Here is a 243793-nt window from a genome sequence, read left to right on the forward strand (position 1 = left end):
ATTGTTGGAAGACTCCGGTCAGATCTAGCACTGAACTAGGTATAGCAATAGTATAAGAAATGCTGTATGATGACAAAGCTGAGAAAGTGGGAGAGAAAGCAGTAAAGCAGCCACACTCTGAGGTACTCCAATTAAGGCTGTAGGAATTTACTTTTCTATTAGTTTCATGTACTGCTTCAACTTTAACTTCGGAGGCATTCCTGTATTTATGAGAACGAATTAAATAGTACTGACTTGGGAGCACTTAAGCACCACAATGGGAGAGCCACAGTGCAGTTATTTTCACGGTGGAACGGTGGGCTAAGGTGACCTAAGGGTCTTCTCCCTGAGTCCTCATAGGTTGCTAGTTAATAGTAGTGACATCTCATGCACCATTTACATTGTTTTCATTGTGTTAGTTTTTTGTTGTTTTTTATGGTATTAAAAACTTGAATTAGTTAAACCTGCAGCTGTTTTTGTGTAACTTGTGAGTCAAGAGTAGTTTTTACAAAAAGAAGAATATGAGATAGAGACTGTATGTGTCCTACAAAGCCCAAAATATCTACTATCTGGCTATTTACAGAAAAGTTTCCTGACCCTCATCTTAAGAAATAAATAAACCTTAAATGTCAGTAGCTTTGCAAAATAAAGTTTTTTTCTTGTTATTCAGTTCAATGCAGATGTTCCCAGCCCAGAAGTGACACATATTATCTCACTTCTGTGGCAAGAAGCAGTCACATGCTCACATTTGCAGCAAAAAGGCTGGAAAATGTAGCCTCTTGTCTGGACAATGACCCTCAAGGACACTTTCCCTTCTTTATTGTATGTCAGAGCTCAGACCTCCCCTATAGAGGGGGAAGAATGTATTTTGGGTGGACAGATAGGTCTCTCTGCCAAGGTTCAATTACATGTATGTATATACACTTAATTTTTAAAGTAAGTATGTGTTGTTAATTTCAATGTAAATTCCTTGTGTTTTTTTAACCTACAAGAAGTTTGCCTGCAAGGAGTTTTTTAGAAACAAACTACTGAAAGGCTGGGGAGGGGGCTGTAACTTATTGCAATTAAGGAGAAGTCAGACAAACATTAACGTGTGAAAACGCTGAACAAAATCACAGGAGCAGAAGATGGCTCAGTCTCTGTGGTCTTTCACTCTGTTCCAAATAAAGGCACACCTAATATAGTTCTCCCACATGACAGTCTCCTGCCCTTTCTAAACTGTGGGAGCAGAAAATGAAGAAAACCCTCAAAATTTTTTTGATGTAACCCTAATATCACTCCAACTCTGCACAATTCTTCTCTTACACAAACCACAATTATTGAAAGCATTTGACTAACGCTTGGGTACAACCATGGTGCCCTGCTTGCTCAGTGACTTCTAGACTAAACAAGGTCCACTGTTCCAGAAGCAGACAGTAGTTGGAAAAACCTTTTACTCCCCAACAGCTGTAGATCATAATACCTTCATACCTGTGTGCAAACCTTCTTTCCCTACATGCAGTTATGATTTAAACAGCCCTTTCATTTTAGAAGGAGATCACAATAGGAGAGCCCCTCTCTGCCAGAGATGAACTAAGGCAGTGCATATGAGGGCTTGAAAATCTATTTAGTGTGCTCTAAATGTAAGGAATCAGTATTTGGATTTTTTAAATGCAGGAGGTGTGTGTTAGAAACTTTCAGGATGAAAAAATCAGATGCATTTACACATGCCCTTAGCTGACTGCATTTTATGGCAAAGATACAAGGGGAATAAAGAAAGCCAGGAAATTATTCCTACCCTGAATACCATGTAGTGACAAATCAGTTCTTCTCTTGAGGGATTTGAATTCAAATCACTGAGAGAGGCAACAGTCTAAACTGGTAATGAGAGAGAGGAAAAAGGAAAGAAGGTCACAAGAAAAATGGAATGAGTAGAGTAGGGCCCATATGTTAGAGAAGCTTAAGCCTGAAGGATCTGTGTTCTAGAACCATTACTGGGTCTGCTTTCAGTGCTGCTATTATGTCTTGAGAAGGTTGAACAACATTCTACAGAGATTTTAAAAATTGCATGAATAATTGTGTCTTACAAATGCAAGGTTTTTTCTTCTATCATGGTATATTAATTTTAACCTTGCTGTGACATCCTCCTATATCTTGTTCTATTTTTTGCTGCTATAACAGAATACCACAGAAACTAAGTAATTTAAAAAGAAAAGAGACATGGTTCTGGAGGTTGGGAAGCCCAAGATTAAGGGTCTGCATCTTGTGAGGGCCTTCTTACTGTGTCATAACATGGGAGAAAGCATCAAAAGGTGAGCATACGAGACCGAGAGAAAAATGAGAGCTGAAATTAATCTTGTATCAGGAACCCATTTTCACAATAACAGTATTAATCCATTTATGAAAGCAGAGCCCTCATGACCCAGCCACTCTCAAAGATCCCATCTCTCAATACCATCCTAATGGTAATTCAATTTCAATATGAGTTTGAGAATATTCAAACCACAGCACTGTGCTATTTTATTACATTTGTTTTGATATTTATTTTTATTAAGCTAGAATTTTAATATGGCTAAATCTAAAAAAGAATGATTTTTACTAATTTTTGAATTTTATAATTGTGAAATCAATACTTTCTCATGGGAAAAAAATTAAAACTCTAGAAAAAATTATAAGGAGGAAAATAAAATTCTACTGACCACCCACCACCCTGTCATCCTTCATTTTTGTTCTCCAGGAGCAATCACTGCTATGATTTTCTTGAGAAGCTTCTCAGAAATGTCATCTGTGTACTGCTCTTCATTTTAATCTAATTTCTCCTAGATACTGAGACAGTGGTTTGGTTGACCCAAGGAGGTCCTGGTGACCCCTTGCCTTTACCTGGCACAATCTGAAGGCATCCAGTTCTCCCAGAACAGCATTCTCCACTTCGCTGACCTTCAGTAAAATTGCAACATGAACCAGTTTTCTTGGACACTCTTCTTCATTCTTCTTCATGCCCTAACATCCCATCACTCCTCAGGACACCTTTTGCCACACCCAGACTTTTCCTGTAATAATCCATGTTCAAAAAACTGTTCTGTACTCTATACTCCATCAAATCTTTCAATGAGATTAATACTAGATTGTGAATAAATGGGCTTTCTTTATAAGCAGATTATCTTTTCTAAAGGATATTTTTATTTTATTTTAAAAAATCAAAGAAGAATACTATAATAGTGGAAATTACAGTTGGTAGTCAACAAATATTTGTTGAGTGGCTTCTTTGTGCCAAGCATAAAGTTATAGGGCAAAAAACGTTTAGATTGGAGGAAACCAATATCTACTACGAGTAGATTCTTGAGCCTGTTCCAGAAAGGCACAGCATGACTGAAATGGTTGCTGAAGAATAGAGGACAGGGGAAATGATCCAAAATAATAGTAACAGGTACTCCATGAGTTGGAACTTGTGACTTGTCTTTGTTTTTAGTTTCTATCTTGTGGAAAATTTTGCTGTTTTCACTCTGTCACAGAACAGATGGAACCATGATTTATGATTCACAGTTTATGAAGCTGATGTAATATTCTACCACACTTTGTGACCCATCATGTTTCCCACATTTGCAATATTTTTCTTCTGGGACACTTGTCACAAAGGGATCACTGAGATGTTGGGATGAGAGTGGTTCAGCCATTATAAAATAGGGAAACTAATGATATCACAAGGGTCATTCATGTATCCAACAAATATTTATTTGGCCCCTTAATGTGCCAGGTACTGCTCTAGGGACTAAGGATCCAATGGACAAGTCAGATAGGTCTTTACTCTGTGAAGCAGAAAAATAATAAACAAGTAAATAAGCAAACAAATGACAAGATCATTGTATAGAAGTTCTTTGAAGAAAATAAAAATGAGGTAATGTTATAAAGAGTGACTGAAGGCAGACAACACTAAATAGGTTGGTTGGCCAGGCATGGTGGCTCACGCCTGTAATCCCAGCACTTTGGTAGTCCAAGGTGGACAGATCACTTGAGGTCAGGAGTTCAAGACCAGCCTTGGCAACATGGTGAAACCCTGTCTCTACTAAAAAAAAAAAAAATACAAAAATTAGCTGGGCATGGTGGTGGGCACCTGTAATCCCAGCTACTTAGGAGGCTGAGGCAGGAGAATCGCCTGAACCCAGGAGGCAGACGTTGCAGTGATCCAAGATCATGCCACTGCACTCCAGCCTAGGTGACAGAGTGAGACTCCATCTGAAATAAATAAATAGGGTGGTCAAGGAATGCCTCCCTCAGAGGTGTCATCACAGCTGATGCTTAAATGATGAGAAGAAACTGGTTCTTCAAAAGTCGTAAGGAAGTGTGTTCCAGGTAGAGGGAACAGAAAGTACAAAGCCGGGAAGAAGTTTGGGATGCACAAATGCAGACTCAAGGCAAGTGGGTTGTATTCACCAACCCATCTTTGTATCCCCCCCACCCCTGCTTTCATCCAGCTGTTGATGCTGATACCACTGGGGTCGTGGGCCAGGATGTTGGCTTTATGCTGTTTAGTGCATCAAATTAAATACTTCCTGGCTCCAATTCAGAAGCCTTAGTGTGGCTCTGGTGGTATTCTGTTTCCTATTTCACACTACAGTTCACAAGAAGTCGACTAGCAGAGCAATCCCAAGGGAATACCAGCCTTGAAACATGGGAAACAACCCAAACATGAATGGCAAAAGATCAGTAAGAGGTGGTGGTGATTTTCCTCCAATTAAATTTGTTTGTAAGGAAAAATCTATTGTTTTCTAGGTAAATCTGATGATACAGTCACAGCAAAAGTATAGTATATTCATGGCAACACATTTTGTGAACTATTATTCCAGTATCTACGTGAAGCAATAAATTATTTGAATTACACTGTATACTCTTCACTAGTACTCTAAGTCCATCATTTCTTATCTACAATTCTGGAAAAAAAAAATTTATTTTGAGACAAGATCTCACTATGTTGCCCAGGTTGGTCTTGAACTCCTAGGGCTCAAGTGATCCTCCCATCTCAGCCTTTCAAGTTGTTAGGACTACAAGCTACAATTCTGAAATTTTTTTAAAAATTTGAAAACTAAGTATTTTTCACATTGCATAATGAGGCTACTTATCATCTTTATCACAATTAGTGTCAATTTTCATACCCACCTAATGGCAGAGACATTAATATCTTAATTAAAAGATATTGTTGTAGCACTCACCGTGGTATTATAGTATATCTATACTATACTATAGTGGTAAATAGTATATCTATCATTTTACTTACATAAAATCAGAAATATGAATTCTGACCAGTGTGACCAACATGGCGAAACCCCGTCTCTACTAAAAATACAAAAAAATTAGCCAGGCGCGGTGGCCAGTGCATGTAATCCCAGCTACTCAGGAGGCTGAGGAAGGAGAATTGCTTGAATCCAGGAGGCGGAGGTTGCAGTAAGCCAAGAACGTGCCCCTGGGTGACAGAGCGAGACTCCGTCTCAAAAAAAAAAAAAGAAAAGAAAAGAAAAAGAAAGAAAAAAAGAAATACAAGTTCTGAAAAATATCTGGCACAAAGTGTGCAAAAGCAAACTTATGCTCATGAATTTCAGGATATTTTCATAATTTTAATCTTAACACAACCACCCTCAGTGGGCCTGCCAACATTTTAATGAGTAAATGGTCAAGAGATAAAAAAAAAAAAAATGGCTAACTAGGCAGTACAAGATAGTGAGCTAGGCTTAGCTTCTCTCACTGATGTATATTATATCCATTGTAATTGTCCACCAAATTCTAACTTGCACAATAAAAGAACACTGTAAATGTACAGTGTATTCATGACAACACACTGTGAGCTTTTATCCCAGCGTCTATGTGAAGCAATAAATTATTTGGGCCATAGGTATGTCCTAGTAGCTATTGTATCCCCAGCACATAGCAGTAACTGGCACATAGTAGACATTCAGCAAATATTTATTGAATAGTTGGTCCATTGTTAATACTTGGCCACAATGATGCCCACTGCACTTGCTGTCTTAAATGACAACTACACATCAAATCCTGATGCAGTTTCTTCTGAGTTTTCTGCTGATTCAAGGTCAGGATATCCTTCAAACAGATGTTTGCCATTCCTGAGACTCGCATGACATTCTGATGGCAAAAAGAAGCTGGTTTCCTGCCAAAGCCCAATTTATACTTTCTGGAGAGTCTGCTAGCTCTATTTTTCTAAATAAACACTCAATTGAACAGTCCCGTGACTCTCTGATCCAAATAAATACTTTGAATCATTAACAGTCTCCACCAGCAACGCTAATGAATTTGAATTCATTTTTAGTCTCTTTCTACTCAGATCTTATCCCCTTCTTTTTTTGCCCTCCACAGCTTCCACAAAGACTCTTATGAGCATCCTTTTGATCCTCATGTTTGTTCTTCTATTGACTGAGCCAAGAGCATCAGCAGGAACTACAGCCTTCCCAGATGCTGTGGCTATAGCTCCTTCCCTTTCTATCTCATTCTGCGGCAGGTCCAGGAAAGTAAAGCTCTGCTAGCACAGTTTCCCATAGATGAACCACAACAGTCACTTACTCCTTTGAGCTGAGAGGAGATGAGAGCTCTGTCTGCTATAGTCAACCTGCCTTGACAAAGAACTTAAGCTTAGCTCTGAAAGCCAGGGACCAAGGAGCCATGCAGAATACAGAGGATAAAAAGGGGTACATTTGATATGTTGTATGATCTATAAAATAGCACATCTGGGTGTTTATTTAACTGACAACCAACAGATAAATTTTTAAGACACTTAAGGGCATTAGAAAACATGATTCCCACTATATAGATTCTTAAGTGAGTGGGGTTGAGAAATATTTTCAGGTTTAACAGTAAATATGTGCTGGGTTCTTTGAATCTTATTTTTTTTAAAGTGCAGAAAACTTAGAAAGTACAACAAAGCATTTTAAAAAGAAACAATTTCTGCCTCTCAAGCTACAGATAATGTCTTTTTTCTTTTTCAAAAAATACAATTTTTATGCTAGCCTGAAAAAAAAAATCTGTATGGACCCCAAAGGTCTCTTTGTGAATGAAAATGCTGCTAACGGGAGTTTTGCGTTATGTGTGGGCACTCAGAGTTTTCAAGAAGACCATGAAGGAAAGTTTTCAACTCCTGAGGGCTCCAGACTCCCCGAGAGAGGGGAAAAGGAAAACTTTGGGGTTGACGATCAGAGCTTCACGCCTCAAACACTTGAACAATCTTGCCTCATTTCCTGAACCTGAACTTATTCATAAGTTGGGGTGCTTCTCTAGAACTCTAGCAAGCTAGTTATGAAACTGAATTATCATAGGAATATTTCCACTGGAAGGTTGGTGGAAAGCCCTGTCACTTAAGAAGGCAAAAAATGTCCTTCCATTTTCATCTGTAAAGAACTCTTAGCCAAGCTTGGAAGGATCATGGTGCTTTCTGGAGCCATGGCAGCATAGATGGGGTTCGAAGGTTTGTATACCTCCAGTGTTTGTGCTATATAGGCAGGCATGAGACTAGGAAGCAGGTCACGTATATACAGAGCAGCAAGCTCAAGCACTGGCTCAAGCAGACTGGAAATAGAAACGCCAACCAAGGTTGTATAGGAAATGTGGGCAGAAGTGGTTAGAGGCCCAGGAAATTTCTTTCCAGCCTATTCCAAATGTACAGTGGCAGGAACAAGTATAGGACCTCCCTTCATATAGAAAGATAAAGACAGTGTCACACATTAGCATGCCAGGGAGGCTGGACAAGGCTACTCTGCTTTGTGGAGCTGTGCCTTGTAAGAGAAACTCCTAGAATCAGAGCCCTGCAGAAGCAGCAACCACCAGTGATAGGGAAGATGGCTGGAGCCGGGGCAGAGCCAAGAGGAAGCAGCAGCAGCAGCAGCAGCCACATGGAAACCATGGGGAAAACAGAAACCAGAGGGAAGGAGCGTAGCCCTCCCTGGCCACACACATGGGTAGGTTGCAATAGGCCAATAAGGCTAGCGGGTAGTGGGCTGGTGGAGTGGATTGGATCACAATTCCCAGTCACAATAATAAAAACCAGTAGGGGATTGATCCCATGTGTGACTATGGCTGATGTGACTTGAGAATGAAAAAGAGTTTCTTGAGGGAAAATGTTTGGTTCCAGAACAGGAAGGCCACCTGTACCAAAGATAAATACTGATACTTTCCACATCCCTAATTCCAAGACTATTCTTTAAATCCCATCAGCTCACCTGGAACTTCTGTGGTCCCCACTGCCTGCCCAATGTGACAGTCAGCAGAAGCTTAGCTCCAAACCCATGCCTGTGAGGTCGGACTCCAGACTTGATGGAGTATACGTATCCAATGGCAACTCAAAGGGGAAATATTAAGAGTGACAAAAAGGAGATTCTCCAACCAGGGACTATTATCTTCATGCCTCTTGGATATTGCTTATTAAACCAAAAGGTAACTGACCCAAAGGAAATAACCCATCCCATCCTTCTCTCACGATACTCGACTTTTATACCCTTAAATGAAGGATGCTGTAAGTACAGCCAGAGTTTGGATGTAGGGGAGTGTGTGTGTGTGTGTGTGTGTGTGTGTGTGTGTGTGTGTGTGTGTGTGTGGCATAAGCAGACCTGAGACTAGGAAGCAGGTGACATATGCACAGCATCAAGCCCCAAATCTGGCACTGACTCAAGCAGATTGGAAGTAGAAACGCCAAGCCAGGTTGTATAGGAAATGTGGGCAGAAGAAGTGATTAGAGGCCCAGGAAATGTCCTTCCAGCCTATTCCAAATGTACAGTGGCAGGAACAAGTATAGGACTTCTCTTCATATAGAAAGATAAAGAGAATGTCACACACTAGCATGCCAGGGGGGCAGGACAAGGCCGCTGTGCTGTGTGGGGTTGGGCCCTGTGAGAAAACCTCCTGGAGTGGGAGCTTAGACTACACAGCCAGGGGCTTCAGGACAGCAAGATGATAGAAGGCCAAGCTGGGTGCAGGAATGAATGAACATAGGAAAAGAGGCCATTGAGAAGGATGCTGAAGGATACCTTTGGTCGCAGACTGCTTCCTGAAATCCCAGGCCTATCTGCAGGTCTCGTGTGTCTCAACAGGACACCTCAACAATTTACGGCTCCATGATCTTGGGACAGAGGTCCATAGCTCAGAAGGTAATGGTTACCATGACAAAAAATTCACCATCAACAACAAAGACACACACACACACACACACACACACACACACACAAGACCTCTTCATTTCCAGTATCTTACCATCACCCAAACAACACAAACACCACCAATCTGGGCAGTCTTTGAAATGCTTTTTATTTTCCAGTGATACTCCTACAACTTTGACCATTTAAAAACAACGACCTGCTCTTGATTGTGACATGCTAGCAACATTGAGGTAATTATGGCCTCAGCTCCAGGCAGATCCATTTCAGGGGAGTTCCTGCCACCACTCATTGTCTCTCCACAAGGAGACCTGAATGGAGAAGGGAAAGGCTGAAGGCTGTGTCTCCCTCTGATCTAAAAGTTCAGACTTTAGAGAAGGGCCATGCTGTATTCTGGAGTTGGCATGTCAGTGCCCTAGTTCTTTCTACAAGCAAGCTTGCCTCCTCCCTTCACTCAAGTCTTGGCCAATTCTATTTAGAATTCTAAAGGTAGAAGGACCACCTCCTGACATTTCTGAGAAACATGCTCAGGCTATCTTCCCAACTCCACTCAAACCCACCTGTGTTCTGGAAGAGGGGCTGCAAAATCACTCTCCAGGGATTTCATGCTAGAGACAGGGGCCAGCTGAGACAAGTGTCCGCTTTCACTGTTTCTGCTCCTTCAGGAACAGGCTGCATTTGATGGTCCCAAAAGATGCTTTCCTTGCCTAAAATTCCACAGAAAACTGGACTGAAGCAAGATTTGGCTTCTTGGTTTGACACATGTCCAATTACTCCACAATATTTATGCCTCAGTAGGTACCCAAAACTCGACGGCAGCCAACATTGACCAATGTGTGCCCTGGGTCACTGCGATGGAAGCAGGGACATGTGGAACAAATAGTGCAACACAATCTCACTCTGGGGAAAAAAAATATGTGCTGCAGAGAGTCAGTGGAGGACAGCATTTTGGTAGATTTTTTTTTTTAGTCATTTAGTCAATAAATGTTTTCTCAGACACATGCTGGGCCCTAGAGATAGCATTCTGAACTTGACAGATAGTCCCTGCCTTCACCTAGCTTACTATTAAGCTCAGGTTTGAGGATCCAGCTGATCTGACTTCAAATCCAGTGGCCTACATTTGCAGAGCCTCCTCAGCTATAAAATGAGGATGATAAAATTATGCAAAGGGTTATCGTGAAAGGTAAATCAGATAATCCATGTGAAGTATTTAGCCCACTGCCTTGCTCTAAGTGGTGGCTGTTGTTAAGATCATTATTTCATAGGTCACTGGAGGCCTGCTGGAAACTGTGCACTGGACACCAGAATGACCTTATCTGTATGAAGGGCCTTTGGCAGGCAACCAACCCAGAGTCTCAAAGGACTGCATCCCAGCTACAGACAACAGAGCCCCAGAGCTCTCAGCTGAAGCTCAGCATTCACAATCACACAATGCCCAGAAGAACCCAAGCCCCACCACTGCTGGCAGGCCACTGCCCCAGGCAGCAATAAAGGCTCCCAGAGGCCTTTTGTCAATTGTCCCCTGAACAGAACATAAACATCTCCATGCTGCCATTCAGTGGACATCCTGTTTACATGGTGAGTGGGGATCTTGGTTGCTTTCCCTCTTCTCTTTTTAAAGGCTGTAATTATGTTTACCCAAGTCCAGCAGTAGGTGCCAGGAGGACTGTGAGTTGATTTCCCTGGCTAACACTGCAGACGGCTGGCGGCAGCCCCACTGACCCCTGCATCCCAGGCAGAGAGCCAGCCCTACATTCTCCTTACAAAGACAGCCATTCTCACTGAGCAGCTTTCTTTGCATGCATGCTGGGATGCTCTGGATAATTGGCTAGCCAATGCCAAGATACGTCAGCACTATGCACGTACCGGATAACTGGATAATGAAGGGAAAGGAAGGGTACAGAGCTCTGTAGTTAGAATGCCTCCTGGGTACCATGCAGTGTACCATGAGCATTTCACATGCAGATAGTCCCTGGCTTATGATGGTTCAACTTACAATTTTTTTTTTTTACTTTATGATGGTGCAAAAGTGATGCACATTTAGTAGAAACCATACTTCAAGTACCCATACAAGCATTCTGTTTTCACTTTCAGTACAGTATTCAATAAATTATATAAGCTATTCAACACCTTATTATAGTAGTCTTTGTGTTAGATGATTTTGCCCAACTGTAGGCTAATGTAAGTGTTCTGAGCAAGATTAAGGTAAGTCCAGGTTAAGGTGCAACATTCAAAAGGTTAAGTATATTAAATACATTTTTAACTTATGATATTTTCCATTTATGATCAGTTTATCAGCATGTAACCCTATCATAAATTGAGGAGCATTTGTATATTGTTTTGATCAATCCCAGTACAACCCAGAGAGTTATGTATTGTTACCAGATTTTTCAAATGAGGAAAAAAACATCAGGTCACTCTGCTGGTAAGTGGTAGAACTGGAATTTAAACTAGATCTATCAAGCTCTGTAGTCTATGTTCTTTCTACTCCAGAAAAAAAAAATGAGATAACATTTTATGCATGCCCAGATGAGTTGTTTTGACTCAGTGATTCCCAGGTGTTTTCATCCCTTTCCCATCTGTTGTAATATATTTTCAAACATCAACCCAATGCAATATTATTTTTTTTTAAATGGAGTCTCACTCTTGTCACCCAGAATGGAGTGCAATGACACAATCTCAGCTCACTGCAACCTCTGCCTCCCAGGCTCAAGTGATTCTCCTTCCTCCACCTTCCAAGTAGCTGGGATTACATGCTTCACAGGAATAAAATAGAGCTCAGAGAGCAGCCCAGGCCAAAAGGGAGCAATGTACATGGAAGTATGAGTCAATGCTCACAACAACCGAGGTCCTAGGAAACTGTGCTCATGACACACCTTATCTTCAGGGTCCCTATGGCCCCTCTCAACTCATGTGAACTCTGCTCACTCCTAGCAGATGGTATTCTCTCTCCCTGACTTCCTCTCGGGATGTTTCAGGCAACCACTAAGGTGGCCTCCAGGGATCCCTGCCTTCTGGTACTTACTGCCTGTGTGATCCCATCCCCGTTGAGTGTGGGCTGGATTTAGTGACTAGCTTCTAGCAAATAGAAATAGGCAGAAGCAAAATCACTTCCAAGATTAGATAATTAAAAAAAGATCATGGCTTCTGTCTTAGTCTCTCTCTCTCTCTCTGTCTCTCTCTCTCTCCCTCCACCCCCGCCACCACCCCTCATTCTGCAGAAGATAAGCTGCCATATTGTAATAGCTCTATAGAGAGGCCCATAAATCAAGGGACCAATGTTCCCAGCCAGTGAGGACCTGAGCCTACCAACAGCCATGTGAGTGAGCTTGGGAGCAGATTCAATCCCGGTTGAACATTGAGATGACTCCAGCCCTGGCCAATACCTTAACTGTAGGTTTGTGAAGAACAGGAAGTTATAGCCAGAACATATAGATTCCTAACCCACTGAAGCTGTGAGATAATGTTTGTTTTAAACTGCTATGTTTGGGGGTAATTTGTAACACAGCAATAGCTACCTAATACTCGGAGCGAGGACAGGTCCTAAAGGGAAAGAGGGAACAGTGTGGAAGAAGACCCCAGTGTGCAGTTCGCCAAGGTAATCTCCTGTCACTGCTATCCAACCTCTGTAGACCCCAGGCAGGCTGATTGTAACCTCACGCTATAGCTTTAGAGATCTAGAAACCTTCAGAGAGATTTCCCAGGACAGCATTCACAGTTTGGCTGCAAGCTGTCATCACTCATGACAGGAGAGCCAGGACAAAGCAGGATAGGGCAGGCTGTGACCCTGGTCCTCAAGAATGGGCAACAGTAATAATACTGTGACTGTAATGTGACCAAGCGCAGAGGAGAAAAATGTGGGCTGCAAAACAGCTGATGCCCAAATCCAGAGGTCTCATCCACTGCGGTCAGTAGAGGCATCATTGTGACTCATAGCCAGTCCCCTGGCCATTTTGGCTGATAATGGGGTGACACCATGCAGCCCACCAGAGTAGGAGGCTGCCAAGGTTAGGCCAGCAGTGGACCTGAGGTCATAAACAGGAAAAGAACCCCAGGAGGAACATTAATTCTATAATGTGACCCAACACGACAGGTCTTGAGGAAGCCTGTGGTTTGGTGGGCTCACAGCAGCCCTAGTACTCACCCCACACATACCACAGGATTGCTTATTGCAACACGGCAAATCTAGGCCCTTCAGTGTTGTGGGACTGAAATTCAGAATGTTTGCCTCACTGTGGTCAGGAACTATGGCTGGATGAATAACAGCCCCCAAATGTGTCCCTATCCTGATCCCCGGACTTGTAAATGTTATCATATCTAGCAAAAAGGACATGAAGATGTGATTAAGTTAAGGATGCTGAGATACGGAGAGTATCCTGGATCATCTAGGTGGGCCTGATCTAATCACAAGGTCCTCTTGAGAGCGGAACAGGAGGACTTCGAGTCAGAGGAGGTGATGATGGAAGCAGAGATGGGAGTGTTACACTCGGAGGATGGAGGAAAGGGTCTCAAGCCAAGGAATATAAGCAGCTGCCAGATGCTGAAAAAGGCAAGAAAGCGGTTTCTCCCGAGAGTCTCCAGAAGGAACCAGGTCTGCTCACACTGTAACTTTAGCCCAGTGAAACTGATTTCATGGTCCTGACCTCCAGAACTCTAATAGAATAAATTTGTGTTGTTTTAAGCCACGAAGTTTGTGGTAACCGGTTGCAGCAGTCACAGGAAACCAATTCGGAACCATCAGGGACTAGTCAGAAAAGAGCGTGGAGGTGGAGTCTCAATTCTTGAGGCCAAGCAGAATTGTAGGAAATAAGGATTGCAAACCAACAAAAATTCGTGTTCTAGAGAACCCACATTTGAATTATCTTCATTGTTGAAGTTGAAGGCCATGGACCATCATTGCCTATGTCCTTATTTATTATCTTGTCTATATCAATAGTATTTGCCCAAAGAAGCTCTCAAATTCACATTTTATTAAAGGATATGAATGAATGAAGAATGAAACATACAAATGAAATTTCACCATAAATGCCAGCCAGCAGCTTCTTAGGGCCATTATTTATTGCAGAGATTTTATTTGGGGGGATTTCAAATCAAGACCAATCACTTCCTTCTCTGCTAAGTTGCTTTTACTGTGATTTATAGATTAAATGTACACAGACAAGTATATAAGTGTATACAGAAAGCAGGCTTTTGCCTAAGGTTTGCTTTATGGCACAGTTAAACTTGTAAAGAACGCTCTGTTACGTGTTTAACTACATAACAATTCCAGACTTGTGTAGGTCAAAAATATATCACTCAGAAGGAAAAAGCTAAGCAACAGACTTAATACTGTACATTTGTAGCTAATATGACATATATATTTGTAGCTTATATATGCTAAATATTTATAGCTAATAATCTTATATGTGAAAAGCTCATCCAATTATGAAATTATTATTAAAAACAATTATCATGAAAATCAGGAAACTTTATGGACAAATATACAGTCCATGACCAGATTATTCTTTGAAAGTAAAAAACCCCAATTAGCAAAGATAGAAAATATATAATCCTTCTAGAATTCAAAGGAAATGGTAAATTGAAATGGGAAATTACATTTTTAAAACCTCAGGTACATGGAGTTGGTCATATGCCTCAGTTGTGGCAGGCTGTCTCATTAATTTGTCCAAGACTCATTTTTTCATTTTATTTTTACCCATTTTCATCCACTCCACTCCCCTAACCTTCCTCACCATAGACACTGTAATGTGTGCCAATGTATGTTCTTGGATAGCTGTCTGCATTAGCTTCCTGTAGCTGCTGTAACAAATTTTCTCAAACTTGGTGATTTAAAGCCACAGAAATTTATTTTCTCATAGCTCTGGAAGGCAGAGGTCTCAAAATCAAGGTGTTGGCAGGGTCACACAACCTCCGGAGGCTGCAGGGGAGATTCCATTCCTTGCCTCTTTCAGCTTCTTGTGTCTCCATGTGTTCCTTGGCTTGTGGCTTATAATAATACAGTTTATAAGTTTATCTGTGCCATAAAGCTAATATTAGCCAAAGGTCTGCTTTCTATATACATTTGTATACTTGCTGTGTACATTCAACCTGTAAACCACTCCAATCTCTGTCTGTCTTCACACAGTCCCCTGCCTCTATTGTGTGTCTCTTATAAGAACATTTGTCATTGGATTTTAAAGTCCCCCTAGATAATCCAGGATGATATCATCTTGAGATTCTTACTGAATTACATCTGCAAAGACTCCTTTTACCCAAAAAATCACATTCACAATTTGGGAATGTGGACATATCTTTTGGGAATGTGGACATACCATTCAACCCACTGCACTATTCTTAAAAGCCATGTAGTGATTTTTGTGTATGTGTGTTATTTTTCATAGTAAATTGTGCTAAAAGTCTTATTCTACTTTTTATCACAGATGCTCCTTGACTTATGGTGGGGTTACATCCTGATAAACCTGTTACTGTTGAAAATATTGTGAATTGAAAATGCATTTAATATACCTAACCTACTGAACATCACAGCTTAGCCTAGAACACTTACATTAGCCCACAATTAGGCAAAATTATCTATCACAAAGCCCATTATATAACAAAGTGTTGAACAGGTCATATACTTTGCTGAATACTGTACTGAAAGCAGAAAACACAATGATTGTATGAGTGCTGGAAGTATGGTTTCTACTAAATGTCTATAAATGTCCAACCATCACAAAGTCAAAACATCTAAGTCGAAACATCCTATGTTGGGGATCATCTGTATTTTTACCTATCACTATGTTTTTGTCTATCCATAGTGTTCCTATATACCTGGTGTATATTCCATAGTATGTACCCCATCAAATTTTGTTTATTCAACTTCCTAGTGATAGACACCTAATTTCTCATCTACCTGTCTGCTACCACATAAAAGGTAGCAGGGGACATAATTGATTATGGCCCTTTATGGATATGTTGCAGGCGTTTCTCTGGTATATATTCCCAGGCGTCAGTTGGATGGATCATACAGAATATAAATACACCCTTGGTTTCTCTAAGTATTGCTAGATTGTGTCTGTACCAGTTAACTCTCACATGCCTTTTTTCCCCTAAATTCTTGCCAACACTTGGAATCATTCAATTTTAGAATATTTGCTACTCTGATGTCCATAAAGTGGTATCTTTCAGTTGCTTTAGTTGGTCACGTTGGTATTGGTCATATTGGTATTGTCGGGTTTTGTTCTAGATTGTAATGGGTGTGCCTTTCTTGTCTTCTCTCTTTGTTCCCTTCAATTGGACAGGAATTAACTTTTCTAGTTTGTTTACAGACCCTTAGCTCCAAGGTCAGATATTTGTCTGTTGGCCTTTAGCCCCATACTCACTCTCTTATATTCTCCTCTGGAAGACAGGTAAGCAGAAAGCCACATTCCCCAGACTTCCTTGACAGCTAAAGTTAAATTTGGTTCTGCCAATCTGGGGGAACTGCACCTGACTGGCAAGTAGAAATAAGGGTGGGGCCATTGTTTCTGACAGTGCCTCAGCTGCAGCAGCAGAGGTAGGTGGCTCCTGCTCAATGTCAGCCCTGTGGTTTCAGTGGCACTGGTGGACAATGGCTCCATGGTTCCAGCAGTGACCCCAGTGAGGGTGGCTCATACACTGTCTCCCAGGTATGCTAGCAGATCCCTGAGCTTTGGGTAGAACACCCTTTCCCTTTTGCTCCTCCAAACATCTTTAGAATCAACGCCCCACATTAAATCCCTTTCAGTTTGAATGATCTAAAATTATTTCTGTCTTCCCGACTGGGCACTGACTAACACACTTCCAATATTCTTATCATCCTCCTAGAATGACCTTTTGTCCTACAGCAGCATTTCAAAGCATGTCTTTGCAAGATAAACATTCTTAGACCTTGCATCCCTAAGAATATCTTCATTTTGCCCCTTGCATTTCAGTGATAATGTATCTGGGTATAAAACCCAGGAGCAAAATTCTCGTGCTTTGGAAGTATGGCTGCACTGTCTTCTTGCATCCGGTGTTGCTATTGAGAAGTGTGATGACAGCTTATTCTTGTTCCTTTCAAGGTCATTTGCTCTTGCTCTCAGGAATCTTCTTTTAAGTTCTTAAATTTCCTGATAATGTAATGTATCTAGGTGTTGATTTTTTTTTCTTATCTCTACTGTACAACACTGGCGAAACCCCTTCAATCTAAAGCTTTTATCTGTATTTCTACGTAGATTATCATTAATTCAAAATAGTTCTCCACTACTGTTTATTGTTTCTCTCTCATTCTGAGACTTTACTTTTTTTTTTTTTTTTTTTAATTGAGACAGGGTTTCACTCTGTGACCTAGGCTGGAGGCCGGAGTGCAATGGTGCAATCACTGCTCACCGCAGCCTCGACCTTCCCAACTCAAGCGATCCTCCCACCTCAGCCTCCTGAGTAGCTGCGACCACAGGCATGCACCACCACATCCAGCTAAGTTTTCATTTTTTTATAGAGACGGGGTTTTGCCATGTTTGCCCAGGCTCATTCTGAGATTGTTATCATGTTGACATTTCTATTTTTATATGCCATATCATTTAATTCTCTTTTTTATGAAGTCCTCATCTTTTTTTTTTAATTTTTAGGCCTGAGGGCCTCTTCCATCCTTGTCAAGGGTAGTGCTAACCTTTTGTCCTTTCAAAAACACTGCAGTCCTTCTCTTTCTTACTGCTGCCTAGGGGTTTGAGACTTCCAGGTCATTGATTAGTTAATCCAAGGTTTACATTCTGCTCTTCAATCCCTTTATTGAGTTCTTCGTTTCATCTATTGCTTTCTTATTACCCAATTCTCTAGTTGAATATTCTTTATGATGCTCATTTCTTTTTGCTATTTCTGATATTTTTATCTTTTCCCCCGTTTGTGGCTATTTATGTTTGCTTTATATTCTTATGTCTCTGGTCCACTAATTCTAACTTCCTTTGCTATAGGTTGTTCAGCTTATCTTCATTTTATAGTAATCAAATTCCTCTATTTATCCATATTTTTCCCCCATGATGTATTCAGCACATCTGCTGGCTTGGCTAGCACAGTGGCTCTGGACGGAGGGACCAATCAAAGTCACCTAGGTCTTAGATTGATCTTTTCCTCAGAGTTTAAAAAGGGGTATAGAGAAATGTGACCAATCCCTCGAGGCCATTTCAAACTTCACCTCCACTATGACACACAGCTGCAAACATCCCCAGCCAGGTGCTTCTGCCCTCCAAGAACCCCCTTTTCTTCCACCTGGGATACTGCTCTGCTTAGAGGGCGACATCCCTCACTTGAAATCTCCTGGCCCACTGGGTGGAGACAGTGAGATGAGGGAGGAGAGAATTCTCAGGAGCCAGACCTTCTACACAGCCCTAGTAGTCACTTCCCAACAGCTGGGCTCCCACAGAATCACACTAAGGCCAGGCGGTTGCCACTGTGTTCCTGCTCCCACAGAATCTACAGGGCAGGCAGTGAACACCTTCCTACTTATTCTCTTTCAGTTTATCCCAAAATACCACTTTTGTCATGTCACTTCCTTGCCCAAACACCTTCCATGGGTCTCCTTATCTATATTTAAAAAAAAAAAAAATGTCCAGTATACAAGGCCTTCTCCAATTTACCCTTTTTCCTGAATATCTTTTTCTATTTGGCATCCTCAAATTTACTTTGCTGTCCTATCTTTAGGTAGCCATCACAGCATAACCTCTTATTCATAGCAGAGGCATAAAATTATACCTCTTAATTGATTGTGCTAGCCCATAGGCCAATGGTATTTTTTAAAATGGCAAAATAATTGTTCTTGGTTCAGAAAAAGAAAAAAGTCTCTTTCATATGCAAAAAGAGGGCACAAGTTACCATCACTTGTACATGTGTTAAGCATTTTCACAATGTCAGAGAAAGGTCTGCAATAGTGAGTGAGCCAGACTCACTTATTTGATCTCTCTTTGAATCAAGGTTTCACATTTTTAAGATGTCTTAGTAGTGTGCAGCTAAGGAACAGGCTTAGGAAGTTGACCTCATGATATTGACCCCATGAGCAGTATTTCAACAAACAGGAGCTAGCCTGTGGGAAGCATGAAGGCACTAAAGGATGATGTAAGCTGTCTAAGTCTCCAGTCTACTACCTTGAGTTTTGGCCTCAGGACCAATGTAGCAATTTGCAATTATGATCCCCTATCCTCAATCATGAAAATGTGTCAGTTCAATGGGAAGTAAAATGGGCTTTTAAATAAAGAGGGCTAGATAAACTCGTGCATCACAGACAAAATACATGCCTTCTTCCAAATGGAGAAGTAACTGAAAATGTCCAGGCAATTGGACTAGCTTTCTTTTCATGTCTCCACCATTTGTCTTTGGAACCTGAGTCATTTCTATGTCAGCTTGCCCAGGTGGCCTGGAGAACATAAGGGTTGCCAACCAGGACACTAACTCTTTAAAGGTCTGTTTATGTCTGCATAACTAACAGTGCTTATGTGTACTCAGGAGGAAATGCCAAGCTAACAAGGCAGACCACGAGTCCACAAAATTTTAATTTCTAGTTTTAGGAGAAATTAACTTCCACATTCATGTTTTTGTATTATGAATTTGCATGACAACTTTAAAGTCTGCCATGGTATTTATGGTAATTTCATTACAAACCACATTTTCATCTTTTAATTTCTTTCCTATTTATAATTATACAGCTATAATTAAAAGGTATTACAATGACACGCTATCCTCACTAAAAGCCTGGCCTGCCAGACTTATTACATTCAAGATATTTCTCCAGCTTTATTTCTTTTCTCTCATTTTGGAAGAAGGGGAGGGGAGGGAAGGAAGGCAGTGGAGACTTTGGTCATTATAACCTCAAATCTTTTCATCAACTTCTCTTTGTTCCTTCAAAAAAAAAATAGGATTTTTCCAAACAGTCCCCCAACTAAATGAAATGTTTTGATGTAATAGTTTCCATGTAAGCTTCTCACCACATCTGAAGTGATGTTCACACAGACTCACTAAGACCATGCAAAAAACTTCAAGGATGGCTGAGACCTGGATTAAATTGTCTTCCAGGGCGAGTGCCAGCAGCCTCTGCCCCCATGGCTCAAAGGGTCTCACAGCCTTAACACCAAGGCTGAGGCACCTCTTACCTTTCTCTTTCAGAACATAGAAGGTACTTGTGTATAAAGACTTTCTTCCATTCCAATGACTTATCACTCACAAGTCCAAGAAAATAATCTGGAGGCAGGGAAACTAAGTGTCTAAGGCCAAGCCTCAGCTGAGAAGAGTGCAGTGAACTGATCATTAATTACCTCCATATCTTCAAAGAATGTTGAAACTGTGCAGCCAAGCATAGTCATTGCCCTCAACGAGTTCATACCTGAGCTGGAAGAAGGATGCACATCTACCGTTTGTTGCCAAACTACTATTCATCTTTCCGTTAGAGAACCAATGTTCTCCCACCCATGACACCCTGGTGGGACTATCCATCACTGAATGTCACCTACTTTGAAGCCAAACACTTTGAGCGAGACCAACAAAATTACTTCAGGTAAAAGAGTCCTGGGGCAATAAGCCACTGTTTTTATAATTGCTGCTATAAACATGGCCTCACATTGGGCCCAGATTACCAGACTCCCTCTTCTCTCACAAAAAATTCTTCTTGGGATCCTTTAGGATCTTTTCTTTCTGGTGACCTTCATTGAGATCATCTCAATCCACTAGAAGGTTGTCTATCAAAAAAGTAGGGGTCGAAATCTTGATCCCATTCCTCATGAAAGGACCCTCATTCCCTCTCCACAGTGATCTTCTGTCAAATCACAAGGAAAGGTCCTCCTTCCTTGGGGCACTTCTAGGGCAAGAGATAACAAGTTGCCATAGATTCAGAGTGGTTTCTCACAGAAGTAACAGAATCTCCTCAAAATGATTTGCTGTCTGCCCCTAGACCAATGCTTTGCTGCCTTAGCTCCACATTGGTGTTATGGACTGAACTGTGTCCTCCCAAAATTCATATGTTGAAGCCCTAACACCCAGTGTGACTGCATTTGGAAACGATGTCTTTAAAGAGGTAATTAAGGTTAAATGAGGTCATAAGGGAGGAGCCCTGATCCAAGAGAACTAGAGTCCTTATGAGAAGTGGAAGAGACACCAGAACTCTCTCTCCATGCACACAGAAGAAAGACCATGTGAGGACACAACACAGAGACAGCCACCTGCAAGCTAAGAAAAAGAGGCCTCACCAGAAAGCAACCCTGCCAGCACCTTGGTCTTAGACTTTTATCCTCCAGAACTGTGAGAAAATAAGTTTCCGTTGTTTAATCCACACAGTGGCATTTTGTTATGGCAGCCTGAGCAGACTAATACACCTGGAGAGATCTTGAAAACTCAGTGTCCAGGCCATGCCCCATGACAATTAAATCAGAACCTTCCGGTCAGATCCAGGCATCAGAATGTTTTAAATCTTCCAAGATAATCCCAACGTGCAGCCATATTATATACAAAGAGGCTACTACTAACTTTGAAATGGCAAATTTTCTTTCTCTTTCCATTTTACTTAGCTGATATTCCCCATCATACAATAAGGATATTATATATTTTCATATTGACTGCATGTATTTGTCTCAATTTGCTGTTTGCTTTTATGACTTTGCCATATATACACATATATAGGTATGTATGTAGATGTATGCACACATATATGAATGAATATGAATATGAATGTATGAATATATGAATGTGTGTATATATGCCTCATATACATATGTATATATAATACAAATGTGTGTACACACACATACATAAATACATATACTTCCTTTAGTTTTCTTTTAATAGTGGAAGGAGTGAGCAGAATTGCAACTCAACAGAGCTAATAGCAGCAGGTATTCTGAGTGACCCCTTGATACTATGACTCTTACATCTAGAACGATAGCGCAAGTTCATTCATGGAAGCTCTGGTTCATTTATGTGCTTAGTGTTGACTTTGTGCCAGACATTATACTAGGTGCTAGGGACTCAGTAGTGAATAAAAATACACCCAATCCCTGCACTGATGAAGCCTAGGAAGACATGGGTAATTGTTTCCATGCACAGCAAGATCTGTGCTCTGGAGAAAAGGACGTGGTCTCCAAGAGGGTGAAACCAGGCATGTTAACAGCCTCTGGAGTCACAGCAGGCTTCTCTGAGGGCACCGTAGGCATCCCTTCCTCATGTGGGGTTCTTTATTAAGAATGTTTTCTTCACTGCAAAGCAGTTTAGAGCTCACCATATGAAGGGAGGGTGGACTAACTCTAAGCTCAAAGATAGACTTCCATCATGTGTGCTTGTGGTACAGTGTTTAGCACCATAACTCACTTTAGAACAGTCCTGATCACCATCATGCCTTAAATATGCATTCCCCACTGGTCTCTAAGGAACTCATCTGTGGCTTGACCAATCACAGAGCCATTCACTTTTAAATTATCTATGGAGAGCCATGAAGCAGAATCACTCCAACCTGACAATTTCCTGTTTGTTTCCCAGAATTCTGGGATTCTAAGAATTCCAGGATTGTTTTTTGTTTTTATTTTTTTAAAAAAAGCATATACACTAGAGAGAATCTAATGATGTCTAAAGAAAATTGTCAAATCTTTGTGCACCCTGAGAGTCAGATCCTCTTTCAACTTTAACATTACTTGATCGCCTGCTGTGAAGTAAACACTGCTCTGTGAAGTAAACATGTGCTGAGAACTGAGATCTAAAACCGTTTAAGACTTCTGCTGTTCCTGCCTATAGCAAGGAGCACATTTTCTTCACTGCTTGAAGTGGAGTAAATGGCTATTCCCAGCCATTCCTGAAGCTCCCATGGGGACTGAAATCCAGTAATGCTGCTAAATGAATGAAAGAAATTAGGGTACCTGGGTTCCCAGATGTCCTCAAATGGGGTTTAGGTCAGGAAGAAGTTGCCACAGAACTCAGGACCTACTTTGCTACTGGTGGTGACGTGCGTAAATGTGACCACTTCTTTTTACTCCATAGAAATTTTTAAGTGTCCAAACTGATAGATTGTTCACCAGCAAACACTGAAATCTCTTGCTCTAGTCATAGGGCGAGGCTTTGGAAAAATTAAGAACAGAACTCAGAGCTCCTCATATTTCCTAGTGATTTCCAGTGGACTTTACATCCTGCCCTCAAAGATTTTCTTTGAAGAGTTATGATTTCATAATCTGACCCACCAAAGGCTGTGAACAAGATCATGTAATGATGCTTCATATCCAACAAGGAGTGATGGGACCACAACTATTGGCAAATATGCATGAGATTTTCACCCAAATCATCACAAAGAAATATTGTAAAACGTGTACTGTTACACACAGAGACACACACACACACACACACTCCCCAAAGGCTTTGGTTTGTCTCCCAAGCCTTGTGGAGGCAAACTAGCTGAAACTTGAATTTTAAGGCCTGGGATTCTCATGCTACCCTAAATAGCTGACAGGGACTTGGATGTAAAGCAACAGTCAGACTAAAAGGATAGCTTTCTATTGACTCAGTTCACCCCCAAATCACTCAAATATTTTTTATAACTATAGGGCTGAACTGACACAGAAAACAACTGCAAATATGATAGCTGATGGTCTCACCTTGGTGCTCATGGCTATTCCTCACTGAATCAAGGGAATGCCCCAATTTTCTCATCTAGTTTCTCATCATTTAGTTTGTACTTCTCAGATATGTAGGATTTCTAGTGTTTCCTTCTTTCCTCTTCCTCTTTTTCAAGTTCTTTCTTTTCTAGGATTTAGTAACTTTCATTCTCTTTCCTTTAAAAAGTTTTTTTTAATCCAAAATGGATTTTTTTTTCCAAGGTGGCAGACTAGAGGCAGTATTAGCATGCCTCTCCCACCTGGAAGGACAGAATAGTGTGTAGAGTTTCACACTGTGATTTTTTTCCCCCAAGAACCAATGCAGGAACTTAACAGAAAAACCTAAAGAAACCACAGATTCTTTGAAAAAAGTGGCAGGCTGCAGCCTACTCCATGAGACTGGTGAAAAACTGTAAGTCCTGAGTGTGAGAGGGAGAGTCAGCCTCCAGAGTACACATCCCTACCAAGGAATCTGAAAATCCAGACCATGAGAGAAGGCCTTAACCCTACCTGAACTGGAATGGATTTAGAGAGCAACGTGAACTATAAAAATGGAAGCAGCAGCAGAAAGTGACTTGCAGGCATTCCCAGTTTCCAGCATGAACCAAAGGAAGACATTCCTAACTATATCTTATAGGGGCCATTGGAGAAGTCAGCCAACAAGCTCAGGGAGGGGTCACAGGGTGAAAGAAGCTCCCAACTAAATTTTGTGGTATGATCTCAAGTGGGGAAGAACTCCTTTGACCAGAACAGTGGCAGGGGGAAAAGGCAGGGAGCAGGAAGTGCACTGCAGACACAAGTGAACACAGGAGCTGGGCACTGGCCTTGTGGGCAGGCAGGAAGGAGCGCAGCCTGAAAGCTGAGGTTGCTATCTCTGTGGGGAAGCTGATGGCCTGGGGCAGGTCTCAGCTCTGTGTGCAGACTGCCTGAATCTAAACCTGCTGCTGTTAGTGGAGCACTGTGGGAGTTAGATTGGCCTCACCAACCGTGTGGGAGCTGTGTGAGGCTTACTGCCACTGGCTACTCCCCACTCCCTTTGCAAACTCTTCTGTGCAGCAGAGGCAGTTCTATTCCCCTCTGGAACATTATCCCTGCAGCCTGAAATCACCCCGCAAACCCTCACAGGAAGGGCCCTTCTGAAGGAGAGTCAGAGCTTTAGACCCTCATATCCGTCTGACCCTGCCCCCACCTGGTTGTGCCCCTCCACATGCCCTGGTAGCTTAACACAAAGGACATAAACTTTGGGGAGCTTTATAGCCCTGCTCATTGCATGAGAAATCAGAATACTTCCCCCAGAAAACTTAGGGCAAGCTCAAATCCCACTGCTACTACTGTGGCTGGTGCTCTTCTGCAAGTGCCACCTCTTGGCTGGAGCCAACTGACACAGTCCATTATGGCACCTCTAAGTAGAATAACACTGCACCCAGTAAGGAGAAATCAACTGTGTGACCTCAGCTATTACCAGAGGGCCTAAGCCTGTCCATGTAACAAGTTCACTAAAATTATAACCAGCATACAAGAAAGCCAGCACATTAAGCCTATCTATACCCAAGGAATCTCGCAGAGTCTCTGTCACTCCCCTGTCACCACCATCAGGGCTTGTGCTGGTATCCACTGCTGGGAGACCTGAAGTCAGGTCACATCACTGGATCACTTGCAGACACTAGCCCAGAGTCAGTAGCCCCACTGGGTGGCTAGACCTAGAAGAACAATAACAACACTGTAGTCTGGCTCTCATAAAGTCCCATTCCTAGGGGAAGAGGGAGAGCACCACATCAAGGGAACACCCCGTGGGACAAAAAAATCTGAACAGCAGACCTTGAGTCCCAGATCTTTCTGCTAGTGAGGAGTTTCTTACAGCAGAGACACAATTGCAGTGCTGGGCACAGCAGGGAAAGTCTACACTTCTACCACAACAGGGAGGCAGCCTCTGTGATCATGAAGGGTCTTGGAGAAGGGGTCCTTGTCCCCTTCAGTACACTACTGCAGACACAGCTGGGGCTTCTCCCACAGGAATGCGGCATGTATGCACCTATAGATGGCCTTCCTAGAACAATTCAGGTGACAGCATCTCCACAGGAGGAGCACTCCCCAGATTCAGGTTTGCATGAAAGGCAGTCACAACTCCTCTCTACTTGGAACATAAACATTTCTACAGATGAAAAGAGGTGCTTGTCTGATCTGAATAGCTGAAACACTGGGACAGGAGTGAGGCTGGAAAGTGGATAGCTTTCCTGCTGGCCTGGCAGGGGAGATGAGGTAGCTCCCACCCGTCACTCTGATTAAACCTCAGCACATCAAATTGAGAACTACCCTAGCCAACTTCATCAAGACTGGAACTTCTTCCCACTGTTAGGTATTACATCTACCCACCTGCTTTAGCTACAACCAGTGCCTACCCAGGGATATCTCTCCCCCTTGCCTGAAGCCTAAATCATCAACTCACAAAATAAAATAGTGGAGGAAAATTAAATAAATAAAAGAAGTGTACACAATGGGCGGGTGCAGTGGTTCATGCCTGTAATCCCAGCACTTTGGGAGGCCAAGGCAGGCGGATCATGAGGTCAGGAGATCAAGATTATCCTGGCTAACACGGTGAAATCCCATCTTTACTAAAAATACAAAAAAATTAGCCAGGCGTGGTGGCAGGAGCCTGTCGTCCCAGCTACTCAGGAGGCTGAGGCAGGAGAATGGCATGAACCCAGGAGGTGGAGCTTGCAGTGAGCTGAGATCACACCACTGCACTCCAGCCTGAGTGACAGAGCGAGACTCCATCTCAAAAAAAAAAAAAAAGTGTACACCATGAGAGAATAAAATAAGCTTCAAGAGATCCTTGTTATTCCAACCCCATAGGAGATAGTAAACTTGCCCACACACCAAGCACATAACTACTATAACTAGCACCTGGAATAGCCAGAGCACAAAGACTCTCTATGACTAAGGAACTCATACAGAGAGAGTCTTCACCTCTATAAGCACCAAGAATCAAATTAGGCTATAATAAACTATAAACATTAAAGTCATATCCTTCAGAGGGAAAAAAAGAAATTAAAAAAAAAAGAAAACCAGAGTTAGCCAGGTGTGGTGGCTCACACCTGTAATCCCAGCATTTGGGAGGCTGAAGTCAGCCTCAAATGGATGTTGCAGTGAGCCGAGATCACGCTATTGCACTCCAGCCTGAGCAACAGAGCGAGACTCCATCAAACACACACACACACACACACACACACACACACATAGTCAAATCAAAATTAAATTCAAGAACAATTTGAAGAAATAGTCTACCCAAATAAGAAGGAACCAGAAAAGTAATTCTGGTAATATGACAAAACAGAGTTCTATAACACCCCTAAAAGATCACACTAGCTTCCCAGCAATTGATGCAAACCAAGATGAAATCTTTAAATACCAGATAAGGAATTCAGAAGGTTGATTATTAAGCTACTCAAGGAGATACCAGAGAAAGGTGAAAACCAACATAAAGAACGGAAAAAGAGTTCAGGATACGAATGAACAATTTTCCAGACAGACAGCTATCATAAAGAAAAACCAATCAGGACTTCTGAAAATGAAAGATACACTTAGGAAAATACAAAATGCAGTGGAAAGTTTCAACAATAGACTAGAACAAGTAGAAGAAAGAATTTCAGAACTCAAAGACAAGGCTTTCTAATTAACCCAGACAGACAAAGATAATGAAGAGAGAATCAAAAGAAATGAACAAAGTCTCCAAGAATATGGGATTCTGTACAATGGCCAAAACTAAAAATAGCTGCTGTTCTGGAGGCAGAAGAGAAGTCTAAAAGTTCAGAAAACTTATTTGGGGAAATAATTGAAGAAAACTTCCCCTGGCCTTGCTAGATATCCAAATATGAGAAGCACAAAAACACCTGGGAAATTCATTGCAAAAAGATCATCACCAAGGCACATAGTCATCAGGCTATCTAAAGTCAACATGAAAGAAAGAATTTTAAGAGTTGTGAGACAAAAGCATCAGGTAGCCTATAAAGAAAATCCTATCAAACTAACAGATTTCTCAGCAGAAACCTTACCAGCCAGAAGGGATTGGAGTCCTATCTTTAGCCTCCTTAAGCAAAATAATTGTCAGCCATGAATTTTGTATTCATCAAAACTAAGCTTCAGAAATGAAGGAAAGCTAAAGTCATTTTTAGACAAACAAATGCTGAGGGAATTTGCCACTACCAAACCAGCACTATAAGAAATACTAAAAGGAATTCTAAATCTTGAAACGAAAGCTTGATATGCACCAAAATAGAACCTCCTTAAAGCATAAATCTCACATGAAACAATAACACAGTGAAAAACACAAGATATTAAGGCAACAACTAGCATGATGAATAGAATAGTACCTCATATCTCAATACTAACATTGAATATAAATGGCCTGAATGCTCTACTTAAAAGATACAGAATGGCAGAATGGTTAAAAAAAAAAATCCACCAACCAAGTATCTGCTATTTTCAAGAGACTCACCTAACACATAAGGACTCACATAAACTTAAGGTAAAGGGTGGAAAAAGATATTCCACATAAAGGGAAGCCAAAAGCAAGCAGGAGTAGCTATTCTTGAATCAGACAAAACAGACTTTCAGAAAACAAGAGTCAAAAAAGATCAAGAAGGACATTATATCATGATAAAAGGATTAGTCCAACAGGAAAATATCACAATCCTAAATATATATGCACCTAACACTGGAGCTCCCAGATTTACAAAACAATTACTACTAGACTTAAGAAATGAGATAGACTGCAACACAATAATAGTGGGGGACTTCAGTACTCCACTGACAGCGCTAGACAGGTCAAGACAGTCAACAAAGAAACAATGGACTTAAACTATACCCTAGAACAAATGGACTTAACAGATATTTACAGAACACTCTTCCCAACAACTGCAGAATATACATTCTCATGTGCTTCTTGTCAGCACATGGAACATTCTCCAAGATAGACCATGTGATAGGCCACAAAACAAGTCTCAATAAATTTAAGAATACCAAAATCATATCGAGTATCTTCTCAGACACAACAGTGGAATAAAACTGAGAGTCAACTCCAAAACGAACCCTCAAAATTATAAAAATACATTGAAATTAAATAATCTGCTCTTGAATGATTTTTGGGTCAACAATGAAATCAAGATGGAAGTTTAAAAATTATTTGAAATGAATAATACTGATACAACTTATCAAAACCTCTGAGATACGGCAAAAGCAGTGCTAAGAGGGAAGTTCATAGTGTTAAATACCTATATCAAAAAGTCTGAAAGAGCACAAATTGACAACCTAATGTCACATCTCAAGGAACTAGAGAAACAAAAACAAACTAAACCCAAACATAGCAGAAGAAAAGAAAGAACAAAGATCAGAACAAAACTAAATGAAATTAAAACAAACCAAAAAAAGATACAAAAGATGAATAAAACAAAAAGCTGGTTCTTTGAAAAGACCAACAAAACTGATAGACCATTAGCAAGACTAGTCAAGAAAGGAAGAGAGAAAATCCAAATAAGCTCGATTAGAAATAAAACTGGAAAGATTGCAATTGACACCACAGAAATACAAAAGATAATTCAAGGGTACTAAAAACACTTTTACACACATCAACTAGAAAATCCAGAGGAAATGGATAAATCCTGGAAACATACAACCTTCCTAGATGAAATTGGGGAGAAATAGAAACCCTGAACTGACCAATATCAAACAGCAAGATAGAATCAATAATTTTAAAATTGCCAACAACAAAAAAGTCCAGGATCAGATGGATTCACATCTGAATTCTACAAGACACTCAAAGAAGAACTGGTACCAATCCTACTGAAACTATTCCAAAAGACAGAAAAAGAAGGAATCCTCCCTAAATCATTCTATGAAGCCAGTATCACCCTAATACCAAAACCAGGAAAGGATATAACAAATAAAGAAAACTATAGGCCAATATCCCTGATGAACATAGATGCAAAAATCCTCAGCAAAATACTAGCTAACTGAATCCAGCAGCACACATCAAAAAGATGATACATCATGATCAAGTAGGTTTCATCTCAGGGATGCAGGAATGGTTTAACACAAGCAAGTCGATAAATGTGATACATCACATAAACAGAATTATGAACAAAAATAGACACAGAAAAAGCATTTGATAAAGTCCAGCATTGCTTTATGATTAAAAATAAAAAATCCTCAACAAAATAGGCATAGAAAGGACTTACCTCAAAGTAATAAAAGCTGTATATCAGCAGTCCCCAACCTTTTCGGCACTAGGGACTGGTTTTGTGGGAGACTGTTTTGTGAGGTGGGGTGGGAGTTTCAGGATGAAACTGTTCCACCTCAGATCACTGGGCATTAGTTAGATTATCATAAGGATTGCGCAGCCTAGATCCCTCACATGTGCAGTTCGCAATACAGTTCGTGCTCCTATGAGAATCTAATGCTGCCACTGATCTGACAGGAGGTAGAGCTCAGGTGGTAATGCCTGCTCACCAGCCACTCACCTCCTGCCGCGAGGCCCAGTTACTAACAGGCCATGGACCAGTACGGTCTGCAGCCTGGCGGTTGGGGACCCCTGCCATATATGACATACCCACAGCCAATATCATACCGAATGGGGAAAAGTTTAAAGCATTCCCTGTAACAACTAGAACAAGACAAGGATACCCACTTTCACCACTTCTATTCGACATAGTACTGGAAATCCTAGACAGAGCAATCACAAGAGAAATAAATGAAGGGCATCCAAATTGGAAAAAAAAGAAAGTCAAACTGTCACTGTTCAGCAATGATATAACCATATACCTGGAAAGCCCTATAGACTTATCCAAAAAGCCCCTAGATCTGATAAATGAATTCAGTAGTCTCAGGTTACAAAATCAATGTACACAAATCAGTAGCACTGCTATACATCAACAATGACCAAGCTGAGAACTTAATCCCTTTTACAACAACTATAAAAAAAATAAAATACCTAGGAATATATTTAACCAAGGAGGTGAAAGACCTCTACAAGGAAAACTGCAAAACACTGCTGAAAGAAATCATAGATTACACAAACAAATGGAAACACATCCCATGCTCATGGATGGGTAGAATCAGTATTGTGAAAATGACTATACTGCCCAAAGCAATCTACAAATTCAATGCAATTCCCATCAAAATACCATCATCATTCTTCATAGAACTAGAAAAAACAATCCTAAAATATGTATGGAATCAAAAAAGAGCCCACATAGTCAAAGCAATTCTAAGCAAAAATAATGAATCTGGAGGCATCACATTACCCAACTTCAAATTATACTACCAGGCTATAGGCTGGCTGTATTTACCAAAACAGCATGGTACTGGTATAAAAATAGGCATGTAGACCAATGGAACAGAATAGAGAACTCGGAAATAAAACCAAATACAACCAGTTGATCTTCAACATAGCATACAAAAACATAAATAGGGGAGAGGACACCCTATACAATAAATAGGGCAAGCCACATGTAGAAGAATGAAACTGGATACCCATCTTCATCTTATACAAAAATTAACTCAAGATAGACCAAAGATTTAAATCTAGGACCTGAAACCATAAAAATTCTAGAAGATAACGTTACAAACTCTTCTGGACATTGGCTTAGGCAAAAAATTCATGAATAAGAACCCAAAAACAAAGGCAACAAAAACCAAAATGGATAAATGGGACCTACTGAAACTAAAAAGCTTCTGCAAAGCAAAAGACATCATCTCTGTCGCCAGACTGGAGTGCAGTGGTGTGATCTTGGCTCACTGCAATCTCCGCCTCCCGTGTTCAAGCCATTCTCCTGCCTCAGACTCCTGAGTAGCTGGGACTACAGGTGCCCGCCACCACGCCCAGCTAATTTTTTTTTTTATTTTTAGTAGAGATGGGGTTTCACCATGTTGGCCAGGATGGTCTCAATATCTTGACTTCATGATCCACCCACCTCAGCCTCCCAAAGTGGTAGGATTACAGACATGAGCCATTGTGCCTAGCTGCTTTTTTTCCTAATCTTTTTAAAATCAGGGAACTGAATACTTTCTTTTTAAAAAAAAAAGTTTTCTTCCGCTCCTGTTTCTATTCACACACACAAACTAACAGAAGTATACACACACACCCCTTAATAAGCTACCTTGATCATGAAAAGGGGTCTTGACATGTGGTTTTTATCAATCATCTTCATATCCCAGCATCTAATATAATTTCAGATATATAACTGTCCAATTAACACATGCTGAGTTAAACTGAAAAAATATTTAACATACTATGATTTTGTGTTTTGCTTCCAAATGTCTATTAAGAATTGAAGCCATAAGCCTGGGCAACATGGTGAAATCCCATCTCTACAAAAAAATACAAAAATTAGCTGGGTGTGGTGCCATGCACCTGTAGTCCCAGGTACTCTGGAGGCTGAGGTGAGAGGATCACCTGAGCCCAGGGAGGCTGACGCTGCAGAGAACCGTGATTATGCCATTGCACTCCAGCCTGGGCAACAGAGTGAGACCCTGTCCTAAAAAAAAAAAAAAAAAAAAAACTGAAGCCATGCTGTGATTTGACAGAACCCCCAAGAAAATACGTCTATCATGTGCCACATAATGATGTTTCAGTGACGGACCCCAAATACAACAGTGGTCCTGTAAGATTATAATACCATATTTTTACTGTACCTTTTCTATACTTAGATATGTTTAGACACACAAATATTTACCAATGTGTTACAATTGTCTACAGCATTCAGTACAATAACCTGCTGTACAGGTTTGTAGCCGAGGAGCAATAGGCTATACCATATAGCCTGAATGTGTAGTAGTCTGTACCATCTAGGTTTGTGTAAGTGCACTCTGTGATATTTCCACAATGACAAAATCACCTAACAATACATTTCTTAGAAGATATCTTCATCATTATCGCTTCTCAGCCTTTTGGCTAAGATCAAGTGTAGAATATATCCTCATGATTAAGTGATACATGACTGTAACTCAGGAGCAATTAATTGCCTTATATATGTGAATAGTTAAGTATGAAAGTACACATTTGGATATGCCATTTTCTTCTCTTGTATTCTCAGGGAAATGTGTCTTGCTTTTGAGAAATAAACGTATTTACTTTTTATTTACATGACAATGGTTCTCATTCCCATTTTGCATTCACTTCTATTAAAAAGAGAAAAGGATGTCACTCTGCTTACTCCAGTTAGTCTGAATACCATGTTCAATATTTCATCTCTGCTGTACTCAGTGCCACAGTGCATGGAGCTAGCATTGTTGTTATGGTCAGATAAGCAGCTTAGCAAGATGAAACTAGAGTTTAAGGCAGATGTGGCCTGAGTTCCTCTTCCTCCGGCTTCTGATGATCTCATACTATGCCACACAGTGTGCTTCTCCTGTGCCAGCCTGTGCTGAGATGGGTATGTCTTTGAATCAAGGTTCTTTCAATTATTTTAAAGTATTCTTAATCTCTTCATGTGCAATGCAATCAATCAAAGTGCAATTTAAGAATCATCTTTACCAACCAATTTCAATAGAAAATAATTTTTCTCCAATATCCCCTGAAATACTGGCTGCCTGCCTTATGTGTTACCCAGGCAATGGATTTTCTCTATAAGCTGAGTATTCTGTGTCTGCCTTCTTTGCATTGCTGCTGTGACCTAGAGGTGGGAGAGAAAAATGGGAGAAGAATGCAAGGAAGGAGAGTCATGTTCTGATTGGAATCTGAGCTTAAACAGTTTTTCCTTTTGTGCAAATTTTATGTCGTATGTCCCACCATCAGACATTCTTCTGAGTCCAGTTACTCAAGAGTAACCACCATCCAACCCATTCTTGCCTGCCCAGTATCAAACAGGCAATACAATGCAGGCACAATATGAGGAAATCATGCCATGTCACTGGCCCACTGATCTTGCAAGGTATAGAAATAAAATTGCTTTAATAACTTCTATTACCATAATATATTATGGTAATAATATATTAAATTAAACATATTATATTGAATAATATAACAATATATTAAATTTAACATATTATATTTAATAATATAACAATATATTAAATATAACATATATTTGATATATTACATTATGTATTTTTATTGAATATTAAATATTATAGCCATAATATTTAACAACAGATAAGTTAACAGGTGCCACCATTCAGAGCAGACATGTGGAGTAATTAACTGGTACAATTAACTGGTACATATTGACTAAATGCTACTTATTGGAAATAGCTGGGTTTTGGAAAAATTTTTTCCATTATTTTCTCAGATACTTGTGGCATAACTAAAATTTGTCCTTGGAACACCTGTGTGGACAAAAATATTGAGAGTGAGTCTGCTCCAAGGTAGGAAGCAGAGCCCTACAGGGCACATAAGAAAAACAGCATAAAGCCACCACCTTGTCAGCATTCGTAACCCACCTGCCTGTACTACACCCTTATTGCCATTCTCAGCCAATCCCTTGGGGCAGTCACTCTGCCTCAGGAATGCCAGTGAGCAGGAGTGGGCAATTTGACATGTATCTTCCAGATGATTGCCAAATCAGAGCCCTGACATAAGCCTTCTGTTTTCACCCTTCCATCCCTGACAGGCCAGCCCTGTGGCCTTCCTTGCTCAGAGAAATTTTATTTTCTGAAAGAAAAGAAATGCTAGGCCTTTCTTATGGAAGAAGCAAGGGATCATGGGGTAAGCAACTGACTGAAAAAAAAAGAGGTTAAGGACTACTTCCCTGGGGGCACGAGATTCAAGTATGGAAGGGCTCAAGGTCATCCGAAAGTAACTTTGCCTGCGAGTGTTCAAAATGGGTCCTGATGTGCCTTTGCCTGCGAGTAATCACAAAGGGTCCTAATATAGAAGGGGTTCCTGGTTTGCTTTTCCAAAGTATTCTAGTAAATCAAACCATGAGTGTGAATCTGTTACAGGTAGTTAGGCATGAGCAGGCAGGAGAGGGCTCTTCCCCCTACCCACTAGAAATGCGGGGTGATGGTTTGGCAATCATCACATTGCCTCTCTAAAAATGATAATTCGGCAGCCAGGGAGAGACAAGCTCTTGATGGTCCACACCTGTTAACACTAAAAATGTTAACTGAATGCAGACCCCAGGGAGAAGCAGCTTCTTGGGCATGCGTGTTAAGAGACAAAATGGCGAAGGATGACGTTCCAGGGGCAGAGGCCACTTGAAAAAGCCTCAGATGGGCATGCGTGTAACTCCCAAAACAGGCTGTTCGTGCTCAATTGCAAAGGGTAGGGAAAGCACTGCCCAGGCAAGCCCACCCTAAGGAAAGAATCATGGGAAAGAGGGAACCTATAAAGTCATAGGATCAAGGTTAAAGGCCTTTTGTTTTTTTGTTTTTTTGTTTTTTTTGGCTGTCTTCTTTTTCTCTCTTTGACTTTCAGGAGCCCACTTGGATCTCTTCCAAGGGATCTTTCTTTCTTCTCTTATTAAGGCAGGTGAGGATGTCATTTGATTTGAGCTTTTCATTCATTTGTTAATTTCACAAATATAGAGCTCCTCTCCACACAAGATAGCATGGTGAGATGAGTAAGACAGAGTCCTTGACTTAAAGATACATACAAATCCCCATACCCTTTCGTTCGCATTCTCAGGATAATTGCTTTGTTTCCTCAATGTGAGTGACTAATTACAGAAAGGGACATGAGGCCAGGCACCATGGCTCACACCTATAATCCCAGCACTTTGGGAGGCCAAGGTGGGTGGATCACCTAAGGTCAGGAGTTCGAGACCAGACTGGGCAACATGGTGAAACCCGGCTCTACTAAAAATACAATAGCCAGGTGAGGTGGTGGGCACCTGTAATCCTAGCTACTTGGGAGGCTGAGGCACTAGAATTGTTTAAACCCAGGTGGCAGGGGTTGTGGTGAGCTGAGATCACGCCACTGCCCTCCAGCCTGGGCAACAAAGTGAAACTCCATCTCAGAGAAAAAAAAAGGAAAGAAAACAACATAATAATCTGACATTTTCTGTTCATAGAGAATCATGGGAACCATTATAACAAAGAAGTCAAGAGTGTTGGTGTGGAGTGGACCTTGGTTTGAATACTCAGCTCTGCCACTTACTAGCTGTAGGCTCATACGCAAGTTACTATCCTCATCTGTTAAAAAGGAATAATATCTAATGTTATATAAAATGTAAAAATTATTTCACACAATGCCATTCACATAGTAAATGTTCAATAATAGCAAAAACCTCAGGATATATAAGTGGCAATGTGAAATTAATACAGCAGAAGCTCAGTTCACACAGATGTTAATCCTTAAACAAGCCTTGCATTGTATGACTATCCCACAAAAGGAGTAAGGGAAGATCTTACATCACTGGAGTGAGTGACTACCATGGACCAGCCACCGTTACTCACTTTACTTCATTTAACCCGCACAATAGCCTCATGAGGTAGATATCATCACCATTTTGCAGATGAGAAAGCTGAAGCTAAGCAAAGTTGACCTGACCAAAATCACATAGCAAGTAAGATAGGAGTCCAGCTTCATCTCATTCCAATATGAGTGCGTTTTCCTCTTTTCCATTGGCTCTCAAAGTTTGGTCTTAAAGGAGCTGTATCAGCATCACCTGGGAACTTATTAGAACTGCACCTTCTCAGCCCTACCCCAAACCCACTGGGTCAGAAACTCTGGGGTTGGGGCCTAGCCATCTGTATTTCACACTCAGACTGACACACGATCATTTCTGATAACCACTGCTCTATAACATGCGTTTCCTCTTCAATTAGGATCCGACTCCTTATTTTGTATTTAACAAGGAGTATGAAACAAAGCCCGGGCTCTGAATTTGTATTCCTCAGCAATAATGTGTCAAGTAATCTTAAACAAGCAAACCCCTGGCCCATTCCAGCCCATAGTGCATGTGCGGAAGAAAAGTAGAAATTAATATTGGGGCCATTTTGCATATTCCTAAACCCGTAAGCTAGTCTCTTTGGAGAACGTTAAAGCTTTGCTGTTGTCACAACTAGTGGTGTCACTTCCCACCATTCCTGTTAGTCTTGGGCAACATGATATATTTATTAAGCTCCTACTATGTGCCACTGGGAGAAGAGTGAAGAACAAAATCAGCAAAGCCTCCCCTCAGGGAGCATGTGATCCGATCTTTCCCAGCAGTGGACTCTTGTTGGTCATTCCTAGAATCCCAAGACCCTCCTCTTTTATCGTTCCCCCCACCAAACCTATCTACATTTAGAATGGGAATAACTATAACTTCTAGGCAAGTAACTGTAACTCCTAACTGAGATCATTTACTCAAACTCCCCTGGATCACACATAGCCTGTCCACCCAATGTAGTATAGCTGACTCCTCTGGTCTGAATGTGCCCCCTCAAAATTCACATATTGAAACCCTGACCCCCAAGTCGACAGTAATTAGGAGGTGAGGATTTGGGGAGGTGACTGTGACTCATGCCCTTATAAAAGACGCCCCAGAGAGACCCCTCACCCCTTCCACCGTGTGAGGACACAGCAAAAAGGTACCTTGTATGAACCAGAAAGTAAGTCCTCACTAGACAATGAATCTGCCAGCACCTTGATCTTCCACTCCCCAGCCTCCAGAACTGTGGGAAACAAGTTTATAAACCACCCAGTTTATGATACGTTGTTATAGCAGCCTGAACAGACTAAGACACTGACCAAATGATAAGGATCAGAGAAAAGCCAATCAACCTTGGAGAAACCATTTTCCAAGCACCCACTGTACCAGCAGCCCAAGAATCATTCAGAATTGTCCTGGCCATTACGCTGTGTGCCCATGGATCTCAGCATGAGTCTGAAGAATCAGCTCTGCCAAGCCAGGACCCAGATCCTCCGGCATTTTAGTCCAGTGTTCTCTGCACTCCCCGGGTGATGGTGTGATGCTGGAGTTACCACAAGTCATCAGCCTCACTAGCCAAAGGGCAAATACCCTGAATTTGCTCTTTATTGACTATATGAGAACCACATTGCTTCACACTGAAAACAAGTACTATTTGAAGTATAAAAGGACTCCTAATCTATATTCCACCTGCCGCTAGCTCTGTCTTTGAAAGCCATTGCCTTCACTGAATGATTCCAGCTGGTGCTCTCCTCTGTGCTGGCTTTTATGGGCTATAAGGATGGATACACAAGGTGTAGGTCAGTTTTTTAGGGAAGGTAGAAGCCTTGCCCTCTCAACTCAACACATGCTTCTCTTTTCTTCTTCCCCCTATCCTGGAATTAATGGGGATAAATGTTGCTAAAGCATCTAATTAAATGTTCTTAGATAATTCTGGTCTGTACACTGATTGACCAGAAAACAGAAATGACTTCATCTGAAAGAAAACTAATATATGTGGGAAAGAGGAGTGATCGGCTGTAATATTTATGTTTTCCTGTCTCTTGTGTGAATTCACAGGCAACTTCCAGAATAAAATCCTCACATGTTTTTTCCATCAATTGAAGAATTTGAATCTCTCTTATTGGCAGAGTTTTTCCTTCTTTAAATTTCCCTCCCACCTCACAATGTGCCTGCTACAAGTTTGTGTCATAAATCCCAGTATAAAATTCCCTGTTGCTTAACTTGCCCATAAATGTGGAGCATGTAGTCATGTTATATGATTCCTGGCCTGAACATAAATTTCCTGTAGTCTAGAGGTGCCTTAAGAAGGAGCTAATATGTTCACCTGCTTGTTTTCCAGGCAATAAACCCACAACAGGTGAAATGGGGAGGACATTTAAATAAGATCAAAAGGTAGGTTCAAAAGAATGGACAAAGCCATCTGGAATGCCTCAGTGCTGCCAATCTCAAATATAAGACCCGGTGGAATTTTAAGTAGAATTTCTAGTTTTCCCTTCTTTTTGACCAACTAAATGTCAAAAACAAGAGAAAACTAGAAATCCCACTGGGAATTTAAGGAGGATGCTCATTTTTTTCCAGAGGTTGGGTAACATAAGAGCAAGTAAAAAGTACTGATTTCTTCTAAGTTCATTGTCAACAACCTCTTTCTCCTCTTCATCCCCCTGGCCTCCACTCTTGTTGCTTGAATATGTGTTTAGCTTTCTCTAGCATTTTACCTTGCAGAATGAGCTTGGGGCATTTGGAAGTTATTTGCTGAGTTATACGGGGAGATTTTTACTTTGGATTTCAAATTACTCTGCAGATGACAACCCTGTATTGCTGAAAAGAATTTTCTGAACAAGAAATAACTGTTCCACTATGCAGCCATAAAAATTAAAAATTAAAAAGTTAAAAAGAAATAACTATTCCAGTAGGAGTGTAAATTGATACAGCTTTTAATATAATTTGGTAATATGTATCAAAATCCTTGAAATTATGACCATTACTTGACCCAGTAATTCCACTTATATGAATTCATCCTTAAAAATTATTGTACAAAGACAAGAACAGATATGAACAAGGATATTCATTGCAGCATTGTTTAGTACAGAAGTCTGAAACAACCTAAATGTCTAGAAATAAATGATTGGTTAAATAAATTCTGCTATATCCATAATGAGAACTATTATGCAGTCATTAAAATGATGACAGAGATTACAGGTTTGGATAAGGATGAATGTCTATCTTATGGTAGCCATTTATGCCTCGTCTTCCACTATTGGAACGCTAAGCATGTGGGAGTTATTTATATCCTACTGCTCAAGGTCATCGCCAAGGTCTGATTGCAAAAATTCAAAAATTTGCAACCTCAGGCATAAATGGGTTAATAAGTGAAAAAAGCAAGCTACTAAACAAGTTGTATAGCTATTATCTCTCTAAAAATTATATATATGCACATAAGATTTATGAAATGTCTCGTATGAAATTCTTTTTAACAGACCACACACTGAAGTTCCATAAGTACACATTAAGAATTTGTCATGCTAAAATACGATTATGTTTTGTCCTACAATTATAGTGAAGTAAAATCCACAAGTATTTCCCATTAAGATTTGAGCCTTCAAAGCCTCTCCCATGTTGGGCTCATTATGCTCATGCTATTTTTGGGTCAACATGACATGCCTCCCTCTTCCATTTTGAATGTTTTTCACTGAAAAAAAAAACAGGTTTTATTTGTGGCAGTTTTTAGGAACTCTGACATAAATAAGAACACACACATCCAGGACAGCTATTTACACATAGTGTCAGAAAATATTTCATTGTAGTGGCTTCTCTTGAATAGAGGCCAAAGCCTGAGTTGGAATTGGCTAAAAAGAAAAAAAAGCCTTACAAGTAAGTTTCTCTAAAACAGATTTAGTACACATTTCTGTGCAAGAGCTTTAAACACATTTCCATTCTAATTAAAAATATAATTGGCAACATACATCTTTAAGCTATGAATATTTTGGTAGAGGAAATTCAAAGGCCAGCAATTATATACATCTCTAAAAAGCTTAATTATTCACTAAAGGAGAAAAACAAGTTTTTAAACAAACAAAAAGAGCTGTAATATTAACTGTTGACATTTAATTCTCCAACTTTGGTGACTTACCATTATAAATGATGCTATAAGCTGAAATCAAAGACAAAACTCCTACTCTAGCCACTAGTGTAACCCTCAACTCTGGCTGCCCCACCTTGTCCAGTGACCACCCCCACTAGTGATTCTGACTTTATATGTCTGGAGTGGAACCCACACATCAGGATTTTTTAAAAGCTTCCTAGGGGCTCTAATACATAACCATAATTTAGAAGTCCTGTATCTTTATAACTGATAGCCCTTGATTAGCAATTACTCCAACACCTGGAATGAATGAAGTGCTACAAGATTTAAACAGTCTTAAAACATCACTTAATCCAACCCTTATTTTGCAGTGGAAGACACTCAGGCCTGGCAAGTTCCTTTATTATTTTCTCATTTTAGTGATAAAAAGAGAGGGTGAAATCTAGTGTCTCCCAGAGGATTGTCTTCATCCCCTCTCACATTTACTCAATTCTCAACCATTTTTTCCCCACATAGGCACAAAATTCTATAGCCACCATCTCTCTATTCAGTGAGTGGGATTTTAAATTCTCAGTACAGACTAGGACAAAAGCCACTTTGCTGAATACTTTTGCTGCACCCAGCATTAGCTCACATCATCACAACTCTATAAGATGGGTACTATCGTATCTTCATTTTATTGATAAGAAAACTGATATTCAAAGGACTTAAATATTTTGCCTAATGTCAGACACCTGGAAATGGTAGAATTGAGATAGGAACCTAGATCTACTCAACTTCAAGTCATCAGAAAAGAGAATGATAGAGGAGCTCCACCTGGGATAAACCCACAACCCAAAGTCCTGGTTATCATTAACTTAGAGATGAGATCTCACAAGAACCTATTCATATTGTCTCCATTTCCTTGTGTACTGCCAAGACAGCAGGAAGCAGAAGTATAGCAATTGAATGGGAAAATGAGAAAAGTAAAGCTCTTGATACCAAGGGTAAAGGCTTTGTTGAGGAAATGCCACAAGTAATCTTCATGGGCCTTTACCTGCAAGGCAGAAGTGCAGTCAGAAGGGCTCAGCTTTCACAGGATGCACCTTTGCCATCATCCCCGGCAGGCCATCCAAGCAGATCCTATGGCTGATTCCCTTTGAAATGTTCTTCAGGTCTCACGCTATCCATTGCGCATGCTCCTCAATCTACATGGCACTCCCTTTCCCTCCTCCTTCACCTGGCTAACTCCTGCTCATCTTTCAACATCAGCTCAGTCTTCCAGGGTCCCCCGATCTCTGAAGACCAGATCCCATAGTCCTCTTTTGTGCACCCATAACGGCCAATGACACTGCCATCAAACCTTGCTAGGTTGACTTGCCTATTTACTTTTCTGCCTCCTACCAAAATGCCAGTTCCTTTCCGTCAGACCTGCATATCCCACATACACAGGCCTCAGCCCATTCCCTAGCACAGAACAGGCACTCAAAAAACCGACGTGGGAATAATACACAAATAAACAATAAATGTGTAGTCATTCCAGATAGGTGGATAGAATAAAGCATGGCAATGCATTTGGAACAGAGAAGATGTTATGCTTTTCTTTATAATTATAACTTCCAAAAGTACTTCCTTTATAATTCACAGTTGGCATTACCACCTCTCTTAGGAAGGGAAGTATTTTGTTCTGAAAAATTATTTTACCCAAACTGGAGTGCTCAGTGAGATGCTCCCCTCTCTCCCTACCTCACCCCTCTCCCCTGGTTAGGTCCTATAGAGGGGCTAGGAGCAAAGCTCCAGAAATAAGAATGAAGTTATTCTGCATCAAAAAGGAATGTACTTTGAAGTTTCATGGGCAATCCAGGAGGAAGGAGTGTGCAGATGAGGAAGAAGTCAGTGAGATGCTGAAAGCCTACATATTCTGCAATGTGGTTAACTCCTATTGACACTACAGTTCAAAAAAAAGAAAAAACTAAACTCATGAATTACGCGTGAATTTTTTTGTTTATTTTTGTGGGCTTTTTTTTAGCTTTATTGAGGTATAATTAACAATAAAACTTGTTACAATTAAACTTCAAGTCATACAATATGATGTTTTGATATATGTACACATTATGTAATGATTACCACCATCAAGCTAATTAACATATCCATCACCTCACATACATTTCTGTTGTGGGGAGATTACTTAAGGCCAACTCTCCTTGGTAACTTCAAGTATACAATACATTATTATTAACTATAGTCACTGTGCTGTACATTAGATCCTGGAACTTATTCATCTTAGAACTGCACATTTGTATCCTTTGACCCACATCTCCCCATTTCTCCCACCCCACCCCACCCTGCCCCTAGTAACCACCATTCTACTCTCTATTTTTGTGCTAAACCCATGAATTCTTAAGTAGGTTGTTTTAACATGTTGTAGATTCAAAGTGGCAGCCAAGTTTCACACTGTAGTTGATGTGGAGCAGGATGGAAACAGCCCATTAGGACAAAAGAGCAAAAAATAATGATTTCATCAGTTTCCCAGGCTTCCTCTAATGGCCTCCTCTGCAAAGCAGGACACTAGGAAAACTGCTAACCTGTTGAACAGACAACAGCACTCAGAAGGTGATGGAAGCAATAAAGGAAACTGCTGAATGAGCCAGCAAATGAGGAGATGTGGCTGCAGCTAACTGCATAAGTCAGAATATTAGCTTAGAGCTTATTCGATGGGGCAAATGCAGTCAGACCTGGCAACTGGAGCTGCTTCAATATAATGGAATGTTCAGGGCACAGCCCAGCACTCAGAACAAGGGCTTCATCTCCTAAGTCACCGCGACATCGAGAATGGCCAAGGCTGCCACATGGAACACACAATCTAAGGCATCCCCCCACGGGTGACCATAAATGCCCCCTGGTTGGGGGTGAGGAAAGAAAGTGTAGGACAGCTCAAACACATCCCACCATGCAGGATGGACTCAGGACTGAGGTAGGGACCCAGACTTAGGAAAAACAGAATGACAGAGGATGTTAGGAGGTGAACTATGTCAGGAATAGTCGAAGGAACAGGGAAGGCTTGGCCAGAGAAGACAAGACCTGGGCATGAGAAGGGTGAGTGGCTTAAGGGGAGAGATAGAAACTCTTTTCCTATTTTTGAAAAGTTGCCCCATAAGGGCAAAATGAAATGTGATCTATGTGGCACTAGAGGGCAGAGCCAAGACTAATGAATGAAAAGTTTTAAGGAAGCAAGATGGGATTTAGATGAGGAAGTCGCCTCTAGCATCATGGTTTTCAGTGGTGACAATCCTACCCCACAAGGAGCATTTTGGAGATTTATACAGGCTTTTGTGACTTCTAATATAGTCATACTAGAGCATTTACATGTTAAAATACAAACATTTATTACAAGTTTCTTTCCTGTTCCTTCTCCTTTGTAATACAGTTAAGGCAAAATATTTACTTTTAAAAGATTATATGTGTGAGTTACATTATGTATAGATTTCATTTTGGAGTAGAAAAGAAGCTGTTACCAAATATACACTATGAAAATGGGGCCAAAAATACATTATGAAATTGAGTTTGCCTGCAATGGGACCCGCTGCTCTGGCAGAAAAGTGACAAACCAAAGGATCTTGGCCAAATCTGCCTATAAGCATTTTTGTGGGGTATGTTCTGTATTCTTCAAAATTTTGAATTAGTTGCTGACATTTAAATGCTGGGAGATATGTACACATCCAGCAAGTAGGCTGCACTGCTGCTTGGCAAAAACTCACCCTGGAAAAGGTAAGACAGCTCCCTTTGGAAAGGGGATCCATGTCTCTGGCCACCCTCCTGCACCCAGGCTCGCTTCACCCACTTACACCATCGGCCTTGGCCTTTAGGGATCAGATTGTGGCTCCTGCTCTCCAACTCAAGCTCTCAGTAAATCAACATAGTACGCATTGGGGCTGGCATTCCTCCCTGGCAGAGACCCTATATGGGAGAGTGAGGGAAGACTGACTCATCTTCCTGGAAAGAGATCTCAACTTTTCAAGGTTGTGGCTGTTTGGGGGAATCTCATAAAGCCTATTCATGCTTCCCCAGAGAAGTACACAGCCACACAAAAGGTTGCTTATAATTTCAATAGATATTGGACCCCTTATATCTTATTCTGCTTAAAATTAAGATTCCAGCTCTAATATGCTGTGGAGCCCAGCTGGCTAACCAAATCATACTTCCCATCCCAACTCTAATTTGGGGGATTTTTTTCTATGTGTAATCAGATAATTTTTGATAGACTCCCCATAGGGATAATGACATTTAGTCTGCTACACCTGTGGACAGTCAGGCAGCTACTGAATGCTAGTGAAATAACGGTTCTTTGAGTCAAGCAAGTAAGTAACACCTAAAATCTGCTATTCTTGGAAGCTGCCTGCTTCCCAGAGGTCTCCAGCCCAACCACAACCAATAAATAAAATCAATTCTAAGACCAGATGCCCTCCCTCTCCAGTGACTGCTTAGGCCTGTAATTAAACAACGAAGATGGAGATATCAACTATGTTAGACAGCGAGCTTTAAAAAATGAAATGTGGCATCATTTATTTTCTGGAGGACAAATGCCTTGAAGCTAGTGCCTGGTCATATTAATATTTCATTTTTATGTTTCTCTTGCCAGTGATCCCCCAGCCCTTTCCTGCTTTGCAGCATTCTCAGACTTCCTCAGAAGTCATGCATTTAAAAACATGTTTAAACGCACATTCTTATAAAAACCTATTTCTCCTTGGTAAGAGGGGAGGGTTAAAAATACCCAGCATCCTCCCAAAAAATTACCAAGAAGCCTTTAATTTGGCACATGTCCTTCCTGTGATTTAAACTCATCAAACCACAGCCGTCCCTGGATAAAATTAGAATCAGACATAACAAAAACAAGATATATAGAAGACTACTGGGAACAATCTTTAGAGATGATAAAAATAATAATAAATATATAGAGAAACTGTGCTTTAAAATCACACAATTCTAGATATATCCAGATCAATATATTAATGCAAATACTGCAAAAAGTTATACCATAAAAGTTGAATAATATTTTCATAAAACAAGGCAGTGTTTTCACAAGGCACCTTTCATCAAGCAATATTACAACTTCAGAAAGCACTGGATAGAGAAAGGGAAATATTCCCCAAATCCAATAAAGCTCAGTTGCACCATTTAAAATAACTGCCAAGAAATGGGACATTCTCGGACAGAATTTTGGATCAAACTACTATGTTATTATATCATTGTTTAGAAATGGAAACTCAATTATGTTACAGAATGGCCTTTGTGAATTACTAAACGACTTTGAAATGATAGATGAAAACTTTCTTCTCAGATCCACTCTCACTGGGATAAGAGTGATTTCTCTACTTGGCATGCAATACATGTCCTTCAGAGCAAATTGTTCTGGCCAGAAATGCTCATGCATTATGACAAGGAGCAGAATAACAGCTTTTACTTAAAGTTTTGCACCATAGCGAGTTTTACACAACGATAGAAATTCCCAGAAATGGGTCTCAGGGAGACTGTTTCGTTGCTGTCATTGTTGACTTAAATTGCATACCCTTTGTGTTTTCCAAAAGCCAAACGCTTATTCACCTGTAAATATGCTAGAAAGTGGGGCAATGTATCAATGAAATAATGCCCCAACTCCCAGCTGATACTAACTAGTGTATGTGCTAAAACAATACAATGAAAAGAAACTCTTGGACTTGAGCAAATTAAGTGGAAAAAGATATGGAAAGGTTCAAGACCAGTCAATAAAGTAAATAAACTATTTCTATCCACCAGTCAGGTTTTGAAAGAGCTCATATAGATAAGTTTTACTACCCTTCTGGCATTAAGAAATTGAAAGCTCCTTCTGGTCTTATGGATTTTTTTTTTTTTTTTTTTTTGAGACAGAGTCTTGCTCTGTCACCCAGGCTAGAGTGCAGTGGTATGATTTAGCTCACTGTAACCTCCGCCTCCCGGGTTCAAGCAATTCTCCTGCCTCAGCCTCCCAAGTAGCTGGGATTACAAGCACCCACCACCATGCCCGGTTAATTTTTGTATTTTTAGTAGAGATGGGGTTTCGCCATGTTGGCCAGGCTGGTCTGGAACTCCTGATCTCAGGTGATCCACCCACCTCAGCCTCCCAAAGTGCTGGGATTACATGAGCCACCGCGCCCAGCCTGGATTTATTTTTAATAGAGTTATTAATATAAACAAGATCAGATCCCATCTGAGTACATTGCCTCCAAGATCCAGATCTTCTGCTTCAGGATCACCATGTGAGTGTCTGCAGCAAAACCTCCAGCCAAGTGGAAATCACACGGCACCCACCACATAAACCCTGCATGTTCCTGTGCAGGCCTATCCCTTAGGTAGGACAAGTTAGGCAGTGGCTCTGGACCCTACATTTAAGGGGCAAGGGGTGGGAAAGCCTTAGGGTACTGCACCATATCCTCTTTTCTGAATACCACTAACTTCCCTCTCAAATTTTCTGTCCCAAGTGGGCTTTGAATAATGAGAATAGAGTGGACTCCTTCCAAGTGAGACTTTCTAGCACGGGTCCCATACAGGTTTTATTACCCCAGTCCCAGACCCCATGCCCCTGCTTTAAGGTATGGCCCTGCTTTAGGTACATTTCAGTAGTGGCCTTTCCCAGAGTCCTGAGAACTCAGAAGGAGGTTGTGGCAGGCCCTGCAGTACCAGGTCTCTTTCCTTCTCCAGAGATGGAGTCTTGCAGGTCTTCAACAGGGAAGGAAACTCCAGAAAGGCACAGGATATAGATCAATATTTTGTCTCTCAGATGAGGCCATTTTAATATGTCATCAGAGACTGTTTCTGAACACATTTTCTAAATCTAACATCAAACAAATTAATGCCTCAAGCCACATTTTGGGTTTGTTATTACTTGGCTTTATTTTATTGAGGGAGTCAATCTTGTCTTTCAATAGAATTTACTGGTTCCAACAATTAGTGACATAAATCCAGGAATGAGAGTGTCAGAGAAAAAAACTAGTCTGTGCCTTATTCCTCCTCCCTTAGCTCTGGGATCATTCAGGTTGTGTTCCTATAATGCAGGAAGCTGCCTTTGATTTTTCTTTTAGAAACTATGCAAAATAAAAAAATTTGAGGGCCGGTGTAACTTCTTGAGAAGGACAAGAAAAAGAGCCAGAATCCCAGTGGTGCCAGAAAGACTTGGGGGCACATAAATCTCAAGGTCAGTCCTGCCTAGGAGCTGAAAGAAATCATAATAAGACTTTGTCTCTTTTCATCTTCAAAGTCCTTCATAAGCTCTAAATCGTGTATCCCACCACACTACTGTAATCATGCGATTTGGCAGAAGCAGGAGACCTTTTATCTCTGGAGCTCAAAGCACTCTATAAATGCCAATTAATCCTTACAACTGCCCTGGGAGGTGATGGAATATCGGCGGACCTACTTTGTACATAGAGAAGTTACGTGATTTGGTCCAACCCACACAGCAAATTGGCAGCAGAAATAAGTTGAGAACTTGATCTGGAGGTTCTATCCCTGGGACATCTAAGGCTGAAAGCCAAGTCTGTATTTAAAGCATCTACATGGTAGCTGGCACATAGTAGATGCTTAGGTAATAATTTTTGAATGAATGAATAAGTTGGATATCCATATTCCCAACTGCCTGATGAATGTGCCTGAGCTGTGCTAACATCCCCAACTCAGGTTCAAATTTCTTATCCAAATTGGCTTTGACTCTTGGGTTTCCATTCATTCATCCTCCAACCAGAACACCTACTATAGCCAAAGCCCTCTCCTAAGCCCAGTAGATAGAGTGGTGAATAACACAGGCAGCAGCCGTCTCTCAAGGAATTTGCATCCTGAGAAAACAAGGTAGACAATAACGAAGAATACAAGTCATGTTAGATAAGAAGAGTGGAGTGATGTGACAGTACATAAAAGCCAATCGCTGGAGACCAAGGGGTCATCCAGTTGCCACTGCAGGTGTAGGGCAAGTGCCAGGGCCCAGGGCACTAAGAATGTTTTTAGTATTCTGGCAACTTAAGGAAAGAAATTCTCATTTGCTTCTATTCCCCTACAATTGACAGCAAGACCTTTAGGTTAAAAAAGGCCTAATGATTTGTCTTCAGAAATAATGAGAGGCAAACTGGTGATATTGTGTTGTAAGGAGTTCAGAGATGGAATAGGTGATAGCGGCTTCTGAGCTACAGGCCAGGGTCAAGACTGGTCCCCAGAGCCCTTCTGCACCTGAGCGTTGCCCCAAGGCATAATATTAAAGTCCCATGCATCCCAACAGAGACTGCTTACCTCTTTTATTTGCCAATCTGTCCATTCATTCACTTTATATTTATTGAGTATCTACTATGCGTCAAGCTCCAAGTGCATCTCTGCCCTCAATGGCCCCACCACAAGCCAGGCCAACAATGATCCATCTTGATATGCTTTTCTTTGACACACAGCATGTTTTTTTTAGTTATAAGATGATTTGTGGCCCAGTAGTAATGAAAAAGGGGTCATATAGAGATAAATTATCAGTGGGGTTTTTTTGTTTGTTTTTTATTCCTGTCATAGCAAACTTGTAGTTTTAAAAGTGAACTACTCAGCATCAATGGTAGTTTTTTCTTTTTTTACAAAAAAAAACTTATAGAATTTATTTTTATAGAAGGATTTTTAGGTTTATAGAAAAATTGATCAGAAAGTCCAGAGTGTTCCCATTCCCTCCGTTTCCTTATCTCTCTACTCTGAATCAATCCTGGAAATGTGCTTGTCTGCTTCCACAAAGGAGCTAATAAGATCACTAAGCACATTAACCTCATGCTTTTCAAATCCCTCTAATTTTACAAAAACAATTGTTAGAAGAACTCAGGTTACAGACAAAACTCCTGCCTTTCTGACACAGAATTCAGAGCCAGCTGTGAACACATGAAATTCCATTCAGGCTTATTGGACCTAAGGTGGCATTATTACAAGGAGCAAACTCCAACATCTCTCCTGGGCTCACTTTTCCCCTATCCTGAATTTAATTTCGTGGGGTTGAGGAAGAGGAGGTGGAGGAGATAGCCCTCCAAGTTGGTCCTCCTGGCAATAGTAGCAGCAATACCTAGATGTCTGCAGTGCTAGTGGACTTGACTGTGAAAATGTTTCTATTTTTCTCAAGGTACACATTACCCCAAAGCCCATGAGCCTTGCTTTGAGGAAGCAGCTCTGTAAAGATGGATTCTTTAGTCACGTGTTCCATATCTTCTACTTGCTTCTCCAAGTCACTGTAGTTTCCTCTCTGAACATAACTAAGTGGGCTTAAATTCCATCACGTCTGTCCTGCATCGTAACTGAAATTCAGCCTAGGGCAACAAAAATTTTCCTCACAACTGTTCACAGTTCTCTTTTCATTCTATCATAGAATTAACAATGCAGAGTAAGCCCAAAGATAGAGAGTGAAGGAGAAAAGGAGAATTTAAAGCTGAGCTGATCCTCAAATTAAAGACTTGTTCTCCCTAAGTGAGGGTTCTCAGAATAGAATTCCCCTGAGCCTATCTAAGAATATGGCGGTTGGCTCCGAAACTCCTAAGAAAATCAGAAACCACCCAGCACCTCAGGAATGCATTCATAGATCAACTGGAAATGCAGGAAGGGTCCTTTCTTAGAAATCATTTGATCTAGACTCCTGAAGATTTTGTCAATGAAGAAATTGTGGCCCAAAACAGTGAAGAGGCCAGGCAGGCCTGCATCATAGAGTCAGGAGAAAACAGAAACTCAATGTCCTGATTCTTCTCACTTTTCACTATACACAGATGTTGCTCCCTGCACACATGCATACATACTTAAAATCTACTTTCTACAGAGTTTAAGTTCACTTTAATCAGCTACTGACTGAAAATGAACAGGGATGCTTTGGTCAGCCAAAGATATGTTCATGTCCAAAACCCCAGAAATAAGCTGGAAAAAAGTAATTGGCATTGCTGGTCCCTGGAAACTGTGTGGCCCTTTCTCCCTGACACTTCCATGCCTGCAAGCAAAATTCTCTGTCACATACATGTGCAATTATCTCTGTTTCCCAGAGATCCTGAGGGCAGCCAGCTAAGGCTAAAAGGCCTCAATGACAGAGAAACTAAAGTTTTCTTCTCTCTATACTCTCTGGGCTGAAAGCTGGGCCTGCCCACTCTGTTCTATCCACTGCCGGTTGTAAATTATGAAATTGTGCTACAATTGATTGGGTGCCAGGTCCTGGACTAGGTGATTTTCTTTTGTCCTCACAATTACCCCTATCTGTCCAATGTGAAAACTGAGACTCAATTAGGTGAACCCACTGGTCTCCCTCCAAAACCTGCTGCTGCCTTCCTGGCCATGTTCTGGTCAACCAGGAGTTGGCTCTTCTCTGTTCTACAAGTGGAGTGGCAGCTGTGAGGACCCCAAAGAAGACCAATTCCAGAAGCCAAGCCAAACATACTGGTGTGCTTTCTGCCCCCAGGAGTTGGAGGAGCTATATCTAAGCTCTTGGACTCAAGACTCACATTATTGAACATCAGGATGGCCAGGCACAGCCAGAATATTACAACTAGGTGCCCCAAATCTACAAAACTTTTCCTCCAAGTCCCAACATTCTATATTTTATGCAATCAATTTCCCTCCTTCTTATAACAGTCTCAGGAGGAGCATTGTGTCCTTTTCCCTGGAAAACCTCTTCTTGCCACTCCTCTTACCAGGTGAGTGACTGGCCCCTGTGGACCTTCTGTGCATTTTACAGAAGTTGTCCTCTTCACGGTATCTTTGCTTTGTGGTGGCAGATTGGGGGTGACATCATCACAGCCATAGCCATATAACACTAGGTCTCTGCTGCCTAGTCTTCCACCATTGAAAATCCACCCCTTCTGTTCATATGTTGTGCTATACCAGTGAGGGGATGTTGGTGTTCGGCGGGATGAATCCATATCTGCAGGTGGATGAAGCAAGGGATTTCACATAAATGATTCTCTAATTCTCACCTAGCTGTGATGGCCTCTAAGCTCCAAGGTCACAGCTCAGGCGGCTGAGCTGACCTTTGAACCCAAATCAGCCTGGCTCACAGCTCATCACTACCTGATGCTGCCTCCTATTTCTAGAACTTTCTCCATTTTGGAGATACTCCCGGAACATCCCTAGACATGGCCTCCCACCTTCCCCACTCCTACTTTCCATGGTGTTTGTTATTGCTCAGTTTTCCTCAAACTTAAGGAACACAGAAAAATAGGGGCCCACAGCTCAGTGTAAAGGAAAGTTTAAAGCTGTGGCTTTCTGTGATCACTTGGTGTCAACACAGTTATGAACCTAGAAGCAAACGTGGGCACTAAAATTCAATGGCACTGGTTAAGTGTTTGGTTATAAGGTAGTCATAGATGTGATCCAAAATCAGGTTGGATTTGGTTTTTTAAAATATCAAGACATTAAATGTATTCAGTAATAAAATTTTGAAATTAAAAAGTCAAAATTTAAAACTTTTCACTGAAATGATGGATTCCCTGGGAACCCATGGCCAGCAAATTAAGCAACAGAGGGGAAGATCACCTTCCCTTACTCACAGATGGGTGCCGGAGGCCCCCTGGACTTTGAGATAGGAGTTTCTGTGTGTGCATGCAGGAAGAGGAGGGACTCTCATAGCTAACATTTATTGAGTGCTTAGTTTGTGCAAGACTGGTTAAGCACATTATATGTTTTATTTATTTAACCCTCCCAGCAATCCTATGAGCTAGGTACTCTTATCTCTGCTTTTACTGATGAATAAATCAAGACCTAGAGAGGTTAAATAATTTGACCAGGGTCGCACAGTTGGTAGAGAAACCCTTGTCTATGGTCAAAGCTCAAGCTGCTAACCTGAACACTAGTTCTCTCTCTCTCCCACATGCAACCCTAATGAGGAATGTCAGCACACTCAGTCAGCCTTGGTTCTCCTCACTTTCTTTTTCCACCTCTGGTTGCACCAGCACTGATTCTGGGCATCACACAAAAAGCCTGCATGGGCACTCCCCACAGCGCCAACTCAGCGTCAGGCCCACGACAGCCACTTAGGAAACACTTGGCTCGTTGTGAAGGAGTAAAATGCTTTAAATAGAGGAGTGTGGTGTGTGTGTATTGCTGTTTGTTTCCATTTTTCTTATTATTCCATTCCCCTTTTTATGGATCACCGAATACTGGCTGGAGCAAATCCAAGCAAGTTATTGACAGAAGGACAAGGAAACCAAAATGAAGATCATATTCCCCAAATAGGCCCCCACATGCCTTCTCCATCTCCTCTGGAACCTGGTGGATTTTTGAAGAGACAAAGCTCTTACATTTCTGTTATGGGGATGAGATTTAGGGCAGAAATTATGAGGCCTAACTGATGCAGGACATTCTCTCTGGCTTGGGGTGGGTGGGCTGTATTCCCGGCTGCTTGGCTCTTTCCTCTCTTCCTTGGTGATTTCAGACAGGCACTAAAGGAGCCCAGAGATATCTCCAGCGGTCACCTGAACCCCAGCTTCGGCGCCCACCTCTGTCACAAAGACACCATGCAGAGAGACTTGATTGAAAAAGCATATGTTCAAACCTGATTGAACTTGCTAACTTAAAGAGGCATTAAAGTCAGGAAATGAAAAAGAGATGAGCTGTATTAGTTTACCTTCGGGACCCCAGATAGTATATTTATACAGTCACCATGAGGTAACAACATGGAAGGGTTCCAAGGCTTGGCATGATCTAACCTGCAAGTCTATTTTCTTGTTTTCCGGTCTAGAATCCTCTCCTTGTGGGGGCTGAGTGCTGTCTGGTGCTAAACGTTTCCAGCCAGAGAACTTCTAACCTCTCTCTAGAGACACTCCTGAATACATTAGTAAGTTGGATTCTTCTCTTTCTTTTCACCTCACTGCCACTACTTACATTCTTGGTACCAAGCTAAACAAGTCCCCACTTTGGTGGTTTACACGGAAAGGTATTTGCTGTTTGTTATCATGCTCCCTGAAGTCATTTCTGGGTCCTGGCTCTGTGTTTTTGGTTTCTTTAATCTTTCCTCATAAATCAGTCCCTCCGTTCCCTTCATCTTTTTATTGCCTTTCTCTGAACTCTCTCCAATTTGTCTACATATTTCTAGTGCTGGGTGTCTAAACATAATTTGCTGGATGAAAAGTCATATTTGGAGGGACTTCATCATTTATCTCTTGCCCTGAATCTTTTCAAGGGGTCTTGGGTATAGTTCTAAATACCACTGACCTGTTTACTCCATTAATTAATAATAAATATCCCCTAGAACAACCTGATAATGTTGTCATCAGACTGCATGGCCCAAGACTCCCTTAAAGAAGAGACTGTTGTTGGTTTTCTGTTTTGTTTTGTTTTTTCATATCCTCTGGTACACAGTAATTAACCAGCTTGGAGGGACCCACCTTACACCTTGGTACATTTTTTAATGAGTGGTGTTAAAGAAAGATTTCAGGGTATTTTTCACAGGCAACCACAAGCTGATGGTGGAGGGCTGTTTCTAAGTTGGCTGTTTAGATGGGACACACTTCCCTAGACAAACTGTGCTGTTTGTGGTTAAGCTTAACACCTAGTTCACAAAATATGTTTAATAAAGTTTTAAAATGTTCACAAACCCCATTGTGGCCAAGAGTACGGTGAAAGAGGAATTCTTACATACAGGTAATAACTGTGCAAGTTGGCAAAACCTTTTGCAGGGTAATTTGGCAACATGTATCCAAAAGTTTTAAAAGTACATGCTCTTTGACCAATGAGTAACCAATGAGGTTACTTCTAGGAAGTTATCCTTAAAAAAAAATTGAAAAGGGGACAAAGGTGTATGTATAAGATGTTTATCCAAGTATTATTTATACTAATAGGAAAATATTGACAATAGCCTAAAAGATTTTTTTAAAGAGTGATTGGGTAGGTAGAATGGAAATAGGCTACAAAGATGTATATACAAGGATATTTAGCATAGTATTATTTGTAGTAATATGAAAAATTGGAAATAACCTAAAAATTCAACATAGGGTGATTCGTTAAACAAGTGGGTCTAGCTCCATATTTATTGATACAGAACGATGCCTATGGTGGGCAGGCATGGTGGCTCATGCCTGTAATCCCAACACTTTGGGAAGCCAAGGTGGGTGGATCACATGAGATCAGGAGTTCGAGACCTGCCTGGCCAACATGGTGAAACCCCATCTCTACTAAAAAAATACAAAAATTAGTTGGGCGTGATGGCGCACACCTATAGTCTCAGCTACTCGGGAGTCTGAGGAAGGAGAATCACTTGAACTTGGGAGGTGGAGGTTGCAGTGAGCAGTGAGCTGAGATTGCACCACTGCACTACAGCCTGAGTGACAGAGCAAGACTCTGTCAAAAAAACAGAAAGAAAAGAAAAGAGAAGAAGAGGAGAGAAAGGAGGCAGAGAGGGAGGGAGGGAAGGAGGGAGGGAGGAAGAAAGGAAGGAAAAGATGCCTATGGCATATTGAGTTAAAAGAGCTTCTGACGAAGAAGGAGTTATAATGTGATTCCATTTTTATTTAGAAAAATCTCTACCTCAGGCTGGGGGCGGTGGCTCATACCCATAATCCCAGCACTTTGGGAGGCCAAGGCGGGCAGATTGTGAGGTCAAGAGATCGAGACTGTCCTGGCCAACATGGTGAAACCCCGTCTCTACTAAAAATACAAAAATTAGCTAGGTGTGGTGGCACACGCCTGTAGTCCCAGCTAGTCGGGAGGCTAAGGCAGGAGAATTGCTTGAACCCAGGAGGCAGAGGTTGCAGTGAGCAGAGATCATGCCGCTGCACTCCACCCTGGTGAAAGAGTGAGACTCCGTTTCAAAAAAAAAAAAGAAAGAAAAAGAAAAGAAAAATCTCTACCTCTAAGTTTATGAATATAAATAAATATATATACACATATGAGAGAGAGAGATCTGGAGATAAATATCCCAAAATATTCATAATGGTTGTCTCTAAGTGATAGGCTGAAGGTGACTGCACGTTCTACTTTATTGTCTAATCCCAATCCAATGAGCCTGGTTGCTTGTAAAATTAGCAAAAACAATAAACCTTCCTTTTACTTTTTGAAAATCGAAATTAAAACCGAATCAAGGGCCAGACATGGTGGCTCACACCTATAATTCCAGCCCTTAGGGAGACTGAGGTAGGTGGATTTCTTGAGCCAGGAGTTCCAGGTTGCAATGAGCTAGACCCTGTCTCAAACAACAACAACAACAAACAAACAAAAAAAAACTAGTCAGAATGTACTGGGCTTCTACTACATGCAAAAGATAAATAAGGGTCACTTTCCTGCCTCAGGTAAATACGCAGCTATATGCAGTACTATGAGAACACACACAAGCCACAGAAGGAACCATGACGGGGCCTGGGAAGACTGTGCAAGGCTTTGGAGAGAGGTCATATTTCAGTCAGACCTTGAAGGATGAGCAAAGTAGGGAGGGGCATTCTAAGTCCACCACGCTACCTCTTGAGTATCAAATTTACTTCTTATTAAAAAGAAGAAAAAAAAACTTCCTTCCCAGCATATTGTTTGTCTATCTGTCTAGCATGAATATAGTTACAATAATTTTCTCTGTAACACACAAGCATTTAATGGTTGTGTTTGTATGATCAATGAAACAGTTAATCAATGTATATGACCAGCATTAAGCTGATTTTGCTAACAACCTATTAAAATGGAGAAAATAGAAGACCAAAATAAATAGTTAATAGAAAATCAATTCCAACCAGACTCCCAGTAAGGAAATGTCCTGCTTAACTAAACATGTGGCCAGCACTGAGCTAGGCACGGAAACATTCTTATAAAAGTCCCCAGCCCCTGCCCTCTTCCACACTCACACCCTGACATGTATCCAGCCTTTGTCATCATCTGCACGGGGCTGCTGCCTGTCAACTGAGTGTTGATATGTTCTCTTTGGTGACATTGTGAAATATTGACTCACATCTGATGTTCCCACTCACTTTCTAGATTCTTGGCTCCAAGACAGAACAGTCAATTGAATTCCAGATGCCAGGATGCACGTATCATCAAACGGAGGAACAATCCTCTGTTGAGAGATGATGTTTCTTTCTCCACAGGTGACCTAGGAAAGCAAGGGCATGCTTGTGTGTGGACACTCAGTCATACCATGTGTGCTCGGGTTGTGTGCACAGGCTACCAAAAGCCCTTTGCATACTAAGTTCTTGGTTTATCCACAGAGCATTTTGCTGACCTCTCTCCAAAAAAACAAACAAACAAAAAAAAAAAACAGCTCCTTAACCTTATTAAACCAAACACTTAAATTCTGAAGCAGCCCAGGAGAATAAGAAGAAACCACTAGAACCCACATTGCTGCACTCTCCTCAGAATGTGATATGTTGGTTAAAACACACACACACTCTGACACATACAATGAAAGTGGCCAAAAAAATAATCAAGATATGCTAGAAGAGAATTATCTTGAATTAAGGGAGGACCAAAGTCTACAGATAGAGCTCAAGAAGTATCAGGAAAGCACAACAATGCAAATGACTCAACATCACAGGACTGTGCACTTAAAAATGGTTAAAATGGGCCTAGTGCAGTGGCTCACACCTGTAATCCCAACATTTTGGGAGGCCGAGGCAAGAGGATTGTTTGAGCTCAGGAGTTTGAGACCAGCCTGGGCAACACAGTGAGACCTCATCTCTACAAAAATCAAAATATTAGCCAGGCATGGTGGCATGTGCCTGTAGTCCCAGCAACTTGAGGGGCTGAAGCAGGAGGACTGTTTGAGCCCAGGAGTTCAAGATTGCAGTGAGCTATGATCACATCACTGCACTCCAGCCCGGGTTGACGGAGCTAGAACCTGTTTTTTAAAAAAAGCCCTTGGCAAGATGCACTAGTAAGACTCTCTCCACTTTATCCTCTACCCTACCACCAGTGATGGAGAAAGAGTTCTTCTAAGGTATAAGGCAGACTCTTAATGCCACACAATACTACAGGATATGTGCAGCAGTTATCCCCACCCAATTCCTGGTCCTTTTTCATCCTAAAGCCTCATCTCGCCCCTGAACTTTGCCTTGTCCTTTAACTCCATCCATCTGTCATTACTTTCTTTAGATGAGCCCAAGGATGATGCTGATTTGTAGGTATCAGGGACAGGGGTGAGTCTGAGGGATGGAGTGGGGTGAAGAAAATAGGGCAGTGACATTCCAGAAGTCTCTAGAGGAGGGATAGGAATCCAGGTGGGGATCTAGTTGAAATTGAGGAACTTGAATTATATATTTATTTGGGGTAACACTGGGGTGGGTTGATGGAGATTAGGGAACTTGTGATAAAGTTGCCTACCAAGCACTTTTTTTTTACTTTGAATATTTATTTGAAATGGTGTGGGTTAGGGTTGATGAAACTGTGGAGAGTTTTATTTTATCAAGCTGGTTCGGCCCATGTTAGCTTCCTGTTGACTCCTAGGTCTCTCATCACTCAGTTCAGGCACTACTTTATTTAGTTAGTTAGTTAGCTAGTTAGTTAGTTAGTTGGTTATTTTGAGATGGAGTCTCACTCTGTCTCCCAGGCTGGAGTGCAGTGGCATGATCTCTGCTCACTGCAACCTCCAGGCACTAATTTCTCTTTAGGTTTTTCCCTGACTCCAAGTCTGAATCACATGCCCCTCTTCTGGACTCTTATAACACTTCAGGTATACCTTGACCTAAGAACTTATTACACTCCACTCTTGCTTTCCTTGTCTACCCTGACACTAGACTGCAGCTCCTTCAGGACAAGGAAATGTCTCTCATTCTGCATCCTGAGCACCAAGCACTGTGTCTGGTAAGTGACAAGTGCTCAGTAGTTCTTTTTAAACAAATAATAGGGTAAATGAGCAAAGAATTCATACAATAGGTAATTCACCTCAAAAACATGAGTGGTTACAGAGGGATAATTAGTCTGCTATTCCACACCTCCAGAAACCCTGATGATTAAACCAGAAGAAACAGACTTTTTATATAGTAAGTTACAGCAAACCCACATGTGAATCAGTCATTGAATGAATTAATGAAGTGACAAGTTAATCTAAAACAAGGCTCGGGCAAAATATGAGACAAAACAAAGCAAAATACATGACTTTAATTCCCTAGAGCAGAAGGCACATATCAGGCAGCAACATCATAGTCTTGAAATCTAAGAAAGATCAGGCTGGGATTTGCCAGTCCCAGTTGAATAATAGTGGTTCCAAGAACAGATTGTGGAAGCATCTGATGTTCCTCTCCATGGACCCCAGAATATCCTTTTCTTTCTCATGTTTACTCCAGGACAGCAACAGAGCCACTGTTATTTTTTGTCACTTGTAACCAAATTGAATTCTAATGTATACAGCTTCCTAAAGGAAATTAGTCTTGAACAATGAACAGGAGTTAACCAAGCACAGAAAAGTAGATAGGGTGTTATAGAAGGGTAAACAAGTTAAGCACAGGTTTGGAGGTGTGACTCTGCACGGTGAGTACATGGAACCATGGATGTGGAGAAGTCCAATATCTGCTGCAAGGCACAGAGAAGCTGGACACAAGCCTGGAAAACATGGGGAAAACTAAGTCTGAGATAACATTGTATGCCACACAAGGGAGCCTGAATTTTATCTTGATTAGGATGGGAAGCCATACACAGTTTTTAGACGGGGAATGATAGACTCAGATTTGCATTTAGAAAGATCACTCTGGAAATAAAGAAGGGAGTGAAAGGCAGCAAGCTGGAGTCAGGTAAGTGACTGATGCAATAGTCCAGACAGAGAGGGCCCTGAAACTTACCTGCACCCTTGGAGCCACATAAAATAAAAATAAGCCTACCCCTAGAAGTCAGAGACAGCAAGGAATCTTGTACTGAGTTATTGCGAAGAATTCATATGCCAGCTCCAGTCCTTTATTTGGACTGAAAAGGATAGAATATAAAGAATAGTGTGTCTTAGAACTGTCTGGTCCAGTTGGCCCCAGCCATCAGACCTGCCTCTGACTCATGAAGCCATCACCCAACAAAAATAATTAATTTCTAGACCTTTTTCTCATTCTAGACCTGTGTCCAGAATCATTTCAACCTGGATCTGCCTTGTCCTTGGTTCTCAGGCCCTTGATGTGGTCTGACAGTCAGCACTCTAAACTCATGCCCAATTCTCTGATACTTACCAGCCATTGCCCCATTTCGTTGTTTTCCTTTGCAAAAAAACCTCTCCCAAAACTTTTAAGTACTAGTTGTCTGCAATCTCCCTTTCCTTCCATTCTGTCTTAAGTCCACCCAACACATACACTGAAACTGTTTTTCTCAAGGTCATAAATGACACGCATGATGATAAATACAATGAATAATTCTCAGTTATCAACCAATTTGACTTAGCAGCATTTTTTTTTTCTGGAGACATCATCTCACTATGGTGCCCAGGTTGGCCTTGAACTCTGGGGCTCAAGTGATCCTCCTGCCTCAGCCTCCCCAGTAGCTGGGACTACAGGCACCTGATGCCATGCCCCTAATCAGCAGCATTTGACACACCTCCTTGTTGATAAACTTTCTTCACTTGCCTTCCAGGATCCACAACTTTTAGTTTCCTCCTATTTGCCTGATTACTCTTCTGTCTCCTTTGCTGGTTCCTCCTCTTCCTCTCTACCTCTTAAATATTGCAGTGTCCCAGGCTCTGTCCTTGGTCTTCTCCATCTACACAAGGGTTTCTCAACTTTGACACTACTGACTTTTTGGCCAGATAATTCTTTGTTGTTGGGGGCTGTGCTAGGCATTATAGGATAGATATATATATAGTAGCATCCCTGCTCTCTGTCCACTAGGTACCAGTAGCAACTACTCCCCACAACCAAAAATGTTTCTAGACATTGTCAAATATCCCCAGGGAAGCACCTCTGGTTGAGAACAAATGCTCTAGGTCTATAGGAAATTCTCTTTACTATAAGTGTCTTAGACCTCAGTGATCTCTTCCAGTCTGAGGTTTTAAATACTATCTATATGCCAATGATTCCCAGTTTTACATATCCAGTCCAGACCTCTCTCTTGAACTTCAAATGGACTAAAATGTTCAAATTCCCATTCAAACATTTTGCTTCAATATCTAGTGGACATCCCAAACTCACTATGCAATCTTCCCCATCTCAGCTGAAGGTAACACCACTCTTCCAGTTGCTCAAACTAAAAGTCTTGGAATAATCCCTGACTTCTCTTTCTTTCACATCCTGCATCCTGCCAAGAAATCCTATTAACTCTACCTTGAAAACACATCCAGAATCTGACCACTTCTTACCACTACTACTACCCTGATCCAAGTCATCATGATCTCACACCTGGGTCGTTGCAGCAGCCTCCTAACTGGTCTCTCCTGATATATCTTTGTGCCTCCACTGTCTACTCTCTGCAAAACAGCCAGAATGAGCCCTTTAAAATATGCCAGATAATTCCACTTCTTGCTCAAAACACTCTGTCTTCTTAACTTATTCAGAGAAAACTCAAACTCCACACAAGTCTCTGCAAGTCTCTTGTCAGTTTTCTGACCTAATAAACTGCTACGCTTAGTTATCATCAACTGAGATGTAAAAGCTGAGGGGGGCAGGTTTGGAAGGAAGATCAGGAGTTCATATTTGGATGTTCTTGTGTCTGGAACTCAGAGGGAGTTCTGGACTAAAGGCACACATTTGGGACTTGTTGGCATAAAGACGGTATTTAAAGACATGAACCTGGAACAGGTCACCAAGGGAGTAGATATAGATAAAGAGGGGCTAGGGCTGAGCCCCGAGGCACCTCAGTATTAAATGGATGGGAAGAAAAGGAGAAACCAGTGATAAAAACTTCAGCTGAATTAAACGTAATGGAGTTTAACTGAGCAATGAATGATTCGTCAACCAGGCAGCCTTCTGAGCCGGAATAGGCTCTGAGATTCCAGCGCAGCCACATGGGGGAAGAAGATTCATGGACAGAAAAAGGAAAGTGATGTATAGGTAATGGAAGTGAGGTACAAAAACAGCTGGATTGGTTACGGCTCAGCATTTGCCTTATTTGAACATGGTTTGAACAGTTGGCTACATTTGATTGGCCAAGACTCGGTGATTGGCACAACTGTAGGATATGGGTCTGTTTACACCTCCACTTGTTATAGTTCACAAGGTACAGAGAAACCTTTAGGCCAAACTTAAAATATGTAAGGAGGCAGCTTTAGGCTAAATTTGATATAATACCAGCAAAGGAGATTGAAAAGCAGGAATCAGCGAGGTAGAAGGAAAACCAAGTGTGTGTCATATCCTATAAGCTGAGTAAAAAACAGTCTGTCTATGAACAAAATCTGAGTCAAAAGTTTCCCTCAAATTCTAGATTCCTCTTAGAGACTTTTCCAGGAAATGTATAATCAAACTATTTGCATTCCAAATGCAGCCTGCAATGTAAATATCTCTTTCATCACTGCATTATATTGCCCATTAATTTGTCACATACAGTTCTTGTGGTTCAGATTCTTATCTTCATTTAATATGTGTTTTCCTACTTATGATGGTCACAACTTAATTAAATAAACTGGAAGCTTAGGTATAGTATGAATAGGGCATATATATGTAGAAATATCAAACTGACACATATGACTAATATCTGAAATATAGTAATTACATTGTCTAATGATATTAATCTCGTCATTTACCAAAATGAGTAGCTCAGGACCAAAACTTGGGGGAGCTATTTCTAACTCTAAATTTCAACATAACAAACCCTTTTAAACACATAATGGCTAATATTTAATAATCTGGTATTTTATCAGACAATATATTAATTATTTGGTTAATTTCAAGGGTTTTGACCAACACTTACTGAGTTCTTGGAACCACTTGACTTGGTTATTTCTTCCATTGATATAGATTAGTATTTAGCTGGCCAGTGTGACATTCATGGGTTATTGTAGCAAGGCATAAACAAAACCAGACTTGGAACTAGTCAGTGTCTTTGTAAGAAAAGAGATGTGTGATATAGTTCTAGCTCACAACAGATAAGTGGTTTCTCAGAAACATTTAGTCCCCTGTAAAACTGAAGCTGCCTCTTCTTTGCTTATGATCACCCTTTTAAATCAGAAGAAGCTTCTAGAAGTTTTATTCCCAAAAAGGTCTTCAAGGCCATATTTCCCTCAAACAATAATTGAGCTCCAGGCACTATCAGCAGTGGAGGATGGCACATGCTTTCATATTACCCACTTCTGATTTCCCTGATACACACTATTATTCTGCAAATTCTTTGAGATAATCACATATCTATGTGTGCCATATTTAACTAAAAGTGTGGAACTAAGTCACCATTCGAAAAAAATTATAAAGCATCATCTTTACATGATGATAAATAGAATCCCAAATCCAAGCTAAATTTCATTCATATTCCTTGGTATTGACTCAGAGTCCATAAAAATGAGTCAGATGCATCTAAAGTTCTTGTAGAACAAACAAGCACAAGCAGTCATGTTTTAGCAATTAGGATGAAGTCAGAGCAAGCATACGTTTCAAATCTGTGAACGACAGGACCCTGGGAGAGTCCACTAAAACGAGAAATGAACAAAGGGTAGACTAATTGTCATACCTCCTAGCTAAGTGGCAGGTATGACTGTGAAGTACTCAATAGCCACTAACTGAATGAATGGATGAACAAAGACCTAGGTTTGTGGTGAAAATTTTTGTTTAAAAACTACAGGATAAATTGAACTAAAGAGTTTCTGCAAAGCAAAGGAAACTACCAACAGAGTAAACAGACAACCTACAGAATGGGAGAACATTTTTGCAAACTATGCATCTGACAAAGGTCTAATATCCAGCATCTATAAGGAACTTAAACAAATTTACAAGAGAAAAACTAACAACTCCATTAAAAAGTGGACAAAGGGCATAGACATTTTCAAAAGAAGATATTTATGCTGCCAACAAGCATATGAAAAAAAGCTCAACATCACTGATCATTAGAGAAATGCAAATCAAAACCACAATGAGATACCATTTCACACTAGTCAGAATGGCTATTATTAAAAAGTCAAAAAATAACAGACGCTGGTGAGGTTGTGGAGAAAAAGGAATGCTTATACATTGTTGTTGGGGGTGTAAATTAGTTCAACCATTGTGGAAAACAGTGTGGTAATTCCTCAAAGACCTAAAAATAGAAATACCATTTGAGAAAATAATCTGTACAACAAACCCCATGACACAGGTGTATCTATATAACAAACCTGCACACGTACCGCTGAACTTAAAATAACAGTTAAATTAAATAATAAATAAAGTACAGGATGGATCTTGGCTACTCAGAAGGCTGAGACAGGAGGATTACTTGAGCTCAGGAGTTTGACAGCAGTTTGGACAACATAATAAGATCCCATCTCAAAAAATTAAATTAGGCAGGCATGGTGGCTCACAACTGATTGTAATCCCAGCACTTTGGGAGGCCGAGGCAGGTGGATCACCTGAGGTCAGGAGTTCAAGACCAGCCTGGCCAACATGGTGAAGCCCCGTCTCTACTAAAAATACCAAAAAATAGCCAGGCATGGTGGAGGGCACCTGTAATCCCAGCTACTCAGGAGGCTGAGGCAGGAGAATCACTTGAACCCAGGAGGTGGAGTTTGCAGTGGGCTGAGATCGCACCATTGCACTCCAACCTGGGTGACAAGAGTGAGACTCCATCTCAAAAAAAAAAAATAATAATTTAATTAAAATTAAATTTAAATTTAAAAATAAGCAGTACACGGCCAGGCATAGTGGCTCACACCTGTAATCTTAGCACTTTGGGAGGCTGAGGCAGGCAGATTGCTTGAGCTCAGGAGTTCCAGACCAGCCTGGGCAACATGGAGAAACCGCGGCTCTATAAAAATGTTTTTAAATGAGCTGGGTGTGGTGGCACATGCCTGTGGTCCCAGATACTTGGTGGGCTGAGGCTGGAGGTTCGCTTGACCCTGGGAGGCTGAGATTGCAGTGAGCCAGGATGGCACCACTGCACTCCAGCCTGGATGACAAAGTGAGACCCTGTCTCCAAAAAGTAAATAAAAATAAGCAGTACACAATGGAAAAAAAAATTTGCTTGACACTGATTCTGAGAAAAAAAAAGACTTGGGAATTTAAATCTACCTCAACCACAAATAAACCAGTATTGTTATAGTGTATAAAAAGTTGATATAATCTTATTCAATGGAAGCTTCCAGATCGAGTGCAGTAATTGTCCCTATACCTTGCATGAATTGGACATCACCTGGAATGTTATGTCTCATTCCAGGAAAGACACAGTAAGAACACTGACAATCCCAACTGTCTCCAGGAGATGCTCTGGACTGCTTAGCACAGGGCCTTGGCCCTAAAGCTGCTCAATAAATAAGGACTGAGTTATCCCGAATCAATCCTTCATCATCCTTCCCTCCTATCTCCTGAATTGATGAGGAGTCTGGAAATCATGAAAAATGATTAAAGGAAGTTGAAGGGAGGCAACTTTTGGCTTAATATAGAATATGATTTCTAACAGTGCTGCCCCACAAGGAAATGAAACGCCCAACCAAGTAGGGATCTTAGTACAGAGAGTGTTCCAGCAGGTGAGCACTCATGTACCAAGGATGTTACCAAAGGATTGCTTGCAGTAAGTGGGAGACTGAAGCAGGTGCCCTCCAAGAGCTCTTTCAACTCTGAGGTCCCTGAAACAGATGTCAGGGTCTGTAGAGGGGATCTCCATGGCCAGCTCAGGACACTGTAGGGCTGGCCCTCCTCCCTCCTCAATGTGAGCCCCTACTCTATATGCTGAGGAATTCCTCAGAAGGTGACTTTACTGACCTGAGGAATTCCTCAGCATATAGAGTAGGGGCTCACATTGGGGAGGGGTGCTGGGCTTCAGCGGCAGCTTTACCCTTTGTGCAGCCAGGGATAGCCACCTGGTGGGGCTTGTTATGACAGAGTGACCTGCACTGGACACAAGGTAGTGTGTATGCCCTAAATCAGACAGAACATTTATTTTCCCTTACTTACAATAAATCACTCTACTTGTTTTAAAAGGAAGCTGGGCCGGGCGAGGTGGCTCACGCCTGTGATCCCAGCACTTTGGGAGGCCGAGGCGGGCGGATCACTTGAGGTCAGGAGTTCGAGACCAGCCTGGCCAACATAGTGAAACCCTGTCTCTACTAAAAATCCAAAAATTAGCCGGGCGTGGTGGCGCTCGCCTGTAATCCCAGCTACTTGGGAGGCTGAGGCAGGAGTATTGCTTGAACCCGGGAGGCGGAGGTTGCAGTGAGCCAAGATCATGCCACTGCACTCCAGCCTGGGTGACAGAGCAAGACTCTGTCTCAAAAAATAAAAATAAAAATAAAATAAAAGGAAGCCGTTTTCGAAGTCATTCTTCAAGAAATAATGATCCTTAGCTGGGAACTTTGTACCTGGGTGCCCCTTATTCAAATGCCACGTCTATATACTTTTTAAACTTTACTAGATTAGAGCACAGGTGAAGGAGGTAACAATGGGACCCATTCTGCCTTTCCTCACACAAGCACTCAGTTAAGAGTAAAATGTCCAGCGTAAATTGCTAGAGCCAAAGCAGCTGGAAAATATTTCCATGAAGCAATAGTGACATCTAGTGGTCAGATGAAATAATCACACTCCTGCTCACTTCAAGTGAAGGAGGAAAAAACAAAACCCCAAGCCTTTTTACTCTCCTTTTATACCTCTTATCCAACCATACCTGACAGGGAATTGGTTGAAAAATCAAAAAAGTCAGTAAAACAGAGAATCATTAAAATGATACATGCAGAGCTCACTAAACACTTTAACCTGGAAAATACATCTAACTATGCATGTATTCACCAATCACGTGATGCATGGCCAGGGTCTCTTTCCTGAATGCAGATCCACCAAGTTGCTGCTAGTCTCTGTTGCACAAACCAAACCATTGTACATCATATACAGTGCCCAGTGTTTGCTTATTATATGGTGAGAACCTTAAGACACTTGTGAAACAAAATTCCCTCCACTGATTTTTATGATTTTTTTCTCTTATAGTTGTCTCTCTCACCTTTTATTCAATGATGCTTTTTTGGTAACTCAGTTTTATCGAGCCTTTCCAAAGCTTTCATCTTAGATTGTATAGGAACGGTAACTCTTTCTCTTTGTACTCATATTTCATCTGTTTATTAACTATCTGATCAAATACAAATCCTCCAAACATAAACTGGAACAAATGAAATGGAAGGAAGATGTTTATTTCGATAAGGCTTACCTATGTTCATTTTTTTCCTAAGCCAGGGGCAGGAGTATTTTTAAATCTGATTTAAATTTCCAACGTCCACTGCAATTATTTCATTTCACCTCTCTCTCACTTTCCTGCAGCGCAATTTCCCCCCACCTCCTTCACTTACAGCCCAAACTCCCATCTCCTGTTCAAATGGAGTAGAGATTCCATCACTCTCTCCCACCTCTACCTGCTGTACTTCCCCACACCAGCTTCTCAACATTTCTGTTTCTTCAGCCTTCCTTCTTATCTCAAAGAAGAGGAAGCTCCCAAGTGTGCATTTACCATTTGGTGTTTGCCTTTCGTTCACCCATCTGTCCTTCCCTGCGGGACTTTAAACTCCGTGAGGGAAGGAATGTGACTTTACTGGTCTGTGAAGCTCCAGAGTCCCATCCTGGCCTGAGAACATTGCTCTTAGTGTCAATAATATGAGGTCATGGCTCACTGGAGAATCGGGATAACACCGAGGAGAGTGGTTAGTCATGCCTTTGGGAGACCTTGAGGAACACAGGTCGTCTACCAGGAGAAGCTGTAATGTCATGTCCAACTCCAGCTCAGAGTTTTGTGAACTCAGTCGTAACTATGATTTTTCAGTTCCCAAATACCTTGTCAGTTCTCCCTTCACATGGCAAAACACAGTGTGTTAACTAAGGAAGCCAAGCAGCAAACCCATGGTGTCTCTTACTCTGACAGTCCACCCTATCCCTTGACACTATCCCAGACTTTTGTCTTGAAAGCGTAGCCTAACACCTTTAAAGAACCAAGGCTAATGAAGTTTGCATATCTTTAGGGAAGTCCAAGTGCCTTTCACTGGGCCATCAAGTGCTTTTGGCAAGAAAGATAAGGCAATAGGAGAGCCAATGTAAAGCAATTCGTTAAGATAATAGAAGAAATAGAAAGGCATTATGCTAATGTTCGCAAATGTATGCCCAATTAAGGCTAATCTGCCTTGGGGCGATAATGCCTGATCCCTACATTGGACAGAAAGGAATATTTGGAAGTTTTTCTGCCAGCCTAGTCAAATTCAATTCTGTGTGAATATTAGCCCTTGTGAGTAATAACAGACCTCTTTAGCATCCACTAATTCATATTCTTTAACACACCATCATTTTTCCCTCAGATTAGAAACATATTTTTTTTTCTCTTTAGGCTAAAACACGCCATTGTTCTGAGGTCCTTTCCGGCTTTATCTAAGAGTGAAAAACAATGCCAAGCGGCCCTTGCCTCTTTCATACACCATGCCCATTAGCTGTACCCCTGTTAACGGGTCTTGGCTTCCATTTCCTGCAAAACTATGACTTTTTAATAATCATGGCCCTTTTGTTCCCAAAGCAACTTAAAAGAGGAGGGACACCAGTGTGGGTCACTGTATTTTAGGATCTAGTTGCCCATGTGGTGTCCACACACCATGAGAGGCCAGCAGTTGTTCCAGTCCAACCCTGACTCTGAGAGAGAAAGATTTTCTGAGTGTCTGTAGTACAGTATCCTCTCCCGTTGCCTCCCAGGTCACAATCTTCCATTACATCACATTAGTGCAGTGGTTTGGGGGTTGCGGGGGACAGGCTTTTAGAAGGACCGTCACCAAGTGGTTAAGAATAAGGGAGCTACAGCCACACACCCAGGTTCAATTTCATCCTCTGCCACTCTCTGGCTCTATGACGTTGAGAAAGTAACATCCTCTCCAAGCTCCAGTTTCCTCATCTATTGCAGAAGAAGGAACACTAAAGCCAGGCGTGGTGGCACGCGCCTGTAGTCCCAGCATTTTGGGAGGCCAAGGCAGGAGGATCACTTGAGCCCAGGAGTTCAAGATTACACCGAGCTATGATTGTGCCACTGCACTTCAGCCTGCGTGGAAAAGTGAGACCCTGTCTCTTAAAAATAAAAGAAGAAACACTGGTACTTACTCTGAGGGGTGGTTATGAGAATTAAAGGAGGCAATCCATGTAAGGCTTTTAGCACAGTGCCTGTCAAACAGGAAGCACTCAATAAATATTAATTGTTATTTTGTGTTTATCTTCCTTCACTATCCCATAGACTCATAATTCTCAAAATTTATGGTCTCTAAACCTCTTTAGACAAACTTTAAACTTAACATAAGCTCTCAAAAATTATGAGGACCCTAAATAGCTTATACATGATATCTTTTATTTAGTGTATTATAAGTAAAGTCAAAATATTTTAATTCTTTTAAAAATACAACAAATCCATTATCATAAATAAGATTCTATGAAAAATAACCACATTTTCCAAAACAAAAATATTTGGTGAAAGAGCAGTATTGCTTTACATTTTTGCAAATCTCTTTCATATGTGGTTTAATAGAAGACAGCTGGGTTCTCCTATCTGCTCCTGCATTCAAGCTGTTGTGATATCACACATTATGCAGCCTCTGAAAACCTCCTTGTATACTTGTGAGAAAATGGGAGTGAAAAAGGCAAATCACGCCCTGATGTTGCTATGAAAATAGTATGACCTCTCGGACTTTATGAAAGAACCCTGGAGCAGTGTCCAGATTTTCTGGTGTCAATATCAGCACCGCAGAGTCTCAAGTTCCAAGTCAGTTCATTGTTGGAGTTGGGAGAATTTTCCCAGACTATAAGGCCAAGAGAATTGGATGTGAAAACAACTGCTGGTGCAACTGTGACTAGGCCCTAATTAAATGAGGCAGGAAAACCCTTAATCCCAACCTCACCATATACCCTCCGGTTCAGAAACTCAGGCCTGAGCCATGCAGAAGCCAGACCCCTGTTGTTCTGCCATTTGGATGAAGCTTGTTTGTGAATAAAATACTGGAATCCATCCATTTCTCCGGATTGACCATTAGCAACTGTTTTTTTTAATTGCTTTTCTTGTTTTTGTTTTTTTAATTTGTTTTAGAAGACAGTCAATTCAAAAAAATTTTTCTTGATGTAATTCCTTTTTCAAAAATTATCTTTTTAAATTCTGGAAATCCAATGTTTATGACTTAAGCCTTGTTATTTTTATACTATTAAAGGTTTGGGGTTTAAGGCTTTGTTTTGTGTTTTTGGCAAGCCTTTAAACAAATATTGTTGTTGAATAAGAACCTCTTCAAATGTTTTACTCATTCTTTATTGACCTTTCAAGATACACACAGTAGTGACATCACAGCCACCATGTCTAGCAGTGACACTCCAAACCATTTACCAGGCAAACTTAAGCAGTGGTTCATTCTCTGCACCTGGTGGGGATGGACAGTCCCTCCTGGAGGGGATCCATTGGTTACCTTTAAGATAATTTCAAAAGAAGGTGGAACTGGGACTCTCTGGGGCTGACTACTTTCTCAGGGAGAGGCATCAGGTGCAAAGCTGTTTTTATCTCTTCAAAGCTCTACAACACAGGCTAGTCTTCCCCTCCCCAACTATTTCTAGAAATTTGAAATGTTATTGTATCAGTCAAGACTAAATTGCTGGCACCAAACCCAAATTGAAGAGAAGACTTTTGGAGGGTAAGGGGTGGAGTATCCTCATTTATTGGAAACACTTTGCAATCATTCCACTCAATTTAGGAGGGCTGTGAAAATATAAGCATAAATAAAAATAATATATAAAACAACATAAACAATACAAATAACATCATGTATGGATTTTTGGCTGTGAAAATTATAACAGCAACTTATTACTATGAACAGCATGCTAAGTAAAAATGGTCCTATTCTTAGCTGAAGCACATTCTAATCTCTAGGTCTGTCTCTATCTCTGTCTTTCTAAATTATCTATACTATTTCTATACCTATACCTATATCTCTCTACATATGTAGCTCAGAAACTTTGTACTTGCTGTTTCCTCTTTCTGGAACATTCTTTCCCCCAAATACATGGATGAGGCCTTCTGACACTATAGCAGTCCCTAACAGCAGCTGTGGGCTCTCCTGTGATTCTCATACCAGTGAGCCTCCTACACCAATGATATACTCCATGCACATGGTGGGGGTTAGGGGATTGGGAACATACGGCAACTTGCCAATGTCAGAATGTTATTTTAAGTCACTTAATTCCACTGAGCTACAGATTTTCATCAGTGAAAAAAAAGAGTGGTCCAGACTGTTAGTTTCCAAACTCTGTTCCCCAGAACCCCAAGATCTCCCCCAAAGCAACTTCAGGGGTAATGCTGGCAATCAGAGAGGAAACCAGTGCGCAGAGCTCTGGCCTCTCTGCCCCCACCTGAATGAGGGTAGTGGTTCAGTTGTACTCCAAAAGTCCAGATATTCACCCTAAAACATACAGGGATTTAGTATGTGATTATAAAGGTGGCATTTTTAATCAATAGGGGAAAGATTAATAAATGGTGCTGGCACCACTAGGTAACTATTTGGAAAAAATAAATGTTAAGATGGAACCTTAGTTCCCAACTTACACAAAAGTAAATTCCAAATGAGTCAGATTTAAACATAAAAAATGAAACCATAAAACTAGTAGAAGGAAAAAATTAAAGAACTTTAAAATAACCACAAAGAAGTAGAGAGAGCCTTTCCAAACATCACACAAAACCCAGAAGCTATAATAGAAAAGATTAATAGATATGACCAAATAAAAATGACCTTAAATCTATATACATGTCAGTAAATCAGCATGAACAAAGTCAAAAGATAATTGACAAAATGAGAAAAATATTGTGACACAGATTACAGACAAGGATGTTTTTCTTAATGCAAAAAAAACTCACAAATCAGTAAGAAAAAGGCTGGGTGTGGTGGCTCATGCCTCTAATCCCAGCACTTTGGGAGGCCGAGGCAGGCTGATCACGAGGTCAGGAGATCAAGACCATCCTGGCTAACATGGTGAAACCCCCATCTCTACTAAAAAAAAAATACAAAAATTAGCCAGGCGTGGTGGCAGGCACCTGTAGTCCCAGCTACATGGGAGGCTGAGGCAGGAGAATGGCATGAACCAGGGAGGCGGAGCTTGCAGTGAGCCGAGATCGCACCACTGCACTCCAGCCTGGGCAACAGAGTGAGACTCCATCTCAAAAAAAAAAAAAAAAACCAGTAAGAAAAAAAACAGCAAGAATGAGCAAAGCCTATGAACAAAGGACATATAAATAACTTTTAAATATATGTCAACCTTATGCATATTTTTCAAACATACATTAAGTACTCACCCAATCAGAAAAGATCAAAAAATTTGATAAGATTCTCAGTAATGTGGGGGTAGGAGGAATTGGGCACTTCCTTACATTGCTGATGGAAGCAGAAACTTATGGAACATCTGTGGAGAGCAATTTGGCAACATGTATCAAAATTTTAAATGTGCATTGTTGACAAGTAATTCCATGTCTTAGAATTTATTCTTTAGCTAACTTCCTTATTAGCAATATTACATCATATGTACAAGGATATGCATATTCCATAGATATGAAATTGGAAGCAAACAAATAATCTAATAATAGATTAGAGAATAAATGTATTGTGCACAGACCTGAAATGGAAATCTATGCAGCAGTAAAAAAGAACGAGGTGGCTCTACTTGCACTGTTCTGGAACAATCTCCATGGTACATAGTGAAAAAGGAAAGTTCAGAAGGTTATTGTGTTACTGCTTACGAAAGTGTGTGTGTGAGAATGTGCTTGAATATGCATAAAACATCTCTGAAAGGATACAAAAGAAAGGAGTAACATCGGTTTCCTGTGGGTAGAAGCTTTGAGTGGACAGGGGACAAGGGGTGGAGGGAGACCTAGTTTTCCTATGTGCTTTTTCGTACATGTTAAATTTTCACCATGTGCAAATATTATCTACTTAAAGTAAAAGTCTAAACAATAATTTTATAATGTTCTGCTCCTTAAAAACCTTTGAAAATCATTGAGCTACATGATGCCTAGGATTGCCATTAGTAATGTTTATTATTGTGATATAACCACTTTTTATTAAATAATATGATTCTGTAATTTGTTTCACACTTGACAAATGTACTAGAAATTCTGCTCCATAGCTATACATGCAACAAAAATCTTTACACTTTTCACCATCTGTTAAATTCTGTTGCACAGACATTTGTGGAGTTCATCACATACGTTATATGTAGCTCAACCTTCCCCAGACCTTAGCAACTTCTTGGTCCAGATAGGGTCCCTGCAGCAACAATGACTCAACACTGTTCTCACAGACATATTTTGAAACAGGGCCTATAAAGTCCTCCCATCCCCTTAACTGGGCAAGGTTTTCTTTTTATATGTATATATATATATTTTTTTTTATTATACTTTAAGTTCTAGGGTACATGTGCACAACGTGCAGGTTTGTTACATATGTATACATGTGCCATGTTGGTGTGCTGCACCCATTAACTCGTCATTTATATTAGGTATATCTCCTAATGCTATCCGGTTTTCTTGAAATCTTCAGGGGGTGCCTCTCATGTGTTCCCAAACAAGTATGCTCCCAGCAGGTACTCCCACGGCTCTGCTGAACACTGCAGGTCCCGTGAGACCCACTTTCTCACCCAGCCCTGCTGCTTCCCCGAAGACGCCATTAGGGATGCCCTAGAGCCCCCCCGCCCCCGACCCCCCGTGAGAAAGCTGCCGCTCACCTGGGGGAGATGGAGCGAATGCCACGCTCTGTTTCCATTGCGTTCTGTCAGACAAATCCCACAAATATGCTGCTTGGGCTCCCAGATTTTATGGAACTTGGTGACACAGCTCTTCATGTTTTGCTCACAGTCACTCTGCCCTCAACAGGACTCCTCCGGTAATGCAGATGGAACCGGAATGGTAGACAAAACTGGGGAAAGACAATCACCTCTCCTTCTGTGATGAGAATATAAGACCAAAGAAGACTCAAAGGGCTTGAGGAAAGAACCATCTTCAGAAAACAAGAACCATGTTCCTTGACTCTGTCACCTCTCTACGCCACCTATTATTATCATGGGAAGACGGAGCCAAAACTGAGAGAACAGTTTAGGAGAGGTTTGAGTCACTGGAAAGTAAAAAATAATCCTGACTACTGTTCACTGATACAGCCACCATTTTGCCCTTATAATCTGTAATCTTCACAACACCTCTGTTCCAGTTAAGAGTTTTTCAACATGAGTGGTAGAAAATCTGACCAAACTGGCTAAACCCCAAAATTGGAATGTTAGCTGATATAGTAAATAAGATGAGACAAATTGGCTTTGGGCGTGGCCTGATCCAGAGCTCACAGGCCCTGAAAGCAGCCTGCTTTCTCTCTGTTTCTCAGCTCTGCTTGCTGAGTGTTAACTCTTCTCCAACAAGCTCTCCCCTCATGGTTACAAGAGAGCTGCCAGCAACAACTCCTGGGCTTTTTCCTTCCAGGTTAAATTCTGTTGCATATTCATTTATGGAGTTAATCACATAAGCTATATGTAACCCAATTTTCCCCAAACCTTAGCAACTTAGGACCAAATCCAGTAGAAATGAGTGAGTCTGCTTACGTGAGAGTTCAAAACAAGAGCCTAGGAATTGAGCTTCTTTTCCTGTGGCTCATCCATGGGTCAGACACCATGGTGAGGAGGAGGAAGAGTGCTGAGTGTCTGAGCTCAGGCCCTGTGCTCCCTCCAGGGCCATCACTGTCACCGGAAGTACATGGGCAGAGGTGGAGGAGGGCTGGCTCCCCAAGCAAAATTAGGGCAGTGTTGCCAAAGCATAGTAAATTCTGGGCAGCAAAGACGGCAATTGTCCACAACAAACCCTATGAGATTGAAATTATTCTCATTGTACAGATGTGGAAATTGAAGGTCTCAGATGTTAAGTAACTTGCCCCAAATCATATAGTGGCATAGATTGGATTTTACCTCATTAATGTGTGCGATGAGACTAAAAGGATAGGTAGGTATCTGCCAGGCAGACTGAAGCAAGGAGGGTGCTCGAAGCAAGGATTTATGAATACACAGCAGTATGAGGGCATTAGCGGAGTGGGGGGCCTTCAGGGAACTTGGAGTTATGGGCAAAGTTATAAGACAGTGTAGCAAAGGAAAAGCTCAGGCTCTGGTGTCAGATAGATCCAGATGTTATTTGCCAGCTAAATAGGTTGCAGTGAGCAGGTTGCAGTGAGCTGAGATTGCGCTACTGCACTCCAGCCTGGGCGACAGAGCAAGACCCTGTCTCAAAAACAAAAACAAAAAAAATTACTAAGGGAGGTTTGTTTTTTTGCTTTGTTTCACATTTTAATATAGATTTCTGGACTCTCCAGGGATAGAGAGATTCCTAGGTTGAGGTATCAGGAAGTTTCCTCCCAGAAAACTGTTGATCACATAGGGGAATTCATCCACCTCCTTCCAACTGGCCAAGGATGTAACTGCTCACTTCACCTTCATCATCTGTAATACAGTGCCAGTAAGCTTCACAGAGCTCTTGGGAGGAATAAGTGAGATAGCACAAAGGAGCTAGCATAGTGCTGAGCTCAAGGAGCTCCACCAATGGTTGATATTATGGTGCTGGTGAGGATAGGTCGCACGAGGTAATGAATGGGGAAGCTGTGGGAAAATAAGACGGAAAATTAACCATGGGTCAAATCATGCTAAGATAAGGATTTTAGCTTTTACCCTCCAGAAAATGAAGAAAGATTTTGACCAGAAGGATGGCCCAATTAGTTTTTCATTTTAGAAAGATCATTCTGGCAGCAGTGTATAGCCAAGCAGCAGAGAGGTGGGGTGGGCAGGGGGAGGGTCCAAAATGGATGACAGTGAGACCAGTTAGGAGACCATTACAATACAGTCATGTGCCACACCACGTTTCAGTCAACGATGGACCTCATGTGCTATGGTGGTCCTGTGTGATTGTAATACTGTATTTTTACTGTACCTTTTCTAATATGTTTAGATACACAATTACCATTGTGTTACAACTGACTGCAGTGTTCGGCACAGTAACTTGCTATACAGGTTTGTAGCCTAGGAGCAATAGGCTACACCATATAGCCCAGGTGTGTAGTAGGCTATACCATCTAGGTTTGTGTGAGCACACTCCGTGATATTCGCACAATGTTGAAATTACCTAACAATTTCCCCATCGTTACCCCCGTCATCAGGTGATATATGGCTATAGTTAACTTGTTTGGTGGTTGCTAAACTTAGTTCAACGTTCAAATTACTAAGGAAGGCCAGGCACAGTGGCTCACATCTGTAATCCTAGCACTTTGGGAGGCCAAGGTGGGCGGATTGCTTGAGGCCAGGAGTTCAAGACCAGCCTGGTGGACATGATGAAACCCCATCTCTACTAAAAATAGAAAAATTAGCCGGGAATAGTGGTGCACACTTGGTAGTCCCAGCTACTTGGGAGACTGAGGCAGGAGAATCACTTGAACATGGGAGGCGGAGGCTGCAGTGAGCCAAGATTGTGCCACTGCACCCCAGCCTGGACAACAGAGTGAGACCCTGTCTCAAAAAGAAAACAATTACTAAGGAGGTTTTTTTTATTTTTTGCTTTGTTTCATGTTTTAATATAGATTGCTGGACTCTCCAGGGATAGGGAGATTCCTAGGCTGAGGTATCAGGAAGTTTCTCCCCAGAAAACTGTTGGTCCCATAGGAGAATTGATCCACCTCCTTCCCAGTGATCAGCATTGCCTAAAGGAAAACTAGAATTGTTATAGCAAGAATGTAAACACTAAGAAACAAGTCAACTTTCTGGTTTTTTAATGTTAAAACAACAACAACTCTTGAAGCCCCTGGGGCACAGGTTGGTGTAGCCAGATAAAGATTGCCTGGGATGGAAGGGATGGAGAGAATGGAATCAAGTGACACTTTGCAGGTCATTTGGTCTGACCAGAGCAAACGACCAGGAAGGAAGCAACCTTCAACGTGATGGTATTTGAAGGTGGGGCCATTGGGAGGTAATTAGGTTTAGATGACATCATGAGGATGGGACCCTCATGATGAGGTTAGTGCCCTTATCAGAAGAGGAAGAGACCAAAACATACTCCCTTTCTCCATTGTGTGAGGACACAGTGAGAAGGTAGCCATCTGCAAACCAGGAAGAGGGCCCTTCCTCACCAGATACCAAATTTGCAGACACGTTGATCTTTGACTTCTCAGCCTCCAGAACTGTGAGAAAGAAATGTCTGTGTTTAAGCCACCTCAGTCTATGGTACTTTGTTACAGCAGCCTGAACCGAGTCAGACATTCAGCATTGGGAGATGGCCAGCAGGGAACGGCATGAAAGCTGACCCAATACCTACAGTACCAGTCCCCATTCAGGTGAGCACTGGCTGCCTTTGTGGAAGAACCACTCCAACAGTTCTGCCTTCAGCCACTGTCCAGCAAAGGCCTCCCATCCATCACTGTATCCTGGTGGCTCTATGACTGTAGACTTGCTGACTTTACTCTGAGCTGCCTGATGTGGATAACAGATAACTCCCACTTCAATGGTCCAAATACTCACCGGCCTTCACATTTCCATCCTGGGGATGAATCATAATTCATCCAAACATCTCCCCTATTCCCAGATGTTTATATTGTTTTCAGGTTTCCATTAGTACATTTAATACTTCAATGAACATTTGCACATAAAGCTTTTACTGCATAACTTCCAACTCTAAAATATCTGGTATTCTTTGACAAAACCTAGTAATGACTATTTCTTTGAGTTCAGGATACCAAGTCTCAAGTACTATTCCCTTCTCAAAAGATACAATTAAAGTTCTTTTTATGAAATTCAATACCTGTTGATGAAGAAAACTCTTAGCAAGCAAAGAATAAAAGGGAATTTTCTTAACCTAATAATAGGCACCTAACAGAAACCTCAACATCTTACTTAATGCTTCTTTTAAAAGTCAGGAATGAGGTATGGGTGTTATGAGTGTTCATTATCACTGCTTCTAAAACACTTCTGTTGGCACTTCCACACTAGAAGTCATAGAAAGGAAAAAAAAGGAAAGAGACTGCTGCCTCTTCCAGGATGTAGAGAAGCAGGCATTCTCATTCACTACTTGTATAACTCCAACCTTTAAGAATGGCAATTTGGAGATATATGTATCTTAAAAATGGACATATTTCCTGACCCTTCAACTCCACTTCTATACGCATATCCTAAGAAAATAATTCGGGCTATGTACATACATGTAACAGGATACTGTCTCTACTACTATCTAATCAGAAACCTCCTATTTGACAAGGTACTGGTTATGTGAATTCTGGCATGAACACATTAGGGAATATTAGTCACTAAAAATCACATTGTATAAGAGCATTTACCAGAAAGACAGCTTAAACTACCACGTTCAACATAACTTTTTTGTAGATAATGGCGTGTACACACATACACAAACGTACTGGAAAGATCTATATCTATATCAGAGTATTGATGATTCTTTATGCTCTTTTTGTTTTCCCAATTTTCTAAAACCTGTGACTTTTCTAATTAGGAAAAATAACATATTTTAAATGCTGCAGACAGCAAAGAAAGTGGCTCAGAAACGATGTAAAGAGAGATTTTATATGGGGAGATGGCAGCAACTATACATCTATTCATACAGAATCCTTAATGCCATGCAGCTAAACTATATTTATTGTTCATTTTATTAAGACAAAAATAAATAGTAGATCTAAAGGTTAATTTTAGGTAAACTCTCTAGGTAAACTCTGTGCTTACTCATATTCAGGAACCAGCGAGTCTGCAAATGCTGGGCAGGTCACAGGCCACCCTGCAACCCAGCGATTAGACTGGGGGAGATGGAGCTTATTGGGCTGTTTCCCTGGTTCATGTGACCAAGGGGGGTCTGGGGTTGGGGGTGAAGGAAGAAGGAAGAAGGGAGAAGGGACTGTCACAACAGTGTTCCATGCATGCACTCAGAAAATGGCAGAACAGTTACAACAATGAGAATCTTTATGCATATAGCTTTGTGATCAATACAATCCTTCAGAACAACAAGAGACAAACAAAGGAATACAATGTCCCAAACAGATGCAGTCCACAGGCTGACATTGCTAACTAGATTTAGATCATCTGGAGGCTTTTGTAAGAGGAACTGAGGTGCAGAGGCATCAGAATGAGTTGATTCCTGGCAAAAGGGCTAAGAGGCTACAGACATATCTAAAAATCAAGAAACCACTACTTGTTAAGTACTTCTGGTGTTTGCATACAGTGTCCAATACATAGGGAAGATAGCAAGTCCATACTGGTCTTTGTACATGCTGTGTGGTAGAGGCTACTGCAGGTTTCTTTATTTTCTAAAGTACGCAAGGCTCATAAATTGACCAATTCACATTGTGATTACTTGGTACAATGCATGCATGTTATTGGTACACAGAGTGCTTTAATAGGAATCTGTTGGATTTTCAAAATTCTGACAAGGCCATTTTTACCTCAGAGGACTATTATCCTTTCACTTATTCATTCATTCAACAGACACGTATCCCAAACTGTGTGTTACCTCATCCATCCCCTTCTCAGGAAGACCAACCCTGGAAACAGGTGAGAGGAGAGTGTTCACAGGGCACAGCATGTGTTGCTGATACTAAGTTTGTGGACAGCAATGGTACAATCCCAAGGACTTGTATAAGTGGCCTCTACCTCATTAACCATTTCCTTGAACCAAGACCATCAGGGAGCTAGTGAGCTGATTCAAGAGAGGAAAGAACAATTCTCCATTCAAGTCAGACATCCCTCAAGGGGAACATGACTATTCTGACTCATTTGAGAAGGGGCAAAGAAAAGGATATGAGGTGGAATCACTATTATCTGTAAAGTTTAGCTGATGGAAGAAAATGGTGTCATTTGCTTAACTTTGGAAAATGCAGTGGGTCTCTGGGCCCTGAGGGTGGTATGCAAAATAAGCCCATCTCTCCACCTACACCCTTCCCAAAAAACAGGCTGTAGGCGTGGCTGCTTTTTAAGAAGCTGGATGCTAACTTCAGATGGCACAGAATTCAAGACCAAAACTGCAATAACTTATTAGTCATATTTTCCATCTTCAGTTCCTTTGGGGGTAAAAATACCATGAAGAAGATAAAATGGCTTTTCTCACGGTATAGGTCATTGTTGTGTTTTCTGTTCAAAAAAAGCCCACACAACCACATTCTCTATTATAAAAAGTAGTACCTCTCATAGTAAAAGCCTGCTCTACAGTTACAGTTTTCGTTTCAGAATTAACAATCCATTAGCTCAAATTAATATTGGCTGCATCAACAATATTCCTGCAAGTATCGCCAATCGTCTTCCAGAGACAAACATGAAGGCTGAGTCTATTCCTCTAATGATGGCGAGGAGAAGGGGATTGAGGAGTGAGCCTTCTGTTCAGCCAAATAACAGGTGCATGAAGCATTTTTAAAATAAACTCCCTGTTCAGGATAAGGAAGTCAGAGCTGGTTTTGTAAAATGCCATCAAGGGACTCTGTACCATCTGGAGACAGGTCCTTTGAGTCAGGAGGGATTTTAGTGAATGGCTTCCCAGTCTTGGTTTTTACACGCTATGTAGCCAATACATCTGTGTACAAAGAGCATTAAACCCACCTATTGCACTGAAGGAAATGTGGCTAAGTCACTTGGAATACCGGGAGTACTGACCTTGAGTAACTGAAGTGCTACTTCACCTCTGTGTGGCTCAGAGTTCCCATCTGCATAGTGGAGACAAGAGGTGCTATCCCTGACCCGCTGGGTGAGAGAGAGCTAGAAAGGGCAGGAGTGAGAGGGAGCTAGAAAGCACTGGGGCCTTCTCCAGAGAAAGGCAGTGTTCAATTAACAAAGTACTCAACAAAGGACTCCAATCAAAAAGCACAAAATTCAAGTAACAGAGTCACAGGTGCTGTGTTCTGGCTTCTGAGCAGAGGCCTTGTGCGTCTGCAGTCTAGAGCTGGTGGGTGAGTGAGCTGTGTGGTGGGGGATGCAGGCCAGGCTCCGCATGGAGCCCATCAAGTCATCCGTACCACTGAGGATCAAAGCTCTCCTTGAGAGGCGAACACAAACCTCAGGAAAAGCTCAGTGGCGCGAGCAAGCTGTCCGGAGCAACTGCGTAAAGCATATGCCAAGTGTGTCCTGTGCATAAGATCTTCAGCTGGGTTATCGACCGAAATTTCAACAGATGAAAGGTTTTCTTCATTTTGCAGGTAGAAATAGACAGTTAAAGAAAGGCTATCTAGATTTTTCTCCTATGATTTAGCATAAGAATAAAAAAAAAATTTGAAACTGGTACTGTGGGAAATCTCACACGACACAATCCCCTCCGTAAAGCATGAAAAGGAAAATCAGGAAGTTTTTTGTAACGAAGAAACTTACTTTCTTTTTACAGTTTCTGTCCTAACAAGCTGGTATGTGCATGCTTGAGTATTAGTAACACCCAGAGAACTGGAAGGTTTGGGGGTGCTGTCACAGGGACTCTGAAGGCCCCCAGAACAGAAGGATGGACGAGAGTTAACAATCTAGATATAGTCTTTTTAAACAGCTCACAATGAAAAATTGGGAAAACTTCACACTATAAAACCACAATATTTATTTTGCCACAAGAATCCACTTCGTCAGTTAGCAAGTAGCTGGGAAAACAGCCCTGTTCTAACTCCTATTATAAAACTTCCAGTTCCCATTTTTTATGGGCTGTTGCTCATCCCTGAACCTATTCATTTTCACTGGACAAATAAAACTCTTTTAGAGCCATTCAGCTGCAACCCTTATACTACTGTGAAAAGGTGAGTCCAGATACAAAGTTTCGGGGAGACATCACCGTTTTTTAGTGCCACTGTTTCCACCGCCGGGTTTGCTGAAGCTCCTACTCATTTGAGGAAAGTGCACGGTTGGGGTTCTTTCTGTAGGGCCATATAATCCCAAGTTCCTGGCAGTAGCAGATTTCCGCAGGGGCTTGACGCTGGGAAAAGGGCTAAAGATGGGGGTTTTTGAGTTGCTGCCTTGGGGAGCTTTGCTGGTGGCTTTGTTTTCTTCGGGTGCGCTCGGCGGCTCTGGGCAGTGCCGCTGGCAGGGTGGGTGCACCCTGAGCTCAGTTTCAGCTGCAGCATCCCTCTGGTTCAGTTCCAGGGCTCCCAACTTCACCTGAACTGCAGACACATCCACATCAGCATCTCCGAACACCGGCTCCGGAGACTGCCCCTCGATCGTCCTCCTGGTACTGCCTTCAGGGCTGCTGCCTTCTCTCCCAGCTGTCGCTGTACAACCAGAGGGGAACGCCTCTGCTGCCCCCAGCCCATTGGTCTTGCTGGCCTCGTTCTGCTCATCTATCAGCCCTATGGTGTCCCCACAGCCCGGATGACTCTTGGTCCTTGGCATGTTCTTTTTGTGGACTCGGATGTGAGTTCGCCATGGGGAGTTGAGCTTCGTCTTAAGGTCTTCGTAGGGGACAGGAGATATTTTCCCTCCTGTGTGACCAGGGATGTGGATGACAGCATTCTTGGCAGCTCTGTTAGTCATTTTCATCTTCTTTCCTAAAAGAAGGTGGTTTATAACTGGAGAACTGTTTACCTGAGACGGGAGAATGCTGGTCACTGGCCCTTTGTCTGAAAGAAATGTTGAAAGGTAATATGAAGTGTACCACAAAGAAACACATCCATCTTGGAACAGAAATCACTTAGAGGTCCTCCCAGCCCCGTCTACCACATCCCTTCCCATGTGTTCCCCAGGGAGGGGCAGAGTCATGTGACTGAAGACAGCAGAAACTGAATTCAACCGAAGAGCCTGGAATACCAATGCGCTCTTCTTTAAAGAGGAAGGGACCACAGGGTGATGATACAAAAAGGAACATCTGACCCCTCATTCCTAATCAGAGCCTGGACTCCCTAATTTTTTTTTTTACAGGGAGCTCTTGGCTCTGAGTAGCAACCTCTGAGTTACTGTACTTAGAAAAATCTTTGCAGATTTAAAAAAAAAAATACAACAAACACTATGACCATATGGATTATCATCTGTCAGCCTCTGAGAGGTAGGAAAAGAACACACTGCATATTATGAAGTGAGATCCAGCAGAATGACAGAAGTGATAAAAAGGTAGTGAGAATGCAGTGAAATCACAGCTATCCAGCATCTAGCCCTACAGGTGAAAAACCACTCCTGTGTCCTCAATGGACTTCGAAAGCCAATTGAAAACTGAAAAGCACCAAAAGCTTTGTCCTCAGCTAGGTGCCGTGGTTCATGCCTGTAATTCCAGCACTTTGGGAGGCCAAGGCAGGAGGATCACTTGAGGCCAGGTGTTCGAGACCAGCCTGGCCAACATGGCGAAACCCGGTCTCTACTAAAAATACAAAAATTAGCCAGGTGTGATGGTGCACGCCTGTAGTCCCAGCTACTTGGGAGGCTGAGGCAGGAGATTGCTTGAACCCGGAAGGTGAAGGTTGCAGTGAGCTGACATTGCGCCACTGCATTCCAGCCTGGGCAATACAGTGAGACTCCTTCTCAAAACAAACGAACAAAAAAGCTTTGTTCTCCTAGAAGGCACTGTCGATGGCATTATCATTGACCACCTGCGGCTATGACCAGACTCCTATTTCCAATGCAGCATTCAACACACATGGTCCCAGGATGGCAGCTGCAGACAGAAATTGTAGGGAGAAGGCCTCTCCCTCTGTGTGCGAGTTTCCTTCTTCCTTGATGTCCATGTCATCTGGCTGAACTAATTTCCACCCTTCTCTACTGTTGTCATTTACCACTGGTCATACCCCAGTATCAACTAAAAATGTTGATAACTGTCTCCTCTTCACCACATTCCTGCCACCTCCCCAATTATTTGACTGTCACTGTGATTGGCCCTCCATTACATTCTCATAGTTCCTCAACCTCTCCAGTTCCATCCTAAACATTATCACCCAGCTCTACCTTATGTGAAAATATTTAATTCTAATACTCCTCATTTTGGCTCTTCTACCTCTCAGGCTCTCAGTCTAACTATATGTGGTAATGAACCACAGAGACTTCTGGCTCCTTGTTCCTCAGGCTCCTCACAACCCCTCATGTGTCTTCGGCTCACTGACACCCCTACCCTGCCAGATGCATGGCTGACCGCTTAGATCACTCCCTCATAGGCATCCCTGTCTCTTTGTCACACATTGCTAGTAAAGCCCCAACCTGGGGTCCATGATCTACATTCTCTTTTCTGAAACTGAGCCCTTTAAATTCATGACCTCCCATTTCACTGGGTCCTCAATGCCAAACAATCTTTTCATTTCCCTTTCTCGCTCCCTTCAATGACCTAACTAAATCTTCATTACTTTCTTTAACCTCTCATTTACTCCCAATCCCCACCTTATTCCCACCAAACAACTTTCCCCCAATTTCTCCATGAAAACAAAAGCTATCAGATCTGAAAGGCCTCTATTTCCCGTCCTCCCTAACCTCGGAAGCTGATACCTCAACCACCATACTCACCACCTTCCACTAAGTCTCAGAAGCTAAGGTCTTTTTGCCTCTAGTTCAAGTTCAATCTCTCCACCTGTGCTGCTAATCCTATCATATACCATCTCATCTAAAACCATGCTACTCAAACCATGGTCTCTGATATGGTTTGGCCATATCCCCACCCAAATCTCATCTTGTAGCTCCCATAATTCCCACGTGTTGTAGGAGGGACCCAGTAAGAGATACTTGAATCATGGGGGTAGGTCTTTCCCGTGCTGTTCTCGTGATAGTGAAGAAGTCTCACGAGATCTGACAGTTTTAAAAATGGGAGTTTCCCTGCACAAATTCTCTTTGCCTGCTGCCATCCACGTAAGATGTGACTTGTTCCTCCTTGCCTTCCACCATGATTGTGAGGCCTCCCCAGCCATGTGAAACTGTAAGTCCATTAAGCCTCTTATAAATTGCCTAGTCTCAGGTATGTCTTTATTTGCAGTGTGAAAACAGACTAATATAGTCCCCAAGCAGCAGCACCAGCAGTGCCTACGGGCTTGTTAGAAACATATAATTTCAGTTCCATTCCAAACCTACTGAAACAGAGTCAATATTTTAGCAGATCCCCAAATGATCTGTATGCACACTAAATTTCAAGAACCAATGCTCTAGAGCTTTGCCTTTGAGCAGCAATCTCTCCCTTAAAGAGAACCACCGTCAACCATGATCTGAAGAAGGGGTCAGCAAACTTTTCCTGTAAAGGACCAGACTGTAAATATTTTAGCCACTGCAGTGTGAAAGTAGCCTTAGACAACCTGTAAACAAATGGGCATGCCTGTGTTCCAATAAAACTGTATTTACAGGCCAGGTGCGGTGGCCCACTCCTGTAATCCCAGCACTTTGGGAGGCCAAGGTGGGCAGATCACCTGAGGTCAGAAGTTCAAGACCAGCCTGGCCAACATGGTGAAATCCCGTCTCTACTAAAAATACAAGAATCAGCCAGGCATGGTGGTGCATGCCTGTAATCCCAGCTACTTGGGAGGCCGAGGCACAAGAATTGCTTGAACTTGGGAAGTGGAGGTTACAGTGAGCTGAGATTGCACCACTGCACTCCAGCCTGAATGACAGAGTAAGACTCCATCTCAAAACAAACAAACAAACAAAAAACTGTATTTACAAAAACAGGTAGTGAGCAGGATTTGGCCTACAGACCACAGTTTGCTGATCCCTGATGAAGGTACAAACCACTGGGCCGATTTAGCACCCTGAGCAATTGTTTACCATCACACCCAAAGACTTGTACAGTGTAGTTAAAAAGGGACTGTACAAAGAATCAGAACACCTGTGTTCTAGCCCTGGCCTGACCACTCACTATAGCTATATAACCCTGGACAATTGCTAAGCCTTCCTGAATCACCATTTCCTCACTATTTGGAAGAAGATGAGACTATCTGTCCTTGCCTTCCTCAAAGATTTGTTTTAAGGACAAAATGAGGAAATGTATGTGCCAATGTTTTTGAAACTTAAAGTGAAATTGTTCCCATTTATTTTGTGACTGGTTTCTTAATGACTCAGGATAAAGTGAGAATCATCAAGAAGTCAACTATTCTTCTCTGATAAATGGAAGGTAAATTCAGTTTTTGTGCAGGATCAGTCACATGCTCACATGCCACTTTAAAAACATGTCAAATTTATATTTCAGTTAATTCTGGACAGGCACCATTTTCATTAAGATATTCACTTCAAGCAAGAAAAAACAACTCCCAAATCAGCATATATTAAACAATAAAGCAGATTGTTCACTGGGATTTTTGGAATTAAAAAGAAAAAAGCTTGGCAATCCTTGGAAAAGAGCATTTCCAATTGCATTATAATTGTGTTCTTCTTAGTATATTCCCAAGATACTTGCCATCAGCAAGGCACAGGTTTTTAATGTTTTTTTTCCCAGTTTCTCTGATACAACATCTGTTATAATATCACCTAAATGACTAGTATACAGCTTAATTTACTAGTGCACAGATGACTTCTATATTCAGATGCATAAAATTTATGCTCCAAAATTTCTCAAGTCCAAGGATTGCATGGCTTTGCAACATTTTAATCATTTGTAAACCCTTCTCCACAGCACACATAGTAGAGACGTGTTTAATACCATCAACTGCCTGGTCCTTGGGGCCTAAAAAGAACCTGCAGTCTTTTTCTTCTTTAGAGCCTGATAAAATAAAATTTAAAATGAGATGCTAAATATGCTATTATGTCATGCCAGCTGTGTTGATGGATACTGAGCTACAGTTAGTAATTCCAAGGCCTTCCTAGGATTATTTGTTCTTCATTTTACAAGTTGAGATAGAGCTGAAATTGATTCAAATGAAGAATCACATTACCTGCCCTGATGTACACCTGATGAACCTGCTGCTGTTGCTTCTTTTTAATTCGAGAGTACTGCCGCTTCAGTGCATTGATATCTGTGGTCATGCGTTCCATCATCATACTGTTAAAAGCTGCATGGTATTCACTTCGACAGGAATTGATTGCTCCTGGACTCAGCTCTGCAATGTTATTAGATCTCAGACTCTGCTCCTCATTTGGCTCTGCGCTCGAAGGATGAGACATAAGGAGATGGTCGGTGGAGGGGCACAGGAGTAAATGGAAATTGATAACACTACAACTCAGTGCGGTATCTTAACCTCCATGAAATTCTAAACCACAGAAAAAAACGCATACTAGAGTTTGTCTAGTGCTTATTTTGATGTGCCCCTGAAAATATTTCTGCATTTTCTTATTAACCTAACTGTGGGTCTGACATGAGCTATATGGGTTCAGAGTTTGATTTTGTTACCAGTTTGTTAGCTATATAGACATAACATCAACTGCTTCCAGATAAAAATCACTGCCATTGTCTAAGATTCCCTTAGAAAGATATAACTCCTAATTTCTAAAATCATTGTACAGATTTCCACACAACGGCATGAGGATTTATACAGAATTGGTTTGTAGAGTTTAGACAGTCATTAAAAGTGCATTCTTCTTACATTAAAAATAGTAACACAATTTATAAAATTATCAAGACTTCAGACCACTGTATCACTAGAATGAATGCTTTGTTCATTTAACAAACATTTCCTGTCCATTCTGTTGTTATATCGGATGTGGTGTCTGCTCCTGTGATAGCTACAACTAGCAGATTTGTCTCTTAAATAAAATTGAGATGACTCCAAAAAAGAGAAACAATACTAGGTGGGAGTAACCCACAGACTGCACAGGCCAAAGCGGGAGACAGCAAGCTTCTCCAGCACAATTTGTAAAACTGACATGGGAGCCAGAGTCAAAAAAAGACTGAGAGACTCCAACTATCCTAACATCTGCTGAGAGTGTTATTCAGACAAAGGCTAAACATCTCAGAAATTCATTTTTTTACTGTAATCATTTCTGTAAGGAGAAGAAAATTAAAAGAGAAACTGCTAATCAGAGCAAAATCAACAAGAAAGACTAATGATGAAATTTAGGAGAAAGTGATCATGTCATCCTAGAGCACAAAAATGCACAGAAAGAAAAACAGAGAAAAAAAAATGAAACATAGACCCAGGCTACAGAAACGCAGATTCAAAAACTTTACCATTAAAATACATATTGATCCTATGGCTAGAAATCAAAAGCTGGAACTCAGGCAATAAGAAAGGGGGTAGAAGGCATTGCAGAAATCAAGAAGACTCTTGTTGGGTTCAGATTTTTAAAAAGCCTTTAAAAGGATGACAGAAGAGCACATACCAAAGACATACTCACAAAACAGTATGAGCCCAGCCATTAAAAAGGTTAAAACTCAAACAAGCTGAGGCTTGCAGGAAATACTCCAAAAGATCACAACCAAAAGTTAGAAGTAGCAGCAGCTGCTGCCACTGCTCCTATCTTCCAAATAAGAACCAAAAAAAGAGAAGATAGCCCCATGACTTCAAGAAGGTAGTAAAAAGTTAGCAGATGGCAAAGAGAACACAGAGGTGCCTGACATCTATTCAGTTTCTGTCCTCTTTCAGCATATTTCTAATATCTTTGAACAAGGAGAATGGTCTTCAAACTAGAAGAGGTAGAATAAATATCCTAAAAGAAAAGCTTTTTCTTTTACAAGAAAGGACGTAGAGAACCACAAACTTTAAAACAGTGCATAACATTGATAATTCCAGACCACAGAATTCTATTCTGTTTAGAAAAAAAAATGAAATAAAACATGCATGTGATTCAGAGCACAACATTTTAAGGGGAACATTACCAAATTACAGGATATCTAGAGGTAAATTAATAGAATATTAGGAGGTCCAGAAGTCATAACTTAAGAGACATGCTTAAAGAAATTCTGAACTGGGGCCTTTGAGAAAGCTTTGGAGGACATGATAGCTGTCCTCAAAGATTTGAAGAGATGCCAGGTAGAAGAGGGAGTAAGTAGACTTGTTCTGGTTTTTTCCAAAGGGAAGAATCCTCTTTTCCAGCTGGAACCATGGAGGGTGTCGAAGAGAAGAAAAAGAAGGTTCCTGCTATGCCAGAAGCCCTTAAGAAAAAGCAAAGGAATTTTGCTGAGCTGAAGATCAAGCACCTGAGAAAGAAGTTTGCCGAAAAGATGCTTCAAAAGGCAAGGAGGAAGCTTATCCATGAAAAAGCTAAACACAGTCACAAGGAATACCGGCAGATGAACAGAACTGAGATTCAAATGGCTAGGAGGGCAAGAAAAGCTGGCAACTTCTATGTTCTTACAGAACCCAAACTGTCATTTTCCCTAAGGATCAGAGGTATCAATGGTGTGAGGTCTGAAAGGTGGTGGAGTTTCTTCACCTTTGTCAGATCTTCAATGGAATCTTTGTTAACTCAGCAAGGCTTCAATTAACATGGTGAGGATTGGAGAACCATACATTTCATGGCAGTACCCAAACCTAAAGTAAGTAAATGAACTCATCTACAAGTGTCACTATAGCAAAATCGAAAAGAAGCAAATTGCCATGACAGATAACACTTTGATTGCTCAATCTCTTGGTAAATATGATATCATCTGCATGGAGGATCTGATTCATGAGATCTATACTGTTGGAAAAGGCTTCAAAGAAGCCAATAACTTCCTGTGACCCTTCAAATTATCCTCTCCACAAGGTGGAATGAAGAAAAAGACCTCCTATTTTGTGGAAGGTAGAAATGCTGGCAATAGGGAAGAGAAGAGCTACAGGCTTATTAGAAGGATGAACTAAGGGGTCTACCATGATTATTTCTGTAATCTGGTCAGTTAATAAACAGTGATGCCTTCAAATAGAAAAAAAAAAGCAAAGAGAAGAACTATTAGTAGAACGGGTAGGTGGAAGTTATCTCTTTGTAAATAGTAACCATGGACTAAGGGGAAGAATCAAGCAAAGTGTCTTGTGAAATAATAAGTTTCTTGTCACTCAAGAAATTCAAGTAGAGGTCACCATAATGTTTTGATTTAAAGGGTAATCCTATTGGAAGAGAAGCCAGTCTGGAATAAATTAAACTCAGATGGAATATATTAAGCATCTACTATATGCCAGGGTCTGTGCTAAGGAACTTAGCATACAAAGTTGAATCCAATGCATGGGAGCAAAAGTCACCATAGAGAAAAAGAAATGTGTACTATGCATGTAACACATAATACAGAGAAAAACCATTACATAATAAAAAGATAAAGTAACAGAGAAGATACTTTTAGTAACAATTTTTTTCTTTTTTTGAGATGGAGTCTTGTTCTGTTGCCCAGACTGGAGTGCAGTGGCGTGATCTCAGCTCACTGCAACCTCTGCCTCCTGGGTTCAAGCGATTCTCCTGCCTCAGCCTCCCAAGCAGCTGGGACTACAGGCACGCACCACCACAGCTAATTTTTGTATTTTTAGTAGAGACGGGGTTTCACCATATTGGCCAGGCTGCTCTCAAACTCCTGACCTCATGATGCATCTGCCTCAGCCTCCCAAAGTGCTGGGATTACAAGCGTGAGCCACCACACCCAGCCTAGTAATGACTTTTTAATGTTGTTGTTGTTGTTTGGTAGAGACTGGGTCTCCCTATGTTGCTCAGGCTAGTCTTGAAAACCTGGCTTCAAATGATCATGCTGTCTCAGCCTCCTAAAGTGCTGGGCTTACAGGCATGACCCACCATGACTAGCCTAATAAAGACTTTTAATAGTTGTAACCAGTTCAGAAAATTACTGGGGCATCTATAGGACACAATATCACTCTTATTGTAGTAAACCAATACATCATGATAATCTAAATCAAGAGCCACCTCTTTACCTTTAATTTGTTTTTGGTACTTCTGCAGTTCAGGAGCCAGGAACCCACTAAAAGGTCCAAGACACCCCACTGCATTAACGACAGCATCCTCATCGTCTGGGTCATTCTCTTCATCACTGTCTCTGGCCTTACTATGTCGTCTTGGAAAACATAAAAGACAAAAAAGAAATATACAAAGAAAACCATGGTATTTTAAAACATAATACAGTTACATGGTTTAAATGCCATATATATAATTAACATAGAATTACATATAATTAACATTGTGAAACCCCATCTCTACTAAAAATATATAAAAATTAGCCAGGTGTGGTGCCGCACACCTGTAATTCCAGCTACTTTGGAGGCTGAGGCTAGAGAATCGCTTGAACCCGGGAGGCGGAGGTTGCAGTGAGCCAAAATCACATCACTGCATTCCAGCCTGGGCGACGACAGAGCAAGACTCCGTCTCAAAAAAAAAAGAATTATATATAATGATGTGATTTATAAAGTTTCCCTCCCATCTCTGTCCAACTTCTGCCCATTGAAACTAGTAACCATGGTCATTTGTGAGAATCTCCCATCTAATTCCCACAGGTGATCACTGTTACTGGTTCTTATGTATTCTTCAGTTTCTCTGAGCACACATAAGCAAATATGACTACATGCTTTTATTTTTCTCTTCTTTTTGCATAACTATTAGCATACTATATATGCTCTTCTGCATCTTGCCTTTATTTATACAAGAAATCTTTACGGGCTGGGCACAGTGGCTCACATCTGTAATCTCAGCACTTTGGGAGGCTAAGGCAGGATTGCTTGAGCCCAAGAGTTCAAGACCAGACTGGGTAACATAGCGAGACTCTGTCTCTGCAAGAAATTTAAAAATTATCCAGGCACGGTGGTACGTGCCTGTGGTCCCAGCTACTTAGGAGACTAAGATGGGAAAATCACTTGAGCCTGGAAGGTTAAGGCCACAGTATGCCATGATTGTACCACTGCACAATCATGGTACACAAGAATACACAGAGCTTCCTTATGCTTTCTTATAGCTCTACTGGATGTACACACCCCATAGTGTGGAGCCAGGCTGCTAATGGTATACACTTGAGTGGTTTCCAATAATATACTATTACAAACTCCTAGGCGCAAGCAATCCTCCTGCCTCAGCCCCCCAAGTAGCTAGGACTACAGGTATGCACTACCACACCCTACTAATTTTTGTAATTTTTTTAGAGACAGGGTCTTGCTACGTTGCCCAGGCTGGTCTCGAATTCCTGGCCTCAAGTGATCCTCCTGCTTCAGCTTCCCAAAGTGCTAGGATTACGGGCGTGAGCCACCACACCCAGCTTGGGTGGCCATTTTCTTATCGATTTCTAGGAATTTTACATATTAGCAATATCCATCCCTATTTTGCATAGTAAGTTAAAAATATCCTTCCACAGATATTTTTGAGTCTACTTATAGAGGTTTGGTTTTGTTCCGTTTGGGTCACCCACAAAATTATATTTAAAGGACTTAATTTTTTCCCTTTTTTAAAATTTTGAGTCAGTTATTAAGGCCTTTCCAATTCCAAAGAACTAAAGGAATTCTTCTACATTTTCTTATGCTAATTTTATTATTTCATTGTTTCTATTTAACACATTCATCCATATGGAATTTACCCTGGCATCTAGTATGAGGTCTGACTCTCATTTTCTTTCCAAATTAGTTCTCATTAGCCCATCACCATTTACCAAACAGTATAACTTTTCACCATTGATTCAATATGCCTATTTTTCATATGATAAACTCTTTATCAATTGTCAATTTTTGGTCTTCACAGTTTTTAAATTAGCTCATCTGTGTACCTGTATACAGGTTCCACACTATTTTAACTATTGAGATTTTTAATGCTTGATATCATTAGATAAGTTGTGGGGTTGCTAAATCTCTCTTCAGTTTACGTTCCAAATTTCTCTGCAAAGTACACTTTTAAAAATCTCTCTTGAGTTTAAATCAAAACCATTTGGAAAGGGACATTAGATTCTAAGTGTCAACTTACTTTAACATATCTCTGGGGCTTCATAAATATTAATTTACAATAACAAATTAAGATATTAAGTCCTCCATCATGAAAACAACAAGGAATTTAAAAACCTTACCCAGAAACTGAGGTGGGTTTAACTGTGGCTGGGAACGGTGTAATGTTGTAGGTGTATTTTTCCCTCAACTCTGCCAATTGTGGGAAAGGAAACGGAGCCATGGAATAAACAGTCTGTAAAACAAAAGCAAAAATGCCAAGTCTGAAACAGTAGCCTTCACAACTCTTATCAATCCTGGAAAGACATTAAAGTTTTATGAAGTCGAGTGTGAAGAGGCAGATACTGCTCCTTACACAGCAGGTGGAGAGATTCCACTTCAACATCCGCTTTCAAGACAGACAAAAGAAGATGATTAAACCTGACCCAGTGAGCTCTCAAATCAACCCAGCTGCAGCTGGGCATTCCAACTGGTAAACAAGGGTGGGCAATCACGGGCAGTCTGATTTCCTCCTGTTGTTCAATAAATGGATTAATGCAGAAATCCACAGCTCCCTATGTCTTCTGTATCAAAGAACTCACAAATGTCCTTCCTATGTAGTGCTTACTTTTCACAGCTCTGTTAGATGATTTTTAGACATTTAATGTCAGGTCAGCCTTCTGGATAAAATTAAATCTAGTGGATGATCTTGTGATCGACTACAAGTTTTCTCCAAAGATACCACCTTTTTAAATGTCTGTGGATGAGTTCTAGGTGAAAATTGTTAGGTGGTGTTTTTAAAGGAAAAAAAAAGACAAGAAAAAAGTGACAGGGTGTAAAGCCTAGGCTGTTAAAACTCTATAAATAAAAATGGGGAAAAGCACCTGAGCTTCCACCAGAATTTCAAAATTATGTATCATTCTATCAGCAATAAAAGAGTAATATTGTTTGCTTTCTTATTTTTATTAAAATTTAATAGCTCCAAACATGTTTCTTCAATCCTGGTTCTTATTCACCAGAAAACATATATCAATCACATGTTCATTTCTTCTGGGAAGCCAAAGAAATAGCCTGATAATGCTTTCCTAGGAAAATATTTTAAAAAGGTATTTTTTATTTCAGCAGGACTGTTTTTATGAAGGCTTAGAAGATGTCTAATTTGGCATGTGCCAAAAGGAAGGCTGTGAAAGGAGTTTGATTGTGATGCTTCTTCATTTTATAGCTTAGTGCCACCATTGTGACAGTCCCCTGCAATTTTATTCTAACAACCTGTACATCTGACTGTCCCCAGATGTCATGGTACCCCTTTATACTTTACTGTACCAGCCCAAGATTCCAAACAAGTAGGTGTTGGCTAAAATTCCTTCTCTTCAATTCTCCATGCTTACTGCGCAAAGCTACACAGCTTATAGGGACTGCAAACATAATCTCTAAGCTGTCTTATCATAGACACTCCAGACTTGATTATACCCAAAAGGCTGAGAAGGAGTACAGGTTTACTAACAATAAACTGTGCCCCAAGAAAAGAAGCAGAAGGCATCTTGTGGCTCTCACTAGCCTTGAGTGTGAAATTAAACCAGTTCCCCACCTCTCTGGGCTTCCTTTTCCTCATTTAAAAAATAAAGGGTGTGAAACTCAGGATCGTGGTTACCTCTGAGAGGAGAGATGGGAATAAGATCAGGGAGAAGTTATATGAGGGTGTTTTCCCGTGGTTGTTAATTTTTATTTCTTAAATTGGGTGGGAGATATGTAGATTTTATTGTATTATTCTTAATACATCCTATATGCCCAAAATACTTCATATAATTTTATTAATCATGTAGTCAGAAGCACTCTCATGTCCTTTGATCCCACAAAGCTATGCAACAGCTACCTCGCTGCCACTGCAGAATTCTTCCCCGCTTGCTCTTACTATCATGTCTTAGCTCCACATACCCTTTTGAGGGAACGCAAGAGATGTGAAATCCTCTCCTCAGCAGCCAATCCAGAGCACAGCACCTTCTCTAGGGGCTGGGTAGGAGCCGCATCGCCCTAACTCTATCTGACCATCACATATCAAATGTGATCCCACAGTTGGGCCAAGAATCAACCCTCATTCATGTAATTTTTTTTCCTCCCTAACAGTTTAGAAATGTGTTCAGACATTTAAGAAACCCATGTCCTTTGGATTCAACTTTAAAAGATGAGATTTTTGATGCTAAGAATTTCAAAATTCCTTACAAGTGAAATAAGATGTCTTATTAAAGACAATAAGTAGGATGATGAGCTAAAGTTTCACCTGTGTTTAATTTTGCCAGTTTTGTAACAAGGTATCAGTAAATTCCCTCATCCAGCCTTGTGAAGGAAGTTCATAAGAGGAACAGGGAAGTACATCCTCCCCCTACTGCACCCTGCCCTGCCCCAGGGATGATGGTCTAGGCTCTGAGCAAGATCCCTCAGGGGCCACTCAGCTAAAGACACCTGACCAAAAAGAAAACTAGCTCCATTGCACTTTCATCCTCTACTTCATGTCTTCCTTTCTCTGTCACTGACTTTTAGTAAGTCCTTCAAAGAACAAATCAGTATTCCTGACACAAAGTTGTTTATAGTAGTTCTTCCCAAATATTCACTCACTTACTTGAAGGTCTCACATCTGAAGGCATGTTTATCCCAGGAGCATAAGCATCCCTGGCACACCGACATAGCACTCAGGGTGTCAGAAATCTTTAGGCCTCCACCTTGGTAAGTCGGATATTTACAACAGATTCCAAGAAAGAGATTTGACTAATCATCTTAGAGCCAAAATATGGTACAGTAATAGAATCACAGGGTTAGAAAAGAATTCAAACATATTAGTTCCACCTCCCTCCCAAGTAGGAGTCCCTTCTAGAGCATCTCCAACAGATGGCCACAAAGGCACAGCTTAAGCACTTTCAGTTATGGGCACACACAGTTTTGCAGGACAGACGGTTTCAATTTAATTCATCAAACATGATCCTTGTATTGAACAAGTATCCATACCCTTGTAATTTCCACCCCATCACTTATGGAAAAAAGTGAACAGAGTGGGTGCAAAGGAAAGTCCTGCCTCTCAGTACATAAGATCTCCCACCAGACAACAGGAAGTCAGTCACAAACACTTTGGGTTAGGCTTCCCAAGCACCTATAAACCCTAATAATAGCATCTTAACTAATTTCTCTCTACACTGCCCTCAAGGAATTTACAAGAGGCATTGTCAAAAATCCTACTGATATCCAGGTACATTATTTAATCAGCATTCCTCCAGTTTCTTTACCCTATCAATTAAAAAAAGTCAAACAAACATGAAAATGACCATTGCTAATAAGAAAACAGTGATCTACAAGGGGGAAACCCCAGCATATGATTTTCAGTATGGCACTTAGAACGGAAAGAAAAGGGAAAGACTGAAGGGGGAGAATGCTTTCATCTCTTCAGCTCAAAAATAAAGACCTTACATTCAGCCCACATTTTTCATCTGGCGCTATTTTGGGTTTGCTGACAGCACTAAATTAAAAAAAAATGAATGAATATAGGAAAGAAAATGGCTTGAAATGACATTCACCATTTCTCTCCTGAACATTCTATGATGTCAAGGAAAACTAACAAGTCTATTTACTATCTGAACTACCAACATACACTTAAATAGACATTTATATTTAGTCACTGAAAAGACATTATATTTTGTAATTATTGATATGCTTTACAAGAAATATGAAAACATGAGTTGCACAAAATTAGGCTTAGTTCATCTTCACGCAGATGTTTTCCTCGACAGGAGGGATGCTACTCAAATGGAATCCCATCAATCAATCCACAGCCTACAGTTCTCCCTCTAGGATTCTTCTGCTTTAAGCAGTGTCCAAGTGGTTCCTTCTCCTAATACCTAAGATTGGAAATTCCTAGAGGACAAAGATGGCATCCAACACATCTCATTCCTTCTGGCAACGTTTAAACTGTAAGTGAAATGAGATGTTGCCTTATTCTTCTAAAGAGGATTTCAGCTTTTAGAAAGACATCTTTTGAACAGGTGGAAGCAGTGTGTTGGGTGGTGAGGAAAAGCATTCAGCTAGGAGTCAGGGACCTGGAGGCAGTCTTGGGTCTGCCACTAGACAATCTGAGAAACCAACAAGTTGCTCACACTCCAACTCATAGTTTCCTCTCTCTAACATGACAGAATTAGCTTAACTGATCTTTAAGTTTCTTTAAAGCCAGTGTTTCTTTGTTTTCTGAAAACCACCTGTATCAGAACCACCCATGGGCCAAATGTCTGCATTTTCATACACTCCTGGATGTTTCTTACACAGTCCAGTTTGAAAACCACAGCCTCAAGATCTAACATTTTATGATTCTGTGTATTCACTGAGTAACCAGTTGTATTATTCACACTAGGCTAGATGTTGCTGAAGCCCCTAACATTAAGGAACTTGCTACTTACAGAAAAAAAAAGTAATATACTTGAAAAGCAGCGGGTGCAGTAGCTCATGCCTGTAATCCCAACACTTTGGGAGGCCAAGGCAGGCCTCGCCTGAGGCCCAGGAGTTCAAGACCAGCCTGGGAAACATGGCAAAATTCCATCTCTAAAATACATTTAAAAAAATTAGCCAAGCATGGTGGCATGCACCTGTAGTCCCAGCTACTTTCAGGGCTGAGGAGTGAGGACTGCTTGAGCCCAGGAGTTCAAAACCAGCCTGGGCAACATGGTGAAACCCCATCTCTACAAAAAATTTAAAAATTAGCCCAGCCTGGTGGCACATGCCTGTAGACTCAGTTACTTGCGGGGCTGAGGTGGGAGAATCGCTTGAGCCCAGGAAGTCAAGACTGCAGTGAGCCATGTTCATGCCACTGCACTCCAGTCTACATGACAAAGTGAGACCATGTTTAAAAAAAAAAGAATCTTTAGTACTGGAGGAGTACAGAGGAACCATCATCCATGAGTCCTGAGATAACAGAGGCTCTGGGAGTGGGAAAGAGAGGAGATTGAGCGGCGTCCAGATGGACAAATAGGATTTTCACAGATGCAGCATCAGAGGGACCATAAGACCTGTTGCAGAATAAGCAATGGCCTACAGAGGCCTGGATGGGAACAGAGCTATGACCAGTGCCATAGAGTCTGTCTGTGAAATAGCAGGAACACCTTTGGATAGGTCAGGAATGGGGCAGTCCAAGTACACCTCTAAAGCAACCTATCTGAAAATGAACCCATCCTCCTCCCCTCAGAAACTTGCCCTCTTCCTTCTAAGCCAGGAGATTATGGGTTGCCCTTTCTCCCCCATTACTTTTTCTTTCACTCCTGTATCCCTTTTCCATGGCCATGTCCAGTCAATTTCACCTCGTAAGTACTGTCTCTGTTCCAATCTGTTTCCACCCTTCACTGCCTCCTCACAGGCCTTCCTGCTGTCAGACTTGTCCCTTTGAAATCCATCCTTCACAGAGCTGCCCGTGGAGTTGACTCAAAACAAAACTCAAACCATTTTCCTCCTCTCCTTAATCTTTCAGGTCCACAGCTCTTCTATTCCCCTTTCCAAAGGGTCCACAGAAGCCTTAGAACTCCAGCAAATACAATCTCTCAATCACTGACCTGAAACATCAAGTCCAAGTGCCTTACCAGGCATTGTGGTCTTTCATGAGCCAGTCCCTGAATTCCAGCCTTCTGACAGTCCCCCTCACACTTATGCAGTATATTATCAACAGACCTTGACACATGCTGCTCTCTCAAACACAAATTGACTCTCCACTCTGCACCAGAGCCTTCAACACACACACGCACACACAACACCCTCGCATATACGTGCACCCCTCCACACACACACACACACACACAACACCCTCGCATATATGTGCACCCCTCCACACAGACACACAGACACACACACACACACACACACACACACACACACACACACACACAGCCTAGTCAAATCCTATTCTTCTGTAAAGGTAAAACCAGACATGAATTCCCTCAAGAAAGGCTTTCCTAACTTCCTCTCCTCCAACTCACTCCACCCCTGCCCCTCAGGCTAGATGAGGTCTTCTCTCTTCCTCAGCCCCCAGCCCCTCTGCACACCTCCCTCAACGCACTCCCCACACTGTGCTCTAGGAGACTATAGGCTCCCGATGACATAGCCCATGCTTTCTTCTGTGTCCCTGCACCTGGCACATTACCTGACATTTAGAGGTGCTCGATAAATATTTGGAGAAGTTAATATACAGCATAGAAAATCAGGCTGAAGCATTTTATTTACCGTGGTTAGTAACAAGGAAGTGCTGAAGGACTTAGTGTAGAGCAAGGAAATGACCAAAGCAGTAAGTATGGATCATTACTCTGGTAGCAAAATGCTGGGCCCCTATTCCAGGCCCTAGCTCCCAGATGACATTTCTAGCCACACCCTGGGCCAAAAGGGAACCCCACTGCCTTAAAGGGAAGGACCCAGCACTGGTAGGATTCATCACCTGCTGACTAAAGACCCTGAATAACAACCAGAAATATCCAGGGAGTATGCCATGGGCCCTGAGCTCTGAGACATGCTGGCTTCAGGGGAGATCCAGCATATTCCCAGCTGTAGTGGCTATGGTAAAAGACTCATTCTGTATTAGAGCAGAGGGAATCTACAAAGACAGCCATCATCTACAAGTTGGGTTTAATTCAACATTTATTGAAAAAGAAAAGGCAGAAAACTAACCATGGATTCTCAATAAATGTTTGTTTAATGAATTAGTAAGTTTGGTGGGAATGGAGGGTGGGTGGCAGACAAGATGGCAGAATAGAAGCTTACACCATTCATGCCCCCTGCTGCAACACCAAATTTTAACAACTATCTGTACACAGAGAAGCACCATAACAAGAACCAAAAATTAGGTGAATAATCACAATATCTGATTTGAACTCCATATCATGGAAAGAGGCATTGAGAAGGGAAGGAGAGACAGTCTTGAGTCACGGATGCCACCCCTCCCCAATCCCCTGGCAGTGGCCATAAGACATGGAGAAAGAGTCTGTGCACTTGGGGATGGGAGAGTGCAGTGACTAGAGGACTTTACATTGAACTCAGTGCTGCTCTGCCACAATGGAGAGCAAAGTTGTGCTGGGCTCACTCAGCATTCACACACAGAGGGGGCATTTGAACCAGACCTAGCCAGTGGGGAATCGCCCATCTAGCTGCTGGAACTCGAGTTCCTCAGCAAGCCTCGCCATTGCAGGCCAAAGTGCTCTGGGGTCCTAGGTAAACCCGAACAGCAGACTAGGACACAAGGACTGCAATTCCTAGGCAACTCCTAGTGCTAGGCTGGGCTTAGAGCCAGTAAACTAGGGTGGCACATGACCTAGGGAGACACAAGCTGGTTTGGCTATGGGAGGGCTTGCGCCATCCCTCCCCCAACCCCAGGCAGTGCAGCTCATAGCAATGAAAGTGACTCCTTCCTTCTGCTTAAGGAGAGGAGAATGAAGAATAAAGAGGATTTTGTCTTGCATCTTGGATAGCAGCTCAGCCACAACAGGATAGGGCACCAGGCAGAGTCATGAGGCCCCTATTCCAGGCCCTAGCTCCCAAATGACATTTCCAGCCACACCCTGGGCCAAAAGAGAACCCCTGCCTTAAAGGGAAGGACTCAACACTTGCAGGATTCATCACCTGCTGACTAAAGAGTCCTTGGACCCTGAATAACAACCAGCAATATCCAGGGAGTATGCCATGGGCCCGAGCTCTGAGACATGCTGGTTTCAGGGGAGACCCAGCATATTCCCAGCTGTGGTGGCTATGGTGAAAGATTCATCTGTTTGAGAAAAACAGAGGGAAAAGTAAAGGGGACTTTGTCTTGCACCCTAGATACCAGCTCAGCCACAGTAGGGTAGAGCAACAAGCAGGCTCTTGGGGTCTCTGAGTCCAGGCCCAGGCTCTTGGACAGCATTTCTGGACCTGCCCTGGGGCAGTGGGGAGCCCACTGCCCTGAAGGGTGACTCCCAGGTCTCGCAGCATTCACCATAAGCTGATGGAAGAGCCCTTGGGCTTTAAGCAAACATTGGTAGTGGCCCAGCAGAACCCCCTATGGACTAGTGGTGGTGGTGGCCACAGGTAGAAGCTCTTCTGCCTGTGGTATGGGGAGGGAAGAGCAGGAAGAACTTTGTATTGTAGTTTCAGTGTCAGCTTAGCTGCAGTAGAATAGACTATCAGGTAAATTTCTAAGGTTTTTAACTCCAATCCCTGGCCCCCAGAAAAAAACTCTAGACACACCTGGGGCCTGGGGGGAACTCACTGCCCTGAAGGGAAGGGCCTTGGGCAAGGCCCAGTGCTGAGCTAACTTCAGGTCTGACCCAACACAGTCCCAGTGGTAGTGGCCACAGGGGTGTTTGCATCACCACACCCCCAGTTCCAGAGGGCTCATCACAGAAAGAGACTCCACATGTTTCAGAGAAATTAAAGGAAAAGAATAAGAGTCTCTGCCTGGTAATCCAGAGAATTCTTCCAGATCTTCTGAAAGACCACCAAGGTGGGTACCTCTACAAGTCTGCAAAAACCACAGCATTATTGGGCTTGGGGCCCAAGTCCCTTCTAATACCTGGTGATAATTTGGATATTTTTCTCACCCAAATCTCATGTTGAATTGTAATCTCCAATGTTGGAGGTGGGGCCTGGTGGGAGGTGTTTGGATCATGAAGGCAGATCCCTCATGAATGGCTTGAGCCATTCCCTTGGTGATAAGTGAGCTCTTGCTCTGAGTTCACATAAGATCTGGTTGTTTAAAAGTGTGTGGCACCGCCCCCCCCCCCCATCTAACTCTCTCTTCCTCCTGCTCTGGCTATGTGACATGTCTGTTCCCTCTTTACCTTGCCATGATTAAAAGCTCCCTGGGCCTCCACAGAAGCCAAGCAGATGCCAGGGTCATGCTGCTTATACAGCCTGCATGAACCAATTAAATTTCTTTTCTTTATAAATTATCCAGTCTCAAGTATTTCTTTGTAGCAATGCAAGAATGTCCTAACACCTGGAAAGCCTTCCCAAGAAGGATAGGCACAAACAAGCTCAGATTGTGAAGACTATAATACCTAACTCTTCAATGTCCAGACACAAGAGAACATCTACAAGCATCAACACCATCCAGGAAAACATGACCTCACCAAATGAACTAAATAAAGCACCAGGGACCAATCCTGGAGTAACAGAGATATATGACCTTTTAGACAGAGAATTCAAAAGCAATTCAAGATAACACAGAGAAGGAATTCAGAATTCTATCATAAAAATTTAACAAAAAGAGTGAAATAGTTAAGCAGAAATTATGGACTTGAAAAATGCAATCGACACGCTGAACAATGCATCAGAGTCTCTTAATAGCAGAATTGATCAAGTAGAATAATTAGTGAGCTTGAAGACAGGCTATATGAAAATACACAGAGGAGATAAAAGAAAAAAGAATAAAAAATAATGAAGTATGCCTATGGAATCTAGCAAATAGCCTCAAAAGGGCAAATCTAACAGTTATTGGCCTTAAAGTGGAGTTAGAGAAAGAGATAGGGATAGGAAACTTATTCAAAGAGATAATATCAAAGAACTTCCCAAACCAAGAGAAGTACATCAACAGTCAAGTACAAGAAGGTTATAGAACACCAACAGATTTAACCCAAAGAAGACTCCCTCAAGGCGTTTTACAATCAAACTCTCAAAGGTCAAGGGTAAAGAAATGATCCTAAAAGTAGCAAGAAAAAAAAAAATGAGTAACATACAATGGAGCTCCAATATGTCTTGCAACAGACTTCTCAGTGGAAATCTTACAGGCCAGGAGAGAGTGGCATAACCAGGAGAGACTGGCATGACATATTCAAACTGCCAAAAGAAAAAAAAAACTTCTACCCTAGAATAGTAAGTATATCCAGCGAAAATATCTTTAAGCATAAAGGAAGAATAAAGACCTTCCTAGACAAACAAAAGCTGAGGGATTTCATCAACACTAGACCTGTCCTATAGGAAATGCTAAAGAGAGTTCTTCAATCTGAAAGAAAAGGATGTTAATGAGCAAGAAGAAAGCATGTGAGGGTAAAAAACTCACTGGTAATAGTAAGCACACAGAAAAACACAAGTTTAGGATAACACTGTAATTGTGGTGTATTAACTCCTCTTGACCTAAGTAGAAAGACTAAATGATGGCCAGGCGCGGTGGCTCACACCTGTAATCCCAGCACTTTGGGAGGCCAAGGCAGGTGGATCACAAGGTCAGGAGAGCGAGACCATCCTGGCTAACACGGTGAAACCCTGTCTCTACTAACAATACAAAAAAATTAGTTGGGTGTGGTGGCAGGTGCCTATAGTCCCAGCTACTCAGGAGGCTGAGGCAGGAGAATGGCATGAACCTGGGAGACGGAGCTTGCAGTGAGCCGAGATCACGCCACTGCATTCCAGCCTGGGTGACAGAGCAAGACTCCATCTCAAAAAAAAAAAAAAAAAAAGAAAGAAAAAGAAAGACTAAATGCTGAACTAATAAATAATAACTAGAACAACTTTTTAAGACATAGACAGTACATAAAGAGAAACAACAAGGAGTTAAAAAGCAGAGGGACAAAGTTAAAGTATGGAGTTTTTATTAGTTTTCTTTTTGCATGTTTGCTTATGCAACCAGTGTTACGTTGCCATCAGTTTAAAATAATAGGTTTAAGATAGTATGTGCCAGTGTCGTGGTAACCTCAAATCAAAAAACATACAATACACAAAAAATAAAAAGCAAGAAATTAAAGCACACCACCAGAGAAAAATCACCTTCACAAAAAAGGAAGACAGAAACGAAGGAAAGAAGAAAGAGAAGCCCACAAAACCACCAGAAAACAAATAACAAAATGGCAGGGGTAAGGCTTTACTTATCAATAACACTGAATGTAAATCCACTAAATTCTCCAATCAAAAGACACAGAGTGGCTGAATGGATGAAAAAATAGGACCCAATGATCTGTTTCCTACAAGAAACACACTTCACCTGTAAAGATACATATGGACTCAGGTAGCTGGCAAGATGGCTGAATAGAAACAGCTCCAGTCTGCAGCTCCCAGCAAGATCAATGCAGAAGGTGGGTGATTTCTGCATTTCCAACTGAGATACCCCGTTCATCTCACTGAGACTGGTTAGACAATGGGTGCAGCCCACGGAGGGTAAGCTGAAGCAGGGTGGGGCATCACCTCACCCAGGAAACACAAGGGGTTGGGAGACTCCCTCCCCTAGCAAAGGGAAGCCTTGAGGGACTGTGCCATGAGGAATGATGCATTCTGGCCCAGATACTATGCTTTTCCCATGGTCTTCACAACCCACAGACCAGGAGATTCCCTCGGCTGCCTACACCACCAGGGCCCTGGGTTTCAACCACAAAACTGGGCAGCCATTTGGGCAGACATTGAGCTAGCTGCAGGAGTTTTTTTTTCATACCCCAGTGGTGCCTAGAACATCAGCAAGACAGAACTGTTCACTCCTCTGGAAAGGGGGCTGAAGCCAGGGAGCCAAGTGGTCTAGCTCAGTGGATCCCATCCCCATGGAGCCCAGCAAACTAAGATCCACTGGCTTGAAATTCTTGCTGCCAGCACAGCAGTCTGAAGTCAACCTGGGACGCTCAAGCTTGGTGGGGGTAGGGACGTCCACCATTACTGAGGCTTGAGTAGGTGGTTTTCCTCTCACAGTGTAAAGAAAGCTGCCAGGAAGTTCGAACTGGGAGGAGCCCACCACAGCTCGGCAAAGCCGCTGTCGCTAGACTGCTTCTCTACATTCTTCCTCTCTGGGCAGGGTATCTCTGAAAGAAAGGCAGCAGCCCCAGTCAGGGGCTTATAGATAAAACTCCCATCTCCCTGGGACAGAGCACCTGGGGGAAGGGGCAGCTGTGGGCACAACTTCAGCAGACTTAAATGTTCCTCCCTGCTGGCTCTGAAGAGAGCAGTGGATCTCTCGGCACAGTGCTCGAGCTCTACCAAGGGACAGACTGCCTCCTCAAGTGGGTCCCTGACTCCCGTGCCTCCTGACTGGGATATACCTCCCAGCAGGGGTCAACAGACACCTCATAGAGGAGAGCTCTGGCTGGCATCTGGCAGGTGCCCCTCTGGGACAAAGCTTCCAGAGGAAGGAACAGGCAGCAATCTTTGCTGTTCTGTAGCCTTCACTGGTGATACCCAGGAAAACAGGGTCTGGAGTGGACCTCCAACAAACTCCAGCAGACATGCAGCAGAGAGGCCTGACTGTTAGAAAGAAAACTAACAAACAGAAAGGAATAGCATCAACATCAACAAAAGGGATGTCCACACAAAAACCCCATCCGAAGGTCACTGACATCAAAGACCAAAGGTAGATAAATCCATGAAAATGAGGGAAAACCAGCGCAAAAAGACCGAAAATACCAAAAACCAGAACGCCTCTTTTTCTCCAAAGGATCACAACTCCTCACCAGCAAGGGAACAAAACTAGACAGAGAATGAGTTTGACGAATTGACAGAAGTAGGCTTCAGAAGGTGGGTAATAATAAACTCCTCTGAGCTAAAGAACCATGAAGCTAAGAACCTTGAAGAAAGGTTAGAGGAATTGCTGACTAGAATAACCAGTTTAGAGAAGAACATAAATGACCTGATGGAGCTGAAAAACACAGCACAAGAACTTTGTGAAGTATACACAAGTGTCAACAGCCAAATTGATCAAGCGGAAGAAAGGATATCAGAGATTAAATAAAGCACAAAGATAAGATTAGAGAAAAAAGAATGAAAAGGAACAAACAAAGCCTCTAAGAAATATGGGACTATGTAAAAAGACCAAACCTACATTTGAGTGGTGTACCTGAAAGTGACGGGAAGAATGGAACTGAGTTGGAAAACACTCTTCAAGATATTACCCAGGAGAACTTCCCCAATCTAGCAAGACAGGCCAACATTCAAATTCAGGAAATACAGAGAACACCACAAAGATACTCCTCGAGCAGAGCAACCCCAAGACACATAATCGTCAGATTCACCAAGGTTGAAATGAAGGAAAAAATGTTAAGGGCAGCCAAAGAAAGGTCGGGTTACCCACAAAGGGAAGCCCATCAGACTAACAGTGGATCTCTCTGCAGAAACCCTACAAGCCAGAAAAGAGTGAAGGCCAATATTCAATATTCTTAAAGAAAAGAATATTCAGCCCAGAATCTCACATCCAGCCAAACTAAGTTTCATAAGCAAAGGAGAAATAAAATCCCAGACAAGCAAATGCTGAGAGATTTTGTTACCACCAGGCCTGCCTCACAAGAGCCCCTTAAGGGAGCACTAAATATGGAAAGGAAAAACTGGTACCAACCACTGTAAAAACATACCAAATTGTAAAGACCAACAACACTATGAAGAAACTGCATCACCTAATGAGCAAAATAACCAGCTAGCATCATAATGATCTAATTCACACATAACAATATTAATCTTAAATGTAAATGGGCTAAATGCCCCAATTAAAAGACACAGACTGGCAAACTGGATAAAGAGTCAAGACCCATCGGTGTGCTGTATTCAGAAGACCCATCTCACGTGCAAAGACTACATAGGCTCAAAATAAAGGGATGGAGGAAGATTTACCAAGCAAATGGGATATTGGCCTGAAATTTTCTTTTTTTGTTGTGTCTCTGCCAGGTTTTGGTATGAGGATGATGCTGAACTCATAAAATGAGGATCAGAGTGGAACTGAAGGAGATAAAGACATGAAAAACCCTTCAAAAAAAAAATCAATGAATCCAGGAGGTGGTTTTTTGAAAAGATTAACAAAATAGACAGACCGCTAGCCAGACTAATAAAGAAGAAAAGAGAGAAGAATCAAATAGACACAATAAAAAATGATACAGGAGATATCATCACTGATCCCACAGAAACACAAACTACCATCAGAGAATACTATAAACACCCCTAGGCAAATAAACTAGAAAATCTAGAAGAAATGGATAAATTCCAGGACACATACACCCTCCTAAGTCTAAACCAGGAAGAAGTCAAATCCCTGAATAGACCGATAACAAGTTCTGAAATTGAGGCAGTAATAGCCTACCAACCAAAGAAAGCCCAGGATCAGATGGATTCACAGCCAAATTCTACTAGAGGTACAAAGAGGAGCTGGTACCATTCCTTCTGAAACTATTCCAATCAATAGAAAAAGAGGGACTCCTCCCTAACTCATTTTATGAGACCAGCATCATCCTCATATGAAAACCTGGCAGAGACACAACAAAAAAAGAAAATTTCAGGCCAATATCCCCAATGAACATCGACGCAAAAATCCTCAATAAAATACTGGCAAACCAAATCCAGCAGCACATCAAAAAGCTTACCCACCACAGTCAAGTTGGCCTTATCTCTGGGATGCAAGGCTGGTTCAATATATGCAAATCAATAAACGTAATCCATCACATAAACAAGACCAATGACAAAAACCACAATTATCTCAACAGATGCAGAAAAGGCCTTCGACAAAATTCAACACCGCTCCATGCTAAAAACACTCAATAAACTAGGTATTGATGGAACGTATCTCAAAATAATAAGAGCTATTTATGACAAACCCACAGCCAATATCATACTGAATGGGCAAAAGCTGGAAGCAGCATTCCCTTTGAAAACTGGCACAAGACAAGGATGCCCTCTCTCATCACTCCTATTCAACACAGTATCGGAAGTTCTGGCCAGGGCAATCAGGCAAGAAAAAGAAATAAACGGTATTCAAATAGGAAGAGAGGAAGTCAAATTGTTTCTGTTTGCAGATGACACAATTGTATATTTAGAAAACCCCATCATCTCAGCCCAAAATCTCCTTAAGCTGATAAGCAACTTCAACAAAGTGTCAGGATATAAAATCAATGTGCAAAAATCACAAGCATTCCTCTACACCAGTAACAGACAAACAGAGAGCCAAATCATGAGTGAACTCCCATTCACAATTGCTACAAAGAGAATTAAATACCTAGAAATACAACTTACAAGGGATGTGAAGGACCTCTTCAAGGAGAACTACAAATCACTGCTCAAGGAATAAGACAGGGCACAAACAAATGGAAAAACATTCCATGCTCATGGATAGGAAGAATCAATATCATGATAATGGTCATACTGCCCAAAGTAATTTACAGATTCAATGCTATCCCCATCAAGTTACCATTGACTTTCTTCACAGAATTAGAAAAAACTACTTTAAATTTCATATGGAACCAAAAAAGAGCCCATATAGCCAAGACATTCCTAAGCAAAAAGAACAAGCTTGAGGCATCACACTACCCCGACTTCAAACTATACTACAAGGCTACAGTAACCAAAACAGCATGGTATTGGTACCAAAACAAATATATAAACCAATGGAACAGAACAGAGGCCTCAGAAATAACACCACACATCTACAACCATCTGATCTTTGAAAAACCTGACACAAACAAGCAATGGGGAAAGGATTCCCTATTTATAAATGGTGTTGGGAAAACTGGCTAGTCACATGCAGAAAACAAACTGGATTCCTTCCTTACACCTTCTACAAAAATTAACTCAAGATGGATTAAAGACTTAAACGTAAGACCTAAAACCATAAAAACCCTAGAAGAAAACCTAGGTGATACCATTCATGACACAGACATGGGCAAAGACTTCATGACTAAAACACAAAAAGCAATGGCCACAAAAGCCAAAATAGACAAATGGGATCTAATTAAACTAAAGAGCTTCTGCACAGCAAAAGAACCTATCATTAGAGCGAACAGGCAACCTACAGAATAGGAGAAAACTTTTGTAATCTATCCATTTGACAAAGGGCTAATATCCAGAATCTACAAGGAACTTAAATGAATTTACAAGAAAAACACAAAAAAACCCATCAAAAAGTGGGCAAAGGATATGAACAGACACTTCTCAAAAGAAGACATTTATGCAGCCAACAAACATATGAAAGAAAGCTCATCATCACTGGTCATTAAAGAAATGCAAATCAAAACCACAATGAGATACCATCTCACACCAGTTAGAATGGCAATCATTAAAAAGTCAGGAAACAACAGATGCTGGAGAGGATGTGAGAAATAGGAATGCTTTTACACTGTTGGTGGGAGTGTAAATTAGTTCAACCATTGTGGAAGACAGTGTGGCAATTCCTGAAGGATCTAGAACCAGAAATACCATTTGACCCAGCAATCCCATTACTGGGTATATACCCAAAGGATTGTAAATCATTCTACCATAAAGACACATGCACACTTACATTTACTGCAGCACTATTCACAATAGCAACGACTTGGAACCAACCCAAATTCCCATCAATGATAGACTGGATAAAGAAAATGTAGCACATATACACCATGGAATACTATGCAGCCATAAAAAAGGGTGAGTTCATGTCCTTTGCAGGGACATGGATGAAGCTGGAAACCATCATTCTCAGCAAACTAACACAGGAGCAGAAAACCAAACACCACAGGTTCTCACTTATAAGTGGGAGCTGAACAATGAGAACACATGGACACAGGGAGGGGAACATCACATACTGGGGCCTGTCACGGGGTATGGGGCTAAGGGAGGGATAGCATTAGGAGAAATACCTAACATCGATGACAGGTTGATGGGGGCCACAAACCACCACGGCACATATATACCTATGTAACAAACCTGCACATTCTGCACGTGTATCCCAGAACTTAAAGTATACTAAAGAAAAAAAAAAGATACACATAGACTGAAAATGAAGGGATGGAAAAAGTTATTCCATGCCAATGGAAAGCAAAAAAGGAGCAGGAGTAGCTATACTTCCATCAGAAAAAATAGATTTCAAGACAAAAATTAAGAAGAGACAAAGAAGGTCATTATGTAATGATAAAGGGGTCAATTCAGCAAGAGGATATAATGATTATAAATATATATGCACCCAACACTGGAGCACCCAGATATAATAAAGTAAATATTATTAGAGCTAAAGAGAGAGATAGACCCAAGCACAGTGATGGCTAGAGATTTCAATACCCTACTTTCGGCATTGGACAGATCACCCAGACACAAAATCAACAAAAAAAATCATCAAATTTAATCTGTACTATAGAACAAATGGACCTAGTAGATATTTACAGAACATTTCATCCAACACCTGTAGAATACACATTTTTCTCTTCAGCATATGGATCATTCTCAAGGATAGATCATATGTTAGGTCACAAAACAAGTCTTAAAATATTCAAAAAATTGAAACAGTATCAAGTATCTTCTCTGACCACAATGGAATAAAACTACAAATCAATAACAAGAGGAATTTTGCAAACTATACGAACACATACAAATTAAACAATATGCTCTTGAGTGACCAGTGGGTCAATGAAGAAACTAAAAAGGAAACTGAAAATGTTCTTGAAACTAATAATAATAAAAATACAACATACTAAAACCTATGGGGTCACAGTGAAAGCAGTACTAAGAGGGAAATTTATAGCTATAAGTGCCTACATCAAAAAACAAGAAAAACGTCAAATAAATAATGTAATGACATATATTAAAGCACTAGAAAAACAAGAGCAAACCCAACCCAAAATTAGTAGAAGAAACAATAAAGATCAGAGCAGAAATAAATGAAATTGAATGAAAAAACCATACAAAAGATTAAAGAAATGAAAAGTTGGTTTTTTTGAAAAGATATATAAAACTGACACACCTGTAGCCAGACTAAGAAAAAAAGAGAGAAGATCCAAATAAACAAACTCAGAGATGAAAAAGGAGACATTACAACTGATACCACAGAAAATCAAAGGATCATTAGTGACTGCTATGAGCAACTGTATACCAATAAATCAGAAAATCTAGAGAAAATGGATAAATTCCTAGACACATACAACCTACCAAGATTGAAAAATGAAGGAATCCAAAACCTGAACACACCAATAACAAGTAACAAGACTGAAGCCATAATAAAAAATCTCCCAGTAAATAAAAATCACTAGCATCTCTATATGCAAACAGTGAACAATCTGAAAAAGAAATTTTAAAATCCCATTTATAATAGCAACAAATAAAATTAACTACCTAGGAATTAAGTTAACCAAAGAAATGAAAGAGCTCTACAATGACAACCATAAAACATTAATGAAAGAAATTGAAGAGGACACAAAAAAATGGGAAGATACAACATGTTCATGGATTGCAAGAATCAATATTGTTAAAATGTCCATACTACCTAAGGCAATCTACAGATTTGATACAATCTCTATCAAAATACCAATGACATTCTTTACAGAAATAGAAAAGTAATCCTAACATTTATATGGAACCACAGAAGACCCAGAACAGTCAAAGCTATTCTGAGCAAAAAGAACAAAACTGGAGGAATCACATTATTTGACTTCAAATTATACTACTATTATAGTAACCCAAACAGCATGGCATAAAAACAGACACATAGACCTATGGAACAGAACAGAGAACCCAGAAACAAATCCACATATCTACAGTGAACTCATTATCGGCAAAGGTGCCAAGAACACACATTGGGGAAAAGACAATCTCTTCAATAAATAGTGCTAGGAAAACTAGACATCCATACACAGAAGAACAAAACTAGACCCCTATCTCTTGCCATATACAAAAATCAATCAAAATGGATTAAAAACTCAAATCTAATACCTCAAACTATGAAACTAATACAATAAAACATTGGAAAAACTCTCCAAAACATTGGAGTGGGCAAAAATTTCTTGAGTAATACCCCATGAGCACAGACACCCAAAGCAAAATGGACAAATGGGATCATATAAAGTTAAAAAGCTCCTGCACAGCAAAGAAAACAATCAACAACATAAAGAGACAACTCAAAGAGTGGGAGAAAATATTTGCAAACTACTCATCTGAAAAGGGATTAATAACCAGAATATTCAAGTAGCTCAAATAACTCTTATAATCTTATGATTCGATTAAAAATGGGCAAAAGATCTGAATAGCCATTTCTCAAAAGAAGATATACAAATGACGAACAGGCTTATGAAAAGGTGCTCAAGGCCAGGCATGGTGGCTCACGCCTACAATCCCAGCATTTTGGGAGGCCAAGCTCGGCGGGAGGATCACTTGATGTCAGGAGTTTGAGACCAGCCTGGCCAATATGGCGAAACCCCATCTCTACTAAAAATACAAAAATTAGCCTGGCGTGGTGGCAAACACCTATAGTTCCAGCTACTCGGGAGGCTGAGGCACGAGAATCGCTTGAACCCAGGAGCGATTTTTTTTTTTTTTGAGACGCAGTCTCACTCTGTTGCCCAGGCTGGAGTACAGTGGCACGATCTCGGCTCACTGCAAGCTCCGCCTCCCAGGTTCACGCCATTCTCCTGCCTCAGCCTCCTGAGTAGCTGGGACTACAGGCACCCGCCACCACGCCTGGCTAATTTTTTGTATTTTACATAGAGACAGGGTTTCACCGTGTTAGTCAGGATGGTCTCGATCTCCTGACCTTGTGATCTGCCCACCTCAGCCCCCCAAAGTGCTGGGATTACAGGCATGAGCCACCGCGCTCAGCCCCCAGGAGCAATTGTTGAACCGCAATTTGGTGAGCTGAGATGGTGCCACTGTACTCCAGCCTGGGGACAGAAAATCACTGATCATCAGAAAAATGCAAATCAAAATGACAATGAAATATTATCTCACCCAGTTAAAATGGCTTTTAATCAAGACAGGCAGTAACAAATGCTGGCAAGGATGTGGAGAAAAGGGAACCCTTGTACACTGTTGGTGGGAATGTAAATTAGTACAACCACTATGGAAAACAGGTTGGAGGTTCCTCAAAAAAAACTAAAATTAGAGCTACCATATGATCCAAAAATTCCCTGCTGGGTACACGCCCAAAAGAAAGGAAATCAGTATATCAAAACAGTATCTGCACTCCCATGTTTCTCGCAGCACTGTTCACAATAGCCAAGAATTGGAAGCAACTTAAGTATCCATCAACCAATGAACGGATAAAGAAAATGTGGTATATATACAATATGGAGTACTATTCAGCCATAAAAAGAAGAATGAGATTCTGTCATTTGCAACAACATGGATGGAAATGGAGGTCATTATGTTAAGTGAAATAAGCCAGGCACGGAAAGACAAACTTTGAATGTTCTCACTTATTTGTGGGAGCTTATTTGTGGATGGAAATGGAGGTCATTATATTAAGTGAAATAAGCCAGGCATGGAAAGACAAACTTTGAATGTTCTCACTTAATTGTGGGAGCTGAAAATTAAAACAATTGAACTGATGGAGATAGACAGTAGAAGGATGGTTTCCAGAGGCTGGGAAGAGTAGTTGATAGGGAAGTAGAGATGGTTAGTGGGTACAAAAAGTAGTTAGAAAGAATGAATAAGACCTAGTATTTGATAGCACAACAGGGTGACTATAGTCAATAGTAATTTAATTCTACATTTAGAAATAAATTTAAAAGTATAATTGGATTGTCTGTAACACAAAGGATAAACATTTGGGGAGGAATACCCCATTTACCCTGATATGATTATTATGCATTGCATGCCTGTATCAAAGCGTCTCATGTACCCCATAAATATATGCACCTACTACGTGCCCACAAAAATTAAAAATTAAAAAAAGAATCTAATGGAAGAGTGAGTGTTAATAAGACAGCTATTTTTTCTATACTTGCTGTCAATTTCAAAGACTTGATGAATATGATATTGACGTACAGTAACATGCCATAAAAAATAACCAAACCCTTCAAGTCTTTCACTTTAAAATTTATGATTAATATATAATTACCTGAGTTGAAAGTGTGGGCAAAACAAATGAATCAAAATGCTGATGAGAATAATCTTTTTTATCCTCAATAATTTATTCCCCACAATAAGTGTTTCCCCCCACAAGTCTAAGTAGGCTGGGCACAGTGGTTCATGCCTATAATCCCAGCACTTAGGAAGGCCGCAGTGGGAAGATCACTTGAGTCTAGGAGTTCAAGACTAGCCTAGGCAACATAACAAGACTCCATCTATACAAAAATAAAAATAAAAAATTAGCTGTATGGTGGCATACGCCTGTAGTCCCAGTTACTCAGGAGCCTGAGGTGGCAGGATCACTTAAGCCCAGGAGACAGAGGCTACAGTGAGCAACGATTGTGCCACTGCACTCCAGCCAGGGTGACAGAATGAGACAGTCTCAAAAAAGAAAAGAAAGACTAAGAATAAAATTCAGAATAAGCACTTGGTGATTTTGTTTTTCCAGTGTATTTTTCCAGTTTATATTGCTGCTAATGACTTCTAAGCAACACAGTCTGACAGAAAGCTACAACAAATATCCATCATTCATTTCTTCCTTCCTTCTATGACATGGATTCTTATCAAATTATAAACAGACTCTTGGTCAATTTGAGAAACTAAGTCTGACAGCTAACCAAGCACATTTCTCAAGACCGCTGCTCTGGCACTGGTTGTTCCCACCGTGCCCGGGGTTCCCTGAGCCAAGCTGCTCCATGTTGCCGACTCACCTGCATGAGTTCATGGCTTTGCAGAAGATCATTCTCTAGCATCTCCTGGGTAAGGCGCCCCATGGTGCTGTAGAATTCATCTGCTGTTTCACAACATTCTATCTGCCTAGATAAAGAAAGGACAGAAAATACAACTTGTTTAGGGCATCCATGCTGTGTAACAGTACATGCTGCAGGTATAAGATATGTTGGACTGGGCATGGTGGCTCATGCCTATAATCCCAGCACTCTGGGAGGCTGGGGTGGGAGGATTGCTTGAGGCCAGGGGCCTCAATGCAGCAAGACCCCATCTCTCCAAATAATTTTAAAAATCAGCTGGGTATCGTGGCGCACACCTGTGGTCCCAGCTACTCAGGAGGCTAAAGCAGGAGGATCACCTGAGCCTGGGAGGCTAAGTCTGCAGTAAACCATGATAGCACCACTGCAATCCAGCCTGGATAACAGAGTGAGACCCTGTCTCAAAAAAGGGCAGGGGGCAGTTGCCTCTTGCCATCAAATAACTCAAGTTATCAATCAACAAATATCAAAATCCTGATATTTGTAAAGCCCACTGTGGATGAAACATTTAAAAATACCAAAAGCAACTTTGAGGTACTCGTTTTGGGTAAGTCCTGTCATTCCTACTTGGCACTCCTCGCCTCACAGTCCCACCTGTGGCATCTTTATTGCTTCCATGGGACACAATCTACACATCAGAATTCCCACCACTCGTTAGAAAGCATAACCATGAAATTGGGTACTAAAAAACAATTATCTCCTTTAAGGGACTCTGTTGGTCTTAATCTGCAAACAGTGATATCATTAATATAATAGATTTAAAACCAAACCACAGTAGGAATAAAAGATGACAATTACAAGAACTGTATCTGCATATTTCATCAGTCCATGGGGTGTTTTCACAGGCAGAATTTTCTGAGTTCTTCTCAGGGTGCTGCTGCTAGTTGGAGATTACACCTCTTCTTGCATTCAGTTCTACATGTAAATAAAGAATCTGACACTCACTTGGCTACCTGTGAGCCAGGTTGGACTTCAATCTTTCTTCTACAAAGGAGAAAACAGAAGAGCCCAAAACAAAGAGTACCAGGTATTTCCATTTTGTTTGTTTATTTATTTATTTATTTTTTATTGTGACAAAGTCTTGCTCTGTTGCCCAGGCTGAAGCACAGTGGTGTGATCTTGGCCTGCTGCAACCTCCACCTGTTGGGCTTAAGCAATCCTCCTGCCTCAGCCTCCCGAGTAGTTGAGGCTACAGGCACCCACCACCACACCCTGCTGGTTTTTTGTATTTTTAGTAGAGATGGGGCTTCACCATGTTGGCCAGGCTGGTCTCAAACTCCTGGCCTCAAGTGATCCACCTGCTTCGGCCTCTCAAAGTGCTGGGATTACAGGCATGAGCCATGGCACCCAGCCTAGGTATTTCCATTTTATATGACAACGTTGTTTGTATTGTAGGATAACTCTAGTTTCCCACCAACCAGAAGACCTACACTTTGATACATACTAATATTGGGGGATTTCTGTAAAGCCATCCAAAATAATATGATTATGGAAAAACCATAGGTTCTGGAGTGTTGTTCTAATCCCATTGCCACAAATGTAAATAAATGAATGGAACAAACTGCTGAAATATTACTATAAAAGAGCAGAGCAGCCTGTGGACATGAATGAAAGGTACTTAAGTTTACCCTGGGAGGTAAGGAAGAGAAATAATGCTTGAGATGAGTTTTGAAAAGTGTTTTTCAGGCTGACAAGGAAGAAAAAGCATCCCAAAGACACAGATGCAGGAGACAGCAGGCCTTATCTGGGGAAGTGCAAGTAGCTCCGCACAACCAGCGAGACCAGCATTGGGGTAGTGGTTGCAGGACCAGAGGAAGCCAGTGAGAGCTGAGGGAAGAGAGCTACTGAGAGCAGAGAGCAAAGGCCTCACCTGCCAGCTGAGCCTCTACAGAGCATGAGTCACGAAAAGGCTTGAATAGGGAGTGAGGGAACAGCTGTGCCCTTGGCAAGGTCTGCCTGGAGGTGGCACGGCAAGTGTGGATTACCATGAGGAAACCAAGGAGGACACACCACAGTGGGCCAGGCATGGGGTGACAAGGGAGGAAACCAAAACAGCAGGGGCAGAGGAGAAAGGACACATAAAGAGATGCTAGTGATGGCGTGCTGATGGTCTACAATTTACATATTCCCAAGTACCCTTGGGGTGAGCGAAAGGTAGAAATTCCAAGTTGCAGAAGTCAGGTGAAAGGAGAGGTCCTGGATCACCATATATAAGGCACATGTTACTCAGGTGTACATAAACTGGAGATTACCTATATGCTTTTATGGTTTTTCCAACAGGAAGTTTGTGGGGAAGATTACAGGCACTAGAATCAGAAAGTTCCATATTGAAGTCCCAGTTCTGCTATTCACTGGCTGTGTGACTATGAACTAGCTAATTAACCTTCCTGGGGAAATTTTCTTACTGAAAAGACAGGGAGAATAACCCTATCTACTCCACAGGGTTATTGGGAGAACTGAATGAGATGATGTGTTTAAACTGCCTAACACAATGGCAGGCACTGCAGGCACTTATGATGTATGTCAATTGCCTTTCCTTTCCCTTAACAAGCTGCATGCTCAAAACATATAGAATTATAATAAGCAAAAACTGAAAGAGTTAAAATTCTATCATTCTGATTCATATATCCCCTAAACTTCAAAAAGACCAGCCATTTATTATCAGTAGATTCACATTATTAAAAGCACAGACTCTAGAGCCAGGAATGCCTGGGTTCAAATTCAGGCCATTCCACTTAGTAATTAGGTGACTTTAGACAATTAACTGAACTTCTGTGTGCCTCAATTCTCACATCTATAAAATGGAGATGACAACAGTGCGTACTTTATAGGATGATGAAGAATACATGAGTTTATCCATGCAGAGTAATTAGAACAGCGCCTGTTCATTGCAAGCACTCAATGAATATTGGCTTTTGTTGCAGCTATTATTATTTCAACAGTATGACATCCCTGGGATGATCTTAGGAATAAATTCTGATCCTACAGATTAATGGATAGAGAGGAGTAAAACCAGGATAACCTCTTTTCTTCCTGCTCCTTCATGAAGAACCAACACAAAGGCAATTATAACTGACTCATCATACAGTAAAGTGCTTTACTATTTTAATGTTATAAACCAGCTATGCAGCAACTGGACTACCACACCCAAAGAAACTATCAGAGCTCAAAGGGCTTACAATGTATAGAGTAAGTTGGAAATACATGGCTGCAGCAAGAGGTAGCTATTGGGGGGTAATGAAAGATAAGTAAATAGCACACCAAATCCCATACAGATGAATTTATTTACCCAGCTGAAAAGCAATGTACAATAAAACCAAGGCAAAGGAGATAGCTAGGTGATGTTTAAAAATACACACAATAATAATTTTTTTAAGTCCCTGAATTGATAGTTGGTGGATCTTTCTTTTTTTTTTTTTTTTTTTGAGACAGAGTCTTGCTCTGTCGTCCAGGCTAGAGTGCAGTGGCACGACCTCGGCTCACTGCAAGCTCTGTCCCCTGGGTTCACGCCATTCTCCTGCCTCAGCCTCCCTAGTAGCTGGGAATACAGGTGCCCGCCACTACGCCCAGCTAATTTTTTGTATATTTAGTAGAGACGGGGTTTCACCGTGTTAGTGAGGATGGTCTCGATCTCCTGACCTCGTGACCCACCGCCTCAGCCTCCCAAAGTGCTGGGATTATAGGCGTGAGCTACCGCGCTTGGCCGATAGTTGGTGGATCTTTCTTTGCAAAATTGTTAAAAATGCCAGAAGTCTCCCAGGAAACAACTTACCATAAATACAAAGGCTAGTTAAAAGGTTTTTGAAACAAAACAGTGCCAGTGATTTACTAGTTTTGTGACATGTTGTCTGTGGGAACCCACTCGTCATTTATAGCTCCAGAAGAGAAATGGTAAAAACTTCACTGCTTCTTAACTATAAGTTTCATCCTAATGCTTCTTCCGTTACCCAAAAGGCACAATATTTATGTAGTAATCATAATATATCAAAGGTGAATGAAAAATACCCTATCTTTTTCAGCCCTGCTACTAGTAAAGAATATAAGCAAAATCTATTTGGTAATATGTTTTGGCAGTAACAGATTCCAACAGAGAATTAATTCTTAATGAAAGGAAAGAAGTTCTATGTGTTCTACCAGGCTAGATATCTTGTTATCTCATTTGATTTTATCACAGCCCTGAAAGGCAGAACAAAATAAAGATTCATCAATAATTCAAATTATGATATTAACTAACAAATTCACCTACTCCTAACCAGATCTTTCAGTTTCTCTGCCACCTAAGTTCCTTTCCCTCTTCCCAACTAGTGTCCAAAGAGATGCTGACAAAGAGTGAACCAGCCAGGACACAAGCACTTGAGGAGGAGTGGGAGAATCTACAGGCCTAAAGGCGTCTGCCCCCTTCTCCAAAATAGACTGTATGTGCCAGCAATGAGCCTGCTGAGATTTCAGGAGGCTAAAGCAATTTTAAAAGTTCACAACTTTCTCATTTCACTTAAATATTGATGCTTTACACATTAGAGCACAAAAACTGCTTAAGGCCCTCAACATCACAGAACAGAGCAGAAGGTGGAAATCACTTACTCTCCTAATTTTGCCCAGATAGCCAGCGACACCCTTAGGATGATTTCTGAACCTTCAAAGAAGACTGAATCCCAGATCTTTAAAACGGTCTGATTAGGGAGGCATGTGGCAAAGAGAGTCAGAAACCACTGCATCGTGAAGACATTTGTAAGTGGGGGCTCATATCCACCTGAAATAAAACAAACACATTCAATTCCTTCAGAACTGATGATTGGCAGCATATGCAGATACCCTTTTCTAGTCTTCCATGTCCACTCAAATTTGTTGTATTTCCTGACTGATTTCTTCATATTTCTAAACTCTTGTTCTTTTTTCTGCCATGTTTCTGGAAGAACACAGGTATGCTTAACAAATATGAACTTCAAAAAATATTTACAATACTTCAGAAATCTTAACCTAAAACTTACTTTGGCTCTACCTATTGTAGTGAGCTGAAAATTAAGGAGAAAGTTTTCCTCACCAAAAATAGAAGAAAAAGAAAGGACTTCAGCCTCTCAAAAGCAAAAGCCATCAGATTTTCAAAATCATATAATGCCCACTTATATTCAAATGCTGCTTTGATAAGAATAAATTGCTCACTATAAATTATCTATCAACTTCTTAAGTTATACTTAGTTCTCAGACCACAGTGGAGTTAAACTAGAAATCATTAACAGAAAGATAGCTGGCAAATCCCAAAATAGAGAATAAACATTACATTTAAAAATATTTCCAACTAAAGATCTGGCGTCCAGCAAATTTTGAAATTTCTAAATTTATTAAAAACATAGTACTCCCTCTTACTTTATGTGATCAGTATATATTTTTATGAAATATAAATATTTAGATATTTACACTGATCCTCCCTTCAAATTACAGCCAATATGTACAATTATACCTAAGTGTAAACAAAAAGATGTCTGTTTTCCTATATTCATTTTCTTCTTCCTTACCTATGAACAATGGGAGTATCTTTGTTCAGAGACTAGAATCTGAGGTTGTTCCTCACTAAACATGTAGCTCACTAAAGTGTGTCTGACTAGGGGACAGGGAAGATTGGCCTATCCGGAAGCATTATAAAATCTACACAGTTATACTGCAGAGCCAAGTTAAATGAGATTATTCAAATGGTTTAGAAGGAAATGCCTAGAGACATTCAGGTATCTCTGGGTCCGTGGCCTGCTAGGAACCAGGCCACACAGCAGGAGGTGAGCAGCAAGCAAAACTTCATCTGTATTTACAGCCACTCCCCATTGTTTACTACCTGAGCTCTGCCTCCTATCAGATCAGCAGCACCATTAGATTCTCATAGGAGCACAAGGCCTGTTGTGAACGGTGCACGTGAGGGATCTAGGTTTCGCGCTCCTTATGAGAATCTAATGCCTGATGATCCGTCACTTTCTCCCATCACCCCCAGTTGGGACCATCTAGTTGCAAGAAAACAAGTTCAGAGCTCCCACTGATCCTACATTACAGTGAGTTGTGTAATTACTTCATTATGTATTACAATGTAATAATAATAGAAATAAAGTACACAATAAATATGCTTGAATCATCCTGAAACCATCCCCAAGCCCTGGTCTGTGGAAAAACTGTCTTCCCTGAAACTGGTCCCTGGTGCCAAAAAGGTTGGGGACCACTGGTTTGGAGGAAACACAACAAACTCCTGACGATTCTGTACGCACAGCCAGGGAAGTACAAGCAGTAGGTATGACGACAGCTATGAGCTCAGATACTTCCAAAAGCTGGATGATGCCCAATAGATAGCAGCGGCTCTTAGCTACTCTTTCATAATCTCAATGGTTCAGGTAAAACCAGTTTGTACTAAATTGTACCTGTAGCTCATTTTTAAAGACTCCTACAGGTTTGGTGCCAGCTTAGAGCAGTTTAACTAGATAGTAAGATGTGTACATGGTATTCCATCCAGAGTACATCATTTCAGTTGTTGATCTGGTACTAGTATTAGGCTCTTCACTGACTTCCTAATTATGACCAGTTAGAGGTTCAACATGTGGCCTTTTGTTATTGTCAGTTTTGTTTTCATTCTCTAAAAATCTATTTCATTACACCAAGCTCTTACAAAAATACCTGGAAATATATATTTCCATTCAATGTTTAGGCTCATTTGTACAGTGGAATCAGAGAAGACAAATATTTTCAGAGTTATAATAGCATTGAAACCTACCTCCACTTTCTTTGTTTGCAGTTCTCTGAAGAGTATCCAGGTGCTGAGATAATTCTGGCAGCTTCATTCTTAAAAGGTCTCTGAAGACAGCCATATCCACAGACAATGCCCGGAGATTATTGACAAAATAGCTTTCGGGAAGTACCTTATCAATAAGGTAAATCATAATCTAAAGAAAAAAAGATAAAGCTTAAGACTGCTTTGTAAAAACTGGGATCCCAACACGTCCAAAAGAGAAAATAAGTATTCAAATAGATAAAACGCTGTTAGCCAAAGCACGCTATCCTTAAATGCATCAGTACCAAATGTTCCAGATTTACAAGGCTCTCCTACAGCCTGGCTAGGGAGCATGTGGCATAATCATCTAAGTAACTCAGACCCCAAGTCCGCTGCTGTCTGAAATTTCTAGATGGGTTGCTAGACCTGAGTTCGGCCCATAAGTAGCTGTGATTATGCAACCCTTAGCGTCATTCTGAGAAATGACAAAGCCCAAGCTTGTGCAGCAGCCAGCAGAGCCTCAGTATTGGCTCCTTGATGTCAGCACAGTTTTACAACCTCAATATGAAAACTAAGAGCAGGCCTATCATAAAACACCCCCACTGAAGCAGCTCTCAAGATTTACTCACCATCAACCTGGGCTATTAGAGCAACTCATGTTGGCTCTTTGTCCGCTTCCTGGGAAAATGCAACTATGCTTTGCTTGAACAAATAGTACTTTTCAGAATCTGTATTTCTTTCATAAGGTTGTTATAGAGGTTCTTCAAATTGCTATTTTCATTTTGATTTTTCTACTTGTATTACCTTTCCTAAAATGTCAAGAACCTCTAGAATGACCCAGCCAAACACATACGAGCTCTGTATGTCAATCCCTGGTTCTTTCCCACCAAACTCTTACCAACAAAAATACCTGGAACCATGTATTTCCATTCAATGTTTAGGCTCATTTGTACAGTGGAATCGGAGAAGTCAGATATTTTCAGAGTTATAATAGTATTGAATCACTACCTCTACTTTCTTTGTTTGCAGTTCTCTGAAGAGTATCCAGGTGCTAATTCAGGCGGCTTCATTCTTAAAAGGTCTGGCATGCTATGTACCTGACCCATTCCCTAAAAGACCAGCTCCTTCCCAAAAGCACCAGAAAAACAAAATTAAGAACAAAATCATAACTGGTTCTATATATATAATGGGCTCTATGTCGATGGAAAAGTAGCTATCTCACATTTTGACATTCAGGATACTATAAAACTCTATTTCCACCCCCTAACCCGCCCCACAAAAACAAAAATCTCCCACCCTGCCAAGGGCCCATTTTCCCCTCCTCCCCAGCTTATAATTTCCACTTTTCAGGGTCACAGTTTTGAACAAGTCAGTAGGGCAGGGGCATGCTCTTGAGGAGGACCCTCTCCTTTGTTGTAAGGTGGCCAGACCCAGAAGGCCTTAGCCTTCTTATGTTAGGATAAAATTTACCAGGTACACGTAACATCATCTTGCAAATAAGAGCTCAGCAACAAGAAAGGAGTAAATTCTGTCTCTGCGGGAAGAGGAGGTTCTGGGAGGCAGCAGCTGATGAGGAGAGCAAGTTTCAGCATGGTAGAGTACCCTTGCAGGAACCTAGCACTCTATGGATCAGGATTAGAGGAATTTACAGGATCATGAATGCAGACGTAAAGGATGTACACTGACAACTGTTGTATTTTTCATCTAAGGATAAGACATAATGCTGAGAAAGATATTTGGTTTTTATTGAGAAATTATGATCTTTCAAAATTACATGAAAACAAGCAAAAAAAAATTCTTCAATTATCATACTAATTCCTGTGACAGTGAAATTCTCTATCTGAAGGCATCTCAATGTCTGATGTGAAGACATAGAGCCAGCTCACTCAAACCACCCACCACTGTATTTCCAAGGTCAAATCTTAGATCAAAAAAAAAAAAAAAAAAAAAAAAGCCCGGCACGGTGGCTCATGCCTGTAATCCCAGCACTTTGGGAGACTGAGGCAGGAGGATCACCTGAGAGGTCAGGAGTTTGAGACCAGCCTGGTCAACATGGTGAAACCCCATCTCTACTAAAAATACAAAAATTTGCTGGGCGTGGTGGTGTATACCTGTAATCCCAGCTACTCGGGAGGCTGAGGCAGGAGAATTGCTTGAACCTGGAAGGTGGAGGTTGCAGTGAGCCAAGATCATGCCACTGCACTCTAGCCTGGGTGACAGAGCAAGACTCTATCTCAAAAAAAAAAAAAAGATTTGGCTAAATAATGGGAGAGCTCTGAATTTTTAACAAAAGGTTGAAAATAAAAGATTTGCTAAGTAAAAACTTAAGTGCTAAATAGCAGGAAAAATGGTTCACCTATTTCTAATAAACTATATGTTTCCCTAGTAATTATGACTTGTAGATGCCATGCTGAAAAAATAGATGTCCAATATTTTCCTCAACATCAGAAGTGTTTCTTCATGAAGCCAACCTTCCTCTGCATATTAAATGTCTAAACACAAGATCTACACACTCTTAAAGGATGATGACATCATCTCATTGCATGGAGCCCATTTTCATGGGGGCTGAAATATTCAGTTTCTCATCTTTATCTAATCCCTATTTTTATGTGAGTTTTTAATTTCTAGTTTCTCAAGTATTACTGAGCCCTTTTATAATTTGATTGGCATGTACATTTCCTTCCCTGAACATCTCCATCCGACCCCCTAACTTGATTCACTTATTCCAATTGCTCTAGAGAACAATTCCCATTTTATCATCATACCAATTCCATCTGAAAAAAAAAAAACTGATGAAAGCTGATAGACTGAGTAAACAAAATTGCTTCTTAATAAAAAACATCTTAAAGTCATGTATTTGTCACTGCCTTCCTCCCTCTCCTACCCTCACCTTTTTGATGAACAAGTAACTTCAAAGCTGCTTCCTTAAATACATCAATGGAAAAAGTGAGAGGTTGAATACAGATTTAGATCATGTCAAGCTGGATTTATAACTAGTCCACCATCATTTGTATAAAACCAAGAGGAACATTTGTTTATTTTTCCACATCACATTAATCAGTGATTGACAGTATCAATAAGGTATTCACCATAGTCAAACACAAGTTGTTGGGAGTGGGGTTGTGTCGGGGGGCGGTTCTTGAACACGAAGACTAAGTATCTATCTCATACATCACAAAGCATTGCAATCAAGAGCAGTTTAAAGGTTCAAATATGAATTAGTAATCCCACATTGCCTTAAGCAAATAGGCATTAGCCTCCACATTTAAAATGCTTCATTTCTCATAAGCACTCTATTTCTGGTGACTCACTGACACACATGCAAACTAAGCTTAAATCACTAGTGCCCCATCTCAACATGTTTTTAAAATTTGTTTTAACTAATAAAGGTCGTAGGCATTAAAGATTAAAAGATATTAATGTAAGTCAATTCCATAATGCTTCTCCATGCAAACACCTTCCTTAGACACTCACTCTCAGCCCAACTCCTCCATATCTTGCTCCAAATATGAAAGAGTAAAGCAACTCAATAAGGCAATCCAATCAAAATTAAGCATAACTAGTGTGGGAGGCAGTTCTAACATGACCCCTGAGTCACACCCTTGTATAAGCCCTTCTCCTTGACTATAAGCTGAACCTGGTGACTGGCTTCTAAAGAACAGAATATGGAAATATAGTGGGATGTCACTTCTGATGTTTGACTACAAATCTGTAACTTAAACTCTTTTGCCTTGCTCACTATCTTTTACTCTCATGTTCATTTTGGGGGTGCCAGCCACTGGGTTGAGAGATGGAGAGGCTACATGGCAAGGAACTATAAAAGGCCTCCAGTCAACAGCCAGCAAGGAACCGTGGCCTCAGTCCAACAGCCTGTGAGGAATTAAATCTTGCTAACAACCACATGAACAAACTCGAAAGCCAATGCCCACCCCCAATTGAGCCTTCAGATGAGATCGCAACACCAACCAACAGCAACAGTGATGTGTCCTTGAGGCAGTTAGGCTGTGCCTAGATTTCTGACGCAAAGAAACTGTAAGATAATACATTTGCTGTTTTAAGCAGCTAATTTGTTGAACAGCAATGAATAATTAATACAATTAATATTTAACTTGCTTTAAAAATATGATGTCTTATAAATGAGACTAAACACATAATCATTTGCCTCATAGTTGGCAGCTACATGAATCTGTCACTTGACATGGCTCTAACCTGGAGGAAATGCTATCATAGGTCATTACAAAGGTGTGGCAAACACCTTGGAAAAGGATGAGACATCAAGGAAGAGAGATTATGGTTCCAATTTCTCACTCTCAGAAGAATGTCCATTGCCTTTGTCAGAGCCTGCTACTCACTTTCAGGGCATCCCCTTCATTGCCTTCCATCACTTCCAGAATTAGTGCAGCCAGGATGTTAAAGCCTTGGCAGTACCCAACAGTTTTGTTCCATCGGGCATAAGCCAGCAGCACCCGCTTCAACACAACCCTGTCCTGCTCAGCCTCCTGGCCACAGTAAGAACTACAGCCTGTGCGGTGAAGGTCCTAAATGGAAGGGAAACAATATTTTCAAAAATAACTCCTAATATTCTTTCCAAAACAATACCTTTTTTTTTTGACTCAATAAACAGAGTCAAATTATCAACATAAAATTTTTTTAAAATGTGTATGTTTTTATACATATGAGCCAAAATGCATTTTTAGCTTTCTTTTTCATAATATTTTGTAATATGCTGTTTAAGAGAGATTTGCAAGGGGAATTTCAGTCAGGCAAACTTTCAACTTAAAACGTTTCCAGGATTACCACAAAAAGTAGCTCAGAATTAACAATAATTACATTATAATTTCATGTAAATTGATTGTTTTAATAATATTTCTCAGGTAAAACAATAGTCATCGCAATACATGTATCATTGAGGCTAACATTCTTCCTTTCTACAAATAAAGTATAATATTTAGCTATCAAAACTCTAAATAACATAAAGGAGTGAAATCAAAATAGCAAAAAATGTGATTATAGAGAGAAAAATCATTCTATTCAAATTATTTTATGAATGTATATAAGAAAGACAGAAATATTTGCTATGCTTTAATGAAGGCAATATCTATAATTTAATTACTAAGCAGGAACTACAATTTTCAAGAGCTGAAGTCATTAACTGACACAGCATTCACTTCAATGAGAAAACAAAAGATACTCTTAATAAGATGATTGTTACAAAAGGTGCATTGCCTTAATTCACCAGTTAGACAAAAAGGAAATATTTCAAATATGAGATACTTCATCTCTGCGAAACATATTCTAAAATTCCAAATATATAGCTTAAATGTGAATAATGCAAAGGCTTTTTAGTACACAATGTAAAATTGCATAACTTTTTTAGCATTTGTCTGAAACCAAGTTAGAACAGAAAGTAGCTCATTTTAGTTAGTACTTCCTCCTTAAAAAAAAACCTCCAAATATGCCAAAACATTAGCCATCTTGAGGTGGCCAAAATTTGGATGAAACAACTTTCCTTTTAAAACCCCAGCTGAGTATCACACTGTAATGTACTCATATAAAATCAAAAACCATGTGCTAGAGCCTTATGTAAGAGGATAATACTGGGATCAAACAGAATCAGTATCCTTGGCTTTTAGCACCAGGCTCTGTTCAACTGTAATAATCCAGGTAAGCGAGCCACAACTGCCTACACAGCTGGCTTGAACCCACAAGTATTTGGTTGGAAGTAGACCCCACCTGTGAACCTGTCTTTAGAAATTGGCAGTTAAGAAACTATCAAAGACCCTAATAAGAACCAAATCATTCTCATATGAAATATACTTAACTAACTTTTTCAATCAGTGACTTTTATATAAAAATCCAGTTGGCATCATTGACCCATGACAAAGCGTCCTTCCTGTAGTGTGAGGAAGATTAATAAGTTGATTGTGAATGAAAGCTCATTTGCAAATATTTTCTTCTTACCAGTAACATTTAAATTTATGCAGACAACACATTGTCAAGGTTCCCCATGAAAAAGCTAATGAAATGAGAAGGCAGAAAATATACAGACATTCAAACCAGAAGGTAGAGATCATTTGATCCTCTGTCCAAAAAGCAACTGGCTTTTAGAGTCTTTCTTCTATATTAGGATGACAGGCCAAGTTCAGGGGCATTACCTTGACTATCTGAATTCCCATGGAGTCATCATCAGGATTACTCCTTTCATTGAAAGTGAAGCGCATGGTTTTGTCCCAGTCAATGGCTATACTGTGCAAATAATGATCTGCCAAGGTCAACCAAACCTAAAATATTACATAGACAAAGGAGAATGCCAAAGTAGAATATATAACTTCACCTTTATTAGAAAGTAGTTATTGCATTCGACAAGAAAATGGGAAGTGTCCCTAGACCAGCTATCTATCACTCATAAGTAGAAATCTACAAGAGTCTCACTGAAATGTTTGTTGTACTGATTTGCACCATTTAGGGCCTTTCATTTACTCTTTCAATAAATATTTGTTGAGTTCCCACTATGTGTCAAGCAGCAATCCAGGCATTAGGGATACTGTTAGAAAGACAAACCAAGAAGATTTTCAAATTGTATTTCTGTTCATTGAATAACCTGTATAATCTCATAAGCTTGTTTTACTTGGCTCTGTATTGCTCTCCATACTTAGGCAAGAGCCATCTGGTCACTCATGGTGAATGGGGCTTTTTTTCACCATGGAGTGGCCTCTGCCTTTAAACCATCCCTCTCACACACATACACAAAACTGACAGATGGGCTCCCATAATGAGTAAGTTTTTTAAAAGAGCCACTGGATATTTTTACCCTTTGATTATCTTATCCAGAAAATCTGTTTCTGAAAGTTATATTTCATAATGTCATTTTTATGACTATTTTGAGGAACCCTCAATTTTCAAATTCTAGAAATATAAAGATTAGGCTTATAAATTAATATCCTAAGTGTGTATTTCAAGTTTTGGTATTTAAACATGATTTAGCAGAAATAAACATTGATTTATATATCCAGCCAGACTTCTCTCCTAACCTCAGAAGCATATATCCAAATGCTCACTTGATACCTTCAAATTAGATATCTAATAGGCATCTCAACCTTAACAGATCCAAAACCAATCACTTATTCCACCACCTACCCTACCTACACGTACAGACACACACACACCTCACCTACTCCTCCCATCTGAGTAAACAGTAATTCTACCTCCCAATCACTCAGGCCAAAATCTTGAAGTCATCTTTGACATCCCTTTTATACCTTATATTCAATCCAAGAGGAATTCATGTAAGCTCAGCCTTCAAAATATGTCTAGGATTTCCAACTCCACTACCACAACCCTGATGCATCTGTTGCCTGAGCTACTGCAAGTCTCCTACTGGTCTCCCTACTTCAGCCCTTGTCTCTCATATTCTCAAGTCAGTACCCAGAGTAGCCCGTTCATAATAAAAGTCAGATCATGTCACTCCCCTGCTCAAAACTTCCCAGTGCTTCCTAGCTCACACTGAGCAAAAGCCCAAGACCTATGATAGCCTACCAGGTTCTCCATGATCTGCCACCCCTCAACCCACCACATTACCTCTATGACCCCCTCACCTATTGCTTCCCCCTTTGTTCACTGTGCCCCAGCCCCACCCCACCCCATCTTTGCTTGAATACAACCCAGATGCAAGATGCTCCCGCCTGAGGGCTGAGGGTGCTTGCGCTGGCTGTTCCCTCTGCCTGGAGTATCTCCTCCCAGGTACTTGCATGGCTGGCTTCTCACCTCCTTCAGGGGCCTACTCGAATGTCACCTTGCTATTTAAAATTCCACCTCCTTACCCCTTTTCTCCTAAACGCTCTTTATTTCTCTCTACACTTTATTTTTATCCATGGCACTTATTACCATCTGACATACTTTATATTTTATTCATTGTAAGCTCCATGAGGACAAAAAACTTTGGTCTGTTTTGTTTTTTTCCATTGCTATATCCCTAGAACCTAGAACATTACTTGGCACAGAATAATCAATAAATATTTATTGCATGAATGAATAATCAAGACAGGTTTTCAAGTAACTAAACCTAGAATATATTTTTTGACATTCCAGAGGCTCTAAAGAAGGGCAGTGATGATCCTTCTGTATTCTAGCCCTATGAGTCCTCCTTACCTTTCTCCTCCATTCCTTTGGTATTCCTGTGGATAGCCTGGCAACTGCCTTGAGAGCATCGTACCACTAGGAACAAAGAAGAAATCCCAGGAGGTGATCACAGTGACCTAGATAAGCACTTTGCAATCTTTTTCCCATCTTGACATTCATAGAATGTGCTGAAATTTGCACAGCACAATGGGGTAAACAGTCAAAGCTTCTTTCAGACAGAAGTGATCAGTCCATGGCTATTACTGTGCCACGTCCCACCCCTTGGGCACCCTTAACACATCTGTGACCCCTTTGCAGTACAAACAAAATGGTTGGGAAGCTCTGGTTAATAAGCCAAAATACATATTATGGGGTTCAGAATTAAAGACATTATGGTACAGGTGTGAAATTTATTCATTTAAAAATTTTTCACACATGTACCATTAATAGAAAGTGCAAAATTTGTCACTGCAAATATAAACCCAGGCCACTTGTAGCTCAAAAGCTACTTTACCTGAAATATTGTTGAAGTGACTCATCTTCACATTCATATCAAAGAATACGTTATTTCCACTTTGAGAATATATCTCAATGTGCCCTGTTGGTACCCCCAAAAGAAGAGTGTTTTCAAAACCAAAATTACCTGCTGAAAACCATTTTGACCTAAAGATGGCTCAAGAGTGAATTTCAACTTGGTATCAACTCCTGAAAGAAAAATACATAAATAGATGTTATTTTTGGAGACTATAACAAGTTATATCAAAAATACTAGTAAAAGCTTGATTCTACTGAATCATCACAATTTTTTTTAAAGTATGTATCTTTACTAAATTTTAGTCAATTTTGCCAAAAGGTAAGCATATTGATTCTTAAAATAGGAAAATACCCTACAGCAATAGAAAGTGCCTTACTACATATGATGGTGGTTTACATAGATGCCTGGAGTACCACAAAAGCAAAAACAAAAACAAAAAATGACACCACAGGCTTGGAGTCATACAGTCCTCCATTCGACTTGGTTCCTAGACTGAAACAATTTATCTAACCTATCTCAGTCTCAATTCCTTTTCTTCTTTTTAAGAGATACAGTCTCAATATATCACCCAGGCTGAAGTATAGTGGCTATTCACAGGCACAATCATAGCACAATGCAGCCTTGGATTCCTGGGCTTAAGCAATCCTCCCACCTCAGCCTCCCAAATAGCTGGGATTATAGGCACGTGCTACCACGCACAGCTAATTTTTATATTTTTTGTAGAACAGGGTTTCGTCATGTTGGTCAGGCTGATCTGAAACTCCTGATCTGAAGTGATCCACCTGCCTCAGCCTCCTAAAGTGCTAGGATTACAGACATGAGCCACGGCACCCGGCCCCATTTTTTAAAGGAATTATTGCCCAAAAGTTCAAGGACCAAGAAATGCCAAATACTATCAATAACATTAAGTTTTACAAATTTCAAAAGTCAAATGATGGCATTTTTGTTTCTAAGATTGTTGATTGCAGATTAGGTGTACTAAAAACTTCTCCACAACTTCCACTTCTTAGTGGTTGGTATGAATAGGAGCAATCTTCAGAATTTATGAAATAATAGTAAGTAATCAAGTAGACTGGTCTTTTAAAAAATATATATATACACGGAGTCAAGAAGCTGGAAAGAGATGTATCTGATTTTTGCAAGCCTGTATCAGTATGCAGGTGTTCTTGGAACCCTGGAAGAGCGCTGTAAATTCATGAGTTGGGTCCTAGGTTTCCAAAGTAAGCTGTGGCAGAGAATCCCAGGCATCCAATCAATGCCTTGATATTTCCTTTTAAAGCTTCAGGGCCATAACCATACTCTGCCTGGATAGATAAGTTTTTTTTTTTTCTCCGAAGGAATATTAAGTACCACATGGATCCGCCTCTCTCTGAGGTGGTTTAAACGAAGTCCTGCCCAAACATAGAACGGTTATAACAATGGCCACAGGAGCGTTTCCAGCCCAGCGCACACTTTAAGGCACGCTGAAAACAAGTGAGGTTGCTGTCCAGACGCGAGGTGCTGAATGGAGGAGCGTATAATCATGACGTTTGCTTGATAACAAAGACCAGGAAATTCGGTCCCGCGCTGACTTATTCTTGCCACACTACAAGGATTCCCTGTATGTCTGACCAATATGCTCTTCTGACTTTTCCGGGGCACCTGCTGGGCATCATGCCGATTGCCTTCTCATAGTGAAACCCAGCAGGGGTTAGTTGGCCAAAACCACAACTATCCTCTCATGATCAAAAATGAGCAAGAGGATTTAACTGAAATTGATTCGCCACCTGCATGCAAAAGCTTAAACCAGGTCACTTTCACCCCACTTTTCTTCTAACAGAATACGGGCAGAGAGAAGGTTTATGTTTCATCTGATAATCACAGCTATTCCGGATTCAGAAATACAAAACACTTACTTTTAACGTGGGAAGGAGATTTAAAAGAAAAAAAAAAGAGGTAAAGGAAGATGGTGAATAAATACTACAGCCTCTGCAACTAGACACTTCCTAGGGGAGAACAACAAAGAAACCACGAGGTTGGGAAAGGCAGCGCCGCATCCCACCCTTTGGGACTCTGCAGCTCGATTCTCCTGCGGCTCTACAGCAGGTCCCCAAGGCGCTGGCGCTGGGGGGCGGGGGCCGGGGACCGCGAACCCGCCTGGAATGCAGCCGGTGCCACTCCAGGGAACAGGTGAGCGCCAAGCACCAGTGAGAGTACAGCCAACTCCCTCTGCAGCCACTCCTTGCCAGAAACCTCCGTGCCCAGGAGCCCGCGCTAGGGCCAGGCTCTTAAAATCCCGGGGAGGGATGCCGGGTGATGGAGCCGACACGGAGTTATGCAGTCTGGAGAAGCAGGGATGGGTAAACACAGGCTGACAGTGGGAAGGGCCTTGCCTAGCACGACCAGGCTCGTTCCTGGACCTCACCTATGAAAAGGATCTCCTGCTGCTCCCCACTCGCACTCACAAATTACAGGCTCCAGTTCGAGCTGACCCCGGCACTCACGCTGAAGGGACTCTTGGGAAAATAACACGCGATTTTGCCTTTGCAGCCACTGTCTTCCTCCTCCGACCTCCAGTGTCAAACCTGTGCCACTCTCCGCCCCCACACACCTCTCGCAAGGTCTGGCTTCCTGCGAGCCTGGAACACAATAGGTGGTGCGGCCTCTGAGGGCCCGGGCAGCCACCCGCACTTCCCCGCCACGCGGAGAAAGCCGAGCACACAGGCCGCAGGGTGGGGGTCCGCGGGCAGAGGGTGGAAGCAGCGGGTTCTCCGCGCCTGGGGAGGCCGCTGCCCCACCCAGGCCCCCGTCTGCCCTCTACCCTTCCAGACCAATCGCTCCCTGCAGGTGCCAACGCGGTGCCCCGCACCAGGTGGCACGCGGACTTTCCCCAGAGCTCCCCGGCCTAGACGGAGTCAGGCTAAGGCAGAAGTGCGGGCAGCCCCGGCGCTACTTTACAGCGCCCCATCTGCAGCCCTGGGTCCTCACCCGGCTCCAGGGTGCACAGCAGCCGGGGCGCGGTCCGGGAAATGCAGCTGCGCTTCTTGAGCACATTGCTCAGGATGGTGCCCACGCCGCCGCCCTGCCGCTTCAGGCATCTCCCCCCGCGCCTCAGAGACCCGGTCAGCTTGTCCTGCCGCATCCGAGAGCGCCCCGGGCTCTGGCACGGCTACCGTCCGTCTCGGTCCCCGCTACCCCACTGGCTGAGCGGCTGAGCTCGCGGAGCTGGGTGAGTGTCTGCAGCTGACCGGCCCGTGGGAGCAGGGAGCGCACAGCCGGCTGGTGCTGGAGGGTCACGGGGACTTGCGGGGCACCGCGGGAGCCGCCGAGCGCAGGGAAGCCAGCAGGCATCTGCAGTGCGGAGCCTGCAAGGCTGAGGCAGGAGATCGCTCGAGGCGGGGAGGGCGGGAGCGAGCGAGCGAGCGCGTGGGAGACGGAGGCTGCGTGCCCGCCCCCAATCCCGGCACCGCCGTGCGCAGGCGGGGCCGCCCCAGCTCCCCCGCGCCCAGAAGCGCCAGAGACAGGGAGCCAGTGGGCGCGTAACTGCGTTCGGGGACCAAAAGCAGAAACAGAGATGTCCGTGCTTCTCCCAAGATCTGGGAGGGAACAGAGGGAGCATCAAGGGGCGCCAGTCTCAGGGGCAGAACACCCGTAAGGGCAAGCATCCTCTCCCACTTCCGAGCAGTCTCAGAAGGGGCCATGACCCAACCGCAGGCGGCGAGGCACACGCTTCAGCCCGAATTGCGTTGAATTATTTCCTGGCAGATTAGAGAGGCGCGGAGAAAATGAAGGAAAAAAAATGATTGTTTCTTTTAGAAAAATGGGCTTCCAGAAAAAAAGTGTTCTCTTTTCAAGCAGTATTAAAAAGTAATGTTCCTCATCTCTCCAGCCAGACTTCAGTAGTTCTGAACTATTGCCCATCATTATGGTTTTTAAAAAAAAAAAAAAAAGTCATTCTCAAACGGCAATATTCACCAATAGACTATTTACCATTAAAATGGATGAAAGAAAGGGTGTGGGGGGGGATATAAAGATACTTGTGTTTGCTAATATTTATAAAAAGAAACACTAGATGGATAAACCAAAAACAAATTAGAAAACTTGTATAGGAGAAGGAACATCGTGGAGGAGACAAGAATGGAAAACTGAGTCCTCTCTTGATGTGCCTCCTGTAGTTTTGGCTCTGGAATAACACTATATTAATAATATTAACAAATTAAATTTTTAAAAAACCAGGATGATGGAGCAGCATGCCTATAGTCCCAGCTACTTGGCAGGCTGAGGTGGGAAAATTGCTTAGCCCCAAGAGTTTGAGGCCAGCTTGGGCAACATAGCGAGACCCCATCTCTTAAAAAGACATAAAAATAAAAATAAATTTTGAAAATACATAAAATAGTCTGGGCACGGTGGCTCACACCTGTATTCCTAGCACTTTGGGAGGTCAAGGCAGGAGGATGTCTTGAAACTAGGAGTTCAAAGCTGCAGTGAGCTATGACTGCACCCCTGCATTCTAGCCTGAGCAACAGACCTAGTCCCTGACTATAAATGAATAAATTATTTTTAAATTGTAAAAGAAAACCCTAACAATTGAAAATTAATGGAAACAAATCAACCTAATGGACTATCCCACTTATAGCATAAGAACACAGAAAAAAATAATTCTCTCTTAAGTTGACATAGAACACAATATTATGACTGTACATCAACAGTTGTACATATTCCCAGAGCAAATAAAACTGCAAAGAAACCTTACATTTCATTCAGTAGTATTCTTGTTATTAATAATATTCATATTTCTTAAATTCTTATATCCACTACAGGATAAAGCAAATAAATAAGTATGCTAACATCAAATGGAGCCAAGATGTTTTCAGTGTAATAGAAAATATGTGTATAACCAAAGTAATTAAGTTTTCTTTAAAATATTACAATTATATATTTATATGGGAAACACTAGTATGAACTCATTTTTTTTTCTTTTCAAAAAAATACATACATTCATTGAATAGGTTTAGAAGTAAGGACAACTCAGCAGCAATGAACACCCACAGCACCCACGTTATGGTCTCTAAAAACCATTCCCCACTCAAAGGAACTAAGGCTCCTTTGAGGAGTGACTGATTCCAGGTTTGGGACAGAAAAAGTACAAGATGACCCTGAAACATTTTGATGAGCTCAAAAAGAAAGGAAATGTTTCACAATTAATGGGGTCAAGTCAAAAAGACACAAGAGTCACATAAATAGGCTCCTTCCTATTGGCCAAAGATGAAACAATTTGAACTTGAAAAACAATGGCTGAGCCTGGACAACATGGCGAACCCCCATCTCTACAAAAAAAAAAAAAGCTACAAAAATTAGCTGGGCATGATGGCACACACCTGTAGGCCCAGCTACTCAGGAGGCTGAGGTGTGAGGATCACCTGAGGCCAGGGAGGTCAAGGCTGCAATGAGCCATTATCGCACCACTGCACTCCAGCCTGGGTGATGGTGAGACCCTGCCTCAGAAGTAAAAACAAAAACAAAAAGCAATTAATTGCTGGGTCAGGTGCTGTGGCTCAGGTCTGTAATCCCAGTGCTTTGGGAGGCCAAGGTGGGACAATCACTTGAGGCCAGTAGTTCAAGACTAGTCTGGGCAAAATAGCAAGACCCTGTTTCTGCAAAAATAAAATAACTTAGCCAGGTGTGGTAGTGTATGCCTGTAGTCCTAGCTACTTGAGAGGCTGAGGCAGGAGGATCACTTGAACCCAGGAATTCAAGGTTACAGTGAGCTATGATTGGCCACTGCACTCCAGCCTGGGTGAGAGAGCAAGACCCTGTATCAAAAGAAAAAAAAATGGCTGCTATTGATTGAAAAAATATTGAATATTTTTAAATGCCTTCATAAAGATAGCCTAAACAAGCCAGAAAAAGAAGGCATTCCTATGACGCTTCCCAGAATTTGAGGACAATGTCAGAAATGGTGCAACCCTAAGAATGAGCTGTATAAGAATCTATTAAAAATGAGATGAGCCATCTGCAAAAGTAAAGCAGGCTAATAAAGGACATGCAAGCTATTCAGTTGTAGCTGCCTGGCAGAGGTAAAGATGCTTTCAAAAGGGCAGTACTCTTTGAAAAGGCATCACTTTAGAAAATGAAGTCACTGTTTAAGCTGGTCATGACTAATTGCTTGGCTTAAATTTCCCAACCTTTTGCTGCGAGCTCCGGTACGGAAATTTATCCTCCATCAACCATCAACTTTTTACAGTTTTGGTACATGTTTGTATCCTTCAGCTTTGTATTAATTTTAATAAGACACTCATTGGCTGTTGCAGCCTATCTCAGTTGTACTGAGAGCCATAGGAAGAGGTCTGATGCTTCCCTTTGACCAGTTTTTTAGAGGGCACAGTATACCCTGGGGCTGAAGATGGTGATGAACACCCGAAGTCAAAGAGAGGGAACTGGCAGGAGAAGGAAAATCCAGCAGGACAAGTTGGTAACTGCATGCACAGTCTCGTCTTCCAGACCTCTCATATGCTCAAATCTTAGAGGGTTTTGTGTTCTATTTTAACAAGAGAGGCTATTCATGCTCGGTTTCCATCACTAGGCAAGCCAAGAGGACAAGCAATCAGCTCTGTTCTACAACACTGTCTCTGGAGTGGAGAGGAGGACGTCCTGCCCCTGGGGCTGTGACATATGCCACTCAGACCATCCAACTCCCTTTGGCTCTGACGTCATGCTCACCAAGCAAACTTTGGATTGTCATTTGATTTCCCATATAGACTCTGCTGCAGCACAGAGAATATACTGACCAGTTAATAGCAGTCAATACCCCTGAGTTCACTCACCAGTCAGTAACCTGAAGATACCAAATTTCCAGACTGCCAAAGCTGACATCTAGACTCTAGGCTGTCAACTCACCCATGTGTCATGACTGATAAAAAGACCTCTCTTTAGATTCTTCTTTACTTATAATACTTTTCTTTACTAGTAGTGACAGAAGCTTGTTTGCTTGCAAAAGGAACATTCAATTTCACCTCTTTTAGATCTATTACGAGGAAAATCTAACTCTGTTTTTAAAATAAAATTTAAGAGTTTCTGCTATGATGGCAATAAACAGCAAAGGAATTAGATAATATTATTTTGTTTACATTGGAGAGGAAAGTCAGGACTGCCAACTTTTATAGCAAACAGATAATTACATGAGCACTAAAACACAATACTCTAAAAGCAGTGATGGCCCAAGCCTAGTATTATGTTGATTGTGTGACTCACAGTTTTTTATTTCATGTCTGGAATATTGTTTTCCAAACGTGAAAGATGTCATCTAAAGTCAACTTACAGAGAACTCAAGACAGCATGGACTTTGCCTGAGAATCTCAGGAGCCAGGCCAATTTACCATTATTCTTTACTAATCAAGCTTTACCAATCAAATAATAGTGAATTCACATTTGGGCAAATTATACACTGCCACAGTCTACAATGGTTATGACTTATGCTGAATTTAGGGGAAGGAAGGCTTAATGAACACTTCACATTGGATGAGATAATGTTATTTGGATTGCTAAAGAAAACGAAGGCTTTGAGGAAATGCCCCGAATGTCGCAGAGCTAATAACCTGAGGACATCCCCCACAGATGTGAGCTCCCAGGCTGAAACAAAAAAAAGTATGGACCATTCGGCATACCCTGCATCTTCAGGCCTACATGCTGGGAATGAGGTTTCCTTGAGAGCGAACTTTTCCTTTAATGGGAGAAGAGGGAAGAAGTCAGTAAGAAAAGAAAGCCCAACACAAGGAATAAAAACTACGTCCCAAGGGGCTTCCAGAAGGGGAAGTGGGTCTGAGACCTGTGATTTCCTAATGCTGCTATTTTTTTTGTTTAACAGTAAAGTCTTAAAATAAAAAGGGCCTACGTGCTTATCTTCAGGGACTGACAATTACCAAGAGAAAAGGCCCTGGAAGCCTGCTATGAGGAGAGAGAGACCACAGGGAGCCAGCCTGCTCTGGGGAAGTGGGCCTGGAACTCATCTGTACAGCTGCAGAGTTCCCTGGCAGGTGCTGATGTGCACACAAGCTGAGCATCAGAGATCTCATCAGACCAACAGATCTAGTGCTGTCTCCCATTGGGCAGGAGATGGGGACATTTTGCACCTGTGATAATAAAAAGAATGGAGGTCTGGTGGCATAAAAGCCACTCTTCCTCCTCTCTCCTCAACGCACAATTTTTGAACATGTGTAAACAGCTCCTGAATAGTGAAGTGGCGTCTGCTAACCAGACAAGATCTGTGGCCTTTTCTACAAGAAGTTAACACTTTCCTCAGATCTACTAAAGTAGGGACTTAACAAGTAGTTCCTTCAAGGCCGAGTGCAGTGGCTCATGCCTATAATCTCAGCACTTCGGGAGACTGACCAGCCTGGCCAACATGGTGAAACCCCATCTCTACTAAAAATACAAAAATTAGCTGGGTGTGGTGGCGCACACCTGTAATCCCAGCTACTTGGGAGGCTGAGGCAGGAGAATTGCTTGAACCTGGGAGGCGGAGCTTGCAGTGAGCCGAGATCATGCCACTGCACTGGCAGCCTGGGTGACAGAGCGAGACTCCATTTCAAAAAAAAAAAAAGTAGTTCCTTCAATTCATTATCCAAGACAGAGTCCACAGACTATGAGCATTGTAACAGTTTCCCCCTCATGACAGAGATGAAGGGGCAGGGCAGCAGGAGGAAATTGAGGGGGAAGAAAAAAACTTTAAAATTATTTGACAGATCACATTACCTACATGGGACATTCTCTCTTTATATGATTTTCTTATCTTAGTCATAAAAATAACTTCTCTATTTAAATACAGGCATCCTTTAAGACAATCAGGTGTAGCTTTTGTATTTTGTTAATTTTTGAGAAAGGACTCTATCAAGCATGGAACAGAGAGGCTTTAAAATTCCAACACCAAATCACACTCAGAATGTCATACAGAAATGTACTTAAAACTCTGCTGCCAGATCCATGTAACCTTAGATGCATAACTAACCAAAGATTTTAGATCTCATCATATTCTTCTTGTCGTGGTATTTCCTGTTAAGTATTTTCTTGCTTCAAAATGACCGAAACTGACTCACTACTACTTGAGCTAGATTGATATTGACCATATAAAGACACCTTTATATTTCTTTTATTCATTCACTTATTCATGAAAAAAATCATTAATCAGATGCTGTGGGAAAGGCACTGTACTAAGAACTATGAGAGAGAAAATTATGAACACAGTACATACGCTACCCTCAAAGAGTTTACAGTTGGCCAGGTGCAGTGGCTCATGCCTGTAATCCCAGCACTTTGGGAGGCTGAGGCGGGCAGATCACGAGGTCAGGAGATCAAGACCATCCTGGCCAACATGGTGAAACCCCGTCTCTACTAAAAATACAAATACTAGCTGGGCGTGGTGGCATGTGCCTGTAATCCCAGCTACTTGTGAGGCTGAGGCAGGAGAATCACTTGAACCAGGGAGGCAGAGGTTGAGTGAGCCAGGATTGTGCCACTGCATTCCAGCATTCCAGCCTGGCAACAGCATGAGACTGTCTAAAAAAAAAAAAAAATAGTTTACAGTTTACTGAGTGAGTAGTGACAAGGACACAAGGATTGTGTGAAAGGTCCTTTAAAATACTATGTGAATAATTGGAGAGATACCATTCTTGCTACATCTTAAGTATTATATATGTTGCAATGTTTTCCCAGAGCTCCATTTCATTGAGCTATTAAATTTCACCTGAAAACAGGCCAAGGACAAAGCTCATGTATGCTCTTCTTACAGTTGTGGTATTCAGCTCTTTAGTTCCACATCAGGAATAGAACTGGAAGACTCACACTCATCACTGCAGAAGATGAAATAACTGTTTAACCTGGTCATGATGAACCATTTAGCTGGGATTCCCCAACCTTACACCAAGCCATTCTAAGATTTTTTTTTTTTTTTTTTTTTTTGGTAGAGTCTCACTCTGTTGCCCAGGCTGGAGTACAGTGGAGGGATGTCGGCTCACTGCAACCTCCAATTCCTGGGTTCAAGTGATTTCTGTGCCTCACCCTCTTGAGTAGCTGGGATTACAGGTGCATGCCACCATGCCCGGCTAATTTTTGTATTTTTAGTAGACATGGGGTTTCACCATGTTAGCCAGGCTGGTCTCGAACTCTTGACCTCAAATGATGCGCCTGCCTTGGCCTCCCAAAGTGCTGGGATTACAGGCATGAGCCATGTGCCAGGCCCAAAGATTCTTTTGACCCTGTTGAGGAGAGGTATGAAAGGAGAGGTTTCTCATATCTATTGAGGTAGATTTAACTTAGAAATGTGTCCCTAGACAGGAGAAGGGTGATGAGTTCGAATGTAATATGCTTGATTTTGGTGATGACAAGAGGGAAGTACCAGAAGAGGAGAGAGATTGGAATCAACAATAATGTTGGTTTGGCAGGTCTGGAAGCCTTCGCTCTCCAGGTTGAGTTCATTCAGAAGAAACAATGTAGAACGTGTGGGCCAATGAGGAGACGTGTGAAGAGACAGAGGTCAGGTCATCACCCCTGGTGAGACCCTCCAGGAGGCAACGCAGCAGACAAAGGTTAGAATTCTGATGCCAGTACTTGCTTCCTCTATGTCCTTGAGCAAGTTACTTAATGTCTGGGTTTCAGTTTCCTCATCTTTAGAATAATGATATTTGAGTTACGGTGAGAATTAAATGACATAATGAAAGTCATGGCATAAAGCAGGCGCTCAATACTGTCCTTTGATTAGTGCTTGTTGTTGCTGCACTAGAGGCTAAAATGGCGCTGTGAGCAGTCATCCCAGAGGTCTATCCAGCACAGGACCCAGATTCTGACCCACAGGGTGAGTCTGACTGGCCAGGATACCCCACTGAGGTCTTCGCCGCATACTCCTCTAGTGCCCTCACTCACTTGGTAGAAACTGTGAAATTAGTTTTGTGTTTGCTCCAAAGGACTAAGTTAGAACTGCTAAGTGGGAGCTGTGGTGAGGCAGATGTCAGCAAAATTTCAGAATGCTCTGTTGGGCATGGTGGCTCACACCTGTAGTCCCAGCTACTTGGTGGACTGAGGCAGGAGGATCACTTGAGAGCCTACGATTTCAAGGCTGCATTGTGCCCTGATCACACTACTGTACTCCAGCCTGGGTGACAGAGCAACACCCTGATAGAAGGAAGAAAAGCAAGAAAGAAGAAAGGCAGGGAGGGAGGGAGGGAAAGAAAAGAGAGAAGAGAAAGAAAGAGAAAAGAAAAGAAAGGAACAAAAGAATGCTGTGACTGTAATATAACATCCAGCCTCAGGAGATCATAAATGTCCTCTGCTTTGGAGTTCTCAGGCAAAGGCTGCAAGCCCAGCAGTCGGGGATGCTGTGAAAGGACATTTAAAATGAGGTGAGGCCAGACTAGCAATACCAGTAGAGCAGCTTCCAACCCTAGAATTCTCTGAGACCAATTTAACTGATATTCAGACAGTCTTATTACTCTATTAGAATTCCTCAATCCAATATAAATGTTGGCCAACAGCAATGCTTGGACAATACAGTTTGAGTTGCTGTGTTTTCAGATAAACTGAAATTTAAACAAAGAAATCCTTTTGGTGTCAGTCCTCGTTAAGAATATTTCTACAAGGTATTACACTCTCTTGACTTAAAGAGAGTATTCTGGGCCTGGATGCCGGGGCTCATGCCTGTAGTAATCCCAGCAGTTTGGGAGGCCAAGGCAGGCAGATCACCTGAGGTCAGGAATTCGAGACCAGCCTGGCCAACATGGTGAAACCCCATCTCTACTAAAAATACAAAAATTAGCCAGGTGTGGTGGTGCATGCCTATAATCCCTGCTACTTGGAAGGCTGAGGCACAGGAATCGCTTGAACCCGGGAGACGGAGGTTGCAGTGAGCCAAGATTGCACCACTGCGCTCCAGCCTGGGCAACAGAGCGAGACTCCATCTCAAAAAAAAAAAAAGTATTCTGAACAAATCAAATTTTCATATATTTATTAAGAACCTTAGCCTGAGCAACATGACAAAACGCTGTCTCTACAAACACTACCAAAAAAATTTGGCCAGGCATGGTGGTACATGGCTATCATACCAGCTACTAGGGAGGATCACCTGAGCCCAGGAGGTCGAGGTTGCAGTGAGCCATAATCACATCACCATACTACCAGCCTTGGTGACAGAGTAAGACTCTGTCTCAAAAAAGAAAAAAAAAAGAATCTTACATTATCTTTACATCGTTATTCTCATTGTTTAAGAGTTCAAGACAAGTATTGGAAGTTCATGTAATTAAGCTGAACCCAAGTCATCATCTGAAATATGAAAGTTTAAAAAATATATTTATGCATGATTGTATATGTGCATATAAAACTAAATGCTTTATGAGTTTTTTCATGAATTTATTTCCTTGTGATTTCTCTACGGATATATTTGTTATATTCCAATGCAATGAGGTGCTGCTACAGTAGTCTTACTTTGCAATAAATTTAAAGTTTAATTTTAAAAATGAAAGTAGAGACGCAGGATTCTTCACAGAACCTCCTTTTGAAAACGTCTTTTTTAATAGCTAAACTTCATAATTCCTGCTTCCACATTTGCTTTTCTATTATTGCTTTTTCTAGAAACACCATAAAGTAGCTGCGAATTTTATTTCTTAAAATGAAACTTATTTTCAAGGCAGTTCAGAGAACCAGAAAGAAAAAAATGTGAGCCAAAAAGTCATACTAAGCAGGTTAACTCCCACGAGTAAAATTAAGACCTGTGTAAAGAGAATTGGCATTGTATTTCAAAAGTCAATATTAAAAAATTGACTCAAAAGAACATTTAACAGAATTATCAAATGTTTTCCCTTACTATGTTCTAGAGATAAAGGTTAACAGAACATTCAGCTGTGGTTGAATCATAGAGGAGTGAACATAAAGAGATTTCAAATCACATCAGCATCTACATGAAAAGGAACGTACATGTCTCCTGAATTATACAGGTGACAGATATTTGGGGATAAGAGGAATTTAATGGTATGTCAGTCACTATAGGCCTCAGCATTTCAAAAGGTAGCATATCTGGTGAATTACTTTCACTTTTATCTTTACCATCATAAATATATAAGAATCCACCAGTAATAGTGGGCTCTGGTAATGGTCAAATTTATGTCTTGTTTTTGAAAGTCAATCTCAAGTTTTGGTAGTAGAGAAAAACTCCTAAGGAAGCAGACAGCTCTTAATATATACACTTTCTATGTTCTCCTTCTCTTTTAGAAACAGTATAAGCGTGGCCTATTATACTCATGTACTTAATATAGCAGTGCCAGCACTGTTAATTACCACTGTCTTTAGTCCGTGCTTACAACAGAGTGTCACTTGGCAGTGCATCAGTATGGCCCAGTGCCAGCATCAATCAGATATGCAAGCTCCTCAGGAGGACAGATTCTATCTTTTTAAAAAATTACTTCTAGTTTCACTAGATTTTAAACCTTCCTGATACTTGAAAACTAAGTACCCACAGTGTATTTTTTAAAAATTCAAAGTAGTTTTTTAGCACATGACCTGATACAAACTAGGCTCCCAGTAAATTTTTTTTTTAATTTTATCTATGGCACATGAAGAATATCAGATTGGGATCCTGCTGATTTGACATTTAGAAATGGTACCTTCCTGGCCAGGCATGGTGGCTCATACCTGTAACCTCAGTACTTTGGGAGGCTGAGGCAGGTAGATCACTTGAGACCAGGAGTTTAAGACCAGCCTAGCCAACATGGCACAGCCCCGTCTCTACTAGAAATACAAAAGTTAGCTAGACGTGGTGGCACTCGCCTGTAATCCCAGGTACTCAGGTGGCTGAGGCACGACAATCACTTGAACCTGGGAGGTGGAGTTTGCAGTGGACCAAAATCACACCACCTCACTCCAGCCTGGGTGACAGAGCCAGACCCTATCTCAAAAAAAAAGTACCTTCCTTAACAACTGTATTCCAAATGGTACACTTCTCCACACACCCACACCTGATTCATCCACGCCCTTGTATTATTCATAGGCAGTCTCTTTCCTCTCAATACATCATAAACTGTGACACAGGAACTAAGTCGTACTCATTGTTGTATCTCTCTCCTCCCCTGCCTGCAGCTAGCATGGGGCTCCGTGCACATTTGACAGTCAGCATGAACTTTAAAAAGACAGGAAATCATGAGCTCATCATGTCAAGAACGAAGCCATACCATCCCACTCATTAGAAAAGGACTTTTTATCCAACTACAAGAGAAATTAGCAGATGTATTTACAAATGGTTATTTTGACTAAGATTTACACCACGTATTAAAAAATTCAAACACTATTCTTAGTCTCCCTGACAAGTTTCCAAAACATGTGATGCTCAAATGTCACATGTTTGCTCTACTCATCAGGTGAAAATGCTCTTGAAATTCTAGATATAATGGCAGTCAGCATAGAATAGTAGCTAAAATGTACAGCTGCCTGGGTTTGAAACCTGGCTCCCACAGTCAGTGGCTATGTAAACTTGGGTAAGTTCATTGTCTCAGTTTGCTCATCCAGAAAATGGGACAGCAAAAGTGCCTACTTCATAGGGGTTTTCTTTTGTTGTTGTTGTTGTTGTTGTTGTTGTTGTTGTTATGGACTCTTGCTCTGTCGCCCAGGCTGGAGTGCAGTGGCGCAATCTCGGCTCACTGCAACCTCCACCTCCCAGGTTCAAGCAGTTCTCCTGCCTCACCCTCCCGAGTAGCTGGGACTACAGGCGTGCACCACCACACCCGGCTAATTTTTGTATTTTTAGTAGAGACGGGGTTTCACCATGTTGGCCAGGCTAGTCTCAAACTCCTGGGCTCAAGTGAGCTGCCCATCTCGGCCTTCCAAAGTGCTGGGATTACAGGCTTGAACCACCATGTCCAACCCTACAATATTTTTAAGGACAATTAAACCTACCTTACAACATTTGTCATAGATTACCAACAATGCCGCCAGGTCACCCAAGCTTCTTTGCTCTTTAATTTTGTTACCACCCAATTTGACCTAGAAATTTAATGCAAGATCACTCCAGGAAGCCCATAAAAAGAACGTTTGTTTAAACTGACAAATTGCTCCAATTTTTCAGCATCTTGATTTTTTTAAACATGTTACTTGAGAAGAATGAGCTACGATGCAGACAAGCCAACCCTTTCCTGCTCTTCATAAATTAATAAAGCCCCAGCATTAATTACTCCGTAGCCACTGGCTTTGCAAGATCACTGCAAGCAAAAAAAAAAAAAAAAAAATCAATCTTTCACAGCAAAGTTTAAGTGAGTAATTTTCTTCTCAATTGTTCTATTTCTCCAACATCATAGCTTTTTAAATAATGCATGCAATTTTCTAAAATTTGGTTCAACCATTTTTTTTAAAGTTTACCAAGTGCAGTCCATCATTTATGAAAAAGGTCTGGTCTTTAATACATTTTCATTATTTGCAATATAAATAGGTTTTACAATGTATTCTACATTCCTACACGTATTAACACCAATTCTTCCAGTTGTGGCTTACAAATATATCGTGGGAGGAGAAATAGTTTGTCCAAAAACAATTATTTTTATAAGTTTGTTGATTTGCCAGGACTATATTTGCTAACGGAGATGCGCAAATATAGGAGGAGGATTAACAATAATAACAACTACTGCCATATACCAATTGTTTACTGTGGATCAGACACTGGGCAGGATGCTTTAATTATTTTATCTTGTTTAGCCCAACAAAGTATATATTATTACCCAAGAAACAAGAAGTAAAAGGGGAGTGTATGCGTATATCAATAGGGTAATTTTTTCCTAGGCATAGGAAAAAAACAACTAAAGGAAAATACAGTCATATAAATATAAGTAGATAATTCTGGGTAGTTAGAATATTGGAAATTATTATATTTTTCCTTGCACTTTTCTAATTATTTTATTCTGAAAGAAAAGAAAAAAGAATGAACAAATGAATGAACAAACTGACCAGAAGGTTAAATAACTTTTCCAAGGTCATGCAATTACTAAGTGGTGAAGTTGAGATTTGAACCCAGGTCTGTCTCACTTGAAAGCCATACTCTATCTACTAAGTCAATAAAATATAATCAGGTATTTTGTATCTTAGCAGGATCAAAACATTTTGGAAGTTCTGAAAGTAGACTTGTTCACAGCCCCCATTTAAGTTACCAACTGAACAAAATGTCCATCATTTCCAAAAACTCTTCTTCCATTATTTAACTACTAGTACAAACAAGGTACTGGTAGAAATATCAAAGAAGCAGCAACAACAAGGTCAGCCTAGCACTGCCAGTTAACAAAAAAAATCTCATGATAACAGAACAAGTGAAGTTCTCAGGTAAGGGCTACAAATACTGGCTCTATCTTATACGATGCCATGGCTGGACATACAGGAGTCAATTAGGGTACACAGTGGGATGGGGCTTGGTGAGCACCTCACAGAGCACTCCTTTCTGCATCAACCCACCCTGTAACTCATCCGGGAGAAATCTGAGCCCCTGTAGTTTCCTTAGAAACTGCAGACATGATTTGTCCTGAAAATTAATTTGCCAAATGTGAGAAAGGAACAGGAAGCTGATTAGTTAGCTGAAAAAGCAACAAACTGAAGACCCTCTCCATAGAGAGAAAATGTTCAATGATGCAGACTCAGTATAATCGGCCTTGAATAATTTTTGTGCCATTGTTGTGTTCCCTCCCATGCAGGGAGCAGCTGTCATAATCACTATCTGTGTTAAGATAACTTTTGAGATGATTCGAACAAAATTGTCCAAAGACTTTTTAAAAATGCTTTAAAAATCTTGCACTATATTACACTTACTCATTAAATCTCATAAAAATCTCATTAACTACTTACTGATGTTGACATTTTGATAGAGTGAGTCAACATTTCAGATGTTCCCTTGCCATATGTCTAAGACTTGCATTACAAAATTTGGTATACAACTTGATTCCAAATGAACTTTGTTCAAAGAGAAATGTTTAGAATGCCTCCTCTATCCTGCCTGATGCCATCCAGGTGAGTCAGAATGGCACAGAGTGAAGCTAGTAGGCAGCAAATTTATCTATGGCTGACTCCTCCATGAGGGAAAAATTGGATTAGGCCAGTGATGTGAGTTTACCTTCTAGGCTCTGGGGCTTCTGGCTTCCTAACAGTAAGGATGGTTGAGCAACAGAATAGATTAGTAGAGCCTAGAGGAAAAGATTATCAGGAGGAATTCGCAGGAGAAGAAAGTCAAAGGTCATTTAAGAACAATATTGTCTAGGATTTGATTCAGTAGTTAGCCATTGCCTATTTTCTTTCATGCTACAGCTTCTCTCCATGTTACACTAAAGCCTTCTGTAAACTGTGTTACATAGCATTAGGTCAGTAGTACTTCAGGGTTTTCTTTTGGTTTGGTTTTGTTTTTTGAGATGGAGTCTCGCTCTGTTGCCCAGGTTGGAGTGCAGTGGCACCATCTTGGCTCACTGCAGCCTCCCGGTCCCAGGTTCACGTGATTCTCCCGCCCCAACCTCCTGAGTAGCTGGGATTACAGGCGCCCATTACCACGCCCAGCTAATTTTTGTATTTTTAGTAGAGACGGGGTTTTGCCATGTTGGCCAGGCTGGCCTCAAACTCCTGACCTTAGGTGATCCTCCGAAAGTGCTAGGATTACAGTGTGAGTCACCAGACGATGATGGGGGAGGAATAGAGTAGAGCAAAGAAATGAGGCAAAAAGATGGTGCTGTAAGAACAGAGAAAACATGGAGAAGGAGAATGGCCCAACACAGACCACGTATGAAGCAAATCCCTCCCCCACCAATATGGGCTGTTGGAAGTGGGAGCTATATTTTGCTATTGGTTGTCTCAAATACCAAAGGTCACTTTACATTTCTCCGAGGCCTTGAGATCATTTCTCCGAGGCCTTGAGATCACAGGAGATGGAGCAGGGTGGAGGGAGAGCCATATGGACGAGGGGTTAAGAAAGGAGGGCTTCATCAACGGAGCATGGGAGGGTTGCTGTCAGCTGCAAAAGTGGAGATAAAGCCACTTTTGATGGAGAGGAAGAGGAGGAAATAGCGAAGAAGAAAAGGGGAAGGGAACACATTCTACCAAGGATCCCAAACTCTATGAGGTAGAGAATTAAATTATAAATTATTTTTCTGGGCGGTATTAATAATAAACCATCTGGGGGAAGGATGCTTTAGCTTTTGATCCATGATTAATTAGACTGGATCTGTAGCATTATTGATCCAAAGCCACAAACAAGAAGCAGAGCACGAATCACAGATGCAGAGGGAAGCTGGAGAAAGTTTTAAGAAAAACAAATCAAGATGAAAGCCAGAATGACTGGAACAGGCCAGAAGGCGGATAGTTCGAGAAAAATGTTTCAGAATGCAAGCTATAAAGAATTCAGGTTATTAGCTACAGGGTGTTAATAAAAAGAAGTCATTATATGAAAAGGACACTTGCACGTGCATGTTTATAGCAGCACAATTTGCAATTGCGAAAATATGGAACCAACCTAAATGCCCATCAACCAACAAGTAGATAAACAAAAGTAACATTCCACCATGGAATATTACTCAGCCATAAAAGGAATGAAATAATGGCATTTGCAGCAACCTGGATGGAGCTGGAGACCATTATTCTAAGTGAAGTAACTCAGTAATGGAAAACCAAATATCATATGTTCTCCCTTATAAGTGGGAGCTAAGCTATGAGGACACAAAGGCAAAAGAATGATATAATGGACTTTGGGGACTTGGGGGGAAGAATGGGAGGGGGGCAAAGGATAAAAGACTACACATTGGGTACAGTGTACACTGTTTCAGTGACCGGTACATCAAAATCTCAAAAATCACCACTAAAGAACTTATCCATGTAACCAAAAGCACCTGTTCCCCAAAAACTATTTAAATAAAATTCACAAAAAGAATTCCAGTTATTAGAAGTATAGTTTTGTGTGGTATTGAATGGATAGCACAAAGACAGACTTGCCATGTTTTAAAACACAGAGCTATACCATGTTCATAGCAGCCAAACAGGTGGATGCAACCCAAGTGCCCAAAGATGGATGAATGGATGGATGAATGGAAGAACAAAATGTGGTAATACATACAATGGGATATTATTCAGCCTTAAATATCCATGTTGTAGCATGGATATATTACTATATTATATAATCCATGCTACAGCATGGATGAACCTTGATGACATTATATTAAGTGAAACAAACTCATCACAAGAGGACAAATACTGAATGGGGGTTGCCAGGGGCTGGGGAGGGAGGGAATGGGGAATTACTGTTTAATAGGCACAGAGTTTCAGTTTTGCAAGATGAAAAGAGTTCTGGTGGTGATGAATGCACAGCATGACTGTACCTAATGTCACTGAATTGTACACTTAAAATGGTTAAGATAGTAAAATTTCTGTTATATATATTTTACCACAATAAAAATAAGAGATACCCTTAGAAAAGCCAGAGAGATACAAATCAGTTGGCAATTTTCAGTATGTCTCTCTTATGGCAGTATCTTCCAAGGTATAGTTCATCTTATGGCAAACATTTTTGAGCACCTCCCCTGTGCAAGCAATGTGCTAGACACAGAGCATTGAGACAGGCACAGCACAGTCCAGTGGGAGATGCAGACCAGGAAATAGAGTATTGCAATGCCACGTGGCCAGGACGACCCTGGAAGTAGTAAGCACCTAAATCAGACTATGTGGTCAAAAGAACTTTCAAAAGGGATGGTGCTTCGGCTGAATCCTAAAAATAGAAGTACTATATAAACGTGGTGCAGAAAAGAGTACCAGGCAGAGGAAATAGCATGTGGCAAGAGAGAATGTGATAAATTGTAAGTACTGCATGTAACTCATTCTGCTTGGAGCACAGAGTGGGAAGGAGCCATCTGAAGGAGAGAGGAAGGTGGAGAGTCAAACAGCAGCCAAGTTCAAACAATGAAATTTATTTTTCTGGCTGGGCATAGTGGCTCATGCTGTTAAATCATAGCACTTTCCAGGACTGAGGTGAGGGGATCACTTGAGGCCAGCAGTTTAAGACTAGCCTGGAAGACATAGGAAGACCCCAGCTCTACAAAAAAAAAAAAAAAAAAAAAACAAACAAACAAACAAAAAAAACTTAAATTAGGCAGGGTGGCATGGGCCTGTAGTCCCAGCTACTCAGGAGGCTGAGGCAGAAGATGCCTTCCTTGAGCCCAGGAGTTCAAGGTTACAGTGAGCTATGATTATGCCACTGCATTCCAGCATAGGCAACAGAGAAAGACCCTGTCTCTAAAAAATTTAAAAAATTAAACTTTTTAATTGGTAAAATTTTTTAAACTGGTAAAAAAACCAGTTTGGGAAAGGACGCTTTAGCTTTTGATCCACGATTAGTTTGGTAGAAAGAATGCCACGAATGGCATATTAGGAAAACCACAGGACAGGGAGTTGAGAGCAAATACAGCACCAACTACCCATGTGACTTGAGAGCATCTTTTTTTCACTGTTGTAAAATATATACAAAGTTTACCATCTTACCCCTTTTGTGTGTACACTTCAGTAGTGTTAGGCACTACTCACATTGTTGTATACCCAATCTCCAGAACTCTTTTCATCTTGCAAAAGTGAAACTTTATACACATTAAACAACAACTCTCCATTCCTCTCTGTATTAGTCCATTCTCACGCTGCTATAAAGAACTGCCCGAGATTGGGTAATTTATAAATGATTCAGAGTTCAGCATGGCTGTGGAGGCCTCAGGAAACTTATAATCATGGTGGAAGGGGAAGCAAACACGTCCTTCTTCACATGATGGCAGGAGGAAGCGCCAAGCAAAAGGGGAAAAACCCTTGTAAAGCCATCGGATCTTGTGAGAACTCACTATCATAAGAACAGCATGAGAGGAACCACCCCCATGATCCCAGTTACCTCCCACTGGGTCCTTCCCTCCACATGTGGGGATTCTGGGAACCACAATTCAAGATGAGCTTTGGGTGGGGACACAGCCAAACCAGCTCACTCTCTCTCTCCCCAGCCCCTGGAAACCACCATTAAACTTTCTGTCTCTATGAATCTGACTACTGCAGGTACCTCATATAAGTGGAGTCATACAGTATTTGTCCTTTTGTGACTGGCTTATCTCACTCAGCATAGTGTTCTCAAGGTTAATCCATGTCATAGCATGTGTCAGTCTCCTTCCTTTCTAAAGCTGAATAGTGTTTCACTGTATGTAGATGCTGTAACACATTTTGTTTATCCATTCATCCGCTGATGCACACTTGGACTGCTTCCACCTTTTGGCTATTGTGACTCATGCTGCTATGAACGTGGATGTGCAAATTTCTCTTTGAGACCCTGCTCCCAGTTCTTTTCGGTATACACCCAGAAATAGATTTGCTGGATCACATGGCAATTCTATTTTTATTTTTTGAGGAACCACCATACTGTTTTCCGTAGCAGCTCCCCCATTTTACATTCTCATCAACCGTGCACAAGGGTTTCAATGTTTTTCCACATTCTTGCCAACATTTGTCATTTTCTGATTTTTTTAAACAATAACAGAGCTCCTAATGGATGTGAGCTGGCTGTATGCATCTTATTCCACTCTCTGAGCCTTCAATCTCCTCATCTGTAAAATGAGCAAATTGGACTAGATGATCCCCGAAGGATCTCAAATTTCATTATTGTATGAACTGAGAGAAGGATTAGGTTCATTTTCCAGGAAAACTCAGTCACTTCATTTAATCACTCTGAGGCTCTCATTTCCTAACTATATTCAAAGCACTGACACACACTTTGGATATGGTTTCAAGTAAAATACAGATTGAAATTCAAGTGCAAGGAGAATTAACTTAATGGGAAAGTTGAAGAAAGCCTAGCCCCAGCCTTCCATGGAGAAGACACAGATGTCAATGGATGCTGAAATTGAACAGTACATACAGCTGAAGCAATTTTACATTCCACTGGTCTTCCCATTGGTGGGGTTGAATGAACAATGACAACAGCAGACACACCTTCTGCTCATTGTTCAACATTCACTCTTAATACAGAAATAAATTGCAACTAATTTTTTTTAGTGGTCAGACTGGGATGGCAGAGAGAATTGCTCATTCCCCCCAGGAAAGCTGTTATGTTTTATGATATAGGATTAATCGTCCTTACTATGGCAACTAAAATCTTAAAAGAAGAAACTATTTTATTTATTTTATTTTATTTTATTTTTTGAGACAGAGTCTCACTCTGTCACCCAGGCTGGAGTGCAGTGGCATGATCTCGGCTCACTGCAACCTCTACCTCCTGGGTTCAAGCAATTCTCCTGCCTCCACCTCCCAAGTAGCTGGGACTACAGGTGCCCACCACCACGCCCGACTAATTTTTGTATTTTTAGTAGAGACGGGGTTTCACCGTGTTGGCCAGGCTGGTCTTGAACTCCCGGCCTCAAGTGATCAGCCTGCCTTGGCCTCCCAAAGTGCTGGAATTACAGGCATGAGCCACCACACCCAGCCAAGAAATGTATTTTCTCAATGAGACACACTGAAGAGGAGTCACCAGTAAGTCAACAAAGAAAAACAGGATGATGTGCAGAAAAACCCAGTAGCATCAAAAACAGGATTCAGGACTCCAGAACCCACAGCCCAATACTGTTCACAAATTTAGCTCTTCCTCTAAAAGGGATGATTATTATTATCACACTTTTCTAGAAACAACAACAACAATCTATTAACATGGATACATAAAGACTGTTTAGCGCCATAAAGCCCGTGTCTTTTTATAGGAGTGTGGTGCACTGCAGACCTTAATGTGGGACCTCAAACACAAGAAGTCTCTTTTTTATTTTGTTTTAAAGTCTTCTGAATGAAGGCCCAATTTCTCTGTGTCCCAGGCTGGAGTGCAATGGCATGATCTCAGCTCACTGCAACCTCTGCCTCCCAGGTTCAAGCAATTCTCCCACCTCAGCCTCCTGAGCAGCTGGGATTACAGGCCCCGCCACCAAGCCCAACTCATTTTTTGTATTTTTAGTAGAGACAGGGATTTACCATGTTGGCCAGCCTGGTCTCGAACTTCTGACCTCAGGTGATCCGCCCACCTCAGCCTCCCAAAGTGCTGGGATTACAGGTGTGAGCCACGCATTCAGCCAAAAGAAGCCTCTTTAACAGTTCTACTTAGAATCATCATCCAACACCTGACGACTACAAACCTCCCCACATCACAGGGTTGAGGGTTGAGCCCCGTATACCTTTTGTGGGTCATTTTAGGAGAATTAGGGCAGAAAATGCTCAGGGAAGGCCACTGATGTGGGCTAAAAGAGATCTGCCCCAAAAACCTCAAGTGGTTTAGAGGAAAAAAATGAATTTTGTGCCCCTTTCCCACTAGTTTTTTCATTACATAACTGATTCTAGAGTCTGCAATCTGACACATCAGAAAATTGGTGGGGATCAGCCAATATCATACTGAATGGGCAAAAACTGGAAGCATTCCCTTTGAAAACTGGCACAAGACAGGGATGCCCTCTCTCACCACTCCTATTCAACACAGTGTTGAAGTTCTGGCCAGGGCAATCAGGCAGGAAAAAGAAATAAAGAGTATTCAATTAGGAAAAGAGGGAGTCAAATTGTCCCTGTTTGCAGGTGACATGATTCTATATTTAGAAAACCCCATCATCTCAGCCCAAAATCTCCTTAAGCTGATAAGCAACTTCAGCAAAGTCTCAGGATACAAAATCAATGTGCAAAAATCACAAACATTCCTCTACACCAATAACAGACAGAGAGCGAAATCATGAGTGAACTCCCATTCACAATTGCTTCAAAGAAAATAAAATACCTAGGAATCCAACTTACAAAGGATGTGAAGGACCTCTTCAAGAATAACTATAAACCACTGCTCAACGAAATAAAAGAGGACAAAAACAAATGGAAGAACATTCCATGCTCATGGATAGGAAGAATCAATATTGTGAAAATGACCATACTGCCCAAGGTAATTTATAGATTCAATGCCATCCCCATCAATGACTTTCTTCACAGAATTGGAAAAAAACTACTTTGAAGTTCAGATGGAACCAAAAAAGAGCCCACATTGCCAAGACAATCCTAAGCAAAAAGAACAAAGCTGGAGGCATCACACTACCTGACTTCAAACTATACTATACGGCTACAGTAACCAAAACAGCATGATACTGGTACCAAAACAGAGATACAGACCAATGGAACAGAACAGAGCCCTCAGAAATAATACCACACATCTACAACCATCTGATCTTTGACAAACCTGACAAAAACAAGAAATGGGGAAAGGATTCCCTATTTAATAAATGGTGCTGGGAAAACTGGCTAGCCATAGTAGAAAGCTGAAACTGGATCCCTTCCTTACACCTTATACAAAAATTAATTCAAGATGGATTAAAGACTTAAATGTTAGACCTAAAGCCATAAAAACCATAGAAGAAAACCTAGCCAATACAATTCAGGACATAGGCATGGGCAAGGACTTCATAACTAAAACACCAAAAGCAATGGCAACAAAAGCCAAAATTGACAAATGGGATCTAATTAAACTAAAGAGCTTCTGCACAGCAAAAGAAACTACCATCAGAGTGAACAGGCTACTTACAGAATGGGAGAAAATTTTTGCAATCTACCCATCTGACAAAGGGCTAATATCCAGAATCTACAAAGAACTTAAACAAATTTACAAGAAAAAAATCAAACAACCCCATCAAAAAGTGGGCAAAGGATATGAACAGACAATTCTCAAAAGAAGACATTTATGCAGCCAACAGACACATGAAAAAATGCTCATCATCGCTAGCCATCATAGAAATGCAAATCAAAACCACAAGGAAATACCATCTCACACCAGTTAGAATGGCGATCATTAAAAAGTCAGGAAACAACAGGTGCTAGAGAGGATGTGGAGAAATAGGAACACTTTTACACTGTTGGTGGGACTGTAAACTAGTTCAACCATTGTGGAAGTCAGTGTGGCGATTCCTCAAGGATCTAGAACTAGAAATACCATTTGACCCAGCCATCCCATTACTGGGTATATACCCATAGGATTATAAATCATGCTGCTATAAAGACACATGCACACATATGTTTATTGCGGCACTATTCACAATAGCAAAGACTTGGAACCAACCCAAATGTCCATCAATAACAGACTGGATTAAGAAAATGTGGCACATACACACCATGGAATACTATGCAGCCATAAAAAAGGATGAGTTCATGTCCTTTGTAGGGACATGGATGAAGCTGGAAACCATCATTCTCAGCAAACTATCACAAGGACAGAAAACCAAACACCACATGTTCTTAATCATAGGTGGGAACTGAACAATGAGAACACTTGGACACAGGATGGGGAACATCACACACCGGAGCCTGTCATGCGGTGGGGAAGTGGGGAGGGATAGCATTAGGAGATATACCTAATGTAAATGAAGAGTTAATGGGTGCAGCACACCAACATGGCACATGTATACATATGTGACAAACCTGTATGTTGTGCACATGTACCCTAGAACTTAAAGTATAATAATAAAAAGAAAGAAAGAAAGAAAGAAACAAAATTGGTGGGGATCAGAGACAAACAGGGCAGGAAGAGTCGTCCCAGGTACTGGATCAGGGAAAGGAGCCAGCCTGCCCTCTGCTGGCCACCTCAGGTAACAGCAGCAAAATGTGGGCGACCCTTTTCGTCTCCACCCAGAGCTCGAGGGCCCAGATATGCCAAAAACAAAACAAGGTGCCCAGCGACAGCAACATTCATACATGACCAAAGCTTTTTGGGAAAGATCACAGGCCAAATGGCAAGCTTTAATGCTTCCTTAATGACCATGTCCTGGCATATCCCTTTCTGCAAATGATGTCGGGGAGGCAATACTGGACAGAACCAAAAAAGAGCTGTAATGGGCTAGGCGTGGGATAGGACGTGCATTCATTAGCAACAATTATTTTCCAACACACAGTGTCAAAATATATTTCTATACAGAGTCCATTACAAACAAGTACTTGTTCGTGCCAGTACCAGAAAAGAAAAATGATGTTTCATTATTGTTCAATAGCATATAATCCACTGAAAGTAAAAATTCACAGCAAAAACGCCAAAAAGCAGGTAGGAGAAAACCTCCTGCAGTTTGGGGAGGGGATAAGGTTAGATGCACATTTAAGACTGGGTAAATAAAATTTCACAATGCTGTTAAGGAGGTCCTCAGAACACATCTGAATTTACCTGTCTTTGCTATTCTCCTGCTGCCTGATACATAGGTTTTTGAACTATTTTTCAGTCTTTCTAACTAGAATGATAAACCTAATTTTCTCTATTCCCTCCTCATGTAAAGATTGTATTAACACTGTCAATTAATAAATGTTTACTGGATAATTGCTATACTCTCAAAATGCTTTTAATCTAGCTAGGAAGGCAGCCCACATACACTAGTGCCCTGTGTTCAACAGGAGGTGGCACTAGATTAACCCTACAGCTCCCTCTAGCTCCAAAATCCTAAAATGTTACAATTCCATAAAATTCCTCCATGTTTATGAACTAAGAAACTCCGATCTCAATAGAACCCTGTTGGTGCCCCTTCCCAAGCAGTCCCTTTCCTGTTTGTCAAAGTGATGATTATAAATATGTACTGTTGTTCATAAGCGCTAAGCCTACCCCACCTGCCTCTCTTGCTTTCATAGCCAAATCACCTGCTTCATGTGTGCACACACATGCACACACACACACACAAACTTTGATCCAACCTCTTAACTTATCCACCCACCCATCTATCCATTCATCTCACACACATTCAATGAGTCCTACTGTAATGAAGCTGTGTAACAGATGCTGAGAAAAAGAAGATGAATGATACGGCCCCTCGTCCAGAAAATCTATGTCTAATGGGCAGGGAGAGAGAAGACAGATGTATAAAGAAACAAATATGAAATATAATTAGCACTCTAATAGACTTAAGTATAGGGAATGGTGAGGTTCAGAGGAGGAAAAATTCATCAATTCTAACAAACGGAGAGGGACAGAAGCAGCTCTGTACGAGGAGCACAGAACAAGCCTAGTTCTCATCCGTCTCACCTCCAGAAAACTCCAGAATGACTCTAACATCCTTGCTGAGAAACCAAGTGTAATGTGGCTTCTGTCCCCACCATTGCATGAAACAGAAACTCCTCTTAAATGAAACATCATTTTTAAAAGGGAAAATTCCAATGTTCTTTCACAACCTTTTCTTACTTCTCTATTTAACTATATGTACACATGTTGTTGACAGCTGTTCTGTGGAAGCTAACCCTGCATCTCCCTGAGACCCTGCCTCTAGCCTCCCACAGCATCTTCCACGCTGCTCTCCTTGTTGGCTCTTCTCTCTCCCAGGGTTCTGCCCTCTCTAACAGGTCACTCCCTTCCCTCGCAGTCTACATGTGGTACCTGAGGGATCTCTGCTGCAGCCTCCCACATCTTACTCAAGCCCTCACATCCACCCAGATTCCTCCTCTTCCCATATCACACTCTCCAGTCCCACTGAATCTCCCTCCTAAATATCTCATTGCCTTTCCTCCACTTCCAGGAGCCCCTTTCCCAGGGCCCATCGACTCTATGAGCTGATTCCATTCGCCTCTCCCAATACTCCTCACATCCACTCACCTTATCCAGCCTGTCCTCACTGCTGTCAAAATGACCTCTGAAACATGAAAATCCAGTCGCATCACTCTTGTGCTCAGGGAGATATTGCTACAGGACACACAATCTAAACTCCAGTCTCAACTTCTGCCATTTCCCTCCAGCCTCTAGTTTTGTATCTAGCAATTGTTGATTACCAAGAGTATCCCAAATACCTGATGCTCCCTCAGCCTCTGTGCCCTTATCTCTGCATGGAATGTCTGCCACCCCTCCTACCCCTGTCCACAGGGCACATTTCTATCAGGCTTTTGTTTTGTTTTGTTTTGTTTGAGAGGGAGTCTCACTCTGTAGCCCAGGCTGGAGTGTAATGACGCGATCTCAGCTCACTGCAGCCTCCGCCTCCAGGGTTCAAGCAATTCTCCTGCCTCAGCCTCCCAAGTAGCTGAGATTACAGGCACCTGCCACTACGCCCAGCTAATTTTTTGTATTTTTAGTAGAGACAGGGTTTCACCATGTTGGCCAGGCTGGTCTGGAACTCCTGACCTCGTCATTTGCCCACCTCAGCCTCCCAAAGTGCTGGGATTACAGGCATGAGCCACTGTGCCCGGCCTCTATCAGCCTTTTCTAATCGCACTTCCCCATGTTCCCTAGTGGTTTGAAGATTAGGGTGGTTCCCACCTTTGCTCCTATTGCCCTTTGTACACACAAGGCTGACCATCAGATATAACATGTATTCCCAAGACACATTTACGTATCACATTCTCAATGGAAACACACAGAGGAAGAGCACTCTTCTTGCATGTTATTGGAGAAGAGGAAGCAATCCTTTCCCGAAGAGTTAAAAAATTATATTATCCCTAACAGTGATTATTCAACACCTGCTCCTCAAATAACCCATCTCATCAATTTCTTTTATAAGTGAAAAGCCCAGCAACCTTCATAATTGCCTTACACAGGCTAGGATGCAAATGCTGATGGCAAAGGCAACCTCTAAACCTCCCACAGTGGGAATTATTGCAGTAGTAGTAAATACTACAGCCAGACAGTTTTCTAAACATTTTACGTACTTTAACTCACTTAATTCACATAACCATCCTATGAAGTGAAATTACCATCATTCCCATTTTACTGATGAGAAAACTGAAACACAGAGGGGTCGGGGAACTTGCATGAGACTGTAGAACTAGTAAGTGGCAAAACTGGGATCTGAGCCCAGGGGACATGGCTCCAGAGTCCATGTTCTCAACCAATGTGCCCCCCTCCCATCCCATCAGTTCTCCAGAGGCACATCGTCAGAAGCCCAGGCTTCTCTCACCTTTCTCCATCCCTGCTCTTAAGAAAGGTGCCTGATCCCAGCACTTTGGGAGGCCGAGGCGGGCAGGTCACGAGGTCAAGAGGTCAAGACCATCCTGGCTAACAAGGTGAAACCCCGTCTCTACTAAAAAATACAAAAAATTAGCTGGGCATGGTGGTGGGTGCCTGTAGTCCCAGCTACTCGGGAGGCTGAGCCAGGAGAATGGCGTGAACCAGGGAGGCGGAGCTTGCAGTGAGCCAAGATCGTGCCACTGTACTCTAGCCTGGGCGACAGAGCGAGACTCCGTCTCAACAAAAAAAAAAAAAAAAAAAAGTGCCTGAAGCCAGACCAGCCTGGCAGATGCTGAGGCCCAGTCTGTACCCTGAAGAAGTGGTCCCAAGGAAAGAGAACCAAGAAGAGAAGAGGATCTGCGTACACAGAGAACACTCTGAGCTCCCATTCCATCTTTCTACCACTCATCCCCAGAATAACTCTGTTGCATAATTGAGCAAACGTCAAGGTTTTTAAATTTTACAATAGGAGGTCTTTCAGGTAGTCTAATACCACTCAAACGAGTCCTTGTCTTGAGAATATCAAATCAGCCTTGACTTGCCTGAAATTCTCCTATGTCAGCAACACCTTCTCCTAAGCATTTTCCTCCAATTTCATAAAAATACATAATTCTATCCTGAAACAGTGTAAGACTCATTGGAATGTCAAGCTGAAACCTGGTACAGTGAAAACCACCATTCGTTAGCTGATTATATTGGAAAGATGGATTCAGAATACTTCAAAATGTCAGCACATGATGTGTAAAAATGGCAGTTGTCGAAAAATCTATTTCAATATACCACAACCTCCATTAGAACTATTATACTGTAATTTTTTATTTGCTTCTCTGACTTTATTCTTCTGAAAGCTCACTGAGGATACTGTATATTTTTCTTCTTCTTTGCATGTTAGCACCCAGCAGGTACTCAACACAGAACTTTTGAATTTATAAACAATTACATATATACATGTACACATTTAACATTTCAAAGTACTTTCAATTCTGTCTTCAAAACATAGTTCTAAGAGGTAAGTAGGGCCAATACTATTGTCCATTTTACAGATGAAAAAGCAGAGGCACAGAAAACCAGAATGATGGCTGAAGAGAGGTGTAGAGATGACTTTAATGTTTGGTTTCAGATGAAGGATAAAATGACATGCTTCTATACTGGTTGAAATCACCCAGCAGAGATGGAAAACCTCATGAAGGAAGAGAGACAAGAAGAAAGATGATTCCTTGAGTAGGGAAGACAAGATGGATCCAGGGTACCCCAGAAGAGCTGAACAGTTCATCTCGAGGTTCAGAGGAATGCCACCTATACAGGTGGGAGTATGAGGACATTCGCTTTTGATTGCTTACATTTTCTCTGTTAAAATACACAGCAAAAATCACCAGCTGAGAGCGAGGGGAGAAAATAGGATGTAAAAAGGGAAAGAGAGACAGAGTATGAACAGACTAAAGAAATATCATAGGATTGCTGGTGGTACCAAGGGTGTCTGTGAGGCTGGTGGTCACATATTTAAAGAGAGTCGTCCCCATGATATGTGTTTCTGCAGCTGCAGTCAGCTAGGTAGATGCAGAGACAGAATGTGCAGAGACTTGAGTTTAATCAGGCTTGGGGTTTTGCAAGGTGAAAATGACAAAGAGTGGAATAAATAAGTTAAATATGTACACAAGTGAGTCATTACGCTGATGACCATAAACTCTAAGCAGAGTTAGTAAGAAACCAAGCACTGGATGTTTATTGATCACTGCTAGGTCAAATATGTTGTGCAAGGTGACACAACAGGAAGAACAGGGATTCAAAGGAGCTTGTCTTCAGGAAGCTGTCACTATTAGGAAACAGTCCAACAGTTCCCAAACTTTTCTGCACATTAGAATAGCCCAGGGAGCTTAAAAATCACAATGTTTAGATCACACTCCATGCCAGTAAAAGCAGAATGTCTGGGCTGGGGAGCCAGGCATTAATAGCCTTTTTAAATTTTTCAAGTGATTCCAATATGCAGCAAAGCTTAAGTACACTGGAATAGTCTTTTTTTTTTTTTTTTTTTTGCAGAGGAGAATGATATTTGAAGATATATGTGAAATTCCTAAAAGTAAGCATTCAGTATAAGTCATATTATCATCTTATATTTTGCTGTTGATTAAAGATTTGACATAGGAAAAATGCAGTTGATTGTCCTACCAAATTAAAGAGTCAATTCTTTTGGGGGAAAAAGTATTTCTTTTAGGCTTGTATTTAGACTTCGTATAAAAGAACTTCAAATCGTGAGGGCTTAATCTTGATATATTGCTTGTTAGCATATTCCCAGCACCTACAATCGTGTGTGGGAAATAGTAAACACAGAATATCTGTTAAATGAATAACACTTTTGAAAGATATAGTCTCTAAAAAATGGTTTAATGTAAATGCCTCTTTTTAAACTATAAATGACAAAATATCCCCACTTCTAGAAGTATTCTCTCATAATATAACTAAACACAAAAATGGTCACAATACATATACATGGTAGTTCCAACAAAAGTTCCCTTTATTTCTTTCATATGGTGTCTATCTGATGTTGTATCATTTTTAGTCTTAAAGGCTGTCTTACCCTTGTGGCAATACAGAGAACATAAATAGTATAATACTTCTCTCACGTAAGCTTAAGGGAAGGAGCTCCCCCTGCTGGCTGTATATATAGTTTTCTCTTGCCATAACTGACAAGAGAAAACAAACAAAAAACTCCTGAGTCACTAACCAGCTGAGTGAGTTTCAGCAAATTTCAACTTTTCCAAGTTTCCCTTTGCTCAACCAAAGGTTGTGGGTAAATGGAGATCATTTTTTAAAAATTTCTAGTAGCTCTCAATTACCATGACTAAGATTCAGATTTTTTTCCTACAAATCAACCCCTTTATAATGAGGTCATAAGAAACATAAGTAAGTTATGACAAAATGGAAAAAAAAAAAAAAACAACTCTTAACTTTAAGATGCTAAAGAGCTTAAAGAAAATGAGGAGAAACTGTTGCTAAAATATGCTGTATGCAAGCTCAATCTTTCTTTCATCTAGTCATATTCTAAGTTATTTCAGGGTAGACCAGGCTGCTAATTATATATCAAAAACATACCTAAAACGGTTATCAATATTAACAAATTTGTAATTAAATTCACAATTGTGCAGGCAAATTCCAAATTTAAGGCAAATCTACCCTAATCTAAATGATAACTTATTTTTGTCTCTCAAAAGAAATGAGTTTATGAAAAAGGAAAAAGCACATCTGGGTAAGATGGAAGATTGAAAAAAAAAAAAAAGCACCTAACTTTGGTCCCCACCAAAACCACACTAAGAATATTGTAAAGATAATTTTTAAATCATAACCCACAAGGACCAGAGTGAAGGACAAAAAAAAAAGGAGCATGGAGAACAGCAATGAATTTTTGAAGCTGGAAAAGCAAACAAACATAAATTGACAGAGGATCCTAGAAAGCCAAATCCCAAACTAACAGGAAAGCTGAAATCCAACTTATGTTATACTACATAGTCCACAAGAGACTTGGGGATTGGCAACCAGTTCCCCAGGAGGCTTGACAAGAAATATGGGGAGAAGGCTGTTGAGAAGTAGTTGGATCCCTCGTTCCTCTCTTCATAAGGTTGGGCAATTACCACTTTCCCACCCCTGCAAAAGTTTAAGAGTCTTATTTTTGAAGAGAGTGATAACAGAGTCCCTGGACAACCAGCTGAGGGTGAGTACCTTACCTAAAACAGGGACTCAGTGGCCATATGCATACTGAATGCAGAGACTCCCAGCTCTCTTCACCCCACTCGGCTCCCAAAATACCAGCAGCCAGACCTTCACCCTTCGAGCAGGAGATCAGAAGACTCTTCCTTGAAGAATCTGACCAGCCCAGATGAAAGACTTGAAGATACTGACCTGAGGGGTTCCACAACAAAGGGCCCATCCACATGGCACTTCAATGAAGCTCAAAGTCAATAAGCCCTGCCGGGGAGCCCAGAGTTCAAGTCAGCATTTAGACTCCCACACTTACTTATGAGCAGACAGCCAAGGAATACCAGACATCTAAGGAAAGCTTCTAAATATAATACAGTTTTGAAAGTTTCTTTCCTCCATGTATAATCTTATCTCTTCCAAATTGTTTTGTCTGTTTTAGTCTCTATCATAATATCCTTAGAGCAATAAGAAAATATATTGCATCTATGAAACAAGAACAGGATACCATATAAAAGAAACATTCAAATAGCAACCCATAAAGATTTCTCAATAACAGGACTGGAAAATAAAGTTGAGGTAATCTCCAAGGAAATAAATCAAAAGAACAAGGAGTTGGAAAGCGAGAAAGAGAGAAAACGTTACAGCCAGGTGCAGTGGCTCACACCTGTAATCCTGGCACTTTGGGAGGCCGAGATAGGGGGATCACTGGATTGAGCCCAGGAGTTTGAGACCAGCCTGGGCAATGTGGTTGAAACCCCATCTCTACAAAAAATACAAAAATTAGCCAGGTGTGGTAGTGTGCACCTGTGGTCCCAGCTACTCAGGAAGCTGACGTGGGAGGATCACCTGAGCCCCAGGAGGTCAAGGCTGCAGTGAGCCACAATTGTGCCACTGCACTCCAACATGGGCAACAGACGAGACCCTGTCTCACAAAAAAAAGAAAGAACATTACAGAACTTGTCTATAAGTTCCAACAGCCAAACAATAGAACCCCAGAAAGAGGAAAAAGAAAAAAGAAAAAGGAGGGAGAAAAATCAACAAAGAAATAATTCAGAGAAAATTTCCAGAACTGAATGACAAAAGTTGCCTGATTGAAAGAGCCTGTCTAGGCCCAGTTACAATGACCTGAGTGAAAACAGACCCACTCCAAGCAACATGATTGTTGTATTTCAGGAACACCAAGAACAAGGAGAACAGTCCACAAGCTCTTAAAGGGAAAAAAAAATAAACAGTCCAGGATAAAGTGTCAGGCATCAGAAAGGCTTCAGCCTTCTCAAGAGCAACAAGACAAGTGAGAAGGCAATACATCAAGTATAGAATAGTCGATCAAAGCGCATATATTTAGAATCAAGACATTTGACATTTTCACCCGTGCACAGTTACCAAAAACTTACTTCACAAGCACTCTCTCTCAAGGGGATATGGGAAACAAAATAAAAAGAATAATCAAGAAAGAAATATAAGATCCAGGATACAAGAGATCCAACACAGGAGAGAGACAAAGAAAGCCTCCACAATGAGGCTCCCAGGATGGCAGTGCATGCAGATGGAGCCCAGCCAGTAGGGAGTGGAGCAGCGTGGCTCAATCAACAGTCGTGTGAGGGAAGTCAACACAAGAGGCTTCCTGCTGCCGGACCATCTTTCTAACTGAAGGACAGAATGCCCAGGAGAACTCATCCATATTTTCATCTGTACTTGTGGTTTTTGTTTGTGTTTTTGTTTTTTAGAGATGGAGTCTTGCTCTGTTGCCCAGGCTGGAGTGCAGTGGTGCAATCTTGGATCACTGCAACCTCCACCTCCCAGGTTTTAAGCAATTCTCCTGCCTCAGCCTCCAGAGTAGCTGGGATTACAGGTGCGTGCCACCATGCCCAGCTAATTTTTTTTTTTTTTTTTTTTTTGTATTTTTGGTGGAGATGGGGTTTCACCATGTTGGCCAGGATGGTCTTGAACTCCTGACTTCATGATCCTCCTGCCTCAGCCTCCCAAAGTGCTGGGATTACACGCATGAGCCATTGCGCCCTGCCTATTTTTATTTTTTGAGTCAGGATCTCACTCTGTCACCCAGGTGGGAGGGTAGTGGCACAATCTCAGCTCACTGCAAGCTCTGCTTCCCAGGCTCATGCAATTATCATGCCTCAGCCTCCCGAGTAGCTGGGACTACAGATGCATGCCACAACGCCCAGCGAATTTTTGTTTATTTTTTGTAGTGATGAGGTCTTACTATGTTGCCTAGGCTGGTCTCCCACTCGCAAGCTCAAGCAATCCCTCCTGCTTCAGCCTCCCAAAGTAATAGGATTACAGGTGTGAGACCCCACACCCAGCGAGCTTGCTCTTTATTTTTTATTCAAAGCTCACCATGGCCTTGCTCCTGCTCCTAGAAGTAGGCCAAAGCACAATACTTCTGTGGGCATGGAGGGGAGAGCATGGAAAGGCCTTGCTGAGCTTTGAATCAAAAACAAAAAGCAAGCCTCTCCCCCAACCTAGTTGATTATTCCATAACTAGCCTAGGCTGGGCATAGTAGTTCATGCCTGTAATCCCAGCACTTTGGGAGGCCAAGGCAGGCGCATCATTTGAGGTCATGGGTTTAAGACCAGCCTGGTCAACATGGTGAAACCCCATCTCTACTAAAAATTAAAAAAAAATTAGCTGGGTGTGGTGGCACACACCTGTAATCCCTGCTACTTGGGGAGGCTGAAGCAAGAAAATCGCTTGAACTCGGGAGACAGAGGTTGCAGTGAGCCAACATCGCACCACTGCACTCCGGCCTGGGCAACACAGCAAGATTCCATCTCAAAAATAAATAAATAAATAATAACTAGCCTAAAGCATAGCCTGGCAGAAGTCACAGGGCTCATTTATAACCTTGCCCTTTGACTTCCCCAGAAGGGAACCTAAAACCAGGTTGGGACCCAGAGACAGTATAGTTTATCTTCTGAAAGGTTTTATCTAAGATAGCAACATTACCCTTTCCCCACATAACAAGGCTTGGGCTTGCTACTCTGTTTTTCAGAACCATATATTGCTTAGGAACCTATACAGGAAGTGGAGAAAGTATAAAGAAAAGCAAGGTAATGGTTAACACAAATGTGGGGGGAGAGAGATTTCAGCCAGGAAGGAGCACACAGGGAGCTTTTAACATGCCAGTGATATTTGTTACTCAAGCTTGACAGGTGAATATCCACATGTATACACCATTGTTTACTTATTCTTTTAAAAATACATATATGTATTACATTCTCTTGTTTATGATACATTCTATAATAAAAGATATTTTAAGTAGTAAGTGAATTCCTGTTTAAAATCAGTGAAATTGTTTTAACATCTTGAAAAACTAAAGGAACACCCAAAATATTCTTAATAATTTTATGCCTGCAAATGTGAAAAGTTATGGCAAATTCTGTATAATACACCAGGGATGACACAAGAAGAAATAGAAGATACAAATAATCCTGTAGTTATTTTAAAAGCTGGATCGATAATTTAAAACCTTCCCACAGGCCAAGTACGTTAGCTTACGCCTTGTAATCCCAGCACTTTGGGAGGCTGAAGCAGGAGGATCACTTGAGCTCAGGAGTTTGAGACCAGCCTGAGTAGCATAGCAAGACCTTCCCCCACCACCCCCTCCATGCCTCCATCTCTACAAAAATATTTAAAAATATATATATATATACACACACACAAACACACACACACACAAATTAGCCAGGTGTGGTGGCACACACCTGCAGTCCCAACTACTCGGGAGGCCGTGGGAGAATCACTTGGGCCCAGGAGGCATAGGTTGCAATGAACTGTGATCACACCACTGCATTCCAGCCTGGGTGACACAACAAGACACTGTCTCAAAAAACCAAAAACAAAACAACAACAACAAAACACCACTTGAATATTCTAAGGGACTGTCTTTAAAAAATAATTTTTTCTCTTCCTTTTACATTTCTGTATTTTCCAAAGCTTCCATGGGTATATTACATTTTTAACACTTTATCATATTTTATATAATTCACATGCCATAAAATTGTACAACCATCACCACTAATTCCAGAACATTTTCACCACACGAATAAGAAACCCATACCATTAGTAGTCATTGCCCATTCCCCTACCCCCAGCCTCTAGCAACCACTAATCTACTTTTTATCTCTACATATTTGCCAAATGGAATCATACAATATGGTAATTTTTGTGTCTGGCTTCTTTCACTTAGAATAATGTTTTCAAGGTTTATCCATGATGTAACATGAGTCAATACTTCATTCTTTTATGGCTGAATAATATTCACTTATATGAATAATAATCACATTTGATATATCCATTCATCCATTGATAGACATTTGAATTGTTTCTACTTTTTGGCTATTATAAACAATGCTGCTATGAACATTTTTGTACAAGTTTTTGTGGGGACATATGTCTTCAATTCTCTCGGGTAGAAATCTAGGAGTGAAAATGCCGGCTGGATGGATTATTTTTATAATTTTACAAAGAGAATTGTCTTTTAGTGGAAAATGTTGAGTTTTAGTGCCACCAAACTCAGGACCACACAAATTCTTTTTCCTGCCACAGAGGACAAGGTATTAATGAAGAGAAGACACTCACCATGAAAAGAAAAAGATTATTCACCTATTTCACAAACCATCAGTCTCTACCAGGCATTTTAGGCATTTATCATAGTAAGATTTAATCAAATTATTATCAGGATGTGAGAGTGGACACATTAATAAAATTAGGCTGTAAGCTGTCTAAAATTTCTATATTGATCAGCAAAGCTAAGATAATATTTCTGCATATATTCACATTTTGTTCATGTTTTTTTTCAGTTTTCAAGTGACAGCTAGATTTTATCACTTGATCTGTAAAACTACTTCACAAATTCAATCAGCATAACTTAAACATTTACTATACCAATGCAGGAAATAGCAAAACTATACAATGCTAATAATTAATATGACCTTCCTTCTGCTTTCAGGAAAAACAGGTTAAGCAAACCACTTAAAAATCCTAACATCAGAATCAACCTTCTGACCAAATACTCTTTTTATTCTTCTAATTGTGCCTTGAAGCTTTTAGGTGTATTTTCCTGCACACTAAGCTACATTTGTTCAATAATCCATTTGGCCCAAGAAAGATAAAGTACTGATTTCATATGCAAACTATGCTGAAGCCGCACGTTCTAATAAACCAGAAACTCTGTATTTATAACTCATGTTATAAATTTATTCTTGCTCAGTTGTATTCCAATAACATTACAGTTATCTATCTAACTGCTAAGAAAAAGTAGAACCCTCTTATGTCACAGTTTATAATGTAAAGTGTGGACTTTTGAGATACCTATCTTCAGATCCTATCTCAAATACTTACCAGCTGTGTGACGCTTGCCAAATTACTTAACCTTTCCGAATCAGTTTCCTAATAAAATATGCCTAAAGCTACATACCATTTTGGAGTTGCTGTGAGAAATAAAAGCAAGTCTGGCATAAAGCATGTACTCAGTGAATGGTAACAGCTGCTGCTACTCTTATTATCAATTTTCAGTATTAAATTGGTTATACCATGGTTATCCTTAAATGGTTAAATATAGGGGGAAAAAAAGTATGATCTTCTATAATACAATATTGATCTTGTTTTTCTTATTCCCAGCCCAGTTTTAAAACAAGGAGATACTACTATAAGGCTTGGTGTAGGAAACCACAAAATGTAAGTAGCTATGTCATTTGTGTTAGAAATAAAAATGATCTAGCCATTTTGGTTCATTAATTATATTTACTTGTGACTCTTATTTCAAAATTACTATATTCCCTTTTGTGTATTAATAAGAAATAACCCAGTTTAATAAAACAATAAAATAGTTTTTATTCTATAGCATGTTATAGAAGGAGAAAAATATGTCAGGTGAGGTGGCTCACACCTGTAATCCCAGCATTTTGGGAGGCCATGGAGGGCAGATTGCTTGAGCCCAGGAGTTTAAGACCAGCCTGGGTAACATGGTGAAACTGTGTCTCTACAAAAAATACAAAAATTAGCTTGGCATAGTGGCACCCACCAAAGTCCCAGCTACTCGGGAGGATGAGGTAAGAGGATCGCTTGAACCCGGGAAGCAGAGATTGCAATGAGCCAAGACTGCAGCACTGCACTCCTGGGCCTGGGCGACAGAGTGAGACTCTGTCTCCAAAAAAAAAAAAAAAAAAAAAAAAAAAGAAGAAGAAGAAGAAGAAGGAAGAAGAAGGGGAAAAGTCACTTATGCAAAGAATCATAAGCATCAAATCTATGTGGAGGCCAAAATGGGGATTATCTGAACTTCTGCAAACTAAATACAAGAAAGTCAATATGTTATTCAGTGTGATAGTGGAATCTCAGTTTTTTTAAAAAATCTCAATTCTTTAGAATTAGTTGACTTTGAGGAAAGAGGCAAAACATGCAACTACTGGAATCAGGGATTTAGTCATGAAATATCTAACCTCTGGAGTTTTAAGATGGGTAAATAACCATGTAGTCAAATTTTTTACAGTGTCTATATCAAAATACAGTATGCTGTGATGAAAGTAATAATTCTAATGCAGTTATTTCTTACCAAAAAACATTCTGTTCCATTGAATAGGGTCTTATTAGCAAAGAGAGAATTGAACTCTCAGGAAAGGTGCCAGACAACCCTGTATTCTCTGAAATGCAAAACCCTGGCTGGAATTAAAGAGACAAACTCTAAAATACATAGGAAGGATGCATTGACAAATTCATGAATTACGGTGAGCGCTTGTGGGCACATTTTTCTAAAATGACATAAATGCCAGTCCTTATATAAATCAAGTAAATTTAAATTCCAAATGATAATCAGTCCCTAGTAACTAACAATAGAATCCACCAATCTGTGACCCTGGACTAACCTGATATTCCTCTCTATCTCCTGAACTTGTTCCACCCTCCCTTATACTTTCCCACATATCAAAAACCCATGCATTTACCATTCTGTGCTTTCAGCTGCTGGTACAAACAATAATAATGAGTAGGATATAAACATAGTTGAAAGGAGAAGAATCAAAACCAAGGTATCTCATAATAGAAGGGGAAAATATTTTTTAACTTGACATGTGTAAATCAATCAGAATTAATGGAAAACTATCAAATACTTACAATACATGCCACCTTTCAATAGCTACACACAAATCACACACACACACACACACACACACACACACCCCTACACACCCTTCTTCCTTCTCTAGCTATGTCAGACCAGTGCTTGACTCTGGAGAAAAGCCTATTCAAAGTCAGTCTACTCAATCGCATTCCTGTTTGTATGAACGACAGTGATATTATTATGATAATCAAGCAGCACTCTTTTTTTTTTTTTTTTTTCTGAGACAGAGCCTCACTCTGTTGCCCAGGCTGGAGTGCAGTGGCGCAATCTTGGCTCACTGCAACCCCCGCCTCCTGGGTTCAAGTGATTCTCCTGCCTCAGCCTCCTGAGTAGCTGGGATTACAGATGTTTCAACACACCCAGCTAATTTTTATATTTTTAGTAGAGATGGGGTTTCACCATGTTGGCGAGGCTGATCTCGAACTCCTAACCTCAGGTGATCTGCCCACCTTGGCCTCCCAAAGTGCTGGGATTATAGGCGTGAGCCGCCATGCCCGGCCTGCAGCAATCTGTTAATATCTATTAGGTAAAACCTTCTTTAATAAACAGCGTAAATAATACTTTAGGGATAACAAACAGCAATATAACAGAAGAGAAGCAAGAAAATACAGGATTTTCTTTTAATAATAAACATAAGAATGAAATTTAAGCGATTAATTTCATTACCAGAAACTAATCAAACCCCAAAAATTGTTTCATGAAAGCAAACACATCTTAATTTGCAATTTTGAAAAAAAAGCACTCTAGGAGGTGTCAGTTTACGTACAAAATGTGACAGAGTGAAAGAGCAACAAAAGGCAACTTCCACAATCGCCTGAAAAGCTGTCACAGGCATTTTATCAAAAACATCATTGTACCTATATTTACCATACCTGAGCATACTGTTCTGCCATGCTGCATGTTAATAAAGAATGCAAAACAAAAATAGTTAAATGTTAGCAGAATAAAACATAAGGCTATTGCATGGAGAATTTTAAAATTAATTCACAAGGTTTTATACCTAGTATTTAATGTGTATCAGCAATTTAACAATTTATTTTTAATTGATTAACAAACCACACAGCTCCCACACAGCTCTTAGTTATGATTATGCAAGAGATAGGTTACATTTGCTAAACTATGTTGCCATCTTCAGATTTCAGAGCAAGTTGTTAAGGTCCTGTTACAAGAATCGATTTCTTTAAATCAATTATTTAATTCACTTACTGTAGCAACACAGAATAAGAGAAAAAGGACATGCCTTTTAGGTTATGTCTGTGTGATGCTGTTTTATTTATTTATTTTTATTTTTATTTATTTATTTTTTTTTTTTTTTGAGATGGAGTTTCGCTCTTGTCGCCCAGGCTGGAGAGCAATGGTGCGATCTCGGTTCACTGCAACCTCTGCCTCCCAGGTTCAAGTGATTCTCCTGCCTCAACCTCCTGAGTAGCTGGGACTACAGGTGCCAGCCACCACGACCAGCTAATTTTTAGTAGAGATGGGGTTTCACCATGTTGGCCAGGCTGGTCTCAAACACCTGACCTCAGGTGATCCACCAGCCTCGGCCTCCCAAAGTGCTGGGATTATAGGTGTGAGCCACCACACCCAGCCAGTGATGCTGTTTTAAAAATAAAAATTTGTCCGGGTGCAGGGGCCCACGCCTGTAATCCCAGCACTTTGGGAGGCCAAGAAGGGTGAATCACCTGAGATCAGGAGTTTGAGATCAGCCTGACCAGCCTGACCAACAAGGTGAAACCTCGTCTCTACTAAAAATACAAAAATTAGCCAGGCCTGGTGGCGGGCGCCTGTAGTTCCAGCTACTCGGGAGGCTTAGACAGGAGAATTGCCTGAACCTGGGAGGCGGAGGTTGTATTCAGCCAAGATTACGCCACTGCACTCCAGCCTGGGTGACGGAGTGAGACTCTGTTTCAAATAAATAAATAAAATTTTAATCATCATTCAGCATTAGGTAAAATTATTGTCAAAGTAAAGTACTACCTCAAATCTAGAATAATAAATCTAAGGTTGTAACATTAGACATGAAGTATACATTTTAACTGAAAAATAGGAAACTGTCTGAGTTGTTCCTTGTTCTTAGTTCTGAGGGTATAAGCTTGCATTTAAAACTTCTCAATATATTCACAAACACAGACTGTTGGCTCAGCTTTCCTAACATTCTAGTTGCATGTGGCAAAAGAAGTAACCCAATTCCAGTACTTACTTCTCTTCTGTGACACAGCCTGCAAGCAGGCAGTCACAATATCACAGTTCCTCTGCACTTTATGCAGAAGCCTATCTTTCTGCTTCAGATGCCGAAGTAACTTGGCCGACTGGATGCCAATTCTGTACTTTAGCTCTCGAAGGATCGTCTTCAGTTCATTAGCGTCTATCAGTAAAGAAAAATAAGAATAACGATTAATACCTTGAGAGGAATACAAATTCCAGTGTGATATTAGTCCAAAGATAAATAGAACATCCATTTAAACCAACTAATTCTAGGTTTTCACTCAAGATTACATGTATGCATTCAGCTCGGACATTCCGATCAAATAAGTCACTCATTTATCTGCCCTGTCCATGAGACAGATACTGTAAGGTAAATTTATCCTTAAGCCTATCCGTAACATGTAAGCAAAAACTCCTACTTTTACCATATCTAGCTCTGGCTGCAAATTTACTTTTCATTGCCTGAAAACTGGCATGTATATTTTGTACCACTGAAGTGTTCAGATGGTAAGCTTGCTAGAAAAGAATCTTTTTTAGTCTGTTACATTAATAATAAACCTAACAGCTAATTAAAAAAAAAAAAAAAGTCTTTAAAGGCCAGGCATGGTGGCTCACACCTGTAATCCCAGCACTTTGGGAGGCCAAGGAGGGCAGATTACCTGAGGTCAGGAGTTGGAGACCAGCCTGACCAACATGGAGAAACCCCATCTCTACTAAAAATACAAAATTAACTGGGAGTGGTGGCACATGCCTGTAATCCCAGCTACTCCAGAAGCTGAGGCAGAATTGCTTGAACCCAAGAGGAGGAGGCTGCAGTGAGCCGAGATCGCGCCATTGCACTCCAGCCTGGGCAACAAGAGCGAAACTCCGTCTCAAGAAAAAAAAAAAGTCTTTAAAGTACTCATCTATGTTTACAAATGATGAGCTAAAAGTAAATAATTTTACCACATTTTGTAATGTAGATGAATGTGGCTATACTGATTTTGTTTTAAATATCCAGTCTTCCAATAGCCTAAAAACATTTTGTCTTAGAGGTACAATATTTCATCTTAGCTCCTCAGCAATTTTTCAAATATGGTAGAAAATAAATTTCCTTTACACACAGATAAATTGCAATAATTCTACATTCATAAAACTAATATTCACAACAGCAGTTTTTTTTTTTACTTTATTTTACTTTAAGTTCCAGGATACATGTGCAGAGTATGCAGGTTTGTTACAGGTATACATGTGCCATGGTGGTTTGCTGCACCCATCAACCCATCACCTAGGTTTTAAGCCCCACATGCATTAGGTATTTGTTCTAATGCTCTCCCTCCCCTTAACAGCAGTTTTTCTATAGGTCAAAACAAATTTGGGAACCAGAATTGTCTACTGTCTTTATATAAATGATCATTACAATTTGGGAGGAGGTTTTCTTTGGTCACATTTGATATGATTAGTCACTAGAGCATGATCTAGTAGGCAGGCAAAGCCTTCCACTCAACTTAACCTTAGCTAGCCCCCCATTAGAGGTTCTCTGTGGGGTTTGGGTCTACTCATTTTTAAAGGGATATGGAGAAACTAAAGAGAATCAGAAGAGAAGAAAATAAATGCTCAAAAGTAGAAATGCACTCTAGAGATCAAAGTCAACTTTTGGGGTCTGTAACAAACAAATGCAGGGTTCTCAAACCTGACCTCACCATGGAAAATGCATTTGGCCCTGAGTTAAAAAGAACTGCTTTTGGATCAGCCAACTCTCTGAGTGATTTTTAGGCAAGGAAGTGTGCTCCAAGTCTCAAATTACGCCTAGCATACAGGATTATGCTGAGAAACAAATGGGTATGGTCTTTATAAACACTAACATAAATAATGCTTTAAGTAAGAATAAGGAATTACCATGAAGAAGAGGGCAAAGGCTAGTTCTTCCTGTCCCCCTAATTTTAAACATAGTAGGATATAATGAAAAGAGAACATTTAAGTTAAATGAAAATATGATTAAATATGAGAAAAAGCCTACAAGAGGCAACCAGAGGCTCTTCATTCCTAGATGCCTTCAGATAGAACAAACATCTTTCTCTGAATATTTCAATATTTTGGGCTGGGCACGGTGGCTCACACCTGTAATCCCAGCACTTCGGGGGGCCGAGGCAGGCAGATCACCTGAGGTCAGGAGTTTGAGACCAGCCTGACCAACATGGTGAAACCCCGTCTCTACTAAAAATACAAAATTAGCCAGGCATGGTGGCACATGGCTGTAATCCCAGCTACTTGGGAGGCTGAATCAGGAGCAATGCTTGAAACCAGGAGGCGAAAGTTGCAGTGAGCCAAGATCGCACCATTGCACTCCAGCCTGGGCAACAAGAGCAAAACTCTGTTTTAAAAAAAAAAAAAAAAAAAACCAAAGAACCAAATCAACATTTTCCTTCTAGAAATAAAAGGGGTAGGAATATAATCACAAAACATTTAAATTATACTTTTCCTCCACAAAAGGGTTCTTACATTATCTCATTTCCAGTGATCCCTAAGGTGCCTACAACTCCAGTTCTCTGAATTACATTTATTGTTCAATATGGGAAAATTTCTTCAGAGTTGAGGGTGAAAATGTCTTTTACAGCAATATCTGCTGGTATAGAAGCCTCTTGGGGATGGAAACAGGTCTCTTTCATCTTTGAATGCTCCATGACATCGGCCATAGCCTCTTACACAGTGTTAAATAACTGAGGAAAAATAAGGACATTGTCAACTCACAACCTGTGCTCAGTGTCCTAAGGAATTCCAGGGTATATGATATAAAGTTATATCTAACATCTGTTGAGCACTTCATACACTCTAACTTATGTAATTCTCACCACAGCCCTCTGAGGTAGGTATTATTATTATCCCTATTTATAAGAAAGTGAGACACAGAGATGTTAAATAGCTTGTCCAAGGTTACACAGCTGGTAAGGAACTGTGGCCGGATATCAACTCAGGAGTCTGACTCCAAAATTCATCCCCTTAACCAAGGAAATACTGAAGAGAGCCCAGATGTCCTGAGAAACCATTCTGGTGCCTCACCTAAAGGACCTACACATGTTAAATATATAGCTAAATAAGTGCTACAGCAAAATCCCTGGCAGGGAGAGGAGACAATACACAGGCTATCAGTATTGTATGACATTCTTACTGAATGCAGAGTAGTTATATTGGGGGGAATATTTTTTGAGCCTGAGAAAAAGATCAAATAACCTGATAAGCAGCATTCTTTACGCAGACAGCTGTATCATCACCTGATACTTTAATCTGAGCACGCGAGTGATGTTATCAATAAAGGGGAGAGGGAGCGTGTTAGTGTGTGTATGTGTGCACACGTAAGCACGCATATGTGTGTATAGGACTATTATGATATGGCATTTTGTTCATCTTAATAGGGTTGACTACAAGGGAAGAAAGGTTTAACCGGCAACTAGCCATGCAATAAGACCGAACAGGCAAAACGAACTATTACAGGGCTTGTGGATGGTTAGTTGTGTGGCCACTCATATGAAATCCACTTGCATAGTTAGCTGTACCGTTACTACTTCTTTAAACTTTAGTCTGCCAATTTTCCTCTTCAAAAAGGAAATTACTAATCCCCAGAATTCCCTCGGTGATGAAAAATGTAAAACCTTGTAAAAAGAGAAATCATAATTCTTCAAAATTGATTCTGTTGGAGTCTGAAAGAACTATTGCCCTATGGGACTTGTGGCATACACAGACACTCTGAGAACAACCAAATAATTCTATAAAATGAAATGGCACAGCTACAGCCAAAGTCCCAGGCAGGGGGAGGAACCTGGAAGCTATCTGTAACAATCAGCTGGGAAAAAAAAAAAAAAATCTTCACTAGGAAGTCAAAAGAGGAAGCTAAAAGCTGTTTACGTAGGTCTGAGAAAGCAGACAGATTTATTCTTTTCCTAGGTTTTTTTTTTTTTTTTTTAATACAGTGAGGAGATGGGAGACTCTCCTTCCTCCCTCCCCTGGTAACTCAGCCCAAGGACATTACTGTCAAGAAATGTTATGGTGGCTCGGCATCTGTTTTCCATACGTCACCTCATTTTGTAAATGGAGGTCTTGATATTTCTATACCAAAAAAGACAACTCTAATAACTGTGTTACTGCCTGAAAGGCAAGCTATTATGACCAGATGAAAAAAAAAAGTGTGACACGAGCTCAAGACACGAGCATCAGAGTCTCATAACAAAAGAAACACCAAATTAGCCTCTCTCCCTGAAAGCCAAGGCCATTTTCTCAGGTCGACCTCTCCATGCCAACTGAAGGTACCAGCAGTTAAATTCTGTAATAAACCTCAACACTCTAGGGCCCTCCACTAACCTGCCACCGAGAAGGAAAAAAAGAAAACAAAACAACAACAACAAAAATTCCTAGTGAGCTGCCTGGAACCGTACGCTCTGGCAGAAATAGAATTCACACGCTCTGCTTCGAAACCGCATTATCGAATTATTCTGCCTCACTAGTTAAACACTAAGTGGTGTGACCAGGGAAGGCGGACTTTAAAAACAAAAAAAAAAAAACAAAAAAAAAACAAAAGGAAAGAACAGCCCTACGACTCGCCTCGATTCTGGCGGCGCCCTCTAGGTAGGTCAGGTATACGTATCAGAACCTCCCACCCTGTCCTAACAGCTGTTCAGGTGAAATTAGAATCTGGGCTGCCTCTCCCCTGGGGCCTCCGCGAACACACCGGGAGATGGGAGGAGGGAAGAGCGGGGAAACTGCCCACTCCATCAACTGACGCTTGATTCAATTACTCCGGAGAACTTAAGAACTAAGTGTGGACATAAATCTGTGCCACGGTGGGTACCACCGTCAGATCCAAAGAGACAGTATCTGAGCGCTCCGCCGAGCAGCCCAGGTGCGCGCTGGAGCGCGGGCAGAGACGGCGAGGACAACCCGGCTCCAGGAAGCCCCCGGGACCCTGCTGCGCCCGGCCCTCACCTTTCTGCCGCAGGTACAGCATCTGATGCCGCTGGCTCGGTCGCTCCTGCAGCTCCTGCAGCACGCGGGAGTCGCCGGCACCGCTGCGGCCGCCCAGGACCACGTCGGAGCCCGAGGCCTCGGTGGAGCTGTCGAGGCTGTCGCGGCGCCGCCGGCGGCCCTCGGCCCCGCGGCCCCCGCCCGCCGCCTCCTCCTCCTCTGTGCAGCTGTACAGCTCGTTGAGCAGCCCGCTCACCAGGGACGCCGTGCGGCTTGTGCGGCCGCCGCACGCCTCGCCGGGCTCCGTGTCCTCATCGCCGTCCCACGAGTCCCGGGAGCGCCGCGGCCGCTCCACCGCTCCCCGGAGGCGCGGGGCTGGGGGAGCTGCAGGAATCGTTTCTTCCTCCTGACTCTCCAGCCTCGCCTCGCCACCGCCGCCGCGGAATTCCAGCTCCGTCCGGAGCCCCGGGCGGCCCCCGCCGGTGGGAAGGACGTCCATGGTCCCCGGCGCGCGGCTGCCCGGCTCCCGCTGCTCCTCCCGCCTCGCGGCGCCGGCCAGTTCCGGGAGGAGGCGCGGCTTCGTCCTCGCCGGTGGTGCCCTCCCGGGCGCGGCGCCAGCGGGCTCTGGATCCCCGAGGTGCCCGGGCCTCCCCCGAGCCGGCACCTGAGCCGCTCCCCTCCGCTCCGGACCGGGCGAGAAGGAGACTGCCACGCCACTGAGCTACCTGGGGCCACCTGCTGCCGGGGCCCGGCTTCTACCCAGAGCGCTCTCCCGTGCGCGAGAAGGCGCAGGACGTGGCCAGAACACCGTTGGGAAGAAGCCAGCAGCACGGAGGGGGAGGGCGCTGAGGCCGCCGCCACCTTCACTTTTAATTAAGCACGTGATTTAACTCAAAAAGAGGGTGACTCTTGCCTCTTATTCAGCCGCCAGCTAGAAATAATGCCCAGAAGGGTTCTAAACGCCCATCAATAGGCCCAGGCCAGGAGCTCCTTCTTGACATACTCGGAACACAATACCAGCCCTTCTCACTTTCCCACCTGATCTGAGCGCCTTCAAAAGCCTTCTTAGTTTAGTCTCTGACAATAAGCTTTCTAAAACTCTGAACACCTGGCAAATACCTGGGACTTAATAACGCTGTGAACTTTTTTCCTCCAGTGAAAACCAAAGCCCTGGATTAAAATCAACTAATTCCCTGATACAAGATGTAACCAGAGTGAGGGTTTAATAAATGTTCTTGAGATGACCGAACTGATACATTAATTGAGCTAGTTTTGATGATGGTAGAATCAAAAATTTACAAGAGACTGTGAGAAATGTATCTTACACTAGACCTCAATAGAACTCGGAACTGCCGCTCCACTGTAGATATTTTTGTGAAGTTAATAATTGGCAACATGTTTAGCGCTTTTTGTATGTCAGGCACTGTTCTTAGAGATTTGCATGAATTATCCCACTTAATCCTCACTTTAACCCTATAAAGCAGTTAAGTGTCGTTATATTCTCACTTTTCAGCTGAGGGAGCTGAGGCACGAAGAGGCTAAATAACGTGTCCATTCACAAAGAATAAAGTGAACTTTTCATAAAGTGTCTGGCTTTCATTATGGATGAATATATATTAGTCAAATGCTATTAAATACTTGACCACACTTCCAAAAGGGGCAACAACACACCTGGTGAACAACACTGGTGTTTCGTGTTTGTTCAGCACAGTTTTGTCTTCCAAGGCACTTTCATAATAGAGCCTGACCCTGCCGGTAGAAATCCGGTGTACCTTGACACCAGCACTGCAATAAAAGGGCCCTTTTTGAAACTGGAGTTAATATGAGACAAGCAGAAGTTGTACTTTTCGCTTAGGTATTCGGAATTTTAAATTATACTGGAAATATTATTTTATGGTTTTATAACTATATTAATGACTATTGTTACCATTTAATGTTTAAATGTATGAAATGAGAGTAGAATTCATTATTATATTGCTGTTTTGTTTTTTGAGGTCTTTTTCCCTGTTGTCCCTGGCATTCAACGAGTTCCAAGTCCTCCTTCGTATGCCAAACTTTGCAATGAGCAGGACTTTCAGAGGAGTAAACACTGAAATTGGACCTATTTTTTTAGTTGGCTTCCCAGCCCTTTTTATCTCTTCCCCCTAAGAAGAGATGTGATTAACTGTTAGTCTTCAGCACTATTCTCATTTAGGGAATCTCCATCAGGAATTACAGGTAAAGAAACTCAAAGTGAGCTGAAGGGAAAAAAGAGACCAAGAAAACAATAGGTTATTGACATTCAACATTTCTAAGTTAATAAGAACTTCAAAATTATTTCCCATTCCCCATCATTACCAAATCTAAAGAGAGGAAAATGGCAAACTAAAAACTAACAAGGAAAGCACGCTTAAGATCATTGTACTTATGGAATGATCTTCCCCTAGATATTGGCATGACTCTGCTCTCCCCAGAGTCTCGTCTCTGCTTAAATGTCTTCTCTGTGAGCCAGGCGCGATGGCTCACACCTGTAATCCCAGCACTTTGGGAGGCCGAGGTGGACGGATCACGAAGTCAAGAGATCGAGACCATCCTGGCCAACATGGTGAAACCTCGTCACTACTAAAAATACAAAAATTAGCTGGGTGTGGTGGCCCATGCCTGAGAATCACATGAACCCAGGAGGCGGAGGCTGCAGTGAGCCGAGATCATGCCACTGCATTCCAGCCTGGGTCACTGAGTGAGACTCCATCTTAAAAAAAAAAAAAAAAAAGGCTTCTCTGTGAATCACTCCATAACCACCCTATTTGACATTGCAGCTCCCCATCCCCCAGGTTTTCCTTAGTTCTCTTCCTTGTTCTTTTTTTTCCCATAATACCCTCTTCCCACATACTACAGTATATAATCTGATTTATTTTGTTATCTGTCTTTTGCCACTAAAATGTAAGCTTCCGAGCGCAGGAATTTTGTCTATTTTGTTCATTGATATATGCCCATCACTTAGAACAATCCCTGGCACATTGTAACTGCTCAATAAATATTTGTTTAATTAACTAATTGAATGAATACCATGAAAACCAGAGAAAAAAACAACCAATTACCTACTTTCCTAAGAAAAGTTAACTTTAGTAAATATAATCCTAGAAGCGGTATTGGCAAAGGACAGCCGCTTTTCTCACCCTACACTACTGCCACCAGGAAACTGGCAGGCCCCACACAAGTTCCCTGAAGCTCTGGATATAAGAAAGAACCACTGATGGCTGGGTGCAGTGGCTCACGCCTGTAATACCAGCACTTCAGGAGGCCAAGGCAGGTGGATCTCTTGAGACCAGGAGTTTGAGAACAGCCTGGCCAACATGGCGAAACCCCATTTCTACTAAAAAAATACAAAAATTAGCCAGATGTGATGGCACACACCTGTAATCCCAGCAACTTGAAAGGATGAGGCATGAGAATCACTTGAACCTGGTAGGCAGAGGTTGCAGGGAGCTGAGATTGCACCACTGCACTCCGGCCTGGGCAACAGAGCAAGACTCCTTTTTGGTTCCATATGAATTTTAAAATAGTTTTTTCTAGTTCTGTGGAGAATGTCAATGGTAGTTTAATGGGAAAAGCATTGAATCTATAAATTGCTTTGGGCAGCATGGCCAATTTAATGATATTGATTCTTCCTATCCATGAGCATGGAATGTTTTTCCATTTGTTTGTGTCATCTCTGATTTCTTTGAGCAGTGGTTTGTAGTTTTCCTTGTAGAGATCTTTTACCTCCCTAGTTAGCTGTATTACTGGGTATTGTATTCTTTTTGTGGCAATTGTGAATGGGAGTTCATTCCTGATTTGGCCCTTGGCATGACTGTTGTTGGTGTTTAGGAATGCTAGTGATTTTTGCACATTGATTTTGTATCCTGAGACTTTGCTGAAGTTGTTTATCAGCTTAAGAAGCTTTTGGGCTGAGATGATGGAGTTTTCTAGATATAGGACCATATCATCTGCAAACATGGATTGTTTGACTTCCTCTCTTCCTATTTGAATGCCCTTTATTTCTTTCTCTTGCCTGATTGCCCTGGCCAGAACTTCCAATACTATGTTGAATAGGAGCAGTGGGAGAGGGCATCCTTGTATTGTGCCTGTTTTCAAGGGGAATGCTTCCAGCTTTTGCCCTTTCAGTAGGATATTAGCTGTGGGTTTGTCATACATGGTTCTTACTTTTTTGAGGTATGTTACTTCAACACCTAGTTTATTGAGAGTTTTTAACATGAATGGATGTTGAATTTTATCGAAAGCTTTTTCTGCATCTGTTGAGATAATCATGTGGTTTTGCCTTTAGTTCTGTTTATGTGATGAATCACATTTATCGATTTGTGTATGTTCAATTAACCTTGCATCCCAGGGATGAAGCCTACTTGGTCCTGGTGAATGAGTTTTTTGATGTGCTGCTGGATTCAGTTTGCCAGTATTTTGTTGAGGATTTTTGCATCAATGTTCACCAAGGATCTTGGCCTGAAGTTTTTTTGTAGTTGTTGTATCTCTGCCAGGTTTTGTTTCAGGATGATGCTGGCCTCATAGAATGAGTTAGGGAGGAGTCCCTTCTTTTCAACTTTTTGAAATAGTTTCAGTGGGAATGATATCAGCTCTTTTTTGTACATCTGCTAGAATTCAGCTGTGAATCCATCTGGTCCTGGGCTTTTTTTGGTTGTTAGGCTATTTATTACTGCCTCAATTTCAGAACTCATTATTGGTCTGTTCAGGGACTGAATTTCTTCCTGGCTCAGTCTTAAAAGGGTGTATGTGTCCAGAAATTTATCCATTTCTTTTAGATTTTCTAGTTTATGTGCATAGATGTATTCATACTATTCTATGATGGTTGCTTGTATTTCTGTGTGTTCAGTGGTAATATTCCCCTTACCATTTTTCACTGTGTTTATTTGAATCTTCTCTGTTTTCTTCTTTGTTAGTCTACCTAGTGGTCTATCTATCTTATTAATTTTTTCAAAAAAAAACTAGCTCCTGGATTCATCTTTTGAATGATTTTTCATGACTCTATCTCCTTTGTTCACCTCTGATTTTGGTTATTTATTGACTTCTGCTAGCTTTGGGATTTGTTTGCTCTTGCTTCTCTATTTGTTTTAGTTGTGATATTAGGTTGTTAACTTGAGATCTGATGAGGGTGTTTAGTGCTATAAATTTCCCTCTTAACACTGCCTTAGCTGTGTCCCAGAGATTCTGGTATGTCATATCTTTGTTCTCATTAGTTTCAAAGAGCTTCTTGAGTTCTGCCTTAATTTCATTTATTTACTCAAAAGTCATTCAGGAGCAGGTTATTCAATTTCCATGTAATTGTACAGTTTTGAATGAATTTCCTAATCTTGAGTTCTAATTTGATTGCACTGCTGTCTGAGATATTGTTATGATTTCAGTTCTTTTGCATTTGCTGAGAGGTGTTTTACTTCTGATTATGTCATTGATTTTACAGTAAGTGCCACGTGGCAATGAGAAGAATGTATATTCTGTTGTTTTCGTGTGGAGAGTTCTGTAGATATCTATCAGGTCCATTTGATCCAGTGCTGAGTTCAGGTCCTGAATATCTTTGTTAATTTTCTTTCTTGATGATCTGTCTAATATTGTCAGCAGGTGGTTAAAGTCTCTCACTATTATTGTGTGGGACTCTAAGTCTCTTTGAAGGTCTCTAAGAACATGCTTTATGAATCTGGGTATTCCTATGTTGGGTGCATATACATTTAGAATAGTTAGGTCTTCTTGTTGAATTGAACCCTTTACCATTATATAATGCCCCCTTTGTCTTTTTTTATCTTTGTTGGTTTAAAGTTTGTTTTGTTAGAAACTAGGATTGCAACCCCTGCTTTTTTCTGTTTTCCATTTGCTTTGTAAATTTTCCTCCATCCCTTTATTTTGAGCCTATGTGTGTCATTGCACATCAGATGGGTCTCTTGAAGACAGCATACCACTAGGTCATGGTTCTTTATCCAACTTGCCATTCTGTGTCTTTTAATTGGGCATTTAGCCCATTTACATTTAAGGTTATTATTGATATGTATACATTTGATCCTGTCATCATGATGTTGTTAACTGGTTATTTTGCAGGCTGGTTTATGTAGTTGTTTTATAGTGTCACTGCTTTGTGTACTACAGTGTGTTTTTGCAGTGGCTAGTAACAGTCTTTTCCTTCCATATATATATATATATATATTTTTTTTTTTTTTTTGAGACACAGTCTCACTCTGTCACCCAGGCTGGAGTGCAGTGGCATGATCTCGGCTCACTGCAACCTCTGCCTCCTGGGTTCAACCAATTCTCATGCCTCAGCCTCCCAGGTAGTTGGGATTACAGGTGTGCAACATGACACCCAGCTAATTTTTGTATTTTTAGTAGAGACGGGGATTCACCATGTTGCCCAGACTGGTCTCAAACTCCTGGCCTCAAGTAATGTGCCCACCTTGGCCTCCCAAAGTGCTGGGATTACAGACGTGAGCCACCATGCCCGGCCTTCTTTCCATATTTAGTGCTTCCTTCAGGAGCTCTTGTAAGGCAGGTCTGGTAGTAACGAATTCCCTCAGCATTTGCTTGTCTGAAAAGGATCTTATTTCTCCTTCGCTTATGAAGCTTAGTTTGGCCAGATATGAAATTCTGGGTTGAAAATTATTTTCTTTAAGAATTCTGAGTGTTGGCCCCCAATCTCTTCTGGCTTATAGGTTTTCCTCTGAGAGGTCTGTTGTTAGTCTGCTGGGCTTCCCTTTGTAAGTGACCTGGCTTTTCTCTCTAGGTCCCCTTAACATTTTTTCTTTCATTTTGACCTTGGGGAATGTGTTAATTATGTGTCTTGGGGATGACCTTCTCATGGAGTATCTTACTGGGGTTCTCTGCATTTCCTGAATTTGAATGTTGGCCTGTCTAGCTAGGTTGGGGAAGTTCTCATGGATGATATCCTGAAATGTGTTTTCCAAATTGGTTCCATTTGCCCCATCTCTTTCAGGTACACCAATCAGTCAAAGATTCAGTCTCTTTACATAATCTCATATTTCTCAGAGGTTTTGTTCATTCCTTTTCATTCTTTCTTCTCTATTCTTGGCTGCCTATCTTATTTCAGAAAGACATTCTTCAAGCTCTGAGATTCTTTTCTCTGCTTGATTATGCTATTAATACTTGTGATTGCATTATGAAATTCTTACAGTGTGCTTTTCAGCTCTGTCAGGTTGGTTACATTCTTCTCCACTCTGGCTATTTTGTCTGTCAGCTCCTATGATGTTTTATCATGATTTTTAGCTTCCTTCCATTGGGTTACAATATCCTCCTTTAATTCAGTGAAGTTTGTTCCTATCCATATTCTGAATTCTACTTCTGTCATTTCAGCCATCACAGCCTTGGCCTGGTTCCAAACCCTTGCTGGAGAGGTGATGCAGTCATTTGGAGGAAAGAGGGCATTTTGCCTTTTTGAGTTTTCAGCATTCTTGTGCTGATTCTTTCTCATCTTTATGGGATTATCTATTTTCAATCTTTGAGGTTGCTGACCTTTGGATGGTTTTTGTTTTTGTTTTAACAGCCTGATCACTTTTCTGTAGGGCTGCTGTGGTTTGCTGGCAGCCTGGTCCCAGTCGCCTTGGGTTTTCCAGTACCTGGAAGTATCACCAGTGAAGGCTGTGAAACAGCAAAGAGGGCAGCCCACCCCTTCCTCTGAGAGCTCCATCCCAGGGAAGTGCACACCTGTTGCTGGCTCAAACACACCTGTAGAAGGTGGCTGAAGACCCCAGTTGGGAGATCTCACCCAGTCAAAAGGAAGGGGATCAGGGACCCACTTAAAGAAGCAGTCTGGCCATGCTTTTGTAGAGCAGCCATGCTGTGCTGGGATATACTTCCTCTCCCAGTTGGCTTGGGCTCTTCAACACCTAGAGGCTGGAATGGCTAGGTCACCCAAATAGCAAAGATGGTAGCTCACCCCGCCCTTTAGGAACTTTGTCCTAGGAAGTTTTCAAATCTCTGTTGGCCAGCGAACACTGGCAGGGGTGGCTGGAGGCCCCAGTTGAGAGGTCCTGCCCAGTGAGGAGGAACAGATCAGCGACTCACTTAAAGAAGCAGTCTGGCCATGTTTTGGTAGAACAGCTGTGCTGTGCTGGGGGATCCCTTCCACCCTCAGTTGGTTTGGACTCTCCAAAGCCCACAGGGTAGAATGGCTGAGTTTTGCAAACAGCAAAGATGCGGCCCCAATTTTAGTACTTTTTAAAGCCATCAAACCTTAGACAGAATTTAGGAAATGCATATTAATACACAGTAGACAGTGAGTAAACTATTAATGCAGAATGATATTCAAGTCATGATGCTTACAGGAATTGTGGGTATCTAGTTTACTACTTATTATTACACAAGATTTCAAAGTGACAGAGTATAACCTTTCCTTTGCAATAGTAGAAAGAAAGTTTATGGCTGCTCAATACATATCAGCTAAAAATTAAGCCTCTGTCTCTCATCTGTATTAAAGTGATTTTCTTTTTTTAGAGACAGAGTCTTCCTATATTGCCCAGGCTGATCTCAAACTCCTGGCACAGTGACATTGTTTTAAAAGAACTGATGTAGGCCAGGCGCAGTGGCTCACGCCTGTAATCCCAGCACTTTGGGAGGCCGAGGCAGGTGGATCACGAAGTCAGGAGTTCAAGACCACCCTGGCCAACATGGTGAAACCCCATCTCTACTAAAAATACAAAAATGAGCTAGGCACGGAGGCAGGCGCCTGTAATCCTAGCTACTTGGGAAGCTGAGGCAGGAGAATTGCTTGAACCGGGGAGGCGGAGGTTGCAGTAAGCCGAGATTGCGCCACTGCACTCCAGCCTGGGGGACAGAGTGAGACTCTGTCTCAAAAAAAATAAATAAAGGAAGTGATGTGCCTATTGTACCAGCACTTGAATGGCCACCAACAAAGTCTGGTTAATATCAATTGACTAAGCCATTTTGTCTAATTGGTTGTCTAGTGCCTCTTCCAACCTGAATGCTTTCTGCTGGGCATAAGCATGTGATACAAAGATCTTCATACTTTGTGCCTATTCCTTTTTTTTTTTTTTTTGAGACAGAGTTTCACTCTTGTTGCCGAGGCTGGAATGCAATGGCACGATCTCGGCTCACCACAACCTCCTCCTCCTGGGTTCAAGCGATTCTCCTGCCTCAGCCTCGGGCATGTGCCACCACGCCCAGCTAATTTTTGTATTTTCAGTAGAGACAGGGTTTCTCCATGTTGGTCAGGCTGGTCTAGAACTCTCGACCTCAGGTGATCTGCCTGCCTCAGCCTCCCAAAGTGCTGGGATTACAGGCATGAGCCACTGCGCCTGGCCATTTTGTGCCTATTCCTATATGTTCATCCACGTGCCACAACCCCAGACCTCCCTTTCTCCAATCTTCTGATCGTCTTCCTTCCAGGCTCATGACCAGTCAGCCAATGCCATTCACCACTGCCAGTGAGTCCATATATATTCTAATCTCAGACCACTTTTCCTTCCACACAAACTGAATGGTCAGGTGTACCACCCAAAGCTCTTCCTGTTACTATGTTGTTGTTTTTTTAAACTACTATGATTCAAGGCCAATGCTGAGTGATTGCAGCTATCATCCATTTCTACCTTGCACCTATAAACCATGCTGTTTTGTCTATAAACCAAGTTGGGGCTTTTTCCTCCTCCTTCAGCTGGTCATACAGGCCCTTGGACGTGAGCTGAGAGAGGAGCAGTGGTGTAACTATGACTAGTGATATGGGAGTCTGGGCTACCTATTCATGCACTTGTTTGTTGCCCTCTGGTCCTGCTTGTGCTTGTTCCCAAATGCAGTGTTTTAACTTACAAAGGATTAATGCTGGTCCTGACCAACTTAATGACTTGGTAGATCCAGGAGAACCTAACTCATGATGAATAGTTCAGAAAGCATGGTCATTTGGTGCCTCGTGGATAAGAGTTCCATCTCGATCTGGGCTCAGTACACTAGGAGCTGTTTTTCAAATGGTGTGTAATTCCTGCTATAGATGTCATGACCTTGCCCCAAAACCCTATGGGCCTGCCTTGTGATCCTCCTATTGGGGTTTGCACCACATTGCATCTTACACACGGAATACCTTAGGCTCTGCTTGAGTATATGGCCCAAGCAGAAGGGCTACTTGAACCACAGCTAGGACCTGCTACCAGGATGGGCTTCATGGATATGTTGTACAGAACCCCACTCTCAGAAGGTCTTTACTCCTGGTTTAATGCTGTATTATCACCATCTTGAAATGGTGAACAATTTTGTTTTTAAATTTGGTGTTTTGGCCGGGCGTGGTGGCTCACGGCTATAATCCCAGCACTGGGATCTGCTGAGGTGGGCAGATCATGAGGTCAGGAGATTGAGACCATCTTGGCCAACATGGTGAAACCCCATCTCCACTAAAATACAAAAAAAAAAAAAAAAAATTAGCTGGGTGTGGTGGCATTCGCCTGTAGTCCCAGCTACGTGGGAGGCTGAGGAAGGGGAGTCGCTTGAGCCCGGGAGGCGGAGGTTGCAGTGAGCTGAGATCGCACCACTGCACTCCAGCCTGGCGACAGAGCAAGACTCCGTCTCAAAAAAAAAAAAAAGAAGAAAAAGGAATTGGTGTTTTATAAGTGCAGTCATATGGGACAATGGCCACGTGCATGAGAAGTGGAGTTATGCCAAGCTAGGAAGTCCAGCAGGCAGCACCAGGCACCATGCAGTTGTCACACGTGCACACCTAAGGGCAGTCATGGGCACTTAAGGGCCCCAAAGTAGCTAGGTGGGGACCAGTGCCAGTTGACAGCAGCAATAGCTGAGAAGCAGCAGCAGTGGTGACAGCAGTAGGAGAGTAAAGGGATTCTGCATAAAGCCAGCCCTGGGACCTGCTGTGGAAGCCTAGCTTGCCTGGCTACTTCCCAAATCCCATCTTTGTGGCATTTGCACAAATCTTAATTTTCAGGCTTGAGAGATGGGACAGAAATTGCCAGTTCAGGCAGTACACACTGTCAGTAAATTGTTACCAAAAAAAAAACAAAGCATACTCAGACATTGTAATAAACCATATCAGGGAACTATTACAATTCTTCAGAGTGTAGAGTCTCTACTTTTGAAAACTTCTGCAACATGGCAAATCAAATATCCACAGCTTTAGAAATATAAAGATGTTCACATTTGACAAAAAAGAATGCTATTTTCATAGGAAGTTTCGGATGAGCCTAGTATTAATTAAAATTACTTTTTCCTTATAATTAGAGATACGGTGATAGAATGTATAAATAAGCACTTTGAATCGTATAAAGTTTGAAGCCATGGAGTTTTTCAAATGACCTTCAAAAGTTACTGGAAATGTCAAAGAAAATGTTACAATTTCATTGTTATGCCAGTTACAATTTTACAATTGCAAAATTACAATTTATACTTTACATTAAAAATTAAATTCAACTTAAAACTGATTTGTAGGGAGAGTTAAATATTTTTCAAAAAATTTTTCAGCCGAGCCCAGTGGCTCACACCTATAATCCCAGCACTTTGGGAGGCCAAGGCAGGTGGGTCACAAGGTCAGGAGTTTGAGACCAGCCTGGCCAACATGGTGAAACCCTGTCTCTACTGAAAATACAAAAATTAGGCCAGGTGCAGTGGCTCACACCTGTAATCCCAGCATTTTGGGAGGCCAAGGCAGGCAGATCACGAGGTCAGGAATTCAAGACCAGCCTGTCCAAGATGGTGAAACCCCGTCTCTACTAAAAATACAAAAAAAAAAAAAAAATAGCCCGGCGTGGTGGCATGTGCCTGTAATCCCAGCTACTTGGGAGGCAGAGGCAGAGAATTGCTTGAATCCGGGAGGTGGAGGTTGCAGTGAGCCGAGATCATGCCACTGCACTCCACCCTGGGCAACAGAGCAAGACTCCATCTCAAAAAAAAAAAAAATTACAAAAATTAGCCGAGCGTGGTGGTGCACGTCTGTAATCCCAGCTACTCAGGAGGCTGAGGCAGGAGAATCACTTGAACCTGGGCGGCGTAGGTTGCAGTGAGCCAAGATCGCACCATTACACTCTAGCCTGGGCAATAGAGTGAGACTCCGACTCAAAAAAAAAAAATCTACAGGAATCGTCAGTTCTACATGTACTAAAATTTCTTTCTAATTTTTTTTTAGACAGGGTCCAGCTTTGTCACCCAGGCTGGAGTGCAGTGGTACAACTACTGCTCACTGAAGCCTCAACCTCCTGGGCACAAGCGATCCTCTCATCTCAGCCTCCTGAGTAGCTGGAACTACAGGTGCACACAACCACACACAACTAATTTTTGTATTTTATTGTAGCAATGGGGTTTTGCCACGTTGCACAGACTGGTCTCGAACTCCTGAGCTCAGGCAATCCGCCTGCCTCAGCCTACCCAAGTGCTGGGATTACAGTCATGAGCCACCACACTTGGCCCACGTGCTAAAATTTCTATTTTGAAATAATTTGTCAAATTTATTCCTTTGTTATACAGCCTATAAAATAGTCTTAACAGCAACAGTAACAGTTACATCAGAAGAAAGATCCTTCTCAAAATTAATGTTATCAAAAAATATTTGCAATCTTGCATTTGCCAAGAGTCACTGACATTGCTTTCAACTACATCAATTGAAAATGAATTTGCTGAAAACGTATGATGGCCTAGGAAATGAATTTGCAGGCCAGGCAGGGTGGCTCACACCTATAATCCCAACACTTTGTGGAGGCAAAAGTGGGAGAATCACTTGAGGCCAGGTGTTTGATATTAGCCTGGGCAAGGTAGGGAGAGCTCATCTCTACAAAAATATGTAAAAATTAGCTGGGTGCGATAACATGCACCAGTAGTCCCAGCTACTCAGGAGGCTGAGGCAGGAGGATTGCTTGAGCCCAGGAGGTTGAAGCTGTGGTCAGCTGTGATTACACCACTGCACTCCAGCCTGGGTGATGGAGTGAGACCCTGTTTAAAAGAAAAAACAATTGAATTTGCAGAAAAGCAAGTCGGAAGAAACTTGTAATCAAAATATCACATAATAAAGTCTCATTATTTATATTATATAAATTTAAGATTATGTTGTTACTCATGTATTATTATAACCCCTATTATATTTTGTAAGTAATAAGATATTTTTAAAGAAAAAGTTTTATATTTTAGTAACTTAAACGGCACATTTTTTCTGCTTTTTGAACAAAGGAACCCACATTTTTGTTTCACACTGGACCCCACAGATTATGTAGTCAGCCCTGCCTGTTACAGAGCACTTTTATGCTCCAGTCCCCATCAAAGCTGGCAGCCTTTCATATATGGGCTGGTCAGTGTTCCTAAGCATACAATGTATTGCACCCAGAATCCAAAGAGTTCTACCAAGCACTGTGCTTCTTTCTCACTAGTAAGAAATGCAAAATGCAGCAGTTTTTTTTTTACTTTGGAGGCAATGTCATGACACACGCCAGGACCTCTAAAAATCTTTACTGAAGTACCAAGTTTCTAAATTTTCATAGAGCCTGTCTCCCACCCCCCCGGAGCATGTGTATCTTATCAAGGTGTCCAGATGCTAGTCACCTCTTTTTCATCCTGCCTGATCAGCATGATGTCATCAATGTATTGGATGGGTAAGATGTTCTGCAGGATACCTGGGCAGTCTGGATTTGTCGGGGCTGTATTATAACACATAGTCACATAGTTACATATTGTGACACAGAGATGAGTTAACATAACCTTGGGGCAAAACTGTAGATGTCTTTTGTTGTTCATTCTGTATGAATGTGAAGTGTTTCTGAGCCTCTTTTCTGATAGGGACAGAAGAGAATGCATTCACCAAATCGGTGGCTGCTTAAAATTTACCTGTAGTCATATTGATTTTGTCTAGCAAAGGTATCAAATCCAGCATGGCCACAGCGTCAGGACTAATACTTGGTTGAGCTTGTGGTAGGCTATGATCATTTCCCATGATCCTTTCTGCAGGGGCCAGACTGGCTACTTAAATGGAGATATGAAATATCTCTGATAGGGACCACCAAGATTTGACAATTTTGTTAATCTTTCCAAAGAATCAGCTTTTGCTTTCATTGATTTTTCTCTATTTTTTTCTATCCTCTGTTTCATTAATTTCTGCTCTAATTTTTATTATTTCCTTCCTTCTGCTTGCTTTAGGTTTATTTTGCTTTCTTTGGTGTCTTAAGGTAGAAGGTTAAATTAATGATATGAGATAATTCTTTTTTTAAATATAGGCATTTACAGCCACAAATTACTCTTCAAGCTCTATGTTAGTTGTATCCCAAGTTTTAGTATGCTGTGTATTCATATTCATTCATCTCAAAGTATTTTCTAATTTCCCTTTTGATTTCTGTTTTAATCCACTGATTATTTAGGAGTATGTTGTTTCATTTCCAAATATTTGTGAGCTACCCAAATTTCTCTGGGAATCTTATGTTCTAATTTTATTTCACTGTGGTGAGAGAACATACTTGTATTATTTCTACCCTTTTAGATTTATCGAGGTTTGTTTTATGGCCTAGTACATGGTCTATCCTGGAGAATATTCCACAGGCACTTGAGAAGAGTATAGATTCTGCTCTTGTTGGGTGGAGAGTTCTGTAGATCTCTGTTAGGTCTACCTATTTTATAATGTTATTCAAGTCTTCTATGTCCTTGTTCATCTTCTGCCTAGCTACTGTATCCATTATTGAAAGTGGAGTATTGAAGTTTCCAACTATTATCGAGTTGTCCATTTTTTCCTTTATTTCTATCAGTTTTTACTTCAAGAATTTTGGTACTTTGTTAGGTCCATATATATTTATAATTGTTATATCTTCCTGATGGATTGAACCTTTTATCATCATAAAATGCCCTGTTTTTATCTCTAATAATATTTTTGTCATAAAGGCTACTTTTCTTTATTACTAGTTTCCAGAATTTTGATTGTGATGTTTCTCAGTATGATTTTCTTTATGTTTTTTCTGCATGGGGTTCACTGAATTTCTTGAATCTGAGATCAGAGTTTTCTCTATATGCAGACAGCAACTATTATTTCTTCGAAAAATTATTTCTTCCTTCTGGAATTCCAGTTATGTAAATAGTAGACCCCATGATTTTGTTTCACAGGTCACAAGGGCCCTGCTCATTTTTATTTTCATTTTTTTCTCTCTTTGCTTTATTTTGGGTATTTTTCTCTTGCTATATCTTCAAGTTGACTTATCTCCCCCCCATATTGTTTAATCATCTCTTAATCCATGTAGTGAATTTTCAGATATAGTGCTATTCAGTTATAGATTCTATTTGTATTTATTTATTTTTGAGACAGGGTATCCCTCTGTCACCCAGGCTGGAATGCAGTGGCACAATCATGGCTCACTGCAGCCTGGACCTCCTCGGCTCAAGTGATCCTCCCATCTCAGCCTCCTGAGTAGCTGGGACTACAGGAGCATACCACCAAGCCCAGCTAATTTTGTGTATTGTATTTTTTTTTTTTTTTGTAGAGGTGGGGTTTTGTCAAGTCACCCAGGCTGGTCTCAAACTCCTGGGCTCAAGCCATCTGCCCACCTAGGCCTCCCAAAGTGCTGGGATTACAAGTGTGTGCCACTGTGCCTGGCCCAGTTATATATCTTCCACCTCTCTTCTCAGTTGGCTCATGTTTTCCTTTAAATACTTGAACAAGTTATAATAGGAGTTTTAACACATTAATCTATTAACTTCTTCATCCCTGTCATTTATTATCTGTTTCTATTGACAATTTTTTCTTCTGGTCATGGGGTCACATTTTCCTGTTTGGGAGCCTATATAGTAATTTTTTTTTTTTTTTTTTTTTTTTTTTTTGGAGACAGTCTTGCTCTGTCGCCCAGGCTGCTGGAGTGTAGTGGCGCGATCTCGGCTCACTTCAACCTCCATCTCCCGGGTTCACACCATTCTCCTGCCTAATCCTCCTGAGTAGCTGGGACTACAGGCACCCGCCACCATGCCCAGCTAATTTTTTGTATTTTTTAGTAGAGATGGGGTTTCACCGTGTTAGCCAGGATGGTCTTGATCTCCTGACCTCATGATCCGCCTCGGCCTCCCAAAGTGCTGGGATTACAGGCGTGAGCCACCACGCCCGGCCCTGTGTAGTAATTTTCTTATTCAACGCAGAACATTGTGAATTTCATATTGTTGAATATCTAGGTTTCGTAGTCTTCCCTGAAAGAGTGTTGAGCCTTATTCTGGAAAGCAAGTTACTTTCCTTGCAGATTAGTTTGATCTTTTGAGGGCTGTACCCAAGCTTTGTTTCTGTGGGTGCACAGTACTTTTTACTCATGATAGTTTAGCTCCACTATTAGGGCATGACCTTTCCAGGTTCCTAAGGAGTGCTCCTGATGATCAAGGAGGACTTTCCCCTATGGCTGGCTGGATCTCAAACATCCCAACCCCTCTGAGAATTATTTGTTTTACATTACCTTGGTCATTCTTTGCCTTGCCTTCTGGTGGTGTTTCACCCTGTGAATGCACATCTCAGTGTTCAGCAAAGTTTCAGAAAGACATCTGTACAAACTTATGGAGCTTTTAAATCTATACAGCACCCTTCTCTTTGGAATTCTTCCCTGCAAACTTCCAGCTGCCTCAATCTCCCTCAACTTTGATCTCTGTCCACCCAAAGTTAGCAAGTCAACTTTGTCAAGCATGAGATCCTATTTCCTGCTCTCTGGTTCAGAATGTCCCTCCACCAGGCAAAAAGTTGGAGCAATTGTTTGTTTCTCTTTACATGTGGATCACAGTCCTTCACTATTGTCACTTGTATAAAGGCATCTATATTGCCCTGTTTTCTAGTTGTTTTTAGCAAGAGAATTAGTCTGGCACTGTTACTCCATCGTGGCCAGAGATGGAAGTTTTGAGGTTATTAAACGTTAAGTGAAAGTTACACTTCAGAGGTCATGATGAAAAGTACTATTGTTCCTATAATGAAAATTCCACAGGAATTTTTCAACTAATAGCTGAATTGGATGCATTTTTGCTTAAGCTCTTGGAAAAACATGTCAAAATGAAAACACAACTTATTTTACTAAAACAATTTATGGAAAAAATTGAAATAATGAAAAAAATGTTTAAAAAGTGGTAAGTCAAACACATAACCAAACACCAAATAATATTATATATTCTATTCTAGATATGACAACCACTGATGAGTTGGCAATTATTGGGCACTACTTTCTAACAGGAAAACCTATGAGCAATTTTTAAATATTTTTAGCCAACTGAAAACATCTGAGACATTATTCAACAAAGTAAAACAAGATTGTTATTTTAACCTGTGGTTAAACAGCATTTATAATCAGTCATCTGTTAACACAGCTATTATAATGATTAGGAAAAAGGGCTGCATGCTCTTTAAAAAACAACTTGGCTAGGCTGGGCATGGTGGCTCACGCCTGTAATCCCAGCACCTTGGGAGGCCAAGGTGGGTGGATCACCTGAGGTCAGGAGTTCAAGACCAGCCTGAGGTCAGGAGTTCGAGACCAGACCAATATGGTGAAACACTGTCTCTACTAAAAATACAAAAATTAGCTGGGTGTGGTGGTGTACACCTGTAATCCCAGCTACTTGGGAGGCTGAGGCAGGAGAATCGCTTGAACCTGAGAGGTGGAGGTTGTAGTGAGCCGAGATCATGCCACTGCACTCTAGCCTGGTGACAGAGCAAGACTCTGTCTCAAAAAAAAAAAAAAAAATTAATAGGATACAAAACCAAAGTGATAAAGATGAATGAGAAAGTAAAGAGAAATTATCCTGACATTAAGAAGTAAAGAGTAACAAAAAAAACTTTAAATCATAAGAAAAACAGTAATTCATTAAGAGGAAGAGAATAATCATTTCACACTCTATATGTATATGAAAACATCATGTTGTACACCTTAAATACACATAATTTTGTTGTCAATTATATCTCAATAAAGCTGGAAAGAGGAAGAGATAAATTGCAAATGAAAGTAATAAATAGGCTATTAAATTGACAACTTGTGAATTATATAAACTCATTGAAAAATATTCAAATTTCTTTCGATTTGATCTCACACTAGCATTGAGGAAGATAACATAAAACTCACGCCTATAATCCCAGCACTTTGGGAGGCTGAGGCGGGTAGATCACCTGAAGTCAGGAGTTCGAGACCAGCCTGGCCAACATGGCGAAACCCCATCTCTACTAAAAATACAAAAATTAGCCGGGCATAGTGATGCATGCCTATAATCCCAGCTACTCAGGAGGCTGAGGCAGGAGAATCGCTTGAACCTGGGAGGTGGAGGTTGCAGTGAGCCAAGAGCGCAGACAGATCAAGACTCCATCTCAAAAAATAAAATAATATAAAATAAAATGCAGAATGTCACGAAATGCCTATGTTAAGAGGATATTTGATAGAGTTTTCTGAAATTTGACAAAAATACTAAACATATATATAAAACCAATAATGAACTGAGCAGGTGAAAAATAACTTTTCTGAATTATCACCAATAAAAAGCAAATACTGATCAAACACACTAGAGAAAAAACTAAATTATCTTTCTATTCTCTTTAGAAAATATTATAAACTAACATCATATGAAGAGATGATTAAAGAGCACATAGCCATATAATGTAAGGGGAAAAAAGTATGAAGAAGTATGCCTGGCAGTTACTTAATAAAAATGTTACGTTAAATTTTTGCATTATTTGTAATATTTTTCAACTTTTAAAAATTTATAACGTTATATTTTGTTTTAGTCTAAATACATATTCAGTTGTGTACCTACTTTTGTACCTAAAATTGTTATTCTTTTTCTTAAGGAGCCTCCACTCGCCAAATGCACATAAACTTCAGGCCCCACAAAATTTGAATCTGTCCCTGTTATCCACTTTTCTCTCCACCTAATTGGTCTACCCTCACCCATGCTTGTCCTCTTCCAATCTGTTCTTCATGCCACAGTCTAAAGGATCTTCTAAAAGTTCATGTATGATTATATTTCTCTTACATTCTTTCAGTAATTTCCAATTAGCCTTACTATAAAAACCCAAGTCCTTAAAATAGGATCTGGGTCCTCACCACCTCTCTCCCTCTGCTCTAACCACACTGGCTTCTTTTAGTTATTGCAATGCACCAGCTCAGAACCTTTGCATATGCTGTACTCTGTGCTTAGGAGACATTCCACCACCCCAATACTCCATTAGCAAATTATCTCCTACTCAAACTTCAGATTTCACTCAAAGATCACTTCCTCAGGGCACCTTAGACTAAATCAGCCTCCCACCACCTTAAATGCTCATTGCACCCTTTACTTTTCCTTCACAGCATGTCTATTTGTAATCATATACAAGATACAAGATTAGATTGTCCATCTCTCTGCCATTAGACTGCAAATTCCATGAACGAGGGACAATGTCTCTTCAGCACTAGTGTAGCAGTGTTACCGGAAAGGGGTCCTGATCCAGACACCAAGAAAGGGTTCTTGGATCTCGAGCAAGGAAGAATTCAGGACAAGACCATAGAGTAAAGTGAAAGCAAGTTTATTAAGAAAGTAGAGGAATAAAAGAATGGCTACTCCATAGGCAGAGCAGCCCGAGGGCTACTCGTTGCCCATTTTTATGGTTATTTCTTGATGATATGCTAAACAAGGGATGGATTATTCATGCCTCCCCTTTTTAGACCAGAGAGGGTACCTTCCTGACATTCCCATGGCGTTTGTAAACTGTCATGGCGCTGGTGGGAATTTAGCAGTGAGGACGACCAGAGGTCACTTTCATCACCATCTTGGTTTTGGTGGGTTTTAGTCGGCTTCTTTACTGCTACCTGTTTCATCAGTAAGGTCTTTATGACATGCATCTTGTATCTTGTATCTTTATGACCTCCTATCTCATCCTGTGACTTAGAATGCATAACCATCTGGGAATGCAGCATAGCAGGCCTCAGCCTTATTTTACTCAGCCCCTTTTCAAGATGGAGTTGCTCTGGTTCAATCGCCTCTGACAGCAGCATCCTGAACAAAGTGGGCAACTAATTACACAATTTCTGGCCTCAAATAGTTTATAATCTAACCTTGAAAAAAATAGAAAAGAAACAATTTTACAATTTGGGGCTTCGATACAGATGAAATAGGTTATTTTTTTGTGCAAGAAAGTCTTCCTGGAAGTCTTGAAACCTGAATACAGAAGGATTAGTTATTCTAACCAGCTTGAAAAATTGGCCTAGGCCAAGGCTGTAACCAAGTATTCTGGTTGTCTAGGAACTGCTCTGACCACATTTCCGGCATAATTGTTTCTTGCAGAAAAACTACTTCAGTTTTTTTAAAGCTTCTTTTGCCTTCTGTAGGCTTACTTAAAAAAAAAAAGTATTAAGATCCTTTTGTGGTTCATAAGCCTGATGATTGGGTTTTCATGCTATTGTGTGAGTTACCACCCCTACCTCAAACCTTGTTAGGACTCCGCGCATTACCCCTCTGTGTGAAAAAAACAAAGTAATAAAGGTAATTTTTTTTTTTTTTGCATAAGCCCTATCCTTGTACACATGAGGTTTCAAAGTGTTTCCATCATTATTTTTACCTTACAGTATAGTGTTTTCACGAGTTTTTTTTTTTTTTTTAATACTTTAAGTTCTGGAATAGTTTTCACGAGTTTTAAGAGACTCTTCTTGGCAAACAGTTCAACTCAGAGAAAATACTTTTACCAGCAAGGAGGTATACCTTGTTATATCGGTCTGGGGATATGACTTGACAGTTCACCTTGCCAAGAAGATCTCTGTGATTTTTTGTTTGTTTGTTTGTTTTGAGACAAGAGTCTCGCTCTGTCCCCGAGGCCAGAGTGCAGTGGCTCACTGCAAGCTCCGCCTCCCGGGTTCAAGCGATTCTCGTGCCTCAGCCTCCCGAGTAGCTAGGATTACAGGCGCCTGCCACCACGCCCAGATAATTTTTGTATTTTAGTAGAGACGGGGTTTCCCCACGTTGGCCAGGCTGGTCTAAAACTCCTGACCTCAGGTGATCCACCCGCCTCCCAAAGTGCTGGGATTACAAGCGTGAGCCACCGCGCCCACGGTGGGCGGTGAGAGGAGAGGGGCAAAGTCTAATTATTCCAGAGCGACCACAGAAATATCTGGAGCTAGTTTCAAGGGCTATTCCCCGCTAAAGATTACTTAATAATGCAGTTGGATGACCACGTTTCAAGATTTTTGTTCGATCTGCACATCCTCCAACATGTTCCAAGAGGGTGTTTAAAAAGTCACCAAGGACCATTAGGATAACCATTAGGATAAAGCTGTCAGGACATCCCTAAATTGTTTGAAACTACGATGTCTGCTGAGGAAAGCAGAACAGAATTAGGCTTTGGAGTTAAGAGAGCTAACCAGTTCCGAATTTAATGTCTGAGCCAAATGAGAATGTTAAGATTTATCTCACAAGTTGTAGAGAAAATTAAAAACGATTAAACATCCGGGCCTTGAATAAGTGCCCGTCGACTTGGGGATTAAATATGGTAGAGTCCACTTTCCTCACCAGCTCATGATAATATCTGTTATGTACAGTACTCCTTTCTCTTCCTTAATCGGTTGGTTAGTATTTGCCAACTCTTTCCTGCTTTTCATCTTCTCTTCCCCCCATTTAAATCTTTCCACCAAGCGCTCAGAAACACGTCCTACCAGAACGCAACCCGAGCCTGCGCGAGAGGTACGTACAGGTCTTGACCTTTTCCCGGTTCTCCGCCCTTTTCTCCGGTTCTCCGCCCTTTTCTCCGGTTCTCCGCCCTTTTCTCCGGTTCTCCGCCCTTTTTTCCGGTTCTCCGCCCCTTTTCCGCCACTGCCTGATGCCTCCCTCCCGGCTGCGCCAGTCCGCGGCCCCGCCCACGCCGGCCGTCACGTGACCGCGCAGCGTGCTCCGCCCCCTGTCCCCGGCTCACGTGATCGCGCCTAGGGAGAAAACGTCTGACCCCAGCCACCGGCCTTCAAGGCACGGCTTTTTATTCCTTCGGCTGGTCGGCCTCTCGCCCTTCAGCTAGCTGTGCGTCCCTCCGTCCCGTCCCGTCCCGGGGTCACCCCGGAGCCTGTCCGCTATGCGGCTCCTGCCTCTAGCCCCAGGTCGGCTCCGGCGGGGCAGCCCCCGCCACCTGCCCTCCTGCAGCCCAGCGCTGCTACTGCTGGTGCTGGGCGGCTGCCTGGGGGTCTTCGGGGTGGCGGCGGGAACCCGGAGGCCCAACGTGGTGCTGCTCCTCACGGACGACCAGGACGAAGTGCTCGGCGGCATGGTAACTCTTCTGTTTCTGCCCCGCCCCTCTATCTCTTGGGCTGACTCCCCGGTTTGTTGCTCTCTTTCCCGGTCCCCACCACCCTCCTCCCCGAACTGGCTGTCTTATCCTTGGGTAGGTTTGGTTTTCCCACCTGAGGCCCTTTATGCCGGTGTAAGGGACTGCAATACTCTTTTCCTTTCTGGATTGAGGCACATGCGTACAGCACACAGAGCTTCTAGTCTGGACCGTACTGCTGTGGAGTTTACGTTAATATCTCAAGATAAACATGTGGAGACCAGTGGAGGATGGGTTGAACCAATGAGGATCAGGTGCTGTCTAAGAGCCCTCAAGGCCTGATTGTTTTTCTTTTGGATTAGAGGATCACAGACAAGTCCAGTCCCCTTTATGAGAGACCTAGACCACCTCCACGTTTGTGCCTGTATACAATGTCTGTATCTGATGTCAATAAAAATAAGCCTGGGCCGGGCGCGGTGTCTCACTCATGTAATCCCAGCACTTTGGGAGGCCGAGGCAGGCGGATCAGAAGGTCAAGAGATCGAGACCATCCTGGCCAACATGGTGAAACCCCGTCTCTACTAGAAATACAATAATTCTATCTGGGCGTGGTGGCGCGCAGCTGTAGTCCCAGCTACTTGGGAGGCTGAGGAAGGAGAATCGCTTGAACCCGGGAGGCGGAAGTTGCAGTGAGCCGAGATCGCGCCACTGCATTCCAGCCTGGCGACAGAGCGAGACTCCGTCTCAAAAAAAAAAAAAAAAAAAAAAAAAAAAAGGCCTGAAGTGAACTAATCTGGTAGGCCGACCGTCGAACTATTGAGGGTGTGTGTTGCCTTACAAGAATCAAGAAAATTCAATTAGTGTGATTGAACACCTGACTGTTGCATTAGAGACTGTCAGTGTTTCATTTTCTATCTAATGGGTGTTGTCACAAGACTTCATTTTTTTTCCAGTGTTAATTTTGCTTGTGTATTGCAGAATTATGGAATGTGTGACCTTTGGAAACATCCACTCCAACCCCTTCCCCATGGAGGCCCAGAAAGCAACTTGCCCAAGACATGAGTAGTTGAGGCAGAGTCCTCTGACCCTGGGTTCAGCATTCCTCTCTTCGCTTTAAAACCAAATGCTTTATTGCTTTCTTCGTTTCAGTTCTCTTTTTGCTTTCAGCTGAATGTTGAGACTATGAAATACAACAGGCAAGACGTTCCTAACTTTTCTTGTGTAGTTACACACCCTAGCTCAGTGTCCTTCAAACCTCTGGTCCCAACCCTTGAGTGAGTTGTGACATCAGTTTAGTGAGTAACTACCAACATTTTTTATTTCCTCTGGAATAGAATAGAATAGAAAAGGTCCATGTGTGTGAGTGTGTGTGTTACACTTGATAAAGGTAATCATTATCTATCTCTCTTTCTTCCCGAGTTGTAAAATATATTTCTTAGGTTGATGCTCAAGAGCTTGAGAGTCTTTTATAGCTGATGTTTTAAGAGGCTTGCATTTTGACTACACATTTCTTCCTGCCATATATGCTTCATTGTCTGTTAGTTTCTACCAAGCCATGTTGACATCGGTCTTAATTTAATTTTCCTCCTACACTTTAGGTTCACTACTCTTCCAACTACTGCACTTACTTGTCTGCTCACAAAATTCCTTTTTTATTAAAAAAAAGAAAAAAATGTGTCCTTGAAGAGTGTTTTGACCAGAAAAAGCAAGCCTTCTCTAGCAGTGACTTAAGTACTCAGTTAAAAGGTCAGGCTTTTTTAGGTGTTGAAAACAAAATTGATTACTTAAATATAAGGTATTCAGAGTTGTTTCTTCAATTTTTATAAACCACGGCTGTAGTCTGTGTGTATTGAGGTCTCTTCCTTTTAGTATGTTAATCCAATTTGCTTCGTTAAGCCAGCAGCAGATTTTTTGAGTCAGGGTCTTGCTCTGTCATCCAGGCTGGAGTGCAGTGGTACAATCAAGGCTCATTGCAGCCTTGAACTCCTAGTCTCAAGCGGTCCTCCTGCCTCAGTCTCCCTAGTAGCTGGAACTACAGGCACATGTCACTACGTCCAGCTAATTTTAAAATATTTTGTAGAGACAGGATTTCTCCATGTTGCCCAAGTCGGTCTTGAACTCCTGGACTCAAGTAACTCTTGAACTCCTGAACTCTTGAACTCCTGGACCTCAGCCTCCCAAAGTGCTGGGATTACAGGCATGAGCCACTGTCTCGGCCCAGATTCTTTTTTTTAATAAGTGTTTCTACTGGAGAGAGGTACCAAAATTGAGTGGAGGGCATAAGTCAAACTTAATGTTCCAAACTCAAGAATTCTGGCTTCTCTTCTAGGCTTTTTCAGAATATTCTACCACTAATTGTCAAACAGGACTCCAAGGGGAAGAGCTAAGACAAGAGCATTTGAGAACTTACTTGGAGCCGAGCAGAGTACGAGGATTTTTATACTTGTGCTTCAGTCATCACAGGAGTCCTCTGCTGTACATAGTATCCTTATCTTAAAAGGAAACTAAAACTGGAAGGTGGTTAAGTGACATGACTAAGTTCATATAGCTAATATTGGACAAAGCCTGGGTATCTTATGACCTCAGATCACCATGCTTTTTCTCCTATTCTAGAATACTGTGATAATAATCAGATTTCATTCCACATACCCACACCAGCATAATCACACCATAGGTCAGAGAGTCTGCAGGTGACATTCGGGGATGCCAGTGACATCATGGAACTCCTTAATTTATATGTAAAACTTTGTGTATAATGTCTTCATTTTTGTGGAAAGAGCTCTAACCTAAAAAAGATCACAGATTGCTGCCATAGTTGGCAAAATAAACAGTGGTTAACCCCCACCAAACTCACTCAGGTCAAAGGATTGTATATAGCATTTACAACATGATTTAGATTTATAGTGGAATTTTTCAGGCATCTTTGAAATGCTCTTTTATATAGTAGCATCGTCTTTAACATTTCATTGTATTTGTTCCAGGTATCTGTGGGACTCTGTTTTTATTTTTTATTTTGCCAGGACACTGTTCTTATCACTTTCTTGATTTTATTTAAACATCATTATAGTGTGGTGGACACACTGTTCTTCACAGAAGCATAAGCTGCTCTTTTAAAAATAAGTCACGGCCGGGCGCAGTGGCTCACGCCTGTAATCCTAGCACTTTGGGAGGCCGAGGTGGACAGATCACGAGGTCAGGAGTTCAGGACCAGCCTGGCCAGCATGGTGAAACCCTAAAATACAAAAATTGGCCGGGCATGGTGGTGCGTGCCTGTAGTCCCAGCTACTCGGGAGGCTGAGGTGGGAGAATCACTTGAACCCAGGAGGTGGAGGTTGCAGTGAGCTGAGATTGTGCCACCACACTCTAGCCTGGGTGACAGAGCAAGACTCCATCTCAAAAAAAAAAAAAATCATTTACTCTAAGAAAAGTGACATTTGGCCAAAATCGCAGGCAAGTGAAAGAAGAAACTATGATGAAAGGTAGGGGAAGAATAATTTTTTTTTTTTTTTGAGTTGGAGTCTTGCTCTGTCACCCAGGCTGGAGTGCAGTGGCGCGATCTCGGCCCACTGCAACCTCCGCCTCCTGAGTTCAAGCAATTCCCCTGTCTCAGCCTCCCAAGTAGCTGGGTTTACAGGAACCCACCACCACGCCCGGCTAATTTTTGTATTTCTAGTAGAGACGGGATTTCACCATGTTGGCCAGGCTGATCTTGAACTCTTGACCTCAAGTGATCCGCCCACTTCAGCCTCCCAAAGTGGTGGGATTACAGGTGTGAGAATAAATACGTCATTGCTTCACTGAAAGCAAAACAATTTCCATTGTTAGCCACAGAATTATCAGAATTGTCGTTTCAGAGCAACTGTGCATGGAACCAGGAAAGTAAATGATTCTTTAGGGTTTTAATGAAAAGGATTCTGCTTGGGGTGAGTAGAGTAACATGTTTGCCCACATGAAGGCATGAAGTTGGCTGCTGCTTAAAGACTGTTGCATGGCCTTAACTTGACCAGCCACTGTCTTTGCTTAGATCTTAAGGATTCATTTTACATTCTAATTAGCATAGAGACACATGACACATTTTGAGTAGTGTGGTTTCTTGTTTGGGACTTTTTCAATTAAGCACGGATTATGGTTGTCTTTTGTACTATAGTTAGCAGTATAAAGATGGCAGTTAATAAAAACTTCTTTTTTTTTTTTTTTTTTTTTTTGGAGACAAGTTCTCACTCTTCTTGCCTAGGCTAGATTGCAGTGGTGCAGTCATAGCTCACTGCAGCCTCGAACTTCTGGGCACAAGCAATCCTCCCACCTCAGCCTCCTAAGTAGCTAGGACTACGGGCATGCACTACCATGCCCAGCTAATTTTTATATTTTTTGTAGAGCCAGGGTCTTGCTGTGTTGCCCAGACTGGTCTCAAACTCCTGGCCTCAAGCAGTCCTCCTGCCTCTGCCTTCCAAAGTGCTGGGATAACAGGTGTGAGCCACTGCACCGGGCCTAAAGTCTAAATTCCTATATGGCCCTGCATCACTGACTCCTGCCTGCCTCTCTGACCTCATCTTACCTCACTCTCCCTTTTCCTCCCTAAGCTGCTTCCATCACCACACTGGCTTCTCTGTTTCCTCCCAGGTGCCTCTCTCCTTCCTCTGGCAGCCCTTGTACTTGCTATATACCCAGCCTGAAACATCTTCTGAATTTTTGCATGACTGACTCCTCATCGCATGGCTCTCCGTACTGAAGTTACCTCCTGAGAGGCCTTTTCTGACCACCCATCTAAAGTAGTTCCCCTTTCTTCCCACCAGCTGTAATCACATCATCCTGGTTTATTCTCTTCATAGCACTTACCACCACCTGAAATGACTGATTGTTTACCTGTTAGTTGTTTTAAGTCCCCAAGAGTGCGGAGATCATGAGGGCAAGGACCATCTATCCTCTGTCCACCACTGCCTAGATTAATGCCTGGCACATGTTGTGTTTAATAAATGTTATTACACAGTCTTACTGTAAATCAGATATTCTTTCATAATTTTACATATTTATCAGACAGTTTGACAATTAAGTCCCATACAGTCAACTCTGGTCCTTTTCTCCACTTACTCTTTGAATCCTCATTTCACCTTCAAATGTCCTCACAGTAACTCAGGTGTTTTATCAAACCAATGTCTCATGAAGCCCAGTATTCTTTTCCTGAGGATGGTACCCAGTGATGCTTTGAGGAGAGTATGGCTGACGACCTTGCTTCGGAAGGCTGGCGAAGATCTTCTGCTTCTCTAGCGTCTCTTGGCAGCCTCTTCTGGATCTACTCATGAAATTATCAGAGCTTTTTTTGGATAAGTTAGAATCCTCATCCTTTCGAGTTTATGGATTCCGTAGGTTTTGTATTTATATAAAACAATGGGGAAAAGTCATTTATACATTATTGAAAATGAGGCTCCTGTTAACCTACTTATGTATTTAGATTAGCAATCTTTAAGGAATTATTGCACAACAAAATATACTTAAAACTGCATTGAATATGGTCTTAGGTTTCAAAGGTATCTCAGAATCATCGTGAACTGACCCATATTACAACTAAAATGACCTCTTCAATGGTGCTTTTTGCTGTCTGGAATCTGAAGAATATTAGTGTTCCTTTTATTCGTATTTAAATGACTGTCTTCATACTTTTGTCCTCATTCTAGAAGGAAGTTAATTGTTCTCTGTACTTGTAAGGATCTTAGATTTTGAACAAAAGATGAAAAGCAGGACATGAAATAGTTTCTGAGTAGCCTTTTGCCTGACAGTGTTCTGTGTACACCTGCTTGCCACCTGGTTCAAGTCCTTATCCTGAGGTGCTTGTGGGTCTATGCAGACAACAGTAGTTGGTAGTTGAACAGTGTGTGTCTGGCCTCCACCACTGAGTGTGTGAGGTTTGAATCAGTCTCGGAGTCCTGTGGCCTTGTCTGGCTTTCAGAATCCAACTGTTGTCTTACTTCTGTTCTATAGGGCGGAAGGCTCCCTTTATATCATTTCCCACATCCTACTTCTAAAGATTAATTCATGGAGATAGGTCTGCCCTATCTGCCTTATCTGGGCGCTGATGACTAATAAGGGCACAAAGATGTTATTGCCATCAACTGAACTTTCCCTTCCTGCAAGCATTTTGACTTCCTGCACTTTTATACAGGATGGAGCTGGCCGGAACCAAACTTGTCTCTAGAATCATACAGGACTCTCTTTGGCTGTTGCTTAGAGCTGACCATTTGGGAATAAAAGATTGAGTAAGATGTAACAAAACAGGAATTCTGGGCTGTGTGTCTCAATTTATTGGAAGAAATTGTTTAATGGATAATTACTTACTTTTACAGACACCACTAAAGAAAACCAAAGCTCTCATCGGAGAGATGGGGATGACTTTTTCCAGTGCTGTAAGTTTGAAAGCTAATTCAATTTTGTTAATTTAACTGTGTTTATATTCTAAGAAGATACTCTCTTCTCGGGAATCTGGTATGATCTATGTGGTTTTTTCCTTGTTAAATGCCTGATCTGAAGGAAGGATTTATTTAATGTGAATTTTAATTGAAATATTACCTCTTATCAATTGAAGATTAATTGCAGATATTTCTAAGCCAGTCTCAGAACTAGAGAATTTTATTTTAAACCTCACCATTTGAGGTTTGAAAATGGATTATAAAAAATCAAGGAATATGTATGCTGTGTAAACTTTTCCTTGGTAAAAACCCAATTAACCCTAATAGACAAAACTGACAAATAGCAACACACACACCCCATAAATATAGATGCAGAAATTCAAAATAAAGTATTAGCAATTCATTTTCAAGAACCATGTACATAACCAACTGAATGGTAGTCTAGGAATGTAAGGGTAGCCTACTATCAGGAAATCCCTTGAACAGTAGCATAGTGTTATGTTTAAGTGCTCAGACTCTGGAGCCAGACTGCCTAGTCTGGAACACCCTCTCTGCCTCTTTTCTAGCAGTGTGACGTTGGACAAACTATTTAACCTCTCTGGCCCTCTTCCTCCCCATTTATAAAAGGGAGTACCAAAATCTTCTTCAGAGTTGTTGTGAGGTTGAGTTAATAGGTGTAGAGCACTTCTATCGGTGCCTGACTTATTTTTTCTTTTCTTTTCTTTTTTTTTTTTTTTGAGTGGTGCAATCTTGACTCACTGCAACCTCCGCCTCTGGGGATCAAGCAGTTCTCCTGCCTCAGCCTTCTGGGTAGCTGAGATTACAGGCACCCACCACCATGCCCTGCTAATTTTTTGTATTTTCAGTAGAGATGGGGTTTCACCATGTTAGCCAGGCTGGTCTTGAACTCCTGACCTCAAGTGATCTGCCCGCCTCGGCCTCCCAAAGTTCTGGGATTACAGGCATGAGCTACCACACCCAGCCAATGCCTGACTTCTTATAGTAAATACTACATGATGTTGGTTATTATATGTCTACCAACATGATACAAGTAAGTGAAAGAAGGAAAATTGAATGTTCTTCCCAATAGATACGAGAAAGTACTCTGAAATTTTAGCATCCTTTCCTGGTAATAAGCTATCATAAGAATACATCCTGACTATGATGCCTATTTCAAATACATAAGGTAAAAGACTCAGGGCATTGCTGTTAGGGATGAAACAGTGCTCCATTTAATGTTGTTCCGACTGTCTAGTCATAGCCATAAGTTTTATGGAAATAAGAGGTAAAAATATTGGAAAAATTATTTCTGCTTGTTTGGATTTTCTATCTAAGAAACACAGGAGAATTATTGAAAACCCTTTAAAATCACTAGAATTCAGCAAGATAAAAATGAAAAAATAAAAATTAATAACTTTCTTCCATGTAATCAGTTAGAAAAATAGAAGGCGGGAGACAAAATATCTCATTCATAATTATTTCTTTTTATTCTATATAAAGATAGAGAAAAGGTCTCACTCACTATGTAGCCCAGGCTGGTCTGGAACTCCTGAGCTCAAGTGATCCTTCCATCTCAGTCTCCCAAAGTGCTGGGATTACAGGTGTGAGCCACCATGCCCAGCCTCATTCATAATTTATAAACTCTCTAAGAGTAACTGGTTGGGGCCAGAAATGGCTATGACCTATGTATTTTACAAAATGATGCGAGTGGTAAGATAAAAAATATTTGATACGTAGATATGCACATCATTTTATATACATTTCTTTCTTTCTTTCTTTTTTTTCTTTTTTGAGACAGGGTCTCACTCTACCGCCCATGTTGGAGTGCAGTGACGTAGCTCACTGAAGACTTGAACTCAAACTCCTGGGCTCAGACGATCCTCCCACCTCAGCTTCCCAAGTAACTCAGACTACAGGCATGCATCACCACACTTGGCCAATTTTTTTCCACTTTTTTTTAGTGACAGGGTCTCACTCTGTTGCTCAGGCTGGTCTCAAACTCCTGGCCTCAAGTGATCCTCTGCTTCACCTTCCCAAACAGCTGGGATTACAGGTGTGAGCCACTGTGCTCAGCTAAGACACAATATTATGTAATAAAATGTTTATTCTAGTTGTAATCCTAACAAGATTATTTGAGACTCAAGTGATTCCAAAAGTTATCTGGAATAATAAATAGATGAGAATAATCAAAGTAATTTTTTAAAAAAATTACAGTGGCTCATGCTTGTAATCCCAGCATGTTAGGAGGCTGAGGCAGGTGGATTGCTTGAGCTCAGGAGTTTGAGACCAGCCTGGGCAACATGGCAAGAGCCTATATCTACTAAAAATACTTAAAAATACCTGGGCATTGGGCCAGGCATGGTGGCTCACACCTGTAATCTCAGCACTTTGGGAGGCTGAGGTGGACAGATCACCTGAGGTCAGGAGTTCGAGACCAGCCTACCCAACATGGTGAAACCCCATCTCTACCAAAAATACAAAAAATTAGCCGGGCGTGGTGGCGAGCACCTATAAGCCCAGCTACTTGGGAGGCTGAGGCATTAGAATTGCTTGAACCCAGGAGGTAGAGGTTGCAGTGAGCCAAGACTGTGCCACTGCACTCCAGCCTGGGTGACAAGAGCAAAACTCCATCTCAAAACAACAACAGCAACAAAAACAGAGGCATGGTGGTGCACATCTGTGGTCCCATCTACTTTGGGAAGTTGGGGTGGGAGGATTGCTTAACCCTGAGGTTGCGGAGGTTGCAGTGAGCTGAGATCGCACCACTGTACTCCATCCTCGGTGACAGAGTTAAGACCCTGTCTCAAAAAAAAAAAAAAAAAATTGCTCTACCAGATGCTAAAATGTAATATTAAGATAAACTGTGTACTGGCCATAAAATTGATCAGAAAACAAAAAGAGAAAGAGTTAAGAGTTGCCAATTTAAACTTAAGAAGTCAAACATCTAATAAAATTAAAAGGCAAAAGTAAAAATGGGAAGTATTTGTAACATGACTGAATTCTTCCTTAACTTAAATCTTATGTAACAAGAGGCCAACAGCCCTGGAGGAAAAAAATGAGCAAAGCATATGAACAAACCGTTCACATAAACACAGTCAGTCAGTACATGTGGAGAATGTTCCTCCTCACCATTATTTAAAAATGCCAAATCGGCTGGGCACGGTGGCTCACGCCTATAATCCCAGCACTTTGGGAGGCCAAGGCAGGTGGATCACGAGGTCAAGAGATCGAGACCATCCTGGCTAACACTGTGAAACCCTGTCTCTACTAAAACTACAAAAAATTAGCCGGGCGTGGTGGCGGGCACCTGTAGTCCCAGCTACTTGGGAGGCTGAGGCAGGAGAATGGCGTGAACCCAGGAGGCGGAGCTTGCAGTGAGCTGAGATCGCACCACTGCACTCCAGCCTGGGCAACAGAGCAAGAATGTGTCTCAAAAAAAAAAAAAAAAATGCCAAATCAAGGCTAGGCGCAGTGGCTCATGCCTGTAATCCCAGCACTTTGGGAGGCCGAGGCAGGCGGATCATGAGGTCAGGAGATCGAGACCATTCTGGCTAACACAGTGAAACCCCATCTCTACTAAAAATACAAAAAATTAGCCAGGCATGGTGGTGGGTGCCTGTAGTCCCAGCTACTTGGGAGGCTGAGGCAAGAGAATGGTGTGAACCCGGGAGGCGGAGCTTGCAGTGAGCCAGGATCGCGCCACTGCACTCCAGCCTGGGCGACAGAGCGAGACTCCATCTCAGAAAAATAAATAAATAAAAATAAAAATGCCAAATCAAATTTGAAAGGCAAAAAAACTTGCTAATATTGAAAGGATAATACCCAATTTTTGCATGAGTGTGTGCTCAAATGCCCATTCCTTCCCTGCTGGTCCAAGTATAAGCTAGTATTCCTTCCCTGCTGGTCCAAGTATAAGCTAGTATTACCTTTCTGTGAAGTGGCTTGGTGATGTGTACCAATATGATTGGGTAGAATGGGGAAAATCTGTTGCTGACAGTAGCTAATGGAAATATAATTACAGTAGGGAAAAAAGTCTGTGTCCAGTGTATAAAATGATATAGGAAATGTGTAAAGCTGCAGATCAGCCTGCAAATGAACCACTGTGTCTCAATTAGATCCAAGTAGTATTCTTTGTCTTTGGTTAAGACCCGTCTCTCACCATGCTGTGCCCCCTGTGTATAAATATTATTTCTGGCTGGGTGCAGTGGCTCACACCTGTAATCCCAGCACTTTGGGAGGCCAAGGTGGAAGGATCACTTGAATCCAGGAGTTTGAGACAAGTCTGGACAACACAGGAAGAACGTTATCTCTACAAATAAAAAAATGAAAAAAAAAAAAAAAGCCAGGAGTGGTGGCACACACCTGTACTCCAAGCTGTTTGGGAGGCTGAGGTGGGAGGATCACTTGTGCCAGGAGGTTGAGGCTGCAGTGAGCTGTGCTTGTGCCAGTGCACTCCAGTCTGGGTGACAGAGAGCTCGCCTCAAAAGAAAAAAAAGCAACTATCTCTGTGGCAGATGAGACTAGAATTACCGTTATCCTGCAGAAAGAAGCCACTTGAGAAAGAAATCCGTTCTCTCAGTTTGTTCTGTCTGCTTTAATGTCTCCACTATGATTTAAAGCAGCCCTGAAGCATGTCATGTGTAGAAAAAAATATATATATTCCATGAGAAACTACATATTTGAAGTTAGAGTATTAAGGAGCTTTTCTTTACTCTCTTTAACAATGATGAGAAGTCCATCTTTCTTGTGTGACTTTGTCGTTTTTGCTTCCTTTCCTTTGTAGTATGTGCCAAGTGCTCTCTGCTGCCCCAGCAGAGCCAGTATCCTGACAGGAAAGTACCCACATAATCATCACGTTGTGAACAACACTCTGGAGGGGAACTGCAGTAGTAAGTCCTGGCAGAAGATCCAAGAACCAAATACTTTCCCAGCAATTCTCAGATCAATGTGTGGTTATCAGACCTTTTTTGCAGGGAAATATTTAAATGAGGTATGTTGAATGATCTGTTTCTTTTTTTATAATGGCTTTTAAAATGTGAATATAATTCATGTTAATTTTATTATTAATTTCAATTAATGTTAAAGGATTTCTTGGTATACGTTGTTTTCTGTGAATCTGCCCATTAAACAAGTACCCATATCATGTAAATATGTTCATATAAGTACACATGTACATATTTACATGATTTGGGTAAGAACTTGTGTATTTATATGATATGGGCACTTGTTCTTCCTTTCAGTAGTCCCAGGAGCATGTATTTAAAAATTGTCCTAAGAGTGCTGCTGTCTGATGCGTCTTCCCTTTTTCCTCAGGAATTCTGTTTGTCATGTGGCTGTCATGGTATCTTTGTTTCCATTCCTTGTTATCAGTATCTAACTGAAGACATTTTTCATCTTAGAATCTTTCCTCAGATTTCTTAGAATCTTTTCTGAATTATAACAACTTAATGCTTAATTCATTTTCTGATGTGAAACATGGCAACAAAATGTGCAGAGATTAGTTACCCAGAGTCAGGGTCGTGCAGGTCATTAAAGTGTATGGCCAGCAGCTGGTACACCAGCCTTGTAGACCTGGATGGAGGGATACCTCGTGGTGACCTGTCAAGGCTGGATTCCATGTGCCCACATTCACACATTGGCCTTAGCTTTTACCCAAAGTCCAAGCTTAAAGGAAATAGTATGTTCGAGAATGTTTGGGGTTAGCTCTTACAGTTAAAGTGGGGGTTCAAGACAGAGAAAATGTACTTATACTCTTTATCTGTAGTTGGTAGAGATCTTAATATCTGATCTGGATTTTCTGTTAATTCTCCCCTCCCCCCAATAATTGGGGAAATCTGCAACCTTGTGAGTTTACAGGAAGATGAGTCAGTTTGAAAAGGATCATGAGAAATAGGAACTGTGGATACTGGATCATTTGGTTGGGGCTGTGGGTCATAAAGAGAGCTTACACTACTTTGCATATTTGAAGGTCATCTGATGTGTATATAAAATTAAGAGAGATCGTTAAAGTATAAAGATTTTGTTTTCAGGGATTAAATTCTGCCTTAAATGGATGGCATTAAACCTTGTAAGGATAAAGTGGGATAATTCTGTGGTTTCTTTATTTTATTCATCTCATCAGATAAATCGAGCTCTAAAAGTGGGTTTCATCTGCAGGGCAACTGAAATACAGATTATCCCTTATCCAAAATGCTTGGGAGCAGAAGTATTTTGCGTTTCAGATTTTTTGGATTTTGAAATATTTGCATGATACTTACTGGTTGAACAGTCCAAATCTGAAAATCTGAAGTGCTCCAGTGAACATTTCCTTTGAGTGTCGTGTTGGCACTCAAAAAGTTTTGGATTTTCAGATTTGGGATGTTCAACTTATAATAAGTCAATAGCTTATAGTCTGATTATTTGAACTGCTTAGGGTCAGTTGGACTATTCAGTCTATGGTATCAGCAGCTCAGCATTCACCCCATGAATAGGCTGTGTGGGGTAGGCTGTGTGGACTTTTTCTGTAGTGGGTCAGATAGTAAACATTTCAGGCCTTGCAGGCCACATGTCTCTGTTGCTACTATTCAGCTCTGCCACTGTAGCGTGAAAGCAGCCACAGACACTGCACTATGTAAATGAATGTGGCTGTGTTCCAATAAAACTCTTTATCGCTGTTAAAATTTGAATTTTATGTAATTGTCACATTTCACAAAATATTCTTATTTTGATTAACTTTTATATTTTAAAATTGTTAAATTCTTAGCTTGCTGTTCATACAAAAGTCATCAGGCCAGATTTGGCTCACTGGCTGTAGTTTGCCAACTCCTGCTTTAGAAGTTCCTAGGATTATTAGTGTTTATTTTTGACTAGTGTCTATTTGGGGAAATTAGGTACCTACTATGTTTCAGGCACTGGTCTAAAAAGATTGTAAAATTTCCTGTTTCTTTCTGGTCTGGTCATATCTAAGGACTTGTAATTGTCCCTACTTGTTTTGCTTTTCAGTACGGAGCCCCAGATGCAGGTGGACTAGAACACGTTCCTCTGGGTTGGAGTTACTGGTATGCCTTGGTGAGTGATTATTGAAGTCTGTGACAATTTTATGCAGCCCTACAGATGCAGAATATGTTTAATTTAGCTCTGATATTGACATAACTTTATTTGCTTTTACAATTAGTCATTTTAAAAACCTTAAAATTTATTGACTTGTGGCCAGGTGTAGTGGCTCATGCCTAGAATCCCAACACTTTGGGAGGCAGAGACAGGAGAATCTCTTGAGTTCAGGAGTTCGAGACCAGCCTGGGCAAAATGGCGAGACCCCATTTCAACAAAAAATTTTAAAATTAGCTGGGTGTGGTGGCGTGTGCCTGTAGTCCCAGCTACTCGGGAGGCTGAGGTAAGAAGATCACTTGAGCCCAGGAATTTGAGGCTGCAGTGATCTGTGATTGTGCCACTGCATTCCAGTCTGGGCAACAAAGAGAGACTCTGTCTCTTTAAAAAAAAAAAAAAAAAAGTCTATTGACTTGTGAGTCACTCCTTTCTGGGATGTTTTTCCTGCATTGTACAAGGTTTAGCAAAGTAGTTTGCTTTTCTACCTGATCTACTTCTGGCTTTTAAACTAGAATGCATAATTGAAACTACGCTTGTCTTTAATAAAAGCCTAGTCAAAAAATCCAATTCAGTATTGACTTGAGTAATTATCTTTTTAATGTCTTATCACTGCTCAGAGTATAGTTTAGCCCAGCACGGATTCAGACTTCCACTTTGTGCACTGACCTCATAACAAATTTGACTTTCCTCTTTTTAATAGGAAAAGAATTCTAAGTATTATAATTACACCCTGTCTATCAATGGGAAGGCACGGAAGCATGGTGAAAACTATAGTGTGGACTACCTGACAGATGTTTTGGTGAGTTGCAGAAGCTCTGTAGCTCTGTCCTTACAGGGTTGGCTCACATTTGATTGAAGACTCTGCCTAGAAAACCTATAATCTTATTCGTTTGTGTTGGGTAATATAAATGCACAGTAACTTGGTCTAACTGCCCAAGAGTATTTCCAGCTGATTACAAACTCCTCAGGGTGTTTTCTTTGTGTATAAGCCAGGCTCAGATCTAATGCTCCTGAAATTCCAGCAACAAATCCCTTTTCCAAAGGTTAATCTCTTTGACTACAGAGATTACTTTGTAGAGGTTTTACTTTGTAAGTGTACCTACTCTTGACCCCGGTTTTACTCACAAGCTACAAGATGGCGGCTTCACAGGCCCCATTATGAGGATGGAGAGATAGGGATACTGGATTTATTTGGGCATTGGGTATTTACATATAAAAATTACTGAAAGCAGGTGAAATTGGGACTTTGCTATTCTGAGGCGTTTCTAATGACAGTCTTCAATAGTATTATATATTCACTCAATAGTTGAGCACCTAGTGTAGCCAGTATTCAACAGTAAATGAAGCAAAGTCCCTGATTCTGTGGAAGTTAATTTTATTTACACACACAAACACACACAGTCTTATGTGTTGCATCATTAGCTGGTGATCAGTTCGAGAAATAAGTTAGGGTATGAGGTTACTTAGATAACATTTAAGCAGAAACCTGAGAATGAGCTGTGCAGATCAGGGGGAAGAGTGCTACAGAGTCAGGGAATAGTAAGTAGGAGGGCCCTGAGGCAGGAGTGTACCTGGCATATTTGAGAAACCACAAGGAAGCTGACAGGACTGGAGTGAAAGGTGGATGGAGGGATTATAGGAGATAGATACAGTCAGTATCTGTTGAGTTAGTGTTGGGAATACATGAAACTACTTCAGAACAATGAAAAACAACATGTATGTAGCATGCTTTCATTTTCATAAAGTATCTCCTGATAAGCAAAGGCAAAACTAAGTCCATGTATTAAAACCCTAGTGGAATGTATTTGAATCTAATATTATTCACTTAGCTACTTCAGTGCATAATTTATGACATCTACTTTCTACATACTTTCATAAGGTTAAGGTAACTTAATCTACCTTTCCCACTGTTTTAAGTTGACTCTCTTTTTACATTCTTTAAGGCATCACATGTAGATACCATAATCTCCATTAGTGTAAGTTAATACTAAAATATCCAAGTTACTGTTTCCTTCTTTGTGGGAGACATGATTTCTAGGTCATAAAAAGTCATCAAGATCTTAATTGCCTTCTTATGTTGGTATGCTTCTCAGTTTTTAAAGTATTGCCTAAAAAACAAATATATTTGTTCCAACAATATGCTTGCAAATGGCTATGACATAAGATCATGTGCTAAGATTGCTTAAAAGCTAGTAAGACCCTGTACTGTCTGCTCACCAGAAGACATTTATCTATTAAATACTCATCTGTTGGGTAAGGTAGGAGATGACAAATCTTTTTATGTGTCAGGCTAATGTCTCCTTGGACTTTCTGGACTACAAGTCCAACTTTGAGCCCTTCTTCATGATGATCGCCACTCCAGCGCCTCATTCGCCTTGGACAGCTGCACCTCAGTACCAGAAGGCTTTCCAGAATGTCTTTGCACCAAGAAACAAGAACTTCAACATCCATGGAACGGTAGCTTCCCCCACCACTTGTATTCAGCCATACTAAGTATCATTAACTATATGATATACTTGTCAGGAAGCCTTTGAGCCGTGTAGTGGGTTTTTCTTCACAATATTTTAAAGGTAATTGCATCTGTCCCTAGTACAACCAATAGTATAAACTTGCATTGCAAGTACAGATAAAGTTCCTGCTACACATCCAGTGAGCAGCTGGAGAGTTGACAGGGAATGGTAAAGAATGCCATCTTTCCCAATTTACAGGAATATCACTCAGGCTCTCCTGGTAACCTCTGTGCTGACTCTCCTCCCTCCTGGCATAGCTGGGACTGCACCAGCCTCCTGGTGGCCCTCACTAGCCTTTGAGGCATGGGAAGAAGGGGTGGCACAGAGCAATATGGTTGGAAAGGGAAGTTGAATGGAAAAATGAACGAGGTGACATGATTAAGAGCCACAACAACCCATATATTTGCCTCGTGCCAATTACTTATACTTCCCTTGGCTTGGTGTATAGACAGTTCCCTGGTTCAAAGACAGAAGGCCTGCATTGCCTCAGGTTTGTTATCCAGAAATTGTAATTGCTTGTAAGGTTATAGAAAGAATGAGTCATAAAGTCAAACTCAGTACTACCACTTTCTAGCTCAGTACAGACTATGAGCACGATGCTTAACTTCATTTTTTCATGTGAAGTGGGAGCTCTTGATCCCTCATGGAACTACTGTATGAATTCAAGTACATAGAAACAATTAGCATATTGCCTGGCACATTATAGGCATGTGCTTGTTAAATACAGTTTCAAAGCTGAGTGAACTGTGTTTTAAATTAGAGGACTGGCCAGGCGCAGTGGCTCATGCCTGTAATCCCAGCACTTTGGGAGGCCAAGGCGGGCGAATCACGAGGTCAGGAGATTGAGATCATCCTGGCTAACACAGTGAAACCCCGTCTCTACTAAAAGTACAAAAAATTAGCCGGGCGTGGTGGTGGACACCTGTACTCCCAGCTACTCGGGAGGCTGAGGCAGGAGAATGGCGTGAACCCAGGAGGCGGAGCTTGCCGTGAGCCGAGATCGCACCACTGCACTCCAGCCTGGGAAACAGTGCAAGATTCCATCAAAATAAAATAAAATAAAATAAGATGAGATGAGACAAGATAAGATAAAATAAAATAAAATAAAATAAAATAAAATAAAATATAGTAAAATAGGACCATTCTCAATCTGTGTTCCAAAAGAAGTTAATAAAAAGTTCCCATGGTCAAGTAAGTTTGGAAAGTTTGAGTTAAATAAGTCACTCTGCTACAGGACTTCTCAGAGTTATTCATGATCGAAAGTGAATTTCTAGCAGGAGAATATGCTATACAGCATTTCTCAAACTTAATAGCACTTTGAGGAGCATAGTTTGAGATCTGGTGGCTTAGGGTTTTACGAATGGAGAAGAGAGAATAGTATATAGGGATGTCTTTGTTTAAATGGGAGGGCCCTCCAGATTTAGACTTGAAGTTTTAGGAAATTGCTGTAATAAGATTTTTCCTTGGGATCTAGGGTGACCGATATCTTGGCTAGGCAAAACTTAGAGGAAGGTAGACCAGGTATGGTGGCTTATGCTTGTAATCCCAGCACTTTGGGAGGCTAAGGCAAGAGGATCACTTGAGGCCAGGAGTTCAAGACCAGCCTGGCGAACATGACGAAACCCCATCTCTACTGAAAATAAAAAAATTAGACAGGCATGTTGGTGCACGCCTGTAATCCCAGCTACTCAGGTGGCTGAGGCATGAAAATCTCATGAATCCGGGAGGCACAGGTTGCAGTGAGCCGAGATCGTGCCACTGTACTCCAGCTTGGGCTTGGGCTTGGGCTGGAGTGTAGTAGTGCGATCTTGGCTCAATGCAACCTCCGCCTCTGTCTCAAAAAAAGCAACTTAGAGGAAGGTAAAGTTATTTGCCCATTTTGTAATTGTAGTAGACCAAAGGCATAAGATCAGAGTTGTAAATGTAATCTCGTTTTAGCTAGTAGTTTCCCAGTGACATCCTCTAAAATCTCTTAATACTGCCAACAGAGAAGCCAAGACCTTTTATGGTTTGGGAGGTGCTGGGAAGCTGAAGAATGAGAGATTGAGTTAATCTACAGAAATTTCTATTTTAGGAACACAGGAAGGGAGAGAAGTTCTGAAATTGCTTAGACAAGTTCCAGTTAGTTCCTTCTTGCTGAAGTATGAGTGAAACGGTTCTATTTATTATCTACTCTAGTAATCCAGTAGTTTGTTTGACTGTGGTGCCTTGGTGTTAACATTTTTTTTCTTCTAAATTTTAGAACAAGCACTGGTTAATTAGGCAAGCCAAGACTCCAATGACTAATTCTTCAATACAGTTTTTAGATAATGCATTTAGGAAAAGGTAAGAGCTGCTGCTACATAACAATCTGAGTGGTTTTAAGGACCCTACAAATCAGCTCATGAAGAGGAGACCACACCACATTGTTGTCTCTGAAACAAAAACAGAGGGAAGCAAGTCAGTGGGAGAGAGGCTTCGATGGGGCACCAGAAGCAGAGAGATTCCTTTACACTCAAATGAATGAGGTGGCATTTGGACCCCAGTACTAATTAGACTGCCCATTTTTAGGACTTGGCAAAAGTCTTGCAAACTTGAACCATATGGTAGAATTTTTTCTCCTGCTTTAAAGAAAAGGTGACTTGGTTGAGAGAGCCCATTTCATATGTGACAAATGACCCAAAAGCTTAGACAAGATCAAAATATCTGCCTTTGCCATTTGGAATTTTCAAGAAATTCTTTTAAGTCAATTTTTAAAAATCCATTACTTTCTCTTAGGAAGTGTTTAGTGTAGACCAGGGATAAGCAAACTTTTTCTGTAAAGGAGCAGATGGTAAATATTAATAGGCTTGCAGGTCATACATTCTGTCACAACTACTCAGCTCTGCTGTTGTAGCACAAAAGCAGCCCTGGGTAACATGTAAATGAATGAGCATGGTTGTGGTCCAATAAAACTTTATAAAAACAGACAGTGGGCAAGCTTTGGCCCATGAGTCATAGCTTGCCAGCTCCTAGTTCAAACATCTTAAGCTTTTTTGTAGCACAGTCCTATCTGAATTAATCTGTAATACACAGTACTGAGAATGGACAACTCTTCCTTCTGATTGTCTCTACTCTCATCACTATTGCCAATAAAAAGTAAAGCTAACTGGTTATTTAAAAACGAGTTTATTTCTTTGGAAACAATTAACTTTGGAATGAATTAATTATGTTCTGGAATTTTCTAATTTGTTTTTTACAGTGGGAAGGTCTAGGGAATGGAGATTGGGGATTTGAGTTTTTGGGGAGAGTGTTTTGGATTTTTTTTTTTAAACGGGGGTTGTTTTGGATTTTTTTTTTAAACGGGGGTGTCTTTGTTTTTGTTTTTGGTTTGTTTTTTTTTTAGCAAGATAGTGATACCTCAGCCATTGCCCCTGAAGTCCCATTTCTACCTTCTGTTCACATCCAGGTGGCAAACTCTCCTCTCAGTTGATGACCTTGTGGAGAAACTGGTCAAGAGACTGGAGTTCACTGGGGAGCTCAACAACACTTACATCTTCTATACCTCAGACAATGGCTATCACACAGGTCAGAGGCAGGATTAGGTACTGCTGTGATCTTTGAGAATATGTCTTTCCTTTTTCACCCAATGAGCCCTGGGAGGGAGTTTTAGTCTTTTTATAACTGGACATGCCAGAGGGAGGATCTTGCCCTCAGGACCCCTCCAGTTGGAGCACCACATCATTCCCACGTGGAGAAACCAGGTTTCATTATTTGCTGTTTCACATGCAAGATGACATGGTGTTCTAGGAGTGGGAGCAGAGCATGAGCTTGATGGGTTGGAGGCAGGCCATATGGAAGGCATTTGAGATAGGAAGACCAAAAGGAGGTTGTCTTGGGAAAACTTTCTTGCCATTCATGGAATTTGTTTTTTGGGTGTTTTTGTTTTTTTTCAAAAGCTGCAGGATGAGTCAGCTCTGTGTCCTTGACTTTCATGCTTTCTACTTGGACCTTCTGTTGTTAAAAGCAAATGTTTTCTTCTTTCCACATATATAAATGTCCACTTGAATGGGATTCACTTGAGACTTGCTTGCATAGGAGGAGATTGCTTAGGCATTTAATGCATTATTGTGATTTTTTGGGGGGGCTGGTGGGGGGACAGAATCTCGCTCTGTCACCCAGGCTGGAGTACAGTAGCGTGATCTTGGCTCACAGCAATCTCTGCCTCCCAGATTCAAGCGATTCTCCTGCCTCAACCTCTCGAGTAGCTGGGACTACAGGCACACGCCACCACGCCTGGCCAATTTTTGTATTTTTAGTAGAGATGGGTTTTTGCCATGTTGGCCAGACTGGTCTTGAACTCCTGACCTCAGGTAATCTGCCTACCTCAGCCTCCCTAAGTGCTAGGAGTACAGACGTGAGCCACACGCCTGGCCTGTGAATATTTTTAAACACTCAAAGTAGAGAATAGTAAAATAACCTCCATTATCCAGCTTAGATTTTCAGCTGCATGAGGCCAGTCTTTTGAATTCTTCCTACTCTCCCTGTGTTTTTCTTTTGTTACTAGAAGGTTTTGAAGCAACTCCCATACACATGACTCCAGGATTCAACCCCGGATTATGCATCTGACTCTGGTTATTATGTATCAAGATGCAGACCACCAGCCTCAGTGGCTCACACCTATAATCCCAGCACTTTGGGAGACCAAGGCCGGTGGATCACCTGAGGCCAGGAGTTCCAGATCAGCCTGGCCAACATGGCAAAACTCTTTCTCTACTAAAAATACAAAAATTAGCCAGGTGTGGTGGCACATGCCTGTAGTCTCAGCTACTCGGGAGGCTGAGGCAGGAGAATCTCTTGAACCCAGGAGGCAGAGGTTGCAGTAAGCCAAGATCATGCCACTGCACTCCAGTGTGGGTGACAGAGCGAGACTCCATCTCAAAAAAAAAAAAAAAAAAGATGCAGGCAAAGTCCACATACTACCTTTAGTTCTTGTATCTCCTAACTCTGTCATTTGCCACGAATTTACAGGGAGAAGTGGGTCTTTGTCCATCAGAATGTCTCACATTCTGAATTTGGCTAACTGCTGTCTTATAGTGCCTTAACTTGTTCATCTCTAGTTAGCATTTCCTATAGATTGGTAGTTAGATTAGGGACTTGATAGAAGTTTGCATTTTCAGGTGACAGTGCATCCTCACCTGCTGCTGTGTAGTTCCTGTTGCATCATGTCATGAGGCCCGTGGCATCTGGCTGCACTGTTTTTGGGGTGCTGGTGTTGATTGATGAGTCAGGTGGTTTCAGCCTTAGCTCTTCCTATGAGCTTTTCTGTTGTTCCATTGATGATTGCTGCCTAAATTCATTATTCCCTCAGAAACTGCAAAATATTGATTTTGTAATCCTGTCCTTTCTTTTGTATTTATTAGCTGAAATTCCTCAGAGAAGAACTTCCCCTTATCAATTATTTGGTTATTTTGAGATGCAGTTTATTCAGGAAACACAGGATAGGTGTTTTTGTTCATTTGACAGTTTTTGGAGTAAACTTCATTCAGTTGTGATGAGGCTGAGTAGCATGCATAATTTTTTATGTATTTGTGTTTCAATACTTTCCTGTCATTATTTTTGCTTATTTTGTTCTATCATAAGCCAGGGAGTCCCTTCTAGTCATTTGTTTAGAGAAGATGAATTTGTTGTTTTCCTGCCTTGTAGTAACAAGAGACCCAGGCAAATTTCAGCTTTCTATTAAAACCCAGAATCAGTAGAACAAAGTTGTTTTAGTTTTGGCTGTGGATTAAATGAGTGAAACATAACATGAGCAAGGCTCCTGTCTTGGCTCCATCTTTACATTGTGTGTTTTGTTTTCAGGACAGTTTTCCTTGCCAATAGACAAGAGACAACTGTATGAGTTTGATATCAAAGTTCCACTGTTGGTTCGAGGACCTGGGATCAAACCAAATCAGACAAGCAAGGTAGGTGCCTGACAAGCTGGTGCTGTGGACAGGTAGGCACTTGCCTGAGAAAATAAGGTGTTTCCTCCTGAGATAAGATTGGTTAGGTTCCTCTTCCCACTAGGGCTGAGCAGCAGAAGAGTTTTTAAGTGGAAACAATGATTGCTTTTTTTTTTCCCTTAACTTCCCACTGCTCTCTGTATCTGTATTTTCACCCCACATATACATGTCTCATTAGAATGCATAGCTTTTCTTTGTCTTTTGAGACTAGATCTTCACTTTGTTCTGGAGCAGTGACTCTCAACAGAGGATGTGCATCAAAATTGCCCTCCGAAACTGAAGAAGAAAAATGGTACATGCTTGGGCAATATCCAGAAAGAGTGTGATTGACTCACTTGGTCTGGAATAGGGACCCAGCATCTGCCTTTTTTCCTTTTGAAGTTTGCAGGTGATTCTGAGAGGCAGCCTGGTTTGGGGCCCACTGCCTTGTAGAGCAGAGCCCCTCAGGCTTTTCTGTGTGTGCATCCCCTGGGATCTGGTTAAAATGCAGATTCTGCTTCTCCATTTCTGATCAGCTTCCGGGTGATGTCTGCTGCTGGCCTGACCCTGCTTTGAGTATAAGGCTATCAAAAACATGTCTTCTAGGAATTAGTCTTTCCCTGTGCTGGGCTCTTCCTTATGAATGCTTTGTTGCTTTCCTGGTTCTCTCTCCTAGAACTACCATAATATGCCACATTGGTCTGTTGTCTTTCCCATTTGGTTTCAGTGTCTTTTTCTAAACGTGGTACCTAACGCTGAGGCACTTTGTTCCTAGCGGTCATGAGGACCTTCATCCAAAATACTGTCCTCCAACACTCAGGAGAAAAGAATTGACAGGCCCCACCAGCTATGTCTTCTCTCCTTCCTGATATCACAATTTCAGTTTCAGTCCCAGTTCTGTGAGACCAAGGAAGATGAACAAATACACACTTTAAGCTAAAATTGCAAAGTGGGTTTTTAAATGGGCCAGACTTTCTGGGTATATTGGGTACTTTAGTTTAATTTTGGAGCTTGATGTTTACTTGTTTAAATGTCTATTTTTCACTTATTTCCTTTTAAAACACTCTTGATGGAATTCTGTTAAAATTCTCTTGGAAGGGTAAAATGGCCTTCATAATTACGTTTTGTGTTTTTCTCTGAAGACCCACATTCCTAAAGCTGGTCACTTTTCCCTACAAATTTCAGTGCCTTCTAAACAGGCTTCCTCTTTCAAAGGAGATAAGCAAGTTTAGAAGACCATTAAATCTTAAAAGTGTTTTCTTGAGGTTGGTGTTTGGAACTGATTGAGGAGACCATGTCAGCAGCCATGTTCTGTTTTTAGGAGCAGGGCTACCTCAGCCCACATGGGAAGGAGGCTGAATGAGATCATAGTGAAATGTGTCGGCCAGCTGCCTGTGGAAAAAACTGTTCCTTTTTTTCTTTAAGTTAACATTGCCATCTAAATGTTAAAAATCAGAAACTTCACCTTCTCTAAGCAATCTAAATGAAGTCTGGTTCCTGAGAAGCCATTTCAATAATATAGCTAACATTTATTGAGTGTTTAGTATGGGACAGGTGCTATTCTAAGTTTATTACCTGATTTAACTCATTCAATCCTCACAGGTGATGAGATAGAGGTACTGTTATCCCTATTTTGCAGATGAGGAAAACTGAAGCAGAGAAGTTGTTTGCTGAAGATCACATAGCCAAAAAGTAGCAGAGCCCTGCATTTGAACTGGGGCAGTCTGGCTCCAAAGTCTGTATACTTAACCATTACATTATAGTTCAGTCAACAAGTATTTATTATCTTCCTTGCCAGCACAGTACACCAAGGAGCCTTGCATACGGCAAGGAGCAATCAAACAAGATGAGTTTTGTTTTGTTTTTTCGTTTTTTTTTTGAGATGGAGTCTTGTTCTGTCACCCAGGCTGGAGTGCAGTGGTGCGATCTCAGCTCACTGCAAGCTCCGCCTCCTGGGTTCACGCTATTGTCCTGCCCAGCCTCCCTAGTAGCTAGGACTATAGGTACCTGCCACCATGCCCAGCTAATTTTTTGTTTTTGTTTTTGTTTTAGTAGAGATGGGGTTTCACCGTGTTAGCCAGGATGGTCTAGATCTCCTGACCTCATGATCTGCCTGCCTCGGCCTCCCAAAGTGCTGGGATTACAGGCGCGAGCCACCATGCCTGGTCACAAAATCAGTTCTTAAATCCTTGTGTCAGGGAGCACCAGATATTCAAGCTGCAGTGGTCAGTGAAAGCCTCTTAGGCATTTGGCATTTGAGCAGATGTGGATGTTGAGAAGGATTTAGCTGTGCAGAGATCTGTGGGAAGAGTGTCCTGAGCAGGACGGTAAATGCGAAGGCCCAGATGTAGGGATAAGCTAGGCTTGTTCAAGAGACAGAAGGTAGCAGTTGTACTGAACTCCTTGTACTTCCTAAGCAGACCTTCTCTGTCACCTCCTGGCTTTTGTACAAGTGACTACTCCTTCCTTCTGGAATGCCCATCTCGCGCCCTCTTCAGCTAGTCAAGTTAATTGTCCTTTAGGGCTTTGGTTTACCGCTCCCTCTGGGAAGTCGCTTCATAATCCTGCTCCCACATGGGGTAGATGCCCCTTCCTATATGTTCCCAGCTGGCCTCACACTTGTCACACCCTATTAAGTTTGTCTTTTTCAGTCTAGGATGTCCTAGAAAAGAGGAACTATCTAAACTTAAAATATCCAGCCCCTAACATACACTGGGGAACATCCACATTGGTTGAATGGATTTTGCCAAGGTCGCAAAGTAAGTGGCAGATCAGGGACTGAAAATTAAGTCTGTGCATTCTCAGAATTTACATTGCTGCATTGACAGGTGTAATTTGAGAAGCATGAAATGCCCCAGCTTTCCCCTGGCACAAAGAATGTCAGAGACGATGGGTGATGCATCATGTGTTGGCAGCATAGTTGTCTCAGTGCCAGCTGTTCTGTGTGAGTGGCACAGGCTTGTGAGTTGGGCATAATGAGCTGAGCTGTCAGCAGCCTTGACAGCCAGATCAGTGCACATTTAACTGACTGGTGGACTTAGCTGTGTGGGAGAAATGGGACAAGGTCATATGTGTAGATGTCAAAGATTGGCTATTGACGTTTTCTCCTCTGACTAGTTTAGCTTTAGATTTGGTGGTAGAAGTTCTGCAAAAGGAATTCTAAAAAGGAAAAGGTTAGTAGGAAAACTAGAATGACACAGCACCGTCCCAGGGAAATAGAACTGAACTGGGAGTCAGGAAGACGACCTGTTGGCTTTGGACAAAATCAGCCTTGGTTCCCCTACTTTTGTAAAAGTAAGAGGATGTTAAGCCTCCATTATCAGGTGGAACCAGGTGATGCCCCAGCTTCTTCCTTGTCAGGAAAGCTGGAACTGAGGGGCAAGTCCAGCTGAAGCAACCAAGATATGGGATTCTGCACTTTCTCATGTAGTTACAGTGCTTTTCACTAAATGGATTTGGGGTGCTTTCTGGTATGTTTGGAGCCTTTTCTTTGATAACTCTACAGAAATTCAACATCAGGGTTTGGGTGTCTGGAAACCTGATGTGTTCTGAGGGCCCGTTGCCATCTTGTTCTTTTCAGTAATTATGCAAGTGTCATTCTTTCAGAGCAAGAATAAGCAGGTTCAATGCATGATACCCTTTGATTTAAGCCCCAGGAATTTTTTTTTTTTTTTTTTTGAGACAGGGTCTTGCTCTGTAACTTAGGCTGGAGTGTGGTGGCACAATCTTGGCTCACTGCATCCTCCACCTCCCAGGCTCAGGTGATTCTCCTACCTCAGCCTCCTGAGTAGCTGGGACTATAGGCGCACACCACCATGTCCAACTAATTTTTGTTTTTTGTTTTTTGTTTGTTTGTTTGTTTTTGTAGAGACGGGGTTTCATTATGTTGCCCAGGCTGGTCTGGAACACCTGGGCTCAAGCAATCAGCCCTCCTCCCCTCATTACAGGCATGAGCCACCACAGCCAGTCTACCCCAGGGTTTTCTAAGGACTTTCATTTGATTAGGATATTTATATACTTAAATCCTAAGAACATTCTCAACCTGAGAAAGTGTGATTTATCAAATAATTTATTTTTTTGTCTGGGCATGGTGGCTCACGCCTGTAATCCTAGCACTTTGGGAGGCCAAGGCAGGTGTGGATCACCTGAGGTCAAGAATTTGAAACCAGCCTGGCCAACATGGTGAAACCTTGTCTCTACTAAAAATACAAAAATTAGGCCAGGCGCGGTGGCTCACGCCTGTAATGCCAGCACTTTGGGAGGCCGAGGCAGGCGGATCAGGAGGTCAGGAGATCAAGACCATCCTGGCTAACACAGTGAAACCCCGTCTCTACTAAAAAATACAAAAAATTAGCCAGGTGTGGTGGCGGGCGCCTATAGTCCCAGTTACTCGGGAGGCTGAGGCAGGAGAATGGTGTGAACCCAGGAGGCGGAGCTTGCAGTGAGCCAAGATCGCACCACTGCACTCCAGCCTGGGCAACAGAGCGAGACTCCGTCTCAAAAAAAAAAGAGGCCGGGCGCGGTGGCTCACACCTGTAATCCCAGCACTTTGGGAGGCTGAGTCAGGCGGATCACGAGGTCAGGAGATCGAGGCCATCCTGGCTAAAACGGTGAAACCCCGTCTCTACTGAAAATACAAAAAAAGTAGCTGGGCATGGTGGCAGGCGCCTGTAGTCCCAGCTACTTGGGAGGCTGAGGCAGGAGAATGGCATCAAACCGGGAGGCAGAGCTTGCAGTGAGCTGAGATCATGCTACTGTACTCCAGCCTGGGTGACAGAGTGAGACTCCGTCTCAAAAAAAAAACAAAAACAAAAACAAAAAAAAACAAAAATTAGCCAGGTGTGGTGGCAGGTGCCTGTAATCCCAACTACTTGGGAGGCTGAAGCAAGAGTATTGCTTGAACCCAGGAGGCGGAGATTGCAGTGAGCCGAGATCGCACCATTGCACTCCAGCCTGGGCAACAGAGCAAAAAATCTGTCTCAAAAAATAGATATATTTTTGGTCTTGTCCAAGCTTTTTCTGTTCCAATCCGTAAATGATTTTTTTGTTTGTTTGAGATAGGCGCTCTCTCACCCAGTTTGGAACGTGGTGACTCAAACATGGCTCACTGCAGCCTTGGCCTCCTGAGCTCAAGTGATCCTCCTGCCTTGGCCTCCCAAAGTGCTGGGATTACCAGCGAGAGCCACTGTGCCCAGCCCTTAAATGAATTTTTAAGTTTATACTAGACAAAAGCAATACTGTGAAACTAGTGTTTCTCAAAGTCATCACATTGATAGGTGAATCCATCCAAATTCTTGGTTATATAAAAACCAGAGGTAGGTATAATTCTTTTTAACTCTTCATTCATACTTGATATTTGCTAGAAGTCTCCCATCTCCTGATATAGTATGCTAATTTTGAGACTGTCCGCTTATTCAAATAAAATTCTAGAAGAGGAGACATTTTATCCATTATATTTAGGGGAGTGTGATCATTATAGATTTCTAGGGAGAAGGAGTCCTGGAATGACTTGTGCTTACGGTACTTGTGCTGAATCTTAGTGACTTTGGATTTATACTGGAACTTACCCCTTTATCTCCAGAGAGCAAAATGCCATTAGAAAGAGCCTCGGCTGGGTGCAGTGGCTCACGCCTGTAATCCCAGCACTTTGGGAGGCCAGGGCAGGCGGATCACTTGAATTCAGAAGTTTGAGACCAGCCCAGGCAACATGGCATCGCTACGAAAAATTTAAAAATACAAAATTTAGCTGGGCATCATGGTGTGTACCTGTAGTCCCAGTTGCTCTGGATGCTGAGGCAGGAGGATCAGTTGAGTCTGGGAGGTCAAGGCCACAGTGAGCTGTGATTGTGCCACTGCACTCCAGCTCGGGTGACAAAATGAGACCCTGTCTCAAAAAACAACAAAACAAAAAAGAGCTTCCCCCCACCTCACCAAAAAAGGAACAAGCCTCCCATTATACAGGTGGTGGCTTTTGCAATTTTTGGTGAGATGATTTGGTGAGATGACAGTCACCATTTTATATCTCTGGGTTTTTTTATGTTTCCTCTTTTCTTTTAAAACTGCCTTGGACATCATAGTAGTATCTGAGGAACTGGCTTCACCTCATTCATTTTACAGATATCACTGAAGATCTGTTAGTCACACTTCAGGGTCTGTAGATGGCTTGTTGTCTTGATCTCATTCTGGAGATGGTATCTCTCTCTGACCCTCCTTTCCTGCTGTGACCTCTTCCATATTGACACTCACACTTGATGACTGTTTTCCAAGCTGCTCAGTTTGCCTGGGGGTCTTCGAACCAGGAAAATTATCTGTAACAGTGAGTCTTGTATCATCCCTGGAGACATCGTTTTTTGTGTGTGAGGTTTTTCCCCCACTGAGTAACATATGGATTGCCTTTCTCCTGAAGTGCCTGCCTCTGGGCGGTAATACCTGACAGCTGCAGAGTTAGACTAATTGATTCAGGGCCAGGATATTTATCATTCTGCCCTCTAAGAGCTGTCCTGGCCATCAGGAAACCTGGCCCCTGATAATATTCTGAAGCTTTTTTTTTTTTTTTTTTTTTTTTGCCTTTCATATCTGTACTTTTGGTTTTGTTTTTAAATTAAAAGTGGCAGGGCTGGGGTGTTTTTGTTTTGTTTTACCTCCCTGTTTGGCCTCTCCTAAGATGATCTAAATGTTCTCAACAGTTTTGAAGACTGTTACTTCCTGTCAGTAAGTAAAGGCTTTTCCAGTTATAAGCTGATAACTTTGCTTCAGTGACTTGTGTTTCATTTCTTCACCTATGAACACTGTGTCCAAGGACTGTGATGAGGAATAAATGAGAATAAATGTCAAATGCCTGGCACAGTAAACTTTAGTTCCCAGTTTTTCTCACTTCCTCTTTGTTTCGCTCAATGGATTGTTTCAGTGCTTGAAGATTTTTCTAGCCTGTGACCAAGTGACTTCTATGCTTACATTCTCTCTAGGCCTGCATTATCCACTTGTGGCTGTCGAGCACTTGAAATGTGGATAGTCCAAATGGAGATGTATTATTATTGTGAAATGCCAGATTTCAAAGACTTGGTTCACAAAAAGTTAAATCTCATTGATTTTTTAAAAAATATTGTTTACATGTTGAAATATTAATATTCAGATATTTTTATAGGAGGTTAAAATATATATAATTTTACCTGTTTTTATTAATGTGGTTATTGGACAATTTTTAATTACATATGGGGTCCCCTTTATATTTCCATTAGGCTACTCTGGATTAGGCCCTGTAGAGGCATTGTCTTACAGAAGGAAAATAGTCTAATAACCAAGGAAATAAGTCAAAGTATAAATACAGGACAATGCCTTTAGTTTCTAGAATGTTTAAAAACATCTAAGTCTTTTGCTCTTAAAAAAACTTTTATTGCTACATTTTTGGAATAAATTTTCTGCAGCCTTCACAGCCTGTTGCAAACATATTTTGGCAGTGTTGTCCCTTTGAGAAGCTATAAAAAGAGCCAATAATTCTCACTGATGGGAAGCATTCCTTTTTTGAGGCCTTCCAAAATGTCTGGAGTTCATTTGAAATCAAATTTAGTTAATCTGAATAATCAAGTTGTAAGACACTTTGTATAAAATAATTAGACCAACATTTTTCTCATGATTCGCAACAAACTCAAAGCAGTCCCAAAGGAGTTTTCAAAAAACATTTTGATCAATAACAGAATGGGTAGAATAAATATGCAACTTGCCAGGGGGATATACTATTATACAAGCCTTATAAGCCTTTATATTTTGTTTGAAGTTATTATAGTTATATTTGGATCTATGAGACAGACCAAAGTATGGGCTGTATAAAAGGTAATAGTGCTGTTGTCTCATGGGCAGGGTGGGGGGAAGAGAACTTTAGTATAGGTAGAAAAGGAAAATGAGACCAGCTGTGTTCTAGATTGTTTTTCCCTCATTCTCATAGATGCTGGTTGCCAACATTGACTTGGGTCCTACTATTTTGGACATTGCTGGCTACGACCTAAATAAGACACAGATGGATGGGATGTCCTTATTGCCCATTTTGGTAAGTATAGCGCCCTCAATCAGGCCTGAGCCAAGACCGCAATAAATTCTGGGTTGTGTAAAGACTTAAGCATTTAAATATTAAATAATACTATTAAATTTGGGGGCAGAAAATCTTGTGATGGGAAGGAGTTTTCTAAAATAAAATATTAGACCACATGTGAAATCGAGAGTTGTTTCCTCCCCTCTTTTGCTCTCCTCTAAGAACACCCACCATAAATAAAGAGAGGTTGGGAACACACTTGCAACATACATAAAAAAGAGTCATTAGTCCAAATACATGAGTTCTTAGCAAAGATTAATATCCCAGTGGGAAAATGGGCAAAAAAAGTGGCTGATCAACTTGCAGAAGAATTAAAAATGGCTAAAACAAACGCAAAAGGATTACTTCAGTGCTAATCACAGAAATGCTTTAACTGAAGGAGACCTCTCTCTGTGAACTGACAAAGATTTTTAAAATACCCAAGATTTCAGAAGTCTGAGAATTTGGAAACTACTTCATATACTTTTCATACAAGTGTAATCAGTATAACTTACCAAGAGTTTAGTTTAACAAGACATACCACTTCAGAGTACACATGTCAAAAACAGTCAGACAAGTTAACTTTTGCCTGTCTGGTGAGAGAAAAGTAGCATTTGGTCTTACTGTGCATCTGTTTGTTTAATAATGAGGTGAATTATTTTTTAACAGCTTAATTCCCATACCATACAATTCACTCATTTAAAGTGTCGGCCGGGCGCGGTGGCTCACGCCTGTAATCCCAGCACTTTGGGAGGCCAAAGGTGGGTGGATCACCTGAAGTCAGGAGTTCGAGACCATCCTGGCCAACATGGTGAACCCCTGTCTCTACTAAAAATACAAAAAACAAGCTGGGCATGGTGGCGGGCATCTGTAATCCCAGCTACTCGGGAGGCTGAGGCAGAAGAATCACTTGAACCTGGGAGGTGGAGGTTGCAGTGAGCCGAAATTGCGCCATTGCACTCCAGCCTGGGCAACAAGTGAAACTCCATCTCAAAATAAATAAATAAATCTTTTTTTTAAAAGTATCCAATTCAATAGTTGTTGGTGTATTCAGAGTGGTACAACCATCATCATAATCTAAGAGCATTTTCATCACCCTAAACTCCCAGGCACATTAGTCACTCTAATAGGAGAAAACTGAAAATCCAAATATCTAGTAGAGAATTGATTAAATTGTGGTGCAGGGAATTGATTAGATCTGTTGCTCCCATTCCCACCACGAATCTTCTTTACGTCTGTATAGATTTGTTTGTTCTGAACTTTTCATATAAATGAAATTACATAATATGTGGCCTCTTGTAACTGGTTTTTTCACTGAGCATAGTGTTTTCAAGGATCATATCATTGTAACATGTGTCAGTACCTTGTTCTGTTTTACTGCCGAATAACATTCTGTGTGTGAATATATCACATTTTATTTATCCATTCATCAGATATTTGGGCTGTTTCCACTTTTTGGCTATTATGAATAATGCAGTTGTAATGGTTTTGTTTGTTTTTGAGATGGGGTCTTGCACTGTCACCCAGGCTGGAGTGCAGTGTTGCCAATCACAGCTCACTGCAGCCTCAGTCTCCTACGCTCAGAGGATCCTCCCACCTCAGCCTCCCCAGTAGCTAGGACTGCAGTTGCCGGCTACCACGTCTGGCTAATTTTTTTTTTTTTTTTAAATAGTAGAAATGAGGTCTCCCTACATTGCTCAGGCTGATCTCGAACTCCTGGGCTCAAGAGAACCTTGCTTGTTTTCCAAGATTTTAAGAAAAAAAAAAAAAATCCTCCCCCCTCAGCGAAAAAAAAAAAATCCTCCCCCCTCAGCCTCCCAAAGTGCTGAGATTACAGGTGTGAGCCAATACTTGCTATTATCTGTCTTTGTGATTATATTGTAGTAGGTGTGAAGTAGTATCTCATTGTGGTTTTGATTTGTATTTCCCTGCTGACTATTGGTGGTTAGCATTTCATCATGTGTTTGTCAGCCATTTGTATAGCTTCTTTGGAGATGTGTTCATATTTGGATCCTTTGCCCAGTTTTTTTTTTATTGTGTTATTGATCAGGGAATCACTTTTCATTTATGCCTTTTTGTGTTTCTTCCTTTGAGAAATGCCTCTGCATTTTTGCGTATCATAGTCTCCTTATTATGACTTGTCTTTTCCATGTATTAAGATATGGGAGCCAGGTGCAGTGGCTCACACCTGTAATCCCAGCAATTTGGGAGGCTAAGGCAGGCTGATCTCTTGAGTCCAGGAGTTCAAGACCAGCCTGGGCAACATGGCAAGACCCAGTCTCTACAAAAAATACAGAAAATTAGCCAGGCATGATGGTGTGCATCTGTAGTCCCAACTACTTGGAAGGCTGAGGTAGCAGGATCGCTTGAGCCAAGCAGGTGGAGGTTGTAGTGAGCAGAGATCACACCACTGCACTCCAAGAATTGAATGTATATATTGTTTCTTTTAATGTTTAGTGTCCTTTGTGTATTTATAAAGATGTTTCTAAACTTTGAAGCCAGAAAGCTATTCTCCTATATTTTCTCCTAAAAGTTTTATAGCTCTGCCTCTTACATCCAAGTCCTTGATGTATCTAAAATTTATTTTCTTGTAAGATAGGAGTCAGGGATTCAGTTTCTTTTTTTTTTTTTCTCTATAGATACTCAGTTGTCTTTTTTTGCTCCACGAATCTGTCCATCCCTGTGCCAATATGATTTTGTCTTATAAAGCTGTGTAACTAAATCTCAATTTGCATAGGCATACCTTATTGCAATAGGCTTGTTGTCCTCATGGGGATCCTAGCCCCTGTCTTCCACATACATAAACTTTAGAATCAGCTTTTCAGATTATCTGAAAAATGTTGGCTTTTGGTTGGAATTGCATTTAACCTATAGATCAGTTAGAGGAAATTTTACATCTTTTAACTTTTCATACAAGTCTTATACTTTGTACCTTATTAAGTTTATTTCTTTTTTTTTTTTTGAGACAGAGTCTAGCTCTGTCGCCCAGGTTGGAGTGCAGTGGCGCGATCTCAGCTCACTGCAAGCTCCGCCTCCCTGGTTCACGCCATTCTCCTGGCTCAGCCTCCCGAGTAGCTGGGACTACAGGCACCTGCCACCAGGCCCGGCTAATTTTTTGTATTTTTAGTAGAGTCGGGGTTTCACCGTGTTAACCAGGATGGTCTCGATCTCCCGACCTCGTGATCCCCCCTTCTTGGCCTCCTAAAGTGCTGGGATTACAGGCATGAGCTACTGCACCTGGCATTAAGTTTATTTCTAATTAGAAAAAAAAACTGATTCACTCTAGGGGTAAAAATTATTATGTTGTGTATAATTTCTCTGCATAGTTCTCTAAGTGCCACTTAAGATGTGGTTCTTTTCCTTGTTCATGTTTTGTTTTTGGAGGCTATTCCGATGAAATACTGATGTATTAGAACAGTTAATTAGCCATGTGTGGCTATTTGAATTAAAAATGAAATTCAGTTCTTCGGTTGCACTAGCTGCACATCATGTGCTCAGTAGCCGTCATATTGAACAGCAAAGATCGAGAACGTTTCAGCCAGAAAGTTCTGCTGGACTAGCAGTTGGCAGACTACAACCTGTGGGCCAAATCTAGCGCACCCCCATTTCTGTAAATAAAGTTATATCAGAATACAGCCACACTCATTCATTTATGTATTGTTGATGGCTGCTTCCCTGCTACCTGAGTAGATGTGACAGAGATTGTATAGCCAGGAGCCTAAGTATTTACTCTGTGGCCTTTTACAAAAAAAGTTTAACAACTCCTACAGACCATGAGTCTCAAACTTGGTCAGACATCAGAATCACTCGGAAACTAAAATACTAATGCCTGGGCCTCACCCCTAGAGATTCTGATTTAATTGGCATGAGATAGAATCCCTTGGGATTTTTCAAGTTTCCCTGGTGATTTTAATATGCAGCAAAGTTCAGGAACCACTGATCTAGACTTCTCAGGTGCTCTTTTCTCCTCTGGACACTTTGACATTCAAGGGTGGGATTTTGAAGTTCACTCAATTCTGACAGTTCACTCAATTCCACCTTCTGGCTTCCATGGCTCAGGTTCGGCAGCATCATGAGGTTTGTTTGTTTGTTTTTTCCGAGACAGAGTCTCACTCTGTCACCTAGGCTGGGGTGCAGTGGTGCAATCTCGGCTCACCACAACCTCTGCCGTCCGGGTTCAAGCAATTATCCTGCCTCAGCCTCCCAAGTAGCTGGGACCACAGGTGTGTGCCACCATGCCCAGCTAGTTTTTTGGTATTTTTTAGTAGAGACGGGGTTTCACCATGTTGGCCGGGCTAGTCTCGAACTCCTGACCTCAGGTGATCCGCCCACCTCGGCCTCACGAAGTGCTGGGATTACAGGCGTGAGCCACCACGCCCAGCCGGCATGAGCTTTTTAAGTCTCCAGTGACTCATGATTTCTGAGATCCTGAGCCGCACAGGATTGTTCAAGTTTCATTGTAGAACAACAAGTTAGGAAATAATTCCTATCTCTAACTCCCCCTTTTCAGGTGGCTGCGGCATTCAAGGCCTTGCACAAGCCGTTACCCATTCCCCACTGTACTCACCCACATTTAGCATTCTTTAGAGCAGTGATTCTCAAACAGGCATTCCCCAGAATTGCCTGTGGGACTTGCTAAAACCCAGGTTGCTGTCTACCTACGTTAGGAACTAAGAATTTGCATTTCTGACAAGTTTCCAGGTGATGCTGCTTGTCCTGGGAACCACATTTTAAGAACCACTTTTTTAGAGCAGTGCTGCTCAGATTTTTACTATGCGTGGAAATCACCAAGAGTTCTTACAAAATGCAGGCTTTGGCTTATTAGAGCTAGAGTAGGACCTGAGATTCTGCATTTCACCAAGCTCCCAACCAGACTTTGACCATTTTAAGAGCAGCTTCTAACCTGGTCTTCCTGTCTTTCCACTTTTTGACTGTTATGAATAATGCAGTTTCTGTCTCTAGATTCTGCCACTAAGCTGACTTTTCTAAATCACTGCCTTGATTGTGTTACCTCCCTGCTCAAAAACCTCCTATGATTTCCCATCACCTGCTGTTCTTCATAGGACAAGCCTGGGCAGCATGATGTTCAGGGCCTTTTCCTGTGTGGTACCAGCCTGCCTCTCCACCCTCACTGTGCACTGCTTCCTTGTCTGAAAGCTGGGTTTCAGGAAGCCACACATCTAAGTGGTCTGCGTTCAACCTATATTCATGCTCTTTGAATCTAAAACTTGCTCCCGTTCCTAGATTATTTCTCCTTTCACCATTTGTGTCTTAAACTTGCTGCTTTCAAATGCTGCCACTTCTTTCCTTCCACACCATGAATGTACATTGAAGAGTGAGTGAATTAATGTGCTATACCTTCATTCTGACCATCAAGAGGTGCTTTGAACCTGTTACAGTCTTTAGCACACAAGTCTGTGGAATATTTCTTCATTGTCCTTGTGTCTATTAGGTTATAAGTTTCTTAGTCTGAGCTTAAAACAGTTCTTACATAGAGCATATGACAGTATTATTTATTCTAGTCTGGACTTTCAGCAACTTGCACTGTGACTTTGATTCTTGCTTAGCTACCTTGTCAGGTTCCATTCCTGACCTGATTCACAGAAGTAGCCTTGGGAAGAAACTATTAAATTTTCAAAGCATTTGACCATCATTTGTAAAGGCCCTTAAGTACCAAACATACTGCTCAGTAGCTTTCATATGTACCTGTTTTAGTCATTCCCTTTAGTTACTGAATGAACAGTCCAATTACTTTTGACTCCCAAGTCCCCTTTAGCAGTCAATTACTTTGTGATCTTTATCATAGTCTATGTGCATTACAGAAATCCCGCTTGCTCTTCTTTCTAGAGAGGTGCCAGTAACTTGACCTGGCGATCAGATGTCCTGGTGGAATACCAAGGAGAAGGCCGTAACGTCACTGACCCAACATGCCCTTCCCTGAGTCCTGGCGTATCTGTGAGTAATAGCTTGAATCAACTTAGACAGCTTTCTCACTGACAACATGGCAAGGTGCTGGTTGCCATGTGTCAAATATTGAAACCTTTCATCTGAGTCCTGTTCCTTTGTCACTGACTGTGAGTGGTTTAGTAGATGGACAAAGGTAAATCCAGTGATCTTGGAAATGATGCTGCTGACCTGTCATCAGAATGTGCACTGTTAATCTTCCAATTTATGTAGCAAGTGCATGTATCCACCCGTGTTCTTATCAATTCCTCTTCCCTGTTTTCTACCCCTCCCAATAACAGTACCATTTTTTTTTAATTAGGGATAATGTTACTGAGGCATGCAGTAGAGAGATGTGGTTCCTGCCCGTAACCATGCCATTATGAGTGCCTCGCATTGGTGGCAGCCAGGCAGGTCACAAAGAGGGAAACAGCCATGTTGGCCTCACTTTGGAGAAGGGAAAATAGGCTTCCACTTGGAGTTGATTGATTCTTCTAACACCAAAGTGTTACAGTATAATGAACCAACCAAAAGTGCAATAACAGATCATATGGTAGACAAATTAGATTTAAGTCGTACCTGGTGATAAGAACACTCATAAATAACTTACTTGCACATGATTCCACAAAACTCATTTTAGCCTTCTCCTCCAACTTCTTAGGGTGACATTTCCTAGTAGCTCTTAGAAATGAGTCATTTGGGCTGGGCACTGTGGCGCACACCTGTAATCCTAGCACTTTGGGAGGCCAAGGCAGGTGGATCACCTGAAGTCAGGAGTTCGAGACCAGCCTGGCCAACATGCCGAAACCCCATCTCTACTACAAATACAAAAATTAGCCGGGCGTGGTGGTGCATGCCTGTGCTACTCAGGAGGCTGAGGAAGGATAATCGTGTGAACCCGGGAGGTGGAGGTTGCAGTGAGCTGAGATCGCACGACTGCACTCCAGCCTGCACGACAAGAGCAAAACTCCATCGCAAAAAAAAAAAAAGAAAGGAGTCATTTGAGTTGATTTCTTCTTGCCAACCCATACATTTTACAGGTGCCCATTTTAAGTAATTATTGTGAGGAGTTTAGCAGACAAGGATGGCAACAGTCTACAAATGGAACAACCCATATACCTTGATCAAGTTAGCCAAAGGAACAAAACCTCACATCTGTTTTTGAGTTACTGGCTTCCCCATGGAAGGTTTTCTAATTGCTGTCAAATTGCACGTCCGGCATGAGCCAAGCCGATTGCCCTTCTGGGCAACTAGGTATTTGTTACTATGGAAGAACTGTCTTCATTTAACTTTTGAAATATCCCTACAGCAATGCTTCCCAGACTGTGTATGTGAAGATGCTTATAACAATACCTATGCCTGTGTGAGGACAATGTCAGCATTGTGGAATTTGCAGTATTGCGAGTTTGATGACCAGGAGGTAAGAGGGACTTCTGCCTGCACTTCCCCCGCTCCTTTCTTGCTGGTGCTTTGTTGGCTGGACTTGGTGGCATAAGAGCAATTCCAAGGCTGCTCCCTAGGGAAGAGGTTGTGTTTCTTATCTGTGCTTCACTTTAGGTTTCCTTCAGTTGTAAGGCCATGTCTCACTTCTCTAATTGTAATCTTTCTGAATTGAGTTCTCTCCACTCCCACCACCACCCAAATATACACTTTAAATGCACAATTCATGTTTTCAGAATGATAAATGCTTTGTCTGTTAGCTTCCCTGGTAGATTGGGTGGAGCATTTTCTAGAAAGCTTACCAGCACCTGGTGTATTCGGAAACTCCTGTTCCCACCACAGCATAATCCAATGCTGCTGTAATAGATTAGAGTGGGGGTCAGAGGCCCAGGAGTCCATCCATGGAAGAAGGTGGTTTTTGGCCAACACAAGTTGGTATGGATTATCTGAAGGATCCCATGGACTCTAGTCCCTTGTGGTTTCTTACTGTTTATCAGCATATGCTCACCTGCCCCATCTGGCAACCCTCATCTGACCATCTGGAACAGATGCCCATCTGTGTTTCTCAGAAATGGACTCATTCTCCACTCCATTTGCAGCTGATAAGCACTTTGGACAACAAGCAAGAGAGCTTTCCTCAAACTCAGTTCCTGTTCCCTGCTCCCCCATAATGTTTATCAGTTTGATAACTACTTTATAAGTGATTGTGTGAGTGAGGGCAGCTACCTGAAGCCATTATAGGCAAAATTACCTACCATCTTTCTAGCCTCACATTTGACTCCAATTTGGAGAACAGCATACAGATTATAGAGGGAAAAGTACTGCGTTAGACCTGTCTTATTTTAGAAATAATAATTAGTATTGTGTCCTTCCCCAATATATCCACAATTACTTTTTAAAATAGGAAAACTTAACATTTCTATAACACAGGCAAGAGTACTTTCATATCATTCTCATTTGAACTTCACAATTCTAGGGCAAAAATCACCTTTAAATGTTCGCTCTCACTTTAGTAACTTTATTGCCAAGTCTTGTTTCTGCGACCTTGCCATTGGAGGCTCCTGCTTTCTGTTCTAATTACAGAAGATAATGCATTTCTTCCCCATACCCTCTCTTGCCTCTGCCTGAAGGCACAGGGTGTGCAGGGGCCCCTTTTTAGCATGTGGCTAGAGACCCGAAGCAACTGAACCCGCAGAACAGATGTTCCCTCATCTCAAGGAAGCAGTGAGCTCTTTGAGGATCTTGAAAACAGATTGAGAGTCTCCAGGGCCTTGATTTTTTTTTTTTTAAATCTACCTCCTCCCTTCCCCTTTAGAAATAAGTCATGTTAAGAGTATTTCTTCACGGCTGACCTTTGCTCTTTTCTTTCCTCCATTCTTTCACGTCTTCTAGGTGTTTGTAGAAGTCTATAATCTGACTGCAGACCCAGACCAGATCACTAACATTGCTAAAACCATAGACCCAGAGCTTTTAGGAAAGATGAACTATCGGTTAATGATGTTACAGTCCTGTTCTGGGCCAACCTGTCGCACTCCAGGGGTTTTTGACCCCGGGTAAGTTTCCTTTCTCTTATTTACTTGGCCAAGTTTTTTCTAGTAGACATGCTGTTCTTGAAGGCAAAGGGAGCCCTTTTTGCTGTGAGATGATGATTCCTCTGCTTTAGAGGGAATACTGTGTTCTAATTGCATCAGCCCGTTGTGCTGGGAAAATCAAGCTTTTGAAACTTTTGTTCTCCACTGCCAGTTGGTACTTTAGCCAGAGGTACAGCCCTGCTCCCCACCAAACATGGGGCTCTTGTTATTTTCGTGCTGTGATTATTGTCATGGTACCACTTGTTTGCATTGGTGACACTTGGGGCTTCTTTAAGTAAGCTGCGACCCACTGCTGCCCTGTTCCCCTGTTCCCTAGAGCTTGCAAGAGTATATGCCTTCATTTCATTTCTCAGAAACCCCTACTACAGAAACTTGAATGTTTGCTGGTGAATTTAATATATTAAACACACAATGAAAATAGAAGGTGTAAACTCAGATGTTGAAATATATAAGCCCATTGCACGATATGGAGGTATAAAGGATGTTTAGCTATCACCTGCTAAGTCAGATTTGTTCCCCACACGGTCCTTCTTAGTAACTTTTCAGCAGTAACACTGGGTGTCAGTACACCATGCGTTTGAGCTGCTGGTGGCAGGAAGCTTGTCATTTATCTTTTGCTTGAAGATCATGAAGTTTAAAAATCAAACTTTCACTGGGAAAGGAATATTTTAGTTCCTACCTTCAGACTGTAAGAGAGGGAAGAATGATGTCCTAAGCTGATGGAGAGTTATCACTTAATTTTTTAGCCGTCTTTGTATTAAATTTTATCTTTAGTCCAAATTAGAGACAAATGAATGTGAATGAGTAGAAAAACTCGATGATAGACTGTTCATTGTTTGCTTTTAAATAATGTATATAGTGCCAAAGTGGCATGGACACCAGTAAACTAAAGCCAGGTAACAATATAAAAAGATAATATTTATTATTTTATATCACTTAAATGAAATAACTGTTTTTATATGGATAATCCCATTAGTACAATAAGAATGGTCAAGAATTTTGACCATTGGTCTTTCCTTTGGTCTTTCCTCCAAGTTAGTGAAATAGATCCTAGCTTGGTACCAGTTACCTGAAATAGGAAGTCCAGTCCCTAAAATAAAAGCACAAGACTTCCAGTTTACATGTGCTGACTTTGCAATTTCCAACAGTTACTTAGCTCAGAATGTTCTTTTAAACCAAATTAAGTTAGATGTCGATAGCAGTTAATGTTTTTTAACCATGTACTCCCTGGCTGACTCTGGGAACTTAAAGCCAGCATCTGATTAAATCTTAAATGGAGGGTCAAGGGACTGGACCTCTTAGATTATGATGTGTGGCCAAACAGTCCCTGACCATGCCACTGCTAGGACATGGACCTGCCAGGCTGGCATCTGGTTGGCCAATGCAAGGTAGATGGAGCCAGCTGTCTGTTTCTTCTGAACATCTGGCTCTAAGTGTTAGAATTCATAGAATTTCCACACAGCCCTTAGAGCCCAAACAGGTAAATTTCAAATGAGGAAATTGAGCTTGCAGTTGTGATTTGCCCAAGGGTCACCCTATAAGGAAGTGAATACATTATTTCCTAAGCAAGTTTTGTTTGGTTTTTAACAAATTGTCTTCCTCACATTTTAGAAGCTTATAACTAAAGTGCTAGATGCTGGCTTTGCTGATGTTAGCCTGAACTACTTAAACTTAACCTGATTTTCTGTTTTAAATTCCTTAGCCCTGATTATTCCTTTCCTATCAAACATTTGGGCCTGTTAGCCTGAACTACTTAAACTTAACCTGATTTTCTGTTTTAAATTCCTTAGCCCTGATTATTCCTTTCCTATCAAACATTTGGGCCTGTTGAGTCCTCCAAAATGGGGTCATCAGACCAGATCCTGTGAGCCCAATCTAGCCCCACCTGCTGGAACACAGCCTCACACATTCCTTTACCTGGTTTTGGCTGCTTGTGTGCTTCAGCAGCAAAGGAGAATGGTTGGGACAGAGACTCTATGGCTCCCATACCCTAAAATATTTATTATCTGGCCCTTTACAAAAAATCTTGGTCAATTGCAGTTCTAAAATGCAGTAGTCCCCCCTTATCCACAGAGGATCTATTCCAGAACCCACAGTGGATGCGTGAAGCCTCAAGGATAGTGCCAGGCCCAGTTGCCATCAGTCGGAAGATGTTTCTGTTCATGTCTTCTACCCACAAATTTTATGCCTTTTCCGTCTTAACTAAGCTTTTGTCATGCACTGTGGCCCTAACTTTTGCAGTTTAAGGTGTGGCAGCAAAACTAGAATTCGTTTTTCCTTCTTCATGATTTCACAGATAGAAGATTCATTCCTGGCTGGGCGCGGTGGCTCACATTTGTAATCCCAGCACTTCGGGAGACCAAGGCGGGCAGATCACATGAGCCCAGGAGTTCTAGACCAGCCTGGGCAACATGGTGAAATTCTTGTCTCTACAAAAAAAAAAAAAAAATTAGTCAGGTGTGGTGGCGCACGCCAGTGTTCCCAGCTACTCTGGAGGCTAAGACAGGAGAATCACTTGAGCCCGAGAGGTGGAGGTTGCAGTGAGCTGAAATTGTGCCACTGCACTCCAGCCTGGGCGACAGACTGACTCTGTCCCCCTGCCAGCGCCCCGACCAAAAATGACTCATGTTTATGGTGAGGCTCTTGTAGGTCTTAGCAGTCTTGCTGTATGATTTTTTCTTTCCTTATTAAGTCAAGAGCGTTCACTTTTTCACTTAAAGGCAGCACTTTATGGCTTCTCTTTGGCATTTCTGAATTGGCAGCACCACTACTCTTGTGGTTTGGAGCCATTATTAAATAAAATCAGGGTGACTTGAACACAAGCACTGTAATAATGTAACAGTTGATCCACCCCTACTCCCTCAAAAGAAAAAAATCTCAAATCTTGCTGCCTTCTGACACCTTTCAAGATTAACCTACTTGTTTTTCTCCTCTTGACTTGCACTGTGTGACTTTGTGTGTGCTGACTGGTGATAGAAATGTTCGGAACTGTCGAGGGCTCATGTTTTGTACCATAGACTTTCTCACTAGAGTCCCTTCTGGTGATTTGTTTCTTTTACACCCCTTCCTGCTATCCTTTCCACTGAATAATATTCTGAGTGAGAAGCTAGTGAGAGCTAATGTTACATTTGGTTTTTCCTCCCCAGATACAGGTTTGACCCCCGTCTCATGTTCAGCAATCGCGGCAGTGTCAGGACTCGAAGATTTTCCAAACATCTTCTGTAGCGACCTCACACAGCCTCTGCAGATGGATCCCTGCACGCCTCTTTCTGATGAAGTGATTGTAGTAGGTGTCTGTAGCTAGTCTTCAAGACCACACCTGGAAGAGTTTCTGGGCTGGCTTTAAGTCCTGTTTGAAAAAGCAACCCAGTCAGCTGACTTCCTCGTGCAATGTGTTAAACTGTGAACTCTGCCCATGTGTCAGGAGTGGCTGTCTCTGGTCTCTTCCTTTAGCTGACAAGGACACTCCTGAGGTCTTTGTTCTCACTGTATTCTTTTTATCCTGGGGCCACAGTTCTTGATTATTCCTCTTGTGGTTAAAGACTGAATTTGTAAACCCATTCAGATAAATGGCAGTACTTTAGGACACACACAAACACACAGATACACCTTTTGATATGTAAGCTTGACCTAAAATCAAAGGACCTGTGTAGCATTTCAGATTGAGCACTTCACTATCAAAAATACTAACATCACATGGCTTGAAGAGTAACCATCAGAGCTGAATCATCCAAGTAAGAACAAGTACCATTGTTGATTGATAAGTAGAGATACATTTTTTTATGATGTTCATCACAGTGTGGTAAGGTTGCAAATTCAAAACATGTCACCCAAGCTCTGTTCATGTTTTTGTGAATTCTAGGCTGGTGCTGCACTGAAATAGAGCAGTAAGCTTGTGATAAAGGCCAATTCCAGGTAGCTCTTGAAGGTGACAGCCATCTACTTTCCAGTGGCTGCCAACCACAGGGAGTGCCAGTTAACACTGGAAGGATTAAGGCAAGGTCCCTTCTCTTGAGACTCCCCTCTGAGATCTGAAAAATGAAGTGGCTTAGGAACATCAGCAGTGAAGAACTGCCAAGAGTTGGTGAAGGTTGTCTCTTCCGAGGGCCTTCTGAAGACAGGGCTCTTGAACAGACAAGTGGAAGGGCTGTACCAGGGATAAAGGAAGGAAGTGCCTGTCCAGCAGGGAGCTTGAATTTAAGTTCCATGTATGAAGTTGTTGGCTCTATCTGCATTTTTCTGTCATTCTCTTCATTTGTTTTAAGGTGGAAAATTTTCTTACAGTTGATGCAAAGTATCAACTACTTTACCCTAACTTCTCCCCTTTTAGATGGGTTCTTCCTGAGTTTTGGAGTCTTGTATGATTATCAGTATTCCCCTGTCAAAATCAAATCTATTCAGGTTTCTTCACTGTTGAGAACACCTAAATGTTTTTATTTTTGAGAAGTGGGGACAGAGTCTCACTGTGTCACCCAGGCTGGAGTGCAATGGCATGATCTCAGCTCACTGCAACCTTCACCTCCTGGGTTCAAGCGATTCTCCTGCCTCCGCCTCCTGAGTAGCTGGGATTATAGGCACGCACCACCACGCCCGGCTAATTTTTTGTATTTTTAGTAGAGACAGAGTTTCACCATGTTGGCCAGGCTGGTCTTGAACTCCTGACCTTGTGATCCACCCACCTCGGCCTCCCAGAGTGCTGGGATTACAGGCATGAGCCACCACGCTTGGCTAAGAACACCTAAATTTTTATGTTTCTTGGCTCAAAAACCAGTTCCATTTCTAATGTTGTCCTCACAAGAAGGCTAATTGGTGGTGAGACAGCAGGGGAGGAGGAAGAGCTGTGGTTTGTAACTTGTTCAACTCAGGCAATAAGCGATTTTAGCTTTATTTAAAGTCTTCTGTCCAGCTTTAAGCACTTTGTAAGACATGGCTGAAAGTAGCTTTTCTATCAGAATTGCAGATAGTCATGTTGGGCTAACAGTCAACTGGATATCTTCCTTTACCTCACATGATCCCAGCAACTGTAGTGGTATCTAGAGGTGAAACAGGCAAGTGAAATGGACACCTCTGCTGTGAATGTTTTAGAGAAGGAAATTCAAAAAATGTTGTAACTGAAAGCACTGTTGAATATGGGTATCGGCTTTCTTTTTCACTTTGACTCTTAACATTATCAGTCAACTTCCACATTAATGAAAGTTGACCATAGTTATTTCCAAATAAAAAGAAACCAACTCTTACCAGGTCTTGGACTGTGATGTCATATTATTCAGTTTTATGCTTGTTCCTGAGCAGAACTCATAAGAGTGACATAGTCAGCTGCTGACGGCACCTCAGCCACGCCACTCTTACTCAGTTCAGTGGGTGTGCTTGCGTGGTAGGATGTGGTGCAGCCCTCTCTACGCTCTTCTATTTTTGGTATATTTCCTATCTAACCTTCAAATAGCTTCCAATTCTTTTTTTCTTGGACTGGCTTCATTCTGAATTTGTGCTAAAATAATCTTTCATAAAGAGACCTCAGTTTATAGCGTAACAGACTACACAATGCACTGATGTTTTCATAATGTTTAAGGGACCCACTGCAAGAAGCTTGCTGCCTCCTTTTAATTGTATTCATTTAGATTTTGATTTTCCATGTTAAGAAGGTGAGGTCCATGTTGGTGCCCTTCAGAGTAGAGAACCATGTAAACATTAGGAATGAACAGAGGCCTTAGGAATGAATAGAGAGTTTGCCTTATACAATTTCCTGTTACAAAGCTCTCCCTCTCATGCAAAGTAGGGAACACCTTTTGAGCATCTTTGAATTTGACAAATGGTGCTGTTGCAAACACTTTTTTTTTGAGATGAAGTCTCGCGGTTGTCACCCGGGCTGGAGTGCAGTGGCGTGATCTCGGCTCACTGCAACTTCCACCTCCTGGGTTCCAGCAGTTCTCCTGCCTCAGCCTCCCAAGTAGCTGAGATTACAGGCGCCTGCCACCCCACCTGGCTGATTTTTGTAATTTTAGTAGAGACGGGGTTTCACCATGTTGGCCAGGCTGATTAACTCCTGACCTCAGGTGATCCACCTTTCTCGGCCTCCCAAAGTGCTGGGATTACAGGTGTGAGCCACCGTGCCCGGCCTGCAAACACATTTTAATTGACAACACTAGGGCTGTTGTACAAAATTGTAATGATAGCCATGGAAGTTTTACCTTATTCTGTGAGAAGTGTTCTTAAACTTATTGTCTAAACTAAGGTTTAGTGCTTTTTTAAAGGAAAGTTGTCCCAGGATTCATCCTAAAGAAAGCAAAAGTTAATTCAACTGATCCACCAATGGAATTAGATGGGTAGAGTTGGGTTCTTGAGTTTTACCACCACTTAGTTCCCACTGAATTTTGTAACTTCCTGTGTTTGCATCCTCTGTTCCTATTCTGCCCTTGCTCTGTGTCATCTCAGTCATTTGACTTAGAAAGTGCCCTTCAAAAGGACCCTGTTCACTGCTGCACTTTTCAATGAATTAAAATTTATTTCTGTTCTAGTGGGAATGTGTCCTTTGTTTTAGTTCACAAGTAGTAATTTTGACAAGATGCTTTCTTCTGATGCAGTTTGTTTTAATCACTCACCTAGTACTGGAAATGGGCTTTCTAGTCAGATCCTATAGTCTCTATCTGTATAGCTCTTACATACATGGCCCCTACTGATAACCCCTGAATGAAGCACCAGTAGAAAATATTTCCTGATAAATCTGTATGTATTTACAGCTTTGGAGAAAAAGTCTTATCTTGGCTGGCTTTCAAACAGACTAAGCTCGCCTTCAAAGGTGCTTTGCCATGTGATCCATTGCTCTAGATGAGGAATGACTTCTTACGGGGTCAACAAACTTCTTAAAGGGATAGACGGCCAGTATTTTAGGCTGCCAGGCCATGTGTTCACTGTCACAGCTATTTACCTCTGCTGTTATAACACAAAAGTAGCCATAGACAATGGATAAGTGTGTGGCTGTGTTCCAATACAATTTTATTTTCAAAAACAAGTAGGTCATAA

General features: G+C 41.4%; 2 protein-coding genes, 1 non-coding gene and 2 pseudogenes across 7 annotated transcripts; 3 read left to right on the top strand and 2 right to left on the bottom strand.

The window, feature by feature from the left end:
• Positions 1 to 17677: 17677 nt before the first annotated feature.
• LOC112436819 (U6atac minor spliceosomal RNA) lies at positions 17678 to 17772 on the bottom strand (annotated as a pseudogene).
• A 14850-nt stretch (positions 17773 to 32622) lies between these two features.
• LOC112436852 (U2 spliceosomal RNA) lies at positions 32623 to 32800 on the top strand (annotated as a pseudogene).
• A 45275-nt stretch (positions 32801 to 78075) lies between these two features.
• Positions 78076 to 197380, bottom strand: TBC1D30 (TBC1 domain family member 30). Of its 5 annotated transcripts, none has more exons than XM_034935511.3 (13): positions 197232 to 197380; positions 170663 to 170827; positions 128797 to 128858; positions 128184 to 128249; positions 126191 to 126316; positions 124388 to 124573; positions 120039 to 120207; positions 117875 to 118043; positions 113237 to 113342; positions 91931 to 92043; positions 89808 to 89947; positions 85914 to 86120; positions 78076 to 81707 (listed from the first exon to the last, which is right to left on the bottom strand). In XM_034935511.3, exons 5-13 carry the CDS (start codon positions 126254 to 126256, stop codon positions 80920 to 80922), a joined length of 1944 nt encoding a protein of 647 aa, XP_034791402.1. In that variant the 5' UTR covers positions 126257 to 126316; positions 128184 to 128249; positions 128797 to 128858; positions 170663 to 170827; positions 197232 to 197380; the 3' UTR covers positions 78076 to 80919. The 5 variants fall into 5 exon arrangements, with proteins under 5 accessions (XP_034791402.1, XP_024787016.2, XP_054952482.1 ...); XM_024931248.4 differs by lacking the exon at positions 197232 to 197380 and adding an exon at positions 175624 to 176202; XM_055096507.2 differs by lacking the exons at positions 170663 to 170827; positions 197232 to 197380 and adding an exon at positions 169335 to 169350.
• LOC112436833 (small nucleolar RNA U13) lies at positions 195906 to 196011 on the top strand. The gene has a single exon (XR_003025518.1). It is a non-coding gene; the product is annotated as a small nucleolar RNA U13 (small nucleolar RNA).
• On the top strand, positions 197352 to 243287 carry GNS (glucosamine (N-acetyl)-6-sulfatase). Its single transcript, XM_003824800.5, has 14 exons — positions 197352 to 197797; positions 204133 to 204192; positions 208979 to 209185; positions 211177 to 211242; positions 211982 to 212080; positions 213571 to 213738; positions 216034 to 216116; positions 217219 to 217337; positions 219612 to 219715; positions 227676 to 227777; positions 233646 to 233753; positions 235051 to 235161; positions 236574 to 236734; positions 239920 to 243287. The coding sequence occupies exons 1-14, from the start codon at positions 197606 to 197608 to the stop codon at positions 239996 to 239998; spliced, it is 1659 nt and encodes a 552-aa protein (XP_003824848.1). The 5' UTR covers positions 197352 to 197605; the 3' UTR covers positions 239999 to 243287.
• The last annotated feature ends 506 nt before the right edge of the window (positions 243288 to 243793 follow it).

This window comes from Pan paniscus, chromosome 10 (genome assembly GCF_029289425.2).
Source record: "Pan paniscus chromosome 10, NHGRI_mPanPan1-v2.0_pri, whole genome shotgun sequence".
Lineage (NCBI taxonomy): Eukaryota > Metazoa > Chordata > Mammalia > Primates > Hominidae > Pan > Pan paniscus.

Coding starts and splice junctions, on each gene's coding strand:
- TBC1D30 (XM_024931248.4), bottom strand. CDS start 176,101: ATGGACGTCCTTCCCACCGGCGGGGGCCGCCCGGGGCTCCGGACGGAG. Junction 124,574..126,190: donor TGGGAATTCAGATAGTCAAG/GTAATGCCCCTG, acceptor CCTTCCATTTAG/GACCTTCACCGCACAGGCTG. Junction 81,708..85,913: donor TCAGGTGTACATCAGGGCAG/GTAATGTGATTC, acceptor CATTTCTTTCAG/ACAAAGGGCCAGTGACCAGC.
- GNS (XM_003824800.5), top strand. CDS start 197,606: ATGCGGCTCCTGCCTCTAGCCCCAGGTCGGCTCCGGCGGGGCAGCCCC. Junction 209,186..211,176: donor CAGGGAAATATTTAAATGAG/GTATGTTGAATG, acceptor TTTGCTTTTCAG/TACGGAGCCCCAGATGCAGG. Junction 236,735..239,919: donor CCAGGGGTTTTTGACCCCGG/GTAAGTTTCCTT, acceptor TTTCCTCCCCAG/ATACAGGTTTGACCCCCGTC.